The sequence below is a fragment of the Heloderma suspectum genome, chromosome 5 (assembly GCF_057233095.1).
Source record: "Heloderma suspectum isolate Gila_16-S chromosome 5, 16-S_ref, whole genome shotgun sequence".
NCBI lineage: Eukaryota > Metazoa > Chordata > Lepidosauria > Squamata > Helodermatidae > Heloderma > Heloderma suspectum.
This window is the reverse complement of record NC_139462.1, coordinates 178,562,213-178,820,000: the sequence shown is the minus strand read 5'-3', so window position 1 is coordinate 178,820,000 and position 257,788 is coordinate 178,562,213. Positions and strand designations below refer to the sequence as shown.

The following is a 257,788-nucleotide window of genomic DNA, read 5'->3' as shown; positions in this document are numbered from 1 at the left end:
TAAATAGCAAGCTTGCACCTAGCACAGAATTGTAGTGACAATGACAGCATTTTATTTTTATTTTTAAAGTGCCGCAGCTAAAGATCAGATGACGTGAAACCTTTGCGTTCATTTTGCTCTGAAAGGAACAGTAGGGCATTATGCAAATAAACAACGGCAGTGCGGAGTTTTTCATTATCCAAGAATAACTCAGAAGCACATTAGGTGCAACTCTTTTGTCTGGATTGGGGTGGGAAGAAGCCTAATGAAAACAAAGGTATCAAGACAAGAAATAGGAGTGGGGGGGATGACTACTTATCCCTTTTTATCAAGCCAGAATAACGTTTGCTAATGTTTATATCAAGAGCCATAATGTGTATGTATTGGCAATTTTTGTTATAACAATTAGGTATTTACACAGTCAAGGGAACATTGTGGCCAAATCACTTTCTCAGAGTGCTGATTTGCAGAGATTTTCTTGTTGTGCAAAGTTCAGTTCATTTGCGCTGAGACTGGACTCCAGAAACTACCAGATCTGTACAGCAGTTAACTTGCATAAGGAACACAATCCTCTCCTAAGATGAATAACTTGTAGCAGAAATAGCACATAGCATTGTGGATCTCAATTTTTAAAATCTTGATTACTCAGTTTTAATTATTTAACCAAATGTCTTGTTTATGCCTTGCTTCCTATTGTTTCAGCCTTAGAACACAATTATATTTGAAGGATTATTTAGTTTTCAAAGAAAGGAACTTCCCTCAGTTGTATATTCAAAAGTTATGAATCTTCCTTTTACGTATATCTGTTGTAGGCTCAGAATCATTTAAAAGGCGATTGTAAAAATTACCATTTAAGTCACACTGAAAAGTCTTGATTAAACTGCATTTAATGACTATAAATTTGAATTCTTTATGCAGTGGCTTAAAACTTTCTTTAAAAAATGAACTTCTTTTAAAAAAAAATTATCCAGTGGGTGCAGTTTACATATCTTAAATTAAGTCCTCAAATATAGCATATCTTGTTTATCTAAAGCACTCCAGGGTAAAGAGAAAAAGACAACTCCCTGTGCCTAAAAAAAATGATCTTTCAGTAAAACTAACTATAGAGAAACGCTCCATTATACCATGTGGTGAATACTGAGGCACAACACTACATTTAATGCAATCTTAATCTTTAAAATTTAAAAACCCTTTAAAAATTAAGATAACAAAATAGGCTATAATGCTCCTCCTGTCAAAGTATACTTCCAGTGCAATTAAGTAATCAATATAGGGATATTTATTGCTATTAAGCCCACACATGAAGAGAAGCATGGAGAAGACCCCTGCTTAGCTATTTGTTGCTCTTGAGAAGTTCTTTATTTCCCCTCTCAGAAAGAACTTACTAATTCACAGATATTGCTTTAACAGCGTTCTGTACTGTACAACCCAGTCTGTGCTCAACCTGCCTATGAAACTGTATGACGTTATTTAAAATAGATTGTAGCTTGGTTTAGGTTTCCATTTGTGCTGCACAAGGTGGCACATGAAGTTGAAATAGTACAGATAACAGTTCTCAAACCAATCAGATCTATATATTACGTGGCCTTATAACTGCTGGCAGTTTTGACAGGAAAGACAGTAATTACTTTTCCTCAACATATGACTATCAATATAAGAAAGTAGCTACATCACTGACAACTGTTTTAGCCATTGGTGAAAGAGAAAGAGTTCTTTAAAGTACTATCAAGATGGTTCAGAACATAATATACTTAGCAGCAGGTCTGAACTTGTGCTGCAGGGTGGGGGTGGGGGGTTAATCCAGAATTGTGGCAATTTGGAACTTGAGTGTTTATTTTTTTCAGTGGAAAGGGGAAGATGCCAGGAGAGAATTACAGCACAATCCTATGCATATCTACTCAGAAGTAATCCCCACTGACTTCAATGGCACTTTCCCGGAGGTACATGGGCACAGGATTGCAGACTTAATGTACAGTTTGGACAGCTCTCAGATACAAAGCTGATACATAGAGTGTAAATATATGAGAGAAAATTGCTGCCACTTCAAACCACCACTCTTTCTTGGAAAAAAGATGAAGTTGAAATCATGCACTGGCATCTGCAGCAAACAGCCAAAGAAAAGACTATTGAGTCCAGAAATGAGGGAACTCCTGCCTCTCCCCTTTGAAGACTGTATTGCTAATTTTTTATTATTAGTGGTCAGGGGTTATACACAACCTGTCTCTTGCATGCGTGCATCAATGCCCCTTCTTGCTGTCAGCTTTAGCTTAGCTAGAATGTTCAGATGTGCTCAAGGAAGAAAGTTGCTTCTGTATATTACAGAAACGGTACCCTTCTGTTTCTCCTCAGTGCTCTCACTCCTTATCAGAAGACTCCCCGAGCAAGGCTCTGCTCGTCTTCCTTACTGCATACTTACATGACAGTGGAAGGCATAGAAAGCGGCCCTAGAAAGCCTCACTGTGTCACTCCCATGCCAACAGTGAGGGCCGTAGCTCAGTGGTAGAGCAGCCGCTTTGCATGCAGAAGGTCCCAGGTTCAATCCCCAGCATCTCCAGGTAAAGCGGGGGAAGACCCCTGCCTGAAACTCTGGAGAGTGTCAGGAATGAATCTGAGCCTGTGGAGCTCAGATTCGGAATCAGAATGGGAACAGCAAGAACAGAGGGGGGCAGCCTCCCTAGTGAGCCCAGATAAGGCAAGACTTTCTTCCAAGACTTTGGCACACAGATTGCCCAGCCTGAACAGCTCCCCTGTTCCTCCACCATGAGAAATGAAGCTGAGGAGAAGGAGGGGGGGCATGACTTGCGGGATGCTACTGTCCATCGCAGAGTGAAGCAGGAAAAGTTAGGGGCAGGGCTCAGCCACTCCACCAGGTTGGCCACTCGTGGAAGACAACATAGGAGGGAGCCACCCTAAGGGAGGGGCATCCCTGCAAAGCAAGTCTGGCCGTGAAGTTCATGCCCAGACTGTTGGCAACCTCTCTAACTCCCACTTTGTATCCTCTGTTGATATTGGTAGATGTGTGGATTAGCTGGTTCTATGCAGTCTGAGTTTCCTAGAATCTGCCATTGTAAAGCAGCTAGTCATTTACTAATAAAGTAGCATTGGCCTGAACTGAAGCTTTTGTTTCCTGGAGTGTGTTGATCTCGAAGGGAGAGGATGAAGGAATGTGACAGAGAGCTGCTGCCTGTCAGTGTAGACCAGGAGTGGGAAACTTGTGACCATCCGGTTGTTTTAGCCTACAACTCCCTCAGCATCTTCTATGCTGGCTAGGCCCAGTGGGAGTTGTAGGCCAAAACATATGCAAGGCCACAGGCTGCCCACCCTGGTGTAGACAATACTGAGCTAGATGGACCAATGGCAGCTTCCTAAATAAGTCAGCAGATTTCATAGTTTGGCTAGATCACACAACTGTTCTGTTAGCTCTGTGCAAAGGGGAGGGGCCAACTCTAGCAGAAGCACTAAAGATCATGGAGTACCAGAACAGGCTGTACATCAGCATATTTAAAGACTTTAAATAAGCCCCATGAGAAGTTAAATATGGATGATATACACTAGATTCCTTGAACTAGAGTCTGAAGGTGATGGATTGGAAGGGGACGAACTAGCTCAGTACAGTCAATGCTAAGATGATGGTGGTGGGAAGCCCATTAGAGGGCTGGAGCTGTGCATGTCTCTAGAGGTGTTACACTCTTAACCTTCAAGTTTGCAGTTTTGGGGTGCTCATAGATCCATCTCTACTCCTCGATTCTGAAGTGGTATCGTTGGCCAAGAGAGTCATAATCTACATCTGCACTGGCCCCTACTGCATACCTTGCACATCATTCCTTCTCAGCTTAAGCTCCCATATTTCTTCAGTTTCTTAGAGGATGTTGCTGAGAGCAAATATAAAGATTGGAGGGACATGTAAATTTCAGTCACTCCACTCAAGGGTTGTATGATATCCCAAATATTACTTGGCTCTGGGAAGGTCTTCTGCAGATCTCCTGGTGCATACTTAGGCTGTATGTGCTATTCAGATGCAGTGCTTTTGTCTACGAGAATGAGCCTTAATTACAGAAAACAGTCTGGGAATGGTTCCTTCTCTCTGGATTCATTCAAGTATAATTAGGGACTTGGGAGGTCTGCATAAAGCTGAACTTCCAAAGGAAATAATCGATTTTGTTCATATACAAAAGAAGACCATGGGACTGAGAGGCTGTGATCCCTCATATACAGATTGCATGCCAATGCAGAAAGTGGTTAGATGTGCATAGAGATCTGATGAAGATGTTGGATGCCCCCCTTCATTCCAATAGAATGAAGATAGAGCACATGCGTGTGCATAACGCATTTAAATAGAATTAATCTGACGCTGATCACTTCACTTCACTGATCTACTCTTGAGCCAGTTTTCTACAACTCCCATGGACATCCACCATCCAGGGTATGATGGGAGTTATGACCCAACACATCTGGAGGGCACTGGGTTGGTGAAGGCGGACTTTGACAGTTGGTGTCTATAACTTTAAGCAGCTTCATTAAAAAGGAGAGTATGCAAATCTGGAAGGTTTACTTGCTCGGTGCACAAGCAGGAAACCACACAAGGGAAAGAGATTAGAATTCAGCCAAAACTCTCCAAACCTTAAATGATAGAACAGGGAATTAAAAATGTGCAGTATACCCAATGTTTCCATCTGGATAGGAGGTATCCGATATGAAGGAGAGCTTCTCCAAGCAGCTGGAGACCAGGACAAGCAAAGTCATTCACGTCCTGTCTTTCAAAAAGTACTCCATACCCTTTAAATACCAGACCTGAATGATTTCTCACATATAACTAGGACTGCTATATGTATACATTATAATTCTGCACTCTTGTGAAGTCTCTGTCATATCTCTAGAAAGACAACACACAGTTTTCAGTGAAGGCCATTCTGTGGAATTCATGGGTGACCAGTCCTTCTAACATGCACATTCTACTTAACGCTTGGGATATGATTTTGGGTGTTTTCAGCATACTTATCTGGAAGTTAGCTCAAATGAAATAAAGCATTGCAATCTAGAGTTATGTGCGCATAAACTTGCACCTGGATCTTCTGTATATGTCAGCTCCACATTCTTTTCAATAGGGAAACCGTTCCAGCAGTGATTCAAGTTTCAGTTGCTGAAAAAATTATGTAGGTTACATTTGAATTTTTATTGTAAGCCACTTTGAACAGATTGTTGTAAAAACAGGATATAAGTCACTAAATGAATATTATAGGAGCGGAACTACCCAGCCTAATTGTCTGAAACTGATATAGACTATGCATTTGTACTTAATGAAAGTGGATACATGGGGTTTTTTTTAGAATTACCATAACAATAGACTGGTACTCTTAAGGCTAGGGATGAACGCTGTTTTTGCTGATAATTGTATAGGTTTTCATTCCTGCCTACTTTCCACACCCTGCTCAAGCTTCTTTAAAGAGTCATATCACACCTTTGGAATCCATGAATATGAATCATAATGCCAATCACTGCACTGTTTGTGAATGTGACAGGAAAAGCTTATGGGCAAGTTTTATAAACCTTCATAATTTATTTTAAGCGCTGGGCTTTTCTAGTTTGGTATTCTCAGTGAATATAATGATATGCATTGACAGAAGCATTTCCATAGTCAAGTATAAACTCAGGAAAAATACAGTAAAGGTTTTTAATACATACCAGAATATTAATACTTCTATTGCAGCATTCCTTACACTGGCACCCTCCAGATGTGTTGGACTACAATGCCCATAATCATCAGCTAGAATGATTGGCTAGACTGGCTGGGAATCATGGGAATCCTAGTTCAACGTATCAGGAGGGCATGGGGAAGGCTGAACTACTGCCTGTTAACATTTCATAGAACAACGATGGATGGGGGTCCTCTGAGTTGTTTTTAATCAGTGTTCCCCATGATGTTAATGCCCATCTGTTGGGCTTCTTTCAGATGGGACTTCCAGATGATTTGAGATACCATATTCCAAACTTCCAGCTAACGTTTGATACAACAGAGGCCAGAATAAAGCAGGCAGTCGACATGGCAGCCAAAAATACAGGCTTTCTGCTTTGTTGTGGCTTACTTGCAATTTATAAGACTGCAGAAAGGGCTTCCTAGTAGGTCTGAGCAGGGACCCCCCAATCCAACTCGGAAGCCGCTTCGTGGCTTTGGAGGCGGGCCTGATTCGGCTTGGGCAGATTCACCCCCCCCCGACCCGACTCAGCCCCAAACCTGAAGTGGGATTCGGATGTCAAACCCCACTTCTGGTCCCCCGACGCCCCCACGCAAACCCCCCTACCTTGCCACCGCCTCCGCTGCTGTCATCCTTGCCACCACCGTCCTCACCACCTTCTCTGCTGCCGTCGCCAACTCCTCGGGCCTAGTTGCACGTGCCGACTCTTACTGCAGGGAGTCGTCATTTTTAAAATGGCAACTTCCAGGAACTTGCCATTTTAAAAATGGCGACTCCCTGCAGTAAGAGTCGGTGTGCGCATCCAGGCCTCAGAAGTTGGCGGCGGCGAGGATGGCAGCGGAGAAGGCAGCAAGGGTGGCAGCAGCAAGGGTGGTGAGGATGGCGGCGATGGAAGTGGTGGAGCAGGCGGCGGTGGCGCAGGTGAGGACCTGGCGTGGCTGGGCCAGGTGTTCCGAAGCTCTGAAGCACACTGAGTGCTTTGGAGAGCCCCAACACACTCGGGGTTGCTTCATGCCCCCTCCGCTTCGCCTCGGAAGGGGCTCAAAGTGACCCAAAGCAGCCTGCTTCAACTTGGGGTTCGGGCCTCAGGCCGAAGCAGCGCACAGCCCTACTTCCTAGGCACTTGCAATCATATTAAATGTACACATCACAGCTTTACAAGTTGAGCCTCATGCCTTCTTCGCTTTGCAAAATATTGGAAAGGGGCCTACCTTCAGTATAGTAAGATCTTTTTAAAAGAATGGGCAGGCTTGTCTGTCTTGATTTAGAACTGGACCCTTTGGAAATAGACCATCTGCTCCAGGAGGAAAATGATCCACAATGGTAGATGAGTTCGCCTGTTTTTATCTTGGACCCTTTTGAACTAAATGTCCTTTCATGGAAGGAATGCTGAGCCAGAATCCATCTAAGGAAGAGCAGTTTCTCTCAGGTCTGCTAAACAGAACAAAATAGATCTGTGGAGGGACCTTAAAGTTGATGTTGTCCCCTCTATGCTATGGACTTCTGTTATGCCTCATAGGTTAGCCTTATTTTTATTTATCTGCACAGACAATAATGTCCTGTTGTAAGGTGGTTTTAAATGATTCCATCCAAGTGAAGATGAGAAACATTTATTAGCTAGTCAAGGGCAGTGAGAGCGATTACTTCATTACCTCTAGGATTTTATCCACTGATCTTCAGGCACCTATGTTTCGGCCTTTAAAAACAAAACAAAAAACACCTTTCTATATATAAGATTAGATCCAAAGGTGCCCTTCTGTTTATGGAAGGGTCTTAGATCCACTGGAAGATCCTGTGATCAGAAGCAGGGGTGTGTGATTTTTACTGATGCCCCTTTCCCCTGCAGCCTCCTGCATCGCTTCCCAGGCTGCTCCAGAGGATCCCCGAACCCTCCAGAGCAATTTTAAGGGGGCTGCATAAGGAAGGGGAATTCAAGACCTAAGAACACCCCATGCTGTGAGGCAGAGCAAGTCCATGCATGGAACTCTGGATCCAACCCACTGTTTGTACATTTACATTGGTTTATTTCTCTTTTAACCTGCTCACCCTTAATTTACTCTTCTTGAGTGGAGAAAACACTTTTTAATATAAAACGTGCACTCTTTTAAAACAATATCCACTTAAACTGTTGTAGTTTCATTAGATTCCATGAAATTACAATCATATGTTGTAATTGACTCACCTCCACTTAGCCTCCCAGCCCAAAAGCACATTTGGAAAAGCACTTGTGTTATCTGAAGTTAATGGAATTTAAGGAACTGATTAAAGCTCAGTAAAACTTTTGATCATCTTGCTTTATATACTAGGAAAAACGAGTATCTTCAAGAGGTGTTCAAACCGTTCTTTGTATGAACATATCCTATAATGCATATCAGTACAAAAGGAATAATCTTGTGATGATTTTCCTCCATCTTAATTTTCTACCACAGCTGTCCATTTATTCTTGACTACACTTTTTTATTTGATGGAGGGAGTTATTACTGTAAAAATGGGAGGGAGATTAAAGCCTCACATCATAGAGAAAAGATTATTCCTTTACGAAACATCATGCACTCTTCTTGCTTTTCCTTTTCTAGGTCTTTAGCATTATGATTCCAATCTTTGCATATGGTGGGCATGCAGAGGAAATGTGAGAATAATGGATCCTCTGAGATAGTTCAGATGTATGTTTTCAATCCCCCAAATTATGGTTTGAAGGACCTGGATCTAGTCGTGCCATTGCACGTTTATGTGTTCCCCTATCCTTCTCTCATTTATGCATTTGGCTTAAATGGGTAACTTCCTGAATTGATCAAACCACAGTTTGTTGCTACATCTGAACAGGCAAACTATCCTCCAAACTAGGATCAAACCATGGTTTGAAATCCTTTTTTGGAAGGCTCAGGCAAACCATAGGGATTGTTCCTGAGCTTCCAAAACACAGCTTGAAGAACTGGAAATTGTACCTCTGAGCAAAATGTCTGGATTGGATCCAGACTTAATTGAACTTAGGTTCCACTTAAATCAATTGGCTTTTACTTAATGATTGCAATGGGACATACAGGCAACTAACTTAATCTGCATCCAACTCTCTGTCTTCTAAGGAAGGTTGTCCATCATTATTGGTCTTGTCACTGAGGAAACTAAGGCCTAGAGACCTCTTCAACAGTATATCTTCCTATTCCTTCTCATCATACACAGACAGGTTACAATCCTTTGTACACTTACCTGGGAATATGTTCCACAGCTAAATGTGACCTATTTGTGAGCAACCATACATAAAACTGGGCTGCATATTTGTTTTGTTTATATCTCACTCCATCCCCATCATTAATACATCCTTGATACAGCCTATAACTCAAGTTCCTTTCTCTAATCAGAATTAGTGTGTGAAAGATCCATAGCTTCTGATTCTGAACTTTCACTTTGAACTTCACGGATCTACATGAACTGAAACAAAGCTTCTCAACTCTTTTCACACATTACTTTGTTCCTTGATTATGCACATTTTCAAACATTCATTAGTTTATTTCACTTGATGCAGAAGATGGGCATATCTGAGACAAGCAAGAAGCACAAAGTGTCAGAACAACAATATGCTTGGCAGACTTCAAGACTGGACCAAATACCTGATGAGGTTCTGTTTTTGGCAGTGCTTTAAAAGTGCTTTTCCAACATCATGCTCTAAGAGTGTTGCTTGTTTAGTAATCCAGTCAAATGCAATAGCAGTGCAATCAACACTAACATTAATCTATCTTTGAATCTGGAACTGGCTGTAACAGTATATTTTGTTGTTGTTGTTGTTGTTATTAAACTGCTTTAAGAAGTATTCTATTCATTATTCTGAAAGAAAATATTTCAGAAGATATTTTAAAAATTGCACACATTTTCACTTTTTCCTTCTTCAGACCTTGGTAAAAGATAAGGGAAAACTCTTGTTCCCATGAGTTTTCCATATCTTACCTTGACTTCACATCCTAATTCTAACCCAGGACATATTAATGGAAACCACCAGTATAGTGCAGTTGTGGCTTAGGGTCCTTCACATACATCATTACCATGATCCTCACAACAGCCCTGTAATGCAGCCCATTATCATCATCATCATATCATAGTTATCATTATTATTCTCTTCCTCATATTACAGTTGCTAAGAATAAAGCCATTTATAGTGTGCTCGTGATTGGCTACTCACGGAGGTTTGCGGGTCCATTACATGACATCATCCATCTCTAGGACGTCTCCCACTCCTTCCCCGGATAATCATGCTGTAAAAAACCTAGAAATAAGCTGGAAGCAAAAAAAGTGGGTTTTTGGCAGCCATTAGATGGCGCTGTTCCATTACAAACTATGGGAAGCCCAGTATAGCTGGTGGCCAATGGCATTTTCACTTCTGCCTTGTGAAAGAACACACCCTCATTCTGCCAAGAGAAAGCAAAATGCCTCAGTAAGGCTGTGGAATTCCCTTTAATGTAGGGACACCCTAAAAGCACAGTGGCTTGCCTGAGGCCATCCAGTGAATTCATGACCAAGATGAGATTTCAACCAGAGGCATCAAGCTCAAATGTAGATGGACCAAGCACCAGCAACCCTGAAGACAACTTTCTATCCCACTGCTACCTTGATATATGTGTTGCTGCTGCTTAGTAACAAAGGTGAAAGAAAAATGAAGAGCTCCACAGTCAGACAAGGGATTTCAGCCAAACCAGTAAGGGTGTGTGTGTGTTGAGAAGTCCAAAGGACCTAAAGGAGTCAACAAGGGGTATGTTCAGGCAGCTGCTCAGGGCCCTCCACTGCAGTTGCAACAGGACCACTCTTCTTTTCCCAGTGCTCCAGTGAGCACTGGGCAGCTGTTATCATAATTGCCCAGAATGACCCCAAGCGACACAATGTTGCTGCATGGCATTGTGGACAATTACAATGGTGGCTGCCCAGAATTCATCAGAGGAGAGCCTGCCCAACTGTCCCCATGTCCAGGCAGAAATAAATAGGAGTGGTCAAGATGACCTGGGGGGGGGGACATACCACTAGAGGGCTCCATGCCAAGGGCCCCCTAAAACTGGAGCCAGACCCAGTGTGAGGACACTGAGAACAAAGATACTTTGAGAACAAAGATCCAGGGCTTACTAGAGGCTGGTGTTGACATAGTCTATTTGCAAAGTGGTCAAAGCAACACATGGTGAAATCACCACCCTGTTTTCTGTATTCGTTGACATTTTTGCATGACAACTTCTACAGATAAAAGGGACACAGGAGTACCAAATCAGGGAACTCCCTGTATGCAATTTTGCTACCTCAAAAATAATTGCTTGGATTGTGTCCAAGACACAAAGCTTAAGAGAGCACAAGTGTGTGTGTGTGTATGTATACACACACACACACATATGTACAGCAGGTGGTTATAACGCTAGACAGAATAAAGGGATAGGGTGCTGAGCCCAGACCTTCCAGAGAGCCATGGGAACATTTAGCATTTTTCCTACGTTGCAAAATATTTAAGGCTGGTTTGTTGAATGACGGACATGCATCATCCTCTGATTAAGTATTTTATAACTTTCACTTGAATTTGACTCATATCTTGTGCATTGGATATTGTCCCCCATTCATACTGTGATGAAAGGAGAGTTCGCCCTCCTGTTATTATCTATTATAATGTCTAATGTCTACTAGTTACATAGGATCATTTTTTTCTAACTTCATAGGATCTAATTTTGTTTCTGGCTCATTGATAGCCTGATCCTATGCATGTTTTTGTTGTTTATTCCGTCAGTCGCTTCCGACTCTTCGTGACTTCATGGACCAGCCCACGCCAGAGCTTCCTGTCGGCCGTTGCCACCCCCAGCTCCCCAAGGTCGAGTCAGAGCTAAATCCCACTGAGTTCAATGGGACTTGCACCTCCCAAGTATGCATGCATAGGATTATAGCCTATCAGCACCATTCAATGCATGTTTACTTGGAAGTAAGTTCCACTGTGTCCAATGGGCCTTATTCCCTAGTAAGAGTGTGTATGATTGCAGTCTAGCTTTTCTGCGCCCCGAGCTACCCCTTCAAAGATAACCTTTTAGCCTGCCTTTCCCTCACCAGTCTGTCATTACGAACAGTCCCCATTAATTGGATTATAAGTATCGCCCTCTAATAACTGAGGATTGTTTTACAGAGAGACTGGATGAAGGCTGACAGACAGCTGAATAGAGGCACAAGAATATTTGCACTTCAACTATTTCTGATTCCTGGGATTGACAACAAAAGTCATTGTCTGGCCACATTTTGTTGCACTGTACAAAATAACAGTGAAATTGATCCCCATGGCAATTCATTTTTAGCATTCAAATATAGTGCCTACTCTCACTCTTGGCCACAGGAAATGCAAAGACAAAGATGAATTTAGATGACAGCAGCTTACGAACACAAAGCCACACAACCAAGTGAATTACTGTATGCAGATGTATATGAAATCATTGTGCAAGGTAGCATGGATACATCACAGTACCACTGCAATAGAAGGCATTTGTATTACCCTTACTTCTCTGAATAAATTCAGATGACAGCTCCATTTCATTTCTTCATTCAGTTTGGAGGCCAGATGGCATTAGAATCATTTACTTCACCTTGTTGTGTTTAATTACTACAATCAACACACTATTTTCCAAATTAATCATAACAAAGTAATTTCATTAGTAACACAGCAGGCTGTTGAATTATTAGCACCATAACAGTTTGCAAACAATTAAACTTTATTTGAACCTTAAAAATTTGCAGCATGGAACATTATTGTAAGATCTAATGGCAGTATAGTACAAATCCAGTACAGAGCAAATAATCAAGCAAAATGCTGCATAAAATATGACTTAGAAAATAGCTCTCTTAGTATTCAGAGGAACGCAAAGGAAATATAAGTAAACAATGAGAACAAAGCAATTAGCATATATTGCAATGTTCTGTGCTTTTTGAGTCACATTAATAGGGAATTCTCCCATCCCAAAAAAGGTTATGGTATTTGTCAAGATTTCAAAACAAACATTTCATTTCTTTTACTTTGCTGGTTTATTCCAAGGCATGTCTGGTTAAAAGTTAGGAATGTAATACCTTAGAAATATCTTCATTTTTAAAGAGAGAGAGAGAGAGAGAGAGAGAAGGGAGTGTATTTGCTAACATATCACTTTGTACTATGTGAGAAAAGGTTACGAAAACAATAAAACTGCCGCTGTCTATATCGTCCTATCAATAGGAAAAATGGTTTGAATGATCTGTCATTCATCAGTTGGCTAAGGACTCCCTCTCCTGGATTTACATGAAAAGGGGAAGGGAGTCCCTCCAAATATTTTAAGTTGCAAAAAATTCATCGGAGCATGACAAACTCTGTTGGGGGGATGGGTTTCCCAGAAGATCAACCTGCTGTGAAAGTCTACTGCCATCTACTGGCAAACCTTGGCAATACAATAATGTATCTCCCTTCAGATTTCCATATTTAAAGCAACACCAGCGGTAGGTAGCAGTGATGTAATTCTTGGTTTGTTAATGAGCATTGCTTCTCAGGGATTTAGGTCAGAGCCATTAACTGCTTTAATCTTTGTAAAGAAATCCTTTTAAATAAAAGTATATCAATGAACTTAAATAAAACTCAGATTTTTTAATTTCTTGTTTAGTATTCCAAGTTGCAAATGAAATAAAACTATTCCCCAACTGCTGCTTTGGACTGCAGTTGGGGGATTGACCCCCCCCCACCCCTATAATTGCCTAATGCTCTCTGCACATAGAAAACTAACAGCCTTCTCCCTAACATGCTGATTTTTTATGGGTTGGACCCAGACTTCATTCAGTGAGACGTAGTGCAACTAACTCAGACTACAATCCTATACACACTTACCAGGAAGTAAGTCTTGGTGAGTGCAATAGGGACCTACGTCTGAGTAGACATGTATAGGATTGCTCTATTAGTCTGGATCCAATCTTATATGTGTGAAAGGATTCCCCTTAGCCCCCCATGGCGGGAACACATTCAAATACGTCTCCTTGCTTGCAGTCTGGAGCGGTACAGTCCAGGAATAATTTTACCAAGCGACAAGCTCTTTGCTTCCAGCTACACATCACAGCAGCATGTTTTATTTACCATGTGGCAAACTGCTTGATTGGGCCTCAATTAACTTTACTAGTTGTTGCATGGTAAAAGTGAGCTGCTACAGAGAGCAAAACAGTAGTGGTCATCTTAAAAACACATGCACAAAACAACAGCTTAGACTGTTTTGGTATGCGAATGTTTTGTGAGGCCATGTTAACTTGAGCAGTGTCCTAGTTAATCCTGGTCTTTAGCAACAGCTTTCATTACGATACCAGAGTGTAATCATACCACACCAATTTGGAATTTAGGGAACACCCAGGTGATTAAACTAGGAGGAAAGCCAGGCAGTAATAAAAACGATAGTGGCAAAACCACGTGGAAGCAAAAGAACCAGAGAGGGGAAAGCATGGCACTCTGAATTATGGGTGGATACTCATAATTCAGGGAGAACCATTTCATGCCCTTCCAAAAGCACTACTTTGGGCCCAAGGATATGTAGGAACTGGTCTAATAAAGTGCAACATAAAAGCTTCTCCAATTACATTAAAAACACAGATTGTGCTATATTTCACAAAAGTGTGATCTACTACCACAGTGCTGTGAACTTGTAATTTTTAAGAATAATTTGAGCCTATTTAAGCATAAAAATTGTATAGTTCAATAAAATGTACTGTTAGCCAAAAAAAAGCCAGAGGAACATTCACATGAAAGATCCACTGCAGTTTATCACATACATGAAGTGGAAGCATAACATCCTGGGAAAGCTTCTGTGTTGAAATGAATACAAGACTGTCCAGCACTTCTTATACATCTATGTCCGATTCTTTTCAACTGGACTTGCTCAGGATACATGTTCTGTGCACTGGCCCCATTTAGCGAAAGAGTAATAAATGTCTAGATTCAATGTTTTCTCAGTGCCAAAGTGACAGTGGATGGTGCCAAAAGGGACTCATAAGGAACACCAAATATCAAAATACAGCATCATAATCAAAATGTATACATAATATTAGGGTTTGTGCTCTTATTAAAACATAGGCACCAGTGAGCTTGCGTTTTGCATTGGCATCTGTAGTTCTATGCCAGTCGTCATCTAATTTGTAGAATCCACCTGAGCAGAAAGGAAAATGAATGAATGAATGAATGAAGTTCACAGTTATATATAAGAAAAGACATCATACCACTTCAAAAGCAAAGGCAACTCTTACATACTCTACACTATAGTATCAATGTTCTCTATGGATATAAGCACACAGAAATGCACAAACCAATCAAGCAAACAACTAGGAGCTTAATTCTATGATCAATGACCATGAAGCAGAATTTCAAGAATTTGAAAATTTGAAAATTTCAAGAATTTTGAGGCAAAACAGGGGCCTCAACCAGAATGCTGTCTTGGTTCTAGATCACTTACCTGCAATGACCAAGTTATAAGGGAAGAGGTAGGGAGGCCCTTGATGAAATTCACAAGCCTTTCCTCCTGACTCCCTTGAATTTTAGCCAACATTTAGCCTACATTTAGCTAACCCTATAGCCTTCTAAAAACAGTAGCTTGGGAGGCAATTCAAAAGGTAAGGGGGCTAGGTTCACTCTACCCCCCTCCCTCCAATATCTGACCATAATGGAAATCTCCTTAATCCTTTGTGATACATGGCTACTAATAGCCATTGATAGCAGCCTGATACTGCTTACTAAGTTGGCTTTGACAAATCCTTTACTAGGATATGTTTACATAACCAGTAATATTAAAGTTGGCTTGGGAACATGCTTGCTTCAAATTGTGGTGGACTGTAGCCCACCAATGGAGAATAACTTCCTTACATGGTTTCATCTCTTTAGTTTTATTTTCATGATCAGAGGATGAAACCCCAAGGATGAATTAAATTAAAACGGGAGAATTTTGGAACAATCAGGGGCTGTTTTCTTATGTTTTCCGCCTTGCAATAATGTAAGAATAAAAACATGCAGGAATGAGTGGAATTTATGATTTGAAGTAAACATGTCCCCAAGCCAACTGTAACATTCCTGGCTATGTAAACAAATCCTAGTAAATAGCATGCAGCATGACCTCATTTCTCTGAACGACCTGGAAGCCATTTAAATCATTCATATAATAAGAAGTTTGGACACATGGGGAGTGCAGCTACAGTGTCATCATCAGACTGGGGCATATACTGAATGCAGCAGGTAATGCAGTAATGGGCATTCTAGGGCAAAAAGATGATTGTTACTTAAATAGCTACCAAGCAAAATGCATAGAGGGAAATGAGCTTATAAGGTACCATATATGTGAAATACCTCACATATATACCTACTATAAGATAGGGAGAAAACAAAGGGTACAATGCAAACAGGTCATGCGCATGCCCTATTGATTTTCAATAGAACTGTTAAGCACTGTTTAAATCTCTCCCACTGAAAGCAGTGGGAGTGGAACTTAAAACACCCTTAGCTTTGACAAGACGATGCTCAGAATTTGCATTAAAAATAGTTTCAGGGTACACAGAAACAGAACTTCACTGTGCACAGCACATGAATATGCACACTGCCTCTAATGTCATAAGTCCATCCTCCTGCTTCCTAGAGCAATGATGATGATGATGATAAGCACCACCAAAAATATAAATTAAAATTTGGATTAATAAACGTACAGGTGGTGCCTTAAAAAGAAAAGGCAGATAGCCTGTTGGAGCATGAGGAAACAGGCAAGACTGACCGCTGAGCCAGTGTTTGGTTTGCTGGTCTGTATGTCTGTCATTTATACTGTAAAGGCAAGAGGGAGCCAGGCTCACTGTGTAAGAGGAAAATCTATTGTGATTCCTGCTTCAATGTTACATCTGTATGCATCCTTAGAAAACTGAGGTTGAATAATGGTGGGTTACAGAAAGGATACGATACATCATGGAATTATTTTTTTTTTTCACAACACAATAATTTATTTGATTTTTTTTTAAAGAACTACAGATATGACTTTTCTTTCTTTCCCAGTTATTTATTTATTTAGCAGCAATCTTTGTTAACAGAACTACAGCAAAGGTTCCAGGAAAAGAAATCTGTATGAAACAGAGAGCAAGGGAACATATAAGCCATTACAGAAGATTGAATTAAAATGTACTTACCCGGGCCTCTCAAATATCATACATCTCCATTATGTAGGCTTTAGGCACCAAGCCAATGGTTCCATTCATTTCTCCTACCCACCAGCCAAACCTATTGTACTCCTAATTGAAAACAATATGCAATATTAACCTTTAGTCCGATACAAATGCAATAGAGTTTTGCATGCGACTCCTTAAGTTTCCTCCTTATATACAGTTACAAGACCATGAATGGAAAATTAAAACATTAAGGAGTTGCGTGTGTATGTGTTTCTGAAGCACTTGAAATGCGGTTAAGCAAAGCAGGGAATTACATTTTAAAAGACCAGCTATCTGTTACTATGTCGGGGAGGGGGGAGATACTACCCATAGATCCTTACAACAAGCCAAAGTTCACCCAATGAGCAAAAAGGGATGGGATTATATAATGACAGGTTTTTGTTTAGAGAAATATACAGAGATATACATATTGTACTATTTGTATTATTCATACAAATCCTATGTCTCAAGTGTGTTTAGTTGGATTTCTTTTAGGGATATACAATTAGTATGTTCTGGTTTCTCTGAGGTTGTTTTGGGTTTGAGTTTTTTTGGTATTATCCCTGTTATACTGTTGTTGTTTTACAATATAAGACATTATTATGCTCATCAAGGGAACTTTTATTCAGTAGTTTCTGAACTGAGTTCACCTTGCTCCCTCAAAGTATTTTGTTCCCTACGCAAGCATACTTTAGTTTTTCTCCCTTCTTCCTACCCAAACATATTAACAGCTGACATCTGAAAACTAATACTTTATAATAACGGAGGCAAATATCAGCGGGGACCCATTCAGTAATACAGCCTCAAGCTGTAAAGCACCTTGGTTAGTTAACGCCATGTCGAGTTCACATATCAGAATGGTGCTCTCCACACAACCTCTGTCTCTTCTCAGAATCTGCCATTGCTTTATGCCAGAAATTTTATCACAGTTCTCATATGCCTGGAAGATGACTAATGTATTTTGGTTTGGAAATTTGTTTAGGCTTAGCAAGATAAATCTGAAACAAAACAAGTATATGATAGTTTAAGGAAATAATATTTTCCAAAAGCAATACCAAGTAAGAGCACTGTGGGATCCAAATGTAATTTTTGTCCCTGTGAGGTAAATATTCTTAAGATCAATCCTAGCAGCAGCTCAATAACTTCCAACGACTGAAATTACACCCTTGTATACTGCATGGCATAGGAAACTAGAGGAAAATGGGAGACCTCATTCAAAAACCAGACAGACAGTGGCCACTTAAACTAGGAAAGCAGAACACACAATGACCACACGACACACCAGGCTCATGGGTGGTTGTGCATGCCCGGAAACATTTTGAACATGCAGTCCCAAATGGGGGTTGTCATATTGTGCAAACGTGGCCAACGAGGGTTATTTGAGGGTTAAAAATTTTCCCAGAATCCTTGGTTTGTTGTAGGGTTATGCGAGGGTTGTCTAACCCTCAAATAACCCTCGATGGCCAAGTCTGCAAGGCATGGCAAACCGCACTTCGGGTTGTATATTCAAAATGTCATCTGGCATGCGCCATGGCTCATCATGGGTTAAATAACCCATGGTGAGCTGGCCATGTCATACAAACTGGCGCAATGACTTAGAGGAGAACTCCAACCTTCTGCTGCAAGGTGTAGAGCTAGCAAATCTCTGCTAAGGAAATGATGTTTTTACCTGGAGCTAAGTGTTAATAGGATTCCGATGAGATTCTGGCATGTATGTGAGATGCAAATTTACCTGTCCTTTTTCATTTTAGGAGAATGGAAATTGCAAAGTACCAAAATTACTCCCATCCCTTTAAGGGCTTTCTTCAAATAATGTGATTATCTCATGCCATATCTATTAGCCTCACAATGTACATACACTCCCCTCCCTCACAATCTTCAGTTGATGCTCATCTCCCATCCGCTTCCATTCATTAACCCAGGTTGTGCTGTTCAGACAATCCAAAATATGCCTTGCTTCCTGAAGCATGCTACGCCTTTTTCCTTTTTCAAGGACTTCTCCTTAACTTCCAATTTGGCACTAACGTTCATCAGTCTGGAAGCAATGGAAGCTCTTGGACAGGTATACCCAAACACAAACAAGATGGGTGAGTTTTTGTGATGGGTGCAATCTTAGTTTTAGACAACACAACATCTGACTTCCCCTGTGGTGTGTGGGATATTAAAAACATGAAAGAGGCTGTAAAAGCCATGAGCTATGCCAAACACAGTCATTTAGCTGAGGACCTACAACAAGAAGCGTGGCCAAGCTCTGCGTTCAAAATCATATACCTACAGGGAACCAAGACGAGCTCCAAGGAAGAAGTGCAATTTCCCCTGTCCCCCATTGCAGTAAATGATGCTGGTTCATCAGAGCATAGCACAACTGGGCCACTCTGCCAGCCAGTATGAGCATTATGCCTTCTGCAGTGTTGGAGTGATTGTTCTGGGGCCAAACCCTTAAAGGCAAGAGGCGCTTGCTGTCTCACCAGGGGTTCAGATACTCCAGCTGTGTGTGTTTGTTTAATAAACACATGTTTTATCCCACATTAGCCTGCTTAAATACACAGTCTACGTCTCTACAGACTTAAAGAGCAAGTAATCACTCATAATGCCAGCCCTCACCTGTGCTAGAGGAAGCTTGCAAAGAAAGCGTTCCAAAAAGGGCAGAAAGAAAAGGAGAAGAAAAAACACCCACCACCACTTTTTGAATGTTAGCTGGAGAAAATGCTTTTAGATGAGACCGAGAGCAAACAACGTGAGGTTTGCAGAGGGCTGCTGTATTTAAGTGATCATTAGAGGCTTTTATGACTAATGGCAGAGAATTACAGAGTGGAAATATCCCACGCAGACATTTTGCGAACTTGGAAACAACATGCACTTTGGAAAAACTACTTCAGAAGCCTCCAATTTTTTTTAAATGTTACTTTTTTCAAAACCCTCAATTTCTTGGTATTTAGGAATATACAATGTAATGCACTTGTGTAAAGCTAAATGTTAAGATAAAGTGGATGGTGATGTAACAGTCTAGTAAACTAATTTATGGATAGGCTGCAGACATTAGAACAGAGAGAATGACAAGACAGCAACCCAGATACTTTCACTTTATCATTACTATTTTTGGTATGAGCCTCATGAGCAACATGAATCCCAATGAATGCACCTGTAGTATAAGCAAGCAGGAATGAAAACATAAACCTGCTTTATTGGGAATGGAATGCTTTAACCTTAGGTTAGAATCGTCATTGCAGAGGGATTTCTTTTAACTAGTTAATGTATTTACAGTTCCTTCCTTAAAATGCTTCTAGCTTTCATATGCACACAAACACCAGATTGATCCTGCTCTTAGAGTGCTGTTATGGATACATTATTTACAGTGAAAATAAAAGGCAATTGATTCAGGCTACCCTGAGAGTAATATGCTAGCTACTGCACTGACACCATGTACAGAATAAATAAATAAAACTTAACATTCACCTCTAGGGGAAGTACAAGCATTAGGGCAATGCCTATATTATAGATCAGTGTTCCCTAACCTGGTGCACTCCACATGTGATGGACTACAACTCTGATAATCCCCAGCAAGCATGCTGGCCGGGAATTATAGGACTTGTGGTCCAATACATCTGGAGGGCACCAGGTTGGGGAAAGCTGTTCTAGATGCTTTAAAAACCTACTAGCTACTATGCATTTGCTTATGATTTGTTTATAACATCAAATCAATTAAAGAAAGAATTGTAGTATCATAATACAGATATAAGATACAAATGTAACCATTTCTCACAATGAAATGCAAAATGACAAAATAATGTATGCTAGGGAACAGCTCTTTAAATGCAGCGACTCATTTAAGAGATCACAAAGATTACTTATAACATTGGCATCTGCAGAGAACGCTCCTTTCAGAGTAGGGTCTCTAGAATGTAAGCATCATGTCTCTGTTCTGCAGCTAACAGACAGCATCAACCAGCCAAAATGAGCACTATGGAAGCCTCAGGTGTTAGCTGCCTATTTATACTTCATTCAGGTATGACTAAGCCTGGTACTCTTCATATATTTAGGTACACTGTGTATTCTTCCCATCAGCTTTAGCTTTGGCAATTTGACTCCACTTCAGAGAGACTGATAAAATAATGAAGAGTCCTTTAATCTGCAGGAAACCATTCCAGTCAATTTATAAGAAATATTGCATTCCTTTCTAGGATGTGTAATTATTTTCTATTAATCATGCACTATAAAGCTACATTATGTGGTTATTCTGTTATCACTAGGAAGAGGCCTGCAGTCAGCTCCCGACAATGTTAGGTAATTACTAACACAAAGCTTCTTTCTCCCTCTGTAGAAATGCTATCAAGATCCAGGAGCACTGTAATGCTTTATTGTATGAAAATAAGACTCCAAAGAAATTAAAGAGCCACATAATGAATTGCTTAAAGGCAAACCTGGGTATCTTTGGGAGAAATGAAGGGAAGGAGGGAGGGAGGGAAGGCAGGAAAATGCTTTCAAATTTGGGGGGTTGGATCCAGACTTAATTATATTTAGTGTAGACTCACTGAAATCAAAGGCACTTAAGTTAGTCCTAACTAATTTAGTTATGCCCTATTTATTTCAATGGGTCTACTCTAAGTATGATTAAGTCAGGATCCAACCCTTTGGAAGCAAGACTATAAGAAACAACTAGCAGTAGCATTTTCAAAAGACATGAATGATAATGACAGGAACCCAAATTTCACCTAGAACAATTAGTCACCTTTCCTGAAACACTTCGCAATGTGGCAGGAAATTCTGATTGTGCAAGTACTCATGCAAGAGGTTTTGGCTGCAAGCCTGCACACAGTTAAATCCCAAACTTCAAAATCTCATTAATAATAAGGTAGTCAGGGATGGATTTTTGAAAAGGCATGTGCTTCTTTAGTGTAACAGAAATCGTAGATGTCAACATTTTCTTGCAAATTTCTACCAAAGGGTGAAGAAAATTATATCTTCATTTGGTTGAATATGGTAAACATTTTAAGCAACTTGCTAACATGAAAATACAGACTTATTCACTCTATCTTGGTGGTGGGAAACTTGTGGCCCTCCAAATGTCGGGACTCCAACTAGCACCAGCACCAGCCACCATGGTCAGTGAGTCGGGGATGATGGGAATTCAACACATGCAGAGGGCCACAGGTTCTACAGTCCTGCTCTAAAGGGGCAATGAAGACCCTGACCTTTCAAAGGCTGCCACTGCAGATAAAATGAGTTGAGGCCCTTTGAAGGATTTGTTCCAAAAGCACTAGACACTGTCACTTGCCTAACATAATAACGTTAGACAAATGTGAGGATGTTTAGGTATTTATAAAACAACTGAATAAGAAAATGCTGGAGATCATAGAATCATAGAATAGTAGGGTTGGAAGGGGCCTATAAGACCATCAAGTCCAACCCCCTGTTCAATGCAGGAATCTAAGTCAGAGCATCCCTGACAGTTGGTTGTCCAGCTTCATCCTGAATGCCTCCAGTGTGGGAGAGCCCTCTAGCTCCCTAGGTAATTGGTTCCTTTGTCGTATTGCTCTAACAAGTCAGGAAGTTTTTCCTGATGTTCAGCCAGAATATGGCTTCCTGTAACTTGAGCCCATTATTCCGTGTCCTGCACTCTGGGATGATCAAGAAGAGATCCTGGCCTTCCTCTCTGTGACAACCTTTCAAGTACTTGAAGAGCGTTATCCTAAGTCTTCTCTTCTCAAGACTAAACATGTCCAGTTTTTTCAGTCTCTCTTCATAGGGCTTTGTTTCCAATCCCTGATCATCTTCGTTGCCCTCCTCTGAACCCTCTCCAGTTTGTCTGCATCCTTCTTAAAGGTTGGTGCCCAGAACTGGACACAGTACTCAAGATGAGGCCTAACCAGTGCTGAGTGGAGGGGAACTAGTACTTTGCAGGATTTGTAAGCTATACCTCTATTAATGCAGCCCAAAAGAACATTTGCCTTTGTTGCAGCCACATCACATCATTGGCTCATATTCATAAATATGTTCATGTTATTGTTCACGTTATATGTTCAGATAAAGTTCACATTACTGAATCATGATTGCTAAAGCTGTAAATAGCTAAGTCAATGCAAACGTACCCAGTTTGTGTTTCAAGCTGTACCATGGTCTGAATTACATGGAATGATCTGTGCAGGGCTAGTGGGTGGGTGGTGATGACTTTTGGTCAAAGGGTTGGACACATTGCCTTTTCAGTCTTTCCATCTCATTGATTCTATGACTCAAAAATCCAGTCAGATGTCTTTTGACAGCACAGCCCTCTCACAGAACTGTAACACCTGAGAGCGAACTGACCCACCCATTTTTTCCTGCACTTGGAAAGCCCTACCACAGTAAGAGTTGCAAGGCTTCTCCTTACACAGAGTGATCTTTCAAACAAGCAATCTCGAACATGCATCTCTGATGCTACAGCACTGTAAGAGGCCTGTATTCTATCAGACACAATGGGTCAGTTCCAGACTAAGTTAGTCATGTCTAGTCCTATTTAGTTTTCTACTAAGTTGGTCTTGAGTAACTTAATTTTAATGAGACTAGAGCACAACACTCTTCACTAGGACAGCCTCCCCGAGCCTAGTTCTGCCACATGTTTTGGACTACAACCCCCAAGATTCCTGACCAATGGCCATGCTGGCTAGGGTTGATGGGATTTGTAATCCAAATTATCTGGAGAGCACCATGTTGGGGAAGACTGCACTAGGGAGTAAGCCCCATTCAACACTATGGCACGTCTGAGTAAACATACATAGATTGCACTGTAACTCAGTCTGAATCCAACTCACTAAGTCTGAATTCAGTAGATACTCAAGATTGAGATTCAGGTGATTTACAGCCATTATTTCATTCAACCGCACAACAAGTCATGAAAAGTAGATTAATATTTTTAAAAACATGGGGACCTGAGAGACTGTGACACAAAATACTCCATGAATGCATGGAGCTGGAGTATGAATCCAAGTCCAAGGGAAACTCTACTCACCGGCACACAGTGGTTCTCTTGATTTGTGTAAAAAACTATTTAAATATAGAATCATTCCAAACTAAACACATTAGTATCAACTGAAATTATATCTTTTACAACAGCCTTCCCCAATCTGGCACCCTTCAGATATGTTGGACTACAACTCCCATCATTCAGTCAACCCAGCCAATTGCTGGGAATGGTGGGAGTTGTAGTACAACACATCCAGGGGTGCTGAGTTGGGGAAGGCTATTTTACAGTTATACCTTTGTGGCTGTGTCTCTCTACAACATGTGGTTGTACAATATCAAACTGGTAAACAATTCAATACTACTGTGTGTGCGTGCGCGCGCACATGCGTGCGCACGCATATCCATCCCACTAGATAAATGACTATATCTTTATCTCAACATTAGTTGATTAAATACACAGGCTGCTAATATATTCCAGAGTTAAGAGGATAACTGGCATTATATCTGTTATTCTACAAGGGAAACCTGGGTTTCTTGGTATAACACAACTTGAAACGAAAGGTCTGGGTTGTACATCAATAGACTTCTGTTTTCTTGTTATACAAAATTTTTGGTTAAGATCTGAGAAATGTGATTTATTTTTCTCAAAGCTACTCTGATATTTATCATATAGTTCTAGATTATATTAACAATAATAATACCATAATGAGCATATTGTATATGTATCAAAAGCTCAGCAGGTGCTCAAGTAAAGAGTTAAAGATATACTTTATTTTTCTGGCCAGATAGTTTTGTGTTGCACTGGCATGTGCTGAATTAGAAACAGAAAAAAAGCAGTTACAGCCATACTCTCTGAGGTATGGCACATATCATCCCAGTAAATGTTATTTATTGCTCTCAAATAGGACAATAGAAGTCTGGTTGGCAGAATTTCTGGTCATAAGCCAAGTGCCTGAATCCAGATTTCTGTTATAAAATAAGAAGAATGAAAGGGCCTGCTAATATCCTCACCACAGTGTCATGATCATTTGAATGAGGCATATGAAATTATGGAGTTTAATAATCTGAAATCGCAACATCACAAGTTAATTCTCCCCCTCCCCAAGAACCCTCTGACCACAATGAAAACTTGTAAATGAAAGCTAAAAGTTTATGTATTGCTGAACAGCAATAATCTAGGTAAATCAGGACCTCGCAGTTTGTGAAACAACAGAATCTGGATTTCAAACTGGCTGGCTCTTGCAGCCACATTTGCTTTTTTTTTTAAAGTTCAACACTAAACATTGGGTTTTTTCAGTCCTCATTTCTAAAGTTCACAAGAACTACTAAAATTATGGTATTTATTTGGAGGTTTTTCATGGTCTCCCCCACACCCCCATTCTAATTTATGTTCACATTTTAACACTGTCTTTAAAATTCAGCAAGAAGTAGAAAAAAATCCTTAAAATATCAGATTTCTCTGTTGCTATATTTTAAAATAATGATACTTTTTATTTTTGCAGAATCAGTTTTGAGTATTATTGTCATGTTAAATTCCTCTGTGCACTACAAAATGTTGGTGTTTTATTACGTAGGTAACCAACTGAAGATTATTCTTGCATAAAAGCCAGGATAAAACAAACCAAAAGAATCAGTGTGATATAACACAGCAAGCAGATATTCAGAAGAACACTTTTTGGTAGGAAACCTATGATCACACATATAATTAATCTGGAAATTTATGTGCATTCACTTGGTTCGTATTTATCATTGCTATTTAAAAAAAAACCTCTTTAAATGACAGTCAAGGACTATAATCTTGTGAACTTCCCATCTGCCGGAAATATAAGAGAACGTAAGAGACAGCAAAATATACTTGACCCTTCATATGCACGTTTCCAGGATTTGGAGCACAAAAGACAAACCTGAATAGTCCCAGTTGCTGGCAAGAAAATCTTTGTGTGTAGTATTACAGCACGAAATAACATATGAAGCTCTGCAATACTGTGTACTACTTAACATATGTTTTGTGTCCGGCTCTGTGCATGCAGTTGCCATCATCAGCAATGGGATATGGGCAGTTAGATGCACAAATAGAGCCATAAATTAAAGCTACACAAATGTAGTATATGATCATTGTTAAACCTACTTAAACTCCTACTGTTTTTGTAATCAAAATGCCATTGTTTTCAATATTATGAGCGTTTTGATGAAAGAACGAATCTTTTGAGACATGGGAAGAAAAATACATAGAACTGCTAGTACTTTGGGGGGCAGAACCTCTCACAAAGATGTTATTGGCAGGAACTCTAAAGATATATTTTAGCTACTTTCATTATAACTAGTACTACTCTTATTTAAATTTGCTCCCTTAAAATAATGTTTTGTGCCTGCATAAGTACTTTATCTTTACCCTCATATTGCACGCTTCCCACGACATATAATACTTGTGCTTAATTCCTTATCAATAGAATAAGATTTCCTCAGGATTAATGTCAACGAGGAGTTGATATATGATCAGAAAGTAATAAGCAATAGCTAAGATCAAGCTGAAGTTGAATTTATGACTGCATTTTGGAACTGCACACATTCGTGTCTCTCAACACCTGCATCTCTCATTTTCAACCACTAGATGGTGTAAAAATGTGTTGGATATTTTTTAAAGCTCAAGGATCATCCAAGTGCCATAAAGCTGAAATATTAATTTACAGAGTTAAGAATTATTTGTTCAAGTCCTTAAGCTTTTGGAGGCTCGAGATTATATTTCACCTTGATTGTGTCTTAACAAACTCTTTGTCTGGCTGCTAATACTCAGATAGACCTTGCTCAGAGAAAGTCCAGATAGATTATTTCCTGGCATTTTACTTTCCAGAGCCCCTAAACTCAGTTCTGACAGAAGAACTCATTTTGCTGAAAAAATTGCAACAGTCTAACTGAAAATGGGTTGAATTTTGACCAAATTTCTTTGCAAGTTTGGAGAAAAAATGATTCCTGAGCAGAAAATGTCCATACATCTGGACTAGATACATCAGATCAAAATCTAAAGCCAAGGACCAAATGCACATAAAACAAGATACTATGTAGGATGGAGATTAAGGGAACGATTAACTTTACCTCATGCTTTCAGTTGTGGGGTCAAATGAGCCATTAATCTGACCGTTAAAAAGCAAGATATAATACAGGTATTCCATACAGGAGTGGTTAAAGAATTTGAGGTGCTGAACACATTAAAGGAATTTGGATTACCTCTTAGCTTACTCAGTTAAGTGAAAAGTATAGTAATACAGTCCACAGTGCTACAAAGAAAAAAGTATATGGATGCAATCCTATGCATGCTTTCTTGGAAGCAAGCATCATGGACAGGATTGTACTCTATGGCTATATACCCAGAAGTTGTCTATTGTGTTTAGTAATGCAAGAGTGGGAAAAAATGCTGGGTGTGGACCTAGAAGACCTGGGTTCCAATTCCTGCTGTGCCAGGGATATGCTAGAAGGCTTGGGGTAGGCCTGGGGTAGACCCAGTTCTCCATCCGTAAAATGGGAATACGAATGACCTACCTCACAGGAGTGCTATGAGTAGAGGCAAGCTAAAGATGAGGAAGCACAGGGATATTAAGAATCATGATTAATGTATTTGTTACATTTATAATGAAATAGGACTACACAGGCAAGTTATCATTAGCAAAATGACTCTTTGTATGATTATTTCTAGCTCCTCTTACATTAATTTAATGATAAATACTTTACATTTTGCTGATGAGGAAGGGCATGGTGCAGGAGTACTCCATGACATTTGCCTGCCAGTTCTACAGACAGCAGTGATGGGATCAAATAAGTGAACGCTCAGAGTGTTGTCAGGCTTCCAGGCCATGGTAGTGGTTCAACGACAGGGTTGCTCTCTAGTTTCTCTATGACAAGAACTGAACAGGTTCTGCAAAGGCTATGCACAATCACAGCAGAAAAAAATGGCATCTTGTGGAAGCACCCTAAGTGAGGCTAACAGCACAATCCTATGTGTCTCTACTCAAGAGTAAATCCTACAGTGGGGATTACACCCAGATAAAGGTCTCATTACAGCTACCTTCATTGTAAAATGAAGGGATTCTACAATGGGGAATGCTGGGAGTTATAGATCTTTCTTCTGTCTAAACATGCATAGGATTGTGCCATTTATTTATTACATTTTTATACTGCCCAATAGCCAAAGCTCTATGGGCAGTTCACAAAGTTTTAAGTCTGACACTTGCATGAATTGCTGCGGTGTGGAATTCTGCCTTCCTCAGGAAATGTAGAAAAATGCACGTGTGCTAGTCCACAGTAGTTAACAGAAAAGAGAGAAGAAAGTGGTGTGCTGAAGGTCCATTTACTGTGTCAGAACCCCAGCACAGACATGCACCTAACTCTCTCTCTGGCTGCTCTTGAGGCTGAACTGTGATATGAAAGTTATTCAGAAAATTCAAAATCCACATATACAAGTGCCAAGGAAGAGGAACTAAAACAAACACAATGTGTGCACACACACCATTCAGTGGTTGACAAAGCTAAATTTTACATACAGAAAGTGCATTGTCTCTGAGGGAAGTTACTTAGTGGCAGGTAGCCAAGATTTCAAGCAGAGATAAACATACTTTAAAGACAATTCCTGTTGCACAATAACACTTCAAATGTGATTACATTCAATTGACAAAATAATTAATGTGCAAGGAACTTCTGATTGAATACGAAGGATGTAAAGGAAATGCCAATTTCCCCACACCCTCGAAGACCTGGGTGCTTTTTGCTTTTCTGTTTTTTTACTTCAACCATCCCCCCATACCTCTCTATTCTCTGTAAGATACAATACCTTGCTGAGAATGTAGATAATGTCGCCACGTTTGAATGTCAGCTCATCAGGAACATCTCCAGTACAGTCCCACAAACCTTGATAGAAATTAACATAATCGGTTTTTTTATTGCCTGGGGAAGAAAAAGGTGCATACATTAGATTTATCAGCATATGTGATTGGGGTCTTTGTTATCAAGGTTACAAATACATTGCCACCAAAAGAAAGATCTTCTGAAGAACATTTTCCAACTTAAAAGAAACTCAAACACCTAGGGAGCCCACCTCTGCCCATCAGTTCCCCATGAAAGTGCTCTAGAAAAACAAGTTCTATTTCTTGTAGGCTCAGAACATGCTTTTCATAAACATGTAGCTACAAGCTCTCAAAATACAGTACAGAGCTCCACATCACAGCTTTGCTATTTGATTCCAAGTAAGCGGCATGCATTTTCACCTCTCACCCAAAAGGAGAGGGGGGAGGGCATAAAATTTCTGCAGACATTTAGAAAACCAGTGACAACAGGACAAGAAAGCAGGCATGCACTCTGTAACATCCGGTGTTTCATCTTGAGAAAAAAATCAACCTTTCAGAAAAAAATCACTTTTTGAGAGCTAAAGCTGAAAGATTATCATATCTGTAGATATAACCTTGCTGAAGCTGCATTTTTTAAAAAAAATATTTGTGTCAGCACCAGCTTAGGACATTAAGTTCTGGCTAAATATGCAAGACACAATGTAGCCATAAACTAATCTTTCTAAGAACATAAGCACAACGAATGTGCTACGTTCAAACTGCCATACAGACCATTAACTGATTGATTATTTTAGCACTATTTGCTCTGTAATGCCACCATAACAGAGTAATAAATGCTTTGTCATATGCTTACCATACAGAGAAGCATTTACTGGAGCACAGAGCTCAACACAGCTGAAATACATTGGAAGCTTCTGTGCACATGGAAAACTATTTTCCATTTTCAATGCTGCAAGAAGTGTATTGGCTGACTTAACCCAGAAAGAACGCAAACAACCCCAATGAAACAAATAACTACATTATGTTTACATGAACCAGACTAGATGCAAATGTACTAATCATCTGCATCTTTTAATTCAGAGATAAAAATCCCAAAATTGATTGGATTAAGAGAGTACATTTTCATTTTCTTATGAAAGAGGCAAATGGCCATACTGCTAATCTACAAAACATGCCAGCAACATTTTCATGTTATTAGAACACCAAATCATTATCTATATCTTTCTGTGTAATATCATATAGTTAATATGTATTACATCTGTAAAATTCACACCAAATGCAAGGTGGATACAGTATTTTAGAAAATAATACAGTCTTCCATTTGTAATTATTATCTGCACCGACCTCCTCAAAACATTTAAATTTCACTGCTTCCTAAAGTAGTAAGACAATAAATACATTCCATATACTACATTAACTGCGGTTCATGGGCAGTCATAGGCAGATATTTCACTAACCTGCATTTAACTCATGGCAAAAAGTTACTTTTTCATAGTGTGCCTTGAAGGCTTCATGTTTTCTAAAAAGAAGTGGCTTCATTTCTATTGCGTAACACTAGAGGGCACTCAGGATGGCAGTATGCACAATGTATGGGATTGTGCATGCACGGTTTATGTTGGCAATGTCTTCTTTTGCAAGCAATTTGCTCATCCTATATTAAATATCCATATCATGTGCATGAGTTCATATTTCATTGGGATATATAAATAGCTGATAAAATTAGGGCAAATCTGCTTCATGGAATCTAGTCTCTATCCCACCCACCACTCACACACTACAGCTATGATAAAACAGAGTATTAAAAAGAAGGTAATGGCTTAATAATGCCCATACTTATTATCTTGCATTTATTCAATATAGGGTTTTATAATCTCTACAATATGCAAAAGGGTCTGGGGAAGGGCTGTTGCATGTGAAAGGTCCCAGGTCCAGTCCCTGCATCCTCAGGTAGGGCTGACAAAAGATCCCTGCCCCAAACTCTGGAGAGATGCTGCCAGTCACTGGAGACAGAGCTAGATAGACTAATGGTTTGACAATATAATGCACTTTCGTATGTTCTAGAAGCAATTAGGTATCCTACTGACTTGCAGGTGAACTTGTGGAGGCAGGGAAATAAAGGAAAGAAACACAGCTGAGACACTGGTAGAAAGCTGTAAAGGTAACAGGACAAGATAACAAGCTAAAGCAAAAATGGAGAGTGCATCAGTGGATAGGACTAACGGGGTGTGTGCATGAATACATGTGACATGATTGCCAAGATGAAAAGAAATTACTTGGCAGGGACATCTGATTCATAAGATCATGGAACTGATACGTCCTCAAGCTCTAAAGAGTCCTTCCTCCCTCTTCCCAGACCTGGCCCTCTGCACATACAGAATATTGCCCATCATTCAGATTAGGGACTGTGTGCCTGAAACAAAGAACAGCAAGGAATAGAATCCAAATGGCAATCAGATCTTGAATGTGAAACCGCTACCAGATAATAGCGTAGCTTCACACTTCTTCAAAGCGTGGAATTATTGCTCATCCATGCAGCATTTATCCCTCTGTGGCCTTGTTTGCCTGAATCAAGATTGGTACCCAAAAGGAGCAGGGCCTTTCCACACTTTGGGAATTCTCTCACTTCTGAGACCTGCACTGGTGGGTCCATTCTAGCCTTCAGGAAGTAAGTGGAGAACATCTTGTTTCACCAGGCCTCAGGGGATGAAGATTTTTAGAGGCTGCATGCATTCTGTACAGTTGCAATGGGTTTCAAAGCAATGATTTCAACATGATTTTCTACGGAATTTTTATATAGCCATCTTGGCGACCCAGAACTGGGTGGAAAGTCAAGGGAAAACAGTAAGTAGAAACAATGTGCTCAGAGTAACTCCCATCAATGTTAATGGGTGCTATATAGTCTACATCATCAGAAGTGATCCCACAACAAATGAGACACATCTCTCCCTAGTTCAGGGGTGGGTAACACACAGCCTGTAGCCCACATGCAACCCCTGCCACCTCCTTAATTGGAGTGGGGGGAGGAAATGTAAAGATTGTTTTTAATGTCATCCTAAATTTGACCTTTTTGGCACTCTGTAGTGCTACAGAAAGCATTTTTAATTTTTATATTTTTTTTCATTTATGTTGCCGTACCCACCAGGAGGTGGAGGGTGTCCAGGAGGCAAAAAGAGCCCACAGATCTTCTGCAGTTTCCCATCCTTGCCCTAGATGTGCATCACCATGAGCATTTCGTTATGCCTCAGAGTCCAACCACATGTCCACTACACTACAAATGCAACCACTGCCACCATACGTACTGCCTTAGTGCTCTAGCTCATGCAATCACTCCAGCACAGGGGCTGATCTGCTACTATCCTTCTTTCAGAACAGCATGTTGAATTCATAAGATCCATAAATCCTAATAATGAGCCTGTGATTACTTTCCTATATTCTGGAAATATAGCATATTCTTCCCTTGTTCACCCAGTCTCCATTCCTGTGGTCTCTCCTGGGTCCAACTTTTAGATTATAAGTCCCTTGAGGTAGGGACAAGCAACATGTACATAGTTGGCACTACATAGAATAATATCTAATTCACTTTCAAAGTATCACATACATCTAGACGTAAATAGTCAGAACTGTATTGACATGTGCAGATACTTTAAATTGTGGTTCACACAGAAGAGTTTGGCCAAAGGTCTCCAAAGGCTTTGTAACAGGATTAATATGATTAATCCTTTTCTTCTCAATAAGAAGTACATTTCTCTGTGAATTGTTGATAGGGTGCTGACATGTCATACTGATACTGGTTGAAGAATTATTGGGATATGGATGGATAGCAGAACTGAGTTGACTTTAAAAAAGGAGGAACTTGGCTCATTTTTTTTTTAAACCCTATAAATCAAGGTGATTTGTTTCTTATTTCAATGGGGTTTCAAATCAACATGACTTACTCCCAAGAAAGACTGCAGTCTAAATAGTATTTCTGTTGATTACGAGGCTATTCCATTTCCTTTTAATCAAGGCTAAACTGCATGAGCTAAAGGAGGGGTCCTTTGTTTTTGGTACATAGCTGCCAAGGGTTTGAAATCTGGGAGAAAAACAATGAGCTCTTCTGCCTACACAGAATGTCTAAACCTTGTACTGTTAGCGCAACAGAAGCAGGGACCCTAGGACACAGCAGTCTTCAACATCTATATCCAGCATGTTTTGCTCTGCCCTCAGGGCCAAGCTAGACATGACACAGGACAGGAGATCAAAAAACAGGATCTCCTCCATGTGTTTTTAAAAGAATGTATTAATAGCAGCTGCAGGGGTACTCTAGGACTGTAGTGCTAGAGGAGAGGTAACCCTCATCATTTTCTCAGCTGAAAAGATAACCATGTGATCCCTGTATGTTTTGTACTGTTGAGCAAAAATCAGCTTTAGGAGCCATTTTGAATTGGGGAAATGGTGCATGTGAAAGTGTTAACTCTTGCCTTCCAGCACTGCAACTAAACTAAAAAAACCTAAAGTAAAACTAAACTAAAAAAGCACTAAACTGAACTAAAAAAAAACACCTGCAGGAAATACTGTTCAAGGATCTCCTCAGTCATTCAAGTTTGGCCTTCATGCCTGGGCAAAGACAGACAGACAGAGTGAGTGGGGAGAGGACTCTTTCCTGGCATCAGGAATCTTTCCACTGCTTCTTCCCCAACTTCTGTGGTATGTGCCAGGAGCAATTGGTGGAAAATGCTGGGTTTGCATAGTTGTCAAGGGATCTGTGTAATATGCAAAAAAGGCTGCCTACATTTGGGGAACCCCAAAAGGGCACCACACAAGTCACCTGAAATCAAAGCACAGGTATCAATGTAAGCCTGGTTTAATCAATCTAATGATATGTATGTATAAGCTGCTGCTTTATAATTCTGATTTATTTATTTTTTTACAATTTCATATTTGTACAATCTTCTGTGTAAGGTTTGATTGTTGTAAATCACTTTAATATGATTTTGTACATGACACATTTGAAGTTACTAATGAAATGGCTTCTTTTTAACCATGTCATCTACTCTCATAGCTAACTTTACGGAGGTAAATACCATAAGAACAGGTACTATTAAGAATGCAAACGCTGCTATCCATAAACTGAATTCTACCAGAATATCAGAAGTCATGGCTTGCCAAAGGTGGAGATAAAATGTGTCCAAAACCACCTTGGGAGAGTTCTACCCCTAGAGAGGGCTTAAAAATAATTTAAATAAGAATGCCAGTGAGAGAGAGAGAGAGAGAGAGAGAGAGAGAGAGAGAGTTAGTTAGTTAGTTAAAGGCTGTGTGGCTGTCTGGATTACAGCCTTAACTTTAACAAGATGGACAGTGTAATCTTATGCATATATTTACTAGAAGTAAGTGCAATTGAGTTCAATTAGACTTACTCCCAGGTAGGTGTGTATAGGATTGCAGTCTCAGATCCTTGAATATGAAAAGAAGGTATGTGAAGAATGAAAGAGCTTTTTCCATCAATACATATCCAAAAACACATCTGTCCATGACGAAAGTGCAATATGGATAAGGAATAGCTTGTGCTAAGCCTAAACCATATGCTACTTAGTTGCTCAAGTCACACAGGTATACAAATAGAAACTTCTGTGCATATTATTGTTGGGAAAAAAAGTTTTAATGTGAAAAACATCTTCCATTCTTAAGTAAGGTTAGAAGAAGTTCATGTCATGTGATCTCTAGTAAGGCAGAAATACTCTTTGTAAATTCACTACTCTACATAACAAACAAACTTCTAGCATTACACATTTAACTGTCCAGAGAAGATCAGAGGTCACTGCCATGCTAAAGTGTTAAAACCATCGCTTGAAATGAATTTCACATCAGGGAATAATTATTATGGTGCTTTATTTCAAGGATATTGTATGAAGCCTACTTAAATTTATAGGTCAGCTCATAAAAATTTAAGACCGTGCTAACGAAGAAAAACGTTAATATTTTACGACAGGGACAGGTCACTTTTTCAACACAGAGTGTGCTGGAAACATGAGCTAGGTTGCATATTGTTTATATGCAATAGTCATAATTTGCATAAGATTTGCATGAATTCCAGACCACAGCTGTTGGGAGAAATGGTCACTCTAGAACAGTGGTACAATTTCTGATGTGGGAATAAACATTTTAAGGATGTTTGAAAGTTGAAAATTGCAATCGCTTTGAAAAGATGAAAGCTGCCATTCCTTAAAGACTTAGCAATGAACAAAGTAATGTTCTTGTATATACAAATTGCCTTATTTCCTGTGAGGAAGGGCTAACGGGTTTGGGACTTTTTAGTTTGTGGGAGGAGAGGCTCATGATAGAAGTTTATAAAATAATCCATGGTGTGGAGAAAGTGGGCAGAGACAACTTTTTCTCCTTCCCCATAACAGAAGAACTTGGGGTAGGGGATGGTGGTCACACAATGATTCATGGGGGACAACAGAAAAGGACTCATTTCAGACAATGCATAATTAAGTTATGGCAAGATGTGGTGAGGGCCACTCGCTTAGATGGCTTTAAAAGGGGATTTAAAAAAATATGAAGGATAAGTTTGTCAGTAGCCAATAGCACTAATGTATTAATGTATTTATTTGGAATATTTATATACTGCTTGTGAACAAAAAGTCCTAAGAGTGGTTTACATAATTAAAAGCTGGTTTAAGTTTTCAATAAAGTGGTTTACTGTCTCACTGGGGATAGACATTCACCCTCGAGCAAAGGATCACGCTCCCTCTCTTTATGCTTGATAGCCAGAACCTATGTAAATAGTCTTAGGAAGCAGGCACCCATTTTCTACGTGCGCGCGCACACACTCGGGACTGGATCAGATAATGACACGGCCAGGAGGGCTCCTTCTGCCACACAGTTCTTCACTCAGACAGCTGACTTTAAGGCGGTTAGAATTCTGTGAGGAACCTCTGTTTTCAGAAGCAGTATGCCATGAATACCAGTACAAGGTGGGGAGCGGCAACAAAACGCCCTGCTCACCTGATTCTTGGAAGCATCTGCCTGGCAAAAGCAGAATACTACAGTAGGTGAACCTTTGGTGTGATCCAACAAGGCTCTTCTAATGCCTTGGAAGGTAATTTAACCACATGTTGCAACAAATACATGTTAATCCCATCCCATCCCATTGGCAGTTAGCAATCTCACGGTTGCAGGCCACATCCACTAAACCCAAATGTAAAAAAGAAATCCTAAACCTCACTTAAAATAATCTGATTGCAAGAAACAGATTGTATTCAAGCTTGAGCCTTCTGGACATACTTTAATTCTTCATCTTGATGAGGTCTTGAAACATACTTTCAACTTGAGAATTCTGATAATTATCAGGATTCATTCTAACAAACATAAGGCTGCATAAAGACTACAGGCAGTTTGTGGGCTGAGCACTGGCTAGTATAGCCTTCATACAAAAGGGGTGATGTTTTATTATCATATTACTAGCTAGTGTGCTTGAAGTTTACTAAGGCTGCAATCCTATGCACTCCTCCTAGGGAGTAGGGATGTACCAGAATTTCTTTTAAGTTCGTTAAATATCGGAACTTATGCTGTTTGCAACCCCAGACACAAGCACATTTTTTCCGGCAAAGCTCACATGTTCCCGAGCTTATGATCACATTCAAAAAATGCATTTGTTAGAAAAAACTGCACTTTAAAAATGTGCAGTCTGAAAAAAATGCAGATTTTCATGCTGTAGTCAATGGGAAAAAAGTGCACCCAAATGCACATTTTCTCCATTCAAACAACAACAAAACTTACATTTGGGAATGGGAATGAAGCAAACTGAGCCTTGAGGTGGATCTCGGAGAACTTCGACCACGTGCTGATTCTCCCATCCTTACTAGGGAGCAAGTCCTATTGAACTCAGTGTGACTTTCTTCTGACTTAGCATGCATAGGATTAGGCTACAAGTGGCTTTTAGTTACAGTTTTGCAAAAGACTCCGGTGCTCACTTTATAATTTATTTATTGAAAATTATTTAAAGGCCATCTTTAAGAGGAAAATCCTTGAAATGGGGTTGGCTGATATCACAGTAACTGGGGCACATATTTAGTATAGTTACTGAAAAGCTTCAGGGACTCCGTTGCCAAGGTTACACTGAGAAATGTTATTCAATGCTTATTTTGTAGAAGTCCACTCTTGAGGGCAACATCTGATTACTCACATCTTTGCTTCCTCTGCAGCGAATTCAAACCCAAACTGTCTACAACAACCTGTTCATATAGTTTCCTGTGACAGGCCGGAAATCAGGCCTGTTTCCTTTCCACACGCTATAAGAGGAAGGGCATCGCAAAGACACTTCCCGAACACACTCCTCATCCACCCTCTCTCTGACAGCAGTGGAAGAATGATGTGGAGCAAGTATGACAGGAAAGATAACCCAAGGTTCATTCCTTTGTAGGGCACCGTTACAACAGCGCGCTGCTTGCTCAGCTAGTGTCTGGGGTGTGAAGAGGTGCCCCAATAAGGAACGAGTGTTGGTTGTCCAAGTCAAAAAGGTAGCCCAAGTGTGAATAAGTTCCTAAAGTAGAATATGCTTTTTAAGATGAGCAAGAAAAACTGTTCTTACCCCAGGACTTCACGTGCTGCATCATTCCCCCTATCCCTTCAAAACTCAGTGTTAATTAGCATGAGAGCAAATGGACAACACAAAACAGAGGGAGACGCTTCTTCGCTGCACTTCTTGGTCACTGCTGTCCTTTTCTGATTTTTATGCTGCTGCCACCTTTGCTTCTGCTATCACTGGACGCTGGCATTTCTTAGCCCAGTTTATTTGCTTTCTGGGGTATAATCATATGCAATGAAGATATGCACGGCCAACATTTAAACAGGCCGCAGATCAATTAGTGGTCTTAAGTTTATCTGATTTTTATCAAAGAAGACAGAGCTATGGGTCGATCGTCAGAGCCTGTGTCAAGATGACCTTTTCAGAGACGTCTACATTGCTGGTCCCTTGGGCAACTTGTTGTCCCCTGTTAGTCTCTGAATGACAGAAGTCTGTTCTGCTCAAGCACAAAGTATACACAGATGTCTATATTACATTCTTATAGGTTTGACAGCAACTGCATGTTGTATCTATAAAGTGTCCTTTAGCAGTGACACTTCCTCAATGATGATAAGCTAATTTATGCAGCTAAATCTCCTTTGTGAAGAAATGAAAGCTAATTGAGTCATTACAAAGTAATTCAGGAAGGAATACCTTGTATAAATTGGCTTACTTTATAAATCCTTCTCAAGCGATTTTTATGCATCCTAAATGGTGCTATTCAGAGTCCTCCCTCCCCAACCCCTTTTGCTGCCATAAGAAATCAGTTAAACTTCCTGGAACTTCAGACCTTTTATTTGTGCTAGGGGGAGGGCAAACACTGAAATGTCAATGTAAAGCAATGGAGACGGAATACAGGCAAAGCATACAACGTACCTGAAACACTGCTAACAATCTCCTGGCTCGGTTTCTTTGGTTCTTCACTCTTCACTGGCATGACGGGTGCTGCTGCTGCTTCTTCTGCAGACACAAGTGATATATCCAACAAACATGTTAGTCTATAAGAATTATAGCCCACAGCAGTTTAGAAAATAGAGGTTTATGTGGTGTAAATTTTGTCTCTCAGAGAGGCCAAGTACCTCACACTGTCAGCAGGATGAAATAATGTTAAACACTTAGGATGTTCCCCTTAAAAACAAACACCTACGTTTTGATCTAGAAAAATACCTAGTGTGTTTAGACCTATCTTAGTGCTCCAAAGGGGAAAAAGTGACTGACAGTGCAATCCCATGCACATCTACTGGGAAGTAAGTCCCATGAAGTTCAATGGGACTTACTCCCAGGTTCCCCTTCATGGATCACTGCCTTGTTGTGGCGAAGGGGCTGGCATAACTCAGTGAAGCCATAAGCTATGCCGTGCAGGGCCACCCAAGACGGACAGGTCATGGCAGAGAGTTCTGACAAAATGCGGTCCACTGGAGAAGGAAATGGCAACCCACTCCAGGATTCTTGCCAAGAAAACCCCATGGAACATATCACAAGGCTAAAAGATATAACGCTGGAAGATGAGCCCCTCAGGTCGGAAGGTGTCCAATATACTACTGGGGAAGAGCAGAGGTATTTCCAAGTAGCGCCAGAAAGAGTGAAACGGCTGGGCCAAAGCCGAAAGGACACTCAGCTGTGGATGTGTCTGGCGGTGAAAAGAAAATCCGATGCTGTAAAGAACAATATTGTTTAGGAACCTGGAATGTCAGATCAACGAATCAAGGTAAGCTGGAGGTGGTCAAACATGAGATGGCAAGATTGAACATCGACATCTTGGGAATCAAATGGACAGGCATGGGCGAATTTAATTCAGGTGACCATCATATCTACTATTGTGGGCAAGAATCCCTTAGAAGAAATGGAGTAGCACTCATAGTCAACAAAAGGGCAGGAAAAGCAGTACTGGGGTACAATCTTAAAAATGATAGAATGATCTCAGTACGAATCCAAGGCAAACCATTCAACATCACAGTAATATAAGTCTATGCCCCAACCACTGATGCCGAAGAAGCTGAGGTTGATCGGTTCTATGAAGACCTACAACACCTTCTAGAACTAACACCAAAAAAAGATGTCCTCTTCATCATAGGGGATTGGAATGCTAAAGTAGGAAGTCAAGAAATCACTGGGATAACAGGCAGGCATGGCCTTGGTGTACAAAATGAAGCAGGACAAAAGCTAATAGAGTTTTGCCAAGAGAACACGCTGATCATAGCAAACACTCTTTTCCAACAGCACAAGAGACGACTCTACACATGGACATCACCAGATGGTCAATATCGAAATCAGACTGATTATGTCCTTTGCAGCCAAAGATGGAGAAGCTCTATACAGTCAGTAAAAACGAGACCTGGAGCTGACTGTGGCTCAGATCATGAGCTTCTTGTTGCAAAATTTCGGCTTGAATTGAAGAACGTAGGGAAAACCACTAAACCATTCAGGTATGACCTAAATCATATCCCTTATGAATATACAGTGGAGGTGAGGAATAGATTTCAGGGATTAGACCTGATAGACAGAGTGCCTGAGGAACTATGGACGGAGGTCCGTAACGTTGTTCAGGAGGCAGCAACTCAATCCATCCCAAAGAAAAAGAAATGCAAGAAAGCAAAGTGGCTGTCTGATGAGGCTTTACAAGTAGCTGAGGAAAGGAAGGGAAAAGCAAGGGACAAAGGGGAAGATATATCCAACTGAATGCAGAGTTCCAGAGAATAGCAAGGAGAGACAAGAAGGCCTTCTTAAATGAACAATGCAAAGAAATCGAGGAAAACAACAGAATGGGAAAGACTAGAGATCTCTTCAAGAAAATTGGAGATATCAAGGGTACGTTTTGTGCAAAGACGGGCATGATAAAGGACAAAGAAGGCAGGGACCTAACAGAAGCAGATGAGATTAAGAAGAGGTGGCAAGAATATACAGAAGAACTATACAGGAAAGATCTTAATGTCCCTGATAGCCATGATAGTGCGGTCACTGAACTTGAGCCAGACATCCTCGAGAGTGAAGTCAAGTGGGCCTTAGGAAGCATTAGTAACAACAAAGTTAGCAGAGATGACAGTATTCCAGCTGAGCTATTTAAAATCCTAAAAGATGATGCTGTTAAAGTGCTGCATTCAATATGCCAACAAATTTGGAACACTCAACAATGGCCGCAAGACAGGAAAAGGTCAGTTTACATTCCAATTCCAAAGAAGGGCAATGCCAAAGAGTGTTCAAACTACTGTACAATTGCGCTCATTTCACATGCCAGCAAGGTGATGCTCAAAATCCTACAAGCTGGGCTTCAGCAGTATGTGAACCGAGAACTACCGGAAGTACAAGCTGGGTTTCGAAGAGGCAGAGGAACTAGAGATCAAATCGCCAACCTTTTCTGCATCATGGAGAAAGCAAGAGAATTCCAGAAAAACGTCTATTTCTGCTTCATTGACTACGCTAAAGCCTTTGATTGTGTGGATTACAACAAACTTTGGCAAATTCTTAAAGTGATGGGAGTACCAGACCACCTTACCTGTCTCCTGAGAAACCTGTACGAGGGTCAAGAAGCAACAGTAAGAACCAGACATGGAACAACCGAGTGGTTCAAAATTGGGAAAGGAGTACGACAAGGCTGCATATTGTCACCCTGCTTATTTAACTTATATGCAGAGTACATCATGAGAAATGCTGGGTTGGATGAATCACAGGTCGGAATTAAGATTGCTGGGAGAATTATCAACAACCTCCGATATGCAGACGATACCACCCTAATGGCAGAAAGCGAAGAGGATCTAAAGAGCCTCTTGTTGAGGGTGAAAGAGGAGAGTGCAAAAGCTGGTTTGAAACGCAACATTAAAAAAAACTAAGATCATGGCATCTGGCCCTATCACTTCCTGGCATATAGAAGGGGAAGAAATGGAAGCAGTGACAGATTTTACTTTCTTGGGCTCCAAGATCACCGCAAACGGTGACTGTAGCCATGAAATTAAAAGACGCTTGCTCCTTGGGAGGAAAGCTATGGCAAACCTAGACAGCATAGTAAGAAGCAGAGACATCACCTTACCGACAAAGGTCCGTCTAATCAAAGCTATGGTTTTCCCAGTAGTAATGTATGGCTGTGAGAGCTGGACTATAAGGAAGGCTGAGAGCCGAAGAATTGATGCTTTCGAACTGTGGTGCTGGAGAAGACTCTTACGAGTCCCCTGGACTGCAAGGAGGTCCAATCAGTCAATCCTAAAGGAAATCAACCCTGAGTGCTCATTGGAAGGACAGATACTGAAGCTGAAGCTCAAATATTTTGGCCACCTAATGCGAAGAGGAAACTCTCTGGAAAAGACCCTGATGCTGGGAAAGACTGAAGGCAAAAGGAGAAGGGGACGGCAGAGGATGAGATGGCTAGATAGCATCACCGATGCAATGAATATGAACTTGAGCACGCTCCGGGAGAGAGTGCAGGACAGGAAGGCCTGGCGTGCTATGGTCCATGGGGTCACGAAGAGTCGGACACGACTGAACGACGGAACAACAACAACTCCCAGGTTAGCGTGCATAGGATTGCATAAGTGTCATTATGGGGTCACCAATTGGCCTTTTAGTTCCAATTGTCACATTAGGTTTTAATATAAAGTCCCTTGACAAGGTGACTTTTCCCACATCATTATTCCCATGGCCACCATTTCATTTTAAATTCACCCTCACCTGGTGAGCGCTAATAGCACACCAAGGCAGTGCTGGCCCAAGACAGTTGGTTGCCTGACACAGGGCCCAAGTGGCATCCCTGCCAGGGCAAACACTTCTTAAAAGTCTTGCGACACCATTCAAACACCAGTTCCTGACTTCATCTATCTCCAACCCCATGGTGTTGCCTGAAGGCTTGATAGGTCCTAAAAACGCTATAGTTCAGATTAATTTACTCCTTTTTGCATTGTTCAGACCCAGTTCATATACTACCAGTGTAATTTGGATGCTGCTAAACTGTGGTGACTCCAGACTCTATCTAATAATATACACAATGGCAGAAGCACATGGGATGTTCAGATCACTAGGAAAGTTCCTAAGTCAGAGCTGTACCTTCTGGGAACTGGCAGCAGAACTAGCATGGGAAACCCCATGAACTACCACCCCTAACACAAACCACTGGTTAGTTCATCTATATATAGCTGGAGTCACATGGTTTGCGCCCACAGGGAAGGTCAGGTGCAGCGTCCAGATACTCTTCAAAGGCAGCCCATATAGAGAGCATTGCAGCATTCAATCCTTGACGTCAACAAGGCCTCTCTATGTAACTAGTAAGTATCAATAATAATTTCCTAGGTCCCTTCTATCAATGAACATCTTGGATAAGCCTAGTTGATAGAAGCCACTCTTGGATAAGCCTCAGGCTGGGATTCCAGGAGCGGCACTGAATCCAGGAGTACACACAGACCACGTACAAAATGCGTTAATATATGCCATCACTCCAAAGTACCCCATCTACTTCAAATCTCAAGGACTCAGCTACCATCACAACCATTGTGTCCAAATGCACTTTGTTAAACCCCACCCATTGAATCACGGTGACCAGATACTGTTTCAAGGTATAGAACATTACTCCTCGATTAACTGAAGATGAAAAACGGAATTGGAACATCATATTGATGACTCCTCATTCCAGATCTATGAACAGAGATGTAACAGCAATGAGACTACTCACAAACTTAGGCACGTTCCACACTTGTGAAGTGCTCTCTACAATGTAGAGGACCACTTCACACTTCGTGTCCCACAATAGCCCAATTAGAGGCCTCTTATGTGATGCTTTTAAAAAGTCGCAGATAGACTGTAGCAATTGAACCTTGGAGATGAAGGACACAGACTACCAAACACTGTGTGGACTCCATTCACCACCCAACTTCGTTGCCTGAATTAGCAACTAGCAGGACTCTGGCTGAAACAAAGTAGATGGCCTGAAGCCAACATAAAAGAAAGCTGACATGGATAAATCTGTTGTGGTAATAGTATTTAGAAGGGTAATACATGGTACGCTCCTTTTACACTTCATTTAACAGTCAGTAGCTCATGCAAGGTTCAGTTGGGGCCAGTATGTTGAATCTGGATGTGAGAAACCCAGCTTGGAATCTCCATTCAGCTACAAAGCTCCTGGGATGACCCAGAGCAAGTCTACTGCCTCACAGCCTACCAGATAAGAATTCTGTACAAACAGAGTGACATCACTTCATACATGGGGCAGTGCTGTAGAAATGCTGAACAGCAATACAGTTTCCTGTTGCCGCATATTAACAAAGCTAAGTAGCAGCACACAAACAAGACAAAAAAAAGCCTTTCTATATACTGTCAGGGGCACCAGGAGGCACTCTCATCCTGCGGCTCATATCCCAGGGGCAAACATTCACATCCCCCGTTAGTTACTTACCTCTCCTTTCCACTGGGCACCATATCCCTAATTATTCTACTACACTGCACATAATCATATAACAATAATAAGTGGTACACCGCAAAAGAAAGAGTTTGCTACTAAAACACTGTCAAACTATTTTATTGTGACATTCAAGGCAATGAAGCCAGCAGCTCTCCAGTTTACCTTTCACCAATACAGGAAAAGAGTAGAATGATGCAGTGTTTGAGTTTAGCTACAGCTAACTAAGAAGGCAACTCTTAAAAAATGCTCTAGTCCTGTTTCCTCCCTGTCACCCTAGGCAACTTATCAAGAATCAGTGAAAATTTTTCAGATCTCCCACCCATTTTTAAGATCAGTCTTTTTATTCCCCACCCCCCATATTCATCAGTGTACATGGGGACTTTCAGAGTAACATAAGGATGCATGTGCGTGTACATGCAAAAATAAATAAAAAGACAGGCACTTATGTAAGAAAGCATATAATGTAAATTTTGTTAGTGGTTACAGATAAAGACAAAATTTTAAAATGCCTTGCAGCACTTTAAAAAGATGAACAAACTTATTGTGGGATAAGCATTCATGGACTAGATCTTCCTTCTCCGTGTGTGTGTGTGTGTGTGTGTGTGTGAGGGAGGGATGGGGGGGCAGGCGGGCAGGCAGGCAGGTATAGAAAAGAAGTTGTAAACAGTGGGGACAAAAAGTGATGAAGTGCAAGAAGTACAGTCTGTGACATTTCTATGCAAACCTCAACTGAATACAAGGCAAGTACAGTGACCTGGAGGAAAAATTCAAATTAGATGGATATAAAAATCTGTGCAAGTTAAGTTTCCATAGTACATGTCTGCCACAAGACAAGTAATCTCCAAGATAAATATGTATCAAAGTAAGCAATTCCACCCCACCCTCCTCCCAAAGCTTTGGTATTCATTACAAATATACCTACATTAGCCCCTATTAATAACACGGTTAATAGTAACAAGCACTCTATTGTACTAAATTAGTTTAGAGGCACCATGTCATTGTGCAATATTAATTAATACCTCGGATAACAACAGTTTGTGGGTTAATATATTCTACTCAATACTTTAATAACAGTAAACAAAAACAGCTGAGGTATGCAGTAAAATCCATCAAACTACACAGATGGTTATAAGGTTTTCATTATGTGGTTTCCATAGCAATCATATTGCAAATCTGGAAGCTCCTTTCAAGTAACCAGCTTGTATTTACACGCCTTTCAGCTGCACCATGGAACTCTTCAATGTGTGAAGTTATTATTCCAATCACATTAGAAGGATCACTGGAATACAATTTGATCGGCCAAAATTACTGCAGACCAATTTTTGTAAGAAATCTGCATTTGGCAATAGTTTCATGCTTGTAGCATACTAAAGTGAATGCTTTTGAAATTTCAGAGTGATCCTCTGCATGTTAAGTACACAGTTTAGGTTTCAAAACAGAACATACTGAACTATCTTTTAGAACACAGTAAGAATCTGGAAGATATTCACGGAAGGGCCAGGTTTGATGAAGCCTCGAACAAGTGCTCTTCCTCCCCCCCCCCACCCCCCTGCACCAGCAAGCAGGAAAGGGAACTGGAGGCAGCAAACAACTAGCACAGTTCCAACTGCCCACTACTCCCTCAGTCCAGCACCGGACACAAGGCAGCCACTGCTAACCTTCTTATTCATTCTGCCTATGGGTCCTTAATCCTGCATACACCCTGAGACCCACATATACCAAAAATAAGGAAGATAGTTCTGGCTGCCTTGCATCCAGAGTTTTCCTTTGAGTGCTGGAGGTGAAGCAGCTACAATGAATGCCACTGCAATCTTTCTTATCCTAATATGCCTGGGGCTTTAAAAAATAACATGGTTAATAGTAACAAGCACTCTACTGTGCTACATTAGTTAAGAGACAGCATGCCATTGCACCAACGATGTGGGTTTTCCAGAAAACTTTCTGGAAAATTTTCCAGTGCAAATTAGGCTAATTTGCTTAGGGTCATTTGCACTGGAAAATGTTCAGTTTGCATTGGAAAATCACTTGAAAGTAATTTAATGTAGCTTGCTTATTTATTTGATATGTTTATATACTGCTAAATATAATAAAATCCCTAAGTGGTCACATATAAGTATTAAAATCACATTTAAAATAAATTATCAAAAACAAAACACTAGAAATGTTTGCTAAAAACAAGTAAAATAAACAAAGCTAAAAAAAAGCACCCCATGTTATCCCCCCCCCCAATACAGCACAGGTATTTGACTTGAAATATCTGAGGAAGCACATTTGATGTGATTTAAATGTCTTATGTAAACATCTTTATTGGAATACTTGTAAAAATGTAGACAACAGCATGTACTTCCATTGTTTAAATGTAAGAAAGAAACGAAAGTACTGCAAACTGTTGACCACAAATTCAGTCTTCCCCAACCTGGTGCCCTCCAGATATTTTGGATTACAACTCCAAGCATCCTTCAGTTAGTATGCCTGGCTGGGGATGTTGGGAGTTGTAGTCCAACACATTTAGAGGGCACCAGATTGGGGAAGGCTACAGTAATTAACCCAAAGAACTATGCATGATATGCTGACAACCACTCATCTATTTCAATAGAGTTCAGCTCTCTTTCACTGAAGTTGATGGAGGCACCTTCAGTTTCACTGTCACTGCTTATTAGTTCTATTTCACACAGAGACATTTATGTATTCTCTCATATACTTGCTATGGATAATCACCTGAAAAATATTAATTACAACTTTGAAACGGCCAAGCTTGCTCAATATTGTAATTGCAATTACTAATGAACTTGCAACATGGGAAATTTTCCATGGAAAAATAAAACATTGTGGAGAATTTTCCACCCCACATCACTGCATTGCATAATATTTATTTATTTATTTGTTTGTTTGTTTCATTTCATTTCATTTCTATACCGCCCAATAGCCGAAGCTCTCACAATATGACGCGTATGTTGGGGGAGAGGCCTAGAGACACTGAGAATAGGGAAGTGAGCTGTGGTTGCTGCGCATCCAGCGCTTGTCTAGTGCTAGGTGACTTTTTTGTAAGATTTATTAAATGAGGCAGCCAGCATCAGACATGGTGGGCCTTGGCATCTGCCCGATCATGCTTGGTGTTGGCATAGGGCCTGACTCGTTTTTATACTTGGCAGGAAGAGGAAATGCAAAGATAGTGAATTTTAGACAATTAGGGTCAGGGCTACAGTCTGAAGGCACATGGTGCAGAGACTTTGCTGAAGCTAAGCACATCTGGGTCTGGTCAGCACCCATATGGGAGACCACCTGGGAATCCTATGAATGCCACCATGTGTTCTATCATAGAAGGAGGGGGGAAAGGGGGGACAGGCCAATACAAATTAAAATAAATAAGTATATTGATTCTTTAAAAGATATACAAAAACATGAAAGGCCTTTCACTAGTGAAGACCAAAAATAAAATAATTGTTCTATAAAACTCAATACGGTGGATTTGGTCAGCAACTCTGATGGACCAAGGTTATAGCCTGACTCTCTCATTTCTTCATTAATAGTATTTATTTGGATAAATACCATACTGCTGAAGACTTAGGTAGCTTACATTTGGAAACAGATCATCAATGTACCAAAGAATATTCTTTAAATTAGCTGCTGAATGACCTCCCCCACCCCACCAGCCATTCCAGCCATCAATGCTTGCCCGACTCAAAAGGTTTTATAGTTGGGGTGTCACTGAAGATTAGTTTCCAGCCCTGCTTCAGCACCTCAAAAAGCAGTTCGCTTCAGCTCAGAACACCTCAAGCATGACTTGCTTTGGCTAAGATCCAGAGCCTTGTCTCAAGAAAATTTGAGGCTTCATACACGATAATGTGGATATTAACTAACAGTTATAACTTCTTTACTTTTTCACAAAAATTGAGGAAATTTGCAGGCATAATAGCCCCCTTTGAGTGGAAGGAGCATGCCAAATTTCAGACAAGGGTTTGGAGGGAAAGAGATTTGCTTTCCATCCCCCCGCCCCCCGTGCTTTTAGGCAATTTTAAAGAAAATAGCACACATTGTAAGAGGTGTCATTCCATCCTTCCTGGCTATATTTTTCTATACAGTGTTGACTCCATCCACTCCAATACCCACTTTTTGTACAAAAGTAACATATCCATTAACACATACTGCTTTCATTATTAATTCAATATGCAACATTCACACAACAATATAGGCATTCTAGGTAAGTGCTTTCCAATGTGGAACTCCCTTCCCTTTGGAGTTCGCTAAAATATAAAGCTTCTGGAAATGATGCAAAACTTTTCAATCTCAGCAGCCATTTAGTGGCTGGGGATAACCAACAGTTTCATATACGTGTGTGTGCGGTGTGTGTGTGCAATGTATAGTAGTAGTAGTAGTAATGTGTGTGTGTTTGTGTGTGTATAAAAAGGAGGGACGTTAAATATTGTCATCTTGTTTTATAAAGGCTACTACTACCCTGAAAACATTAGGGATATATAGCAGGACATAAATTTAAACACACACACATACACACACTTATGGTCCTCTCTCTGACTTCTAAGGGGTAAAGAGAATGACCATGTGGCAGAATAAAGGAGGCTCAGGAAACACTAAACTTCCAGGCAAGTGCCAGTGCTCTCTGTGGGTGGTCAGAGATCTGCAAAATTTCCATGGATGTCTCAGGCCATCAGCAGGCTTGGTTAGTCTCAACTCCTGTTGGCTCTGCAGGGTGGCACATCTCTCGAAAAAGCAACCAGCAGGGCTTAGAATAAAGCATTTCCTGGCACTTCTGAAAGAATTTCCCCATGTAAGACAATAATTTGGCCCAATATAGGCAAAGCAAAGTTAATTAAACAAAACCAAGAATAAGGTAACTGCTGAGACAGGTCAGATGAGGTAGAAAGAAGAGGAAATCTTCCATGTACTAATTATTTACCCATAAAACAGCTTTCCATAAATGCCTGTGTTAGTTCTTCTGCCTTGTATATTTGAGGAAAGCAAGCCCCATAAAATTAAGTCAAAGCAACACCTGTTCCTTAAACCCACTTTCCCCCAGCCAGATTAATTCAAGGGGTGATGGGAGAAACAAATTCAAGAGATTTTACAGCAGTTTAACTGCTTCCAGAAGATAGGTCAGATTTGCAGCAGTTTGTACAGAACTTCATATAAATCTATACTACTGACCATCTTGTTTTTATAGAAAACCCTGGAAGCTATGCTGAGGGGAAGTATACATTTAATAATAATGGTAATGGTAACAACAACAGTGGAAAAACGAGAAAAAAAATCACGGGGCACAATTCAGCCAGAAGAAAGCATAATTAAGTCCCATTGATGTCAGTGGGAGAGAGTTAAGCACATGCTTAACCTTCCTCATTAAAATCAAAAGTGGTTATATTTGTCTGGATCATGCCAACAGTTTATATTGACTTTATAGGGCTTTATATCTGCCCAAGTGGGAAAGGGCAAAGTAGATGGATACTTGGCAATTTTTAAAAGTTTAATAATGCCTGTTTCTAAGCCTGTATTATAGTACTGTGGGTACTTTCAGAAATACAAAGCATACCACGGTTACACATAGTGGCTGGGTTTTGTTTTGACCTTTATAATGCCCTCTTGAGAGAAGTTCCTCTAACTTATTAGTTCCATGAGTGTAGCTAAAGGTCAGGAACACAAGCACACAATTATAATGTGGAATGTAGCATAACAGCGTGTAACAACCTTATTAGCACATTTTAGTCCCTTTATTACGTGTTACAGAGGATATTTAAAGAGCTTTTCAAAGTGCAAAAAATAACATCCTGTACTACCAAAGCTTCAGTTGGGCCTATTTGGTCAAAGAGTTGCACAGACTTCACTCATTTCACGTTGCAATGACCTTAGTACGATTGGTCATTCCAGTCATGAGTTCAGCCTAAACAACAGCTTCCTAAGCAGATCTCTTATGCCAGTCTTTCCCCAAGCTGGTGCCCTCCAAACATCATAGACTACAACTCCCAGAATTCCTGACCATTAGCCATGCTGGCTAAGGATGATGGGAGTTGAAGTCCAACAAAATCTGGGGAAATGAGGTTGGGAAGGCTGTATTAGGCACTCAATATTTTTATGCAAGGCTTCATTTTTACTCACTTATTTGAGTACTCCATACTGAGCAGTGAAAAAGTTATTTTATGTATAGCTGGTGAATTTGGATCTCCAGCAACATCAAAAGTTTAGCCAAGAAGCTTCCATATTCATATCTTGTGCTAGAGACAAGTGACCCATTTCTACCACCCAACATGAATGGACATTCCTGCATCATGATTTTACCTCTACAGTTTCCAATGCAGGGCCAGCATTCAAAGAACTGTGAAACTCTAAGCCTAATGAGAACTTTTAGAATTGTTTTCTTCAAACAACAGCCCTGTAAATTGACTACACATTTCTTGGAGTCAACACCAGCTGCTTGGGAAACTGAGGCATATTTCTAAAGCAGTTTGTGACACATGGGTATCAACTATCCAGAGTTCTTGTAAAAAATCCATTGATTCAGTGCAAATGCCTCTGGTGAGCCCAATCAGGTATTCAAATATGTAAATAAGGTTTCATCATTCTCCAGAGATTATTCTATGCCTGGGGTCTCCAATGTGGTGCCCAATGTACCCACAGACACCTTTCTTGGTGTCCACCAGGCTACCTACCCCTCCTGATATTTATTTTATTTCTTAAGATTTTTTAGAATTTAAAACTTTTAAAAAAAAAATTGGGAGGCTGGCACACTGCAAAGTGAAGCACTGCACCCAGCACCATTTTTATTTGGGTTGAAAAGAGTGGCTTTGTGTTTCAGAGCTCAGACTCCACCTTTGCCTTGTACTTAAAATTCTTGGGCAAGTTACTTTTCTTTTAGTCTCACCATTTGCCTTCTGGGAAATGAGTGTCTTGTGACTGGCCATGCCCACCATGACAGCCACTTTATAAATGGGCAAGCCCCCTCCCCATGACAGTCGTTTTGTGAAGATGCCCATAACGCTCTCAAAATTCCAAATATGCTCACCAACCCAAAAGGGTTGGGGACCCCTGTTCTATGACATCAGGTGCCCTGGGACTGCAGAGCTTAAGGGAAGTCCAGGAGACCAAGGGCCAGTGGGAGGCTGCCCCCTTTGTCCTAGGAAGAACTTCTCAGGAAGGAAGAGACCAACCTGGTCCCATCATCAGCCAGGGAAAGAGCAGCTACTCGCTTGCTTTTCTTTTCCTCCACATTGCTTTTTCTTTCTGTATTGTGTCTATTGGATTGTGCACCTGCAGGCAGGAACTGACTTATATTTTAGTATCTGTACAATGCTTAAATTATTTTTGAAAGTGATTATTTATTATTTTATTTAATAGATTTATATACCGCTGAACATATTTCAAAATACCTCTCAGTGGCCATCATCATCATCTCCCTTTGTCAGTGGCATACACACTGCAGAACAGTCCATGGTAGGACCAAAACTGACTGTCATGATTACTGGATGCGCTAAAAGCATTCATTCTTGAGACTCGGTCCATCCAACAAATGAGAAACACAACCAGCATGTAGCATAGGTTCCAGGCCTTTGTATTTGTCAGGCTCATGGCTAGAGGGACCGTTCATTTCTTATACAGGCAGGGAGGTGCCAACCCATCTATATTATTGGGGGGTGAATGTAACAGAATTGCCTATCTGCTGTCTGCCAAGTCACAAACTACACAGAGCCTGCCAGCTCAAGGATGTTAATATTTCAAACTTTAAACCACCTTTGGCCCAATTTATCAAGTATCTGTCTCTTTGATGTTTGGCATTTAAAAGTAATTTATTGTCCTTTGCAACCCACACTCTGAATGTGCCTCTGAAGCTCCTGGAAATGCAGGCTTCCACATTCATCTGAGTGGAGAGTAACTCAGGAGCATGGACATGCAACTACTCCCTGCATCAAAAAAATAATGTCAAAATCCTGTGGATGGGGGACCTCCTGCATGTAAATTGCTGGATTGGCACATGTCCAATTGGCTTACAATTTAAAATAGGGGACCTGCAGAGACCAAGGAGGTGGAGGCTACAAGGAAAAGACAGGAACAGAATAGCCTTTATTAATTCTAACTGCTTCTCTCACAAACAGCTGCTCTCCAGGGATTTATGATCTATGATTTCTCACATGTTTGGTATCAACTGTCAAGCCCCCCCCTTTTTTTAAAGGAGTGTTTGAGGCACTGACAGAAGACTGCATCCTACCTTTGACCTGAACCTGTAGGCAACACTGAAATGGGATGTTGAAAACTCCATTAACTGAAATGTATTTTACAGGTTTAAAAGGAGTGGCAATTCCAATAGCTCCACCGGATCAAGAAGAAAATTGATGGGTAAAATGTGGTTCAAATACTATGGTTAATGCCTTGACTATTCACACAAGATTCATACAGCATAAAGTTCTCCACTTGACTGTAGACTGAACGTGAAGTTCTTCCCCAGCATGTTGTTTCCTTACATCAGTGGTGCTGAACCTCTTTCAGCCTGAGGATCAAATTCAGCTTTGGAGAAGCTCTAGGGAGCACATTCCACTGGTGGACCATAGGCAAAAGGGGCAGGGCCAAAAGTACAACCCCCCCCACCGCATATTTTAGTTCAAACGTTATTACTGCTAGTAACTAAGCCTTAGGAAAGGCATTCCAACCTTTTAAAGTGGGGAAAAAACTGCACAATACCAAGAAAGCACAAAACAATATGTGGTCAGAGGAAAGAGGGCAGGGAAGGGAAGGGGGCAGGGCTATCTGGGGAACCCCAGAGGGCGAGATTGGGACCCCAAGTGGGCTGGATTTGGCCTGAGGTTCTACACCCCGCTCTACATCATAACACTCAGATTTGTAGCATTTTAGAACTGTTTGTTCACTTTTCACGACACAGCTGTTTTTATATATAATTGGTCACACACACACACACACACACACACTAAAATCTATGATAAAAAAGTTACCCTGCCTGAAGATCCATTTGTCAAATGCAATATTCTGTGGGTTAAGCACAATATTAATAGAATGAAGCAGAAAACCTTCATGTCATGCGCCCTCTCCCATGCATATTAAAATCATTCCTGAAAACGAAGTATCTCTAATGGTGACAAATATGACTTAGCAACATAGATAGCATCAAAATGAGCCACTGTATCTCCTACTTTGTGGATAATTTGTGGGTTTAGAACAATGAAATTTGTTTCCTGTTCTTTGAGTAGATTCTTTTCTGAATTTTGGGGGAAGGGGATGGGGAGACAAAGCAAGTTGTTTCAGGATAGTTCACTATAGTAAAAGGAAACACAATGCAGTTCTTGGCATGCTTCCACAGGAAAGGTCTGGTTCCCAGATGCCTCTCTCTCCTAGCTACTTTAGCCATTTTAAATAACTGATGTTTATGAATTCTCTGTGCTAACAGCACAGCAACAGGAGATTCAACCGGAGACACCAACTGCCATATTTTCATTCTATGTCAATATCATTGGACCCTGCTGCCATTTTCTGGCTGCTTAAAATTACCGTATCCTACAAACTAGTTAGTGTTTGATTCTATTCACACTAAAACTGTCTATGTTACAAACGGGTTAAAAGTTAATCTAGCAACCTTGTACTATAGAAACACATACACACACATGCAAAATGCAGAATGAACAAAAAACTGAAGATCCCCAAGTACTTAATGCATGCATACAATATTTTAGCCCTCATATTTCTATAACTCAGTCGTTTAACCCCCCTCACCCCACCCCACATACCAAGAACATATGCTCTCAGTTTGCATTATGCCATCTAAGTTGTGGATGACACATATCCGCAGAAAAAGGGCATCTGGTGTACCTCTCAGTTTGACAGCATTTGTCTTTAGTTCAACTTGCAAAGACAGGATTGTGCCCCTTGGACACGTTCTGACAACTACTGTGCCAAGATGGCAGTCAAAGCCCCTTTATAACATACAGGTCTTTGCAATGGAGCAAGAACACCACTGAAGTGTTATTGGGTAGCAGCTATTCTCCTTCAATTAATTTCAGCACTTGGAAAAACCATGCACTTAAACCTAATTCTTTTTGTGTTGCTTCACTATTTTCAAGAAGAACGCTTAGTAATTCCGCCCAAGGGAAACCTTTAAGATCTATACCTACACCTGTATCTATATCTTATATAGATAAAAGTTCAACGGAAGGATCAGGCCACTGGTTTTAAGGCTTGAGAGATTAGCAGCAATACTGATATGGCTCAGTGGACATTCCGCAGCCTTATTTGAACAATGGGCAGCATCTTCTTGAGCTGTAGCCTTTTTCAAGATGTCCTTTCCACTGACTCTTACAGCTCCCATCTGTCATCATCTGTCTTCTGGTGCTCTGTTTGAGTAAGGTGCTAGCAGTACATATATAGCACAGCCCTGATGCCAGTTCTCTTTTTCAGCCATCGAAGTGGTTTAAACAATAGTAAACACAAGCAAGAATGAGGTCTATGTTACCACTTTGGCATCAAAAAGAAGAGAAGGGAGGCTGTTCTCTTACAGATCGGAAAACTGTAACCACAACATCTCCTTCTTAGGGGCTAACTATAGGTTATGCATAAACAATAATAAATTAATACAGAGCTATCACTGTACATGGCACTTAACATAGTACAAGGGAACAGGTCATTACGAACATGCCATTTTCTTTTAAAGAAGAAAGGAAGGGTTTTGAGGGGATTTTTGAGTAGGGGACGCAACAGGAGGAGGGGCTGCTTTACCTTTTCCCTGCCCAGTATCCCACTGCTCAAAATCACTCACTTCTACAGAGGGGCTCCCCTCTAACATGGGATTTAAAAAACAGACAAGCAAGCCACCCCCACCCCCATGTTTCAAACCCCAATTGGGGGCAATTTCTAGTGAAGAAACAGAAGCTGGAGGAAAGATTAAACATCCCTTCCCTACCACTTTCCCACTCAAAACTCCCTCCCCCTAAATTGCTTCTCCCCCCCCCATTTTTTGTTTGGTTTTTAAAAGAAGACTGGGATTAGTACTGTGTTACATGCTTACTGATAGCACCATAGCCAAACAAAACACAAGAAGACAGAAGATGAAAGATGCAAGCCACAAGAGACAGAGGAAATGACATCTAGATCAAGGTTACACTGAGACCAGAAACTATAGAGAAAAGATGTAAGGGTGACAAATAGAAATATGTCACCCTTTCTAAGACAGGACCATGAAGGAAGGTTCCAGAGTGTGGAGTATTGTTTTTATGAATCTTTATTCCAGATAAAGGGGAAAATCCTATATATTTATAGCAAACCCATTTTTCGAGGGTGAATCCCTGTGTAGCCAAAACTGCACCAGCCATGCACAAGAGGGAGGTATGAACAGGCTATTTCCCCAACAACCTTTGCAGAGGCCCCCATATTTCTCTACCAGGAAAACAATAGCCCCAATCTTACAACAATAAGATTAGACCAGAGAAAATCTGTACTAAAAACATTGTTGTACAAACAGAACGGGAGAGAAGTCTTGGACTAGAGAAAACCGTGCCTGCTTAAAAGGAGAGGAAATAGTGCCCTTCTTTCTGAGGAAAAAAAAGTTCTTCAAATGGTAACTTATGGCTGCAGAGAAATGGGTAGCCTTGCATTATTACTTGTTTCTTTGTAAAGGGCTACGCAAGCACTCCAGTAGTAAAGCAAGCAAGTGCTTGGACTGAAGGAAAAGGAATATGGTACATTAAATAATACATTAAACCCTGCATTATCAAATACTATTGAGTATTATATAAAACCTTTTAGAATGGTTACAAAACTGCATAGGTATGCAAAGGGAGAGAATTCTGCCATGTCATTAGATGATGACACAGCCACTATCCAGTTCTGCTAGTCAGTCACATAAACCTCCATAAATATCATAGTAGTGTTGATTGAACATCTTGAGAGATTTCTGATTTTAGCAAGCAAGGTGCTCATAAACCCTGAAAAGCAGTTTATTGGCAAAAGGAAAAAAAATGCTTGAAGCAAGAGAAGGACAACAGCAGTTCTGTATCTCTGAAAGTGTATGGCTTGCCCAGATGAGATGAGTTAAACAGAACGAGGTGTGGGCATTTAGACACTAAAAGCTGCCCCATCCTGTTCAAGAATCCATGTTCCATCCTTTAATGCAACTTTCCCCAACCGGTTGTTTTCCTGATGTTTTGAACTACAATGTCCAGATTTCCTGGTCATTGGCTGGGGCTGATGGGAGTTCCAAAACAGGGAAATCGGTTAGAGAAGGCTGTTTTCATGTCACTATGCAATACAGGCGGAGCATTTAACTGTTTTTTCTTTGAAAAAATCAGGACTGCCTCAAGTACCTTGACATATGTAAAATATAATAAAAATAGTTTTTTAAAAAAATTAATAAAGTGTCTCATATTCTGGAGTGCTAGGTTCTAATGAAACATTCTTAAACTGAGCACTGTTTCTTAATCACAGAAGCAGTGCCATGGAAGAAGACAGCTTTGCCTGGATATTGAGATCTTTGCTTGAATACCGAGATCTACTTTGGGTGCATAATGTGCTGAAGAAATTCATGAATAAACAAAGTGTTGTTAATGTGTAGCAGCTGTCAAAAATGTAGTCAACAGTGAAAAGGCTCTGATATAAGTAAAATTACTTTTGTCTCTCTAGGATGACAAGATTCTCCAACATGGGATTCTCTTTGTCTCGATAGCAGCCAACTTCTGTCACATGGCATTCATATCATATTGGTTTTACAAATCAATAGTGTCAAAAATAATTTCATGTTGGTCCATCCAAGGCAGTAAAAAGAATGATTGATCAGTTCTGGTAATATGATATCCTATTTTAATACTAAGCTGATTTGTGGGGATGTAATGCTTCATAGTTCCTTTCTGAACAGTTTTCTTAAAGGTTGAACTGCATCTCTGTCTGTCTGTCTGTCTGTCTCTCTTTCTCTTCAGTATGCAAATATCAGTTTCAAATTATAGAGGAAAAGGTCTTCAAAAGGTTTAAAAATAATAAAATGCTAAGCTATGCTTCTTAAACATTAACTTACTTGCCTGCACATTGTTCAGTCGTTCAGTCGTGTCCGACTCTTCATGACCCCATGGACCATAGCATGCCAGGCCTTCCTGTCCTTTGCCTGCACATAGAGGTCCCCTAATCTATGGCTCTTTCCTGCACTGCTCAGGTAATGTAAGTTGGCCTGGCCCACATGGCTGCTCCTCCCCATGCTAGTAGGCGAAGAGCTCGTTTCCGGTAGAAGCAACACTACCCTGGGGAAGACCTGCTGCAGCATGAGCTCCTCCCACATGATCTGGGGCTGAGCAGCGTGTGGCGGCTCCCACACTGCAAAAACAACGTAGGGAGGGCCAATTGTGCAGACAAGCCTATCCATGTGCAACTTGCAGACACAAAGAGTCTTGTCCTGACAGTCCAATGGAAGCATGTAGGTTGGGGGTGAGGGCTGCCTCACACACACACACACCTTGTGCTTTCCCTGTACACAGTTATAACATTTACCCAGAAATCACATGAGACCCAAATGTGGGTATGGGGGGAAAAAGAATTTAGAATCCATATTCAAACATCTTAGAAGAAACTTTAAACAGAATGACACTATATGCAATGGCAAGTTGCTCAATGGAGCTTCCCAAAGGGCAGATTTCAAAGATACCCCACCATGTTTTAGGGCAGAAATTTGAACTGTATTGGGGACTTGATGCGTTAATTGTTCTGAACGTTATTGGGGGAAAAGATCAAGCCACAAAGGTTTTTGTGGATATTACAAAAAGCACAAGAAATGTGGTTTATTGTATCTCAAGTTACGTGAAAGCTACTGTTTTGGGGGATGAGTATGCCATTGCATCTTTTGGCAGCAAGATGCTTTGAAGCCAAACACGCTTATGGACCAAAGCTGCAAATGTCACAGGTGTTATTACATTTGTGACTGATACCAAAGTCCAATTATTGCTGACATTTGGGGTTTGGGGCTTAAACCTGCAAAGGTCAGCGTGAACAGTGAAGTAATACTCCTCGGGAACATTTCTTAAAAAGAAACTGGAAGGAGACTCCTCCAGGCATTGAACAGATTATGGTGGCTGAGCTATGTATTACTTAGCAAAACCCAGGACAAAAGTGATCTGATATAATCCATGACAAATGGAGCAATTACTGTATGATTTGAACAAGTGACTGAAATTATTTATGTTGGGAAAACAGGTGGATCTTGGAAAGAACACTGTGAGTAGAGAAATCAATTTTATGATGTACTGTATTTTATAGCTAAATTGAAATTACTTTTAGGGCGCAATCCTATGGCCACTAGACAGTGTCTAGATCGTCATAGGACTTTTTGGTTCCCAGAAACCTCACTCTCTGCTCCTCCCCCACCACATTGTAAGCAGCATGGTTGTCCCCGGCTGCGCGCTTGTAAGTGCACTGCGGAGCGGGTGAAAAGGGGGCGTTCCCAGGCACAGGGAGGAGACTGTGGAAGCGCCATTACGACGCTTCCTATGTGCCCTCTGGCCTCCCCGCTTCCTGCTCAGATGTGCCCCAGCTAGACAGCTGAAATCGGGCAGCCAGAGTGCAGAGGAGAGGTGCTTCACCCACCCTCGGTGCTCCACCCACCCTGCACTGGATAATTGTTTGCCTCCGAGTTCAGAGGCACCTGACTATCCCCATAGGATTGCATCCTTATTCAGTATTTCAATAGCTATTTTAGGAGGAAGAGATCCTTTTAAGCACACCCAGGGGCTTGGACATGTCTCAGGCATTTTTTTTTCTCCTCTGAAAGGCAGAATCTCCAACCGCCACATTCACAATATGGCATGTCATGAACAGCTTCTGAAACTTCTCTTGGTTTCAGAATAGGTTTGCCATGTTGCATGGGGAGGGAGATCGCTGTTTTCTTTGGGTGGGGGGGTTCGACTGGGCATGGCCAATGCTCCCTTGAGTGTGTGGAATTCATTACATGGTTCTTTGGATCAAGGCAAATCTCATTCCAGAACTTTTCAAAGCACTAAGCAGATATAACATGGAGCCAATTAACCTAGCAGGCCTTGCTTCAGATGTTCAGCCAATTAACCTAAAGCCTTGAGATTGAATTTTTCTATCTTTCCTTCCCCCTCCACATTTGAAAACAGGTGGTGGCGGTGTGCGCTAAGCTTGGGTCCAACCCTAAAATGAAGAATGGGGTCCTGAACATGCACCCCAAATTTCATGCCAATGTCTCAATCATCAAGGCAGATACTGCACTGGAATGTGTGGAGCCCAGATTAGAAACAGAGCTTTGATACTGCATTTCTGTGCAATCCTTATGGTCCAGCCTAGTCACACTCCACCCTAGATAATCCCTTCACTTTCCTTACGGAACCTCATTGTTTGTTCTACCATAAATGGGGCTGGAATTGCACTGAAGCTTATGAAGAGGCAACTCAGCTGACTGCAGGTATATCAACTCTAGGGAAGAAGCCAGTGCCTGGCCACAAAACTAGGCCTGACCTGAAAAGGGATGAAGATATCTTTGCTGGTTGTTCTCTAGAAATCAAGGCAAGGCTTAAAGTAACTCAAGTGCAGTCTGCTTGATGAATGAGTGGTGAGGCAGTGCATGTGAGAGCAAGGGAACTCTGGAGTGCTAGTTTGGCTGAGCAGCTGAGGCAACCCAAAATCCTGGGGTGCTTCCAGACAAGGCTTTTATGGCACCATCCCCCAGCCTCATTCACAGACATTTATGGGGGAGTCCAGATGTTGCTGCATTTTACTCATGACCATCCCAAATTTTCTTACCACTTTTCCCAACCTTTTCCTTAATGCAGAAAATCTGTTAAGGAGAAAAGACAGAACAGTTGCACAATGCCTTCTGATTGTGCCTCATTTGGAATGCCTCATGCCTCATCTGGAAACCCTCTGAATGGTGAAAGATGTCAATAAATTAGTTCCTCTCATCCAATAAACAGCCCCACACTTCTCTTCAAGAGACTCAAAATGCAATCCTTTGCATGTCTACTTAGACGAAGGTTTCCCTTAAATACATTGGGACTTACTCCCAGGTACATGTGTATGGGATTGCTCCAGGAAAAGCTATACTTTGAAAGAGGCTAACAGACTGGTAGCATTTGGCAGTATGAAATTGTTCCACGCTATCTGGAAAAAAAGATATTTCTACATAGCTTACTGGTGCTGAAAGAATGAAACACACTATCTAAAAAATGTGGCAATGCTCTGAGCTAATCTCTAGAGCAGCTCTATTTAGTTTTGAGTTCCCATATTCCAAAATGGGGTTAAAATATTCCCATACCTTATTTCTGGACATTTTCTGGACACTATTTCTGGAGGCTAGCTCTTTGAGAATGAATGTTTTATTCTCACCCAGGGTTGGCACATATTTGCCTTAACTGTGGTTAATAGGCATGAGAGAGGTGCCACTCTATAGAGGGGCAGGCTTTCATTATATCTGTGCTGGTCCTGGATGAACGGGCCAGTGCTGTTTTTGTTTGCATTTGAGTAACAAATGGCAGCTAGTAAGGTTCAAAATAATGTGCACAGGACATTCACACATTGATATATATGGTATCTGGGTAAGAATAAAGGACAACCAGGAAGACTACCAACAATATGGATGCTAGGATCAATCTCTGACAAAACGAGGCAGATGCAGGACTGCTTCAACAAAGAATAAATTGCAAGAATTGTACTGGTTTGAAGATGTAGAGTAACAGAACAAATATGCTGGTAATAGGTACTGAAGATAGTAATGGAAAGGCACACGATTAGTAGAAAAGCCAAAATGTTAAGACAAGAGAATTCAAGTCTTTAGTCTAGAGGGCAAGTCAGAAGGACTAACTTCCAAGCAATTCTGAAACATAGAGTCTTGTGGAACCTTAAAAAACTAACAAAGGTATTATGGCATAAGCCAGCCTTCCCTCCACCTGGTGCCCTCTAGCTGAGGATGACTTGTAGCCCAATGGATCTGGAGGGCACCAGATTGAGGAAAGGCTGGCATTAACTTCCATGGACTGGAATCATTTAGCCACAATTCCAGATAAATGTAGGGAGATTCCAGTTTCTCAGTGGGGAAGGAGATAAACACTCTGCACAAAAAAAACACTATTTAATCTCCAGTTCTATAATCTCTTCCAGGGGTTAATTATATATAGCACTTGACAGAGACTTTTTATAAAGAACAAAAAAAAGATACTTTGAAGAACAATCAAATAAGAACATCTAAAGCTATCTGTCAAAAACAATGTTTTCCCCCATTTTCCCTTTCTTTATATGCTGAATGTAATGCAAACTATATTATTTTCTGAAGAATTAAAAATACCTAACATATACCAAACATTTGGGTAGTTTATAATGTCCAGCTTGTCTTCTAATTGATAACATTATCTGCTTCTAGAATGGTACTTTACAACATGATTACATGAAGTGTTGCAGTTCTCTGAATTTAAGCTCTCATTTTTATACAACAGCAAGTGGGATACCTCATTTCCATGTGATTAACATTCTTACAAGCCCCTTTCCTGCCATTTTCTTCTCACTATAATGAACTTCATCTCTTGGTGCCATACTTTTTTTTCTTTATGAGATTTACATCTGGTTGTCAAGATACAGAAACACATGACCATTACTGAAAATTCCGGAGTAATAATCCATAGCATAATCGGATTCACGCTGGATGCTCCTCCTCCTGAAAAAAGTCAAGCCAAGCCCCACAGTGCCTTTATTTACCATTTATCACCACAGCCTCTTTTTTAAAAAGCCTTTTCCAAGGATTATACCATCATATATTAGGAAACAACAAAGAACATGAGGAATGTGGCTGATGCTAATGGCACAGTGAATCGGGAGAGAAAAATGAGAGAGTGAGTGAGTTGGTGGGACAAAGCTGTAAGGCATGTCAATTTTTAATTAAAAAATTATGTAGCAGAGATGATGCTAATGAGCCAATAATCTGAAGAGATAATTTTTTGCAATTCTTGCCTAATGTCAATGCCCTTATTAGCCAAAATTGAATAGTTCTTTCGTAAGTCTGGTAAAAAAAAATAACACTACTATTATTACTTCTTTAAATGCCACAACTGTCTGGAATCAGTCATGGAAGACTATGTAGAACTGAGGCAGATACACTATGACTCACCCAAAGACATATAGTTGAGCTGGATGTCAGGTTCAGGTCTCCTATATCCAAGATCTATCTGACTCATTGTATTTTGATCACCAGCTTTTGCTGTCCTTTCAGACCTCCATTATGTTCCTTCCTTCCTTCCTTCCTATACCGCCCAATAGCTGAAGCTCTCTGGGCGGTTCACAAAAATTAAAACCAAAGAGTACACAATAAAATAATGTCTTTATTATGCATCACCCCAAATACCTGGAAGTTCTTCATAAATGTCATCATCTATTGGTTCCGTTCTTGCTTGTGGAGGAGGCAAGCCACTTTCTCCAATGTCATCATATTCTTCATCGTCCTCTGGAATAATTTCAGATACTAGGTCTGTTATGAAGAATGCAAGAGCAGCTGTACAACAGGAATCCATCCAACAGACACAGACCCATCAGTTTACTGTATTATATAAGGAACTCTACTGGGGGAAAAATACATTCAATACCCTTCCATTTAAAAATCAAGCCTGTGCAATGCCTTATTTCTCAGTAAGTTGTTTAGAAATTCCCCTGAAATACAGACATGCATACTCCTTTTTGTTCAGCCAGCTCTTCTATAATGCAACTAAGTACAATGGGGCTTACTCCCATGTGTGCAGAGGATTCCATAATCACTCACACACACCCATACCTGAAAACAGGAAACACACTGTAAAAAAAAAAAAAGGCACAGTGATATTCTGAGATCAATAAATAGAAATCTGTTAGAAAGAAATAAAGATTTCTAGCATGCATTATAAACAACAACTCTTTTAATTAACTGGCATACCTTGTAGTACAAATCTGAGGCTCTGTACCCATTCTTCAGCTTCTTTGAGAGTTGCAGCTGTAAACTGTTCAGAAACTTGATTTTACTAGGAGTAATCATGAGCATAAAATATAGCCAGCACTGTCTTAGTAGAGAAAAGGAAGTAACATTCTTGTCACTTCTTCAAGGCACCATTAGTAATTCTTTACATGTCTTCTGGTACTTTTTCTTGCAAGGATGCTTCTTATAATGTACAGTTAATTTTGACAAATTTACGTAATTGAAGCAGAGGATGATGGATTTGGAACTCTGATCAGCAGCTGGCAGCTGTGCAGGAAAAAAAAGCTGCTTCTCTTCATCAATGTCAAAAGCAGGACTGATGAACAAAATTCGCCCTTGACAATTAGAAGACACCCATGAATTTCTTTAGACTGCTGGGTATAGTTTTCTTAAAAATGTTCTTGTCAGATTCCAACACAGTACCTGACAACTTAATTAACTGGCTTTCAACTGCAATCTCAGATATTTAAAACTTATTAAACTTACATTCCAGTTTGAGGCTGCGCTGATAGATCTTGAATTGCATAGCTGATATGTGCTTTTAACTTTGATTTCCCTCCCAAACCTCTAAGCAATACAATACATATTTAACATTTACGTTTAAAAGAAAAAAGAATAATATATAAATCCAATTATTTTACAGTGTTATTCACCCAAGAAATCAGGCAGACCTATTAGATAATAGATATTTAAAAATAAGCAGTGAAAGGGACCAACAGATAAAAATGACATATTGGTTGTTCTTATCCAAAGAGACAGTATTAGAACTTAATCTTTTTTAAATGCTATTATATGAATGTATAGAGTAAGCAAACAAAGGGTTTTCTTCTTCTCTAACATGTCAGGGGTTGTTTTATTGAAATGTTAATGTCTCCATAACTGGAACAGTAACAGTTTTATCAATTTAATTTCAAGTCGACATAAAAAGTCCAACCTGATAAATGCGTTTATCAGGAGCAGCAATTTCGAAACAGCAATCTTTCTTTCCATCCTTCCGAAGGGTATTATTCATTCTGACGGTGTAGCCATCTATAGCAAATTCACCTTTCTGTTGTTTGTCTGTTGTAGATAAAAAGCAAAGATAGAAATTCATTTGCAGTGCTGAATGTGAATGGTCCAGCAGGTTATCATTTATTCAGATTTGGGTGTTTTTTTTTCCATTTCATGAATATTCCAGAGAATGGGTTAGGCATTATTAGCTGAATGGTTTGGGTGACGCTTTGGAGGATAAAACTCTCCTTTAAAAAAAAGAAAAGAAGGTACAAAAAAAGTACAATTCCTATGAAGTCTGCCTCCAGAATCCCACAGGGTGATGCTTACAGATGGTCTTATTTAATGAGAAGTAAATGCCATGATTCCTGTACCTGGGGGAGAACCAAGAACTGGAACCTGGAACTTGCAAGACAAGTTCCCCATAAATCAGTGTCTCTTTCTGCTTCAGTAACCAGTAGAAAAACCTGCCCAGTGAAGAAGAACTTGCTGATCTCCCTGTTACATCTGCCCCACTATCACATCTCATAAAGTGAACTTCACATGCTGTTAACAGCTATCGTAAAAGGTGCTCTTTGCCTACTCGCTAAAGAACCTAGAGAAACTATGACTACTAAAAGGCTATTTTATTATGACATGTGTTCAAACAAACTAAAGCACAGAATATGAAACCGTTTCAAAACGAAGGTCAAATGGTATCTGGTTAGCTGCTGTGGGAACAGAAGGCAGGTCTAGACAGGCCTTTGGTTTGATCCAGCAAGGCTCTTCTTGTGTCTTTTCAGGACAAATGGTTAATTTGTTTGAAGACCTTTTGCAGCCTTCTTAAGATATTAATTTATGGTATGCAAAAAGGGACGAACACTAAAAAGTGTCAAAGTACACAGATGTCAGAATTATTTAACACAGACAAAACCAAAGCAAACTAGAATAATTTACAGGGAGCTCTCACAAAACGGAATGACTAGGTATAATGTTCTGTGCACATAGATGCAAAGTAATGTACACTGGAACGAAAGAAAGAAAGAAAGAAAGAAAGAAAGAAAGAAAGAAAGAAACAGTGGGACAACATGTGTAAATTATGTGTTCTGCAACTATGCAGCCCATACATGGGACTCAAGAACTAAAAGAAAAAAATGTGAACATGTACAGAGGAAATGAATACAGAATAATCCTGACTACATCATGATATGCCCATACATTGAATGTTGTATTAACTCTAGTTGATCTCTGTCATGAGAATACAATTCAAACTGTTCTTTGACATGCAAGTTTCCACAAGATCCGATACGGATCCACAAGATCTTTGCTTCGTTAAGTATCTGACAGTTTATTTAAAGGCTGTGTTTTATCTGTGGTTTCTGCCTCAGTCATATTTGTGTCTTCCCAATGGTTATTGATCCAGAAAGAGACACTGATTTATAGTATATGACTTGCAAGACAGGGCCTTCTCAGTGGCTGCACCAGTACTGTGGAACTCTTTGCCCCATGAAGAGCAAGTGGCCCCTCTCTGGCTGTCTTCCTGGCTGGTAAAGACATCTTTATTCTGGCAGGTTTTGCTAAGTACCTAAAGTTTTATTTCAAGGTTGCATTGTACCTGTGATCTCTGGTTTCATGAATGTATTGTTTTATAGGATATTGCGATATAGATGCCCTGTGTAACGCATATGCATTAGAGGGGTGGGATAGCCATTACTTTTAAAATACATGAAATAAAACCTTCCCCTTCTTTAAAATCAACATGTTTCTAGCCTTATCTCAGCTTATGGCCATATGTTTGAAAATGTGCGATAACCAATAAAGGTTCCAATGCCATTGCTTCATGCAAATTCTGCAGATGCTCTAATATCAATTTCAGAACAAAGTGGCAAAATGAGCAATATCAGCAGCAAAGGAGTATTACTGACTTGCATATTTTATTTTGGAGGACAGAATCCAAGGTATTTTGGTGGAATTTATTAACATCCCTGGGCATAACTGAACTAGCAAAACATACAAAGAGAACTAGCTGGTGTTGGACAAGGGTTGTATGTGAGGCAGGAATACAGTTTATGTCACAAACCACAAAAAAGATATCTTAGGCAGAGGAGAACACGGACAGTATTCAACACTGCCACTCCGCTTACGCTAGCAAAAGCAGCCTCTAGCAGTATGCCAATAGAGTAAGTTCGTGCAACGGGTTTTTCAGTGAAAGCCATAATGCCAGCTTACGTTATTGTTGTACTGCTAAAAGTCACTTATGCTAGTGGTGCATCAATAGTGTAAGGGGAGTAGCAGCGTTGGATACTGCCCCATACATTTTCTCTGTTTAAAGAGATGGTGCTAGCCACAGCAGTAACGAAAGTAATGTAGCACAAATATTTTATGTCTACTCTTTTCTCCCCTTCTCTACCCCTCCCCATCTGCAAGTCCTTGTGCATGCAAATGCATGGACTTGTATAATAGCACACTGAGAGATATATTAGGAATAACAACTTGAAATATGTTAATCAGGTCTTTTTTAAAAAATGAAATTCACTTCAGTCAAGTAATGTTATTGTTTGCTCACTTATGACCTCAGGAGGGGCATTATGTCAAATACAATAATTTACCACTTTCTTGTTGTGTTGAACCTGAGAAGAGAGCAGCATGCATACTGAACAAAAAAATGGTTAAAAAAAGAACCACCAAAACCATTCTATCAAGATAAAAGTGAGCAAACTCATGCAAAGTTGGTACCTTGGAGAAATATTTTCCTTTACTGATTACACCGTTGTATGGTTAAAGTTCTCTCTCTGCCCAGGGATTCTTTAAGAATCATTTCTATATTGCTACGCATCAAAGCTGGAATACAAAGAATTAAGCACTGGCTTGAGCATGCAAGTAGAGTTGACCAGAGAACATTTAAGCTGATGAGGTCCCCAAATCCCAAAATATGCTTCTCTTTTAGCAGCTGTAATGATAATGTCATGTGTTCTCCACATCCCCACATGGTGAGAATTTTCAACAGCAGCACCATGGGGTTTTGGTTTACTTTGGACAGAGACCACTGGAGGGTTATGGTGTTTTGTAATATTTGGTTTATTACAAAACATAAGTAAGTGGAGGCAAGCGGCATATACCCTCCATCCAGGCTCCAGATCTGATACCCCACATCAGATCTTCAAAGACCTTACACTGCCCAAGTTGCTTTCAGTCTTCAGGTAACTCTCTCTGCCTCTGTCTGTCTCTGTCCCAAATGGCTGTTTCTTCACACACAGGTTATATAAGCTAGAGGGGAGGTGTGTCACCTCCAAAAGCCCTAGTAGTCTCTATCATTCAAAACATTCAAGAGAGATTTCTAACTATTTCCTAACCATTTGCTCCACTGAGAAAACATCTAAGCAGTCATTCTGGGCCATTACAAACAAAATGTATGGCCAGCCAGTAGCCATAACAATAATTACTTGTAAACAAGAGAATAAACTCTTGCTACTAACATACTTGCAATGGCCCTGGAAAACAGATTTCACAATCGTACCGCCTTTCTAATAAAACACAGCAAAACTCTGGTAAACATTCATTGTCAAGCTGCAAGTAGGTCCAATTCAGTGGAGAATCACAATAAATTTGGAAAGTAGTTAACATTTTCTGTAGTAGGAAGTTTGGTATATAGAGATGCTTTTCCACTATAAGGAGAACTATGATGATATAAAATTTAATCAATTCTCATGTTCTGCCTCTAAATGCAGCCCCAAATGAGTTTTAACAGGTAGTAATGTATCTCAGTTAAAGTGCTGCACTCAATCTGCCAACAAATTTGGAACACTCAACAGTGGCCACAAGACTGGAAAAGGTCAGTTTACATTCCAATCCCAAAGAAGGGCAACGCCAAACAGTGTTCAAACTACCGCACAATTGCGCTCATTTCACATGCCAGCAAGGTTATGCTCAAAATCCTACAAGCTAGGCTTCAGCAGTATGTGAACTGAGAACTACCAGAAGTACAAGCTGGGTTTCGAAGAGGCAGAGGAACTAGAGATCAAATCGCCAACATTCGCTGGATCATGGAGAAAGCAAGAGAATTCCAGAAAAACGTCTATTTCTGCTTCATTGACTACGCTAAAGCCCTTGATTGTGTGGATCACAACAAACTGTGGAAAATTCTTAAAGAGATGGGAGTACCAGACCACCTTACCTGTCTCCTGAGAAACCTGTACGAGGGTCAAGAAGCAACAGTAAGAACTGGACATGGAACAACCGATTGGTTCAAAATTGGGAAAGGAGTACGACAAGGCTGTATATTGTTGCCCTGCTTATTTAACTTATATGCAGAGTACATCATGAGAAACACCAGGTTGGATGAATCACAGGTCGGAATTAAGATTGCCGGGAGAATTATCAACAACCTCAGATACGCAGACGATACCACCCTAATGGCAGAAAGCAAAGAGGATCTCAAGAGCCTCTTGTTGAGGGTGAAAGTGGAGAGTGCAAAAGCTGGTTTGAAACTCAACATTAAAAAAACTAAGACCATGGCATCTGGCCCTATCACTTCCTGGCATATAGAAGGGGAAGAAATGGAAGCAGTGACAGATTTTACTTTCTTGGTCTCCAAGATCACCATAGATGGTGACTGTAGCCATGAAATTAAAAGACGCTTGCTCCTTGGGAGGAAAGCTATGGCAAACCTAGACAGCATAGTAAGAAGCAGAGACATCACTTTGCCGACAAAGGTTCGTATAACCAAAGCTATGGTTTTCCCAGTAGTAACATATGGCTGTGGGAGCTGGACTATAAGGAAGGCTGAGCGCCGAAGAATTGATGCTTTCGAACTGTGGTGCTGGAGAAGACTCTTACGAGTCCCCTGGACTGCAAGGAGGTCAAATCAGTCAATCCTAAAGGAAATCAACCCCAACTGCTCATTGGAAGGACAGATACTGAAGCTGAAGCTCAAATATTTTGGCCACCTAATGCGAAGAGAGAACTCCCTGGAAAAGACCCTGATGCTGGGAAAGATTGAAGGCAAAAGGAGAAGGGGACGGCAGAGGATGTGATGGCTAGATAGCATCACCGATGCAATGAGTATGGACTTGAGCACACTCTGGGAGAGAGCGCAGGACAGGAAGGCCTGGCATGCTACGGTCCATGGGGTCATGAAGAGTTGGACATGACATGACAACTGAACTACAACAATGTATCTCACCAATGCAGCATCCCCCAGCCCCCATCACCTTGGGAAGTTAGCATTAATGTCTATGTCTGACATTGTACTGAAACATCCTTTGCTTTTAATGCTTCAATAGCTCCAATATCTACTGGCGGTGGTAGTTGTCCCACAATCTAGTGGTGGAGTGGTGTATTCCCAACCCATCATTTCACTAGTGTAAAAGTCTGTAGAAAAGATGAATGAAAATCCCACTAGCACTCATTGACAGTTGGAACATTCTTCTTTGGACCAATCTCCCAAAAGGTGAGGTCAAAGTATGTCCTCACAGACCTACAATGTCTAAAGTGTTCAGGGTAAGACAGCTCCAACTATTAAAAAAGTGGATGCCCATCTCCTGCTCTTCCACCTGTTCTTCTACTGTCCCTCCACCTCTTCTTGTTGCTCCCACCAGTAATAGTCGCACACACACACACACACACACACAGTTACTACAGGTACTCATCTAGGCCTGGACCCAGGAGGAAGAATAGGGTTACAAAGAGAGCCTCCATAAAACACTGCTATGGAGTTTACACACGTGGCTTTCTCAATCCCCCTTCTAGCTTAAGAACAGTAGCAATTTAGGGCTAGAATGCAAAAAGAGAAAGAGAAAGAGAGAGAGAGAGAGAGAGAGAGAGAGAGAGATGTGGAGCCCTCTCCATCTCCCTTCTTATTAACTCAGACGAGAGCTATGAAAGCCTCATGTATGTCTCTCTTATACTTTAAAAGGGAAAGAGAGACTAGAAAGGTGACTGAGCATGCTACAGCAGCTGCGCTCCTTACAGTGAGGATGTGCCTGGTTGTCTAGAGTGTTACCCACCACTTATCCTCATGACGACTCACTCTATTAAAGGCAGAAAGAAAGTGACTCAACAGTCTCCCAATAACCTTCACAGCTCATGAGGGAAGATCTGAACTTGGATTTGCCATATCCAAACTGCTTTTCGTACAGTGATCCCACTATCAATGCTACTAGAGGGGGATCTGAAAATCATGGATGAATCACCGATCTATGTTCACTCTCGAAACCTCTGCGTCCGAGAGAAGGGAATTTCTGGCAGGTGATCTGGGCAAAGCCCAGGAAAGGTCTTCCACCTTTCACTGAAGGCCCACCCACTTATGTGAGCTTTCTGAGCTGTTCTAATTCACCAGCCTTTCTCAACTTTATGCCCTCCAGATGCATGGGCCATGCTGACTAGGAATAATGGGAGTTGTACTTCATCACATCTGGAAGGCACCAGGCTGGGAAAGATTGTAATACACTGTACTGTGAGACCAGCCATTGCTTTCATCTCACTTGATCTCAGCTTATAGCACAAAGCAAGCAGAATGAGGCTTAATCTATTAGGTCAGGCCTGTGTTACTTGAGCTCCCCTTGGAGGGCCAGCCATGTGTGGCTATTTAAAAACAAATTTCCTTATCTTCACCTGTTGACTACTGTTTTCCAAATTTATAATGGTCTGTCCAGACAGCACTTCTACAATTAGGGCTACTGCATTCACAAACATCCTCTAGTTAAAGGATGTTTGCAAAGCACCAGATTTGGTATTTCCTGGATGAGACCTCATGCTCAAGATACACATAGGACATTAGCACAATAAACATCTCAGAGACAGGAACAGCTGGCCCTTAATATTAATGTATTTGATTTTTATGCTGCTTTCTAAACAAATCCAAAATGTAATTTTTTAAACCTAAGTAAGACCACACGTATATTTAAAAATCAAATATACATACATATGTGCATGTGCGTATGTTTTAATTGCTACATTTTTATTTGTTTTTGTTATTAGCCACCTTGAGCTCTGAGGAGAAAAGGCATGGAGTGGACAATTTGTGGCTCTCCAGATGTCTATGAGCCCCAGCCAGCAAAGTCAATGGTGAGGGGTGAGGGGAGTTGCAGGCCAAAACATCTGGAGGGCCACAAGTTGCCCACCCCTGGTATATATGTTTTAAAATAAATAAATGAAAGATTTCAACTTTTTGTGTGGCCCTGAAGTAGCAACCATTTGAAGGTATGTGTCAGCCTTTTTGGGGTAAAGAAGAACATGTCTCATTTTCAGATTTTTCTAATAATTTGGATTACAGGTGCCCCAAATTTCCAGTATTTGTAAGTGAATCAGTGAGGCCCAAGTTTTATTATATGAAGTTCTATTATTTTTTAAAAAACAGTCCTTTAAGAGAAGAGTTAAGACTCTTACAAATTCAGCAATGATCCGAACAGCACGGAAACAGTAAGTTAGGGCACTTGTCTTGACTTCTGTGCCATCTAAGCAGTAAAAACACTGTACAGTCTCACAGATTGAGCTTGCTTACAAGTTACTGTGTGTTTTTGTTCTTGATAACACTGAAGAGTGGGAATTGAACAGAGAAGCAAAGACCACATGCTCCTTTACTCTTTTCCCAAACATCTACTTCACAGGCTGCCGAAGCTTGAGCCAGACACACAGCCTGGGTCCTGGCCACAAATACATGCCCTCCCCACTAAGCTGGCTAAAAGAGCCTGCTGCAGCCACACCATCAACTTCCAATAACTCTGGGAGTCTGTGTTGGTTTCATCCCTGTTGTACTGAACAAGTTCAATGCAGTGGAAGAGAAGTTCCTGAGTGTATTGGTTGTTTTCGCACATGCTGAAAAACAGGTGAAGTCAGCCAGCATGACATGGAAGTGCTGGCAGCAGGCAATAATGGAGGCAGGTGGCTCCAAGCTGACATTCTTAATTATTAAAAATTAAATTGCGAGGTGCAGGAGCATTGGAGGGAGAGTGAAGGACCTGGAGAGAGCCAAGAAAACCATCTATTGTGCCCCCTTGTGGAAGTTGTCACCATGGATTTGTAACATACAAGTTTCAACTGTCCCCAGTTTTTAAACTTATCTAAGCCAACTACTTTTCATCTGAGTTCTCTGAAGTTTGGAAAGCTTGTGCCTTTCACCCAAGAGATCTTCCCTACCAAATTTCAGAGCTATAGGATAAACCACCTTAATGTGATAAGGAATAGCATTTTGTGGCTCAACACGGAATTAAGTAACACCCTAAACTTTAAAGCTCAATAACAACATAAACTGAATGCCTTGCAAATTCACAATTGTCATTAGTTCCAGCTGCAACTAAATGGAGATAAGATGATAGTAAACAGATACAAAACACTGAAACCATTTTTGGGATGGGAACAGGGAGGAAAAAAGAAACACTGAAGGAAGGAAACCAAGTCAGGATAATGCTAAGTCATCTTGAAAACTGATCAAAGTTCAGAACAAAGGACCTATCTGAAATTCCAAGGAAACAACAGAGAAGATAAGACAACATATAGCAGAATCGGTATATTTACACCATCTGGAAACAGAATGAGCATTATATGAAGGCCAGGGACACTGCACGTAAATCCGGTATGCATCAAAACAACAGAGTGATCCTTGAGGTCTGCAAACAGTCAACTGCTAAAATGCATTCACCAGATTCTAAGATAAACTGTAAACTTTACAATACCTTTGTCACTTCCATAATAGTAGAAGACTGTTCGACTCAGAGCACACCAGCGTTTCTGCCATTCAAAACCAAGAAAGCTGTGGTCTGCAATTAACACATTTAATAACAGATTGGTCTACCTAAACATAATTCAAAAACACTGCAACTGAACAGTAACATAAGCTATACATTATAGTTTATATTATATTTTGTGGTTAGCCAATTTGAATGTCAAGGAAAGATGGAATATGTGTTTTAATCAATCAATCAATCATAATTCTATAACTATTTAGTAATCTGCAGTAGTGCAACACAGGTATGAAAGTAAATTATATGATTTACCTAGGCATTTTCCTTCTTCTTGGAACCACTAAAAAGTAGTCAAACCTGGATGTAATGGATCAGGGGTAGACAACCTGGTACCCGCCAGATATTCTGGACTACAACTCTCATAAGCCCAGGTAGCTTCGGTTATTGGGTGGTATAGAAATGTAATAAATAAATAAATAGGCCCTGACCATTGGCCATGCTGTCTTGGGCTTATGGGAATTGTAGTCCGAAACATCTGGAGGACACCAGGTTGCCTACCCCAGCAGTAGATAGTCAGTGGGTGGAATGTTATAAAATTGTCCAGAAAGGTTCATTTGGCTAGGTTTGTCTACCACCATAGTAGGCTTAAGAACAAGATGAGGAGAGATTCTGTCTGTTTTTCAAGTTCACACACAATATGTAACATCCTACTAAACTTTTCCTATCCATTATGCATTAGTCCAACTGAGTTTTTGCTTCACAGCAACCTAACATGATAATAGGCAGAGGGACTGAAATTGTTGCATCAAAAAGTCTGAAATGTGAACATACAAGGGATGCAAATTTGAGCATATTCACATAGACTGGGTTCGCACAACGTGACAAACCACCACAGGCAGCCAGCCATGGTGGGTTGTCATGTTGTCCAAACCCAATGCATTTTCCTCAGGGTGGCTTATTTTTCTCTGAGAACGCATAGCTTGTTGGAGCGTTGTTCATAACTATGGTGGGTTGTTGTGTTGTCTGAACCCGCAATTTTATCATAGGTTGCTTGGATCAGCTACAAAGCTGCTTGGCAAGAGTGGCAAAAAAGCCCGTGCTGCTCTTTACAATCTCACCAGTGCCTCCTCCAGCTTCCCTCAGCAATGACTGCCCCTCCACCGATGCCCAAACAGCACTTTGGAGGGACCGTCACTTGTTCGCCACCCGTTTTTTTTAGTTTTTCAGGGCTTCGGGAGCATGCACATTATTTTTTTTTTTAACTTATTATTCCCCATTCTTTTGCAAGTGCACAAGAGCACAGATTTGCCTGTCCAATATGTGTAGCCTTGCCTTGTCAGTTTCCTTTAGAGAGCACCGAAGTGAGAGACGTAGGTGCACCAAGTGTGTGTGTGTGTGCGCGGGGCGGCGACACAATATCTCCTACTTGGCAATGAAATCCTCTTGCTATTAAGTGTTGAACTGACACTTATAAGTGTCCTCCTACCATTCAGTACTTCCCAGTCTCCAGCAAGTCCAGAAAGGGGAGATATTGGCTCCTCTCTCTTTTCGCAGCTCCTTCTTGGAACAGTTATTGCTGTGGTTACTGTGCTTCAGGGCAGGGGGAGCCAATGTCTCCCCTTTCTGGACTTGCTGGAGACTGCAAGTCTGCAGGATCTGCCCTCAGTTAATGGAAGGGCTCTGCTCACAGAAAATGCTTCTAACCAAATTTTGGGGATCCCCCTGCACCAGAGCTCACCCCATTCACCAAGCCTCTGTGCATTTTCAGGGGGCTGGAGGGGCTGCTGTGGGGAGCAGGGGGTGGGTAGGTCCGCTCCCACCAACCCAGCTGCACATGACTAAATTTGGATCCAACCCTTCAAATACTATGTACCAATAATGGCACAATGGTAAAAGCTGCTAGATCTAAAGCTGGGATCCATATTATTTTCTTAAAAGACAAGAAGGGTATTTTTAGAAGGCAGATAGCTGTGCCTTTAGAAGGATATTTCAGTACCCAGTGAAGAGCACAGAAAGTGACCCAGGAATGGGTAAAAACCTCCCCACTGCCTACAACACCCACCCTTACATTCACAGTAAGAAAGTAGTGTGCAGACTGCTCAGCCTATGATGGTCCCTGTAGTTGGGGAGCTTGGAAGGAAGGGACGGGCAGAGGAGAACAGAGATCAGAAGTAGGGCTGGCCACTGTGGGGAAATCCTACCCTTTTTGAGCTCGCCAAATTTCCCCAGGGCCCCCAGGTTGACTTGCATTTGCCAGCTGAGCTGTGGGCTTTCTCCCTGAAATCTGGGACCTTTCTCAGATTATCCCCCTTTAAATTGCTGTTTTAATTTCCGTAAATGGTGATTTAAAAACACAATTTGCATAAATGGTGATTTAAAAACACAATTTGCATAAATGGTGATTTCAAAACACAATTTGCAAAAATGGTGATTTCAAAACACAATTTGCAAAAATGGTGATTTCAAAACACAATTTGCATAAAATGGTGATTTAAAAACACAATTTGCATAAATGGTGATTTAAAAACAGCCGAAAATCCACAAGCTGGCCCAACTTGATACAGAATGTGTCAGGCCAGCTTCTGGGTAAGCGAGCTGGAGTCCAGGGGGCCAAGCTGCTGAAAACTTAGCAAATTTCACACCCTCCCCCCAAAATAGATTTTTCTGACATCCCTACTCAGAAGCAACTGGCGGATCTGGACTACAATGATCAGAAAGAGCACATCCAATCCTCTATAGGAGAACTGTCTGTCGTGCCCCAAATCTTCATGCTACTTATAAAATTCCATCCATTTCTGGATACGCTTTAAGAGTTCTTCCCAGTACTCTCAATTATGGCCAAGTTCTTTTCAGTACTCTCCAAAAACAAAAAATCATCTCTTCACTTTAACCTTCTGAATATTTCTTACCATGTCATCCCCTGGGTCCTTTCCCCATTTTTACTATGTAAAACTACAACCGGAAATAAGGCATAATTTGGGTTGTCCAAGTCAAATTACCTTTTCTGCGTTTTTCCAGGTATCCAGATTTTAAAACAAATTGAAGGTCTTGTGCTGCAACTGGGAGAAATTGATTCCCTGCAAAGAGAGAAAGAGAGAGAGGTATACCCACTATTCTTCTAAAGCAGTGGTAAACAATTATCTAATGGACAAAAGTATACCAATTATTGCTGTATGTTATGCTGGAACATAAAATGAATTACTTCTTGAGGACAAATTAATTACACTCTGAAAACAAAACTGTTAAATTTATCAAATATATAGTTATTTTATATTGAGGTTAATCTTTATTTCTTCTTTCTGGTGTGTTCACAAGCACGTAAAGAACATTTTGGATATTCACCTGGTAGAAAATGGAAAATTAATCTATTGAGGAAGCCCACCTGCTTTTAGGATTAAACAAGTGTGACATCCTTTCCAGGATACTCCATTTCATTCCCCGTCCCCACATTCCATGGCCACTAAGCATGTGTTGCTCTCACTGGAGTGAACTAGCATCCTTCCCCCGGCCACCATCTCTTTTTCTACAACCAAGCACCACCCATTTAAAATTAAGCACTGGGGCCACATCTTCCACAAGTCTGGTCTACAGTTGGTGAGCTTCAGAATTCAGTTTAAAAATGTTCTAAGAGACAGCTGGCATTCCTCTTGCTGCAGAGAGAAAAGGTGCAAAATCCTTTCATCAAGTATATTCACTCAATATTATGTATTTTTAAACACAATAAAAAGAATGAAAAATAAATAGCAACACATTCATGAAAATGTAATCAAGTGAAATCCTACATTCTCTGGCAGAGCATCTCAGGGGTCACTGGATATATTGGATTTCTACCTGCAGAGAGAGAAGTCCGACCTTGGAAACCCTCCCCCCTCCCCCCAAGATGTCACACACAGAAACCTCTGTGGCTTGTTTGTCTGCAACAAAAGATGGGGAAAAGATGGTGGAAACAAGGTATGCCGGAGTGGGTGTTGGGGGGCAGGCCAGGAGAGGCTGTGGATCCACAAGCTTTCGATCTGCATATGCAACTCCAATGCAGCGGCAGATCTATGTCAGCCCTGGAGCTGAAATAGATTATTTCCCATGGTTTTAAATGGGCAGAAATTTGTAAAAAACAAAACATAAGAAAAAGAAACATGGCAAGGGAGGGGAAACAAAAAGCAATTATGCCGCTCCTCCATCGCTTTTGCCCTGCTGACATGAGCTCAGCAGGGCTTTGGATTCCTTGGAGACATCCAATATCAGAGCTCCTCTAACCCACAGGTAGGATTGTACTGTTAATCAATTAATTGACTGAGATTTCTTTAATCACAAGAGCCTTAAATTATAGTTCTTTGATGGTTTGTTACATCAGTAACATTAATTGCAACTTAATTGTTTAAGCTTACATGGATTATAAATTATGCTTGACATATTTGCTCTTTTATTTGTGTGCAAAATCAACTTCTCTATGAGCTCAATCAAAATGCCTAGATCTGATGGGATGGATGACCTGGTCACAGGAAGCACCTCCATCCAAGTGGCCACAGGTACACTTACGGAAAGCACTATGGACAAAGATCTACCTTCTGCAGTAGGCCACAGGGAGCGTCAGATGTGGCCTTGAAGCTGTTGGATCCAAGGCTCCCTCATTCCCCCAAGAAGTTCAAGCCTCTCATCTACACCAGCCTGGAGCTGGCACAGGTATTTTCCCTCCCACTGAAACTAACAGTAGGAAAATAAAAAAATCAGAATCACCAGTGAAGAAAAACGGTAAGTCTGGCCCCACTCCCAGCTGACATGAGCCACTTCACTCCCTCCATGCCCCAATTAGGGTTGCTCTGTATATCACAGATTGATGGATGCCTGTCACTTGTGCATTCACACCACTATGATTCTCCAGTAGCTGAACTGAGACAGAACTCTGATATTACAAATTTTCAATTTTTAGGCTTTATAGTTTTACATTGGTTGCATATTTGCTACACTTCAACAAATACAGCAAATAAACAGTAATTAATTTTCTCCCTTTACTTCCCATATGCTCTTTTTCCAACATCACAATCGTTAACAGAAGCATTGCACTGATTTGAAAGGATCAGATGGAGTGCAACTGGCAAAGCAGGCAATTACCCAACTGTCAGCAAATTACAATGATCACCAAGAGCTCCTGGCATCAAGATTCAGGTTGGCATTGGGCAACATGAATCATCATTTCTCAGCATGACACCATAGGCAATAATGTCATTCACAGCATCATCTGCAGGCCTTTTGGTTATTGGAGAGGAAAAATGCATCATTAACATGGAGAAGCCTGTAGAATCTACAGAGTCTCTGCACAGGCCAGTCAGATCATCTGCTAAAAAAAGTTAGGACTGCACAATCTGTTTAAATGAACCTGGATGGCTTTGCTGTTTCCAGGGTGTCACAGCAGTGTTGTTGTAGCAGGCTGTCCACACATTCAGGAAGGTGATCCCAGAATACATTACCTTTCATTTCCTAAGCTCCAAACAATAAAAAGTACACTATTTGCTATAAGGGTAAGTCTGGAGTCCTGTCAACCCATCCAATTTCTCACAATCATTTATTTATTTTTGTATGTATATAGCTGCTCCATAATAGATGTTCTCTGGGCAGCTCACATGCAAACATAACATTAAAATACAGTATAAAACCATTTAAATTATTATAACTAAAAACACAATTAAAAACAAAAATGTTTCAGATGGTGGAGCACAGGCTAAAATAAAGCATATAGTATTTAAAAGGCCTGGGTAAATAAAAAGGGCTTCATCTGGTGCCCAAAAGACCATGGGTTCGGGTCAAACATAGTTATACATAAAGTAGGCCCACTGAAGTCAATAAGACTTCAGTTTGAAAGGCAAATAAAACGGGAAATTTTGCTCATTTTGTATATCCCATATAAAGGATAGAGAAAAGCCTAGCACACTTTGGATTACACCTCATCAACAAAAAATACAGTGTCTCTCAGGTGATAGGAAAGAGGGCCTGTAAAAATAATCTCCAAACAGAGAAATGTGAAAAATCAGTGGATATTGTCAGCATGCCAAAAGAAGCAGGAAGTTAAACAGCTTACAAGGTCTGCAGTATGTTCAGAATATGAAGGCACAAAAAGCTGTGCATTTGCTCCCAGACATGAGAGAGCCAAAAAAAAGATTAATTTAGGAGCACTGGATTTTCCCTTCTTGCTAGTGTTGTCTTAAGACTTTAAATACACTCTAGAAACCCGAATACTTATTTAAGTTTGATTGCAAATCCAAGATAAGGATTCAGAACAGCTTTTCAATAAGCCAGCCTTTGCCAACCCAATGCCTTCTAGATGTGTTGGACTATAGCTTCTGCCATGCTGTTTTGGGATTATGGGAGTTGTAGTCCAACACATCTGGAAGACACCAGACTGGGAAAGGCTGCAATACGCCAACTATTTGAGTTATAATTAGCTGGCTTATATGGTTAACTGAACATGACTGGATGGTCTCTTTCACCCTCTTCCCCCACCCCACTCCAGAGCATACAGCCATTCCAGTGTCCTATGTAAACTGGAAGCATCAACTTTAGGCAAGCAATGTCAACAGGTTATGAACCTCCAGGACGAGACCAACATAGCTCTTGGTGCACTGATTCAACATACTGCAAAAGTCAGCTTCATCCACCACTTCATTATAAAACTCCATTTACAGTTTAGCTGTAAATAACTACCTAGGGATTAAGATCGTATGTGAGATTAGTGCTTGTTCAACAGTATCATGGGTGCTCCAAGAATAAGAAATACAGACTTCCAATACTCATTACAAAAAAATAAAATAAAAGATTGTTATGTATTTCTGGAATGTTTAAATTCTTCCTTGCAGCTTGCAGTTATTGCTCAAAGCCAAGCAATAAAACTGGGTAACTACTAAATAATGCATGAGAAATATCCCTCCACGCTCAACACAGTCAGAAGAGCTCTATCTAGCATAAAAGCTACCTTGAGGAAAAAAGCCAGATTTTCTAACTTGGGCTGAATCTACACATAGCTGTTTTACTGTTATACTGCAGTGATAACTACTGGTGCCCATTGGTGTCATGTGCACCAATAGTTATCACTGCAGTATGATAACAGTAAAACTGCTATGTGTAGATTCAGCCGTGGTTAGAATTTCAAGGCTATGCTCCTGGAGTGTTTAGCATGGATGTCCAGGGTTTTTTACTTTTAAGTTCTCATCAGTTCAGGGATTTTTATCTTGGCAAAATACAAATAGCTCAAGACATACTATCCTCTTTGCATGTCATGACAACCCACCAATTTTTAAAATGGTGGGTTAGCATGAATGAGGCAGCGTGCTTATGCACAATGCCCAATCGCTCCTGCTGCAAATGGGAGCAGATAACCAACCCCTGGACCTTCTGTCTGTGGGTTATTTAGCAAACAGGGAACTCTGGCTTTTCTCTCCCCTAACAAGCCAGAGAAATAATCCAAGAATAAAATGTGGGTTATTTCTCTGGCTTGTTAGGGAAGAGACAAGCCAAAGTTCCTGGCTTTCATTTAATGCTAATTGAACCACAGATGGCAGGTCTGTGAGTTGTTCAGTCACTCCCACTTGCAGCAGGAGCGATTGGGCAGTGTGCATCAGCATGCTGCCTCATTTACAATAACCCACAATTTTAAAAAATAGTGGATTGTCACGACATGTGAATTGGTCCTATGTCAGGTCAGATCTGATCCTATCCAGTATTGCATCCTGAATGTGGCTGGCCTTCACTTTCCACTATTTCCCTTCAGGGCTTCGCACTCTCTCCTTGACCTTTCCACATTCATCACCTGCTATTCTGTGTTGCCCTTTCTCCTTTATCTGCCTGGTGCTATCTACACCTTCATTAGTAGCAAGTGGTAAAACATGTATTATAGCATATTTCTCTAGTACGGGATTCCACGCCTTTTAAAAAACAACAACAACCAGATATTTGTGGATCAGGTATCTTTAATAAATTCCCTAAAAGCCAAAAAAATAAAAAAATAAATCCACTGTATAGCCAAATTAGTATTCAAGATCTTTCGTTCTCTTACCTGTCATAGGAAGTACTGCTACCCCTTCATTGGTAGAAGATACCATACCTCCAGTCTGACACTTGCAAGACATGCCCAATACATGGACTATTTCTGATCAACATCTATTCTTTAAGGCAGCCATTCTAAACCTGGTGCCATCTAGATGTCTGTGAGTTTCCTCAGCTCCCATCATCCCTGACCATTGGCGATGATGGCTGGGAGTGATGGAAGATGTAGTCCAAAACATCTGGAGGGTAGATGGGGAAGGGTGCCTCAAGGGTTCACTGCAAAATGGGGAGATCTCAAATACCAATTTGGATACATGGTAGGACATTCAGCTATTAGGAGAGAAATACTTAATATTAGCTGAAAATTTTAAACATATATTTAAAATCCAGGCTGAAATAGAATTAACTATTTAGGAGTACCCAGAAGCTTGGTCATGCAGGGTTGTGATTTGTTTTTGTTTTTTTCCTCCACTGAAAAGCAACTGCCAGAGAAAATTACAAACTGCTTTTGAAACGCTTCTAATATTCAAAAGCGGTTCACCACAGTGCTATTCAAGAAACAGAAGTCCCAAGGCCTTTTGAGCACAGCAGCCAATTGTGCAGTTCTTTGGATCCCAGTCTCACCCTACAAAGCCAAATCAATCCAAGAATGATGGGGGAGGTGCAAGCCAGCTGTTGCTGACTGCCCTGCACAACAGATCTTTGACAACTGAGGTAATTCATTCTAGCCACTTCTCAAGTTCATTTGCATTAACTAGAAAGTTGAACTGTGTCTCTGGTTATATAGCATCGACAGCAGGTCATGACTGTGACCACCTTATTCCATTGGCTTCAACTGTTTGATCATAACATATATCTAGACTGAGCCCCAGATGGGTTACAGCAGCAGCCATGCCACACACACACGCACACGCACACACACGTATCTGTATGTATAAATATATGTTTATGTAATTATATGTAGATGGATGTATATCTGTGTAGATAGATATTCTGGAAGAGCAGTTCATAAGCAATTAAAAACTTCCATAACCAAAAACCTCTAAAACTGAACATTATGAGGGGACTTGAAAACTGATAAAAACAAAAATTTTCTAGAGAAACACTGAACAATCTGTATGTGCTTTGTTGCAGCCTAAAATAAGCATGTGCCTTCATCCTCTACTCTCCTACCCCCAGTAAAGATGTGATAGAATTATAACATGCTTATTTATTTGGATCAAACTAACTCCAAGGCTAGGTCATTGAGTTACTGAGTACTTTGGATTTAAGAAGAATACAAAAGGAGATTTCACCTTCCATTTTGTAAGGCTAGCATACTTTTGGACTATGAGCTTCCCCCCCCCACACACACACAATGTACCCAGTTGTCTGGTTTAACCATGGATGCTATAAAGTGGATTATTATACTATCAACAGAACCCTGTTTAAAAGCCATTACAAATGCTGAATTATCATAAAGTGTATAGCATTTGAAGGATGTAGGTTGATTACTCCTTTGGGGAACAGATGGAACCTTCAACAAAATACAGAACTACTCTCAAGACACTTCTGATCTGGAACCAGATTTTTGGCTCAGGAAGCTCCTGAAAATAAACATATATATGAACTATCTAGGCTCTAACAGCTCACTGCGGAGAACAAGTGATAATATTACCAGTTGCACTGGAAACATTTGCTGCGTTGGGGGAGGGGGAGGTACCAAAACACCTCAAGCCCTCAAAAAAAGAAGAGCCCTCTGAATTTCAGCACCATCACAGAAGCAAGGAATTCTCACATATGGCACTGACTGCTTTTGAATAACCAGCCTTCTCTGTCTTTCTGAACTTTTAAAATTTTTCTTACCTTGAATGGAAACTATTTTTTTTTACTGATACTAAATTACTAACAAAAGAAACAAAATGTTCAGTTAACTATGAAAAGTCCTAGTTTGTAAAGCAGAACAGGAAAAAGTGGGATTCACAATACAAAGGCAATTTATCCAGTCAGGTTGCGATACTGTCCAGTCTGATGACTTTCCATCAGCCTATGACTATCACTGCCACTCCATAAGTAATGGTGGGGGCTCTCGTCCGACTGAAGAACAAAAACCACTCTCTGTCTTTAAACTAGATCGAATGAAAGCAAGTAAGTTCTCCTCCATCAAATTTGAAGTGAAGCTAAGCAGATATTCATTTTACTTCTTTGCACTTTGCAATTTCTGTAGAAGACTTTCAGATGTGGATCTAGTCAATTTGAACATCATCTCTCCTGCCAGAGCACTGCAACTTTCAAAAGTTAAATAAAGGACTGTTTGTAGCTGCTAACAGAGTGCTGCTGCAGAATTCACATTAGTTCAACTGCTTAGGAGAGTAGGTTCCCCCCCCCCATTAAAGCATTATAACATTTGTAAGCAAATTTACTTACAAATTCACCCTGCTACTTTAAAAATGGTTGATGTGTTTTTTAAAACCACCTGACAGCGTTTTGTCTGGACTGCAAGCCCATATGCTGACTTTTGCTCCCCCAAAATATTACAGCTACAATAAAATTAAAAAGGGAATTTTAATGAAACAGCTGACAGTCTTAAGTCAAGGAGGGCTAGTGGTAGATGCAATAATAAATCTGTCAGCTCCTATAATGCCTACAACAAATCCATTAATATGAACGATGTTTGCTCCACACAGCACACCATACACAGCATGAGCGAGGTCGTCTTCATCTTGAGAAGCAAATCAGTAATCAATATTTGTAGAAGCAAGCTAATCCTTTGTAAAATCACTGGTTCAGTGATTGAGGAGTTTGCTCCATCTACATAGTTAATCCCTCTTCATCTGTTTGAGCCTTCTATTTATTTCAGCCACTTACAATGGGAGCTATGTCAGATTAATACATCTCCACATGCTAAACATGCCTTGACAACCGACAAAGCACACTACTGTCAAGATAATCTCTACAAACACAGGGATTTTTCTTAGCAAGCCAGAAGGCAACACTCAGAAATCAAATGTTTACAAATAGTCATAATGTCACATGATATGGCCAGCTTACCCCACCTCCCACATCAATACAGTAACACCTTAGTATTAAATCTCCTTCTATCCCCTGCAGATAAACAAGCTTCAAATCCCTCCAGCCTTTACTGAAGTCATAAGAAGTTTTTCTTTAAAAAAACCCACAGGAAATGCCTGGTTCATGGCATGTAAAAAATAAATAAATTAGAATTCTAAAGTATAATTTGAAACACACACACACTCAAATTTAAAGTAAAATCCTGGAAATATGTCACTAACAGAATTGATGCAAATGATTCATGAGATATTTGACCTAATTTTTTTAAAGTGTGCTTAACTTTTTCCCATTGTGAACAAAAACTATATTTTGCATCCTAGTAGGTGTGACATTTATTTTGAGACAATACCACTCATTCTAGGTTAAAGACTCCGCCCTAAATGGCAAAGTAGTGCAAACTGTATAGCATAATAAAACAGTGCTGAGCACTGAGATGAGGTAGTAAGGTAGAGTACTGGACACCTGGGGGAGAAAAAGTAGGTTCTCACTAAACAATGGAATTCCAACACCACCCCAGCTGCAAAAAAATAATTCAGGGACCAACACTCCTATCAGTTTAAAAGAGAAGAATCCCCCAAAACAAAAGGCACCCAGGTTCAACTTCTGTGTGACTTAAGCAGTAAATGCTACACATTCTACTGTCTGACATTATTGTGTTTGCTTAGTCTCCATGCCTCTACACTTTCCCTTGGACTTTCTGCCCCAATCATCTTTGTCTGCAGGTTGGGGGACATAAATGTCCATGACATTCTACAGCAGTAGTTTTCCCAATATGCTTTTATTTGGGCTGAAGAGAATGACATTTTATTAGTAGTGAAGCTGTGTGGGTATGGGGCAAAAAACTGATGAAGGACAAAGAGAGGGACAAACAAGACTGGGGACAGATGGGGATTTGGATTCCCTGTATCATCATGAAGTGACAAATCAGCTAGGGAAAAGAGGAACAGAGTACTGCAGCCTTCCCCAGTCTGATGCCTTCTCGATGCTTTAGGCCACAACTCCCATCATCCCTAGCCAGCATGGCCAATGTCCAATGCTTACTTGGGTTAATGGGAGTTACAGTCCAACACACCTGGAGGGCACTAGGTTGGAGGAGGCTGCAGTACTGCACATATCTTCTCTGTTAAACCAAAGGTACACTGATCCCTGAATTTCCTTGGAAAAGAAAATTTATTTTTCCAAAAGGAAAAGGAAACTCACTGAATTACATGAACTACTGAAGCAAAGGAAGGGAGAGAGCAACATTTAATTTCATTGCAATTCTATAATAATGGTTTTGTTTTTTGAAAGCTTCTTGCCTGCCCGCCTTCCCCCCCCCCCATTTTAAAGGGTTCTTTCTCCCAGTTAATTGTCAGTTTGGTGCACTTGTCATGTCGATACTACATGTCAAATTTCAGAAAGTTGGCAGAAATAGCCTTAATTTAGAACGTTTGGATTTTATAATGGCTGTATGGAGCTTGACCTAAGTTAACCATTCAGAAGACTGGACAGAAGGGATTCAAACTAATTCACTGTTCAAATACTTCTGTAGTATAACGTTACATTAAAATACATTCTGGGGGTGTGAGAAAGGAAACAACAAAACTTAGAAAAGTTTGCAGCTATGTCCCACCACTGATATAGCAAAATAAAATAACTAACCAGAGAGACAAATGAGAATGCTGAAATCCTGAGGCAAATTGAAGGCAAGAGGGGGAAACACCTGAAGTACCTCAGGGTTCCTGTTATTCTAGAAGCTTCTCTCTCTCCTTCTCCACCCAGTGCAACTCACCATATATACAAGTGTCCTCTTCTCCAATAAAACTGGCTATTATAAGAAAACCGGACGCAACCAACAGGCAGTCTGTAGCCTGCAAATCATATAGGTTAATATTATAGTTTCCCTCTGTTATACTATTTCCATATGCATACAAGCAAACAAAAAGGATTAACAGGCATTTCCTAAGCCAAATGGCACTCAAAGCTATAAAAGACTGGCCAAGTCGATTTTGGGACTCAAGGGGCTCCAAGGTGCCCACAGAATGAGTGCTTCCTCTCCATTTAAAAAGTTACTCATATATAAAGGTATATCAGACCTCCTGATGACTTATGGGCTTATATATAGCTCTACCAGACAGATGTTTGTGCTTAAGGCCAGGTTGTAAGAAGGAAAAAGGGGAAACAGCTGGAATCTGCAGCAAGCACCAGCAAGCAGAGTGACAAAATAGAATGCTGAACTCCTGAGGCAAACTACAAGCAAGAGAAAACACCACCTGATGTACTGTTTAGAGTGTTGCCTGGTATTCCATAAATTTCCCTCTTTTCCAACCCCTTCCAATACACAAACATCCACACCTGACTTCTCCCCTTCTAATAAAACTCGCCACTAAGAATGCTGAAGCAATCACACGTAATTTATATATTTTTCCCTTCTGTTTTGCGGTTTCCGTATGAATGCAAGTCTATGATAAGGTCTTAGTGTACACAGAGCACACCATCCAAGACAAAGCCCAAATACTTCATGAAACTCAAACATTCTGTACATGCAAGAACAACTTGCTCAGGTCAGTATTAAATTAAATATGCAAAATAAAAGTCGGTTGCAGTATATAGTGATTTCAGAACTCGAAATAGTTAATGGGGACTGGCCAGCATGATCATATTCTCCCACTACCTTTGCAACTGCACTGGCTGCCGGTCCATTTCTGAGGCTGATTCAAAGTACTGGTACTAACGTTCAAAGCCCTAAATAGCTTGGGGCCAGGTTACCTGAACCATCATCTCATCCCATATATACCTACATGGACCCTAAGATGGTCGTCAGCAGTCCTTCTCTGGGAGCCCCCACCAAATGAAGTGAGGTGGGTGCTTCTAAGAAAAGGGCCTTTTCTGTTGTGGAATGAGCTCCCAGAGAGGCTTGCCTGGCACCTATGCTGTGGTCTTTTCAGAACCAGGTAAAGCCCTTCTTATTTTACCAGACATTTTAGTCTTTCAGTTTCTGCTGTTTTAAATCTGTTACTGTATTTTAAATATATGTACTACTGCTAGGTTTTATTTTCGTTTTTATTTTTATTTTATACTGTAGTTTTAAACTTCTAAACTTCTATATCATGTTTTATTATATTGCATTTTATGGTTCTAATTGTTATGAACCACTCAGAGCTTCAGCTATTGGGTGGTACAGAAATGCAATAAATAAATAAATATATTCAGAGTGGAACAGCAGAGCACAAGAAAGATGAAATAGGGGAAGAGCCAGAGGCGCATCTACGTCCGGATCATGGGGCACAGATCTAGGGGCCTGTGGTCCAGGAAGCCCCCAAATGACCTCTAGACAGCGGCAAACTGTTGGGCTAGCAGCAGCGAAAGTTACGAAAGAAATTGCTGCACCAATTGGTCGAAGCTGCAGCCATACATGCACCATATTTCAAGTATTTCCTCGGGGGTATGAGAGTGGCAGAGAACTGAACCAATGCTTTGTGGGTACATGGCCAATGGGGGCACCACAGCAGTAAGGAGCAGACCTCTTATGCAAATAAGAATATTGCTAGTGTTTCAAAAATCATCAGTTATTCAGTCAGCTTTCCTGGAATTTAATGTACAAATATTTGATATTATCCTCCTGTTCCAATGCACCTGAAACTTTCTCAGTCCTCTTAGCGAAGTGTTTGCGAGGAAGGAAAGAGAAGGAGGAGCAGATTAGCCATAATGTATTTATTTACAGATATTTGTATACTGCCTTTCAGGTCTAAAACAGCCCTCTCAATATAAAACCATCATAAAACTGTTAAAAGTCAAATTCAACATTCACAATAACTACCTAAAATCAATTTGTTCCAAAACCAGCAGTAAAAGAGAGGCAAAGGTTAAAGTTGCAACTTAAGAAGACAATCCAGCATCATTATTAATTAAAAGTGGATGTAAACAACGAGGTCTTTAGCGCCTCTTTAAAGCCAGCTGAGCAAGGGAGCCAAATGCACTGTGCAGGGAGTTCCACAGTAATGGGAAATCTATATAACCAAGGTCAAACAACAATTTACATACAAAAGGAGCCAGTAGCAGACAAGACAGCATGCATTTTCACCTCTGAGTTTTTCCCCAGCATCAAACATAAACAGAATTGGGGGGGGGGGGATGCGAAAGAAATAGTTTAAAGGTTTGGCCTTGAAAGTTGCTGTATTGGGAAATAAAGTAGTAATGAGTACACACGTAGTTCTGACCTGTGTGCACCTGAGAATTTCCCCAGTCACTGGCAGGAAAATAGGTTGGTGGGAACTTGGGACAGGGCTTCTCTGTGGGAGCACCATGCCTGGAGAACTCTCTCCCCCAAGGGAGGTTAGACTGGCCCCTTCTGCATCCAGTTTTAACTGGGCTGTTAAAAACTTTTTGTTCCACATGGTGTAAGTATTTTAAATTCTGTTGTGGTGTGATATTTTAAAGTTGGTTAAACGTCTCAAGTTTTAATTAAAAATCATCTATTCAGGCCCAAAGACAAGTCAGACATTTAAAATAAATACAAATAAATGCATCCCCATTACAAACAATGTGGTGCCTGAACCTTAATGGTAAGTCATTCAAGTGATTTATTGGGATGACTTATCAACATTTGGCTCCGGGACTAAGGAAAGGTACAGGACTGCCATTCAGTGCTAATTGTTGATGGGCAACTTCAAGCCCCCTGCTCTCTTTTCTTATGGTTCTTTATCTTTAAACCAGACTTGGATGGGACAGCGTTCCTACAGAGCACTGTTCTGTGACCACACTTCAAAGACAGGACTGTCCTCAGGCAAGAAGCATACATGCCACCCTATAGGCAATGTAAGAGACAGTGTGCCTCACATTTTGCATTGCTTATCATGAATTACCCTTCCAAGTGAAACCTCCATAGGTCTGTACTTGAGCTCAAACCTATTTCTGGGAATCTCCTCCTCTTTGTAGAGCAGGGGTGCAGAACCTCAGGCACAGAGGCCAAATCCAGCCCTCCTGGGTTCCCCAGATGGCCATACCCCCTTTCCCCCACTCAGCACTTGTTTGGTGGTTTTCTGGGTTTCATGCAGTTTTTTCCCCATGCTAAAAAGTTGAAATGCCTCTCCTAAGGCTTAGTTACTAGCAGTAAGAGCTTTAAGCTAAAGTATGCTGATGTTTGGGATGTTTGGGATGTTTGGGCCCTGCCCCCTTTTGCATTTGGTTCTGCCCCTTCTTGCCTTCAGCCCAACCCACCACTAGAATGTATCTCCCAAGAGCTTCTCTGAAATGGAATTCAGCCCTCAGGCTGAAAGAGGTTCTGCATCCCTGTTGTAGCGGCTGAATGAACTTACAGGGGTCCAGAGAAAAGCACTAGGGAGTTACCTCCTCTGAGGGAAACTGGTGAAAATGTCTCCCCCTATTTTGGTTCACAGAAGCTTCTGTTTGATTGCAGCCCCTTCTATTCACAGAAGGGCTGCTTTGGATCCAACCTGTTATACATGGAGCATATCACTGAATTGTATGTTAATTGATTTAAATTGTTTTTAGATATACTTTTCCTTATGACTTATTTTCATTGGATTGAGTAGTTACAGGCTGTGAGTTTTTTGTATATTATTTTGTTGTTTCTATGGGTTGAGAACTTAAGTACAGCAATGTAGAAAGGCAGTGTACAAATAAAAAACAGAATAAATATATATATAAATGATTGAGTGGCAAGCAAAACACAGGTGCCCCATGTTCAACATACTATTACACTGTACCATGTTGGCTCTCAAACGGACATGCTCTACAATCCTATGCATGTCTGCTCAGAAATTAATGTCACTGAGTTGAACAGTGATTGAAATAAACAGGACAAATAAGTGTATATAGGATGACAGTCTTAACCACTTTAATTTTCCCTGAGCTGTGCCCACTAAGCAGAAGCATATACTACCAGTTTCAGTGGACTGCCATTCCATATAGGATCAGGTATTTTTTTTCACAATGATCCAACCTCTAAACGGTAACATTTATACAAGAATTGGACCTGAACTTGATTGTTTTTGTCTTGCTTCCCCATCTCCTTTTCCTTCTGTCTCATGTCTATTAAACTGTAAGGTATTATTATATACTATAAGCTGCCTTAATTTCATTGGCAGAAAAGCAGTATATAAAAGCACCATCCTATGAGATTGATGCCTGATGGACAGAAGGCTCCGAGGTCAGCCTCCTCCGTCCATGCTACCAGCAAGAGCCGTGCATGGCGGGAGGAACAGCAGACATTTTTACAGCTTTGCCAGCCTCTTTTGCAAGCTGCCACATGCTGCCAAGGCTTGAGAGAGCCAATCCTCAGTCTCGCCTCCCCTCCCCATCCTGCCCAGTCCTCTTCCTCCCTCTACGAGCTTGGGTGAAGAGCCACCACCAGAGCTTTCTATGGTGGCTGGGAGGGGTGATCCATAATTGGATCTCCTCTTCCAAGGCTGGAGCTCTGCTGACCAAGTCTGGAGGACACACCACAGCTTGTCGTGGGTTATTTATTTAACCCATGACAAGTCGCGGCACCCGCAGGCACCAAGCTGCATACGCAACCCCTGCTTGGGGGTTGTCATGTCGTGCAAATCCAACAAGTGTGGGTTAAGTGAGGGTTATTTAAACCGCAGAGGTTGTATATTCAAAATGGTGGCCTACATGCCCCAGCATCACTGTGCGTTAACCCATGGTGGGCTGCCATGTCATGTGAACAGGCCCACTGTAGGCTGTCATGTCATGTGTACAATGTGTAGGATTGCCTATAAAAGTAGTAAATTAAAACACACACACCATGAAATAGTCCTTGCTCTTCAGAAACCCCAGAGAACTTCAAAAGAGCCCCGATTAGCACATTTTCCCCTTTGTCAGTCAAGATGAATGCTGGCTGAATAGAGATTTCTGGCAGTAGACCAGAAGACAGAGGATTATGGGTTAAAGGGCAGAATTCCATTTTTATGAATAAAACAGAAGTTGAATGTTTATATTTAAAACACACTACAAAAACAGGAAAATATTGAGTTGCATTATTCAGAGTAGGCATTCAACTTTTTTTCCCCTTTCAAACAACACGCAAAGGTCAAATAGATATTTCTGCAGCTGACAATGTATACGTTCTCCATGGCTTGATTTCTATGCATTTAGTTTGACCAAAGCAATTTTCATTGGGTACACTAAAGCAAAATCTTCACTCTTAGGGAAATTCTAGCATGATATCGAAACCCCATGCAAGAAGCACTCAAATAAGCAAATACTAACGGAGTTACTAAACCGACCACTTACAACGGAGACATTTCATTGAACTGAATGGGGGAATTCCACTATATGTGATCAGAAAGTTGCCCCTTAAGTACCATCATATACTATTTGCTGCTTCATCTCATTGTACATCTAATCAAAATACTACTTTGTTTTTACAAAGATCAAAATATATTTGCATTATTTATCTATTCCCCATCTCCCCCACCCCTCCAAGCATCCATTCTTTCTGGTCTTTTTTCATTTTCTCAGCAAAATAATAACTCTTGGACCTTGCAGGAAGCCAAATATCAGGCTTTAACCATCTGTCAACTGGCTTGGATTCAGCAAGCATGCTCCCGTAGTTTTGGCTCTAATTGTGTTTAATGCTGCACTAATTATTTCAATGGGGAATAATCTTGTACAGTCAAAGTTGACTCATTTTATAAACTGGAAGCTCCTCAGCTATAAATTGGCAGGTCTCATCCTTCATTTCTCCTAAGCGTTGTGCCAAAGGGGAATAAGTATATGGTTGCTCTGTGACCAAATGTCATGTGCTGGGCAGAAACATTGATCCTGGCTATTAATCACTCTGCAAGCCCTCCCAGTAATCAAAGGGCACAGCTGCAGTGATATATGACCAATGTCAAAGCAGAAAGCCCTTTACAAGACTGCATGCCTACCAGCTGATGGCCAGTATGTAGTATAGCATGCACACTAGCCAGCCCAAAATGCCCAGGCTAATTAATCATCACCTCTAACTGTTCATACTATCATTAAACACCTTTATTGGCTGAATTATCTGAGGATTCTTACCCCATAATTGCTTAGGTCCAACCTTCTCACCTGGATACACAAAGCTGACTATTACCTGCTCTGGACCAACCCTGCCCTTTCATTTCTCCTCAAAAGAGTTTGCTGGCCCATCAGTGAGCCAGTGATGAGAAGAAAATTGGATTACCTTTCCAACTGATCTTGGTGTGGTTCAATTTACTGAGAGAACTAAATAAAAAATTTTTTAACTAGGTCAGCTTTCATAGATAATTATTTGGACTTCAGTTCCCAGAGGAATAAAACTGCCAATTGTAGAATGGTTACATTTTTTTTCTCCTCTCATTGTTATTCTAAAAGCTTTATGCTTATTGTAGATTGGGGTGGGCAGGAAGTAGATCTCCAGATTTTCTGGACTTCAACTCCCAGCATTCCTGACTATTGGCCATGCGGGAAGGGGCTCCTGGGAGTTGAAGTCCGAAACATTGTAGATTAAAAAAGAAATAATCTAGTTACGCCACAGTCCAACTGCCAGGACCAGGACAGGATCTTAAACACCCTCACCTTAGGTTAGATCTGGAGCAAGCAATTTCCAGCCCAGCATTCAATCTCAGGAACTTCTTAGAACTGTTTGGAGGGCTGTTTGTTTAGATTTTTATTAAAGTTTTGAGAAAGTTCTAACAAGTTACATAACCAAGGTTCTCCTTCATTTATCAGAAAAGGAGGGAAACTGTCTCCTGGCTTTTCTATCTGGCCTAGTCAGTTCGGAGGCCTCCTAATCATAATCAATCTCAGGGGCCTAAAGACCCTGTTCCATGTTGTACCTGAAGAGGATTCAGAGATCTAAGCACATACAGACCTAAGCTGCTCTCTTGGCTAGGTCCCCACTTCAGATCCCATCACAGTTAATGTCCAAAGGCTCATGTACTCTTCTGTCATTTTCCCCCTTTGGATAGCAGACAGCCATGCTGCACCACAAAATCCTTCTGAAGCTCCCCTGACTTTCCAAGGCAGTTTGAGCTGTCACATAGGGAACTCTATTCCAAGTAACATTGTCCAAAGGCTTGCTGGGTGAGTGGAAATATTTGTGTGGTTCTCTGGAGTGCGGCCAGAGTTTAATATTTCTCACTAATCCAGAAGCTTGATGATGAAGCTTTTTCTCCCACCTCTTAAAATCTTAGTTCTCCTCCCCTCCTCTCCTCCTCCTTCTTTCCTCCTTCTTCTTTCCTCCTCCTCTTCTTCTTCTTCTTCTTCTTCTTCCAGTTACAAACACTTCCAGAAAACTTGGGGGGGGGGGGAAACAGTTCAAGAACTTGATGTACATAGAGGAAAATCCCAGAAAGTACTGGCATTTTTAATAGCATCTCCTTTTGAATATGTTTCTGTGATCTATATTGGCCAACTATTGATTCCACTTAAGAAGAATGTTGACACTTCATCAACGAAGATTTGGACCTCTGCAGGTTTTATTCATGTCCTGTTATGTAATGCTTGATACTGGCAAGAACAAAGCTTGCTGTAAGATTGCACCAAACAAACCTATTCAATTTTGAATAAATCCAAGTTTACAGGTCCTCACAACACCAAAATTCAAGACAATAGTAATGGCCATCTTAGAGCCATGGTAATCTCTGAAGAGACACTTCTGGATGCAAACAACAGATGGAGGCAGACAATTGTTTTGAAGAGAGCTGAAAGCATTATGATAGATGTGTCATTGCCTGCGGCAAACATACTCATTTCGTTTGTCCCGCTATCATCTCTGATCAAAACAGGTTTTGCAGTGTGCTTGTTTTTTGAAGCACTTGGAAAATTTGCAGAAACCCAGGATGAGCATTCACATCATGTGTAATAATACCTGTTATACCACCTTCAAACTACCAACTCTCTCCATTTGGAACAAACTACCAGCTCTCTCCAGTCAACATGTAGAATGCTCAGAATGGTACTAAAAGAAACACTCCAAAATACTACAAAGGGATTAGTACAAGCCAGTCAAGGAATATTAATGACAGCAACGTAAAATTCCAGTCACACCCACACTGGAGAGTAGGAGCAGGAACATCACAGTGAGCTCTTTCTGGCTTAAAGCCAACATACTGAGATGGGGTAGAAATGGGCTGCAACTTTGTTGAATAACTAACTTCAAACACTTTGGTAACATGAACAAGGATTCTAGTATTGTAATTCCTAGATCTTCTGCTGGGTAAACTATTTGGCTTCTGGGCACAATTCAAAGTGTTGGTGATTACCATTAAAGCTCTAAATACTGTATCATCCTGTCCTCTCACCAAGATCAGAAGGAAAGGTCCTTCTCAATGGCTGCACCAAATATGTCCCATGAAGCACGGATGGTCTGCTCTCTGTCTTTCACCAGTTGGTAAATAAATATTTATTCCTGCAGGACTTTGCCTCCTATGTATCTGCTGTTTTATGTAAAGGTTATGTTCCATCAGTGGTCTCTTACCATTGTTGCATTTTAATATATGTTGTGATATTGTGAATTGAAATTATTGTAAGCTACCCTGAATAGTGTGTAGATACTAGAATGGCAGGATAGGAATTTCTAAACAAACACAGAGCTAATGGTGGATGACAAGACAAGAGGATAGTGTAGGTTGCTCATGCTGCCCCTAACTTTTGCCCTGGGGATGCAATAATACCCATTCCAGTTGCAGGTCTAGTTTGTAGCACAAATCTACAAACCACAAACCCAATTGCTTATGTCCTCTAAGTTCATATTCCTGTCTGATGCTCAGTTGCCTGTTGTCACTGCAAAACTCCAAACAACGGCTATAAAAAGCACCAATGCCAATAAGGAGATTGGGGGGGGGGGGTCCTTCCATGCCCTCAATTGACAATCAACTTTGATCCATGGTGAGACTTTAGTGAAAACAAATTCCATATAATTAAGGGTCACTAAGTAAACTTAAAGTCACACAGAGACCTCCACCAGGGGCCTCCTCCTGCAGTTGGGCCTTCTATATAAGGAGGCATTCTTGCAAGGGAGCCAGCTCTCTGAGCACAAGGAGCCGCAGTGATGAAGTGTCTCAGCCCCAGTGACAAAGCATCAGCAAACAAGCAAGTTAAGCAACTGTGTGAGTTTAGTAACAGGGCGAGGAAACCAGGGCAGTCAACTCCTTCCTCCCTGCAAATATCCTCTTGCACTGAGGATGTGCCTCCAGGGGGAGGGGGCCTTGTGGAAGTGGGAGAATTGAAAACTGAACACAGACAGCTTGCGATGGGCGTGTGATGAACTGCCTGCCTGGTGTGAAGGTTGTGGATATCACATGTCATCTAAACAGCCTAGCAGATAGTGCTGGGGTGGAGTCAGTGGTTGTGGTCCATGTTGGTACCAATGATGTGAGAAAATGTAGTTGTGAGGTCCTGGAAGCCAAATTTAGGTTGCTAGGTAAGAGGTTGAAAACCAGAACCACCAAGGTGGCTTTCCCTGAAATGCTATCTGTTCCACACACAGGGCCAGCTAGATAGGTGAAGCTGAGGAGACTCAATGCGTGGATGAGATGGTGGTTCAGGGAGGAGGGGTTCAGATTTGTTAGGGACTGAGGAATATTATGGGGAACATTATGGGACAAGCTGGGTCTGTACAAGAGGGATGGACTCCACTTGAACCAAAATGGAACCAGGCTGCTGGTGCTAAACACAAAAAGGGTGGCAGGGCAGCTTTTAAACTAAACCCTGTGTGAAAGCCAACAGGAGTTGGGAAGCCCCTGGTTCAAGTTCAATCACCCCCAAAAGGATAAAGATAAAAATGTTTTTGATTGCCCAAATGTAGAAGGAAAGGAAATATGCTAGGAGTACATGGTAGAACATAATAGCCAATCAAAGGGGACAATGTCCCATAGCACAAGATGCACACACCAGAGGCATCTGGGGAGGCACACCATGTATAGGTGTCATTATGCAAATGCTAGAAGCCTCCAAGCCAAAATGAGAGAGTTGGAGTGCTTGGCTCTAAAGGAAAACATGGATATAGCAGGCATTACAGAAACCTGGTTGAGAAGAGAGAACCAGTGGGATACAGTCACCTCTAGTTATAAACTCTATAGGAAGGACAGAGAAGGGCATATTGGGGGAGCTGTTGCCCTGTATGTCAAAGAGGGCATCGTGTCGCGCAGACTCCCCCTGAAAGGGGGAGGCTCTTCCACAGAAGCACTGTGGGTGACAATACCAGGCTCCAAAATAAATTTGGTGCTAGGAACGTTCTATCACCCCCCGGCCAGAATGCTCAGAGTGACCTTGAGATGGAAAATGAAATCGAGGAGGCCTCCAAACAAGGAAGTGCTGTAATAATGGGTGACTCCAATAACCCCCACATTGATTGGGTAAATGCATGTTCCAGCCATGACATAGAGGTCAAATTTCTTGATGCCCTAAGTGATAGTGCCCTAGAACAGTTCTGGTCATGGAACCAACCAGAGAGGAGGTGACCTTGGACTTAATCCTAAGTAGTGTCACCCAGGTAGTGTCACCCACCTCCATGACAGTGGAGCTAAAGGAGTACTGAAGGAGGACAAGGAGATTGCAGAGAAGCTGAATGAACTCTTTTCATCTCTCTTCACTGTAGTATAGGACAGATACCTGTGCCTGAACGGATGTTTTCAGGAAGGGAGTCTGACTGAGGCAAACAGTGGTGACAAAATATGATGTTCTCAACCTTATTGATAAATTGAAAGCAAATAAATCACTGGGCCCAGATGGTATCCATCCTAAAGTTCTCAAAGTATTCAAATATGAAATTGCTGATCTTCTAACTAAAATATACAACAGGTTCCTAAGATCAGCCTCTATACCAGAGGACTGGAAGATGGCCAATGTAACACCAATTTTCAAAAAGGGATCCAGAGGGATCCGGGAAATTACAAGCCAGTTAGCTTAATGCCTGTTCTGGGTAAATTGGTTGAAGGTGTTATTAAAGATAAAATTAGTAAGCATACAGAAGGGCAAGCACTGCTGAAAAAGAATCAACAAGGCTTCCACAAAGATAAGTCCTGTCTCACTAACCTTTTAGAGTTCTTTGAGAGTGTCAATAAACATGCAGACAAGGCGATCCAGGAGACATTGTCAAAAGCCTTTTGGAAGTCTAAGTAAACAAAGTCCCTCATCAGAGACTCCTGAGCAAACTTAGCAGTAACTGGTTAAAGAACAGAAAGCAGAAAGTAGGAATCAATGGTAAATTCTCCCAATGGAGGGAAGTAAGTTGTGGGGTCCCACAGGGATCTGCATTAGGACCAATGCTTTTCAATCTGTTCATAAATGATCTGGAATTAGGAGAGAGCAGTGAAGTGGCCAGGTTTGCAATGACACATTTAGGGTGGTTAAAACAAAAAGGGATTGTGAAGAGCTCCAAAAGGATCTCTCCAAACTGGGAGAATGGGCATCCAAATGGCAAATGCGGTTCAATGTAAGCAAGTGTAAAGTGATGCACACTGGGGCAAAAAATCTCAACTTCAAGTACAGCCTGATGGGATATGAGCCAGTGGTGACCGACCAGGAAAGAGATCTTGGGTTTGTGGTGGACAGTTTAGTGAAAATGTCAACCCAGTGTGCGGCCACTGTAAAAAAAAGTCCAACTCCATGTTAGGCATAACTAGAAAAGGAATTATGAGAATAAAACTGCCAATATCATACTGCCCCTATACAAATCTATAGTGCGACCACACTTGGAATACTGTGTACAGTTCTGGTCATCACACCGAAAAAAGATATTGTAGAGCTGGAAAAGTGCAGAAAAGACAACTAAAATGATCAAGGAGGTGGAGCATCTCCCCTCTGAGGGAAGGTTACAACAGCTGGGCGTGTTCAGCTTGGAAAAAAGGAGGGTAAGGGGAGACATGATAGAGGTCTACAAAATTATGTACGGTGTGGAGAATGTGGATAGGCAGACATTTTTCTCCTCTCAAAATACTAGAACCTGGGGTCATCCTATGAAGCTGACTGGTGGGAGATTCAGGACAGATGAAAGTACTTCTTCACACAGTGCATAGTTAAACTATGGAATTCGCTACCACAGGATGTAGTGATGGCCACCAATTTGGATGGCTTTAAAAGGGGGTTGGACAAATTCCTGGAGGAAAAGGCTATCAATGGCTACTAGTCTTGATGGCTATGTGCTACCTCCAGTACCAGAGGCAGTGAGCCTATGTACACCAGTTGCTGGGGAACCGGGGCGGGGGGGGAGGGGAGTGCTGTTGTGCTCATGCCCTGCTTGTGGGTTCCTGGTCGACAGCTGGTTGGCCACTGTGTGAACAGAATGCTGGACTAGATGGACCCCTGGTCTGATCCAGCATGGTTCTTCTTACGTTCCTCTTTAAAACCCAGGAGTGGACTGGGGATTAGTCATCTGGCAGGTGAACTCTAACCAGTCCCCAGACCAACTATGCTCTGTGGTTCACATGACACGGCCGGGTCATCATGGGGTCCCCTAATATAAAGCATTTTTGTACATTATTTTCACTAATATACATATTTTGCATACTTTTCCATAATACACACATTTTGTATGCGTTTTTTAGTTGGAGAACTGCATTGCAAATTTTGGAGAAGTGCTCATTTTGAAGGAGAACTGTGTTTTGGTTTGCGTATTGGCTCAAAAGGGCAAAGTTAGGTAAATTTACATTAAAATAATTTCTCCCTCATGCCTACCAATACCTCCCTCTTGTTTCTCAATAGAGCTTTTGGGGCTCCAATTCTCTTGACACTCAACCGCCTGAATTTGCTATCAAAGTGAACAAGTAGGACCCACAACAAAATGTTGCTTAGAATCTCGAGGCTCTGCAGGGCTAAGCTCAGAACACTTGTAAACCCTTCTGATTTTGTTCAGGACTGTTGATGCTTTCATGGCTTGTCCCTCATCTACTCCTCCCCACTACTTATTAACATTAACATTTAACATTAACATTAACTTCTGTTTCTTTTCCCACTTGAGCTTTACTTCCTGCAGTGTCATGGGCTTCTTCACTGCCCTTTTCCAACCTTTCACTCCATCTCTGGCTCCAATTTCCTCACCCATTGCTCTGTCTCCAGTTTTGTTCCTCTCTCCTTCCTCCTCTTGCTCATCTTGCCACTTTCTTCCTCTCTCCAGCAAAACTGCCTTTTTCCAATTTCTTGCTCTCCTCCACACCGCCCTCCCCTCTGCTCTTTCTGAGGATCAGCCCCCGATGTCTAAGTGCTTCTCAACAGCTGCCACAGAGCCCAGACCGTTTTGTGACCATATGCACTGATCTGGTGCAGCTTATTCAGGTCAGTGATGGCAACCACAGTTGGGTGAGAGGGCTTGCTCTTCCATGCAGCATTCAGCAGAGTGGTTTAGGTGGCAGTGGCACGCCATACCAAAGAAATCAAGGCGGCAGAATTTTCCAATCAAGGGGGAAAATCAAGTGCACACAGGCTTGGCTGCTTGAAATTTTGAAAACACAACACAAGAAGCACTCAGCTCCCCTCCATTTCAGGAGACCAGAGCAGAGTGAATTCTAGTAGTCAGGAGAACAGAGTGGAGCCATTACCAAACATGTACAGAACTCAGGTACTCTCTCCCACAAATCTGGGGCTTCTCATGATACTCAAAACAATGTAAAAAGGACCAATACTTTAGCAATGCTATGCCACAAAGCTAACATGAGAATTGGAAGACAGAGAGAAATAAACCAAGCCTACAAGCGGAATTCAGCAGGGGCGGGGAGGCCAGAGGTCACAAAGGTTAAGAAATGGAGCAGAACATGCACATGCGTACCATTCATGGATCCATATCAGTCTGTCTTATTCAAAGTCAGACTATTTGTCCATCTTGCTCAGTATTGTCTACTCTGACTGGCAGAGACCCTGTTCAGAGTCTCAGACAGACATCTTTCCCATTACCAGGTAGATCCTTTTAATTGCCTGATTCTTTTAACTAGAGATGTCATGGATTGAACCTGGGACCATCTACATGCAAAGCATGTACTCCATAGAGCAGTAGGCCTCTGTGGCATGAATTTCTCCCATAAATCTTGAAGTTTAAAGCATATATCTCTAATGTAGCTGATACCACTAGAGGGTGGAAACGTTAGTGCATAAACCATTTGAACAGGCAGAAATGGAAACTTTTCCCAAGAACTTTGTAGTTGGAGAAAAAATTTAGAACCCCAAACTTTAATGAAAGCAGAAAATTACTTTTCAGCAATTTGACAGAGAATTTAAAGGATAAATTTTTAGATAAATTACCTGATAAGAAGGGGGAAACTGCTTTGAGATCTTCAGACAAAAAATGTAGGAGTGCTTTTAAGACAATTAAATTATTCCCCTTCAGGCTCTCTCTTTTCAATCTGAGCTAATGACATCATTTAAGGATGGTCCATTTAACTAAGAGTCTTTTGCAAGGCAGACAGACAGAAGGCAATCTGGAAGTGTTTGCTAGGATTTCCCATATTTCAGAATTTAATACTGAAATGTTTCCATCAAATTCTTACATTCAAGCATCAATCAACCGAATGAAAGAATAATCTCATAAGAAAGATGTGTTGCAGCCTTTTAAGAAGTTTCTCCCACATTTTGTCTTTCTTCAAAGGGAATCAATTTCATCCTAATGGCAATTATGCCACTTTGAGATAATAATGGTCTCAAGTTGGCTCAGTCTTTACTCCTGCCTCTAGAGTGCGCCCAAATCACTTCTATTACTTACAGCTTCAACATCAAATTTCCTCTTTCTAGTCTATCAATATGTAAATTAGCTCAGAGTTCCTAAATAAAAAAACAAACAAAAAGGAGAGACTGTCTAGCCTTTGCCAGATATTTACCATAGGGTGGTGACAATTTTATGCTTCTTCAAAGCACATCTGCCTTGCCTGCTCTTACAACACACAACATCCAGGAATCTATATAGACATATCCCCATAGTCACAGGTGTGCCTAGCATCCACATACAGCACACTGAAGAGCCTAAACACCACATGTCCTCTTCCACTTGCTGGTCATTCAAATATTGGCCCTTGCTTTGAAACACAGCTGCCCTGCTGCACATCCAAGGGTTCCAAAAGACGTAAAGAACTCTGCTGCTGGTTAGGGTTTACCTGTTCATTTCTGCACATGCAGAGCTGCCCCTCTATGAAACTAGTGGAAAAGCACTGATGTGAAGCAGTTCCATGTGAACATTAAAGCACCCACAGCATAGGAACAAGCAGCTATGAACCAGAAGTTCATACACACCCAGGACACTGGCTAGAGCAGATCTGGCATAAAGAGACAATGAGGTGTTTTCTGCTGACATTGACAGCAATGGGGAAGCTCTATTATGTGCTGTGCTGCCATACTATATCATAGGCAGCATTGGGATGCTCCAAAAAAAAAAAAATATCAGCATTGTTTATTCTGAGGCAGAGTGATATTGAAATTTTCTACACAATTCAACAGTGCCTTCAGCTGTATCATGACTCTACTCTGGCTTTAATTCACCCGGATTAATATTTGTGGTTTCACTCTGCAACCACAGAAGCAGATTTTTAAAAAGTATGTGTGTTAATTATCAAAGGACAATTGTTTAAAACACTGCCAATCATACAGTTCCATGTAAGACAAGAAGTCGTTCAATTACTAGTGCAATCTGCCAGATTAAAAAAAAAAAAACATAATCATGTTAAATAGCAAACCTGCAAGCCTGTGCAACCACAGTAAACGCCTCCTCATGAAGGCCTCTGTTCCCTCAACAGTCACTCCCAGCAGCCATTTCAGCAGGCAGTACTGAGGGAGATGAGAGAGAAAAACAGGGCCATTCCATCAGCCCTCCTGAAATAAGGTTTCCCCTCTTCCCTCCCCATTCCTTTTTCCTTGGGTGTTGCGTCTTTTTAGATTGTAGACCTGTGGGAAGGGACTGTTTTGATTAATTCATTATATGAAAGCTGCTCTGGGAGCCTTTTTGGCTGAGGAGCAGCATAAAAAATACTTCAAATAAATAAATAAACAAACAAACGATAGAATTCATTATTGCAGAATTCTGTATCCTTTTGAAAAAAGTTGATACACTCATATTTCTTTAGCTCGTATGGTTGAGTAAAAAGGCTTGAAAGTATATGTGCAATGTCTGGTGAATCTCTAAGCCAGGGCAGGGCTCCACTAAGATGGCAAATCCTTAAGGGACAGGACTCCAGTATCCTACATTCTCCTTGAACCATTCCATCACTAGCAGAAGCACAACGATTTCTCATATAGATAGGATATGAAATTCAGCTTTTCACTCTCCACAATTTGGATGACTTAGGCACAGTACGTTTATTTTAGTGGGCACTATCCTGGAAGTGTTATTCACCACATTCACCAACTCACTACAGCAACCATGTAAAGAAGTCCACAGAAGTTACTAGCCAGCAAAAAATAATAATAACCACCTGCTAAAAGACTAGAGGGGAAGCCCTCTTCTCTGCAGCCAGCATGGAAACGCAGGCTACTGACTTCTTAGCAGATTATTGCAAAAAAAAAAATTGACTTCTGCCAAGTGTCCTGGCAGAGGAATGGAGATGGATCACTCTGTCTCCCACTTTGCAATGCTTTCATGCTGGTTATGGAAGAAGAGACGTTCCTCTCTCTGTAGCAAGCACGGAAACCAAGGAGGATGGCAGAGGAGGTGATCCATGCTTCCTCCACCACCACCACCCCTCCCCTCTTTTTCTTTCCCTCTCTCACACACACATATGGAATTCCATGCACTCATCTGAATGGATACCAGGAGGATTGTTAAATGTAAGGCTGCACTAAATGCACACGGGAAAACATTTTCTGTCCTTACCTTAAACATGAAACACAAACCAAAAACTTGCAGTTTAGGGCACTACCACAGTTTAAAGCACAGGGGCAAAGAAAAGCCTTCACTTTGCCACTTCAATGAATTACAGCACTTCATTACAATGACCGTAATTGGTATCCTCTTTAGCGAAGGTTTTTGGATGGGTCATGGCACAACGTCAGAACGCATTCAATGATGCAAACTACAGTTTCACTCTGTTGTGCTACTTTTGAACACACCCTGGTTTACATCTCAGTCTGCCAATGATCCCATTACATCTGGGGCTGCTGGGTGCAAGTTGGTACACGGGAACATGCAGTGGGTTTCCACAGGTGTGGCATCTTCCTTAGACTCCAGACTCCACCATGTACAGCTAGTGCTGTATAAAAGCTGTGCATTTGTCTGGCCACACAATCTTTGACAGTTCCCCTTAAAATTGCCTCCATTTATCCAAGCATTTAAAGGGTTCCCAGGTTACAGAATAAGGAGAACCCCTACTGCTTCTCAAGGTTAATGACAATAGCAAAAGCACAGAGAACGCTAGGAGAAATGTAATTTAACACCACTCTTAACTTAAAATTATTTTGCTGGAACAGACCAAGATCATTCTGTCTTCAACAGCCAGCTAGAGACCTCTGAGAACTAACAAGACAACTATACGGATGACGGGCCATTCTCTGCTTGTCCACAGCATCTGGTATTCAGAAATATTCTGCCCCAGTCTGTGGAGCTTCCACTTAGTTATCATAGTTAATAGCTGTTGAAAGACCCATCCTCTATGACTGCATCCTGTCCTTTTTGAAGTCATCTAAGCTAGTCACCATCACCACATATTGTGATAATGAATTCCATAAGTTAATTATGTGCTGTGTGACAAGTATTTCCTCTTCTCAGTCCTAGGTCTTCTGCCAATTGGCTTCATTAAATGACCCCGTTCTAGTACTGTTTTTCCTCCAACAATTTCTTGCTATCCATTTTCTTCACACTATTCATAGCTTCATAACATTTCTATTGTGATATTATATATATGAAGCTCCAAATGCTTTAGCCTGTCTTGGCAGGAGACTGGTTTACAAAATAAAAACCTGATGACCTTAATGGAAGTCAGCAGAATGTAGCAGAAGAGCAACAGTGTCAGTTATTTCCTGACACAGAAAATAACTACAAAATAATATATAAGACCAGTACATTGACATACGATAGATCGGCCTTCCCAACCTAGTGCTCTCCAGATGTGTTGGACTACAACCCCCCAGATAGCATGGGAGTTGTAGTCCAACATATCTGGAGAGCACCAGGTTTGGGTAAGGTTGCAATAGACATACCAATTTAGCTACCTGGATGAATTGGACACTGACTCCGCCAAGTGCGTCTTATATAAAGCACTGTAATTTGCCCCAGCCCATGGCATCTCCAAAGCCAGTCTCCAACTCCTATGCCTACAAATGTAAAATGCACAGTCTGCTTTTTTAAAAAGCTTCTCTTGCCTTGGGCAAATTCAACATGGAACTCAGTATTTTGTTGTCTGAAGTATTAAATTGTAATACTGTAATAGTAGAAAAATAATATGTTATGTTATATAAATAAAACTAGCAAGATACCCACCAAATGTTGGGGAAGGTATCTGCAGCATGGCCCAGCTTGCCATTTAGGGAATTGATTTTTCAAACATGCAAATAGGGGAGCTAGGACTAGTCTATTATGTGCTGCTGCCAAAACGCTCCTCTGCATCAAGGGCCGTTGTCTTAACTACTTTTTCTTGAGGGATGAGTCATGGGGGGGAGGGCAGCAGGGAGCTCTCTTCTAAAATGAAAGCAGATTCCCCCAAGGCAGTCCATTCTACCTCCACCGCAGATTCCTGATGCTACTTCTCCTGCACACAATAGTGACACTCTTTTGGAGTTGTGAAGGATTGAAGCCTACAGGGGCAAAGAAAAGAAAAAAAAAGTCAGGCTTAGAGGCGGGGGGGGGGGGTAATCCCTGAGAGGGGGGGGTTGGGAGGGGGTATCCCTGAGAGGAGTAGTTTCATTTCCCCAGTTAAGTTTCATTTCTTCAAGTTTGAAACAGTACTTTTGGTTTTGAGGGAGGAGGGTATATAAAGAGAGTGAGACAGCCAGTGAGAGCAGAGTGAGGGAGACCAGACACTGAAGGAGCAGGAAGAAGCAGCCTGGAGAAGTCTAAGTACAGCTAGGGTAAAGGAACTTGCATTTTGCAACTTTTATTTTCTCTTAATGCCATTTGTATAACTCAGCTCTATTATGTAAATTCTTTTAGTTGTGATTTGCATGCTTTAATATACCAATAAACCACTGTGGCTAAACCCTGTGTCTAGAGTGTCAATCACCCCACATCTACAGCCTAAACCCCATATTATTGGAAAGGGGATGGTAAAAAAAGAAAGGTGGGACTCTTAAGGAGGCAGGAGATCCTTAAGGAGTTGCTCAGAGGGTCCAGGTCATAAGGCAAACCCTGACAGGAGTAAAACAGAGGGAGATGATAGGGAGAACAGGCCTATTACACCAGCCCTGCTGAATGGCCTTCCTCATGAAGGCTCCTCCTCCTCCAACTGTCACTACTACCAGCCATTGCAGCAGGTTGTACTGAGGGAGATGAGAGGGGAAACAAGGCCATTCCACCAGCCTTGCTGAAAGACCAGTGTTTATATGTTTTCTTCTTCCCTTCACATTCCTTTTTCCTTGTGTTTAAGGTATTTTTAGACTGCAAGCCTGCAGGCAGGAACTGTCTTGTTTTACTGGTTGTATGTAGGCCACTCCAGGAGCCCGTTTGGCTAAGAAATGGGATAAATACTTTAAATAATAAATAAATGATAAACTCTCTCAGAAAGACATTAAGAACATTATTACAGACATTTAATAATGCCTGAAGCACATAATGTGTTTGGAGATGTAGACATAAAGATTAGCTGTAGCCATTGTCAGTCACATGCTTCCCCTCCCTGTTCCCATTTGCCTCTGTTCCCACTTGCCCTTAGCTCCATCCATTCTGGCTCTCCCTATCACCTAGTGGCTTCCCCAGATGATGTCACCGTGGGATGAACCTAGCTGCAACCAAATGGCTGTTCAGATTTAGCTGGCAGTTTGGGACAGAGAAGGAAGTTCAACCAAACCACAGTGTCTTAAAGGAAAGGAAATATGTATTATAAAGCACGCTGCTTTTGTACCAAAGTGCCAACGAGCTTTATGGACACTCCTGCTTACAAACCTGTGCATACCTACCCAGGCAGTCTGCTCTGTCATCTTCACCAACACTAATCACCTTTTTGGAACCCCTGGCACAGGTGACTAACAATGGCTCATGATTCAAGAGGTGATGCATACATGGGATCCTGTTTCTGCAAGTACATCACCCCTTCCTTGATCACAGCAACTGTACCAGAGAGCTAGAGAAAGAATAAATGTAAATGTGCTAGAGAAAGAATAAATGTTTATAAAGAATAAACATGTTTCCCGCCTCCCAGCTGAGCAGAGCAGAGCAGAGCAAGCTGCTCCAGCTGGTCCAGGGACTACAGAAGCAGGCAAGCTCCCAGAGAGCGAGCGAACAGGGGGAGCAAACAGGAGTTGGCCAGGGGAGTTGCAGTGGTTGAAGAGACAAAGGAGATAAAGGAGGCAGAGGCTAAGAGCACACACTTTCACACCAGTGGGACTCTGCTTTTAACCTCTACTGAGTAGAGGAGCAGGCACAGGCTAGTCTAGAACAATCACAAAGCTAGACACAAAAAGGGAAAAGAGGCTATGGAAGGACAAGACTCTCCAGTGGTGGTGACCTGCAAGTTGTGTGCAATGTTTGTTTTCTTGCCTGAGAACAACATGGCCTACACCTGCAACAAGTGCAAGTTGATCATGCTGCTGGAGGAAAAAGTAAGTGGACTGGAGCGGCGACTGTCGACCCTCCAGGGAACTCTTCCAGGGAAGAGTTCTTGGACAGAATGGGGGAACTACAGCAGCAAAGGGCAGACCAGAAGCTTGAAGAGCAACAGCAAGATGAGGCAGTGGGAAATGCTGAGGTGAAGAAAAATGGAATAGAGGATACTCCTTGGAAAAGGGTGACAGTTAGGAGAAGAAGAACTAGACGCCACTCTGCACCGGTGGAAGCAGTGGAGCTGTGGAACCGATTCCAGGTACTTGCGGATGAGACTGAAGGACAGCCTGCAGAGGAAGAATCACAGGGGAACCTGCATGAGAGTGAGCAAGAGGCTGAAGGTCAGTCAAACAGAGGCGATGAAACCCAGGCCTACAAGAAGAAGAAGAGAAAAGTGGTAGTAGTGGAAGACTCCTTGCTGCGTGGGATCGAGACCCAAGTATGTCGCGAAGACCCATGGACTCGCCAGGTATGTTGTCTCCCGGGAGGACAGATTAGAGACGTGACTGAAAGGTTGCCTGCACTCATAAAGCCCACTGACAGGTATCCCTTTCTTCTCATCCATGTGGGAACAAATGATACCGCCAAGCGGAGCTACGAAGAGATCACGTCAGACTTTCAAGCTTTGGGAAGGAAACTCAAGAACTTTGGGGCCCAGATAGTTTTCTCATCCATCCTTCCAGTAGTTAGAAGAGGGATAGAAAGGGAACGAAAAATACTCCGGGTGAATGACTGGCTACGAAGGTGGTGCCGACGAGAGAGATTTGGATTCTGGGACCACGGGCTATACTTCCTGGAAGATGGGCTGTTGGCTAGGGATGGGTTGCACCTCACAAAGGTTGGGAAGAATGTGTTTGGCCACAGCATGAAGAACGTCATCAGGAGGGCTTTAAACTGAATCCTACGGGGAAGGGAGATGTAATGTTGGGGGTAACAATGGACATAGGCGCATGCACTGCAATGGAGAGAACAGCTCTGATAGCGCCCAATAATAGTCTTCAGACACATGTAGGAAGAAAGCCAGACTATGAAGCACATGGTCTTCAATGTCTATATACTAATGCCCAGAGTACGGGAAACAAACAGAACAAACTTGAACTCTTAATACAAGAGGGAAATTATGACCTGATAGGTATAACTGAGACTTGGTGGGATGACTCTCATGACTGCAATAATGCAATTGAAGGATATAACTTGTTCAAAAAGAACAGGAGGAACAGAAAGGGAGCTGGGGTTGCACTGTATGTGAAAAATACATATCTCTGCACAGAAATACAGGAGGAGGAGCTTGGTAGCCCCATCGAGAGCATCTGGGTTGAAATAAATGGAGCAAAGAATAAAAGGAACCTGGTGGTCGGAGTCTACTACCGGCCACCCAATCAAGGAGAAGACAAGGATGAAACTTTTGAAAAGCAAATAGCCAATGTTTTAAGGAAGCATGATGTAGTAGTAATGGGGGACTTCAATTTCCCCGGTATTTGTTGGGAGACAAATTCTGCAAAACATGGCCCCTCCAGGAAATTCCTGACTTGTGTGGCGGATAACTTCCTCCTACAGAAAGTAGAGGAAGGAACTAGAGGATCGGCTATCCTTGACTTGATCCTAACCAACAGAGATGACTTAGTGGATAAAGTAGCAGTTACAGGAACTCTGGGGGAAAGCGACCATGTTGTACTTGAGTTCTTGGTTCTAAGGGAAGCAAAAGCCGAGTGTAGTCAAACGCGTACCCTGGATTTTAGGAAAGCTGATTTTCATAAACTCAGAACAATGATCAGTAAGGTCCCATGGCAAGCGATGCTAGCGAGAAAAGGAGTCCAAGATGGGTGGGAGCTTTTAAAAAAGGAATTTCTCAAGGCACAATCACAAGCAATTCCAACAAGGAGAAAAGGTGGAAGACAATAGAAGAAGCCAATGTGGCTTCACAAAAAGCTTAGGGTTGACCTGAAAACAAAAAAGGACACATACAGGAAGTGGAAAGAAGGCCAAGTAACAAAGGAAGAGTACAGGCAGACAGCACAGAATTGCAGGGATGGCATCAGGAAGGCTAAAGCTGAGAATGAGCTGAGGTTAGCAAGGGATGTTAAAAACAACAAAAAGGCTTTCTTCAGCTACGTGCATAGTAAAAGGCAGAGGAAAGAAATGGTGGTTCAGCTATTAAATAAGGATGGCAAAATGATAACAGATGACAAAGAAAAGGCAGAGGTGCTCAATTCCTACTTTGGCTCAGTCTTCTCCCAAAAGAGGGTCTATGACCCCCCTGGCAAAGGCGAGGTACAGGCTGAAGGGGCAGGACTGCAGCTTGAGATCGACAGGCATATGGTCAAGGAACACCTCATTACTTTGAATGAGTTCAAATCTCCAGGGCCAGATGAACTGCATCCTAGAGTCATAAAGGAACTGGCAGAAGAACTCTCAGAACCGCTGTCTATTCTCTTTGAGAAATCATGGAGGACGGGGGAAGTGCCAGATGACTGGAGGAGGACTAATGTTGTCCCTATCTTCAAAAAGGGTAAAAAGGAGGAACCTGGGAACTACAGACCAGTCAGTCTGACATCAATCCCTGGGAAAATTCTGGAGCAGATCATAAAGCAATCCATCTGGAAGCACCTTGACAACAATGCCGTGATTACTTGAAGCCAACATGGATTTGTCAAAAACAAGTCCTGCCAGACAAATCTGATCTCATTTTTTGATCAAGTAACCTCCCTTGTAGACCGTGGGAATGCTGTAGACATCATATACCTCGACTTCAGCAAAGCTTTCAACAAAGTGCCCCATGATATCCTGATGAGCAAACTAGCTCAAAGTGGGCTAGATGAAACAACGATCCGATGGATCCACAGTTGGCTACAGAATCGGACTCAAAGAGTGCTTATCAATGGGACCTTCTCAAACTGGGGAGAGGTAACGAGTGGGGTACCGCAGGGCTCAGTCCTGGGCCCAGTGCTCTTCAACATTTTTATTAATGACTTGGAGGAGGAGGTGCAGGGAATGCTGATCAAATTTGCAGATGACACCAAATTGGGAGGGATAGCTAATACTTTGGAAGACAGAAACAAAATTCAAAGTGATCTGGATAGACTGGAGCGCTGGGCAGAAAACAACAGAATGACATTTAATAGGGACAAATGCCAAGTTCTGCACCTAGGAAAAAGAAACCAAATGCACAGTTACAAGATGGGGGATACGTGGCTCAACAACACTACAAGCGAGAAGGATCTTGGAATTGTTGTCGATCACAAGCTGAATATGAGCCAACAATGTGATGTGGCTGCAAAAAAGGCAAATGCTCTTTTGGGCTGCATTCATAGAAGCATCGCTTCCAAATCCCGGGAAGTACTAGTTCCCCTCTACTCAGCACTGGTTAGGCCTCATCTGGAGTACTGTGTCCAGTTCTGGGCACCACACTTTAAGAAGGATGCAGACAAACTGGAGAGGGTTCAGAGGAGGGCAACAAAGATGATCAGGGGACTGGAAACAAAGCCCTATGAAGAGAGACTGAAAGAACTGGGCATGTTTAGCCTTGAGAAGAGAAGACTGAGGGGAGATATGATAGCACTCTTCAAGTACTTGAAAGGTTGTCACAGAGAAGAAGGCCAGGATCTCTTCTTGATCATCCCAGAGTGCAGGACACGGAATAATGGGCTCCAGTTACAAGAAGCCAGATTCTGGCTGAACATCAGGAAAAACTTCCTCACTGTAAGAGCAATATGACAATGGAACATATTACCTGGGGAGGTGGTGGGCTCTCCCACACTGGAGGCCTTCAAGACGAGGCTGGACAGCCATCTGTCAGGGATGCTCTGACTTGGATTCCTGCACTGAGCAGGGGGTTGGACTCGATGGCCTTGTAGGCCCCTTCCAACTATTCTATGTTTCTATTCAACTATTCTTCCAACTATTCTATGATTCTATGAAATATTGTTTACATAATCTCCAATAACCCTGTCTTGTAAAAGGCAAAGTGGACTATCTACCCAGCCTGGATATGATACAAAAGATGGTTCCAAAATAGAAATGTGTAAAGAGAATGTGCTTAGGACACTATACAAGAAATCAAGTTTTACTGATTGCTAATGGAACTGAAAGTCTAATTAGCAAGATTGGGGGATTAACCCCAGCATCCTGGCCAAATACCAAGTTGGATAATTACCATCTACCTAGCCAAAAAAAAAAAAAAACCCTTTGACACTTCAATCAGATAAGCTATTCCTCATTTGCTGGCTTTAAAATGTTCTCCTGGGTTCAAGTACTACTGTGACAGCTTCCCAAGTTCTGCCCAAGAGGCAGCTGCATTTGATTTTATCACAATGATAATACCTCTAGGTCATAGATTAGATATCCTATATAGCACTTTAAAATACTGGTATTGTGTTAATAGGGTTGCATTAAAGGACTCTGAAGAAATAACTCACCAACATCGATCAGATTAAAGATGTACAATTCATGGAATGAACCCTAATTGGTGCCTAGGTGCATATGGAGGAACTACTCAAGGGTAAACATTTCTGAATCAGCAAGAGAGGAAAAGCTTCTCCAAATTATGCTACGTAAGCTCCGTTAAAAAATAATTTACATAAAATCTTACCAGCCCATGCTATAAAGCACCTCGGCATACAGTAATAACATTCCAGTGTTATTGATACTACATTGTTTACCAATAAAAACAAAAGTGTAAAAAATACAACTTTCACCTTGTCCACCATCAGAATTTCACACACCATAACAATGTTTTCATCTATGCGCCTCATTTTCAAAAATATGCATGATATGTATGCATATTCCAATTCTAACATGACAGTTTTCTCATTTTCTCCAATGCAAGTTTTTTTTTGTTTTTGGTTTTTTTTTATAAAGTGATAAGGCTGAAATATTTTCATTCATGCCAAAATAGACTTTAAAAATACAGTCAAAATATTACAACCTGCCCAGCTTTTTACACATTTTGCCCAGCAAAAATGTGTTTGAGAAAATTGAGCAAATCACTTAAGCACCATTTTTTTAAAAAAAATCACTTGATTTACTCTCACCACCATTTCAATAAATAAGTAATATTTGAAGCAAGTTAATTTATGTTTGGATAAAGATAGTCTCTTGTAAAAACAAGATCCTTGGCAGGTAAGTGCAGAACTATGCTAATATACACAATTACTTTAATATTTCCAAATTGTGGACATTTTAAAAGCATTCAATTTAAAGGGTGGAAATCTATAGAATGGTTCTAGATTCTGGTATTAAAATTTTAGAAAATAATTTGAAGATTGAAGCCCTATACTGCAAGGCAAAATCTCTCAGCTAAACCTGCCCAAGCCCCTAAATAACACAAATATAAACTCCATAAAATTATATGCTCTTTAAGCTACTGTAATATCACAGCAACCAAATAGAAGTTTCTTTGGAAAGATTTGTCTAAGAATACTCCCAAAGTCAGAACACAGCCAAAGAATAAAGAAAGCCATAAAGTCATTAAAAATAGTGTGTGATTCCCCTGATCTGGCCTCTTAAGGTCATAAAACTTAAAACATCTTCTCCCAAACTGGCTTCATTCACTTGTGCCTTAACTATGTGGGTTATAAATACTTTTCAGCTCCTGACATGTTTGTACCCACAGGTTCAGTTTCCTGTGGAAATTGTAAATTCTTTACATATTACCATAATAACCAACACATATATGCAATATTATTATGGTCAAGGAAAACTGAAGTGTTCCCCTATATAACATGCAGCGGCATAAAGAGCCTTATTCCCAATGGGAAAAGGTTAATATCTTAGAATAATTATTTCAAGCTGAGATGACAACATAGTATTTTGAACTTGTCGGTCAAACATAACGTATTAAAATCGGCAATCGGCAACTACGGTGCATTGCGTCAACACTCAGTCTGCAAACATCTTTTATCTTAGACATCTTTACGACGACAATGCAACCACTAGAAATCTACAAAGGATAAATGCAAAATTGGTTGTAGACTCTTATGGAACAGCTAAGGCGTCTTTTGCATGTCAGTCGACAATAAAGCATTATTCCACCATCACAAAAGGAGGGGAGAGACCCATTGGAGACAGGATAGTTCTATCGGTTGTGCAAATGTGCAGTTGCTAAGAGGCAAATATGCCTCTCTTGTAATCAAATAGCCCAGCTCAGCACTGCTGCTGGCTTGGGGCGAAAAGCAAATTCCACCAGCCACAAACTTAGAAACAGTCTTGAATTATTTGTTGCTGACCGCTGGCTGAACCCTGTCCTGATGAGCACCATCACCATTAGCTACTTCTCAGTGTATTCCATCACCCAATGGCAACAGCAGCATGCTACAGCTCAGGCTACGAGAAATTGATCAAACAGGGTAATGAGACTATTTCTTCGCGGAGGTTATTTTAAATGAATATAAATATTTTCTTTCTACATAATTTGCCACAAAAGGTCACCGATCTCCCTGCGATTCTAAAAGAAAAATGCAGTAAAATCCCTATCTCCATATTTGAGCGAAACAAACAGTTCTGTAGATTTTTTTTTAATTTGACCATGGCATAAATCTTAATGGCCTGGCAGCATCCTATACAATTGATTAGAGGAAACATTTAAGCTGCACATTTTAGTTACAGCTGAAAAGATATAATGTAATTTCAGAAAGATGTATAACCAATCATGACTTACTTATTATAAACCTTCCGCAGACGGACATTTTTGCTGAACAGCCTAAACTCTAAAACACACACGAATTGAACACATGGGCTGGGATCCAAAGAGGTCATGCACATTGCCCTGTGCGTACACTGGGGCTTTTGTGTGCGCAGCGTTCCATTTACACAGTCCTTCCTACTTCCTCCCCTTACCACCACTCCTCCCAAAAGTTGCTCCAGAGTGGCAATATGGAACAAGGACAATCAGAAATACTGCACCACCACAATTTGGTTGCACGTAGGGGTCTTTGGATCCCAGACACAGTATCAGGTTGAATACACCTAGAATGATTGGGATAAACTATTTAGGGATGGATTGGAGGTTTCCTACAGATCCCTTCTTCATAATGAATTTTGCATCTATGCTACTGAATGTAAGTTTAATTCACTTACCGTTCAGGTTAATTTTAACCTTTGGCAAGCTACAAAGAGAAGACAAATTCCTTCTTTCAAGTCTGGGTATAATTTTCAAGTGTGATGTTCATCAGTATCTTTGTCTAAGTACAATTAAAATCTAATTTATTATAACAGCGCTGAGGCCAGTAACACACAACACGATTGTAGCAAGAAAATACATGCAATAATGAAATCCATCCAAATGAATGATAAGCTGTTGCTTACCATTCAGCGAGAGCAAGTGTAGCCTATAATGAAACCAACATTTTCATTAAGTGCTTTAACTAAATCAAGCCTCTTTGGGGCTTACACCCATCCCCCATATCAACATCATCAAAACTAGTATACTGAAAAAGAAAAAGAAAATCATAACTAAGAATCTGAATGATAAGAGCAGCTACATTTTTGTAGTACATTCAAGCTATTGTGTGCATTTTTCATTCTCACTGTCACAAAATTTCTCAGGTGGATATATTGAAGAAAGAAACGCAGTCTTGAGCACATATGGCCAAGTTCTGCATTCCTTGGAGCCAACCTATTCTTCAAGGGCCAGAAGTATATTTTCCCATGTAAAACAAACCCATCATGGGTGAACAGGTTCTACATAGAAAACAGCGCCATCTAGCAGTACACTCTTCCCAGTTCCGGAGCACATGCACACAGACATGGCTAGACAATATATTCGATGCATATGGCACTATTCAAAGTGCTCGTTTTGACCTTTAACACCCTTCTGTAAACCGCCCAGAGAGCTTTGGCTATGGGGAGATATAGAAATGTAATGAATAACAATAATAATTCATAACTTAGGACCAGGGTACTTCAAGACTGCCTGCCTCCATATGTGTATATCCATATGTTAAGATCTTTAGCGGGGGCCTTCTGTGGGCGTTTCCCCCTCCCCCATCAGAGGTGAGGCAGGTAGCTACCATAAGGAAAACATTCTCAGTGGTGGAACCCCAATTGTGGAACACTCTCCCTGGAGAGGTTAGCCTGGCACCTACCTTTTTGGTGGCAGGAAAATATATTTTTATTTTCCCAAGTTTTTTTAGAGAAAATAATAAGGAAGATTAAAATTGTATGTAGTTATTGCAGCCTTTTGTTTTATTAAGTTTCATTTGAATGTATACTTTTATTATTGCTATATTTCTTATACAAGAAATATGAGTAAATGGGAATATAAATATATCTATAATAAAATGAACCAAAAACAGATGCACCATTAACATGTGGTTTATCTCAGTCTCACAACATTTGGAAAATCATTTATTTTTCCCCATCTGCAAATCTGAGGATAAAATATTTGCCAACATCTTTGTTGAAATTTGGGGAGCTGTCTTTTAATGTTATGTTTAAGGTCAGTTATCACTTGTACATCGTTTTTATGCTTTTTGCACAAGCCAACAGTAGTAGGGATCCATACCCAAGTACTACTATTGGCTTACAGGTGTCTATAACCAACACTGCCCCTATGCAGAATAATGCTTAGGCATGGTTAACCAATGTCCAAAACACATTTGAAACATCATCTGAATTAATGTCAAGAATAGCTAACATCCCCCTCCATGGATCACTGCCTTGTTGTGGCGAAGGGGCTTGCGTAACTCAGTGAAGCCATAAGCTATGCTGTGCAGGGCCACCCAAGACAGACAGGTCATGGCGGAAAGTTCTGACAAAATGTGGTCCACTGGAGAAGGAAATGGCAACCCACTCCAGGATTCTTGCCAAGAAAACCCCATGGAACGTATCACAAGGCTAAAAGATATGATGCTGGAAGATGAGCCCCTCAGGGCAGAAGGTGTCCAATATACTACTAGGGAAGAGCAGAGGGAATTTCCAAGTAGCGCCAGAAAGAGTGAAGCGGCTGGGCCAAAGCCGAAAGGACACTCAGCTGTGGATGTGTCTGGTGGTGAAAGGAAGTCCGATGCTGTAAAGAACAATATTGTTTAGGAACCTGGAATGTAAGATTATATCTACTACTGTGGGCAAGAATTTCTTAGAAGAAATGAAGTAGCACTCATAGTCAACAAAAGCGTGGAAAAGCAGTACTGCGGTACAATCTCAAAAACAATAGAATGATCTCAGTACGAATCCAAGGCAAACCATTCAATATCACAATAATTCAAGTCTATGCCCCAACCACTGAGGCCAAAGAAGCTGAGGGTGATTGGTTCTATGAGGACCTACAACACTTTCTAGAACTAACACCAAAAAAAGATGTCCTCTTCATCATAGGGGATTGGAATGCTAAAGTAGGAAGTCAAGAAATCACTGGGATAACAGGCAAGCATGGCCTTGGTGTACAAAATGAAGCAGGACAAAGGCTAATAGAGTTTTGCCAAGAGAACACGCTGATCATAGCAAACACTCTTTTCCAACAGCACCAGAGGCGACTCTACACATGGACATCACCAGATGGTCAATATCGAAATCAGATTGATTATGTCCTTTGCAGCCAAAGATGGAGAAGCTCTATAAAGTCAGTAAAAACAAGACCTGGAGCTCACTGTGGCTCAGATCATGAGCTGCTTCTTGCAAAATTTCGGCTTAAATTGAAGAACGTAGGGAAAACCACTAAACCACTCAGGTATGACCTAAATCATATCCTTTATGAATATATAGTGGAGGTGACGAATAGATTTAAGGGACTAGACCTGATAGACAGAGTGCCTGAGGAACTATGGACGGAGGTCCGTAACATTGTTCAGGAGGCAGCAACTCAATCCATCCCAAAGAAAAAGAAATGCAAGAAAGCAAAGTGGCTGTCTGATGAGGCTTTAAAAGCAGCTGGGGAAAGAAGGGAAGCGAAAAGCAAGGGAGAAAGGGGAAGATATATCCAACTGAATGCAGAGTTCCAGAGAACAGCAAGGAGAGACAAGAAGGCCTTCTTAAATGAACAATGCAAAGAAATCAAGTGAAACCATTGAATGGGAAAGACTAGAGATCTTTTCAAGAAAATCGGAGATCTCAAGGGAACGTTTTGTGCAAAGACGGGCATGATAAAGGACAAAGAAGGCAGGGACCTAACAGAAGCAGATGAGATTAAGAAGAGGTGGAAAGAATACACAGAAGAACTATACAGGAAAGATCCTAATGTCCCCGATAGCCATGATAGTGCGGTCACTGAACTTGAGCCGGACATCCTAGAGAGTGAAGTCAAGTGGGCCTTAGGAAGCATTACTAACTACAAAGCTAGCAGAGATAACAGTATTCTAGATGAGCTATTTAAAATCCTAAAAGATGATGGGGTTAAAGTGCTGCACTCAATATGCCAACAAAATTGGAACACTCAACAGTGGCCACAAGACTTGAAAAGGTCAGTTTACATTCCAATTCCAAAGAAGGGCAATGCCAAAGAGTGTTCAAACTACCACACAATTGCGCTCATTTCACATGCCAGCAAGGTGATGCTCAAAATCCTACAAGCTAGGCTTCAGCAACATGTGAACTGAGAACTACCAGAAGTACAAGCGGGGTTTCGAAGAGGCAGAGGAACGAGAGATCAAATTGCCCACATTCGCTGGATCATGGAGAAAGCAAGAGAATTCCAGAAAAACGTCTATTTCTGCTTCATTGACTAAGCTAAAGCCTTTGAACAAACTGTGGCAAATTCTTAAAGAGATGGGAGTACCAGACCACCTTATCTGTCTCCTGAGAAACCTGTATAAGGGTCAAGAAGCAACAGTAAGAACCAGACATGGAACAACCGATTGGTTCAAAATTGGGAAAAGAGTACGACAAGGCTGTATATTGTCGCCCTGCTTATTTCATTTATATGCAGACTACATCATGAGAAACGCCGGGTTGGATGAATCACAGGTCAGAATTAAGGTTGCTGGGAGAATTATCAACAACCTCAGATACGCAGACGATACCACCCTAATGGCAGAAAGCAAAGAGGATCTAAAGAGCCTCTTGTAGAGGGTGAAAGTGGAGAGTGCAAAAGCTGGTTTGAAACTCAACATTAAAAAAACGAAGATCATGGCATCTGGCCCCATCACTTCCTGGCATATAGAAGGGGAAGAAATGGAAGCAGTGACAGATTTTATTTTCTTGGGCTCCAAGATCACCGCAGACGGTGACTGTAGCCATGAAATTAAAAGACGCTTGCTCCTTGGGAGGAAAGCTATGGCACACCTAGACAGCATAGTAAGAAGCAGAGACATCAACTTGCCGACAAAGGTTCGTATAATCAAAGCTATGGTTTTCCCAGTAGTAACGTATGGCTGTGAGAGCTGGACTATAAGGAAGGCTGAGCGCCAAAGAATTGATGCTTTCCAACTGTGGTGCTGGAGAAGACTCTTACGAGTCCCCTGGACTGCAAGGAGGTCAAATCAGTCAATCCTAAAGGAAATCAACCCTGACTGCTCATTGGAAGGACAAATACTGAATCTGAAGCTCAAATATTTTGGCCACCTAGTGCGAAGAGAAAACTCCCTGGAAAAGACCCTGATGCTGGGAAAGATTGAAGGAAAAAGGAGAAGGGGACGGCAGAGGATGAGATGGCTATATAGCATCACTGATGCAATGAATATGAACTTGAGCACACTCCGGGAGAGAGCGGAGGACAGAAAGGCCTGGCGTGCTTTTTGCGTAAATTTGTATGAAAATGCATTGGCCATTAGAGGTGTCTCCCAGACAAGAAACAAGCAAAGTTTCTGAAGGATATACATACTGAAGGATATACATACATGCAAATTTAGAATGACTAGAATTTATTTGCATTTCACCAATATTAGCAGCAGGGGAACATGGGTGGGAAGGTGCTATTGCACTCATGTCCTACTTGTGGGTTTCCCATGGGCATGTGATTGGCCACTGTGTGAACAGAATGCTGGACTAGATGGACCTTGGTCTGATGCAGCATGACTTTTCTTATGTTCTTAAATAGAGAGTGCCTCTGAGCATATGCAGAATGCTTTTCTTTCACCACTAAGCACTTACATTCTCCCCCTACCAATTCTATTCTCCTCCATGCAACCATCTCTCCTCATCCTACCATCCTCCAGCAACTCTTCATAAAAACAGATGTCTTGTTTTATGCAACTCCTCTCTACCTCCTCCTTGTAACTTCCTCCCCATAACTTCATTTGTGCCAAGACTTCACCAGGTTTCAGCCAATGAGTCTGTTTTCAAAACTAGGGCTAAGTTATGGAGAAACTCTGAGCATATACTAAGTGCCTTTCCCTCACCACTGAAGCTAGAGGTCATGCAAATCCCCTCGCACCCCCCCCAAACCAAACCCACAAATGACAAAACATGCATAGGACTGAGCTGAAAGGGTAGTCAATTCATTAGGTGGAAATGGGTAAGCACTATATTAAGTCTGCAATATCATACTCACAACTCAGGACTTATTTCTGAGTAAACAACCGGAACATCAAAGTGCAAACATCCCTGCAAAAGTAACTTGTGCTGGAATCCTATGCACACTTTCCTGAAGGTAAGCCTCATTAAACATAATGGGGCTACTGAGTAGGCATACGTAGGATTGTATAAATGAGCAGTATTTATCTCCCCTCCACTTAAAAAACAAACCAAAAACGCCTTTTTTTATTAAAGCTTTTTGTTCATAGGAACATAGGAAGCTGCCTTATACTGAGTCAGACCCTGGGTCCATCTAGCATAGTATTGTTGACACTGACTGGCAGCAGCGGCTTTCCAGGGTTTCAGGCAGGATTCTTTCCTAGCCATACCTGGGGATGCTGTGGATTGAACCCGGGACCTTCTGCAAGCCAAGCATGTGCTCTGCCACTGAGTTACAGCCCTTCCTATTGCTGGATAATGGCAACTGACAAACAAAACAGCCCCATATTTGTTTCTCTGCAACCACATGAACCCACTCTTCTCAAAGACTTAAGTGAGAAGGGGAAAACCTGTTTGTATAAAGACAAATAAAGTTGTCTGTTTGTATAAAGTCAAATACAGAACTTCTCTTGTTCAGAACTTCAGTTCAGAACTTCTCTTGCCTGCCAAAGAGAATTCTCTTTAAGAATTCCTCAAGCTATGCTCTGCGTGGAATAAAGAAGAGAAAGAAAGAACAGGATAGGGGAGGGGAGGGAAGAAAAGAAGAATGGTGACTGGAAATGCGGGGGGGGGGGATTTCCTAAGCCAAGTGGTTTGTTTCAGAGAGGTGGTACTTCAGAGGAATTTAGGAGGCTGTGGAGGGTTTGTAAGGATTGCACGTACTTAAATTAACATTATGAGGTGAGGTGGCTGAGGGCTTTTTCTGGCTTTTTTAAAACTGTAGAACCTATTTAAAAGTCTCAGCAGTTCTTTGATCATGATGCCACATAGTCCGAACCCTCCTTTTGAAATAATTTGAGTCCTACAGCTATTTAGGAGAAATTAAAGTGGAGGGGGAGAAAAGTTTGTGGAGGCTTATTGGATCCTTTGCTGTACTGAAGCTACTAAACTTCTGCAGAAGCCAAAGGTTCCACTTTGGGGCAGTAAAATCAGGTGCTGTGTGAAATACCAGTATTTCACATGAAGTTCTTTCTTCCCTTCCTTCTCCCTCTTCAAAATTTCATTGCAAGCAAGCTCCCAACAGTGGGCATGTAAGAGCAGAAAACTAGGGGGAAAGAGGTTTTTTGCACCTCAGAAAAATCTACACCAGAGATTAGGGACAGTGACCTCTTAATGGTCACCTTATATACCTTCTGATTAGGATTTCTAATCCCCTGTGTAGCTTGGCAGTTTTTACTTTTTGTTTTCGTCTTTGAGAAAAGGAAACTTTATGCATGGCTAGCACAAAAGCCACTGGACCTAACTGTCTGAAATTTGGCAGGTTCAGTCAGCTCCATAGGGGCTGCCAGGTCCCCAAATTGAATGCATGTATGTGGAAGCACAAAATAAATATAGCTCTTTGCTTTGACAGATTTTCTTGAAAATAGCTAATTTTACCTGTGACTAGCACAAAAGCCACTGGACTTAACTGCCTAAAAATGGGCAGGTTCAATCAGCTCCATGGGGGCTACCAGGTCTCCAAATGTCATATATTTATCATGTAAAAGAAAAAAGTTATGGCCGTTTCTGTTTTCCAGTGCAAGCCAATGGGAAAATGTTTTTGTTTTTTTTTAAAGGGCAATTAGGGCAGCTCAAAAGATCCGGGGCACAGCTCAAAAAAGATCTGGGGCCCATGCCCAGGGGGCCTTCTTATAATGACGCCCCTGCTTCCAAGACTGATGGAATGCTGAAGATGGCAGTTGGCAGTAAGGGAGCAGGGAGAAGAAGAAAATGGAGGCGGGAAGGAATTTGTCTCCTTCAACCCCTAACAGCTTATGCTGTCCTGGAGGAAGGATTAGGGATGTGGCGTGTGTGTGTGTGTGTGTGTGTGTGTGCGCGCACACACATGTCAAGAGGTAAACATTTCTTCTCCATGGCATACTGTATCGTTTCAGCAGAAGGAGGTACTTTCCCAGTTTACAGAGATTTTCCCCCGCCCCAATCTATATAGCAAGAAAGCATGCAGGTTTAGGACTATGGTATAATAGGCCTCAGGAGAGTGGGAAAGGAAATGGGTGTCCTTTTTCCTGCCCTACTGCAGGGCCTACACAAACCTCCTGTTGCAGGCTGGCTAGAGCTGTGATCAGGACCACTCCTGTTAGGAGCTCGGGGTACACCGCAACATTTTGTTGCTGCTCCGCACTTCTAATAGCCTGCTGAAATGACATCTTGATTCATATGTAAATTCTACTGTGGCATAACTTGTCAAATGTATCATTTCATCGTATATCGTCTAAAGCCTAATCAAGCTTCAAGTGTCTTGATTACAAAAAAAAGGACTCAAATCATCCTATGATGCATTCTCAAATCCTTTCAGCTGTGAATCAAAACATGCCTATTCATATTATGGGCTTAGAATGCTTCTGGTGCGCGGATTTTTTTTCAGAAAGAGCGTCTATGAATAAATGATGGAAATACTTGAAACAAGGGCATCGGACCACAAAGAGCTCAAGAAAGCCGTTTGCCTTGCGTACAGGCAGTGGAAATGGGTGTTGAAAATGCAGCTCTTGAGGTGCTTGCCTGTTCTAAAAATTGTGCTACACTGAATAGCCATGTAGTATAGAATGAAATCAGTGGTCTAGAACAGGGGTGGGCAACTTGTGGCCCTCCGGATGTTTCAGCCTACAACGTGCATCAACCCTAGCCAGCATGGCCAATGGTGAGGGATGGTGGGAGCTGTAGGCCAAAACATCTGGAAAGCCACAAGCTGCCCACCCTGGTCTACAAAATTGGTTGTGACACACTACGTACATGTTCTTTATTAAAGTTTGCAGGTCAAATGGTGGTCAAACATGAAATGGCAAGATTGAACATCGACATCGTGGGACTCAGTGAACTAAAATGGACAAGCATGGGCGAATTTAATTCAGGTGACCATCATATCTACTACTGTGGGCAAGAATCCCTTAGAAGAAATGGAGTAGCACTCATAGTCAACAAAAGGGTGGGAAAAAGCAGTACTGGGGTGCAATCTCAAAAACAATAGAATGATCTCAGTACGAATCCAAGGCAAACCATTCAACATCACAGTAGTTCAAGTCTATGCCCCAACCACTGAGGCCAAAGAAGCTGAGGGTGATCGGTTCTATGAAGACCTACAACACCTTCTAGAACTAACACCAAAAAAAGATGTCCTCTTCATCATAGGGGATTGGAATGCTAAAGTAGGAAGTCAAGAAATCACCGGGATAACAGGCAAGCATGGCCTTGGTGTTCAAAATGAAGCAGGACAAAGGCTAATAGAGTTTTGCCAAGAGAACACGCTGATCATAGCAAACACTCTTTTCCAACAGCACCAGAGGCGACTCTACACATGGACATCACCAGATGGTCAATATCAAAATTTGACTGATTATGTAATTTGCAGCCAAAGATGGAGTATAATCAAAAGTTAGTATAATCAAAGCTATGGTTTTCCCAGTAGTAATGTATGGCTGTGAGAGCTGGACTATAAGGAAGGCTGAGCGCCAAAGAATTGATGCTTTCCAACTGTGGTGCTGGAGAAGACTCTTGCGAGTCCCCTGGACTGCAAGGAGGTCAAATCAGTCCATCCTAAAGGAACCCTGACTGCTCATTGGAAGGACAGATACTGAAGCTGAAGCTCAAATATTTTGGCCACCTAGTGCGAAGAGAAAACTCCCTGGAAAAGACCCTGATGCTGGGAAAGATTGAAGGCAAAAGGAGAAGGGGACAGCAGAGGATTAGATGGCTGGATAGCATCACCGATGCAATGAATATGAACTTGAGCACGCTCCGGGAGAGAGTGGAGGACAGGAAGGCCTGGCGTGCTATGGTCCATGGGTCACAAAGAGTTGGACACGACTTAACAACTGAACAACAACAACGTATTTTTCTGACATTGGGCAGGTGTAATCCCCTTCTAGGGGGCTACTGTGCCTGAAATTATCATCCAGTATCATATCAAATTATCATATCAAATTATCATATCAAAGAGAAAAAAGTTATAGTTTTTTTTTCTAATTTCCCATGGTAGTCAACAGCAAGCATAAAGACTCATTTTTCCAAACCTTGACTCAGGTTTGGTGCTGAGCTGAAATGGTCCAACTACAAATTGTCATGAGCAGAAGCGGGATGTTTTCTAAAATGCTGAATCGGGGTCTGAGCTGAAGTGGGGTGGGGGTCAGTGCACACTTCTTATGTACGTATGTACGTAATCTATACACACACGCAAGGACACCACATGCGCACACCACACACACACACACACAGGTGCACTTAGACTTGGATATATTATAAAGATAGACAGAGAGATGCAAATTTGTGTTATGGGCCTGTGCCCCGGATCTTTTAAGAACCTAGCACCACCCCTGCCTGGAAGTATAGGTCATTGCTTTTGGGGAGGGTTAATTTTGTTTTAATTTACAAACTAATGCATTTCTGCATACCTCAAGAGTCCTCTAAGTACACAAAAACCAACTAGAACCAACTGCCCTTTAGCAGGATAGGGAGATGAAACTAGTGAGGCAAAACATCATCACCACCTTCTCCACATGGGCCCCTCCTCCACTCACAGAGGTCATTTGCACCACCTGCCCTGTGAGCTGGAGAGGAAGAGGAAGTAAACTGTCACCATCACCACCTCTTCAAATAGGCTTTTTTGTTGTTTTTACAATGTTTAATTATACGTGTCCTTCCCTGTCCTTTATTCCATATGTATTATGTCTTAAATTTAGATTGAAAGCGTGAGGGCAGGGGCTGTCATGCTTCTTAGATACCTTGGTAAACTGGTCTGGGAGCCTTTCTGGCTAAAGGGCAGAGTATCAATACTGTCAGTAAATAAGTAGACCACTACCTTATTTTTGGGTGGCCCCATTTTGCTTCCAAACTGCTAGGCATGAGATTACCTAACTTCACTATTAAACTTTCTACATGTAAATCATAGGTTTGTGAAACAAGTTAATTGGCTTGTAAGGATGCCCACCCAAAGACCTTTAAAAATGAGGATTTTTTTTTTAAGCTAAGGTATGGTGATGAACAAAATTCAAGTCACAGTGAATCCGTTTTTAAGACTGTGGTAAAAACTCAAAAACAAAAACATTTTGCATACAGACACCCTACACCAGCCTTCCCTAAACTGTCACCCTCCAGATGCATTGGACTGCAATTCCCATAATTCTCAGCCAGCATGGCCATCTGGAGCAGCATGGCCAGGTTGGGGAAGGCTGCCCCACTGTGTATTTTTATTTTAATTAGTCTCTGCAAATGAAGCATCAGCTTCTGGGTAGTTCACAGAAGACTTTCCTCCTGCACCTATGCCATCGAGACTGTCCTTGGACACCCAATCACATGGAGAAAACAAACACGAGATTCAGAGGGATGTGGCTATGGTCGAGCAGCTAGTCCCACAAGTGCGGCAGCTAGGAAAAAGTGATGCGCAATCATAAAAATTTCTGCTAGCTGTAACCATGTACATCCTGGTAGATACACTACAGCACACAATCATGGGCTGAGTGCAGTTGAGGGCTGCTTGCACGTAGGAGATAAGTCCTGCTGTGTGACCTTGCCCCAGTTTCTCCCAGATCAAGATCAAATATTATGCCCCTTAGAAAACTGCAGACACGTTCCTGTCTCAACTTTAAAAAAATAGCAAGTCTCTTTTCAAGATAAACAGCAATACTAACCATGTATGGTTTACATATAAAGCCATACACCCTTTGTCCTCCGCCCCGCCAATTTCCAAGTCTATCAAGGGGTTAAAACAGTCAGGTCAAAGTCTACTCGATTCCACAGGCTTATTAAGAACAAGTGCGCAAACATTGTTGTACTTATACAAGAGGCTGTCATTTGTTTTACAAGGAACCCAGTAATCAATAAATAAATAAATCCTATTCAAAAATCAATTATCTGGAGTCTTTTGTACAAGGAAGTACCACACCTTTCAGACAACTGGTATTAATGAGCAGGCATGACTATAGAATCTCCATCAGTTTTTCTGACAAAGCTGCAACTAGTCTAGCCTCTCATTGAAATTCCATTAATCTGGTACAGCCGGGTCCAGTGTGAAAATCAAAACTCCATCTAACCTTTTATTAGTTCACAATAACCTACAAGTGAACTCTGCCTGTTAGCAAAATCATAACTTGCTATATGCTATCAATCAGGCTGGGAGCCAATACAATATAAGCCAGCCAAGAACAGCGTGCTTGCCACAATTTCTGCATCTTATTTTGAGGTATCTTCTTGAGCAATTGTTTCCTCCTCCTCCACTTTCTTTTTCTGTAAGGTGTCTAAAACTTCTATGTTATTCTTCTCTCTTGCAATTAAATTGCTGCCAGAAATCAAGTCAAAGCATCACTGAAGTGTGCTTGAATTTCATTAGAAGATATAACTTATGCTACTTTCCTACTGTACCTAATAAACCATAAACAAATAAACCAAAACACATATGGCTTGGGGGAATAACTGGAAAATTAGGCGGCCATTGGGGAACTGAATGAACTTTTGAACCAAGGAGACGGTGGCGGGCGGGGGGGTGTATGGGTTTGAAAACGAATTGTGGGGGGAACTGACTTTTCATGTACAGATTGGGGGGGGCAGAGATTGACATTTTCAAAACCAACAAAAATTACATCAGCATTATAAACACACATCCACAGAAACAAGTTCCATAATCCATCAGTTCAGATCCTTAGTTCACGCCTGCCATAAGGCAACAGCAAAGAGGACAAAAATCCAACTATTTGATGTGACAAAAAGTGCTTTTGGTGAACCATGCTAATTTCGTGATATATACTTATTGCTAAAATAATCACCTTCCTTTAATTAATACACTATAAGACAAACATCAGACAAAAGAGCCAGATTTTTCAATATTGCACTGTACATACAAATACGCTATGGTCACAAGGAGAGGATTATTGCTATACATTCTCAATTATCTTTGGAGCAAAACACCAAATAATGACTCAAAAGCTAAATTATTTGTAAGAAAGATTTAAAAGTTAGTATTTAATTATTTCGGTGTGCTAGAATCACTGCGGGTGAGTGGTCTGCATATTAAAGGAGAAAGCCATTGGCTAGTAGTAACTCCTAAATCCTTACTTATGACACAATGGGAAACACTTCTACTTGGATGCTTAGTCCAGTGATCTCATGTTTCCAGAGAAGTGCACTTCCAACCTTATTTGAATATTTTAGATGTGCACACTTTCACAGGTTCCACCACCACATTAGATATGGAAACAGAGTTTGAGTGCTTAAAATATTGAATGCCAAGAAAAGCACTTGTTACCTCTTCTCAGACTACTTCCCTTACCCCTTTTCAGTTAAACTGAAAGTAGTCTGAAAAGAGGTAAGGAGCTTAATTTAAAAAGGAGGGGCATTAAGGTTGCAAACCACACACACTTATCTGGGGGTAAGCCCCACTGAACTCAAATGCAACTTGTTTCTGAGTAAACACGTATATTGCTATATACATAAAGTAGATGCCTTAGTGATCTGTTTGATACACAAAGATGAATGCAAATTACCTATAGAGCAGATACCAAAGTTTATTAAGTATATCCCACAAATACAACTCATGCCAACTAAAGAAAGAAAGATTCTATTTAACTGGAACAGAAGCAGCTCATTTCATATTACCATCTACATTAACATTTCATATAAATTGTTATAGGAGGTGTGTAGGATGTATACACATAACTGTATATAGCTTGTGGAACTCTCCCCTCACCCCCAGGGATGCTCACCTGGTTACTATGCTATTAACTTTTAGGCACCATGCAAAGACCATGTTATTCTCAGAGACTTTTTAATTTCTGACATGTTTATATCTTTCTTGTCTCACTTTTAGCACTGGCTTTAATTTTTGTTTTATGGCCCATGATGTTTTTCTTGTTCACTGTATCTTCTGAGAATGTAAATTAGCCTTCCTTACCTGGTGTCTCCCAGATGTGCTGGACTATAACTCCCAGCATTCCCCCAGCCAGGCTAGCAATGCTGGGAGTTGTAGCCCAACACATCTGGAAGGCACCAGGTTGGGGAAGGCTGATGTAAACCAACCTGATTGGTTGGGGGGGGGGGGTTTAATGCAAGACTGTATTTTTAAAAATCTTTTAATGAATTAAAATAATTTGAAAATATTATTGGAAACTTGTTAAACAACTTATTGATGCACTCATATTGATGATACTTAAAGCTCAGCCATCGGCACTATTCAGCAATTCACTATTCACTTTCGCAAATGAAAACAATTGTACCCGTTCCCCCTTAAACATGAACAAAACATTTCACACATGATTTCTTTGTAACCGTATTCAATATGCCATAGCCATAAAACACAGCAAAATGGAATGTTAGCAGCACGTTTGTTAGGACAGAAACTACTTCTATCTTTTCTCTGTTTTAATGCTGGGGGAAGGGGGGACTATTTTCATATAATCCATTATGCTAATAAATATTTTTTTAAAGGTAGGCAAAAGCAAAATATTATTTTATTGCTCTTAAACAAGTAGCTTTTCCTTTAGCCTAGCATAAGGTGAGTGCAACAGAAAAGAACACTGATTGTTACTGTTATACGATTTACAGAGTTCTAGGAATATAAAGATCCTGTATTCTGAATCCGTTGTTAGAAGGTTTATCACTTATGCACATATTTGACTTATCCCTGTTCTGCAATAGACATAATTTTATACCTCGTAAAAGCAATATATGTTTCCAAAGGGAATAATTTGAGTAACATAAAATGTGGAGTAGCATGTTGCAGGAAGCATATTTTCATTCAGCAATTGAGGTGGAGCAGTACAGTTTGATCATCATACACCAACCCCCCCCAAAAAGTTTACTCACTTCCAAGTCTACATTTTTTAGTCACAAATCAATATACATTGTTATCGATAGATAGATAGATAGATAGATAGATAGATAGATAGATAGATAGGCGATTTATCAGACATTAACCAATAACCATTAGGAAAAAGATTGTTGCAAGCCATGATGCAACTATCTCAGTCTTCATTTGCTCATCTTCAGAAACAATGTATACATGATTAAAATTTGATATGTCATAAACTCAGAAGGGGGGGGATTCAAGTGTTAGAGCCAAAAATGGTTTGAAGGAGAAACCAAACTGCAAAAGTCTGTAGATTAATTGAAAGACTAATCTTAAGAATAATTGATTTAATATTTTATGACCTCATTCTGTTTGGAGTTTGCCCCCCCTCCCGATCCATCAAATACACTGTTTTATTATTTATACAATAAGCAGAGCAAGCCATTAACATCACACAATAAAATTAAGCAAGGTTCTGATGCTGAATTAACAAAATATTTGTTCTAAAGAAAAAATCTCAGTGTATTTCAGTCAGCGACTCATGTGGAAGGGAGGAAAATGTGAGGATTCTATTTTCGTCATGAAGAAAAGCAAGTGAACAGGGTGTGCGTTAACAAAATCACTGTGCCTTAAAAAAAAAATCACTGTGCTTTTTTCACCACTAGAGAGAGCTCTTCAGTTCTGTACAGGTCTTGTGAAGGTAGTAGGAAACAAGGCCCACATGTCTCCGTCCTAAGGCTTTCCTGTTTATCCTTTTCCCAAGACATACAGCACTGCAGTTCAGAAATACTGGGGCCAAACAAGCCCACCAGACTGCTGCACCTTGAGATACAGAGAGCCACTTACCATCGGCGGGGCCTTCATCCTCTTTATCATATCGGTCAGATGCTGAAGACAGATTGTCAGGAGGCACAGGGTAAGGGCCTTCATGCTCTTCCCCATCTTCCAGTTCTCCTGCACAAAACATTTATCAGTGGTTAAAATAGAATCCTTTTAGTTTGACAGTAAGCAGGGGTAGGCAGCCTGGTCCCCTCCAGGTGGGTTTTTGGGCTACAACTCCCATCAGCCCCCACCAGCATGGTCAATGGTCAGGGATTATGGGAGATGTAGTCCAAAACATATGGTGGGCACCAGGTTGCCTATCCCATAGTAAAGTATCATCCCAAGCTGGATTTCAAAGTAAAAACATGACAAACACACAGTCCTGCAATGAGCTTTCCCCTCTACCCATGAAGGTTGGCTGCAAGTTCCAAAGTTACAGCCTTATTGGCCAAATTCACAGATACAATTTTTCTCATAACTACCTTCATATCCCTTGTAATAGAAAAGCCACACACATCATTTCCTTTATGAATTAAGAGGGAAAAGAATCAAGCCACTTGACATAACATTTGCTTTAGTGCTTTCCCCAACAATACCAGCATAACATCCATGCAACACTGACAGTATGGATCATTTGCAACATTGCTAGCACAATGTAGCCAAGTATACCCCTACTAAGCATTAATTGGTTGGTGTAGCAAATATTAGGGCATGTATGATGTGACATACTTGTGACATGAATCCTTCCCCACCAACCCATCTGGCAATCCAACCTACATATATCATGCCATCACTCAACCCGCTTTTCAGCAGCTTTGCAGTAGAGTAAATGCCACATGCCAAACTCAGCATAGATCTACTTGCACATACTCATGACATGAAATTAGTCATACGAACGGCCCTTACCCTCCAATCAGAGTTCATGAATCTATGGCTACCTGAACATTGGAATACATTTTTAGTGTTGATTTACGTATGTTCTAGTGAACCTTATTACTAACATGTGAAGAGAGGTTACACAGAGGAATTTAACATTTCTTTAACATCATCAGTTGTTACTGAGTAAATGTTAAAATTCCCCAACATAACCTCTCTCTTCAAAACATTTATCTCCTTATGCCCTTTAGGGGAAGGGGAAGACACAAAATCTGTTTTACCGTGTAACATGTAAACTTCCACAGTTTACATGTAAACTTCCACAGCAGTTTACATGTCACACATTAGATATTAGTTGGATCAAATTCAAATCAGAATGAACCTATGTTAAGGAATGAACCCAACTTAAGACAAGCCCAACGTCATATTGCAGGCATGTCCACACTACAGTCTTAAGCAGATTCACTAGAGACCCTATCGTTCTGTGAAGTGTATAGGATGCTCAAGAGTTTCTTTTGTTTCTACATGACATGAATAACACATGTCCAGATACCACAGCAGTTTAGATCCTGCTATTAGTTCACAGTTCCTTGTATTTCTATAAAACAAATCCCAGGGATGCCTTGCACTCTAGATGTGGTCTAACTGAATCCTCCACAGCATAAAGAATCAAAATAGTCACAAGTATATATGGCAAAAGCACGAATATGCCTTCCCATATCTTCTAGCCCAAGGACAGGCAACCTTTTGGGGGTATATCAGGCAATTTAAGAACATAAGAAGAGCCATGCTGGATCAGACCAAGGGACCATCTAGGCCAGTATTCTGTTCACACAGTGGACAACCAACTGCCCGTGGAAAACCCACAAGCAGGACATGAGTGCAACAGCACCCTCCCACCCAAGTACCCCAGCAACTGGAGTATATAAGCTTATGTACTAGTAGCTGATAGCTTTATCCTCCATGAATTTGTCCATCCCCTTTTAAAACCATCCAAACTGGTGGCCATCACTACATCTTGTGGAAGTGTATTCCACAGTTTAACTATGCACTGTGTGAAGAAATATTTCCTTTAATCTGTCCTGAATCTCCCACCAATCAGCTTCATGGGATGACCTTGGATTCTAGTAGCGCACAAGCGTGTGTGTGTGTGTGTGAGAGAGAGAGAGAGAGAGAAATGTCTCCCTTTCCGCTTTCTCCACACCATGCGTAATATTGTACACCTTTATCATGTCTCCCCTTACTCACTTTTTTCTAAGCCAAGCGATCCTAGCTGTTTTAACCTTCCCTCATAGGGGTGTTGCTCCAGCCCCTTGATCATTTTAGTTGCCCTTTTCTGCACTGATAAACTGTTTTGAGCACCACCACAAAAGCGCTGCCATGGGCGGTGTGGCTAGTCCCAAAGGACAAGAATCTTGCCCAAAAGACCGAGTACAAGGCCAAGGTGGGGTCTGAGCCCCAACCCTGGGCACACTGCAGAAGAAAGCACTGGCCTGCAGCCACCCACCATCTGTATTTCCTATGAATGTCTCTATGCCCATTCAGCCATTGTTTGTAGCATTACTAGTAACCCATTGTTAGTAGGTGTGGTTCAGAGACCGTCATGACATTCATGGGATATTAAGACGGCAGTGGCCACAAGCTCTAGCTTTGAAGCGATCCCAGCTGCCAGTAATAATTTGTAAAAAATAATAATAATAAAGGGGGAGGCGGAGTGCTAGGGATGTACGGATTTTGTTAAATGCATTCTGTCTATGTTTTGAGGATTGTCAGGCAACTTTCATTCTATTGTCTGCTCACAGATGAAATCACTTGTTAGGGATATGCAAGAATTTCGTTCCTGTTTGCACTTGCACTAATGCACACTTGTGCAAGCGTGCATTAGCGCAAATGCACATTGGCATAGATCTCCCCAGAAGTTAAAAACTGGTCTGCCAAATCCGCGTGACCAGGAAAAAGCCGGCCCACTGCAGAATCCGGAGGTCAGCTTCATAGAAATCCAAACCCATTTGAATCTCTTGTGGATTTCTCCAACATCCCTAGGTAGGGCACCTTGGTGGGCAACACGCCAAGTGTCTGGGTGCACACTGGTGCTTGCAGACACCACACTGACTACCCCTGTTCTAACCCCTTTCTCCTCCCCATTTTGTCATGGGAATGCTGATGAAAACAACATTTAAAATGTATAGAAGAACAGATGTCCTTATGTGTTTTAGAAGTACCCTCTCATTAATCAAGAAATCAGTCGAAACTAAAGTCTGAAGTAAATCAAAAGCTTGTTTTGAACATGAGTGTTACTTATAGATGGTGGCATTCCATAAATCTGAATAATTAGGAAACAAAGAAAACTGGAGAATCAAATAATAAAGGTGAGCCATAACATCCTGGTTACAGAACTGCAGACATAGAGCACAAGCTACACAGTCACAGAAGCCTCTCTACCATGAACATACTACTGACCTGAGCGAAGTAAGCATTTTGGACATACAGTAAAGGTCAAAACCAATTTACAAGTTCCTTCTCATTTAATGGCCCATCAGCAGGGATCTGTAAATCCCCTCACCACAGGCAACTGCCTCCTCTTCCTCTAGTGAAAAATTATTGGAGGAAGGGGTCCCAGTACTGGGCGCAAGAGACTAATGCTGCTCTTCTCCGCTAAGAGCAGGAAGACAAAGAACTTGAGGGGAAGAAGAGAGTCGGTCTCTCACTTTGTGCAGCTATAATATGGAGCCTTATAATCCTGAACATAGTCATAACCAGTCCCACCCTAAACTCCATTCTCAGTACTTACACACTGGACCCAATCTTTAGGGGAGAATACCACCCCGTGAGGTGGGGCACAATTTTTTCCAGAATAGATAACTTTACAGAAGAGCTTTTGCAGTTATTTTCCTCAAAAAGGCATTGTTACATTAAATTAAGTAGTAACATTTCAGTTACAATATTGGTCAAATTCAGCAGTTTCACAGTTGTAGTTAACGTTTTTTCGGGTAGCTATTGCTAGGATATGTTTTTATGCTGTAACCTGCTTCAAGGTGTCTTTTTAGATATAGTCAAATGGTCTATAAATTGATTTAAAAAATAAAATAAATAGGAAGTGTGCCACGCATATATGATATTAATGTGTAGTTCCAGGTATGCTAAAATCACTATGTTAACAGTTTTCTATTCTATTATTGATTTGTCTTTAAAATATGACATGCATCACAATAAAAACAATTTCCAAGTAAAGCTTTTAATTTGTTTGAAAGTAACATTTAAACTTGGCTACTATTTTTTTTCCTCCTCAAGTATTTCAGTTTTAATCAGAGAGAGAGAGCGCTCATAAACACAGCATACTTTTTTTTAGTTTTGTTCACTAAAGGATAAGATGCATTTTTTTCTGGTGGCAGCTTTCTCACACGTGCTGGGAGGAACTGAAGAAGCAACAACATTGTGGACCCAGCATCTAGCTCTTCCCAGGGATGTGAAACCTCTTTCAGCCCCTGGGCCAGTTTCAATTTCAGAGAGACTCTTGGGGCAAAGGAGGCAGGGCCAAAACACCAGCATATTTTAGCTTAAAGTACTTATTATCAGTAACTACACCTTAGGATTGGCATTTCAACCTTTTAGAATGAGGGGGGACCCATGCAAAAGCCAGGAAGCCACCAAAAGACCAGAGCCCAAGGGGAAGGGGCTGAGTCCATTTAGAGAACACCAGAGGAGCAGATTGGGACCCAGGCGGGCCTGATTTGGGCCCTGGGCCTAAGCTTCTGCACTGCTGCTCTAGCGTCTGCAGATGAGTCTTGTAAGCCAGGTCTGGGACACTGCACCTCTTCCTCTTGTTCTTCCCAGCGCATCTGAAGTAACAGCCACCAAGAAGATGGTGAGTATCCTTTTTATTTTAGCCTGCTCGTCTCCTGCTTTAACCTGCTCCTTTTCCTTCCTGGCAATCTCTCCCTGCCTCACCTTCCTCTACCTTCTCCCACTGCAGCCACTCTTGCACATCTCTGCCAACAGGTGGTGGGATTGGACTGGGGAACCATTCTTCACTTGAAGTAGGGGCCAGCATATATAGATACAAGGCTGAGACTTGGAAGCATGACGCATCCCAGTACAGGAGCAATGAAGGAAGGAGTGCCTTCCTCCCTAGAGGGCTTGCGGAAAACTGGAGGTAATAGTTGGTGGCCACCCATTAGGGATGGCTACTAACCCAAGCCAAAATTGTGGATTTCCAAATATCAGCAAAGTTTCCTTTTCATTTCCGTGCCATAAGGCCAATTTTCTTGGATTCTAAGTAAGTAAAGCACAATCCTACACATGTCTGTTCAGAAGTCAGTTCCACAGTGTTCAAATGGAACTTACTCCCTAGAGTGTTTAGGATTGCTACTACCTCCCTCTGCACTGGCTGCCAGTCCATTTCCAGGCCCAATTCAAAGTGCTGGTATTAACATTCAAAGCTCTAAATGGCTTTGGGCCAGGTTATCTGGAGGATTGTCTCCTCCCATATGCACTGCTGGATCTTCAACAGTCCTTCTCTGGGAGCCCCTGCCATAGGAAGTGAGGTGGGTGGCTACCTGGAAGAGGGCCTTCTCTGCTGTGGCACCCCGGTTATGGAATAAGCTTCCCAGAGAGGATGGCCTGGCACCTACATTGTGCGCCTTCCAGAGCAAGGTGAAGATGATCTTACAGAAGTTCACGGAAGGAACGTTTTCCCTCCCCTTCTGCATCTCTTCTTACCCCCTCTTCCTTTCTTTTCTTTGTGCATCACTTTGTTTCAATTATAAGCTTGAGGGCCAGGCTTTGTTACTGTTAAGTTTTAATTTATGCTGTACAGCACCTTGTTTTTTTAAGTATTTAAGAAATATATAATTATGGCACAGAAATCCTAGACGTGTCCTTGTAACAACTCAACCAAAGGGATCCTCAAACAATGTCTGGAGTGGAACCTCAACCATTTTCAGTGCTACAGAGATCCTGCCACCACCGTTGTGTGGCAAGCTGCATATTTTCACATTTTATTTCTATTTATCATAGAATAGTAGGGTTGGAAGGGGCCTAAGGCCAATATTTAGTATTATTTATTTTATTTAAAATATTTCTTGCCCACCTTTCTAGGCAGAAGCCCTCCCAAGGCAGCTTACAGCAACAAAATACATAAAAACAGTTAAACTATTAAAAATGATAAAACATTAAAACAATAAAAACACTAAAAGCCAACAATAAAACCAGCACCAATGTTAACAGCAGTAACAGCAACAATAGCAGTCATATCAAGAGAAGGCCAAGGTAAAATAACATGTTTTCAAGGCCTTCTTAAAAGTCTGCAATGACGAAGCATGGCAGACCTCCAATGGCAGCTTGTTCCAAAGGTGAAGGGCCACTGCAGAGAAGGCCCTCTCATGTGTGATCACCCACTGGACTGCTCTCATGGGTGAGAAGGGCCTCTGTTTCTGATCTTAAAGAGCAGACAGGCTGATATGGGTAAAGGCTGTCCTTCAAGTAACTTGGTCCCAAACCATTTAAGGCTTTAAAGGTCATAACCAGCACTCTGAATTGGGCTTGGAAACACACCAGTAACTAGTGCAGCTGCCACAGTATAGGTGATCAAATTTTATGTGATCAAATAGCCTCGCCCCCACCAATACTCGGGCGGCCGCATTCTGCACAAGCTGGAGTTTCTGAACTGTCTTCAAAGGCAGTCCCATGTATAGCACATTACCGTAGTCCAGTGTGGACGTCACTAGTGCGTGGATAACTGAGGCAAGGTCTGTCCTCTCCAGATAGGGCCGCAGTTCACGTACCAGCCTAAGCTGGTAAAAAGCACTCCTGGGCACCGCAGGCACCTGGGCTTCCCCAGTTAGCTCAGAGTCCAGGAAGACCTACATTTGTGTTTTCTACAGACTGTATTGCATCTCTCGTTCTTGAAAAGGCTTCAGAAACATGTGCAAAAGAAGCAGTACCACTCCTTTTCACATTCTTTGCCATAAATGTAAAATAAGGCCAGCTACAGGTTTGTAAGGGAGCACTGGGCAAAGTGTCCTCTGTTGAGCCCTGTCCACTGTCAGTGTGCCCTGGAGGGTTTATGTGGCAATGGTGGCAGTGGTCCAATCAGCTGCGGCTGCACTTGAAGTGGCACTGAGTGGCTGTATCTAGCTACCCATTTCCCACAATGCCTCAGTGACCGTTCTGGCCATGGATCCTGCTGAGTACAGAGGAGAGTCCAGAAACAAGACCAGACAAAGCCAAGATGAGATACCAGTTAGAGAAATCAAGGAATGGATAGCACCATGGATAGCTCCAAGTGGGCCGGGGCTGAAAGCCAGACAAGCTCAGCTTGTATGTTGCTCTAACAACTGGCAGACTCAGGCTGAGCCTTAAATAAGCCTTCAGATTCCTAGAGGCTGCTAGCTCCTCCTACACACTGCTTGGGGTCTTCTCCCTTAAAGGAGCCATGCTTGCTTTTGAAGTCTTCAGCTGTGACAGCATAGAGGCAACTGGGGTGTGGTGGTGGCTTCAGAACCAGAGTCCTCAGAACCCAAGGATGGCTTCCTCCAGAAGCAGGGAAGCTGGTCCCAGGGCAAGAGGAGCACCGGTGGCTGCTTCCATGGCCGTATCCTCTTCTGGGTCTGAGAGATCTACATCAGAAGCTTCTCCCCCTGAAGAGGGGGAATTGGAACCATGGGTTACACTCAGAATGCTAGGTTGGGGGCACTGTGGGAAATTTAAAGGGTAGCCATTTCCAGCCACCTGGTGCTGCCCAGTCTGCCAAGCCAGAAAAAAAAATTAAGTACGTCTCCAGGCAAGCTTCAGCAGTGGGCCCCAGCATGCAAAATGCTGACTCTGGCCCTGGCATAAAACAAGAAAATCCTCTTAAGTAGGATTAAAAACATGCATCATTCCCCTTTGAAAGCAGTCAGAAAAGCTGCATTATAACTCGGGATGTTTATCTACCGCAATTCCATAGGAGAACAGCACAGCCACAGAATGTGGTCTTGGCTGTAGCAGGCAGCTTCCATTAAAAAGGTGGGGAAGCAGGTTTGTATTTACGGTTAGCATTTATGGTTTCACAGACATGCCTGGAGGAATGTGGCAAGATCTTACAAACCCAGAGAAGCCACTTAACAACACTGACAGCAGTCAGGGGACAGGGCTTCAACACCTTATGCAGCTCCCAAACTCTCCCTGGGACTAATGGGAGCAGAAAAACTATGAAAAATCATGCACATTTGCTTACATTGTCTATTAGCCATTATGTATACATAGTACCTCTACGTTCAGTGGCACTATGCTGGGGAGCAACAGCAGCACAGGGTTCTTGCCCTCATGCCCCCTATGTGTCAGCTGCCCAACGCCATCTGGTTGGCCACTGTGGGAACAGAAAGCTGAACTAGACAGACCTGTAGTCTGATCCACCAGGACTCTTCTGATGTTCTTCATTTGGATAGTGCATACAGATTTGTAGAATTTCAATTCGGCAGTTTGTTTATTGGCTTGTTTACACAGAGCGCATGCAGGCCCAATTATCATTCCTAATATTGCAGGGAAATCAGTATGAAGAATGTCATAGAAACCTACTCAGAGCCCCACAGATTTCCAGAATGGCATCAAAAACACCACAAAGACATTTGATAAGTTTGTCCATTCAAGGTCAACATTACCTAGACTACATTCTCCTCAGAGGATTTAGACAAGATATATATTGCATACTTAAACTAAACCAAACATGTGTTGAGATACTAGTACAGTGTTTCATGCAATGAGAAGAAAAAAACTAAAGGGAGGGGGCTTTTCCTTTAGCTAAGGATACTGTAACAGCCAGAGACTCCGCTTTGTGAAATATGCAGTGCATTTCATTTGAACAGGCCCACTTTTTCCTAGTTTAAAAAAGAAAAACATGATTTTACATATTTGACCTGTAGCCAATAGTAGTCTATGGATTGTAAAAGGGAACTGCATATGAAACTATAAATGCTACTCATCCATTCAGTCAGAGGAGTCACTGTTGAGCAGCCTAATAACAAATTTTGTCCCCTTGACAGGTGCCATGAGCCTACCAGCATATCCGGGAAGGGGAGAGAAATCAATAAAGGAGAGTGTTCAATTGGTATCTATGTAATAGAAAGCTAAACTACAAAAGGAACAATGAGCATCAGGTAAATGTATCCAATACAATTTGCAGGCATAATTGAAAGCATTACAGCCTAATCAGACATCTAAAAGCAAGGCATGTTCAAACGAAATGTCTATAGACTCATTAGCGGGCAGCCATTCCATTATAATCATGCATAATGTCAGTGGTGCCTTGAGCCTGTGCCAATGACAACAGCATAAATTTTGCATCTCATTTCTCCAGTCATAAAATTAATGATCAGTTTAAAAATACTTCTTTATAAAAAGTTATTACACAAAGAAAAGGCACGAATGTGTCCCTGCAATGTAGCCAGGAGGATAATTAAGAGGCTAATGCTCATTAATATGGTTTCCCCAGAACAACCTTTGATTTATCCTAGAACTTTTTTTTTTTAAAAAAAGTTTCATTAATTAAACACAGTTAATGGTTACCGGAAAAAATATACTGTTCCTATTTTCTTTCTTCCGTAATTTAGTCACGTTTTGAAAGTAGAATATTTTAAGTTGCTTGCAATACGACACATAGTACCTGACCCTTCTTTATTAGACAACATCTTTTCATTTATAGTATGTATTTGCTTATTGATCCTAGCGGATAATGGTGTTGCACTAATACGGGAAGCTAGACCCTTAAATCCATTATGAATGGCGGTTACCCTTTAATTCCCACTTACTGCAATAAAGATTGCAGATTGACTTTGCATCAGCTGAATATCAAGGAATTCGTATTTTATAGTTCCTTATATAATTTTTAACACAAAACTCTCTTTCATCCATGCTCTCCACAACAATTGGTTTATCATCAGAAATGCATCAGTATTTGCCTTCTGCTACAGAATCTGCAATAAAACACTCATCGACATATTTTTCAGTCAATATCTTTGAAACAATCTGTTGCTACTGGGAGGCCCCCAAATCCCTAGACGCACATACAGCGTTCCGATACAGTGTCTAGGCAATGGTGGTCTGGGAATGAAATTGCTCAAAATTCATCTCTAAGAATGCACAGCTGGCTTCAGCATCTTTGTCTTTCTCTATCCCACATTCCACTGGAAACAAGGTGCTCATTCTTCCAGTTTTAAAATGACTTTGCCAGTGCCGTTAGCCAATTTACCATGGTGCATAAATATTTTTTTAGATAAGGTGCAAGGATGTATCCATTTCAGTTGCTTTAATTCCTGGTTTCACTTGATTTCAGATTTGGGGGGGGGCGGGATTGTTAAGCAGGTAGCTATACTGACCTGCTTAACACAACGTGACAGCTCACCACAGCTTAATTTACCCACAGGGGTTGTTGCATCATGCCAGGTGCCCAAGGGTGCCAGGCTCACGGTGTTGTGCGATCCCAGGCAGCAGGGGGAGTTTGAAGGTTGAACAACCCTCCAATAACTCGTGGCTTGTTTTAGGGTTATCTAACCCTCTAACAACTCCTGCCACTTGGGTTTGCATGATGCAATAAGCCATGGCAAACCATTAAGTCACATGTGACCGCCACATGCGGCACCCACAGACATATGACACACCAGCCCCCGTGAGTAAATTCATCGATGGTGGTCTATGCCCTCTCTCCCCTTTTGGGCAGAGTCAGGAGGGAGTACGGGGTGCTAGTGTGTGTCCAGGTGGGAGAAGAATGACTGTGTGTGAATGTCCTGGTGGGGGAGGAGAAAGAGAGTGCGTGCGCGTGCGCACATGCACATATATGTGGGAGAGAATGTGAGTGTGTGTGGGTACAAATCCATGCACATGCATGAATGGGCTAGCACAGAATACTCTTCCCTGTTTTCCTTGCTAGCTCTAACATGAGAAAGCCCCATTTGGGGAGGGGGGGAAGAGTGCATGTATGTGAAGGGGCCCCTGGCACCCCAACAGATACCTGATGTGGCCCCCAGGGCCAAAACGTTGTGTTCCCATAAAGTATATTAACATGTAACTAATGAGCAAGGTAGTCTTCAGGCCAAACTGGAAGACATGCAGGAGGTAAGTGAACAATCTCCCAATGGTTACAGAAAACAGAGCTGTGAATTTGATTGCAACAGTGGTAGAGGGTGGTGCTTAACCCTTTTTTCTCCAGCCATTTTTCAAATCGAAACAAGATTGCCCACCCAAAGCTGATTTTTTTTCCCTACAGAGAGAAATATATGATGACACCATATCTTTTCTCCCATAGGTGGGAAAGCAGGTAGGACACGTGATTTTGATCAGAAAACTATCAAGAGACTATTTCTGCACCTCCTGTTGTGTATCATCTATTTCAGCCATTGAGATATGAGTAGGACTGAAATATATACAGCACTCTGCCTCACACACTAATGTTAAGCAGCACAGATCCAGGAAACAGGACAAGACAGAATCAGAACTGCAATCTAAATTTCAACTGTCATAAATTCATGCAACCGTGCATATAAATCATGCATTCCTTTTAGCACATTAGGAATACATCCTACTTTCAGAGGCGTACAATTTTCACAAAGGAAGCATTAAGGACACACATTCACAATATTTTCTGAATGGACACACCCACTTAAACATCTGTCCAGACTCTAGAGCCACACCCCCAAGGAGTACTTTTAGATCTGAATGCAGATGAATGTTAAGCTGCTATTTTTGTTACAAACTAGAAAGCTAATTTTGTTGCATGCATGTGCATGCGCAGCATCCCAAATTGTTTTTATATTCCCTTTTGCTCCAGTACAATGGAACAGGAGCAAAAAAGCCAGTGCTTCATGTTCCAAGCCCTTTTGAAAAAGTTATATCCCAATGATCAGCTGTTTTCCAAGGAATCAAGGGAGGGGGGTGGACAACTGGTCCAGGCCACACACATGGAGAAGTCTACATCAGCATTGACAAACAGCATATTCCAACTAAGAGAAGGAATGTGTGTGGGGGTGTGTCTATGACGATTCATTCCCCGGGTCTCCAAAAGTCTTAAAAGAGACCTGCAGAGAAGGGAAGCAATGGGGTAACAACTTCACCTGCACACAGACTTAACTGCTGGATCAGAGAAAAGAACAGTGTGTGCCTGACCTAGTTGCATGTGCGGTTCCCCGCCCATCCAGGAACACACATGCAGAAGCCTACAATCACACACATTGTGCCTCTGCATCCGCACACATAGTCCCCTTCGCTGGACAGAGCAATCTTGAGTTCAAAATGCCTGCACTGCAGCCTGTGTTGCTATTTAGAAAACAAATGTAAAGCCCCACCTTACATGCAGAACTCCCATCTGTGTTGCCGTGGTCAGAGATCAATTTGTGCAATAATTTCAAGGGATTGTTCAGTAGCATTTGTTCCACAACACAGATCAATTTATTTGTTTTACCCTCTGCTCTGAACAAGTCAAAATAGAATTTTACTAAACAGTAAAACTAGGAAAATACTAGTGTTTTCATCCTTTTGTTTCCAAATCCAGTTGTCACTGCACTGCATAAAAGACTGAAAGTAACTTTAAAAGTAAACATACATAAACACAAAATGCTGAATGCATTTTCTGTTTCAGAGATGCGCTGGACCCAATCGCACCTACATTTTATTTGAAAATTGCCGTGAAAGTATCCCTACTGAAGGCTAGCATATAAACCCTTAAATGAAAGAAATACACTTTATTATCTTCTGCACACACTATGGAAAGGGGAGGGCGGGGGGGCAGGAGGAGAGAGACAGAGAGAACCTACTGTAGTTTCACATATGCTTTTTTGACCTCATGCTGTGACCCTCATACCAGCATTCACAGGCTGCGGGTCATGACCTCACAAATTAGCATCATGAAAATAAGGGCCATCCCAGGTTCAGCTTCAGAACAGGCCACTGTATCAGCCTGCTTTTAATGAGACTATAAAGGTCTGCTTCAATATACCCACTAGAAGATGATATGCAAACCACATTTGAGTTTCTTATTACAGCATTTCAGATCTTGTTCCCATATGCTAAACTTGGAATACAAAGCACAATACTGGCAAAAGCAGAAGGCCAGCTCTCTTGTTTACTCTGCTTTCAGATGCAGGGGGGAGGGGAGGGGAATCTACATTATTCAGTCTTTCATACATGCTAAAAATGCTTATACCATTTCACAAAAGTACACTTGGTAATTTCTATTTTGGCCGCATTCAGTTTATGCTGAAATGTACGTTTCATTTGGGGTTCACATTAGAAAGCTTATCCTAATGCACTGCTAAAGCAAATAATCCAGTTATTAAATCTGCAATATTTTTTGGCTCATCCATGTTCTGCTGTGTCTTTTTGTTTTTAAAAACACAAAAACTTAACATGAAAAAAAAGAGAAGGCTTTCCACTTTTTCCTCCAGCAGGGGGAGCTAGCACCCTCAGCCATGAGAGAGTCAATATGCGCACAGTCTGGATGCTTAAATTTTGGGGGATTTTAAATGTACATTTGATTGAATAAACCTACTACCAGCTGGAAAGTCCACCAGTGAGCAAAATATTTAAGCTACGTACAAATGGGAAGTTACATCCTTACCTCTTTCAGGAAATTCTTCAGGGTAGCTGCAGAAGAGGAAGTGGGGGATGGGCAAGAGAAGATACTGTAAGTGTCTGGAAAAGTCTTAAGATGGGCTGTATATTTTTTAAATTTTAAAACAGCAACAAAAGCTCAATTGAAAACCAATCAAAGGCACTTTGATATGTTAACACTTAGTGAGACTTAGTGAGATAAGAGAATTCTATTCAAAGTTTTAAAGATGCCTTTCATGAAGTTAACATTTACATGTTTATAATGAGCAAACATCATCTGTATCTGGTTAGAATGCACCTGGGCTCCAACTTCAAAAGATCAATATATTAATTTGGAAAACTGTTTAAGTATGGCCCTGCACAATGCATATTGACAGATAAGAAAGATTAGGTAACATTTTATACAACATTTTATATAGATCCAATGAACAAGGAGCTCAATTAAGTTTAAACCTGGCAAAAATGCTTTGTATGAAAGAATGAAGGTGCAAGTGTACGTAAAAAGACTGAAATACAAGGGAAGAACAAAGCAGAAACACAAACTACCTGGAGCCACTCATATTATAGTGGAGAACAAGGTCAGAAAGAGCACAGCAGGGGTGTTGAAATTCAGGCCCTTCCGGGGGTCCAAATCCAGCTCACTCCAATGGCCACACCCCCTTCCTTGGTCCCACCTCCTTTCCCCTGACAACTGATTGCTTGTGGTTTCCCGGCATGTATGCATTCCCCCCCGCCCCATTCTAAAAGGTTGAAATACCTCTCCTAAGGCTTAGTTACTGGTTTAAACTAAAATATGCAGGTATTTTGACTCCACCTGTTTTGCCTTAATCCTGCCCCCTTTTGCATTCAGTCTCACACATTACTGGAATGTGGCCCCTGACAGTTTCTCCAAAATTGAATTCAGCTCTCAGGTTGAAAGAGGGTTGACACCCTTGGTACACAGCCTAGAAGGAAATGCATCCCATCCAGAAGCACCTCTGTGTGGAGTTGTGTGGCTACCATGAATATGCAACATGTAGAAACAAACCCTGGGTTTGTTGTTATATAGGGCATCTCCGTGCCCTCATTGCACTCCTCGAGGAGGCTGGCTCTGGCCTGAAAATTCCTCCCATGAGAACCCAGCCTTCCCCGACCTGGTACCATCCAGATGGTTTGGACTTCAACTCCCAGCAGCCACAGCCAGCATGGGTATTGGTCAGAAATGCTGGGAGCTGTAGTCCAAAGCTTCTGGAGGGCTGTGGAAGGCTGTGATAAGCCACTGGGGCACACTTACCAGTGTTAAATGTTACAGTGGTTGCAAGTCATCAGACAGAGGCACTTCTCCTTGGTAGGTATAATGCATATACAAGCCTCTCTTGACAAGAAGCAAAGGGTAATAGTGACAAATGATGCTCACAGGAATGACTGAAGCTACCTGTGTGGACTGCCTGGTTCACACTACCATTTCTCCAAGCAGCCATAAACCTGCATAAACAATCTTGGGAAGGCAATAGCCCTATGCAGGTGTTTGCCTGCGTGCGTGTACAGCAAAAGCGTGTAGAGGGATGTGGGCATCCCCATAAGCCCCGTCCCCAACATCCCTGTATTCCCAGCTGTCAGCCCGACCTTCGCCTGTTGAGCACACAGGTTTCCATGATTCGAAACCTTGATAAGGTGCTTCTCGTGCTTACAGAGCCTGTTACAGACTTATGCGATCAACACACGAAAGTCTAATGGACAGCCGTGTGCATGGGGACATTGGGGGCAGGACTTACATGCCTACATCGCCCTTCACACAAGCAGTCTAAAAAGCAAGGTTTACAGGTGTGAACTAGTGCATGAGAATAGTTAGAAGTAGGTGAGGATTTCTCCTGCACAGAGCAAGTGCCTCTCATCTATGACCACAGAATTTCCCCTCTATTCTTCTACAATGCTTTGATTTTCAGGAAACAATTATTCAAAGGTTGGGCAGATTGCCAAGCCCTCCCTTATTAGGTAAATAATCTGCCTAGGTCGCATAAGTGAAAGTGGTATCATTCCTAATTTCAGAGATTGAAATGGCTGGATTGGTGCCCCAATCTACATATCTCAGATGTGCTGGACAAGCCCACACTGCTGACAAGTACTGGCACAACTCCTGAGCAGGCTATTCAGTTCAGACTGTTGGCTCCCTACACTGAGCATTAGCGGTCCTAGGAAAACAGATCACCAGGCTTGAAGCACAGAAACTGAGGTTGTCTGTCTGCCTGCTGTCTAGTCCAGGATGTTTAAAGACAGATTACTATCAAATTCCACCTGCCGCCTACCCCCCCACAACAATGAGGACTAGATAACTCATTTCTATTTTTATTCTAACAAAAATCCATGGGCTTCTCTCAAAAAGCCAGAATGGTTGCAGCCAGCCCAACCCATGTATCTATCAGTCCACTCCAAGCCAAAAAAAAATCCCTCAAACGGACCCAGCGGGAGCAGAAATGCTATTCCCATATCACTCATCTAAATGGAAAACTGCAACAAGAGTTTTTCTTTCCTTTCAAGCAGGCAGATCTTCTATAGAAGCACATCTAATTAGCAGATAATCCTGAGCATTATTGCTGAACATCTGGCAGTTGAAGACCTTTTTGCATAACCTATCTAAACAACTCCTAACCACATTTTAGCCGCTACACCCATCCTACTAGTCCATTTTCCATGGAAAATAAAGGCATGTCTTGTCTACATTTACTTGGAAAGAGAAAAGACGAGGACTCTGATACTTATGTTGACATTTAAAAAAAAAGTCTGGCTATTTCAGGACTCTAGCATGGGAGATGGGGAGCATACGGCTTCCAACGAACGTCTTAAAATTAACTTTATTTATAACCTCATAAAACAGAACAAGCATGAATGGAAGGAAAAGGGAGAAAGGTTGTGCAGCTTTATCATCAGTTACATTTTTAAAAGCCCTGTGACACTTGCACAGCCATAACAGTAACAAATATGCTCCCCAGCAAATGACTAGGGCTTGGGACTTAGCAGGGCTGGTTCAAACACTAAACAACGTTTATTGTGAAAAGAACATGCCTGGACTCCCCCTGTGGTTATGTGGATTTCAGAAGCTTTTGCTTCCATTTTAGACTAACCGCAGCTTGCCATGTCATCCAAACCTGATAAACTGGTTAATCCTGACTACGGGTTGTTTGAAACAAGTCATCTTCAAACAAACCACAGTTCGTCAGGACCAGATGAAAAGGCAAGCTGCGGGTAATCTAAAATGGAAAAGGAAGCTTCCTATCTTCTCAAAGCTACACTAGAAAAGAATAGCGGAGGGAGAACCCAAAGACCTGCTGTGTCTTGTTCTCATAACACTATGCCAGAGAAGCCAACCTTTTCAGGCCCATGGGCATATTTGTCATTTTTCCCCTCAATTCTCCCTCTTCTTGCCCTCCAGCCGTTTTTTGGCAGGGGACCTTTGTCCCCACCTCTATTATATGGGGCAATCTCGCTCCCTTGACTTTAACACAGCTGGGGAAAGGGTAACCTGTCAGAAAACAGGTTGGGGGGAGGAAGCTCAGCCCCCATCAAGGACCCTATTGGCTCAAGGTGGGGGGGGCTTACCCCCCCAGCCATTTTTCAGCATGGCACCCTTTTCCCTACCGCTATTAAAGTCTATGGGGCATTCTCATTCCATTGATTTTAACAGAGGTGGGGGAAAAGGTCCGCTGCCCCCTGCCCAAAAAAAGGCTTGGGGGGAGGGGGGAAGCCCACCAACTTCCAGGGAACCTGTTCCCCCAAGGTGGGAAGAGGCTCCCCAAGCCATTTTTCAAAAAGGCACCCAAAAGAGGGGAAGGGGAGGAACAGTGAAGAGGAGGAAGTCTAGATGACAAAGTGTGAAAGGAGAGAAGGGGAAGAAGTGGAATGTCAGGAAACTAGCACCTATGGATGGGAGGAGGAGAATCTGAAAGTGAGCAGTGGTAGTCATAAGGAATCTGGTGGGGGCACTGAGAGGTCTTGGGTGCACGTGCTCCCATGGGCACTGAGTTGCCACTCCCTGCACTGAGCTATGGTTTAATGGGCCTTTGGGTTACTGTAATATCCATTTTTCAGTTTCAGTTTCTCCATCTGTAAAATGGAAATAAGGGGGACCTACATCGCAGGTTTGTTGCAAAGGTAATTCACTTTCTATATTAAATATACCATATACGGACATAATTACTTACTTGGACTTGATGTCTTTTATCTTCTTAATCAGAGCATCTCTCTTTTCCTTTGCTCTCTTGGATAAATTTTCTCCTTTTAAGGTATCTGATATAAATGTGTCAACATCTAAATCATGAAAGAATAGAGGGGGGTGGGGAAAGAGACAGATGAGTCAAAAGGAGAAATGATAATTTTCAGAAGATAAATACCTCTATTATGGCTTTTTTCATAAGGCAATAATAGCCAAACTATCTAATGGAGTTACTTTATCAGTCCTAGGCATAATGTAATTGAAAGATATTTCAAGCTCTAAATTGGATAGATTTGTTCACTGCTGTGCTTATGCTTAGCACAGCAAATGCTGTTTTGACATTTGCCATCATTAAATGAACAAAATCCAACAAGTTTTAATAAACTGTCAAAGTGTGTAAAATATATATACACACCATTACTTGAAGAATAAAAGCTAGAAGACAATAAACTGCTTTAATGATTGCATGATTGCCACAAGATCAAACATCATTTGGCACTTTCATTAACAAAAGCCCATTTTCAAACATGACTGCAGACATCCAAGATCTTCCTCCGAGTTAAACTGACAACTATCTTGGAACCACACGTGTTAAAAGCTCCATGTGTGTTAAAATGATCAGTAACCTCATTGATGGCAAGAGAATCACTCTGCAGACAGAAGATCTGACACCATAGTCAGTGTTGCAGGGCAGAAAGTGTTCCTAAACAGAACATTTTCTGGAAAATGTATCAGTGTTTTCTTTTCTGCTAAAAAAAATCCATGTCATAAAATCATTAGTAACAATGATCACAATTGCAAATACAGTATTAGGCAAGCTTGACAATTTCAAAGTTGCAATTAATGTTTTTTTAGTTGATTATCCCTAGCAAATATGTGAGAAAATATATGTCACTGAAATACATATACGCCTCAGTGTAAAACAGAACTAATAAGTAGTGAGCACGAAACGTAAGGTGCCCTGGCAACCTCAGTGGAAGAGAGAGGAGCTCCTGAAATAGATGAGTGGTTGTCAGCATCTCGGGCACATTTCTGGAGTCGGCAGAGCAGTGAGAGGTGGCAAAGGTTGAGGAGAACCCTAGAATTGCTGGCAAAGCACACTGGGCTTGGGCCCACATATGAACTCTGGAGATTAGTAATGCTGACGTCCAAGTAGAGGAAAGCATTACAAGGCCCCTAAATACTTCTCCAGCTGAGATTAAAGTCTGACCTGGAGGAGAATTCCTCATTTATCCACTCAGATCAGATCTCATTCTTTCTATCTTCCTACAGCCAGTTCACCACTGCTGATACTCTGGCCAGGTGAGTATCATTTAAAGGGAAAGGAAGAGGAGTTTAGAGCAGGGGCAGGCTGCTAAATGCGGGGGTGTTCCCCGCCAGCCCTCTGTGGGCCAAATGACATCAGGGATGGATAAGGCTATGACTTTCAAGGAAGGCAAAGCCATCAATGGCTATGATACCTCCAGGATCAGATGAAACATGCTTCTGAACTCCAGTTGTTGGGGAGCTACAGCTGTTTTCCTTATGTTCTGCTGGGGAGCTTCCCAAGGACATCTTGTTGGCCACTGTGGGATGCTGGACTAGCGAGGCCTTTGGTCTGATCCTGCAGGATTCTTTGTCCATTCTTATAGCAGCTTTTATATGAACCTACAATGCAGCCTTATTTAGAATACTGTGTACAACATCTGGTTGCCCCAGTTTAAGGACAATATCATACAACTGAAAAAGATACAGAAAAGTAAAACCAATGCGATCCAGGAGCAAAAGGTAGGACATGGCACAGCTTTCATATAAGGAAAGACTAAAGCATTTGGGACTTTTTAGAGTGGGAAAATAACAGTTATTAATGGAGGACAAGATAGAAGCTTATAAAATTATGCATGGTATTGAGAGACTGGATGGAAAGAGATTTCTCTCTCTTGCCGAGTACTACAACTTATGTACTATATGTACCTGCCCGGACCCTAAGATCAGCTTCAGCGGTCCTTCTCCAGGAGCCCGTGCCAAAGGAAGCAGGCGGGGGGGGTGCCAAGAAGAGGGCCTTTTCTGCTGTGGCGCCCGTCGTGGAATGAGTTTCCCAGAGAGGCTCGCCTGGTGCCTATGTTGTACTCCTTCTGGTGCCACGTAAAGACCTTTTTATTTTCCCAGGCATTTTAGTCTTTTAGTTGTGTTGTTTTAAATCTGGTGTTGTATTTTAAATTTCAGCATTGCTGCTACGTGTTATTGTTGTTTGTACTTTTATACTGTAGTTTTAAGCTTTCACATTTTATATTGTATTTTATGGTGTATTTTGTGGTTTCAATTGTTGTGAATCACCCAGAGAGATTTGGCTATTAGGCAGTATACAAATGTAATAAATAATTAAAAAAAATAAAACTTGGACTAATAATACTGATTGTCAGTAGGTTCAAAACAGTTAAAAGGGAATACTATTCCACACAGCACTCCATTAACTTGGGACACTTTTCTCCAACCTGGCACCCTCCAGAAGTTTTGGATGTCAACCCTGACCAGCCCTAGCCGGCATGGCCAATGCTCAGGAATGCTGGGAGTTATCGTCCAGAACATCTAGAAGGCATCAGGCTGGGGTAGGATGACTTAGGGAATCGTCTGCTGAAGGATGAAGTGAAGGCCACTGGCTCAGGTGGCATTTTTAAAAAACTAGGTGAGTTCATTAAGGATAGCTCTATCATTAAATGGAATGTCTATATTCACAGGCAGTATACCTCTGAAGACCAGCTGCTGGGGCACAAGCCTACTCATTATTTCATGGCCTCTTTGTTCACCTCTCAGAACCATCTGGCTGACCAATGTTATAAGCAGGAGGCTAGACTAGATAGATCTGACTGAACAAGGTTCTTTTTACGTTCTTAAGTTCCAAATGTATTACAGCTGGTCAGGCAGTGTAGTTGGTCAGCTGAATGAAGAACAGACTCCCCATCTACAATTAGACAATTAGGCTGCAATCCTATGCATGTTTAGACAGAGAAAACTCCTACAACTCCCAGCATTCCCCAGCCATCATGGCTGGCTGGGGAATGCTGTGAGTTGTAGGAGTTTTCTCTGTCTAAACATGCATAGGATTGCAGCCTTATTCACTCAATTTCGACTGAAATTAGATAGGCCAACTGTAATACATACTGAACTCACTGCCTGGTTGGGCCAATTCCCAACCTGTGAGTTAGCCTTTAGGGCTCATATACTGGAAGTTTTCTCAGATATAGGATGTTGCCAAAACCCAGTGCAATGTGAGTGGAAACATCCTAAAATAACTGGGAACATACATAAAACTTTATGTATTTTAGTTTTTGCATAACGGGGCAAACAGAAAAACTGAAATGCATAATTATAAGACACAGAGCTGTAAAGAAAGCAGCTTAATATTGGTGAATGGGAGCAGAGTTGTCTAGGCAGCCAAAAACTAAACCTTTCTTACATTAAGACAGAACCCTCAAGTGGAAGATCCTAATGTGAGAATTATTTCTTTGCACAGGTGTGAGTACAAAAGCTTCCCCTCAAGACAGAACTATTTAACAGACTATGAGAAAACCTTGCAGAATTGACTGCATAACTGTGGGGTCAGGATGACAATACCACTTGTAACATTTTGGTCTAAACTGTAATTTAATAGAAATGGGGGTGGGGGAGTAGTGCTGAAAGAAAAATTCAAATTTTAATTCCAAAGCAAAATAGTTGGAACAGAAAAAAATATATAACAGAATGCATATTTGAGCTTGAGCAAAAATTGAGCACCCGTCTCTTGGACATTAGGACAGGTATGATTTTGTTTTCAACAAAAATACCACAAAGGCATGAGCATAAACCTAAGTTTTACACTTGCAGGTCTACTCATCCATGTTTCACTGACAGATAACTGGAAGAAAAGCCTGCAGAAAGACAAGACAACCATGCTCAGTGTTAATTAAAAAAAGAATCTAATTGAGCATTAAGTATATAAAAATAGCATACCCCATTTTTATTACGGATATGACACTCACTCTCAAATTTATAGCAAAGACAATTGAACTATGTTTCAAATACTGTAGGCTATTTCAAGAATGTCAGTAGCTCCCCCTTCCTCTTTCTTAACTTCAATGTATCTAGTCTCATTTCAATACTGTTTTAATATATGGTAATTGCAAAGATAATCAGGTAAATGATATCCACATAATGATTATGTCTTATTCAGTTAGCCAGAATTCTTCTGTGATGAACATTCATTTTGGTAATGTTCAGACTGGAAATGAAGCACTATAAGAGTTAAGTCTTTATATCAGAGAACTAAATGTAGAAAATATAATATTCTACCTTGGACTGCATTAACTGAGAGTGCAGCCAAGAGAAATCAAGAGAGTGGCTACCATTCTTTCCTCTACAACACCGAAGGGACCAGTCCTATGGCCACTAGACAGCAGCTAGACAGCCACAGGATATTGTGTTATCTGGGAACCGACCTCAAAGCCCGCGCTCCGAGGTCGGTTCCCAGAGAACCAACCTCCCCACAATTCCACGCTGCCTTGGAGGCAGCGCAGAACAGCCCCGTCCTCCACGCTCGCAAAAGGAGTGCGGAGCAGCCAAAAAGGGGCGTGGCTGGTGGCGTTCCGGGGCTGGCGGAAATGCCTGTACGACACATCCTACGTGTCGTATAGCAGCCTCCTTCCCCGCTCCGTCCTCCCACGGCTAGACAGCCGCAATTGGCTGTCTAGCCAAAAATGCAGAGCAGGAGAAGCGTGGAGGGAACGATCCCCTCTGCATTTCTCCTGCTCTACTTTGGATAGGCAGCCGCCTCCAAGTTTGGAGGCAGCTGCCTATCTGGATAGGATTGCACCCCAAATCCATCTTATAGGATCAGATGGACCATTCGTATTCATAATCCACAATCTTTTTAACCTTCACATTTTGTAAAGATTAGTCATCCAAAAAAATTTGGATCGTGTCTTGAGAATAGAGTGATATGTGTTGAACATCTCAGACCTAACCATTTTAGGATAGCCACAGCACAATAAAGAGTTCAGCAACATCAGTGGACATCATTGCTCCCAACTCTGTTGGACTGTGGCCACAATATGCAGGGCAGGTGTGATTCAAATACGTTTTAAGCCATTCTAAGTTCTATTGGAAAGTTAAGCATGAGTTGTATGGAAATCAAAGGTTGTGGGGGAGAGTTTAGCCTTTGGAACAGTTTCGCAAAGTAAATTATATCTATTTCTTCTGCAGTACGACTTTTCCAGATCTATGGACATTTCTTCATAATTTTGTGCCGAAGGACACTAAGTTAGATGATCTGTAGAAGACAGGATGATACTCATAAGTCATCCCGTTAGTCACAAAACTCCCTTGGAAGTCTTATAGGTCTGGAAATTCCATACAAATATCAGTGCCTAGTTCCAACAGAAAACCAGGAGAAAGCATACTGAAGTTGCACCAACATAGGCCACATTCGCATGGAACAATAAGTGAAGAGCTGTGTGCCAGTCCCCGTAAGCCAATCACACCTGCTTGGCTCCTCCCATTAAAGCCCCTGGACACCTTTCTTTGCATGTCCTCTCCTGCCCAATGTTTTTTAAAATTAACACAATTTACTGCCAGCAGCTGGGATTCCTGTGAAATAGGTTTCTGTTGGTAGTGAAAACTGTGGGTTGAAAGGAGCTGTTCAGTGTGTTAGGGCTCAGACCCAACCTCTGCCTTGTACTCAATCTTTTGGGGAAGCTACTTGTCCTTTGCCATGCTTCCCATGGCAGCCATTTTGTGCTGGTGCCCAGGATGATTTCTCAAATTGCCAAATGTGCCCCCAGCCCCAAAAGGTTGCCTGCCCCTGCATTAAACTAACCAGAAATTGAAAGTTTACCATGTCGCCCAGACCAGGGATCCTAGTTCAGGCTAGTGGGAGAAGCCAAGTGGGAACAAACAGGCTGAACCAACTGAACCACTAAACTAACCAAGAACTGAAAGCTTAAGATGGTGTCCAGACCAGAGATCCTGGCTTGTCACTCCTTTTGTTCTCTGTTCATGAATCCTGTCTTGTAAAGGGTTCAGATGACATGGCAAGTTTTCAATTCCTGGTTAGTTTAGTGGCTCATGCTAGCAGGATGAGCTATGCAGGTGAAACCCGGCTAGGTGCACTGGCACACAGCTCATTCACAATAAGCCAGGATTCTAGCTTATTATTTCATTAGTCCTTGTAGCCAGGCAATGGGCATTTCTACACCAGCCTAAGAACCTGCATTTAAAACAGGTCTTTCTGCTTCCGTTTTAAATGCAGGATCACAACTGACTCCCTTCACACATGCTCCCCTTCCCCCCTCCTTCTCCCCATATAGGAGTCTTCTGTTATCTTTCACTGATCTCGCTCCTCTTCTTCCCGCTTTAACTCTTTTGAGGGAAGAAACTGAAGCAGAACACAACGGGATAATTTGATAGCTCATTATCTGCAATCTGTTTAAAAACGGAACAAAGGGCATTTAGTGCAGGAAGGTCACAGCAGGGTCACTGCGTCATGTAAAGAGCCTGCAAACGTCTGTGAAGGAGCAATCCCCATTGTGAAGGAGCCCAATGTCTCTGTAAAGACAGTGGGTTAAAACCAACATTATGCTACTGGAAGTCCACTAACGCTACAAGACTTTCTCTCTGTCTCCTCCCACTGCAGCCCTCTAAGCTGCCCAAAAATCTGGTACAGAGGGTTTCCCAGCCCTTCAGAGCAGGTTTTGAGGATGCGGGGGTATGTGTGTGAAGTGGAATTGCCCACTCCAAGTTCTGCTGATGAAAGCAGTTCCATCAACAGAATTACACCATTGGATTCAACCCCGTGATACTCCAAAATATTTGTGTAGTTGTGTGCTATTGGTACTTTTGGAGTTAGAGAGACAGGGACCCTACTGTTATAGCTAATAAGAGGTAACTTCACTTACCCCTGCTTTTGTAGCTTTTGCTATACTGTGTGCAGTACACTCTCCCCTTCTTTCAAATACCTTTTCTTACTGCTAACCCTTCACTGGATGACTGTAGTCTCACCTTTCCTGCTAACATTTTACACTCTTTCCCTATCACCTTTCTCATATCCATTTTAAGTCTGGATCCATACATGCAGATCCAGCATACTGCTACCACTGAACAAATATGAAGCAGTTGACAAGTGCAGAGATATCTGGTACAATACACTAGCAAGCTACCATTCAGAAAGATTGTAAGATACTATTACCCAGAAAAAATTAACCCTGGAACAAAGTGGACTAAAGGCTTGTTTGCAGTCATTTCTCACTAGCACCTCTTACTTGTTTCAACTTCTGGTTTATCAATGAGAAACTAAGGGAGCAATCCTATGCACGTTCAGACAAAAAGAAGTCCTATATTGCCCAGCATTCCCCAGCCAGCCATGCTGGCTGGGGAATGCTGGGAGTTGTAGGACTTTTTTTTATCTAAACAGGCATAGGATTGCACTCCAATCCACTAATTTGCCATTACCCCTCTGGTTCATTAGACACATAAACAAGACCATAGTCAGTAGCAATACAAAGAAAGGCCAGAATGGGTGCCCATCACCACAATACTAGACATGGATCTTTTCCTCCTTTTTATCCTAAATCCACATATCTCCTGAACTTACACTGCCCAAGCGTCAAGGGAACAGAAATCCCAATCAAAGAGTGTAACGCTCTGCCGAAAGAAAACTGGGCAGAAGACAACTCAGAAGCTATCAGCTCCCTATGTCCTATCATATAGAGTAATCCTATGACAACTCAGAAGTCAGTCCCACTGATTTCAATAAGGCATATTCCCAGACAAATTAATACAGGATTGCAGCCATAAGCTCTTAAGATCAGCTGGAAACACCTTCCTGACTACTTCTGTTTGTATACCAAAGACACCTAGAGAGGTATTCTTGGTGGCTGCTGCACAATTCAGAAAGTTGACATGGTCAGAGCCTGAGCATCTTTCCAGAAGTTGAAAAACACTTTAAAAATATCAGGCAGACTTTCAACCTGCAGAAAAGCTGTTAGCTGGGATTTTAATTGGTCAAGGGTCATTGGGCCCCTAATGGATTCATTAAAAAAAAAAAAACCTCTAATCACTGCCTCAGAGTTTGTCTTTAAGCAGCTGAGATTAAAATATGTATTCCTCTATCTTTTATTTTCACCTTGTAAAATAGATTCCCTGTACCTTACACTTGTGTGTATGTATCAGCTCATTCACTTGCCACTTCAAGCATATTTACACTGCAATCTGAACTCACTCACCTGAAAGTTCCACTGAAGTCATAGAATCATAGAATAGTAGGGTTGGAAGGGGCCTACAAGGCCATCGAGTCCAACCCCCTGCTCAGTGCAGGAATCCAAGTCAGAGCATCCCTGACAGATGGCTGCCCAGCTTCATCTTGAATGCCTTCAGTGTGGGAGAGCCCACCACCTCCCTAGGGAATTGGTTCCATTGTCGTATTGCTCTAACAATCAGAAAGTTTTTCCTGATGTTCAGCCGGAATCTGGCTTCCTGTAACTTGAGCCCATTATTCCGTGTCCTGCACTCTGGGATGATCGAGAAGAGATCCTGGCCTTCTTCTCTGTGACAACCTTTCAAGTACTTGAAGAGTGCTATCATATCTCCCCTCAGTCTTCTCCTCTCAAGGCTAAACACGCCCAGTTCTTTCAGTCTCCCTTCATAAGGCTTTGTTTCCAGTCCCCTGATCATCTTTGTTGCCCTCCTCTGAACCCTCTCCAGTTTGTCTGCATCCTTCTTAAAGTGTGGTGCCCAGAACTGGACACAGTACTCCAGATGAGGCCTAATCAGTGCTTGTGTAGAGGGGGACTAGTACTTCCCAGGATTTGGAAGCTATGCTTTTGGAAGCTATGCTTCCAAATTCCAAAGTCAACAGTTCTTACTTTTGATTAAACATATATAGGATTACACTGTTAATAACTTAGTTCTTTCTTGTGACAGCTCATGCTGCAATAAATTAATTAGCCTTAAATTAAGGTTTGGTGTTCATGGTCAACCTTCACTGTGATAGAATCTAACAAAGCTGAATACTGCAACACTATATATTACTCAGATATCCCACTGAGTTCAATAGGTCTTGCATCCAGGTAAGTGGGTATAGGTTTGCAGCCTAAACTTCTTAGGGTAGGAACTGAGCCTGCAATCCTAAAGTGTTAGCAGAAACATAATCACAAACAGGGCTGTTGATAAGTGAAAAGTTGTTGGGAAGGGAAAGTTTGTGCAAGTGTGGAGGAAGTTGTCAGTCATAAGATAAATATAGTTTGCAAAGATAATCCATGCAAATAATATTTCAACAAAACCCAGAAGGCATTCAGTGCAAGTACTGTGTGATACAGGAAATTCAACACAGAACTATCCTTCCATATATGAAAATATAAGCAAATATGAAAACTTTACATGCTTCTCTTTCTTTGGTAGAGGATGAAGCTCCAATTCTAAACTTTGGACTTGTATTTCTAGATCTTCACCTCACTCCTACACACACAAAAGGACATTGTGATGCCTAACAAGAGCCTGTCCTTCTGAGGATAGTCAGGTGTTCAGCTGACACATCCAAGCACTTTAGTGTCCCTAAAATACTATCTTCACTTGTTCCTTGGTAAGCACTTTACCTGCATTTAAAGTTCCACTTAAAGTTCCACTTCAGAACAGCACTTTCATAAATCTAATGAAAGTCAATGCAAAGTAGAGAAAGTTCATCCCAGATGTAAGAGAACAGGAGTACAAAAAGCAGATTTCCAGAAGAACCAATTTTTCAATATACTTTTTTTTTTTAAATGGGCACCTTTTTGGTTTTCTCCCACCAACTTTCTCACATACAGCCTTTCTTCCCGCTCATCGCACCTGCTCCAGAAAGCAAAATCCTCGGTGACAGTGTTACCTACGGACATCCCAACTTATTTAGTATGTTATTATTTATTTTATGTATGAATTATATGTTATTACACCCGATTCCCAAATTTATATTATCCACCCGATTTCCCTAGAGACAGACAGCACCCATCCATCTCTCTCTCTCTCTCTCTCTCTCTCTCTCTCTCTCACACACACACACACACTCCCCAATCGCCTCCTCAAAAATCGCATCCCCACCTCCTGCTAGATCTCCCCACCTCCCTCTGTTCTTACGTAGCCTCCCTTCTTCCAAGAATTCACTCTGGCCTCAGCCGCAGGGGAACTCCTCCCATCTTTACCTGCAACGAAGTTGCTGATCTCTTCGGAGATGGCGGGGACACCGTGCATGACGAGCCAGGTGGTCGCGCCGGGAGGCAGCTGTTCAGCAGGGAGAGAGGAAGCAGCACAGCCACGCCCCTTCGCCCGGCTCCGGGAAGTCACTCAATAAACCACAGGCGGTGAGGCGGGGCCTCTCCTCTGGCCTCTCCGTGTTGCCCCGCCTATTAGGCTGTAGTACGCATGCGTTCCAAGCGCGACGTACGCTACTCTCAGACATCGGCATAAAACTTCCTATCTCTATGGTTACAGGCGCTGCTAGCCGACTTAGTTCCCCGCGCCAACTGAGTCAGGCTGCGGGGCTTCCCGGCACGTGACTTACAGCTTTCTGCTAACGCCATTTTTAATGAGGGCGCAACAATTCACAGGCGTCAGGCAATTTCAAGTTCCGTTCCAAAACCAAAACTGGCGCCTTAAGCGCCGCGGCAGTTTCCGACATGAGGGCTTTCTCTGTTGGATAGAATGATTCGAATACGAACATATAGGCTCCTTTTTTGATTGACTAGACGTTTGTTAGCCCATCCCGAACTCTTGCCTGCTGTGCTGTGTGAAGTCTTTTTTTCCGCCTCAGCCACGCCCCCTGACTCTAAATTGCGGCCAATGAGGAATAAGTTATCCTGCATGTGCCCGCCTACCTGCGATTAATGCCTACGGAACCCCACGCGGCTTATTTCTGAGTAGACACATGTGGGATGGCTCTGCACGCCCTGTGTGCCTCAGATTTTCTGTGTCAAGAATTAAACGGATAAAAGAATCCCGGGGCGAAGAGAACTTCTGCTATAAGACCCTCTTTTTCTCTCTTCCCTTGATTTGCTTCCAAAGAGCAATTTTGCTACCCGCTCCGTAACACTGCTAAAAATCTATTTTACACAGGACAATACAAATCACTTTTCATTCGCTGTATATAGTGGGAACGCAAAACGAACACGGATCCCTCAGTTTTTCTTTCTATCGTTAATAACATTCACACGTGCATGTAAGGGGCGGAGCGTCCAACTTAAATCAGATTGATCAACCAAAGTTTTAGCCGACTAATTAATGGCTGCAGATTTTAGTTACAGAGCACACTTGTTTATTTTTGGTGCTATTTTGATTCTGTCATGTAACACAATAATGATATTAATTAGGGTATTTCATTTAATTTATAACAGGCAAATTACTATTCACAACAATGTCAATGTACTGTAACTAAGCCTATGTATATGTAACTGAAATAATCACATATTCTTCCCCTGTTTACTCCTGACTTTGTTTCCTTCCCCTTTCCTCTCTTGTGTCTGTTTTCAGATAGCAAGTATTTTGAGGGTAGGGACCTTCTCATGCTTTGTAAAGCACCATATATAGATGGCATTCTATAAAAAAGTAGTAATAACTAGGCAAAATTTTGTTTGTGGGCAGGCAGACTGCAGTCCACCAGTGGACCACTTAACACCTGCTTGTTGCTGGGATTATTGCAAAAAATGTTGACCTAGCCTTATCCTGGTCTGATCCTGCAAAACCCCTGTTTTTCCTTCCATTCTTAAGAGTGCACACTCAGAGCTACTTAACACAGATTAGTTATGATGACATCCTGATTATGCAATCAAGTGTTGCATAATCACCACACAGCTGAGAGGGACTGACTTGCCCAAAGTTACCCATCATCTACATATGAGCCTTGAAATGGTCTGAGATCTTTCAAGTTCTACTCCAGCACTGTCTACTAGACCCTTAGCTATTTATGTATTTGAAGGAACCCCACCCACTTCAGCCAAAAAGGCCCTCAGAGGAGAGTACAAAGATCAGTAATAAGACAGTCCCTGCCCTCAGGCTTAAAACCTAAAAAGACAGGACACAAAGGGAAAAGAGATTGGGAAGAAGGAGAGGAAAAAGCAAGCTAAGGCACTAGTTCTTGGTTACAAAGTTCTTATAAGGACCAGGTAGGAAGGAAATGGTTCTGGGAAAGCAGGAGCCAAACACTGCAGGTTGCTGAACAGAGCCAATGGAGGGGCCCTGCTTCCTCCCTCTGTCATAACCTGATGGAATGGCCATTTGCCAGGGGATAGATGATGGAGCTGGAAACCTGATGGAGATACTGCTGATGGTGGCCCTACTTTCCTTGACTCCTGCTGCAGCCTGAAGATGGTGACTGGCAGCCAATACTGTCCTGTCAACCTCCACTGCCCCGTTGTCTAGAACTTATTGCCTGTTCAAAGTTTTAACAGCAGTTAAAATCAATAATAAAACAAATACATTTAAAACACACATACACACACCCCAAATTGCAGAATAACAGCACCCAACACAATAGACCATTTTACAGACCAAAGGCCTGCTTGAACAGAAACTTTACCTGCCAGCAAAAGGAGAGCAGGCAAGGAGCTAACCTAGCCTCCTTGGCAGGTTTCATAGCCTGAGAGCATCCACCAATACGGCATTCATGTCGCCACCAAAGGTGCCTCGGAAGGTGACAGTACTGAGAGAAGGGCCTCCCCAAAGGTATTAAAACCCTGACAGCTTCATATGGAACCAATTCCCTAGGGAGGAAGTGGGCTCTCCCACACTGGAGGCATTCAAGATGAGGCTGGACAGCCATCTGTCAGGGATGCTCTGACTTGGATTCCTGCATTGAGCAGGGGGTTGGACTCAATGGCCTTGTAGGCCCCTTCCAACCCTACTATTCTATGATTCTATATGAGAGAAGGCAGCCTTTCAGATAGCCCAGTCTCAAGCTGTATAGAGATTTAAAGCATTTGTGCCTGGAAACAGGCCAGTGGCCAGTGAAGCTGCTGCAGCAAAGGTGCCGCATGCTCCCTGTAACCCGCTGCGGCCAACACAGACTGGCTGCAGCATTCTGGACACTTTTCAAAGGCAGCCCCATGTACAGTGTGTTACAGTAGTCCAAATGGGATGTAATATGCATAGGATGGCACCGTAAAAGTATGTGGCTTCTCTGACAGCACTTCCCAGAAGCCCCAGCAATCCTTCCATTACCCCTTATTCTCCTCAAACACTTTGAAGGCTGCTCATATTCCTGGGCTGGGTTGGAGGGGTGGTGGTGTGCACACTGTAGGATTGGCCTATAAATGGTAATATCAAGATTTTTAATTACGTCTACGTAAAAGATCCAAGGCACAAAAGATATACAGTTTGAAATATATTATAATAAAGTAAATAGGGTTACTTATGTTCTTTGCATTAAGTACGATAGGTGATATTCTAGAACATCCTTCCCTAACCTCATGCCTTCCAAGTGCATGAGCCAGCATGACCAATGGTGATGCTGGCTCGTGTTGTTGGGAGTTGTAGTCCATTATATCTGGAGAATGCTAAGGGTGGGGAACTTCGGACCTGGGGGTCAACTCCAGCCCACCTGGTGCCCTAAACTGGCCCTCTGGGGTTCCCCAGATGGCCACACCTCCTTTCCCCCAACCAGCAACCATTTTTGCGCTGTTTTTTCCCTGTTCTAAAAGCTTGAAATGCCTCTCCTAAGGCCTCGTTAGTGGCAGTAAGAGCTTTAAGCTAAAATATGCTGGTATTTTTTCTATTGTGGCCCCATCCCCTTTGCCTTCGGCCCCATCCACCACTGGAATGCGGCCCTCAAGATCTTCTTCAAAATGGAACTCAGTCCTCTAGCTAAAAGTGGTTCCTCACCCCTGCTGTAATAGAACATATGCCATTCTATACATATTCCCCTTGTGGAAGGTAAAGCATCTGGGGAGGGTGATTTTGCTAGGTGCGATGGGTCCTGTAACTTTTTCCCTACAAGAGGGGAGGGAATTAGCTGGAGAGGAATTTGTGAGGAAATATGGCCTGCAGGAAGGGCTAACCGCCCCCCCCCCCACACACACACACACACACACACACACACTCACTCTCTCTCTCTCTCTTCCTTGTTCCTCATTGCAGCCACCAGCAGCTTTTTGTTGGGGGGAAAACCAAGTGGTGGGGAGTGATCTGAAAATCTATGTAACATGCAGTTTGGCCAAGTAAAGAAAACTAAAGTTCTCTGCACTTCACAGGCTATGCTTTGGTATCTCTTCCACTTTTTATCTTTAATTAGACGGGAAAGCTATTTTAGATAGCAGTAGTATTTTATTATCCATTTTATTGCTGGCTTAACCAACATTCAAGCAGTTAAGTAACTGGCCCGTATAATGTCATACAATAATGGTAGCTGTGGGTTATATAGTGATTTTATATTTGTGTTAATTGTTAATAAATGCCTATCCTTTCTGCCTAGGGAATATTTGTGTTGTGGCTGTGCCTCTCTCCAATTGTTATAATGGCTATTAATGTGTACTTTAGGTTGCACATTTCCGTCAAAAGACTCTGGAAGCGTATATGTACATAATAGGTTAACAAGGAAATGGTATCCAATCCAGCGACTTTGACCTTTGGGGCTAATCTTAATCCCACTTTATTCTTTTAGTTTAATTTACTGTTCAGTCTCTCCTCAGAAGCCAATTTAGGGTGTCACTTGAACTAACAAATACTCTATTTACCCAGAAATTACTTTCCCTGTTGACATTATTATAACTGTTAGCTGCATTAAAGAAGGTGCTCTGAAGTCAATTTAAAATACTCCAATAAAAAGCAAGCACGCTTTCTTAAATGGTTTGGGGATCACATCTTAAACAGCTCCAACAACATTGCAGTTAAGCTTAAATGTGATGACGGAAACCAATTTATTGTCATGAAAGTTCATGAAAATAAATGGGCTTAAATCCATTAAATCTTTCCTTAACTTGCTTGTGGATTAGTCTAGCAACCAGAGCCTAAGGGAGTCTCCAAAGAACTCATACAGCACTAGCATTTCAACCAGTGAAAACTAATAAGCATATCATTCCCATCTGGCATCCTGTGTTCTGTGGTGGTTTGATGTTTGCCCTGAGGGTTCTTTGTGCAGAATGTATTCTCGATTTCCTCAGCTTCCCTTTGTGGTTTATAGGCAACAGTTGTGGGGGAGGGGGGAGGGAGGGGAACTATGACAGTGCAGTATGTTGTATTGATAGATGCATGGTATAGCATTGTCATTTGTGTGTTCACCCATGTTCTGTGTGGCAACTCTTTAGCCCAACCTCCCTCATAACCTGGTGCCCTCCAGATGTGTCAGACTACAACTCCCATCTGGCTGGGAATAATGGGAATTGCAGTCTGACTCATCTGGACAGCACCAGTTTGGGGAAGGCTGCTTTAGCCTGTGAGATTCCACTTCTGTTTTTGAGTTGCCCCTCCTGTTATGAGCACAGCTACACAGGAGTGGTGGGGTTAGTCACAGCAGTGTGGACAGGGTTGCTCTTTTCATCACTCCTTCCTCTCCACATGGTCTGACTCATGTAAGGTCTTGACCAGTGGAGTTGAACCAAGCTGGACTGCTGCCTTAGCCAACTGCCCAGCACGTTTCACTGTACAGCCACCCACTCTTACCAGCTTCGCATATAAGGATAAGCTGTGCCCGGTGAGGGTAATTAGGGAAATTGGGTGCCATGCACATGACATGCACGGGAGCTGGTTAATAACCCACTGTGGCTTATTAACCACCTGTGCGGGTGTGAACTTGGTCTTAGAAGTAATCCTGTCCACTTCTCACAGTGCACAGATGCCCACAGAATGTATTTTCTTTCAGGCTTCTGCCTTGACAATTCCACGCTATACTTACTTTAATGTTTATATCCAAATAGAAAGAAAAATCTGGACGGTGCTTTCCCTGCCCTTTGCAACATATATCAAAAGCATTTGATCAAACGGAAAGCATTTTGGCCCCATCTGCCTGAACTTAAGCATACTTTTTAAACTTTTTAAAGAAATCAAATACCAGTGACCAGAGGGGAAGGAGGTCATTCACAAGTACATTCTGTGCTTTGAGTTTTTATGTCAGAGGGCACAGAGCATTTCGGAAGAATACATATTTCCAACATGCCTAAAGAAGTTCAAATGAAGTGGACAGAAATTACCTTCTAGCTAAAAGAAGTCTTAAAGGCACAATCCTATGCATCTTGTAGGACATTTTTCTGTCTAAACACGCACAGGATTCTGCCCTGAGAGTATATGTGTGTGAGCGCGTGCACCTGTGATGAAATAAACTTGCTATTCTTAAAAATGTGTTGTCAAAGGTTGGAGTAATTACTAGAGTAAAATCTATCATTATCTCTTGAAGCACCCATCACTGAAGCCTTAGGGCAGTACAAAATTATATGCTGCCTCTTGCTTCTCTTTCAGTTTTTCATAATAGGACAGAACAATCCACTGGTCCCATTGGCTCACCTGAGACTTGCACAAGTTTACCTGGGGATTTCTAGGATTACCTAATTTTTCGAGGTGGGGGGTTGTATATGATTCTTTGTTCAAGGAGAATAAAGATCTCCTTTGAATTTGCTTACAGATTGAGAAAGAAATGAAGTTTTGTTCTTTATTTTACTAACACAGCATCTCCAAAAATTAAAGGCTGCCTAATATGTAGATACCCTTCAAAGCCTTAACAAAAACATATTGCAAACCCTCTAAGAGTGCAATCTTATGACCGCTAGACAGCCATAGGGTTTTTGGGTTTGGGGGAACCGACCTTGGAGCCAGTGCTCCAAGGTTGGTTCCCAGAAAACCACCTCCTCGCCCCCGCTGCCTCATAGGTGGTGCAGATCCTCCCAGAGGCGGGGACGGCAGAAGCATCATTATGACACTTCCTATCCGTTAGTCCCCCCCCCCAACTGCATCAGCTAGAGAGCCGAAATCACCTGTCTAGCCGATAATGCAGGGCGGCCAGAGTGCAGAGAAGATCCCCTCCTCACTCCGCCCACCCTGCATTGGATAGGTGGTTACCTCCAAGTTTGGAGGCAACCACCTATCCCAATAGACTTGCCCCCTCCACTTGTTTCTTAGGGAGAAAGGCTCCTTGTAGTGTGAGAGATATTTGTTTTAGAATACAGTCAGGGCCAGAAATATTGGATAACTGTTGGATAAGGATAACTGTTTTGGCAGTTGGCCTCTGTACACCACCACATTGAAGATAAAAGGAAACACACCCAGATGGGAGCGAAGTCAGGACTTTCAACTGTAATTCAAGGGGTTTGACAAAAGTGGGGCACTAACCATTCAGGGAGTACAGCCAGTGTCATACACACACACCCATCGTTGGTGGCTCATAAGTAATGGAACAAACCAACATCATTTCAAACTTAAGGATCGCCTTTAATACCTGGCTGAAAATCCTTTGCAGTCAATGACTGCCTGAAGTCTGGAACCCATGTATATGACCAATGCTGAGTTTCCTCCCTCGAGATGCTTTGCCAGGCCTTTACTGCAGTTGTCTTCAGCTGCTGCTTGTTTGTGGGTCTTTCTGCCTTCAGTCTTATCTTCAGTAAGTGAAAAGCATGCTCTATTGGGTTGAGATCAGGTGACTGACTTGGCCATTGAAGAACATCCCACTTCTTTGCCTTGAGAAACTCTGGGGTAGCTTTTGCTGTATGTTTTGGGTCATTATCCATCTGCAATATGAAGCGGCATCCTATCAGTTTGGCAGCATTCAGCTGAACCTGAGCAGAAAGTATAGCTCTATACACTTCAGAATTCATCCTGCTGCTTTTATCAGCAGTCAGGTCATCAATAAACACCAGTGACCCGGTTCCATTGGCAGCCGTACATGCCCATGCCATAACAATGCCTCCACCATGTTTGACAGATAATGTGGTATGCTCTGGATCATGAGCTGTTCCTTTCCTTCTCCACACTTTTTCCTTCCCATCATTCTGGTACAAGTTAATCTTGGTTTCATCAGTCCAAAGAATCTTATTCCAGAACTGGGGGGGCTTTTATAGGTGTTTGCTGACAAAGGCTAATCTGGCCTATCTGTTCTTGAGCATTACTAGTGGTTTGCACCTTGTTGTGAAGCCTCTGTATTTACATTCATAAAGCCATCCCTTGACTGTAGATGTTGACAATGACATGCCTACCTCCGCAAGAGCGTTCTTGACCTGGCTAGATGTTGTGAAAGGGTTCCTCTTCACCATGAGCAGAATTCTGCGGTCATCCACTTTAGTTGTCTTCCGTGGTCTTCCAGGCCTTTTGCTGTTGCTGAGCTTGCCAGTTAATTCCTTCTTTTTCAGGATATTCCAAACTGTTGTGTTGGCCACTCCCACTGTTTTTGCTATCTCTCTGATGGGTCTATGTTGTTTCCTCAGCCTAATGATGGCCTCCTTCACTCACATGGACACCTCTTTGGACCTCATGTTGGGAGTTCCAGTGAACAGCTACCAAATGCAAATGTAACACTCAGAACCACCTCCAGGCCTTTTATCTGCTTGATTGGTCATGAGGCACCCAGGAAACAGGCCACACCTGGCCATGCATCTGCTTGTCAGACATTTGTTCCATTACTTATGAGCCACCAATGATGGGGTGTGTGTATATGCCACTGGCTGTACTTCCTGAATGATTAGTGCCCCACTTTTGTCACACCCCTTGAATTACAGCTGAAAGTCCTGACTTCGCTCCCATCTGGGTGTGTTTCCTTTCAACTTCAATGTGGTGGTGTACAGAGGCCAACTGCCAAAACAGTTATCCGTGTTCCAATATTTCTGGCCCTGACTGTATTTTCACTGTTTAAAAAGGCAGGAAAAGAATGGGATAGGATGCTATAAAAGTAAGAATCAGAGAAGGTCAAAAACCATCCTGACTGCAAAGCAGAGGTGGGCAACCTTTTTTCTGTCAAGGGCTGCATTCCCTCATGGGTCATCTGTCATGGGGTGCATGTCGGTGGTAGGGAGGGTCAAAGCTGGTGGAGGGCAGGGCCAGAATCAAAAGTGCGTGGATCACCCCTTTCTCTCTGACACCCCTTTTTTTCTCCTCTCCCCCTCTCTCTTTCTGACATCACTCTCTTTCTCTCTCTCTTTTCCTTCCCACCCAATAGGCTGCCTAGGAAGGGATAGCTTGCTCTTGCTAGAGGTGTGATTGCATGCAGAGGGCTGCAGGCGGACCTAGGGCCACAGATTGCCCCAGCCCTGCCCTAAAGGTTGGACATTAAACAAAAATAATGCCATTGCATGTATCTAACCATTTAAATATCTTTATAAGGCTTTCTGATGCTGAAGTTGTTAACCTCAGATATGAAAAATATGGACCGTCCTTTCAAAATTCATCCTTTTAGTATCTATTGATATACTGAGTATTTTGACGCATGTTCTCCAATGAGGCACAAAATGCCATTTATTGATACTGCTGCTGAGACCAGCTCTCAGAGCCCATGGGACATGCCCATCCTGCTATGCTGCATGTTATTTGCAAAACCACTGAAACACTGTCCTGCCTAGTGTTGGATTCTGAGAGTTGTACAAATGTGTTACTAGGAACTGGTCACCTCCAAATTTCGTGGGGTCTGTGACAAGGCTGCTCACCCAAATTCAGAATTATATACCTACTGGTTTAATAAACCATCTTTTAGCAGTCGTGTTTTCGAAATACTTTTATACTCTACATGGGGTTACCCTTGAAGATGGTTCGGAAGCTGCAGCTGGTGCAGAACACGTGGCTCGCCTGATTAAAGACAGCTGCCGGCGTGATAACATCACTCCAGTGCTGAAGGAGTTGCACTGGTTACCAGTTGCTTTCCGGGCCAAATTCAAGGTGTTGGTTTTGACCTTTACAACCCTATATGGTTCCAGCCCAGCCTATCTCATGGAGCGCCTCCAGCAACACCAGACAGGCCGCTCAACAAGATGAGCCTCAGATGGCCTTCTCTCTGTCCAATCAGCCAGGACAGCTAGGCTGGTGAGGATGAGGGAGAAGGCTTTCTCTGTGGTGGCCCCCACTCTGTGGAAACCCCTCCCTAGGGAACTTTGCCATGCCCCCTCTTTAATGAGCTTCTGCCATGCATTGAAAACTTGGTTGTTTAGGCAGGCATTTGGGGTGGGCTAGGGAAATTTTAGAAAATGATGTTTTAATGTGTAATTTTATTGTTTTTAAACTGTTTGTATTATTGTATACCGCCCAGAGTGGCCGGGTGACTGGCCAGATGGGCGATTAAGAAATTTAATAAATAAATAAATAAATTATACCTCTAACAGTGCAATCCTATATATGTCTTCTCAAAAGTAAGTCCCACTGAGTTCAATGGGGCTACCTCCCAGGTAAGTGTACACAGGATTGTAACCTAATTTAGTTTAATTGTATAATGGCTTTTGAAGCCATTTGACTATCTGCTAACTATTTTATCTGATCTTATCCTTGTGCCTAATGATTGGCAAACTAATGTGTGTAATTATTTAACAGTGCCTGAAGGTATGCTTCTTCCTTCTGCCAACCACTGGTGTTTTTACAGACTTTATTAACTATGGCTTCCAAACTCAGCCTCGCTGAGAAAAAAGGTTTTTTGAACAACAAATTAAAATGGTCCAAATCATAAAATCTTCAACTATGTTTTAAACAAATTCCCCCCCCCAATCTGTATTTATAGTGGTCTACAGTTGTTGTTGTTCAGTCGTTAAGTCGTGTCCGACTCTTCATGACCCCATGGACCATAGCACGCCAGGCCTTTCTGTCCTGCGCTCTCTCACATTCCTCTAAAAATGTATTCTGTATTTGACTGATTGGATCTATTTGTTATTGCCTTGCAGTACCAGACACTCAGGGCATCTCTACACCTCCAGTTTATTACACATTCATGATTGGCCACTCACTGAATTGTGCAGGTCCATTACATGACATCATCGTCCAGTCATTTCCGCCCACCTATCTCGTGTTTTCCACATATGGAAAAAATGTGTTAATTTTCCAAATATGCATAACTGGAGCACCATGCCCTCCCCATGTATTTCTCCCCTAGTTTGAATGAACTGCTGTGTGTTGGCAGCTGTGGGCAGTTGTTTTGGGTTGTTGGGGTGTGGTCATGATGGCGAAAACAGTGACAATGGGCTGTGGGGTGTGTCACCTTCCCACGCCTGTGCCATTTTGGGTTCTCGTCATTTTCAGCCTGCAGCGTTCTGAATAAGGTGGCAGGTCGGCAGACCAGCAGTTCAGCAGAGTGGCATGCCGGCCTTCTGACCTGCTGAGATGCCCCCCCGCTGTGCACTCCCAGCAAGTAAAAAGCTGAGTAAATGGCAGACATTGTCAAAAACACTGAACGGGAAGGTGGGGGGGCCCAGGGAAATCAGTGAGGGGGATGTCTGCGTGTCAGTCTCCATCCACCAGTAACGTGCAAGGAGAAGGAAAGGGGCAGGAACCAGGGAGGAATTATCGCTACACCCCGAGTGCATGTAATGCTTCTTCACAGAAAACTGACCTCCCCTGAAGTCGGAGGTGACCGCCTATCCAATGCAAGGTGGAAGCAGCATGGAGGAGAGAATTCCCTCCGTGCTGCAGCTGCCCTGCACTTTGCCTTAGACACACGTTTTCATGCACCTAAGTTGGGCTTCGGGGAGGGGGTGGGAATGGGGCTAGAGACCACATAGGAAGCTGCCTAAAACAGCTTCCATGATCTCCTCCCATCCCTGCCCCCAGGAACGCCCCATTTTCACACCTCCGTGATCCATGTTACTCACACAGAGGCTGTGGCGGTGCGCTTCTCTCATCCCTGGCTATGAGGGGGTGGGGAGCACGGTTTCCCGGCTATGAGCTCGTAGCACTGTCTCAAGCTCGTAGCTGGGAAACTGAAAAATCCTATCTCCCCCAGATGCTGTCTAAGGAACATAGGATTGCTCTCTAAATGTGCATAGAATTGCACCCTTAATATATTAATCTAGCTATGGTTTCCACCTCTTAGGCTCATCTCTCCATATGTATTCTGTCTGAGCAAGAATGGACAAAAAGAAAAAAAAACACAGTTAATCTGGAAGGGTTATCTTCTCGTTTTTCTCCTTTAAGCAAACAAGGAGGAATGCATAAATGTTTACAGAAAGGGCTATTTGAAAGCAGAGTATAGTAGTCTTTTCTCAGAGTCTATAGTGGTCTCCACTGGAGCCATCTGTTAAATTTGAATTGCAGAATTTGTAGACTTTCCAAGTCATTCAATCATTCTATAAGGAACCCCCACATTATGTTCCAGTGAACAAACCAACTTGGGTAATATTCCTGGTTAACTTGCCCTTGGCTATTATTTATTTATTTTTGCATTTATTTAATCCATTTCTTAGCCACCTTTCAGACCACAGTCTTCCCAAGGTGGCCTACAGAATGAACACAATACAAAAAACATAATAAACTCATATTAAATATAAACAATTTTTAAAAAGACCAGTTCCAATACAATACAGTTTTATGGCTATCTTTATCACATATACCACCAACATCCCCCAAACCAACTGACTCTTATGATTTTGAGTACTGAAGAGTATTCCTCTATTTGGCTTTCATATCCTTTTTTTTTTTTTCATTGCCTCATTTCTCTTTCATTTCCTTGCTCTAATATGCTTTCTGTAAGCAGTAACAACTCAGGAAACCATCATAAAAATTCAAATGAAGCAGGAGTTCAAACTGTGTGGCTTCAGTGCTCTCACTGGGTGCATGTAAATGAAAGCTTCAAACCTCTCACAAATAGAATTCTTCTCAAAGTGAGAGAAATTTTATGTTTGTGCCAAACATCTTTCTGCTTATAGGAGGGATACCATCATATGCCTCTTCTAGAATGATGCATGGCTATATAAAATATCATGCTAAATAAGTAAGAGATATCTTTTGCTTCGAACAGACACCGCATCCCTTTCTGTTTGATCAAAGCACTACTATGCGATTGAACCTCTGAGAGATTGGCTTGCACAATGAATTATTACTTTGTGAAATTGGGGAAAGCTTGGCAAACTCTCCATGCAAATTTAGTTTTATTTATAAAATGTCTACTGGGATGTCATGTGGTTTACAGTGAGGCTGTTGAATTAATAAAAGAGCTTTTTTCTCCACACATATTTCTGATTCAGTGTCCATATGCTATAGTCTAAAAGGCTAAAGGTTTTCAAACACATTTAACAACAACGTGCTAAGGGAAAGCAAACGCTTGCCAAAACTAATATTTTGCCCCTTTTTTGCAGCCTCTTAGATTTACATTGAAAGCTAAGGATATGAAATGTGATCATTTAGTGTGTTTTTGGTTATTGTTTGACATGCCTTGGAATAGGAAACAAAAGTGCTGGTGTTAGCAGCTCTTGCATGTTTTCTGGTTTCAGTTATCGTATGAATGTGTTCTCTTGGCTAATGTACGGACTACCTGCTTGCCACTTCCCCAAGTTTTGAGAAGTCCAAGGGTAGCATGATCGGGTTGAGTTTCCTTTGGATGGCAGAGCACTGGAGACCTATGATATGTTTAACATTTCTTTTATTTACAGGTATATATGAAGAGCACATTGGAAGCAATAAGCTCCTACAGGAGGCAGCAAAACTGTTGATCCTGCATCTGACACTCAAAGAGAGCAACTGCTGGGCATTAAGCCCTCTTAGAGTACTTGCAGACTAGTTAAACCTACAGCTCTGTCTCTGACTTTCTTTCTAGATTCAAGCTTATTTCTCTGGCCCTCCCACTACCTGTAATAAGTATCACATTCCAAAGGCAGGGAAGAATGATTACCAGGACCTTAATAAAAACATCTATAGTCATTAAGGAACACTGATGTTCTTTTTTCAAGTCCTGGCTTACCCATTAGGAGATGAAACCATTGCAATCCGCCTATTTATGCTAATCAAGACAGCAAATCTCATCATACTGTTCTTCCACTTATATCTTCAGCCCCTGATTATTTGAGATAATTCGGCTGATCCAGCATGGAGACAGTTCTATCTCCTATTATTTCAAGAACCTCAATGCAAGTTGCTGGTCTCCATTTATCAGTGGCAAACTTTCATCACCACTGTCTTGAGATACATTCATATAAATAGGCATGAAACTGTTTCCCAAGGTTATCCTGCCCATGGGAATCTACTTTGGAGTCTTATGCATTTCACAAGAGAGTTCTATGTGTTTGGCCTCAGTGGGGGGGGGGTGTTTCTTCACTTTGGGTAGACCACTGCAAGTCCTATGTAACTTCTGAACTGTATTTCACCTTATTTCTCTAACAAACTCTCCTAATACATACATAATGGGTGGGATTCAACATAGTTCCTCTGTGAATGGTAGAGTCGCAGACCTGGTTCACATGTAACAACAACCCAGAATATGGGCTGAGTATCGGTTGTTGTTGAATTGTGGGTCATCATTACATGCGAACCCTGCAATATAGTTTAACTATGGGTTGTAACCACAAAAAAAACAGGGTTCAGAGCCCAACAACAAGCCATGGGTTCTCATCCTGAGTTGTTCGTGGTTAACAACCCAGAATTAAACCATAGTGCAAGGTTTGCATATTATGATAACCCATGATTCAACAACAACCCACAATTCAGTCACAACCCATACTCAACACATAGGCTGGGTTGTTGTTACATGTAAATGAGACCACAGAAGGCTTACTTCTGTTCATAGAGAACCATGCTTGATCCCACCCAATATAAGGAAACTGCTCAATACTGCAATACTAATATGGCTTAATTTTAAAAACTGCACAGAAGCTAGGGTTTATAAGGAAGCGGGTCCAAAAGAAATGAAAGTGTGGTCTAAAACAATGATGGTTAATGGCCAGCCTGCAAGCCTAATCTAGCCTCCTACCATATCCCCACTTAAATTTTGTTTGTTATGTTCTGGTACTTCTTGAGCCTATACACTTCATAACTGTGGAGGTCTTTTTGATAATAGAATAGGTTTTATAAAGGAGGCTAACTACTGCTGAGGGGGCCAGTTTGCACAGCAAAACTGGTGCCTGGACCACTGCCTGGAGAACACAGTGGACCCTGAGATTGGAGAAGATGGACAACCCTGGTCTACAATACAATTGCCACTAATGGGCAAAATAAAGCTTCAGACACTTGGTTATGCTGCTACACCTATCACATTCCAGTATGACCCAAGGTTTATCGTTGCAATAGTTTGTAATGAAAGCAATATTGCTTTTAGTATAGGTGCCAGTCTCTCACAGGCCAGAGAGGGCTGATTTTTCAACTTTCTCATTCATTTATTACATTAATTAACATGAATGCAACTCCCATGTCATGAAACCAGATCTCCCTCTAATGGAAGACAATGGCAAATTTCCCGTTGACCTCAGTGGAAGTGGGAGTAGGTCCAATGTTTTTATATTTTATACTTTAAAGAGATCATAAGAAATACTGTAATCAGAAATTCTCCATTATGTGTGAAGCATTACAAGTGGCTACAGAGTGCAATGACCATAATTAATTGTTTTAATGGTGCAGATTTTTCTGTTAATTAATATCTGTATTTCTGTTATGCAGGAAAATGTATGAGCACCTCCTTACATATTACATGACTCTGGTGGCAGATAAATGTGGATACCATTTCAATTCAAATTCATAAGTTTTGCTAATTTAGCATTTTCTGACACATTGCACTGTGGGTATACAGATAAAAAGGAAGCCATCATGTTTCCTACTGAGAAGCCTTTTACAGACAGAAGAAGCCTCTTGCTCTCTTATATCGTTTTCTATATCAGTGACGGTTAAACTTTGTTATATTACAGACCGCTATTCTGCTATCTGCTTTGCTTGTTCGTTGCAGGGCATCCCATTTTCTGATGTTACACAAAAGGCTTCTTGAAAGATTTCCCAGTCAAAACCCACTTCCTTCTATACTCTAATACAACTGCACCATCTGTAAGGGGTGAAGTGAAAGTGAAAGTAGTGCTAGGTTTGTATATGCAGTTGTCACTGGAGACATTTCCCATTCAAGACATTAGTAGGAACTGGGCTTCAGTTCAACATTCAGCACTGAATGCCTTTGGCAAATTTATGTATTGTTTTTGCTGAGGTCTCGGAGAGCACCTGAAAGTATCTCATAAGAAATGTCTGATAACATGGAACATTGTTCTTGAATCACTACAATGGTACATGCGCCAATTGATGCCAGGTATGATCGGTAGCTCCATTTCTACCTATGAGAGCAGTGTGATCAGGGCCAGCCCTACCGTTAGGCAGAGTGAGTCAACTGGCTCAGGGAGTAGATACTGGGAAGCAGTGGCAACAGTACCCTGTCAATTCCTCCTGAGTCCCCTGGACGTTCCCCTCTCTTGTGTGTCCTGCATGGCCTGGCCTGCACCCCCTAAATTAGCCTACTGCTATCAAGTGTGGTGAAGGATGCTGTCATGTTGCCAGTGTACTATGTGAGCTATGTTGTAACTGAGATTCCTGTCAGCTTTTGTACATGGAATGGCAGGGGGCACCATCCTGTCCTTTGCCTCAGGCAGCAAAAAGTCTTGGCCCAGTCCTCATAGAATCATAGAATCATAGAATAGTAGGGTTGGAAGGGGCCTACAAGGCCATCGAGTCCAACCCCCTGCTCAATGCAGGAATCCAAGTCAGAGCATCCCTGACAAATGGCTGTCCAGCCTCGTCTTAAAGGCCTCCAGTGTGGGAGAGCCCACCACCTCCCCAGGTAATTGGTTCCATTGCCGTATTGCTCTGACACTCAGGAAGTTTTTCCTGATGTTCAGCCGGAATCTGGCTTCCTGTAACTTGAGCCCATTATTCCGTGTCCTGCACTCTGGGATGATCAAGAAGAGATCCTGGCCTTCTTCTCTGTGACAACCTTTCAAGTACTTGAAGAGTGCTATCATATCTCCCCTCAGTCTTCTCTTCTCAAGGCTAAACATGCCCAGTTCTTTCAGTCTCTCTTCATAGGGCTTTGTTTCCAGTCCCCTGATCATCTTTGTTGCCCTCCTTTGAACCCTCTCCAGCTTGTCTGCATCCTTCTTAAAGTGTGGTGCCCAGAACTGGACACAGTACTCCAGATGAGGCCTAACCAGTGCTGAGTAGAGGGGAACTAGTACTTCCCGGGATTTGGAAGCGATGCTTCTATTAATGCAGCCCAAAAGAGCATTTGCCTTTTTTGCAGCCACATCACATTGTTGGCTCATATTCAGCTTGTGATCGACGACAATTCCAAGATCCTTCTCGCTCGTAGTGTGGTTGAGCCACGTATCCCCCATCTTGTAACTGTGCATTTGGTTTCTTTTTCCTAGGTGCAGAACTTGGCATTTGTCCCTATTAAATGCCATTCTGTTGTTTTCTGCCCAGCACTCCAGTCTATCCAGATCACTTTGAATTTTGTTTCTGTCTTCCAAAGTATTAGCTATCCCTCCCAATTTTGTGTCATCTGCAAATTTGATCAGCATTCCCTGCACCTCCTCCTCCAAGTCATTAATAAAAATGTTGAAGAGCACTGGGCCCAGGACTGAGCCCTGCGGTACCCCACTCGTTACCTCTCCCCAGCTTGAGAAGGTCCCATTGATAAGCACTCTTTGAGTCCGATTCTGTAGCCAACTGTGGATCCACCTGATCGTTGTTTCATCTAGCCCACTTCGAGCAAGTTTGCTCATCAGGATATCATGGGGCACTTTGTCGAAAGCTTTGCTGAAGTCGAGGTATATGATGTCTACAGCATTCCCACGGTCTACAAGGGAGGTGACTTGATCAAAAAATGAGATCAGATTTGTCTGGCAGGACTTGTTTTTGACAAATCCATGTTGGCTTCGAGTAATCACGGCATTGATGTCAAGGTGCTTCCAGATGGATTGCTTTATGATCTGCTCCAGAATTTTCCCAGGGATTGATGTCAGACTGACTGGTCTGTAGTTCCCAGGTTCCTCCTTTTTACCCTTTTTGAAGATAGGGACAACGTTAGCCCTCCTCCAGTCATCTGGCACTTCCCCGGTCCCACAGTCCTCAGTGTGGTGTGCTTCAACCAAGGATAGTTGGGTTTTAATATAGTATAACAAAGTTTAAAAGTCACTGATACAGAAAATAATATAAGAGAGCAAGAGGCTGTTTCTGTCTATAAACCTTCTCAGTAGGAAACATGATGGCTTCTTTTGTATCTATATACCCACAGTGTAATGTGTCAGAAAATGCTAAATTAGCAACACTTAAGAATTTGATTTGAAATAGTATTCACTATGCTGAGGGTGGCTTTGGGTTAGCTGTTTGTTCTCAGCCTTAAGTCCATGAATATAATAGGAAAATATCAGGGATGATCTATGGCTGACTGAGATAATTCTGATAAAGCACTTTGATCATGAAAGTGCTAAAGATACTATATGAATAACCTCGCAGAAATAGCAAAATATAAGGTGTCCGAATCCCTTACCTGGCTCCGCACAGGGGCATCCACAGTGGGGGGGAGGCGCTCCGTCCCTCCCCCCGGAATCCTCGACCGGCCAGCTCCGCTCCGCAGCCAAGCTGCGGAGCCACCAGCCAGCTCCAGCTGCCCGCAGCTGGACATCCGGCTGCTGGGCAGCCCTGCAGGGACGCAAATGGCAGCTGTCATAGCCGCCACCATTTGCATCCCTGTAGTGAGCTGTGATAGGCTACGTAAATATTTACATAGCCTATCACAGCAGGGGAAAAACCCCAGCATAAGCAACTGGCGGTAGCTGCCGCCATTTGGGTACGCTGGGTTTTTTTCCCCCTGCCGTGATAGGCTACGTAAATACTTACGTAGCCTATCACGGCAGGGGGGAAAAAAACCCAGTGTACGCAAATGGCGGTAGCCACCGCCATTTGCATACGCTGGGGTTCCCCCCTCCCGCCGTGATAAGCTACGTAAATACTTACGTAGCCTATCACAACCTCTGCAGGGATGCAAATGGCGTCCCTGCGTTAGTCGTGATAGGCTACGTAAGTATTTATGTAGCCTATCATGGCTAGGAAGAGGAGAAAGCGAATGGCAGCCAGGACGGCCGCCATTCGCAAAGCAGAGCAGACGGGAGCAGGTAAGTGCTCCGTTTCACACGCCTTTCGTGGGGGGGGGCGGGGGCTTCGTTCCGCGACAGATTTCGGGGGGCCGAATGCCAGTGCATTCTCACCGAGATCCGTCGCGGAATTCTCTGACATCCCTAGCAAAATATAAAAAAGACAACCAAGTGAAACAGGGCTAGGAAACACATTCCAAGCTGCTTGATCAGCACATTTGCAGGCTGGCAATAATAATATTTTTCCCCATAAGACATTTTTCATGCAAGTGGCTCAGAACATTTAAGTAATTAAACCACTCATAGTCCTGTGAATTATGTATTCATTAAGATTAGCATTTACAAATGCATGTCAAAAAGAAGTTTGGCGGCTGCAGTGCCCTCCACTCGGTCACTGCAATACTGGGAAAGAAGAAGCTACATCTACTGGCAAATGAATTCATTCCACAAAGCTGTTATTGACAGGTCCATAGCCCATTTGGCATCAAAAGTTGTCAAGTCCAGAGGGGACAGGGTGGTGGTATTTATATGATAGGGAGCAAAAAGGATTACATTTAAGGGAAAGAAAGCTGGCTGAGGAACCGTAGTGCAGTAAAGTGCACGCTCTACATGCAAAAGGTGTAAAAGGTGCCAGGTTCAATCCCTGGCATCTCCAGGTAGAGTTGGGAAAGACTCCGATCTGAAAACCTAGAGAGCCACTGTGAGTTAGTGTAGACCAGGCATACAGAACCTCAGGCCCAGGGACCCAATCCGGCACACCTGAGATACCAATCTGGCTCCCCAGTTTTCCCCAGATAGCCACATCCCCTCCCCACCCACACCAGGTCTTTGGTGGTTTCAGTGGAGGCTAGTGGCTCCGATGTCAGTGGGGCAGTGAATCTGCTCCAGGTTTCAGTCAGAATTCTAAAGGCCATATCCAGCGTGCACCTTGGATAGTTCTGAATGATTCTGACGGAAACCCAGAGTGGATTTACCGCCCCACTGACATTGGAGCTACCAGCCTCCACTGGGTGGTTTCCCAAATCTGCAGTTTTTTCCCCCATTCTAAAAGGTTGAAATGCTTCTCCTAAGGCATTAAGACTTTATACTAAAAATATGCTGGCAGTTTTGGAATTTGGCCCTCCTCCTTTTGCCATCAGCCCTGCCCACAAAATGAATTCAGCCCTTGGGATTAAAGAGGTTCAATACCCCTGCTGTGGACAATAGTGAACTAGATATTCCTGCCCAGACCCTAACATCAGCTTCGGTGTTCCTTCTCCAGGAGCCCCTGCCAAAGGAAGTGAGGCGAGTGGCTACCAAAACTACCATAATGCTTGTACAGCCATATATAGTTCAGAACTTAGTTTCTGCTAGCGCAATATCATTTGCAGTAATGGAATGACACAGTTGAATACTGCCCTAAATTATGATGGTGGTGGTGGTTATGATTAATCTTTTGGAAGTTCAAACATTAATGTCCTTCACAAATTGGAGACCCTATTTGGATTTCACTTTTCCTGATATTTTCAGTGAGGAACTAGGAGATATTATGTCACCAAAAAACAATTTAGGAGAGTTCTTTCGGGACACCAAGAAGGAAACGGTCTGTGGGACAAAGGACCAGGGAAGCTTAGGTTCAAAATCCCACTTAGGTATCCTAGAGCAAGTCCCACTCTCTCAGGCTTGCTTTTCCACCTGTAAAATGGAACAATTAATGCCCTACTTCAGAATATTATTGTGCGAATGAATAAGATAATGATGTTATAACATGTTACTAAGAGAACAAATAATAAAATATAACAGTGGGTGGTTGTTGTTAATTTTTCATTTATACTTAGAACCCACCTGTCAAATAACACTACACTTTTAAGTATACCAGATGGTTATTTACATCTACCTTTACAAGACATATGAAGATATATGCTGAGGGCATTACTGCACACACATGTTTATTTACTACTGCTGCTTTTCTCTTTGCTGACCAAAGGAAACCACAAACCATTATGTATAATGAGGCTATCATTATAGATTTATGAGAGAAGTAAATAATCCCCTTTGACTGATTTAAGATTCCATGTACTCAGGCTAAATGCTCTCTCTTAACCAGATATTATTTTTCTCAGATCGAAGTGACATTGTGTCAGCCACTCCCCAATTCAGCAATGCTTACTTTAAAAAAAAAGTTACAAAAATGAACATTTTATCTAGATAGCAGCAAATATATTGATACAAATGCAGACCTGTGAAAAAATGTTCACAGTTTTTGTTGGGATGTTATTCCCCAATGTACATTGTACATTTATTTCAATGCAACATACATTCCATTGAAAGCAATGTGGTGCATGAATACTAAGATGCACATTCAAATGTGCATTTGAGCAAGGATGGTCTATCTACATTGCATTCCTTTCCATGGAAGGTCATTTTAGATGTGCATCAGAGCCGTGGAGACTGGTGGCTCCGATGTCGGTGGGGCTGTGATTCTGCTCTGGGTTTCAGTCAGAACCTGTCAGAACTCTAAAGGTGCTACCCAAGGTGCTGAATCGTATCCCCAAACTAGGTTCAGCACCTTGGATAGCTCCTTTAAAGTTCTGACTAGTTCTGGCTGAAACCCAGAGTGGATTCATAGCCCCACTGACATCAGAACCAACAGCCTCCACTGCAGCAGACTGCATATTCCCCTGAAAGCCATTGCAATGTGGATAAACCACACTCATTGGGATGCACATTTGGAGGCACATCCCATTTACCCTGGGTCCATTTATGGGGGCAGGAAGCAAAACTTGCAGAATTTGTGCGTAAGGGCACACACTCTCCCAGTTCAAGGAGTTATAAACCAGGAATAAACAAGGAGTTATTCCCCCACAACCACCACCCCATTAGATAAGCATCTCACAAAGATTTTGCCTGGCTAGTATAACCAAATGTGTTATGGGAATACTTTGAAAGAACAAACTTTTATCTGAGCAACATTATTAAGAATAATAAATACTTGCACAAGATGGAAAGGAAGCAACCACTGGGCATAACTGCTGGGGTCTACAATCAAGGCTGAATTAGTTCCAAATTGGTTTTGAAAGACAATGTGTGTTTTAAAGGAAGCAAAGGGCCTGTTTTACCTCTAAGGCAGGGATGTGCAACATGCAGACCACATGCAGCTCTCTCCTGGCCTGTTTTGCAGCCCGCAGTAACCGCTGCCTCTGGGTGATGGACCTCAGGTGGATGGATTTGCCACCAAAGGCCAGTGGTATAGTAGCAGTGAAACATCCCCTTCCTGCAGTTTTGCTTTAAAACAAGGCATGTGGGGAGGGCACACCTTGTTTTCAAACAAAAGTGTGCTCCCAGAAGCCTCCCAGGAGCATAATTTTGCTTGAAAATAAGCTACATGCCTCGTTTTCAAGAAAAATCACAGAGTGTTTTGCCACCACTGTGCCACTGAATTTTGGTGGCAATTTAGTGGTGGGGCCCCAGGGGGCAATGTGGCCTCTGACCCCTGGAAGTTGTCCACCCCTGTTCTAAAGCATGGACTTTAAACTGGCAGCCCAGAACCTATTTTATCCAGATCCAAATTTTAATCAAGGTAAAAAGTTTGCCCGTAGTATCATTCATAAGGACAAAGGGAAGTGTTTCCACACAGCAAAAGATACTGATCATCCAAAATGTCAATGTTACATCTCTCTTGGGGGTTTTGGACACAACAGTCCTAGCATATTTGTACCATACCTGTGAATTCCTCACTCTTTGGGCTGTGCCAATTATATTGTTGTGACATGTGGCATTTCAGTACATAACTCAAAAGCACAGACGTGTACACACTTAAGTTTCACACAGAATTGTCACAGGCTACACTTCCTGCATTGCATGCTCATTTGGCCCCACTGTTTACAATGTTATCCCCTGTCTATACAAATGTACATATATATCTGCCAACTGAGGATAATACTTCATGCATCTGATGAAATGAGCTCCACTCCACGAAAGCTTATACCACAATAAAACTGTTAGTCTTTAAAGTGCTAGGAGACACTTTTTTCTGTGTCTTTTTTATGTTTTTCTGCATAACACTAATGTGGCTACCCTTCTGGAAGTCATTTAGAGTAATGTTTCATTTCATCTTAGAATGCCTAAGCATGTAGCATCAGCTAGCAATTTGCTTTTCTCAAAGGCTTAACCACAGAGGAACATATAACTTTGGATCCTGCTGCCGCTGTAAACAGAGAAAGAAATGGGGATGGAATGTCAAAGACATATATTGCATTTTATTCAGCTTTTATGCCTTAAAACTGCTTGCAAGATGTAAAGCAAAAACCTACTCAACCATCCTTTAGAGAAGGTTTTTCCCCCACTGAATTACTGAGTCAATTGATAAAAGTGGACTGCATTGCATGTTTTTCTGGAACAACCATAATGTTTAGTTTAGGCTCAGTGATAAATGTGGGTGGAATATTTTCTAGGTCTCCACAGTGCTTTGCTATTTACATCCTTCACACCTGTCTGTTCCTATCATCTACTGACAGTATCAAGCATCTGACTGTTCATAGCCATTTTAACAGCCGCAAGTGACGGATGACACAGGGCAGTACATACAATTCACATAAGTCAGTTTCACATAAGCTGGAGTTGAGAATCTCCACTACACCTGGCAGGCACTGTGTTTCTGGAACAGACATAAATGGATCATGTGAAGGAATAAAAATGAACAGGCTGAGGCTGAATTTGAATCTTTTTATTTGCAACACAAAGGCAACAACAACAAATGGGTTGCATTTCATACTGAGATAGAGATCTCAGAAGAAAAGCTTCATTTCTCTAATAATGTTCTCTCTTCTTAGATTTCCACCATCACAAATTTGGGAACTTGGGCCCAATCTACATAGAGACACTTTCCAATGCGATTCCATTTAATAGTGGATTTTCAAGAAATTGAATTAGCTCCTTCTGTTGCACACAGAGCCAGTAAAGCAATGTATACATTGACAAAAAACAGCTTTCACGGGGCAAACAGCACCTGAACCTGCATTAATTCAGGGTTGGGTGGGTGGAGTCCCACGAGTAGAACAGAACGTCATTAGCTTTGTGAGTGCGTTGCAGCAAATGAGCAGAGGCTTGTTCCCGGCCCCTCTCTCTGCTCTGGTGCTCAGTGAAATGCAATTGAAGGCAATGAGTTATTTCAGAGTAGACATGTTTAGCCCACTCCTCTCCTTGTGTCCATCCTTTCTTGGTGGGGGTAAGGATCACTTGGGGGAGATCACCTTTTAAAGTCATTAAATTTCTGTGCACCTCTGGATGAGTGAAGATTTAAACCAACATGTAAAGTAATTCTCCTGACCCCTCAGACTGCTCCCATGCTCAGTGAAATGCAATTGAAGGCAATGAGTTACTTCTGAGGAGACATGTTTAGCCCACTTGTCTTCTCGTGTCCACCCTTTCTCAGCAGAAGTAAGGGTCACTTAAGGACAATCACCTTTTAAACGCATTAAACGTCTCCAAACCTACACTGGTCTGGATGAGTGAAGATTTAAACCAACAGACAAAAGAATTATCCTGACCCCTTTCTCCTCTCCATACTCAGTAAAGTACAATTGAAGAAAATGAGTTACTTCCAAGCAGACATGTTTAGCTCACTCCTCTCCTTCTGTCCACATTTTCAAGATAGCGACTTTCCTTTCCGCCAATCAATGGAAGCCAGTTGAGTTCACACAGACTCCCAAACTGCACTGAAGCTACTGTGACAGGAAAATCTGTTGCAAAACGAACTTGCAAAAAAGCAGGTTTTGTGGCATTAAAACATGCACTTGCTGTGGAGGGGGTCATACGTCATGTGTCACAATTATCAGGGAGCTACAGTAGAGCCAGAGTAAATCCCCCATGCAGATGGGCCTTGGATAAAGGAGGTTTTTTTTTTAAGGCCAAGGGTAATGCATCTGGAATATCACCTTCTCTTTCTCTTTATGTTGTTCATTCTTTGTAGTTCTAGAATTGTTTTTGGATTCTGCGTTTCTCAGTTGATCACTTCCAGATGGAGGATCCTCAGGCATGCTGATTCAGCATCTGCTACCTGCAAACTTCTGAGAGACAGTGGAGATCACTTTTTAGTGGAAAGGGAAGATTGGGGATTAGCAGGATCAGTGCCAAAGCCAAGGTCACACAACAGCAACTGTTGTCTGACCCCCTGCTGCTTCTTGGTACCTGGGCTTTTGTAGTGCCACTTCCCATTTAGTACTACAGATGAAACCAGCTGCAGTTTCATTTCTATACTCCATACCACATCTTTGCTGCCCTTCATTACTCCTAAGTGATTGTGACCAATCTCTCAAATTGGATTACCACTTATGTAATGATGGTGATGATGATGATGAGCAGCAAAAGCCACAATGCATTGCCCTCAAATACTGAAAATGTTTTGTGTGGCAGCATCGCAAAGATATTAGATCTGCAATAAGGTTTACAAATGTGTGAAATTCAGGGGGTTGGGGGTGGCAGGATGAACTGGGATAATAGCGGGTCAAAAGAGTATTTTTCTTCCTATCTCCTACCCTCCACAAATAGATTATATGCAGAGGTTAAAAAAAAAGGATGCAAATATATATATATATATATATATACACACACACACATGCATACATATAAAAATTAAATTGGTGTCCTCAGACACACACCAGTTCTCAAATTCCTCCCATCAAGAACTGCTTTGAGCCCTCCCTTTGGCCTCCAAAGTTGTTATTATGGGCAGGGATTTGGGCTCAAAGGTGGTTTTTCCTTTGGTGTGTTGTCTCTGAATATAAGCGTCCTTCCAGGTGGAGAGCTCCTAGCATTACTGAGTGGAGGTCATTGTATAGCTCTCCCATCTTTTTCTCCTTAACATATTTTCTAGTAAGAAAAAAGTAGGGCTGCGCACAGACCCCCACCTTCACTTCAGATACTGCTTCAGACCTTCCAAAGCAGCCCCCGCAGGACCAATTCCAACCCAACCCACTTTGCTTCGGATGCGGGTCCAAACCGAGATTCGGATACCCAAATTACTTGGATTTGACACTTTCCAATTGACTTGCATTGGAAAACAAAAATGGACATAACTTTTTCAGTTTTCATGAGAAATACATGCAATTTGGAAATGTGTCAGTCCCCATAGAGGGGATTCAACCTGTTGAATGTCAGACAGTTTGGCCCAGTAGTTTTCATACTAGGTGCAGGTGGAATTTGATTTTTTTCAACAAAACCTCTCAAAGCAAAGAGTTCACTGGTCACACAGAAGTGCATGAAATCTGGGCAATGGGCAGCCCCAATGCCAAAATCCCAAAGATGCCTCTTATTGGGCTTGGTTTGCCACACAGTATAGTATTAAATATAAATAATATAGGACGCACTATCCAGACTGGGGGAGAGCCAGCTTGGCTACCAGTGCTGCTACTCCCAGAAGCTCTTCGCCCACCTCTGCCCCTGCCAAGACCCTGAAGATGCCTCATATTGGGCTTGCTTTTCCACACAGTGTGGTAACATTGAAATAATAGATGTAATGTGTGTAGTGCTTCGCCCACTGTATTTTGAAATGTGGACGTGTAGTGCTTTGCTTGACCACAACACAAGCACACACACACAGAGACATGCAAGAGCAAAAGAAAAGCAAAAAGCAAGGGTTTATATTTTATTTTTTTAGGGAAAAGATATAGAGTTCAAAAATGGGAAGGGAATGAATACAAGAACTGAGAAAGGTGGGGGTGGGAGGAGAGCTGAGAACAAGGAAAGGAAAGTATTTTTTAATTTTTATTTTTTTTTAAGGATCTAGCTGGAAAAGAAGAGAATTGAAGAAAGAGTTGACTTGAGAATGGCGGGGGTGCAGGGTTGGAGTGAGCCAAAGAACAAGGCAATGCAAGGCAAGGAAACTAAGAAAGAAAGAAAGAAAGAAAGAAAGAAAGAAAGAAAGAAAGAAAGAAAGAAAGAAAGAAAGCAAGCAAGCTATAGCTAGTTAAGAAGAATGGTTGAATAATTCAGAAGGGGGGGTAGCCAAAGAACAAGGCAAGGGAAAGAGGAAACTAAACTACCAAAGTACTAAATGTTTTTGGTTTTTTAAATAAATAATCTAAAAAAGAAAGCAAAGGAATAGTTGAACTGAGAGGGGCTGGGTGGGAAAAAATAAGAACAAAGCTGCAGTACAACACACACACACACACACACACACACAACACACAGATCTAGCCAACTAACTAACCAATTCTAACAGCTCTCTCCAGTAGCCACCACCTAACAGCTCTCTCTCTCTCGCTCTCTCACGTGCACTGAAACAAACGCAGACTTTTTTCTCCAATATATACAGTATTCCCCCTCTCCTCATCCAATACTGTCACTGCTTGGAGTCTGCTGGGTTAAGTTCAGCCCTAATTTGGCAACTAGAGTTGCCATTCGCCAAAGCTCACTCCCTCCTCTTCCTCCTCTCCCCCTCCCTGATCTTTTACAAGTTGATACATTTTAGAGACAGACTGTCTGGGCTTCAGAAGGCATCAGAATAGCTCTGAATCTCCCAGACCGACTGAGCGGTGACCCACTTCACCTCAGTGCTGTTCTGATCCACTTCAGATCTCACTGAAGCACCCCCAAAGTGCCCCGATTCGCTTCAGTATTGGCACCGAAGTGATGCACAGCTCTAGAAAAAAGACTAGAAAAAGTCATAGTAGGAAAACATGGGTTACAAGTCAATTATGACACTGTTGGGACCCCGCCCCCCTTGTAAAATTCTGTGAATGAGGCAAGGCGATTGCAGCACAAAAGCCTTCCCCCAACTCCCAGCACACCTATGTGTTGAAATTCTACTTTTCTATTAGGTAAATAGCTATCATAATTTGGTATAAATTTATGTCTTCACTCTAATTGCTAACCTTGCATTTTGAGCTGTGTTGCTTGTTAGGTGGCACCTTCTTGTTGGCCAGCCACAGCCATTAAGTCCTGATATCCATTAAAATTATTGCATGTACTCATAAGTTGCATGTAGTCATAAGCTGCTTCCCAATGGAAGAGTACTAGCACTAGCAATCAGAAAGCATTGGGCAGCTATTGCACTATTATTTCTTGATGGATTTTCTGCTATAAGAAAAAAAATGGAAGAAGTGGAAAAAAAACACAGGAGTGCTATGAATGGAAGACAGCAATGTCTGGACCTCTGTAAAATTCTGTGAACAAGGCAGAATGATGGACACACCCTAGGATTGTGATGTTCCATTTCTCCAGCCCTTCCTTTCCCAATGGGCTTTTCTACACAAGGCATTTCATGTGCTCATCATTCCCTACTCATGGTTGTTTACGGGTACTTTAGATGATGATATGACCGTCCAGTTTTTGCTTCTGTATCTAACCAGCACTTTCAGCGAGTTTTTTTTTAGAGCAGGGAAAATGCAGCATTTAATTGTGAAAGTGAAAGAAAGTACAATTTCCTATTGTGTATTTTGCTATACCACAGTGCCACCTAGAGGTTATGCAGCAGAAAAGCAGGAAAGGAAACACTCCTTGCGTAGTGCTCAAATCTCAATTTTGCAACAAAACCAAAAGTAGATCCAGCGGATTAACTGCCGATTAACAGCCTCAGTGTGAGTTTTCATCAATGCCACAGAACATAAACTGGAAAGATTTTGTTTGCTTGTAATAATTTTCTGTTTTGAAATATGATGCCAGCTCTAGAGAAGATTTCAATTTATATTGCTATCATTTTAACATTCCAGTAATGCTGGCAATAAACTATAGCAGGGTCCAAGAAAGTACACTGCATACTATGCAAATCTGGTACGATACTTCTTTGTGATTCTCAGACGCGAATATATTGTCTAACAGTATAGAATGTGTTGTACAGGAAATATTTATGGCTCTCTCCAATGGAATTAGGACCTGATGAATTGTAGTATTATACTAGAGACACAGCTGTGATGTGTGTGTGTGCGCGTGTGCGCGTGTGCACACACACACACATATATATATTCCACATACACCTTTATAGTAAGGATGCACTATACAAGGGATACCACTTCAAAACATAAAAATTTTACTGACATCATTCCCATATATTCGACATTCACAACCCACAAATGCCCATGCTGTAAATTTGCAAGTCACATTAATGTGGCAGTAAAATTTAGTGGTCTGAAAGCTGCACTTGTAAAATATTTATGAATACCCATGATTGTCACAGGCAGAAATGGCTCCTCCGTCAGCTCCGTCTCCCTGCACATTCCCCTTGTGCTTGGTGCCCTCCCTCCCCAGGTTATAGCCCATCAAGTCCGCAGCACGTAAGCACAACATTATGCCAGAAAATCAACGAGTGAGCTGTTATTTTAGAGAAAAAGCATACAGCTGGTTCCACCACATGTAGGATTCATTAGGTGAGACGTGTGTGTGTGTGTGTGTGTGTTCCGCCTTATTCAAGATGGTTGGTTTTCTTCATTTCTGTTAAGTGCATTTCCTTGTAATGGCTCCACATCTAGTTTTTCATATATTTCTGTACATGCCTGTTCTCACAGCTCACTGCTTCTGTGAAGCCTTTGGGTTAACAGGCTACAGCTGCAGTCTTATAACTCACTAGGAAGTAAGCCATATTGAATGCAATGGGTCTTACTTCTGAGTAAACATCCATAGAATTGTGCTGCATGTGTGTGTAATTGCATTTGCGCACATTCTTCCCCTCTTCCTCTAGCCTTTCCCTTTCTTCTCCCCTCCTTCTATTGTCTTCCTCACCCTTGAAATTTAGACTGGAAGCTCTTCAGGACAGGAGATTTATTTGCTTTGTTTTTTTGCTTGCATTACTCTGTAAAGCAGGTGTGGGGAATCCGCAGCCTTACAGGTGTTGTTGGAATGAACATTGGCCATGCTGGCTGAAGCTGGAAGTTGGAGTCCAAGGCTCCCTTTCTCAATGCTTAGCAGCAGAAAGCACTTATCTCCAGTCAGGGGGAGCCTTGGCAGAGGAGGTGGGAGCAGAGTGCCGGGAGGAAGCTGCTGAGTGATTCAGTCCTGCTTCCTTCTGAGCTTTGTCCTGCAGAGGCTTGTCCTGCTTACTTCTGAGTAGTCATGCAGAGGTTTGTGTACCCATGTCTACTTGTGAGTAGACATGACGTTCATGCTTTCTTCTGGGTGGAAATGCTATTTGAAAGCGCTGCTGAGTGATTCATCTTGCTTCCTTCTGAGCTTTGTCCTGCTTCCTTCTGAGTAGGCATGTAGAGGCTTGATATTTGGGATGCTATTTGAAAGTGTTGCTGAGTGATTCAGTCCTGCTTACATCGCAGTAGACAAACAGAGGCGGGTCCTGCTTATTTGTGAGTAGACATACTGCTCATGCTTACTTCTCAGTAGACATGCTTTATTATACACTGGTAGCAATTAGTAAGGTGGAGACTTATCCTGAGTGAATTTGTTATTTACTTGGAAAGTTACACATTTGTCCATGTGAGCTTTAATACAAAATCTCAATTACTACATTATCTCCACCAATAGCTGAATATCCAAAAGTAGACATCTGAGAAGCGAGTGAACTTCCCCACATTAACTATGGGATAAGTTGGTCTTCTGGACACATGAGATCACAGCCCTTCACATTAACAGGCCTGTTTTCTCTCCTGTGGAGCAACTGTTGACCTCTCTATCTTCCCAACTGCAAAGGTAGACAATGCTGCTAATCTATGAAAGGCTGGAATAAGACAACACACAAATATCAGTCTTATTTTTATGAGATTCTCTTCTCTCTGGGCAGGCCCATAAGTCTGAGCTACAGCAGAAGTATGTCTAATAAAGGAGAGAATGGATCCACTTTTCAAATAACACTCAATTGGGGCAACCCACCATACAGCTTACAGGGAATAATTCTAGTGGAATGTCTACATTTTACAGCCCACGCAATGTTATAGCTGCTACAGCTTGGGCTCCACTTGCAGGTTACTGAACACTAAAATGAGGGCTTCAGAAATCAGGGACTCACTTCGCTCTGATGTCCCTTACTGTTTGGACACATTCGTTAAAATTTCTTTCCTCTAGGGGCTTAAAACCTGTTATTAGGGATGTTGGAGAAATCCACAACGTTCAGATTTCTCTGAATCCGACTTGAAGATTCACAGCGGACCAGCTTTTCCTGAGTCGCATGGATTCCCGACTTAGAGACTGGTGTTTTTACTTTCTGGAATGCTATGCAAATTTAGACATAGAAAATGCATAAAATAAAATTAAAAAACACTGGCTGAAAATGCACATTTCCCCCATAGGCTAAAGCATGAAAATGTGCATCGGGGGGGGGGGGAATTTGCACATTTTGGGAAAGTTTTGCACATTTTCACAACTGCAATTCTGTGCAAATTTGGGGAATTAGAAAAAATCTGATTCGGTCAATGAGTGGACGACAGAATGAAAGGCACCTGATGATCTGTGAAATACAGACAGAAGGGATTTTACAAAATCCATACATCCCTACTTTTTATGTCCATTGGGACCCAAGCAGGATTGTGACCCTGGGGAGTGGGCTTAATTCTCACCCCATGTTCCTGACAAAAATCTCCCTCTGTCTCCTACCCCAAATCAGCCATTAGCCCCAAGAGAGGGAAGTTTCCATTTATGCCAATGGAAGGTTCCCTTCTGGGGCTAAAAGTACCTGGGGTGGGGTGGGGATTTTGTTAGAATCACAGCAGTGCAGGAGGTTCTCTCCCTTTGCCATGCACTGCAACCTCAGTACTGCTCGGGCAGCCCTGTGGCTGCTTTAAAAAAAAGAAGTACGTTAATTGCTTTCATGCAATTAACATAATGTGAAGTTCAACTCTCAGTCATTGTTTGCTGCCTGCACACATTACAGCGCTTTTGAAAAATCTGGATTTGAAATTCTGTAGACTGCCCTGGCTCTGGGATTCCTCTTTGTTCATAGCCACTGGTTCTCTCACATGCCAGTGTATCAGATATTTGGCTGCCTGCTTACAGACAACTGAACATATTACACTGGATCTAGACTCAGTTAGCTGCACTTAGCTCCCATTGAAATAAGTAGGACTTGAATGATGACTATCATGTTCCATTGGTTTCAGTGGGTGCTAAGTTCAGCTAACTTACAACACAAATAGTAGGCACATCTACTTGAAGTCAATGGGACTTACACTCAGGTAAGTGTATGTTTAGGGCTGCAGCCTTAGTATGGATCCAACACATAGTGTCCATCACTGACCAGGGCATGATCCAGCTAAAGTTAGTCTAGTGAAAGCAATGGAATAGGACTTAGCCACTAACTGAAGTTCATGGATTTCAATGGACTGAATCCTGCCTTAGTCATACTTAAAATAGACCCACTGAAATCAATGGGACCAAAGTTAGTCACGACTAACAGGTCTGTGCTATGTATGACTATGTCTGGATCCAAGGCAATGGAACTTCACTGTAATTAACATGTGTGTATTTTCCGATGCTCCTAGCTCACTGCTAACTCTCACATTTATGGAAGGGGTGGCTTTCACAAATCTGAACAGAAGCTCTTCTACAAGGTTTCTTTGAAAATGCCATCTGGGAGGAATTAGGCAGCTATTCAGATTGTGGGACTTCTACAGATGGTGAGGTGTAAATGTGTTTTACAGGAACTGTAGATTATGTTCCCGTGATGTATGCCACTTTTATTAGGCGCTTGAACACCAGAATTCCAGAAACACAAGGGATGACAGAGAAAAGAAAAGAAAATGCCTTCTGAGCTTAAATTACAGCCATATCTAATGAACCGAGAGGTGCTTTCATTTTACTTGGGCCTTTCTTTTCATCTCCTGCAGTTTAAATGGGCCTCATGATCATAACAGTAAATATAAGCTGCAAAGATATCCCAGGAGGTATCATTAGTCACATATTACATCCTTTTCTAATTTGTACACTAACTCTGTTGCAAGATTTCACAGGACTGCTGAAACCTCCGGAATTTCATGTTTCCCTCAGCAATCTACAATAACCCCTTAGTCTGAACGACATGTATTATTTCCTCAGTGAACATGTGATGTCGATAGGTTACTAAAAGATTTATGGTAAGGAAGCCCAGAAGTTCTATTCCCAACTTAATTGAATACATCATTACTTTTGTTTCTTTAAAAAGGGTGTGTTGATGTATTGCACCCTCTCTATGCCTACACGCAGGCCCTCTGCAGAAAGCAAGCTTACTATATTATACGACAGAATGCAGATTTTGATAGAAAAGTTATGGGTGCTAAGAAGTGTGCTACAGAAAAAGTGTTTTAACACATAAATCATAACACAAAATAAATCTGTACAGTAACAAAAGAATTTCATTTAAAACAATGTTGGCATTTTTACTGGTGAAAATGAGAGGCCTGTCCAAACTGCAAAGCAAATAAATCTAAGTCTCACACTAGACATTATTATGTCAGACCCATTTGTTTAAACCCGATCACAAATAAGTTTGGAATAAAGTGGTGTGATTTGAAGAGCAAAATAAAAGCGGGTACAAAACTTTCTCCCTTATTTTATTTTTTACTTTTCTATACCACCCAATAGCCAAAGGTCTCTGGCCGGTTCACAAAAATTAAAACTCTAAAATACAACATGATAAAATGTAATATAAAACCTTTACAAGTTTAAAACAGAATAAAACCGAAGTAAAAAACCAGCAGCAGGGTAAAGGTCTAAAAAAATGCAACAACTGCACAATCCTATGCACTTTTAGAAAGAAAACATCCTACAACTCCCAGTTGTAGGGTTTTTTTCCATGCTGGCTGGGGAATGCTGGGAGTTCTGGGGGGGGGGGTTCCCCATGCTGGCTGGGGAATGGTGGGAGTTGTAGGCCTTTTTTTACATCTAAACATGCATAGGATTCCACCTTAAGACATTTAAAAATAAAACTGAAGGACTAAAAAACCTGGGAAAATACAAATAAAAAAATATTCACCTGGTGCTGAAAGGCCACAGTGTAGGTGTCAGGGGAGCTTCTCTGGGGAGAGCGTTCCAGTCAGGCTGCCATCACTGAAAAGGCTCTTCCTGTGGTTTATCTTATTGCAGACCCATGTAATAACTCCCTTATTGGTTGCCCAGCCGACTTCCAATACTGGGAGTAAGCTCAGATGTGGGGTGGGGGGTGGGGACAACAGACTGAGGAGGGGTAGGCCACAAAAACAGGGAGGATTCAGGGCACTTAACCCCTTAAATCAGCCCTCCTTTTGGGACAGAGCCAAGTTTTTAAAAAACAAGTCTGCCACTGTCCTATCTATTCTGAGCAATAGGTTAATAAGGAAACTGTTCCTTCTCTGAAATTGTTAAGCCCCCAAATAATTTATACCATAATAGTCCTATTAGAATCGTTGGCAGTATGTCAGGGTAAAGGCTTATCAACAGAATATTTCCCTGCAGGGCAAACGTGTGTGGTGCTGGTTCATAGTCCTTTTGCTGCATTTTTTTCTGATAATCTGGTACAGCCTTCCCCAACCGGTGCCCTCCAGATGTATTGACTTCAGCTCCCATCATCCCCAGCCAGCATGCTGCCAAGTTAAGGATATTTGAGGTGTATTCAAAAGTAGTAAGAACATTCATGAGTGACTTCCAGATTTTCACTTCTTTTTCAAAAGCAGGGGTGGGAAACCTATGGCCCTCCAGATGTTATGGCTTAAACTCCTATGATAAACCACTGGCTATGCAAACAGATACACATTTTCACATTTTAATTTGACTTTGATATCATGCATTTTATTTATAAGACTAAATGCTTAAGATGGGGCTAACCCTTATGGCAAAGCCCAATTTTTTATGCAGATGTTTTGCATTTATCCTAAGGTAACTTAACTAGTAAACATTTGATGTTAAAAATAATGTTTCATTAAAAATCATTCACCCAGCTCTAGCAGATTGGACCCTATCTGTGCAATCTTATGCATGTGTATTCAGAAGTAACTTCTACTGTGTTCAATAGTGCCTACTCCCAGGAAAGTATGTGTGAATAGCATTGTAGCCTACATGTACAGTCAATTCACTTTAAGCATTCCAATGGTAGATCTACATACTGCAAATGATGAAATGATAGACACCATACTGAGATCCAACTTCATTTCCTTTCACACCCTCTAATTTATAGATCCACATTTTGATGCCATCTCACAACTCAGTTAGGTCAAAGTAGATGATGTAGTTCTATTCAAAGTTTAACTCTGAATACGCCAGTTAAAATAGACTGGCCTTCCCCGAGCTGGTGCCCTCCAGATGTTCTGGATGAGAAGCCCCAGCATTCCTGTTATTGGCCATGCTGGCTGAAACTGATGGGAGTTGAAGTCCAAAACATCTGGAAGGCACTAGGTTGAGGAAGTCTGAACTTGACTATTGATGGGTCATCTTGCCTTTGAGTCTCTATTTTTGTAATAGTAACATATTATTTTTATATGTTCCATTCAATTTATTTTTATCCCTCTGCCTAACCAACAGAAAAACTCAAGACAGCAATCCTATATGCACTTACCTGAGAGTAAGCCCACTGAATTCAGTGGGACTTAATTTTTAGTAGGCATGTAAGGGGATCCTTGTGGGTACAGCACTATCAATTCACGCAAGTGCACTTGCTTTTGGATTTTGCAAGGCTCTTCTTAAGAAAAAATAGAACATTATTTTCCATCAAGCAAAGATCACCAGGGCTGGCCCCAGGTTTTGGAGGGCCCTCAGATAAGGGACCTTCAATGGGCCCCTCCCTCAGAGAGCCTACCTGTTCTCCACCATTGTCACCAACTCCTATTGCTCCTCTTCCTCATCGTTGCTACCACTTACTTGCTTGGCAGGCAGAGAGCCAGTGAGCAAGTAGGCTGTGGCATCTACTGCTTCTCTTTCTCACCACCTCCATTGTCTGAACCAGAGCAAGAGACAGATGAACAAGCAGGTTACAATGGTGAAGAGGCAGAGCAAGTTACGAGGCTCTTGTCAGTGGGCCCCTGCTGGGTCCCACTGACCCAGTGGGCCCTCAGCAGGTGCCCCACCATGCCTACCCTTGGGGTTGGCCCCGAAGATCACTATACTTTCCTCAGCATAATAATTATTGACTACATAGAGAGAAGTAAGAAAACAAAGTAATTCCTTATCTAGATAATTAGTGAAAGGGAAAGTAGAAAACTACCACTTCAACCTTATTTGTTTATGATAGTTATATGGCATCCCATAACCAAACTTCTCTGTATGGTCTGTAAGTACAACTGAAAGCAAGAATCAGTGATAATAACTTTAAGAAAGGGCCTTCTTGGTAACTGCTTCCAGACTCTGGAACTCCCTGCCAAGGGAGGCCAGACTATCTCTGTTGACCTTTCACTAGCAGGCAAAGACATTTTTATTCTGACAGGCTTTTAGGTGGACTTGCTGCTGAAGAAGGTTGTAATCTGGTAGGTGCTGCTATTCGTATCCTATCGATGTACTTTTATTTGATTTGTTTTTATGTCATGACATTTTAGTTAATGATTTAACTAAACAATCATAACTTTGTTCTTTTATCTGTATTTTATTGTTAGCTGCTATTTTTAGTGGAAAGTTGGGATATAAATTTAATTTAAAATAAATAATATCTGTGCCAAAAGTTGCTGCTGTTCAGCACCTATGAAGCCAAAATGTGCATGTGTGTGTGAATTTGCAATTAAATGGTATGACACAAAAGGAGTCTCATGCTAAATATAAATGTTGAGAAATGCTAGAGATTTTATTACACACCCACAGATGTTTGTATTACATTTCAGTTGGAGGTGGGGGACATCATTTGCAGACACTGATCCTTTTTGCAGAATACCATTTTTGAAACAGATATTTGGATTTTAAAGCAGCTCATGAACTACAATGAAGGGGGGAAGCAGAGGGGGGAGGACACCGAGATAGCTAAAAAAAGAAGCAGGCGGGAGGGTATGGCGATGGCTAAAACAGTCTGAATATTGAGAAAAGAAAATGACTGCCTTTCTCTGCATTAGACATTGCCATTTCTTGACAATGAATGACTTTAATGTACACACATGGATATATATTCGTATTTCCCTTTGGAACAAAAACTGCCTTTTAAATTCTTCTCAGTCAAGTTGGTGTGACAAACTTGTTTGATAGGCGTCAGGGAGCTGGAGCGAGCTTCCGGGGGGGAAAGTAACCATCACTCATGCTGCATTGGATTTCTATGACAGAATGATCAAATTCTGCAGAACCTGGCATAAGCACATCATTATCAAGCCCTTGCTTGAGCATTTCTTAACCGATCACGGATGCTGAGGTCCTTGGTGGCTCCTGTTTTCTGGCACTGTTTGTAGTTATTTGACCTTTTCTCAGTGGATAATCCACACAAAAAGCCCTAATTACTTCCCCAGCTTTGAGCGGTCCGGCAGTGTGAATAATCAATGACACTGATTTAGGAATTGCACAATCAGATGCTACGGTGTTTAAAGCACATTTTTTTCCATTGACCTGCCACAGACGTAGGACAATAACAAGCACTAAAGCTGCTGCTGTAATCACAAGCTGACCAGGTGACCTTGGGCAGGGGGTGGAAACTGATTATTGGACCCTTGTTTCAGACAATGTCACTATACTGGACATATTTTTGATCTAAGATGGCTCATCAGATGTCAACACAGCAAATTTTGCTTTGAAAATAATAATAATAAAAGACACATGGGTGCTTAAAGGCCATCTAATAACAAGTATTTGTTCATTATAGCAGATTGGTGCAGCATCAACAAAGAGGTTTTGTTTTAGCTTTGGATGAAATACAACTGAAGCTTCATTCCTATTTTTAAAGAAGTTGTAAATAACAGAATAACTGAAATATCTATATTTCATTTCATTGTGCCAAATGCTTCACAAGTCTTCTCATTTATCTACAGAACAACCCTGTGAGGTAAGTTAGGTTGAGAAATTTGCCCCAGGGTACTCAGAGATGCAGTCATGATCAAGTTTTTATTATGTTTATCATTAATCCTGGGAGTTTAAAGGAATGATGCAATTCAAGAAGCATCTTCCTGAAGATGGGCTGACAGCAGGGCCAGACCAAGACATGAAAAATACATATCTCTGCACAGAAATACAGGAGGATGAGCTTGGTAGCCCCATCGAGAGCATCTGGATCAAAATAAATGGAGCAAAGAATAAAAGGAACCTGGTGGTCGGAGTCTACTACCGGCCACCCAACCAAAGAGAAGACGAGGATGAAACTTTTGAAAAGCAAATAGCCAATGTTTTAAGGAAGCATGATGTAGTAGTAATGGGGGACTTCAATTTCCCCGATATTTGTTGGGAGACAAATTCTGCAAAACATGGCCCCTCCAGGAAATTCCTGACTTGTGTGGCGGATAACTTCCTCCTACAGAAAGTAGAGGAAGGAACTAGAGGATCGGCTATCCTTGACTTGATCCTAACCAACAGAGATGACTTAGTGGATAAAGTAGCAGTTACAGGAACTCTGGGGGAAAGCGACCATGTTGTACTTGAGTTCTTGGTTCTAAGGGAAGCAAAAGCCGAGTGTAGCCAAACGTGTACCCTGGATTTTAGGAAAGCTGATTTTAATAAACTCAGAACAATGAGCAGTAAGGTCCCATGGCAAGCGACGCTAACGAGAAAAGGAGTCCAAGATGGGTGGGAGCTTTTAAAAAAGGAAATTCTCAAGGCACAATCACAAACAATTCCAACAAGAAGAAAAGGTGGAAGACAACAGAAGAAGCCAATGTGGCTTCACAAAAAGCTTAGGGATGACCTGAAAACAAAAAAGGACACATATAGGAAGTGGAAAGAAGGCCAAGTAACAAAGGAAGGGTACAGGCAGGTAGCACAGAATTGCAGGGATGGCGTCAGGAAGGCTAAAGCTGAGAACGAGCTGAGGTTAGCGAGGGATGCTAAAAACAACAAGAAGGCTTTCTTCAGCTATGTGCATAGTAAAAGGCAGAGGAAAGAAATGGTTGCTCAGCTAATAAATAAGGATGGCAAAATGATAACAGATGACAAAGAAAAGGCAGAGGTGCTCAATTCCTACTTTGGCTCAGTCTTCTCCCAAAAGAGGGTCTATGACCCCCCTGGCAAAGGGGAAGTACAAGCTGAAGAGGCAGGATTGCAGCTTGAGATCGATAGGCATATGGTCAAGGAACATCTAATTACTTTGAATGAGTTCAAATCTCCAGGGCCAGATGAACTGCATCCTAGAGTAATAAGGGAACTGGCAGAAGAACTCTCAGAACCGCTGTCTATTCTCTTTGAGAAATCATGGAGGACGGGGGAAGTGCCAGATGACTGGAGGAGGGCCAATGTTGTCCCTATCTTCAAAAAGGGTAAAAAGGAGGAACCTGGGAACTACAGACCAGTCAGTCTGACATCAATCCCTGGGAAAATTCTGGAGCAGATCATAAAGCAATCCATCTGGAAGCACCTTGAAAACAATGCCGTGATTACTCAAAGCCAACATAGATTTGTCAAAAATAAATCCTGCCAGACAAATCTGATCTCATTTTTTGATCAAGTAACCTCCCTTGTAGACTGTGGGAATGCTGTAGACATCATATACCTCGACTTCAGCAAAGCTTTCGACAAAGTGCCCCATGATATCCTGATAAGCAAACTAGCTCAAAGTGGGCTAGATGAAACAACGATCCGATGGATCCACAGTTGGCTACGGAATCGGACTCAAAGAGTGCTTATCAATGGGACCTTCTCAAACTGGGGAGAGGTAACGAGTGGGGTACCGCAGGGCTCAGTCCTGGGCCCAGTGCTCTTCAACATTTTTATTAATGACTTGGAGGAGGAGGTGCAGGGAATGCTGATCAAATTTGCAGATGACACCAAATTGGGAGGGATAGCTAATACTTTGGAAGACAGAAACAAAATTCAAAGTGATCTGGATAGACTGGAGCGGTGGGCAGAAAACAACAGAATGACATTTAACAGGGATAAATGCCAAGTTCTGCACCTAGGAAAAAGAAACGAAATGCACAGTTACAAGATGGGGGATACGTGGCTCAACAACACTACAAGCGAGAAAGATCTTGGAATTGTTGTCGATCACAAGCTGAATATGAGCCAACAATGTGATGTGGCTGCAAAAAAGGCAAATGCTCTTTTGGGCTGCATTAATAGAAGCATAGCTTCCAAATCCCGGGAAGTACTAGTTCCCCTCTACTCAGCACTGGTTAGGCCTCATCTGGAGTACTATGTCCAGTTCTGGGCACCACACTTTAAGAAGGATGCAGACAAACTGGAGAGGGTTCAGAGGAGGGCAACAAAGATGATCAGGGGACTGGAAACAAAGCCCTATGAAGAGAGACTGAAAGAACTGGGCATGTTTAGCCTTGAGAAGAGAAGACTGAGGGGAGATATGATAGCACTCTTCAAGTACTTGAAAGGTTGTCACAGAGAAGAAGGCCAGGATCTCTTCTTGATCATCCCAGAGTGCAGGACACGGAATAATGGGCTCAAGTTACAGGAAGCCAGATTCTGGCTGAACATCAGAAAAAACTTCCTGTTAGAGCAATACGAGAATGGAACCAATTCCCTAGGGAGGTGGTGGGCTCTCCCACACTGGAGGCATTCAAGATGAGCCTGGACAGCCATCTGTCAGGGATGCTCTGACTTGGATTCCTGCATTGAGCAGGGGGTTGGACTCGATGGCCTTGTAGGCCCCTTCCAACCCTACTATTCTATGATTCTATGATTTTGCTGTCTGAGGCAAAAGGACAAGATGGTACCCCACCTCCATTCCACATACAAAAGCCAATAGGAATCGTAGTTAAATTTTACTTCACAACTGCCAATAGGATAGTGTTTTCTTCCACACCCGAGGTCAGCAGGCTTGTTTAGGGGATGCCGGGACAGACCATGTCACACACACTGTTCTCACCTCTGAGAAAGGAATGTCCAGGGGGCTCAGGATGAACAATGGGGGGCTGCTGACACTGCAACCCGATATCTGCCACCTGAGGCTGTTGTCTCACTGTGCCGAATGATAGGACTGGGTCCGATCCTATCCACCACTGGCATTTAGTCCCCACATAAGGGGATAAGCCCCCTTATCCCCAAGGGAATGCCACCCTCTAGAGAAAAAAAGGTTCCCCACCTCTGATGTAGGAGCTACCCATGCCATCAAAGCACCTTGCTTCTGTAATGCCTTGCATATAGCTGAAATTGCATCTGATTAATAAAGTATTTTCTCACTATATCCTATTTAGTGTATGTGTGTGTATACATATACGTGTGTGTATGTGTGTGTGTGTGTGTGTGTAGGTTGGTGTAAAGCGGCACAACAGCAAAACAACAAGAAGGCTCTGGATCTACTATGGATGCAATCAGTCTTAAGGTAAAATATATAAGAAAGACAGAAAGACTAACAACAGTTTATCAAAAAAAAAATTAAGCTAAACGTTTCAACTTCTGCCCTCATCGGAAGCTGTGCTGATGAGCACAGCTACTGATGAGAGCAGAAGCCAAAATGTTTAGCTTGGATGTATTTTTTGAATACACTGTTGTTAGTCTTTCTATCTTTCTTACATTTCCCATATCTGATAAGCCTAAAAAGTATCATACCTGCAACTTCATTCCTTATCCTCTCAAGGATATGAAGTTAGATTTTCTTTTTCCTTGAAAAAATGGAATAGTATCCTACAGGCAGCACTACACACACGGGGGGGGGGGGGGGAGTCAAAGCATTAACAAAGTGAAGATGCTGTGAAGAATGAGGAAAAGGGGACCAATGAACACAATTCAAGCAAAAAAGAATCCTTTGGGGGGAGAAAACGTTATGGGGGAAAAACTTCATGTAAGATTTAAAGGTCTCTCACCAACTATAGTTTTATGTCACTCTCATGAGGCAAATAATCTAAGTTTTCACTTATCTTGGCAGCACCATATGAGCAATATTTCTAAGACAAGGAGTTGCTACTCCCCTACGTATTCTTTCTTTTTACATGATATTTTCTCTATTTTTGGACAAAGCCCTTTTTATTATCAAGAACGCAAAGAGAATCATATTTTCTGCTAAATTTGAAAGCTTCTCCATCCTGTGAGTCTACAGGATTTCAGGAAATCGACATTCCATCTCCCTATTTTATCTTCTAGGATTCCCCCAGGGCTTCTGTGCCATGCTGAAACTGGCAATACATCTTATGCAAGAGTAATTGAGATTGAAATTGACTATAGCCACCTTATTCAGATAAATGTACAAGTTATCCTTTGGTTCATCCGTTGACAGTCTCTTTCCTCCCATCTCATTAGTTAAGTCGCTGGAAAAGGTGTCATCAACTCTACCAAAGTGGAAGTTGGCTAGAAAACACCCAGAACAAGGCACCAACCATACCTGCTGTACATAGGGTCCAAGAATAAGGGGGAACAGTTTACCTAGGCCCTGAGGCCAACCCCACCCTAGTCTGCTGGGCAGGGAGGAAGAGGGTGAGAGAGGAAGAAAGAAAAAATGGGCTGGCAGAATGAGAGAGAGAGAATGAGAGGGGTGGCCTCACCTACTTTGGCTGTGGCCCCACTCACCACTGGCATGCGGGCCTCCAACAGATTACCTCTGAGGGAATGTGCACCTTGACAGAAAATGGTTCCCTATCCTTTTTGCAGGCCACGCTTGAGATTTATGGGATGCCCAAATCTTGTAAGAGCACATGATATTTGCTTGAGCCAATCAGATGCAGTGTTAAAAGTGAACAAGCTACATAGTTCCTGCTAGCATTTTGGATGCACGGACAGGAGAAGCAACAGGGTGTGTCAGTAGGAAGGAGGCTAATAAGCAGGGACATAGAGGATAAATAAAGACATTGGGATCTGAGGTATAGGAAGGGCTGGTGCTGCTAAGTTGATTTACAGGCCCCAGAACAGATGTCTGTAAAGGACTTAGGCTTCTGGCCTCCAGAGAACATAGCTGAAGCGATACTAGATCCTAGGGATGGGGACAAACTCCAAAGGGCATTTGTCATGTTTGTATAATAGATATATATACACATGCCACATTGCTATGTTGTCTTGCTAGGGTGGCCACTTACACATCACCAAAAAAGAGGACAAAAGAGGGAAACAATTTGCATATAATTTGCATATGCTTATTTATAGTTATAGATGCACTTTCAGAAATGATTATAATATAAGTAGAAATACAGTAGATCTCACCATAGTGGGGAAGACTGACCTGGTGACCTGTGTGCCTGCTCAGTCTGCTGTCCAGGAGTAAACTGTGACTGGGCAACTTCAAGGCCCCTTCTCTTCCTCCTTCTGGTTCTTTCACTTTAAACCAAACTTGGACTGGACAGCCCTTCAAACAGAAGATGCCTTCAAATAGAGGACTGTCCTCACTAAAGTAGGACATATGGCCACCCCATGTAATACAATAGGGACTATATGTGCAATGTAATTACTACATCTCGGAGTTGTTGATCTTGTCTCGCTAGTATGAACTGAAGCCAGTTATGCACACTTTATCATTCCCACATTCTATTTTGCACATACTTTTCAAGGTTAGAGATGACTCTCAAGAAGTGTAGCAAGAATAACGACAGGGTCACATTAAGCATGGGTGCTGGGAATTGAGGTTAGGAGGTGGGGCTTTTGAGAACCCCTTTGTTTAATATCAGATCAAAGCATAAACATAAAAGAAATGGCAAGGGAACAGAATGTTACACCACTCTTCTTGCAGTCCTTTTGGTATTCCATGCATCAAAAGACTGGCAGGGCTTAACAATGTCCAGTCTCCATCTGCACAATTGAAAGAAGCCTCTGTATTCTTTGAATCAAGGTCAAGACAGAACCACTGAATCCATACAACCTCATTCCCTGGCCACAGACATATATCTTTATATTAAGCAGTTATGGGAGAGGCAAGTTCTCTTTCTAGTGGGACACCTGACAATACAAATCCAGCCGTCAGAAATGCAAGGAGCTTAAACAAAGGGAGCCTAACGAAGCTAAAAGACACCATTTAATCCTACATCCCACTATCACCACAACAATAACAAGACCCCAGACAATACATTTTGTGGGAAGAACGTGAAAGGGTTCTATGTTAGATGTTTGTACCATAAAAATGATCCTTGGGCCCTAGTTACAACAACCTCTGTTGAAGCACCATTGAAATCACTGAAGATTACACCACAGCAGTTGGTAGATTGTTCCTAGGCAGGATCCCCAAACCACGTCTTTGTAAGCCATCCTGTTGTCTTCCCTCAAATTTCTACCTTTCTTGAAAGGATTACCAAGCTCACATTTGAGTGTATGTGTTTGTAAAAGAAAAGATCGTAAGAACATAAGAAAAGCTGTGCTGGATCAGACCAGGGTCTATTCTGTTCACACAGTGGTCAACCAGCTGCCCATGGAAAACCCACAAGCAGGGCATGAGTGCAAAAGCACCCTCCCACCCATGTTCCCCAGCAACTGCTGTACAGAGGCATACTGCCTCGGATACCGGAGGTAGCATAAAGCCATCAGGACTAGTAGCCATTGATAGACTTATCCTCCATGAATTTATTCAATCCCCTTTTAAGGCCTTCCAAACTGGTGGCCATCACTAGATATTGCAGTAGTGAATTGCATAGTCTAACTATGCATGGTGTGAAGAAGTACTTGCTTTTATCTGTCCTGAATCTGTGGCAGCAAGGCTGCTAACTGGTGCATGGTATTGGGACCATACTACCCCTATCCTGAAAGACCTGCACTGGTTGCCAATTGCTTTCCGGGCTCAGTCCAAGGTGTTTAAGGGTGCAGCCCTATCGATTGCACCCTCCATGATCGGAAGCCCCCAAACTCAGAGGTGCCTGATCATCCAGTGCAGGGTGAGAGGAACACCGGAGCAAACTTTGCCTCGCTGTCCTCCTGTCCTGCAGATTTCGCAAGATAAGCTTAAAAAAAAAACTATGTGGGATGAATCAGTGCTCCAGCTGAGGTAGCGATTGCACTGGCCCCTATGTTGGTTACCATGATGTCACATTATTCTTATTCTAAATCGCTCTGAAAGAAATGTTTTGAGCATTAAATGCAAAAAATAATGATGAAAATAGAAAACATGTATCTATTTCATGAATTTGGCATGTTTTGCTTCCTTACATCAGTAATGGGAAGAAACCCAAATTGATAATTCTGTTGTTGTATATCACTTCTTGAAAATTGTATCTAAACACTTCACTTTCACATGCAATATTGTTATTTCTACTTAAGAGATAAGAGATAGCAGAAGGGTGTTTACCCTGCGGTGTAGATTATAATAAGACTGTTGATTCTGGTATCAACATCCACGTAAAGTGGTGCATCACATGAGCCAGATCAAACAGGCCACTAACATTTCATAACATTAATATGTAGTATAGTGTATTTTCTCAGTCTCGTTGGTCTTTGAGCCAAGACTGCAGAGGGCCCCAAGATGCATTTGCCTGTTTTAGCTTAACACTGACAAGGTGTCTTGACTCAGACTGTATTAAGTATGGTGCACTTTGCTTCCGCTTCATGGACTTCAAGAAATATTCCATGCTAACTTGCCAAAGATGAAGACAGACTAAACAATATGATATTTTCTTCAAAGAGATTAGACATATCTTGCTTTCTTTTGTTTCTGGATCTTGATACTCGGTTTTATTCTACTTCTAGTCTCAGTGACGAGCTAAATATGACATCTGTTGACAGATAGATCATTACTGGAATGATTACTTTAACATAAAAAAATGGCTTGCACCTAAATGTCCATTCCCCACAGAATCCTTTTGGACAATATACTTTTTACAAATGAAGCTGCCCACCTTTTAAGCCCGCTAATGTAATTGTTAGAAGGCTGAAATGCATAGCACTGTCAGAACTGTCTGGAATATATAAAAGTGCTTTGTGAAAGTATCTAAGAATTGTGTGTGTATATTTATTGTATTATGATACCTTCGTTTTTCTTACTGGTCTGCGGTTATCTTGTTTAAACGTTTTGCATCATAGTAAAGATTAAGGGTTGGTTCCAGATTTACTGATATTTGCAATAGGACTACTGAAATCAATGGGACTTGAAATTAATCATGAAAAACCTAAGTCCCATTTATTTTAATGGGTCTGTTCTAAATATAATTAAATCTGGAACCAACCCTATATCAAGAATGGGTAGACAGCTCCCAAGTCTCTTTTGTGCAGTCTGTAGTCTCTATTTTTTATTTCTTTAAAGTATTATTATTTTTGGCTACCTCCAATGACAAAAATGAAATAAAAATAGCAAAAAACAGTTGTCACAATTACTTTGTACTGCTTGCCCATCCCACCACCTACCCTGCTCAGTACTTCTCTAAACAGCCTTGAAAACCATAAACATATGAACAGTATAGCTCAGGTCTTATGGTCTGTCCTTAAAATATGGTGACCCCAGCTTTCATCATTAGAAAAAAAAAACAAATGCGATAACAGCCCTGCCACTATCAAGCATGTGTCTGTGGAAATCAATGGGACATCTGTGTACTTCACTCATTCCTTCTGTTGTTTATTTTTATTGTCATCAGAATGGAAACACTTGTATGTGTCTTCTGCTGTGCTCCCTTGCTACAAGCTCACCAGAGAAGTCTCCCCTTACCTTATTCCTTCCAGATGTGTAGGCCTACAGCTCCCTCCATCCCCAGTCAGCATGGCTGGTCATGCTGGCTGGGGTGATTGGAACTGTAGTCCTCTATAACTTGGGGGGGCACCAGGTTACTGAAGGCTGCACTCAGGCCTTCCTTAGAGGTCCATACATTGCTCCCTAGGAATATGTCCTGACTTAGGTAGGAACTTTCTGACCTAGTTTGGCATTTTGGCAGACCACTGGAAGGAAGAAAAGCACACTATCAAATGAGGGGATTGTGTATTCCTCCACCAAGGCAGATGACATACTCCCCACTGACCCCACAATACAGTTTTCAGCATGGACTCCAGAGGCTATCAGTATTGGCTATATGCAAATGCACGTCACTTGTGCGATCAGAAGCATGCAATCAGATGCATTCAACAAACCCATCCATGCACACACGCCAACCCTATATAGACATCCCCTTATGAACGTCTAGATTAAATTCTTCTCAAGGAGGTAAAAGGCACATCTTCCATTACTGCTGATCAGTGAAGAAGAAGAGTCAACCTCTGCCTGAAATATACCTTCTCCAAGTACTGCAAGCTGATTGGAAGGCAGGGAGATCCCAGCCAGAATGCAGGGTTGGGCTACAGCAGCCTTTAGGCGCAACAGGAACTCAGAACATCTCCGACCTAAATAGAATGCTTGCATCAGCAGAGTTATTGCTATTGACTATGTATGGGGAAATCTGCATTGTATTGACCCTCATGGCTTGCCATACCAGGAAGTGCCCTAGTCAGCTGTCAGGCATTGTGCTTTCAGTTTCTGTTTAGTCTTCCCTGCAGCAGTGTACTGCATGGCTTGTTCCCAATAAGTTTTATTTATTAAATGTGTTGTTAGTTTGCTTCCTTTCTGTGGTCTTCTCTTCATGATACTTCATGGGCAACGCAGGTGGGATGCTTCTGAGCCACGCAGAGTATTTCCTCATGGGCTAGAGAGGCAGAGGGGGAACACTGACCTGCTGAAGCCCAGATTAAGCTTTCACCTGCAGCCTTGTATAAGTCACTACAATCAGTGGGCACATTGTGTGGAATATGGCTACCCAGGGCATATTGAAGAACTCAGCCCTGTGTTCCCCAGCATATGGGAAAGCTTTGCAGCCAGGTAGGAGTTTTATTTGGCAGCAAATGGTATAAGAAATCCTGAGAAGGAACATCCTGTATTATTCTGTGAGGCAATACCTTGCAGCAGCATAACTTGCTAAGACACAGTATAAGGATATTTTGGCTGCCTTACAAGGCCATATCTCCCTCAAACCATCTGAAATTTCAAACCATCTGAAACCATCAGAAGTTTCCGGGCTGCAGCTAGGTCTGATGTTGGTGCTGAGACCACCAGGTAGGCTGGCTAGGCCTTGCCTTGGCACATCCTGGCTTAGTCTCTTCCCCTCTCATCACCATCACCCTGTGCTTCTGATAGAGGGCCCAATTATCTCTCCCAGATATAGCACTGGGTGGCTCCCTCCCTCCTGGTCCTTGCTGGCAGCTGCAGCAATTCATTAATGAGCTCAGCTGCAGGGCACCTGAGACCAGCACAATATAATTATTTCTATAAATGCAACCAAGACCCAATAGAAAGTATTTCATCGTATATTGCTGAGCTTAGATATTTGGCACAGCATTGCAATTTTCCAAATTTGGAAGAGATGCTGCGTGATTGCCTGCTTTGTGGCCTCTCTGATGAGGCCCTGAAAAAGTGCACTAGAGGAAAGCTCTGGCTACTGAAGCAGCAGCAGCAGTGCGCACTCACAAAATGCGTTTGGAAAGGAACCCATCTCATTCAGAAATTCAGCTGGTTAACAGTCCTGATCTGCAACTATCAGGTATCGGGTTCAGCGGAACAGTTCTACAATCGGAGTAGGTGCTGCAGGGACTCTGACATTCAGGCAAGCTCTCCAGCACAGTACAAGAGTTGTGGCAGATCCCATGAACACCTGCCATTTCAGAGATATACAGCTGCAAATACTGTCATAAGGTTGGGCATATTGAGCGAGTGTGCCAGGCCAGAGTCAACTTTCCCCAAGAGTACAGCAGAAGGAAAGGCAAGATCAGGGACACAAAACACTACCAGATGCACTGTACAAGCGCCTCTCCATGTGACAACCCAGAGGAAGCAGTGAACCACATTCTGCCAAGCTTGCAATAGTCTGCTAATGTGAAGAAAGTGTCAGTGACAGTCACTATCTATGGCACTCCATGCCTCATGGACATTGATTCTGGTCCAGGATTCTCTATCATTTCATCAGAAACTTCGGGAGCAATCCTGTGGTCCCTAGATAGAGTCTGGGGGGCCACTGAATATTTTGGAGTCCTGGATCTGAGGTCAGAGACAGCGCTCCCCTCCCCCTCACAGCTGGTGCTGAGGGAACCGCACCAGCTGCTTCTCCAAGGTCACAAAAGCAACCTTGGAGAAGTGATAAAGGGGGCATTCCAGTGGGCAGGGAGGGGAGGGAACTGGAGAGGCTGGCTTGCACCATTTCCTGAGGCCTGTCCAGCCTCCTTCCCTCCCCCTCTGCGATGCCTCCACCAGATGGGTGAACAAGCCCATCTAGCTGACATGCAGAGCCAAAGGCGTGGCGTGCCCCGCTGGACTGGATACTCGTAAGCCTTGGAGGCTTATGAGTATCAAGGCTGAATCCCATAGGATTGTGCCCTGACTGACAGATCTCCCCATGCGAAGACCCAGAAATTATTTATTTTCTGTCCAAAATTACTGACCACCAGGAAATCCAAGTGCCAGTATTAGGCAACTGTGGGGATGGCTGAATCTGTCAATTTTTGTTTCTCTCAGTTTTCACTAATATACGCATTTCATATGTTCTTAATATATGCATTTTTGTACACATTTTTATTGGAAAACGCCATTGCAAAATTCAGAGAAGTGTGAATTTTGAAGGATAATTGAGTTCTGGTTTCTGTATAGTTTCAAAAGTGCAAAATTAGGGAAATCCACATTTAAATGCAAATCAAATTAATTTCTCCCCCACCCCTAGGTAACTGAGAAATTGAAATGTATTACCAAATGTTCCATGGGAACGTATGGCTATTGATTGTCCAAGGCTGTTGTACTAGACTCCATGTCATCCTGGATTTGTTTGAGCCACTGGATATTGGGCTCACACAGATTCATCAGGTTGGTGGATCAATATTTGATAGCATACTAACCTAGTTCAAGTCTGTGTTTGACAAAGGTCTTGGGGAATATAAGGGACCTTCCATTTTTTTATTCCTGGATTCTGCTGTGACCCCCATCTGGATGAAACCCCACAGTGTCCCATTTGCACTATGAACAAAGATTGATGCTGAAATTGACCATCTCCTAGAACAAGGTAACTTGGAGCCAGTGACACATCCAACATGGCTGGAACCCTAAAGAGGAACACTCTACACTGAAACATTTTGTTGAAGGTCCCACTTGTACTTTATACTAGCCTATGGCTGCCTTTACACTAAAGAAAACTCCCACAGTCTTCCCATTCTGGAACCTTTCCACATTTATTGCGGGCTCCCAGACAGCAACCACGTGATTGCTGAGAGGGGAAGCTTTTAAGGTTCCATAGAACACAATGAAATAGCGCCATCTAGTGGCTGTTTCAATTGCATTACATTCCGACTTTTAAAAATGGTTCATTAGTTCCAGATGTTTTTGGAGCAAAATAACCAGGAAATACCTCTGGATGTGCCCTGGAGGTTAACCACGTCATGAAAAGGACCTGCAAACTTCCATGAGTGAGCAGTATCAATAGCAGGATAAAAGCTCTGTGTGAAGGAGTCCTTCATCTCTAGATTCAAGCTCTTATGCTTGAACCCCTAAACTTGCAACCCCTAAACTTGTTTTCCAAGACATCCTGTGCACCCCATATGGCTAGCAAGACAGATAGGTTTTGAGGATTCCTTCTTAGTGAAAAGAAAAGGCTACTTAGACTGCAGTTATATACCCACTTACCTGGGTGTAAGTGGGTTACCTCGGAACAGACACCTATAAGACTGCATTATTAATGATGTGCTGACTTCAGACAGTGTCACTGCCCTTGAAGCAACCTAGGGTTCCAAGAAAAGAAGGTGTTACTCCTATGCTATTCATGACAGAACAAGTCTGTCCTTAACAAAAAGGAAATACTATAGAAAACAAGTGGCGATAAAGACATAGCATACATAATCTAGACATCTTCCCTACATGGGAAAAGGTGAATGTTTATTTCAGATTGTGGTGTTTGATGTATATGATAAGCCAAAAAGAATATTTGACACTACACTGACAGTGTAAATAACCCGCTAATAAAATACAGCTGTAGTTAGTTTATTCTAACTGTAAAAGCATGTGCTGTGCACACATTGGCTGAAATCCTGCACCTTCTTACTCATGCATAAGCCCCGTTGAAGTCAACACAACTTACCAACCCAGAGCTGATAAGATCGAATGAGCTGGCTCTGTTCCAGCAGACTTATTCACATGGCCATGGGAGCCAGTGCACAGGCTGTAGCTTTTTACCAGCTTTTGGGAATAGCATTTGACACCATGTTAAAATCTGCCCCTGAGATTTGAGGAAGCAGGAAGTTGAGACAGCAACAGCTTCCAATGTGAGACATAAGAACAGCCCTGCTAGGTGATCAGACCCAGAGTCAGGCTGGCCCTATCATTAGGCAAAGTGAGGCAATCATCTTGGGTGAAGATGCTGTGAGAGGGAGCCACCATACCCCGGGCTGGAATCCTCCAGTAATTCCCTTCTGTTGAAGGAAAGAACAGTATGTGCCATACACCCTGTCTGGACCCCCTAAACTAGCCTGCTGCCCCAGGGGCAGTAGAGCATGCTATGCCATCACCAGTGTTGAAATACAATTCAACTGTTAATCCACTGGGGAGGGACTCCATCTTGTCTTTGGCCTGATGCAGAAAAACGTGTTGGGCTGGTCCTGCCCAGGGTCCTTCTACCCAGTATCCTGTCGAGCATTTTGGGAAGCCTTCAAGTTGGGCCTGAAAGCAATAGCCCCTCCTCACTGTTTGCCACCCAGCAACAGGTACCGAGGCATACTGGAGGCTTCATTTAACCCTCGTGGCTAATAGCCACTGATAGACCTACACTCCATGAATTTCTCTAGTCTCCTTTTAAAGACATCTAAGCTAGTGGTCAAGGCTAATACTGGAAAGGCCTGTCCACAAACAGGATTGGCCTACAAATAAATGCTCTTTCTCTCTCTCTCTCTCTCTCTCTTTTTCTCTTGTAGTCTGGAATGGACCAATAGCACAGCTTGGTTCCCTCCAGATCAGTTCAAACAAAATTAGGCTTTGGTGCTAGGTAGTGTGCCAAGTGAAGACGTAAGAGAGGGGTGGGCAACTGCGGATGGTCCAGGGACCAATTCCCCCTTCCCCATGGCAGAGGCAAAAGAAAGTGGCAGGAAACCACTACAGGGCTTAGTAAGGACAAATATAGCAGCTACAGAGCCTTACTGAGGACAATTCTGGCTTGAAAACAAGCTAAATGTGTACTTAATAAGCCTACATTTATACTTAATAACGTTTGTTACCACATTGGTGGCAAACCACTGATTTGTTTTACTTTTCCCCAACTGTTTGGGGCAGCAGGGGCTGCACTGGGGGGCGGCAGGGCCCACATGCAGCTGGAGGGCTGTGTGTTGCCCACCCCAACCTAAGAATTAGCCTAAATTACAGAGGCAGAGTTAACAGCATGTGCCTCAGAAGCAGCCAAGAAAACAATGGAGATAATAATGAAGAATGTATTACCAGGACTAAAGAAAATATGGGCTGACTCACAGTTCCTTGAAACCACAACAAAACATAAGAGATAACTCCCTCTTCTTAGAAGCCTCTGGATCCTTGTAATCTGAAGTCTTGGATTCTTTGGAACAGACGGTAACAGCCTCAGCCACTTGGAAGAGAAGAACAGGTTTCCACCAGGGCAGAAGTTTCCGGGCTGCAGCTAGGTCTGATGTTGGTGCTGAGACCACCAGGTAGGCTGGCTAGGCCTTGCCTTGGCACATCCTGGCTTAGTCTCTTCCCCTCTCATCACCATCACCCTGTGCTTCTGATAGAGGGCCCAATTATCTCTCCCAGATATAGCACTGGGTGGCTCCCTCCCTCCTGGTCCTTGCTGGCAGCTGCAGCAATTCATTAATGAGCTCAGCTGCAGGGCACCTGAGATACTGGTGAACCCTTGAAGACTCTTTCAACTGGCAAGGCCAAAGAGAAAGAAAGGACTGCAATCTTGTGCACGCTTACTTAAGAATAAGGCCCACTGTCGAATCAGTTGAGCTTGCTTCCAAATAAACACACATCGGATTGGCTGCAAGACTCTTACCAAGCAAGTGCTATGCTGATTTCCCAAGCAGAAGATAAAGAGTATGAGTAAAGTCTGCAGGGGTCTCAAACATCTGCCAAATAGTGGGTTGTCTTGAATAGCTACTACATCATCAGTGTATCTTTTGAAAAATCTACAAACAATATTCAGATAATGAAATTCAGAACTTCCTATTGCAATTTAACTTTGGGTGAGATGCTGCTTTCTGTTAGACAGTCATGGTGATTTAGGACAGAAGAGTTGTGCAGCCTTTATATTAGCAACCTCTTTCATGTTTTCTTTTGCACAGAAAAGGGGAGGTGGAAGCTAGTGAGAACAGGACTATCCATTTAAGTCCCAGATGTCCCTAATTCTTGGTATATCAGGTGGGGTTGGGCCTGAGCATAAAACTTAGATAGGTTTTATACCAGTTTAGCTGTTATGGCTTCTTCAGAAGAATCCTAGGAGCTGTAATTTCATGAAGATGCTGACAATTCCATAAGCCCTTCACATTGCTATAGTTCCCAGAGTTAACTGGGGTAAAGGAATGACTTTCCAACCAAATCTGTGGTGTAGATCTGGCCTGAATGTTGTCATACAGCTATACTTGTGTTAGTGTACATGAATCAAGAAAAGCCTAGTGTTTAAATTTCAGGTAAAGAAGCAAATCGGTTTTTTCTCTGATGACTTTTCCTGTCTCTTGAGAATTTAAACCAAAGTAATGGAAAAATGAGAGGCTCTCCAGGAACAGTGTAGACTCTCGTTTCCCATAGGCTGCCATGTAATGTTAGCAGTGGATGAAACGAGACCCCTAGGTGTTCAGTAACCAGACTGAACACCTAGGTTTCCATGGTAATATTTGTCCGAAATAATTGTACTTGGCAGGCTTTTCATGGTACAGAGAAAGAACAGTGACAGAGCGCTGAATGAAAAGTTGCCTTCACAAGCCATTATTTCACCCTCCACTTTGGAGCATCTTTTCCTCAGATGTTTACTTATGATTACCTGGGTCCAGATCCTTGGGTGGTAGAAGTGGATATAGATGGGGCTAAAATCAGGGGAAGCAGTATCAAATTGTAGCTGTATAAATGACAAGAGACAATTCCTCTACCACTGTACTTATCATCTAAAAAACAATTCTGATGAGTCATATTCCAGACAACTGGCTGGCAGGCATGAGAAGGAGGTATTTCTTTCATTCTTTCAGGAGGTATATCCATACAGCACAGTTCCAGGCCTTCATATCTCTGTTAGGATGGCCTGCTGGATTATTTCCAATTTTCATTTGCAACTGTAAAGGTTATAAACCTGCTTTAAATTAAAAAGTGGGGAGGGGGAAGCTAAGATGCTCAGGCTACCAAATAGTCTGATAGATATCAGATTCCACACGTGTGCAACGCACAGACAGTATCTTCTACTCAGGCCTTTATAAATAATAATCAAACATATTTTTTTATTTTTGTTTTGTTTTCCCCATCTTCATCTTCATCTGTGACAGGGATGCAGACTTGCCCAATGTCAGGGGTTAGCCCAGCACCTCTGCAGTTAGTGCCAGCCTTAGCAGGGCCAGCAGCCCAGGATGTTTTGCTGCCTGAGAGGAAAGACAAGATCCCCCGCCCCCCATGTACAGAAGCCTACCAGGCTGGCAGTTGAATCTAACTTCAACTCTGGCTGACTCTACTGCACCTGAAGGAAGTAGGGTAACTTAGGTCATTCAGGGCAGGCTGTGTGGTTCATGTGCAGCTCTGTCCTCCAACATCTTGCCGTCATTCCCCACACTATCAGAAACTGCCACCTGAGGCAACCACCTAATTCTACCTAAGAGTAGAGCCAGGCCTTAGGCATTTGATGCATTAGGCAAAACATTACATGCTACACCAGCACACACGCATTCATCCTAGAACACCTTCCCCTTTTTAACCATCTGCTTTGTTACATGTATCTGCTCTTTCCATCCCAACATCCAGCTGGTTCCTTAGGGCCCTTATCTTTTCATGTCCTACACCTTTCATACTTCTGAGCTCTGGGCCTAAATGAGATGCATTGCCCCACCGTCCTAAAACAGGGATGGGCAACCTGAAGCCCTTCAGATTTTGGGACTACAGCTCCCATAATCCCTGACTATTGGCCAAGCTGGCTGGGGCTTTGGGGAGTTGTAGTCCAAAACAGTGGAGGCCAGGTTGCCTACCTCTGGTCTAAGATAACATCTGTCAAAGCAATGTAGAATTACCTGTTTCTTGAAATCTCTATTAAAACAATTTATTTCAGCTGGATAAAGAATGCTGACTCGGTGTCCTTTATTTTTATAGTTTCAAATGTTGCAGGGGGAGGAGGGAAGGCCTCTTTATTTGCAGAACTCATAAGGGGTAAGGGCTGGTATTTATGGCAACTCATTTAATCCCGTCCACTTCTCATTAGTAATTCAGATACAGGATGGGCATAAGTTTATGCACTTTATATATCTAGGTTCTGATTTGGAAGACAGTGGCTAAAATGTCAAAGCCTTGCTATCTCTTCTAATGAAGGATGGTAGGGCTTGAGATAAGCCTGTCTCTTTCATGATAGCAAAGAACACCACAGATCTTTGTACTTCAGAGGGCTTAGGACCCTGATATGGACCACTGTTTGATAAAGGTGATGTACTCCTTTCAGAACGCCTTGCTATTCACATCTGGTTCATCTCGAGCCCTTTTCATTGATCTATGTTCTTGAAAGTATGGCTGAAGTATTTTTTTAAAAAACTGACAGATTTCAGAGATGTGGAGCCCAATCCTATGCATATTTACTCAGAAACAAATTCCTTGAGTGCAACAAGGCTTACTCTCAAGTAAGTGTGGACAGCATTGCAATGTGTTAAACTGCAAGTTTGCAACATCTGAGCACTTCCAAGACTTTCAACACTGTTCATAAAAGGAAATATAATTAAATTTAGCCAGGCAGTTCAGTTTAACTAAAAGGCCTGATTTAATGTAAATTTCTCTCCCCCCCCCCTCATTAAATGTATTGCTATAACTTTCAGCAGAGCAACTTTAAGGTTAATTCCTTCTTCTTTATAGTTTTTACATTTCGTAATGATTGTTGATTTCTCTCTGTATTCCATACAGAGCCTTCCCCAGTGGAATGATAAGACAATTGGCAGTGCTCTAAAAGAAACACTCTCCACTCCTTAACTTTCCAGTACTTCTCCTTTGAAGTACTTAATTACATTAGCTCCTTGGTGTTTCCCTTCCTGCTCCAACATAGCCAGCCTGTTGAATAGCTGTGGAATGTGAAAAACAGTATAAAGAGTTATAAGTTGTTGTGTGTGTGTTTGTGTGTGTTTGTGTGTGTGTGGGGGGGTGTCCTAATAAATCACTACCAGTTGCAAATGGAGAGATATGCCTGTGCATGTTGTCACTGCTAAACTGGGAGAAAAGTCTGAAGTCAAATAAATCTAAAAGGTGCCTTAATGTCAAAGAGATTCATGTTTCACCAAAGATTCTTTCTTGTCCATCATCTTGTCCAATCAATGACACTTGAACCTGGGTTGACCAGGTCACAACTCCACCCCTGCTTACAGCAGAGGGAAATTCATAGGTCACGTCTTAGAATGACAATTACGACATGGAAGATATGGTAATCCTGCTGTCTCAAAGTGTTTTTTGTCTTTCCATGCAAACCTCTTCATGTACTATGCACAGAATGCCTGCCCTCTCTGTTCTTTACATGGACAACAACAAAAGACCTTTAGGAACCTATCTCCCTGGTGGTTCTTGTTTGAGTTGAAAATCCTTGGGGAAGTAGCAGGATGAATTCCATGGGGTTGGGGGGGGGTGTTATGCATCAAAGTTAGAAGGATGTGCTAAACTAAACCAAGACAGGGGGCAATTAAAGAAAAGGCACCTCCACAGCAGAGATCTTTTGCATATGAATGCCTATATCAAGCCAATGGTCACTTCTCATTTTTCTTGAGTGACTTTTTGACTTGGCAAAATAATTTGATCTGGCCTATTGTCATAAGACAAGAATCTCCCAGACTTCCGTTTTGGTTTAATTACAGCAGTTACTATTAATGGTCATGCTTGTATGTCATTTAGTGTCCTATGTAATCCTTCAGTTTGCTCAAGAGATTTCATCAAGTCCCTCCAGGAGATCAAAAGCTTTAGAGGTTTTGTTTGCATTTGCATGTAAGGCTGCCTACTTACTTTCTCACTACAAGAATGGCCTAGAGAGCATTCTTGTAGCCATGTAAAACTGCCAACTGACAGAACCTGCTGGGAGACTCTTTGAGGTGTGTGTGATCAAACACAAGTAAATTTGAACCTTTTGTTCATCCAAGTTAGGGGTGGGGTATAGTGGCTACAACATCCTGCCCTGGTTTCTGGCTTCTATTCCCTGCTAGAGATTTACAGGGGATATTTTCTCTAATGAGAAATATTGCAGACTAAAGTTGCCCAATTATAAAGAATTGGTAATGTTTCATGGAGTACAGCATGGCGTAAAAAAAAAAAAAAGTGGGGGAAAATCTGCCACTGTGAGGTGCTTTATTTCAAAGTCTCCATCTGTTCACATCCCCCCGGCCGCCCCGCCATTATAACTGTTACTCCACTTTGATCATCCCTGACAACAATATGGCTTTAAATTGTGTACTCTTCATAAAATGGGCAATATGACAAATCTCATTGGGTTCAACAGGAGTTTTGCTTAGGTGAAGAACGTATGACAACCTTGTATATAAAAACCACAGTGCGGATAACATTATGTTTTCATTTATAATTTGTGCTGCACAATTTGAATCCACTGACATAACTGAAAACTGAATATGGCTGTGCATATTATAGCTCAAGTTAAAAGGAAATGATGAAAAAGAAAGGTCAAGAGCTTTTCTGCTTTTTTTTCCCCAAAGTAGCCAGCACTTGCTAATTGGGACAAATTTTCTGAGAAGAATGTTTCCAATAAGGCAGCAGTTGGCAACACACATTCCAGAAGAAACTCAAAAGCATATGGCAGAAGGGGCAGGTTATTCGAAGGAGGTAGTATGGATCTTCCAGCAAAAGACGCTGGAAGCTAAATGGGAGGGGGAAGGATCCACAGCCAATCTATCCCTGGCAGAAATTGCTTACCATTGCTTACATTTCAGCTCCCTAACTGTAAATATATGTAAAAAACCACAAAAACAAAAACCCATACAAACACACACACCACCCTTCCAAGAGTTACCGCTTAACACAATCTTCAGGTTTTGCAAACTCTAATGTCCCAAATGCACAACTGACTTACAACTGTTTTACAAATCTTCCAAAGCTAGCGGAGGGCTTCACCACAATAGAAAGAAATACAGTGCTTAAAAGACTCTTATCAGGCTCAGAGTTAGGCCTGATTCAAATGTCACGCCCCCATGTGGAGAACAGCAGTAAAGCTTTCTGTGTGGCAGTGGCTGTATTCAGGGATTGTGTTATATTTGCAAGCTTCCCATGCCAGTAGCAGGAACCACAGCAAATGTGTGGCACTGACTTTCTACGCCACTACTGGGGTAATCCATAGCCCCTATGTGGGGTCACTGTCAGCAGAAGCATTTTTCAGTGGCCTCTACATGTGGGTCATATTTTTTTAAAAATAAGAACTATGGACTGGTTCAGATTGTCAGGCCCAGAGGAATGTCCTTTGCCTGATCAGTGCCAGCAAGAGGCCTCAGAAGTGTGCATGCCTGGTGCCATGGACTTCATTTATGTAAACTCAATGCATCACGAGTATGATGCATTTGCAATTTGCTGGCCATGTATGATCCTTCCCCCTCCCAACAGAGGAGGAAGGATCATACAGATTCAGTAAATTGCATGTGCATTTATATGTGTGATTGACCGATGCACACATGTCATTCATGTGGTGGAAGATGCACATGTTCCCAAAATCTTGTCCTGGTTCCCACCACATGAAGAGTGCTCTCAAGAGTGGGGTCAAATGTCTGAACTGGGTCAATCTTTAGAGAATGGTGGCCAATTTATTACTCCTGGAATTCTGGATAGTTCCCTGGGTTCTCTCAACCAGTGGAAGTAACTATAGGCAGGAATGCTGTGCTGTGAAATGAAATCTCTAGTAGGGATTCAGCTGGGGTTTCTTAGGCCACGTGTGAAGTGAATCCAAACTGCATTGGCATGAACACAAGTGAATAGCAGTAGCAGAGGTTCTTCAAAAGGGCACACCTTACTTCTGTATTATTCACACACATGTTAAGAACAGGAATGCATACACAGTGATCATTTCTCTCCCCGATGGTTCATGGTCAGTGAAGTTATGTGCAGATACCTCAGAGTTCTTATTGGCATTGTTGCCTACACTGCAGGTAGCTAAGGTGGTTAGAGGCATGCTGGGAAAATGAAAAACAAGTTCCACAAACAGCATGCATGCTGGTGTGCATATTCCTGTTTAAATAACTTTGGGCTGCAGTCCTAAGCACACTTAGCTGAAAATAAATCCTATTGAAATTAATGGGGTTTACTACTAGTAAGCCAACATAAGACCAGGCTGTTAGAAACGTAACAGCCTGCAGTCTTACACATATTTACTTGAACATAAGGCCCATTAAAACTAAGGGCACTTCTCATTAAGCATACTTACAGCTGTAAGTTTGTATAAGGAAGGTGCTAAGAGGAGGGACCTTGAACCCTGCCAGGTGTCCAGTAGCCTTTTCTCCTGTGCTGCTAACATTCTGGTTCCTCAACAAAGCAGGAAGACTAAACCACGGCTGGCGCAGGCTTCAGGCTTGCAGGATCCACTTGTTTTTTACTAGAACCGCAAGATGCACCAACCAGATGCCAAAGACATATGCTTAGAATTAATGAATGTTGAGCCCAGAAATGTGTTTTGAGGAATACCAGAACTAAATAGAGCTCACAATCTTTCCAAACAATAATCCACTCCTGGTTACAACAGGCTTCCTTCATTTCAGCAGCGTAATTGAGGGTAGGAAGAAGTCCTTTTGCTGCTGCTAATGCTAAACAATAATGTTAAACAGTCAAAAATCCCTGCCCATCAACTTCAGATCTATCAGTGGACCCCAATTTACCTTCTGCCCGCTCCTGAACTGAACAGTAGGTCAAAGACACCTTCTAGGTTCCGTTCTGGCCTGAATACTGACCCCACAAACCAATGAGAACCCCCTAGGCCCTATAAAGCCCCAAAGTGTCAGCTCATCAGGGTGAGCAACTAGTAAGCGGAAGAAACTGATAAACAGACCTGCCTTGCCTGCCTCCACCCAGTCTGGCTCTCTGGGATTCCCCAGATGGTCACGCCCCCTCTCCCTGGTCCCACCCCCTTTTGTTGTTCAGTCGTTCAGTCGTGTCCGACTCTTCGTGACCCCATGGACCATAGCACGCCAGGCCTTCCTGTCCTGCGCTTTCTCCCGGAGCGTGCTCAAGTTCATATTCATTGCATCCGTGATGCTATCTAGCCATCTCATCCTCTGCCGTCCCCTTCTCCTTTTGCCTTCAGTCTTTCCCAGCATCAGGGTCTTTTCCAGGGAGTTTTCTCTTCGCATTAGGTGGCCAAAATATTGGAGCTTCACCTTCATTATCTGTCCTTCCAATGAGCACTCAGGGTTGATTTCCTTTAGGATGGACTGATTTGACCTCCTTGCAGTCCAGGGGACTCGTAGGAGTCTTCTCCAGCACCACAGTTCGAAAGCATCAATTCTTCGGCGCTCAGCCTTCCTTATAGTCCAGCTCTCACATCCATACATTACTACTGGGAAAACCATAGCTTTGATTAGACGGACCTTTGTCGGCAAGGTGATGTCTCTGCTTCTTACTATGCTGTCTAGGTTGGCCATAGCTTTCCTCCCAAGGAGCAAGCGTCTTTTAATTTCATGGCTACAGTCACCGTCTGCGGTGATCTTGGAGCCCAAGAAAGTAAAATCTGTCACTGCTTCCATTTCTTCCCCTTCTATATGCCAGGAAGTGATGGGGCCAGATGCCATGATCTTCGTTTTTTTAATGTTGAGTTTCAAACCAGCTTTTGCACTCTCCTCTTTCACCCTCAACAAGAGGCTCTTGAGATCCTCTTCGCTTTCTGCCATTAGGGTGGTATCGTCTGCATATCGGAGGTTGTTGATAATTCTCCCAGCAATCTTAATTCCGACCTCTGATTCATCCAACCCGGCATTTCTCATGATGTACTCTGCATATAAGTTAAATAAGCAGGGTGACAATATGCAGCCTTGTCGTACTCCTTTCCCAATTTTGAACCAATCGGTTGTTCCATGTCTGGTTCTTACTGTTGCTTCTTGACCCTCGTACAGGTTTCTCAGGAGACAGGTAAGGTGGTCTGGTACTCCCATCACTTTAAGAATTTGCCACAGTTTGTTGTGATCCACACAATCAAAGGCTTTAGCGTAGTCAATGAAGCAGAAATAGACGTTTTTCTGGAATTCTCTTGCTTTCTCCATGATGCAGCGAATGTTGGCGATTTGATCTCTAGTTCCTCTGCCTCTTCTAAACCCAGCTTGTACTTCCGGTAGTTCTCGGTTCGCATACTGCTGAAGCCTAGCTTGTAGGATTTTGAGCATCACCTTGCTGGCATGTGAAATGAGCGCAATGGTGCAGTAGTTTGAACACTCTTTGGCGTTGCCCTTCTTTGGAATTGGAATGTAAACTGACCTTTTCCAGTCTTGTGGCCACTGTTGAGTGTTCCAAATTTGTTGGCATATTGAATGCAGCACTTTAACAGCATCATCTTTTAGGATTTTAAATAGCTCGGCTGGAATACTGTCATCTCCGCTAGCTTTTTTGTTACTAATGCTTCCTAAGGCCCACTTGACTTCACTCTCTAGGATGTCCGGCTCAAGTTCAGTGACTGCACTATCATGGCTATCAGGGACATTCAGATCTTTCCTGTATAGTTCTTCTGTGTATTCTTGCCACCTCTTCTTAATCTCATCTGCTTCTGTGAGGTCCCTGCCTTCTTGGTCCTTTATCATGCCCGTCTTTGCACAAAACGTTCCCTTGAGATCTCCGATTTTCTTGAAGAGATCTCTAGTCTTTCCCATTCTGTTGTTTTCCTCGATTTCTTTGCATTGTTCACTTAAGAAGGCCTTCTTGTCTCTCCTTGCTATTCTCTGGAACTCTGCATTCAGTTGGGTGTATCTTCCCCTTTCTCCCTTGCTTTTCGCTTCCCTTCTTTTGTGAGCTACTTGTAAAGCCTCATCAGACAGCCACTTTGCTTTCTTGCATTTCTTTTTCTTTGGGATGGATTTCGTTGCTGCCTCCTGAACAATGTTACGGACCTCCGTCCATAGTTCCTCAGGCACTCTGTCTATCAGGTCTAATCCCTGAAATCTATTCCTCACCTCCACTGTATATTCATCAGGGATATGATTTAGGTCATACCTGAACGGTTTAGTGGTTTTCCCGACGTTCTTCAATTTAAGCCGAAATTTTGCAAGAAGCAGCTCATGATCTGAGCCACAGTCAGCTCCAGGTCTTGTTTTTACTGACTGTATGGAGCTTCTCCATCTTTGGCTGCAAAGGACATAATCAATCTGATTTCGATATTGACCATCTGGTGATGTCCATGTGTAGAGTCGCCTCTTGTGCTGTTGGAAAAGAGTGTTTGCTATGATCAGCATGTTCTCTTGGCAAAACTCTATTAGCTTTTGTCCTGCTTCATTTTGTACACCAAGGCCATGCCTGCCTGTTATCCCGGTGATTTCTTGACTTCCTACTTTAGCATTCCAATCCCCTATGATGAAGAGGACGTCTTTTTTTGGTGTTAGTTCTAGAAGGTGTTGTAGGTCTTCATAGAACTGATCAACCTCAGCTTCTTCGGCCTCAGTGGTTGGGGCATAGACTTGAATTACTGTTATGTTGAATGGTTTGCCTTGGATTCGTACTGAGATCATTCTATCATTTTTAAGATTGTACCCCAGTACTGCTTTTCCCACCCTTTTGTTGACTATGAGTGCTACTCCATTTCTTCTAAGGGATTCTTGCCCACAATAGTAGATATGATGGTCACCTGAATTAAATTCGCCCATGCCTGTCCATTTTAGTTCGCTGATTCCCAAGATGTCGATGTTCAATCTTGCCATCTCATGTTTGACCACCTCCAGCTTACCTTGATTCATTGATCTGACATTCCAGGTTCCTAAACAATATTGTTCTTTACAGCATCGGATTTTCTTTTCACCACCAGACACATCCACAGCTGAGTGTCCTTTCGGCTTTGGCCCAGCCGCTTCACTCTTTCTGGCGCTACTTGGAAATACCCTCTGCTCTTCCCCAGTAGCATATTGGACACCTTCCGACCTGAGGGGCTCATCTTCCGGCGTCATATCTTTTAGCCTTGTGATACGTTCCATGGGGTTTTCTTGGCAAGAATACTGGAGTGGGTTGCCATTTCCTTCTCCAGTGGACCACATTTTGTCAGAACTCTCTGCCATGACCTGACCGTCTTGGGTGGCCCTGCACGGCATAGCTTATGGCTTCACTGAGTTACGCAAGCCCCTTCGCCACAACAAGGCAGTGATCCATGAAGGGGCCACCCCCTTTTCCTGACCGCCAATTGTTTGGAGGTTTCACAGCTTTTGCATGTATCCCCCCCCCCAACTCTAAAAGGTTGAAATTCCTCTCTTAGGGCTTAATTACTGGCAGTAAGAGCTTACACTAAAATATGCCCACATTTTTGGTAATTTTGGTCCTGCCCTTTTTTGCCTTTACACCTCCCCCCCAATCTTTGGCCCAACTTGCCACTGGAATGTGGTCCCAGAAAGCTTTTCCAAAAATGAATTTGGCCCTTGGGCTGAAAGGCTGGCCACCCCTGTGTTACAGTAAGCATACCCAAAGTACCTAACAATAACAACTGCATTCACTAGCTCCCAAGTCACTCTGCCATGGTTCACCCAGCCAAACCAAAAGCTAGACAGGGGAGGTATGCTTAGCATCCTGCCCTGAAGGCAATTAAAGAGTTGCAACTCTGCCCCTCAGGAGTAGGGCTGGCCTACACATTAGGCAGAGTGAGGCAACTGCCTCAGGTGGCAGATACTGAGGAAGGGGGGGTAGAGCTGAATGTGCTACACAGCCTGCCCTAAAACCCCTAAGGTAGCCTACTGCCCTCAGTTGTGATGGCGGATGCTATGCCAGTGCTGAAGTAAGAATCAGCAGCCATTCCAACTGGTTTCTCTCTGTGGAATGGGGAAGGGGCCATCTTGTCTTTCACCTCAGGCAGAAAAATGTCTTGGGCCAGCCCTACTCAGGGGGAAGACGGTTTCACAGCCTTGGGGCAAATCGCTATGAAGATTCTGCTTCTAGCAACCCACTGCTTCTAGGTACTCCGTATTGATGGACTATGACACTGGGCCTGACTGGAGGAATGCAACTGACGTGTGGAAGATGCAAGCAAATGAGGGCTTGTTCATTGTTGTTTTCACATATGGATACCATCCAAAGAAACCTCAGCACACCTAATCTCTGCTAGAATCAGTGGGATTCCAGGGCATAAGCTGAGCACACTTAACTCTCTTTTGGGGTTGCAATAGGTGTCACAAAACAGAGATCTGCATTAATCAAGCAGTTAAATATTCCCTGGTCAAAAGTCAAGCCTTTTCTACAATTTCGATGTTTGATAGCATCTCCCCTTCAAAGTAACAGGCTCATTTTTCATTCTAAAGCAGTCAGATACAGTGCTAATGTCTTTAATGAGAGTTCACGCCCACAGAAGGATCCCCACTTTAACTATCAGCATGATTTTTATTATATGACTTCCTTTTTGTTGTGACCCTCTTTCTTGAGGTTACAGTTGGGGAGCTGCCTAGAGCCACGTGGAGTGTCTGAGCTGTCTTGTCATCTTATGCTTGTGATCACTCAATTATAGCCCCAGTTATGACTAAGTATGTTTGGAAATTTGCAGAATTTGAATTCATTTTTCCAAAAAGCTTCCAAGAAATTAAAAATCTGTATACATGTTTAAGTAACATCCTTTTAAAAAAAATACAATTTGGGCCTCTTATCATGGCTTATAGAAAGCAATTGCAATGCCACACAAAGGGTAGTATCCAACGGTGTCCCAGCACCAGCGCTAATGATGTTGCCCTAGTTGCACTAGCACTAATGAAGTTGCATTAGTTGTGGTAGCACTAATGACATTGGGCAAATGATGTTGCACAAATCATCACTTTTCTTCATTGCCCTAGTTACTTATGCAAGGTAACCAGGGCAACAGGGGAAAGTGGTAACTTGCAGCTCATATTCGGCAGTGCAGTGGCACAGCTGCAAAAAAAAATCACCCCCCTTTTGCCACTGCAGCACCGAATTTCAGCACCACATTGCCACTTTTCTCCATTGCAAGTGCCAGTTATGTTGTACAAGTGTTGGAATATGCTAGTGGAATGTCCTGAGTGCACTGGGACATCATTGGATACCTCTCAAAAGGTTTAATTGAACCCAGATTGGTATGAGCACATTCTTATTATTTCCCTTATATTCTTATATTTATAGGGTTTAGTCTAGATTCAGTCATGAGAAAATGATGCATATTCTCCATAAAGAATCTTGCTAGAAAATAACCCCCCTAAAGGTTTCCGTAAACTTTCATTAAAGCATTGTTTTTAAGTGTGATTACTTTGTATCTGATTTTAATTAGCAAGCGTTTAGTCATTTCACTATGTTCTTTGCTTAAATTAATAGCAAGGTTTCTTTTTTTTTATTGATTAAGCTAGTTGCAGATTCAGGATGTACAGTAATGCCCTACAGAAAAGCTTGGAAGTATCAGGATTATATTATGCAAATGGTTTAAAAATATTTTGAAACAGGCACCACTTCAGCATGTAGATATTGGCTAAAGCAACTTTAATATGCAAGGCAGGTTGTGGGACACTTAGCTGATCCAAATGCCAGTCTATAGATTTGAAAGACTAAAGATCACATCACTGGGATGTTGACAGAAGTGACACTTTGCAAAGTGCCAATGATTTATGCCAATGTCTTGCTTGATGATACTGTTATAGACAGCACTGTCATTACAAAGTCCCTAACGACTTCGGTCTACGTTTATGGTGCACAAATTATAGGTGAGCCCAAAGATCGAAACCTTCCTGACTTTTAGATTTCTGTGACCATGGAATTCTCACTAGGGTTGGTTGCAGTGAGCATTAGCATCTTCTTCATTTAGCATGTAACTAAGTACAACCCAAGAGGACAATAAACCATACTGTACACCGTTACAAAGCTTTGACTAGTGAGAGGATAGAAGCATTGCAGAATGGAAACTTGTGTCTGTTTGAACTATAATTGTGCTTGTAATTCTCTCGGCTTTCATAACTTGTTCCTACTTTTATTCATAGTCTTACAAATCGAGCAATTTCTGCAGAGCGTGGCACACCTCTGACAAGGATGAGCTGCTGCTCAAATCAATGCTCAGTATCATTTTGGATCAGGCACATGATTTCTAAAGAGCATATTTTGATGCCCTGGAATAAGCTGTCAGTGTTATTATGGATTGACCTTCTTCAAGGTGTATAGCATTCTAATGCTGTGCATCACATTGTATGATTTTTGAAATGATTTCTAGCACAAAATAAACTCTAGTTGTCCTCTCTAGTAATACCTGATTACCTAATGGCATTTCACTATACAAATGGGGAAAAGCCAAGGCTACTGAAGCAAGTGCATTTCTATATTTGTGGATGGTGCCAGTTGAAAAAGAAGATCATTAAATAAATAGAAATCGCCTTACTTTAAAATCTCTTTAAAGCGTAAACAAAGTCTTGAGCAGGATTAGGATTATTGGAGGAAATTCCATTTACAAGATTGAACACTGACATTTGGTCTCTCTGAGTGTATTTCTCTTAAGAAGTACTGAGATTTCGATTAACTTTCACAATTTTTTTCTTCAGGAGCAGAAACGTCATCTAAAAGATAAGGATGACAAGATAGCGCTAAAATGTTCCAAGATCCACATTCCTTGTTATGTGAAGTCAGTGCCCGAAGAACTGATTAAATGTTGCATATTGACCTCAGGATTTAATCCATTTGTTGGTTTACTGTATTATACTAAATTTAAAGTCAAACTTTGAACCACATAATCTGAAGAAGTCCTTTTAAAAAAAAATCAAGGGAACAACTCTTGGGTAAGTGGATAGAGAGTCATATATTAAGTAGAACATATGAATCACAAGTGGAAAATCACTGGTACTTAATTAAGGTCCATTCTATGTCCATATTTGCCAACTAAAGAAAAATGATCCTAATTTAAATGATGCTGAACTCTTGAACTTTCTGAAAGCTAAAAGTATTACAGATCCTTCATAGCTGACAGTTAGCACTGATGCAACCTATAAGTCTTTCCATTATAATCAATAGCCTGGAAAATAAAAAAGTGTCTAAATAATTTTATGAACTCTCTTCAGTCCCTATCGGAAACATTCCATTTCATGCTGCCACCTTGAAGCACAGGAATACTAATGCACAAAAATAATGGGTGATTGAGATCTGGCCATTTTCAACAACAAAAGTTTTGGACTTTAAGCACATTTGAACTTAGTGCATTAGCAAGATTATTCACTGCCAAATAAGGTTTGGATAGCATTATAATCGGGAATGTGACAAAATGTGTCTCCTCGGCTGACATGTCAAAAGCCCTGGTGATTTTTGTTTCCTTCAAATAATGGAAGAGATGACTTGATTTACATTCCCATTTATCCTAGCTAGAAGAGTTAGTTGTGCCCTCCTATTGGGTATATCCACTTTCTGACAGGGGAAGCCCATAGCTGTCCCTTTAAGAATTCATCTTATTAATTTTCTTTACCCCGAAATATAAATTATTGGCAGACATCTCTTTGTACCATTGCTTCCTCCAATGGACCAGACAGGCTAGAAGGAAGTCCTCATACTGTAGGAACACTTATTCACTAGAATCTACACACTGGCCATCATCCCACTGATTTCAATGGAACTTAAACTCCATCCAACTGTGCACTGGATCATGGCCACTAATTGCAAGGAGGAATGGAAATAAAGGTGAACTGATTCTAGGGGTAGAAGTAGTAGGAAGCTATAGCTGGTTGAGGCTCAAACTGGGACAGGCAACTATCTCCCTTCAGAAGTAAATAATTGGATGAGTAACTTTCTTAAGGTTTATTGTGTCACTAGTTAAACACATAGAAAAATCACCACAAGATTATATTATCCCATCATTGCACGTGATGCATAATTCGTGTGAATCCCCTCCACACACATAGTGACAACTGGTATTTCCCATATCAGGGTCCTGGTTAGTTCCCAAGCTTTCCCCCTGAAGTGATAAATACCAGTTGTCACCACAAGGATATTCATGAGAAATATTTACCATGTAAAATTGGTAAAGTAAAATAATCTCATCATGACCTTGTTCCAGATGAATACAGACTACCATTATTGCAACCAATGCCCCATCTACATGAGCCATTTACTCCGGGGCTGCTGCAATCCGAGGACCCTCTGGACATATGATGCAGTCACCACTTCGCAGCCTAACTGTGGTTTCCACAGGGAAAATGTGGATTTCCGCAGAGGTGTTTTGCTGCGATTTTTTAGCATGCTGCAGGTTTACTGCAGTTGCTGAGCTGTCTGTCCCTTCCCCAAACTGACTTCGCAGTTTGCGGTGGGTGTGGGGTAGGCTTAGTGATTGCTTCACTCTGTGACACCTTTTCACTCCTCCCTGTTCCTTTGCAGCTGTGCAGCAACAGAGAGGTATCCATCTTGGAAGCATGGGTAGGTATATACCTCTCACATGGGGACACCGCTTCACATGTGAGAACCAGCGTGCGAGTTACCATACCAAACAGTTGGCATGGTAACGAAGGGACAGACTACCCACATCTTACCAAAGAGGAACAGACAGACACAAAAGATCCCCTAAAATACAAAACAGCCACTAAAACCCGAAGTGTCACACCCCCACCCTCACATGGCTGCACAGCTGGGCATTTAAATACGATTTTTTTAAAAAAGAGCAACACAACTGCTGCAGTTTACTTCGCTTTAACAGCCATGTGTCAGGGCACAGCGAATTGTTCTGTTGAAGTCCTCAGTAAATCGCGCATGTACCACAACAGAAACTAATTCACAGCTGCAATGCTGTGCAGTTACAACGGAGTGAACGTTGAAAGCGGTGCCATGTAGATGGACCCGAAGAGCATAAGATCACATGGCATTTGGTCACTGGCAGTGTCTACCAATAGCATGAGGAGATTTTATCTTATTTTGGAACCTGCTTAGACAATTCTCACCACCACATGGGCAGAAGATCCAGATAACTGGCTCCTTAAATCATTATTCATCACTATGGTTAAGCCCCTGTCAAGTTAATAGCTGTCTGTGTTTAACCCAGATCAAAAAGTGCTATACATTCTGCCCCTAGCTATTATAAGGATTCTAGAATGTTCACTAATCCAGACTAAAAAGAGCTGTTGAAGTTGAGATGGTTTAGGTCCTATACAAACCACAACTTTATAAACGGATAGTTTCGGATATCTTTATTAAGTATTGCTACTTAGGAAACCAGTCCGATGGAAGTAGAATAATCCTGATTGCTTTTATAATTCTTTTCATTGTCTCTGATCAGAGAAGTTAAATGGCCACTGGGGGAAAATAAGGAGATTTTCACCCTTGCGGTGAAATCCTAGGCATCATTAAAAAGAAAAAGAAAAAAAGGTCAGTTCTTTTTCTGTCATTTTCCTTCTGATCCTCACCAGTTATCCATCTGAGTGTCGGAAACATGAACAAGAATCCAGATGTTACCTTCTGCAGGGCATTCAATCTAAACAACCTTCTGATAGCTCATTTGCTTCACTCCTGTGGTTTACAACGTCACCAAGACTGTTAAAGAAAAATACAACCTTGAAGTGTACTTTGGGGTATACTTTATTACAGATATATGATCCTTCTGCACTTCCCTTTTGAGCTATTGACAATTCCCCACTGAAGCTGCAGCTATTAACACAACACACAAAACCACCCAAGCAAACACTCTGATTCTGTTAAGAAGATGAATGCCAGGAAAAGGGCTATCTTTCCTTGTGCGTTGCAGTATGTTAGATGGCCATGTTTCCTGTAAGATGTTCCTTGAAAATGCTGTTCATGTTAAGGACAAAAATCAGTAGGCAGTAACATCCTCCCCATTATACAAATGCAGATATCTCAAGACCCAAACCTCAGGGAGGGTACTTAATGTGAACTGGAGGGGGCACAGATAATTGCTAATGATAATTAATTGGAAGATTCTACTTTGTCTGAAATTATGCAGCCTTAACTGTCTTTAATGAGACAAGGAGACTAGCAAAGATATTTTCAGATGGATTAGATAAAGTGACATGGTCTCCTACCTAATAGTCAACCAGCCCTAATATTCAGAACCATTGCTCAAAGCAAATAGCCATCTGTTATTTGAATGTGTGTGTAGTTGTCTCTTCCAAAGACATTAGGCAATTGGATAAGAATCCCAATAATTCTTAGCTAAGATGGTCAGGAGAACACTGCAATATCCCTAGAACTGAACCTTACAGGGTGTTAATTGAATGATGAGAAATGGAATACTTTATTCGCATCTTGTGTTGTCATATGAGTAACAAGATCTAGTTTCACTATTGCTGTATTTAACTCTTTTTATTTTAAGGTTTAGCCTTAAAACAGTTGGAGACAATTGGAGATGTTTCCCTGGAGATATTTCTAATACATTAGAAGTGAATACTCTATTTGTAAAGTGGTTCTTATATAGAAAGACAGATAGATATATGTGTTATTGTTATAGTCCTCTAACTTCTTCATAAAAGGAAGTTTCAGGCAGTTAAGTTCATATTTGCAAGACGAAAGGCTTAAAAGAAAGCTGAAAAGACTATTGAAGGTCAGAATTTACATATTGATCAAACTGTAAGTTTATACTCTTCTAACCTGTAATTAACTTTGTGACTATTGAATTTTGGTTCACAACCAATTTTATTAGTCATAGTTTCACCAATAATTCCACTAGACTGAAGCATGAGTGGCAGGCACTTGAAACATAACAAAGGGCATGTCTTGCCTACACTACATAGGGAGAAAATGCAGATTTCAAACTTTTCTCACATTTGCTGCATTTTGAGGCACCAACTTTCACAATTGCCACATTGCCACGAGTACATCTCCTAGCCACAGATCTAGTAAAAACCATGCATGAGGACAGGGGTGGGGAACCTGTTGACTCCCCAAATGTTGTTGGACTACAACCCCCATCATCCCTGACCATTGGCCATGCTGGCTGGGGCTGATGGAAGCTGGAGTCCAACAGCATCTAGAGTGCCACAGGCTCCCCACATCTTCATAATGATGAGCTTCGCTCATGCTTTTTTGAGTTAAATATGCGAAGGATACAAGCATTTCTACTTAATGAAAGTGGGGAAAGCTACTGTGACTCATGCTGAGACATTCCTTATTGGTTCTGTTGTTTGAAATCTTTGTATCTTCCTGTTGAAGATATTCAGTTTATACTCAAAATAGGTTAATTATATGCACAGTCAGTGGTGCAGCTAGCGTTGGACCTTGGGCACAAAGTCCACCCCCCCCCCGCCCAAATGACCACACAGAGAGTGCAGGTGATGAGGGAAGCAGAAGCAAACTCCATTTTAATCCTGTAGTCATGATGGTGCTGAGATTCAAGTGGGTTTAAAATGCAAAACTACACATGCTCAGGGTATTTTTTTTATTTTTTAACCGTAAATCAGGGTTGGTAAACTGTTTTGTTTTTCTAACATATCAGGAATGTAGTAACAGTTGGCAGGGAAGAGAAATGTTAAGTTGTGTGCTTCAAAACTGATGTAATAAACATGGCCATCTAAAGTGCGGGGAGCGGAATAAGATAATTATGTTCAGGGTCTAAAATTACCTAGCTGCACCACTGTACACAGAACTTTGGGTCATGTGAAAGTGCTGGAAATATAAGAGGACTATAGCACCAAAGCTGGTCTATAAAGTATTCAATCTGCATAATTGCCCATTCTGTGTTGTGATTTTCCATTCCCCTGGTCTGGTGTGTAGTACCATTTCTCCCATAGAAACGCCCAATGGGGTAGAAAGGCATTCATCACTGGCACAGAAACGTCCCATGTCACAGTGAGTTTCTACATGAGAAGTGGTATAAGAGCAAGGGAGTGGAAAGTAGATGCCATGCAGGTTAGATAAAGGATAGATCAGCACTCAGCCACAGATTCTACAGATCAATTGCACAGGTGGAAGTGGACTTCCCTACCCCTTCCTTCCCATGGCTGCCCCTCCAGCCTCCTGGAAATGCTAGACAGAGTCAGGAGACCCTGCTGAATGGGGTGAGTTATGATGTGTGTGTGTAGGGAGGGGGGATCCTCAAAAACATCTGTGAGTGCAGCCCTTCTTCTCAGGGAAGGCAGATCTTGGATCCAGCCCCTAGAACTTAACATTTTGAGTGGGGAAAAAGACAAAATTATAATCAGATAAATGAAGAATCTACTTCCTAGGATTTTAAAACAAAACAAGTATTATAAAGTACTTTTTGTACATTAAAAGTTAAAATGAGCATCTCAAAAGATGGCTTAAACAGTGGCCTATCTTTTCTGACCCAGGACTGAACTTTTTAGAACTATGTTACCTTCTGCCCAAGGGTTGTGTTGCTAGAAATGACAATGGAACATCAAGATCACTAGAAAGGTTTCAGGGATGGTTATCATCACCTCTGCAGACTGTCATGTCATCAGTATACATTCCCCTCAGCCATCATCTCCAGATCAATATGGCCATCAGTGACACAGGCTCCCTGTTCACACAGGTCATTCTTAGGTCACACTGTATAACTTGGACCCAGAAGAATGGTATCATACGACACACACTCTCAAAAAGAGAACAGCAGCATTAAAAAATAGAAATTGAGTCACATCTTTATAAGCAGATATCAGTTCATTTACATGTGCTTGAAAAATGTTTAAGGCTACAGCCCTGTACATACTTACCTAGGAGGAAGTCCAATTTAACTCAGTGGGGCTTAAGTCTGGGGATTGCATTGTAACATCTGTTGATTCTCTGTTCATTGCAATTGTGTTTGCACTGGCAGAGCATGCTTCATTGATAAGGTAAATGGTTACTGAAACCGAGACATTAAGAAAAAAGCTTTCTATCACAACCATCAGTTGACATAGATAGAAATAGGAATAATACAAGGCATTCATCTGCTCAGATTATTACAGAGGTGGAAAAGGAAATAAGGTTGAATTGTATTCGATTCTACTGTGAGCTGGACTATTTTGCAGCTGTTTGCCATAAATGAACGGATTTTCAGTAGCTTAATTGTCACAAGTATTCTGAACAGGTTAGGTTTAATTTTTGTGAACTGCCCAGACAGCTTTGGCTATTGGGCAGTATAGAAATGAAATAAATAAATAAATAAATAAATAAATTTAAATGGAAATACATTTAAACGGAGAACTTTTAACTTAACCCCACTTTTGAAAGCTATCTGCCAAAATGTGTTAGGTATTCTGGAGGAAGCAATCCTATGGCCACTAGTCAGCAGCTAGATGGCCATAGGATATGTGGGTTTCCAGGAACCGACCTCAGAGCCTGCACTCCGAGGTCGGTTCTTGGAGAACCAACCTTCCCCCGCTTCCACACTGCTGAAATCGGCTGTCTAGCCACAAATGCAGGGCAGGAGAAGTGCAGAGGGAATGATCCCTTCCATGCTTCTCCTGCCCTGCATTGGATAGGTGGTCACCCCAAGTTCGGAGGTGGCCGCCTATCTGGATAGGATTGTGCCCTAAGTGACTTAACTCACACTGAAATCAATGGGACTTGATATAATTCCACACTTAAGTCCTTTCTGATTAATATACAGTGTTTCATTAGAGTGTTCTGAGAGTCAGCCAATCATTGATCTGTTTGACACATGGTTCCTTTAGGGGTTCCTTCCCCAATGTGTTGGATTTCAGATGTACAACCTACGCCAGGGATGGGCAACCTCTTTCAGCCTGAGGGCTGAATTCAATTCGGAGAAGCTCCCTGGGGCTGCATTCCAGTGGTGGGCAGAGCAGCCAGAGCCAAAAGTGAAAGGGATGGGGCCAAAAATACAAACACACACACAAACACAAACCCCCCCCAGCATATTGTAGTTTAAAGGTCTCACTGCAGTAATTAAGCCCTAGAAGAGGCATTTCAACCTTTATAATGGGGGAAAGCTGCACAAAAGTCAGGAAACCACTAAACAAAATGTGGTTGGAGAAAGGGTGGGGTCATAAGAAGGGGGTGTGGCCAACTGGGGAACTCCAGAAGGCCGGATTAGGAGCTGGGGGGTAGATTTGGCCCACAGCCCTAAGGCTTCTCGCCTCTGACCTACACTTTAGTCCCAAAAATGCAACCCTGAATTGTTGTCCCTTAGGCACATTCACCTGTTCTGTGCCTTCAGTGGAGCTACACAGGTTATTTTTTCATCTTCTTCCTTGGTATTCCCATAGAAAAGCTTATGGGTGTGTTGTTGTTTTTTCAAACCTAGAGCATATATTAGGTTGGATCCAGATTTAGTCATACTTAGAGTAGACCCATTGAAATCAATTGGACTTAACGCTAGTCAGGATGATGTGTTCCATTGATTTGAATGGATGCAAGACTAAGTCTGGCTCCAACCCATTAAATATATCTACTCCTGTTCACTGTTGATATAGGATTACTGTAAGTTCCCTGAAGTGTGTGTATATCCATCATCACCACTATCCACTTTATGCATTTGATGTGGTAGGCTCCTGCCTGCACAGACTCATTCCAAAGCAAATTTGTTAAGCTTTAATGTGCCATCGGATAGTTTGCAATTTTACTGGAACATCCCAGCCCAAGGAGAGCCCATAGGCCATTGCTATGCAATCCACATCTTCAATTTCAGCATTGGGATTTGTGTGTGTGTGTATTGGCTGAGCAGGTGAGGGCAGGGTCTGATCTTGAATAACCCATCATTTATGATGTTTTGTCTAATTAAAATCCCTAATTGTCAGAGTAAAAAAAGACACCTCTTTTTAAAAGCAAAAATAATTTGTAGTGAAGGAAGCAACACATGGTTTGCTCTTTATCTATGGTCAGATCTTAATGACTGAAAATCGTATTTTGCCTTGAAAAGTTTTACTGCCGCTGAGTTTTCAGTAATAAAATCTCACATCAAAAAAGAAAAATCATGATATAAGCACTACTAAATTGAGATTATTATATTTTATATTATATTATATTATATTTCACCTTTCCGCTCAAAACTATCAAGGAAAATCATATTTTAAAAACCATTAAAATGCATAAAAATAATGAATATGTTGTTAAATATTAAAGCCACAACAAGCATTAAAAGTAATTTTACAGGCCAGTTTAAAGAGATGTGTCTTGAGATCTTTTCTAAAAACTGAGAGAGTGCAGGCCAACTGTAACTGTAAAGGAAAGGCATTCCACAGTTTCGGAGTGATCTGTAAATGTAATATGCATATATCTGTCCTAGGCAAACTCAACTGTAAATCTCTCTGAATGCCACTTTTGTCCCCATTTAATTTCTCCTTAACTATGTGTGAATTATTGCAAACATTTTATCTACTACACTCTGCCCACTGCATTCTGTTGAAGTGCCTGCTATGTGGTCTATTGCTACAGACTGCTTACTGATTCAGATACTAGTGAAATGCCTTCTGTCTTTTTGAAGATATCCCTCTTCCCCCAGATGCTGATTTCATCACTAGGAGTCTGATGATCTGACGGTTTCAACTAGGATTCAGGCTCTGAGAGCCTTTAAGTATTACATAAAATCATGAATTTCACCAAGTGTGACTTTTCCCATTACAGAGTTGCAAAGACAGGAGAGCTTATAGCTGGCATTTGCCCTTCTAGACTGATAGTCACAACTTAGTTGAAGTGATAACATGTATGGTTCCTTACTTCTTCACACAGCGCATAGTTAAACTATGGAAGTCGTTACCACAGGATGTAGTGATGGCCACCAATTTGGATGGCTTTAAACTGGGGTTAGACAAATTCCTGGAGGAAAAGGCTATGAATGGCTACTAGTCTTGCCTCCAGTACAAGAGGCAGTGAGCCTATGTACACCAGTTGCTGGGTGGGAGGGCGCTGTTGCGCTCCTGCCCTGCTTGTGGGTTCCTGGTCGACAGCTGGTTGGCCACTGTGTGAACAGAATGCTGGACTAGAAGGACCCTTGGTCTGATCCAGCCAGGCTCTTCTTATGTTCTTATGGTTGTTTACAGCCCTGCATCAGCTAACCTGGTCAGTAGAGAATAGATCTGCATAGGGATGTATTGCCACTAGACAGGGCCCAATAACAGACAAATGCTTTGCCCTTTCTGTGACTTAACATACACTCAGTCTGAGTATCTTTACATCCCCAGGAAAAACTGCAGAAAGACTGAGCATAACCCTTCATACATCTGATGAAGTGGACTCTAGTCCACCAAAGCTTATGCCATAATAAATGTGTTAGTCCTTAAAGTGCCACAAGACACATTGTTGTTTTCCTGGGATGGGGGGAACGGGACACTAGATTGGGGTAATAAACATGTGGCAAAGACCACCATTAGAGGAACAAAGATTCTGCATTTTTTTTATCATTCAATTTATATAAGAACATAAGAAGAGCCATGCTGGATCAGAGCAAGGATCCATCTAGTCCAGCATTCTATTCACACAGTGGCCAACCAGCTGCCCACAGAAAACCCACAAGCAGGAGATGAGTGCAACAGCACCCTCCCATCCATGTTCCCCACCAACTGATGTACAAGGGCATACTGCTTCTGATACTGGAGGTAGCATATAGCCATCAGGACTTGTAGCCGTTGATAGCTTTATCCTCCATGAATTTGCCCAACCCCCTTTAAACCATAGTTTAACTATGTACCGTGTGAAGAAGTACTTCCTTTTTATCTCTCCTGAATCTCCCACCAATCAGCTTCATGGGATGACCCATGTCATTCTAGTATTATGAAAGGGGGAGAAAAATGTCTCCCTAACCACTTTTTCCACACCATGCATAATTTTGTACACCTCTATCATGTCTTCCCCTACTCACCCTTTTTCTAAGCTAAGCAGTCCCAGCTCTTGTAACCTTTCCTTGTAGGAGAGTTACTCCTTCACGTTGATCATTTTAGTTGCCCTTTTCTGCACTGAGAAACTGTTGTGAGCACCACCACAAAACAGCTGCCATGGGCGGTGTCACTAGTCACAAAGGACAAGCTTAAAAAGGCTGAATATCTTGCCTTTTCCACTTGCAAATAACCTAAGGCAGCTTACATGGTTCTCTTCCTCTCCATTCTATCTTCACAACAGCCCTGTGAGGTCGATTAGGCTGAGAGTCAGTGACTGGCCTAAATACAACCAGTGAGCCTAGTGGGGACTAGAACTCAGATCTCTTGAGTCCCAGTCCAACACTCTAACCACTACACCACACTGGCTCTCCACATGGACTATCCACCTTACATATAAATATACTGTAACTGAAAGCTGGGGAAATGAGTGGGGTAGTGGGAACCTTTTTGAAGGAGTGCCTACTACACCCTCTTTCTTTTCTCCATACTGAGTTACTTTCTGTTTTATTACAGGGCAAAAAAAGTGATCGGGGGAATAGCCTTTAAAAAAATAAAAAATGAGGTACTGAACTGCCAGCTTGATCATTTGACTGTAAGATCTGTGGCTGTTCCTCAGTCAGTTTGAAGGAAATTCATTTCAAGTCAAAGGGTATAATTGAAAACAATGCATCCCTTAATCATTAAAATATTATTTGAAGGAACATGAATAGGAACAAAAGCATAGAGAGACCCCACTTCCATATCAATGTTCCAGATACTTTGCATTCCTACAGAGAAGAGAGTTCACGAACTCTTCCAAACCATGTTAACAATCCACTGGGTTTCTAAAGGAGCAGCAGGGGTTGGGATTACAAGTCTTCCCCATCGGCATCAATAACTCAAACGGTCACACACTGATGGGATTTGCAGTGTATTTCTTGCTGTGGGTTCATCAGCCACAGTGAGAAGCTCTCAGCAGTTATGTCTATCTATGCCTTCAAGGAAGAAAAGATCTAATTCTGAGGTTCCAGCTGTAAATATGAGACTGTGTCTGCATATATATTTTCTTTTTTTTAATGTAATAAATGACTGCTGGTTTGATTCTAAAAAAAAATCAGAGATAGGTAAAGGAATTATGGGGGGGAGGAAACTTCTGTTGATTTAAGATTCAAGTGACATGAAATAGTTGTATTGTCACAGAACTTGTTCATCTGTAGTTGAAAATTAGGTAGGTGTCCACTGTGGACATTGAAAGCTTGTATGTGTAGCCCCAAAATGTGCATTATCCTAAATCAATAGAAGTTGAGCCATAAACAATAATAGATATGAGCAGTTTCTTTCTTTCTTTCTTTCTTTCTTTCTTTCTTTCTTTCTTTCCAATTTTTGTATACCATTCCATATCTAGAACAGATTTTGGAGCAGTGAATACAAGAGATAAAATAGCAAAAGGATAAAAAAGATTAAAACACCAGATTAAAATTATGCTATTTTTAAAAAAACAGTTGAATCTCTCTTAGCCAAACAATTCCGATCTCAGGGATATGTTTGCAGAAAACCCATTTCAGATTTCAAATATAAATATTAATAATTATAAGATTTATATTAGGGCAATACTTTCATTAGGCCACCTCAAAGGTCAGCCCACAAAATAACATGCAAGTTTTTGAGATCTCTAGATCTCTTCATAAGGAAAGATGTTACAGAAAAGGAGTGATGGGGGAAGAGGAGGGTGAAAAAAACTGACTTGATTTTTGGTGCTTCCAGATGAGGATTTTATTGCACCATCACTCTGCCACATTCACAGAATTTGGGGGAGGGGATCCAAATTATGTTGTCTTCCACTTACAGCCACCCCACCCCTCATTTTCCCACAATGTCTTCTGTCTTTTTTTCTTACTGTGGAAAATCCATTTAGGGGAAGAAGAAAAAAGATGGAATAGCTGCGCAATGCCTTTTGATTGTTAGCACTAGGACCCCACCATCTGGAAGCACCCACAAGACTTCAGGACCACATCAGGTCAGCCTTCCCCTCCCCTCCCCTCCTGTTCCCTCATACAATCTGCTTTTTGTAACATCTTGTCTGATGAAGAGATCTGAAAATCTTGAAACTTGCACATTATTTTTTGTGTATGACCTTTGAGGTGGTCTAATAAGGTATTAGTCTAATATGGATTTTGAATTATTTTTTCTTATGGCCAACATGGCTACCTTTATGTGTTTTTTAATTTGTTGTGGATAAAAGACAAGAAATTTTGCTGTAATTAATAGGAATGGTGGAATATTTTTTAAGCTATGAAAGGGTCTCCATCAGGCAAAGGTACCATAACATGGAATTTGTGTGATTGTATAAAAACAGAAATATTTTTTCTTTGCTTCTGCAATTACTTTCCAATGATGAACATTTTAAACAGCTAATCATTGCATGATGGTTGACACTAATACAGTAATTAGGGGAGCAAATTTGGAATTGGGATCGTTCAAAATATGAACTCCTCCACTAGGGTTGATTCCAGATAGAGGGCTCCTAGCACTACCATTGAGAAGGCACTGTGTAACTATTACGTCTTTTCTTCCTTAAAGGATTTTCTGGGTTGAGAAAAAAGATAGAAGTGGTGGGAAAACATGGGAAGGCTACATAGAAGATGTTATCTGGACACCCACCCACCCACTCACCACCACCACCCTGGTAAAATTCTGAATGAGGCTGACTAATGGTGTGATGAAAGAACCCGCTGAAAAATCTTACCTCTGTCTCAGCTAGGCTCAGCCCTCTTTTAAGTTGGGTCTGGCCCAAAATGGTATTCAGCCCATTCCTAGCTTTCTTTCCTTGCCAATTTCCACTCCCCTTCCTGAGCAGAAAACCTTGGAAAAGGGGGAGGAGGCAAGATGGGTTGCTAGAGACAGGAGATGCCTTGCCAGCCTCTTCTGAACTGGAAAGGGTTCCTCCGAGCCTTCTCAGGAGCTTCATTTCTTGCCAGGGTGGCTGGGGTTTTAGTTTCCTCTGCCTCCTGAGTTGCATTGGGAGGCAGAGAAAACCATGAATCCCATGTTTGCTGATTGAAATTTCCTGTCAGGGAGCACAGGAATCTAGCGTTCTTTGCCTCCATGTTTTTTGCTGTCTTGTTTAAAAACACACACACACACACATTTTCCAAGAAAGTGCTTAAAATGAAAAACCAAAAGATGAGTGCATTCCATAGTAAGGGCAGTTTGCCCATCATTACTTTTCAGCATATGAAGTTTTTCCAGTGCTTATCTTTTTTATCCTCAGAACCATTCTGTGAGGTACATTAGGGTGAGAGATAGCGGGGCGACCATCTTTTATGGATGGAGGATACACACACTGCTGTATGATAGGTAAGCAACCAACATCTATTTCCATACTGGGAGAGGATTTCCTTGTTGCAAGACTGTGAAAGGCAGCGAGCATCTGTTCATAACAAGGCTGGCAAATCTAAGAGATGGAGAATACAGCTAAAGCAACCCAGGAAAGTGCATGGCCAAGTAGCAATTTGATTGCTGCATCCAAAGCCAACATTCTTTCCCTGCCCTCCCAAAACTGAAATAGCCAAATTAATAATACTAATAACATGGAAAATATTCTTGTAACAGCCATAATCTCCTGTTATGAACCCACCTGTACACTATCAGTACACACTACTACTCCTTTACTATGATTGCCATCTAAGGCCCTTCTCCAAGGGACATTCAGAGGATGGCAACAAGGGGGAGGGTCTTTTTGGTGGTGGCCCGCTGATTATGTAACACCCATCCTAGTAAAGTTCAACAGATACCAACATTGTCATCCTTTTGGTGCCAGGTTAAGATTTTCCTTAACTCCCAGGTATTGTACAGCATATGATAAAGTTTTAACCGGGCCTGGGTTATTGTAGATTATCTTAAATTATTTTTGTATTTAAATCATTTTTATATTATGTTTTATATTGTATTTTTTAAGGTTTTCATCTTTTGTAAACCACCCAGAGAGCTATGGCTATTGGACAGTATAGAAATGTAATAAATAAAAAAATATTTAATTGAAGTGAAGAACAACTATTCAAATTACTCTGAACAGACAGTGAGGTTTAACTGCACCTTGAACATTTTCATTCCAATAATGAATAAAAAGACTTGGTTTTTCTACAAATTGATTATTCTGTTGCCTCCCTTCTCTAATTCTTATCATATTTGTATGTTTGGAGATGTAGACCACATTTCATATACTTTTACACCACTCCTCAACAGAGGGTGGATTAGTCTTCTTCCATCTAAAACTAATTGCCATTTAGGGAGCAATCCTATGCATGTTTAGACAGGAAAAAGTCCTACTACTCCCAGCATCTCCCAGCTTGCCATGGCTGGCTGGGGGATGTTCAGAGTTGTAGGACTTTTTTCCTGTCTAAATGTGCATAGGTTGTTGTTCAGTCGTTCAGTCATGTCTGACTCTTCGTGACCCCATGGACCATAGCACGCTAGGCCTTCCTGTACTGCGCTCTCTCCCGGAGCGTGCTCAAGTTCATATTCATTGCGTCGGTGATGCTATCTAGCCATCTCATCCTCTGCCCTCCCCTTCTCCTTTTGCCTTCACTCTTTCCCAGCATCAGATGTGTCACCATTTTCACATCATGTGGACATATTTTACAAAATACCCAGCATTCTGTTATTATGCAATAGCTTTATTCCAGAGGCATGTACAGTACATGTCCACAACCATGTTTCCAGCATCTCCCAACAGCAGCTTCCTCCAGTGAGTCTACAAACAATATTTTAAAGTCTCTTTAATTTAGAGCAGTTTGGAAGTGTGGCATAATATCTGCTGATACAGAACCCCTCGGGGGTGGGGGAACAATGTATGCTTCCTGGAAGCCGCTCTGCTATGCCAGCTCTGGTCTTCAAAACCGGCAGAGTTTAAAATGCAGTTGGACATAATCCAGTGCCTGGTTAAGTGCATTTAGGTCCCCTCTTTGGTACTATTAAAAACATAAGAAGAACCATGCTGGATCAGACCAAGGTCCACCTAATCCAGCATCATGTTCACTCAGTGGCCAACCGGCTGCCTGTGGGGAACCAACAAGTAGGACATGAGTGCAATAGCTTCCACCTGCTCATGTTCCCGAGCAACGGGTGTACATAAGCACACTGCTTCTGACCCTGGAGGTGCATATAGCCATCATGACTAGTAGCCATTGATTCAGTGGAACATAAGCATGGGGACTGGGGCTGGGCTTTCGCTCAGTGGTAGAAGCACAAGGCTTGTATGCAAAAAAAAGGTCTGAGGTTTAATCTTTGGCACCTCCTGGGAGGGCTGGGAAAGATCCCTGTCAAGCCCTGGAGACTGCTTCCTGCCAGTCGCTATAGACAATACCAAGCTAGATGGACCAATGGTCTGACGGTATAAGGTAGCTTCCGATGTTCCATGCTCAAGTCAAGGATATGTTAGAAGGTGCTCATAAACTTTATTTGCTCTCTGCATCTTATCTGATGGGACCACAAGGACAATACCCTGATGATTTAAAAAAAAAAATATTTGAAAGTGCCATACCCAAAGGAGTATTTAACAGCAAAAGTACAACTTGTGGAAGAGAGGAAGAACATTGACCAAAGAGAGCCACTAGACTTAAATACCATTGTTGGGATCTGCATTCAGCTTTTTCTACAGGTTGCAACATAGTTGCGAGAATGGATGTTGAGAGTATTGAGTAATAGATGTCAAAAATAGCTGATTAATTCTTATTTTATCTTGAACAACATCTCACTTCCCAGCTGTGGTTTAGAAGTGCCTCATCATGTCTCACTTGTCAGTAGTGCATGCTAGAGCAAGTAGTTCCTGTCAAAGAAATAGCTAGCATTCTTTTCTTTCTAAAAACAAGGTGAGATGCTTCTAGTCCATCATATAGTTTTAAGAAGGAAAATTATTGTGCTCCCTTTGTTGTGCCTTCCTTTTTATTCACTGTTTATTTATTGTATTGCTATGCCACCTTTCTGAAACCAACCAAGCTGGTTTACAAGTTCAGAATATGAACACCACAGTCAAATAAAAACATAGTAAAACATTAAAAACTACTTAAAAACCATAATGACAATTTTAAAAGCCTGTTTAAAATTAAGTGTCTTGACTGCCTTTCTGAATGCAGAGAGAATGGAGACCAGTCACAACTCCACAGGGAGTGTGTTCCAGAGTTTGGGAGCAACACAGGAGAAAGACCTTTCCTGCCTGCCTGACAAGGGCCTCTGCAAGAGAGGGTGTCTTCAAAAGGGCCTGTCCTGCTGCCCTTAATAACCAAGCAGGTTCAAAGTGAGACAGGCAGTCCCTCAGATAGCCAGGACCTAAGGTGTTTAGAGCTTTAATGGTTCAAACCAAAACCAAATTGTTTGGTGTAATTTAATTTTTTATTAAAATAACCATGATAAACGTCACCGCTCTGGCTTTGCAGCAAACATGCTCAGAGATCCAGCAACTGCTTCTGAGTGTATATGGGCCCCGAAGCACATGAAGATTTCCTGCTCAAGCCTTCCCCATTAATTTAAGTGGAGTAGGGAGTTCTATGTATTTGAAGGAATGCGCTTAACAGTGTGCTCCCTCTCTGAAGTGAATGGGGAAACCCACAAACACAAGAGCTACATGTAATCATCACAACACAGATAACATTCTGGATTAAGATAGGTCCTTAATCAAGACTGATTGCTACATTTAGAGCATATTCCTGTACATGTCTACTGAGAAGTAAATGCCACTGAGTTCAATGAGACTTACTCCCAGTAAAGTGGGTAGAGGTTTGTGCTTTTGCTGTAGCAAAGGGAAGCTTAAGAGACAATTAAATGACCTATTATACTGATGGGTCTCTGAAATATTTGGGCCATCACACTGGCCTTTCTGTACGAAAGTTCCGCCACGGATATCGGGGAGGCCGAATGTCAGCGCATTCGGCCCCCCCGAAATCGGTGGTGGAATGGCCCGCCACCCCCCCGCCACCCCCCCAGGACGGGACTTACCTGGGGTGGATCTTCCTGGCGGCGGCGACTCCAGCGGCGGTTCAGCGGCAGCACCTGCGGTGGCCGGTCTTCCGACCAGCTGCCACGGCCACCATTTCCAGGTTTAAAACAAACAAACAAACAAACAAACAAAAACATGATAGGCTACGTAAAGATTTACATAGCCTATCACGGCTAGATTTAAAAAAAACACCGTGATAGGCTACGTAAATCTTTACGTAGCCTATCACGGCTGACTTAAAAAAACAAAAAACACGTGCATACGCAAATGGCGGCGGCCATAGCCGCCGCCATTTGCGTTCCCCTTATTTTCGCCGTCTTAGTCTATGTAAATGTTTACATAGATTAAGACGTCCCAAAATAAGGAACGCAAGTGGCGGTGGCCATGGCCACCGCCATTTGCGTACGCGCGTTTTGTTTTTTGTTTTTTTAATCAGCCGTGATAAGCTATGTAAAGATTTACGTAGCCTATCACGGCTGACTGCAGGGATGCAAACGGCAGCGGCTACAGCCGCCGCCATTTTGCCTCCCTGCTAGCCAGCGACCGGATGTCCGGCTGCTGGTGGAGCTGGCCAGCGGCTCCACAGAATCGCTGTGGAGCACAGCTGGCCGGCTAGGATTCCAGGGGGGAGGAACGGAGCGCCTCCCCCCGCACCATCAGCATAATCCCCAAAAGGTAAGTACCTTTTGTACATCCCTAAAATTCATCCACCATTCATATTAATTACAGCAGAGTTGCTTGTCTTTTATCCACAACAATCTTATGATATACAAAAAAAACCCAGTAGAGAATCGTGGCTCTGGTTTTGGTGGGGCTATAACTCTATTCTGGGTTTCAGTCAGAACCAGTCAGAACTCTAAATGAATTATCCAAGGTGCTGAAACGTATCCCCAAAACAGGTTCCACACCTTGGATAGCTCCTTTAGAGTTCTGGTTGGTTCTGACTGAAACCCAGAATGGATGTACAGCCCCACCGAAATCGGAGCCACCAGCCACCACTTCAAAAAGCAAAGATAGCCATGTTGTCTGTAAGAAAAAAAATTCAAAAATCCATGTTAGGTTAATACCTTATTGGGCCACCTCAAAGGCCACACACACAAAAACAATGTGCAAGCTTTCAAGATCTCCAGATCTCTTCATCACAAAGATGTTACAAAAAGCAGTTAAATTACAGCTGACCTAATCTGGGATATCATCTGCCTCTAAGGCTGCAATCCTATACACACTACCCTGAAAGTAAGTCCCACTAAACTCAATGGGGCTTACTTATGAGTAGATATGCATTGGAGTATACTGTGGCATTTGAAATGATCCAAAGCAAAAGAATGCACTTTTAATTTTTGATTTATATAATTTAATTATTTATTGCCTAATGTTAGACTAGAAGTGATGGATCCTACCTGGGATGTTCTAACTGTTGGTGGGCATCTGCACTGCAGCTTCTCATGTCTTTCTTTTGCTGCTTTAGTGCTAAAGTAGAACTGAATGAAACTTCCTTTGACAAATAAAGAAATAAATAAAATAAATATTCTGGAGGGGGAATTCTTATCACATTTTAAAACCAGCTATGCACATGCAAAGCTAGTAGTAGTCCAGGGTGTATTCCAGAAACTAAATGGGCTTCCAGGGCAAATCTGGCTCCATTTAAAATTACTATGTGGATATGCTCATACAAAGCAGGAAGTCGACTTTCTGGGTAGTGCTAATATAATCCTGTTGATACTGCACTTGTTCTGCCTGCATATGAATTGTCTCTGCTATCCACTGGGTGGATAGAACTTCAGAAAAAGAGCCATTAGTCATATCTGTGTGTGGGCTCTAAAGACAGAATTATCAAGGAATGACCACTTTTGTTAAGGTCGGGAAGGAACATAATACATTCTATTGAGTTAGCTAAATCCTCATAACTGATTTGGATAAGGATTGGATTGAGATTTTATTTGGGTTGGTATATGCCTCTGCCTAATCCATATCTGTCAGAGGGTCACGCTTCATTGCCCAGACTTGCTTAACTACTTTCCTCCTCTGTTTAATGGGCCAGGTGAATCTTTGGTGGCTGTCTTTTTCAGGTGTGTAGCACAGCATTCCACTCTAAGTCCAATTAAACATCAGAACCCCAGCTGCACACAACAGCAGAGAACCTGGAGGGTAGATCAACAACAACAAAAGCTTTGCAAGAGCACATATGTAATCTCAGCTGTTTAAACGCCGTTAATTATAGGGGTAAAAGAAGGTGTTCCTGGTCACTACTTTTTGCTGATTGACAAAATAATCTAACCATCTTTGAAAGGTTGTGGCAGTTCCCAAAGGAGAACATTGGGCAAAGTATGTCACATCATTTCATCCATCACACAAATGGTAGATACACAGTAAGGACAGGTTAGAATGTTATGTGACCATGTTATTTTGAGCAAGGATGGGATTTTTTTTAAAAAAAGAAGAGTTATCTACCTCATGTTATGCTGCCATGGCACCAATTGTTCTCAGTGTATGGAAATCAATGGTTTTCAGTGGAACCCTATACATGTCTCCTCAGAAGTAAGCCCCGCTGAGTCCAATGGGACTGACTCCCAGGGAAATGTGTATAGGAGTGCAGCCTTTGTCTGCAGAACTGTATACTCACAGCAACTTGCAAAGATCCAAGACATGCAAATACATACATACATACATACATACATTGTTGTTTTTGTTGTTGTTGTTGTTCAGTCATTAAGTCATATCCGACTCTTCGTGACCCCATGGACCATAGCACGCCAGGCTTTCCTGTCCTGCGCTCTCTCCTGGAGTGTGCTCAAGTTCATATTCATTGCATCGGTGATGCTATCCAGCCATCTCATCCTCTGCCGTCCCCTTCTCCTTTTGCCTTCAATCTTTCCCAGCATCAGGGTCTTTTCCAGAGAGTTTTCTCTTCACATTAGGTGGCCAAAATATTTGAGCTTCAGCTTCAGTATCTGTCCTTCCAATGAGCACTCAGGGTTGATTTCCTTTAGGATTGACTGATTTGACCTCTTTGCAGTCCAGGGGACTCGTAAGAGTCTTCTCCAGCACCACAGTTCAAAAGCATCCATTCTTCTGCGCTCAGCCTTCCGTATAGTCCAGCTCTCACAGCCATACGTTGCTACTGGGAAAACCATAGCTTTGATTAGACGGACCTTTGTCGGCAAGGTGATGTCTCTGCTTTTTACTATGCTGTCTAGGTTTGCCAGAGCTTTCCTCCCAAGGAGCAAGCATCTTTTAATTTCATGGCTACAGTCACCGTCTGCGGTGATCTTGGAGCCCAAGAAAATAAAATCTGTCATAAGCAGGGCAACAATATACAGCCTTCTCGTACTCCTTTCCCAATTTTGAACCAATTGGTTGTTCCATGCCCGGTTCTTACTGTTGCTTCTTGACCCTCATACAGGTTTCTCAGGAGACAGGTAAGGTGGTCTGGTACCCCCATCTCTTTAAGAATTTTCCACAGTTTGTTGTAATCCACACAATCAAAGGCTTTAACATAGTCAATGAAGCAGAAATAGATGTTTTTCTGGAATTCTCTTCCTTTCTCCATGATCCAGCGAATGTTGGCGATTTGATCTCTAGTTCCTCTGCCTCTTCAAAACCCAGCTTGTACTTCCGGTAGTTCTCGGTTCACATACTGCTGAAGCCTAGCTTGTAGGATTTTGAGCATCACCTTGCTGGCATGTGAAATGAGCACAATTGTACAGTAGTTTGAACACTCTTCGGCATTGCCCTTCTTGGAATTGGAATGTAAACTGACCTTTTCCAGTCTCGTGGCCACTGTTGAGTGTTCCAATTTTGTTGGCATATTGAGTGCAGCACTTTAGCAGCAGCATCTTTTAAGATTTTAAATAGCTCATCTGGAAGACTGTCATCTCCGCTAGCTTTGTTGTTAGTAATGATTCCTAAGGCCCACTTGACTTCACTCTCTAGGATGTCCAGCTCAAGTTCAATGACTGCACTATCATGGCTATCGGGGACATTAAGATCTTTCCTGTATAGTTCTTCTGTGTATTCTTTCCACCTCTTCCTAATCTCATCTGCTTCTGTTAGGTCCCTGCCTTCTTTGTCCTTTATCATGCCCGTCTTTGCACAAAATGTTCCCTTGAGATCTCTGATTTTCTTGAAAAGATCTCTAGTCTTTCCCATTCTATTGTTTCCCTCAATTTCTTTGCATTGTTCATTTAAGAAGGCCTTCTTGTCTCTCCTTGCTATTCTCTGGAAATCTGCATTCAGTTGGGTATATCTTCTCCTTTCTCCCTTGCTTTTCACTTCCCTTCTTTCCTCAGCTACTTGTAAAGCCTCATCAGACAGCCACTTTGCTTTCTTGCATTTCTTTTTCTTTGGGATGGATTGAGTTGCTGCCTCGTGAACAATGTTATGGACCTCTGTCCATAGTTCCTCAGGCACTCTGTCTGTCAGGTCTAATCCCTTAAATCTATTCCTCACCTCCACTGTATATTCACAAGGGATATGATTTAGGTCATACCTGAATGGTTTAGTGGTTTTCCCTACATTCTTCAATTTCAGCCAAAATTTTGCAATGAGAAGCTCATGATCCGAGCCACAGTCAGCTCCAGGTCTTGTTTTTACTGACTGTATAGAGCTTCTCCATCTTTGGCTGCAAAGGACATAATCAATCTGATTTCAATATTGACCATCTGGTGATGTCCATGTGTAGAGTCGCCTCTTGTGCTGTTGGAAAAGAGTGTTTGCTATGATCAGCATGTTCTCTTGGCAAAACTCTATTAGCCTTTGTCCTGCTTCATTTTGTACACCAAGGCCATGCTTGCCTGTTATCCCAGTGATTTCGTGACTTCCTACTTTAGCGTTCCAGTCCCCTATGATGAAAAGTACATCTTTTTTTGGTGCTAGTTCTAGAAGGTGTAGGTCTTCACAGAACCAATCAATCTCAGCTTCTTTGGCCGCAGGGGGATAGACTTGAATTACTGTGATGCTGAATGGTTTGCCTTGGATTCGTACTGAGATCATTCGATCGTTTTTGAGATTGTACCCCAGTACTGCTTTTCCCACCCTTTTATTGACTATGAGTGCTACTCCATTTCTTCTAAGGGATTCTTGCCCACAGTAGTAGATATAATGGTCACCTGAATTAAATTCGCCCATGCCTGTCCATTTTAGTTCGCTGATTCCCACGATGTCAATGTTCAATCTTGCCATCTCATGTTTGACCACCTCCAGCTTACCTTGATTCATTGATCTTACATTCCAGGTTCCTAAGCAATATTGTTCTTTACAGCATCGGACTTCCTTTTCACCACCAGACACATCCACAGCTGAGTGCCCTTTTGGCTTTGGCCCAGCCGCTTCACTCTTTCTGGTGCTACTTGGAATTCCCTCTGCTCTTCCCCAGTAGTATATTGGACACCTTCCGACTTGAGGGGCTCATCTTCTGGTATCATATCTTTTTGCCTTGTGATATGTTCCATGGGTTTTTTTTGGCAAGAATACTGGAGTGGGTTGCCATTTCCTTCTCCAGTGGACCACATTCTGTCAGAACTTTCCGCCATGACCTGTCTGTCTTGGGTGGCCCTGCATGGCATAGCTTATGGCTTCACTGAGTTACGCAAGCCCCTTCGCCACAACAAGGCAGTGATCCATGATACACACACATACATGAAAACAATAGAGGGTTGCATCCTACTTAGAGCAAACCCATTGAAATGAATGGGATTTAAATTAGACTAACACTGGATACAACCCATTATCAAATTCAGATAAAAGTACCATAAAATGGGAAATGCTTATAAGGACAAAAAACAAACAAACCAGTATCTCTTGATGGAAAGAAGCCAAAGAGAAGGGGCCATAGCTGAATGGTAGAGCACTTGCCTGGCATGCAGAAGATCCCAGGTTCAGTTCCTGGCATCTCCTGGTAGTGCTAGGAAGGAATTCTGCCTGAAACCCTGGAGAGCCGATGCCAGTCAGTGTCGACAATGCAGGGCGAGAAGGACCAAGGGTCTGACTCAGTATAAGGCGGCTTCCTAAATTCCTGTGTTTCCTGTTGATCTTCTTAGGCAGAGCATTTCATGAGAAGAAGGAAAAACCCTACTCCATATTTCGTTAATATCCATTTTATTTCATGATGATGGTTTTATTTATTTGTTCTTCTAACTTGATTATAAGCCACCTTGAAAATGTTATTATGTTCAAATAAGAGAAATAAATTCTTTAAATGAAATGGGCAGAACAATCCTACCATTCAGGACAGGGAGCTTCAGCTTCAGAGGCTTTGACAAATCCAGAGCTCTGCCAGGCTCAGAAGGGAGGAAGGGTTGTGTTTTCCTCCTCTTTCCCCATTTTTCCCCCTTTCTTGACCACTTTCCCTCCCGTTGATGGCATTGATGGAGCTGGCATAGTTCTCCCACCATTTTGAGGGCGCATCAGGGGCACGAGGGGGCTGCCACACCCAGGAACTCCCACATGGTGCCCCCTTTGGGGGCTCTCCCACATCAGAGTTCCAGCATTGGAGTAGTGCCAGCTGCAGTCCATTCTGCAGCCTCACAGAGGAGACTTTTGAGGTCGGGTCTCCCTCCCAAGGGTGGACCTCTATCCCCACCCTTGCAGAGGGAGATCTGACAAATCCTATGGCCACTGGAACCAGAGGACTGTGGCCCAAAGGGGTTTTGGCATATTCTATTATTTATTTAAGTATTACAATGTTTTAATATTTCAAATATTTATCATATTTATGCAAATCCTATTCTTTCTCCACAGGCATCAGAAGAGATGGGCAACCATTTAAAAAACTAGACCACAATACAATAGAATCAAATGTTTAAAATCCAGTAAAAACAACATCATACATCTATTTATGAAGCACTATATTGCCAGAACATTTTTTTTTTTTTTTGGTGAGGGAAGTGTTATTATTATCACGAACAGGAGTTAGTTATGCTAATGAGGGTACCAAAGAGCGGTTCTCCAGGTGCTCGCAAACATCTCTAAGGTCAAGACAGTCACGAGACCTTTTTACATCATACAAAATTCCAAACTTCACTCTTCATAATATACCTTAGCAATGAACCTGATCGCTTGAGGAGTTTGCTCATATCTTTGTTTCTTTCTTTGTTTTTGAAGCTATATATTACAAAAACTTACCAGGTATGTCATACTTTTCCGAGGCTTTAATCTTTCACCCAAGTTTCTTATTTGGCATTTATTCACACTACAAAGACTGATCTTTTCTTTTTCTCTTTGATAAAGTGACAGAGTTTAACATAAAGGTTTAGAAAGCAAAACATCTCAGCTGAACGTTTTTTCCCATTTCACAAATACATATGGGAGTGAGCAGCAGAATGTTGAAATATCTTTACCTTGGGATAATACCCTCCTACTTATCTCACATCGATCTGTCATACTGTCTAACTTCTGTATTAAAAGAGTTACCTTTGGGCGGCTCATACCCAAAGTACAGTAGCTGTCAATCTATCCTCACTCTTGAGTATTTACTGTAAACCAAACTGAGGAATGTTATTAGCACAGCAAGGAAGACAGAGGCATTTCCCTTTTCTCTCCAGTTAAATCAGGGGTAGCCTAAAGAGCAACCCTCCAGCACTCCAGATGTGGAAGAGCACAGAGCATATTACCACTAGCAGAAATATCAGGGAGTTGTTAGGAATCTTGACAGTAGAGGCATCCTTGATCCACAGTTTAAACTAGTAACTTGCTCCTGCTGAATTTGGAGGGAAGAACTGAAGCCCCAGAAGTGAACAAGAACTTTCCACAATGTTTGTATCATATACCTGTATACCTTAAGGACCACCTTTTCCCTCATGGACCTATCAGCATATTGAGATCTTCCCCAGAGGGCCTCCTCTAGGTCCTACCACCATCAGAGGTGAAGTGGGTGTTAACTGGAGAAAGGTCCTGGTCATCAGTGATGGTCCCTTGGCTTTGGAATTCTCTCCCCACGGAGACTGACCTGGACCCAAGTTTAACTTTTATTTTCTTTTTTGGTGTCCAGTTTACTCAGCTTTTTGATGTTCTTATTTTATTTCTATCCAAGGCTCTTTTTGTATGCTGTGCTGTTTAATTGTGTATTTTTGTTGATGTTTTATTTATGGTTTTCTGGTATTATTGTTTATAAGATTTTATAAATAGATGTTATAAGCCACTGAGACTCCCATTGGACTGAAGAGTGAGGTACAAAGTTATAAAATCAAATAAACAGCAGCTGTCCATCAGCCATTCCATCTGATGGCATCTGAGGGAGAGGTGAAACAGCAAAGTCCTCCCCATTGGCTTGACTGGGTCCAGTTGCAATTTAGCTCCTCCCCCTTTTAAAAAATGATATTGTATTGTATTTTTTTTTAAAAAAGAAATAATTTAGTTAAACCAAACAAGATGAAAACATAAATTAAAGAAGACCAGAAACACAATTCACATATAACCAACACTGATCATATTAGATGTTTACAGCAGTCTTCTCCAGGCTGGTGCCCTCCAAATGTTTTGGACTTCAACTCCCATCACCCCAGCCAGCATAGCCAGCATAGCCAGGGGTCAGGGATGATGGGAGTTGTGGTCCAAAACATATAGAAGAAACCAGGTAGTGGTGGGGAGCTTTAGAGAATCAACACTCATATAAATTTCATAGAGTAATCAGGTCAATCCAAAAAGATCTGTGTTGTCCTGAAATATGCTGTATAGAAGAATCAATGGGTCACATCCAGATTAGTCATACTTAGACACATGGAATATCAGTGAGACAAGCTAGTCATGACTAAATTATGTCCTGGTGATTTCAGTGCCACTTTAAGAATGACTAAATCTGGATCCAACCTGTTGTTTATATATGTAAGAAACCTAAACCTATAAAGATTCTTGATTGTTCTTTATCAGACACCCAAACTTGTTCTGTCAGTGTGTCCATCAAGGCTCAATCCTATGTCTTTGTGTACTGCTAAGCAAGCACAACTTTTCCATTTATGAGCAACTTCTTGAAGTCCTGCCAACAGCAAAATGACAGCCAGTGCAATCCTATACACATCTACTCAGAAGTAAGTCCCGCTGAGTTCAGTAGGGCTTACTCCAAGGTAAGGGTGTATAGCAGGTGTGGGGAACTAAAATTGGGTGGGGGCAGATGGCTCTCCACCCAGCCCTCCACAGGCCAGATGACATCAGGGTCAGGACTGCACCTCTTACATCATTTGGTCCCCAACCAAAGCACACATTAAATAACTGATAATTTGCTGCCCTTTAATGGAATCATCTCCCATAATGGCTCCCCCACTGTACCTTACGGTGGGATCAGCTTTCCAACTTTTCATTTTCAGTGGGGTGAGCCTGTGGACCTGTGCCTATGCAGATGTTGTTAGAGTCTCACTCCCATTATCCAGGACCATTGGCCATGCCGGCTGGAGCTAATGGAGGGCCACAGGCTGCATGCCCTGATTTACAGGGATAATAAGAAACCCAGGCCACTGAAGAACAGATCAGGGACAGATCTGTTCCTCACACTCTCATATAATAGCTATTGCAATGAGTATGCAGGGCAAACCCTTGGAGAATTCAGGCTTGTGCAGTCTGTTTGTTCTTGAATTGACAGACACTAATGATAAAAGGCAGGCTTGAACACAAGGCAGTAGCAAAAGTGTGAGAAAGGTGAGAGAGCAGAAACTGGAGGCAAATGGCTAGAGGCGGTTAGGCTTGCTAAAAGATACAAAATGAACACACACATACATGCCTGAAACCAATATCACCCACACCCTCCATCTGTAATCAACATACAGTTCATAGATCAAAAACAATTGGACAAAATAAGGCCTTAATTGGTACTACAGTCTCAGCCGTGCAGTAACAATGATTCAGTTAAACCTCCTTAGATTAATGGCTGAACTTGGCTAGGTGGTTAATTTGCAGCCTGGCATACATGTATGAGAAATGAGTGCTTGGTGCTATAGTGGATCCTCACCTTTTGGCCTGGAAGAGAACAGGTTCAGCCAATGGAAATAGAAAATATTAACCACAATGTTAACTTATTATTCTAACAATGTGATACTTCTACGTAAACACACACCTAACAATGTGCTTACACAGAAGTAAGTTCTGCCATGTTCAGTGGGGCTTACTCCCACAAATATGTAGCCAGGTTTGTAACCTTATGAACATTAGTGGTTCAGAAAACAGTTTCAGTTCATCCCGGCCTTAGCTTGTACATGATAGCAATATGTAGCCTTGGGTGTAGAACAGACACGGGCAACCTGCGGCCTTAGGCCTAATTTCATGCCACCCTCAGCCTAGTTTCAAAATCCTTCTGCATGTGATAAGTTCAGACCTCTGGCAAGAGCAATCTTTCTTTTCCCAGGCAGCCCAAGGAGAGAAAGAGGGAGAAAAGAGAGTGGCAGAAAGAAAAAAGAGAAAGGGGGTGAGCCACCCGCTTTCAGCAATGGCCTTGCCTACCACGGGCTTTGGACCCACTCACTGCCAACGTGCAGCCCCTGACAGATCACTCACAAGAGAATGTGGCCCTCTCTACAGAAAAATGGTTGCCCATCCTTGCTCTAGAATATCAATGTGGTGCACCTGTGTCAACATGAAAGGACACAGCTAGAATGAAAGCATCTGATTACTTAGGTTGCAGTCCTAGACAGACTTAAAAGGGAGTAAGCCCCATTGAATCCAGTGGGACTGATTTCTGAGTAAACATACATAGGATTGCATTGCTAGGGTGCCGACTGTGAATGAAGAGCTACAACTCTCCTATAGGGAGTGAGCAGCAGATGGCACCTAGACTACTGTACAATTTTATTGTGGAAAATGAACGTCTGTTATGGTGCATTTATGTAATGCTTTATGGCAGCAATTCTAATCGCACTTAGGTGTAAGGGTCATTGAAATCAGTTATACCTACTTCTGTGTAAAGATATATAGGATTGGGCCACACAGCTGCATTCCTATACATACTTACTTAGGTGTAACAGCCATTGAGCTCAATGGAACGTAGTTCTGCACATAGATCAAATCAGGCTCCACATGTGAACAAGTTTTCATAGCCTTTGCTGCAGGGGTGTTAAACCTTTACCAGTCCAAGGGCCAAATTCCATTTCACAGAACCTCTCAGGGTGGGTGGGTAGGCACATTCCAGTAGTGGGCAGGGCCGAGGAAAAAACAGCAAGGCCAATGGCAAAAGGGGCAGGACCAGAATACAAAGAACACCCACATATTTTAGCTTGAAGCCCTTACTACCAGCAACTACATGTCAGGAGAGGCATTTCAACATTTTAGTATGTGTAAAAATGTCACAAAAGCTGGGAAACCACCAAAGGATCAGTGGTTGTGGGAAAGAGGGTGGGGCCAAGGGAATGGGTGTGGCCATCTGCCAAACCTGCTGGATTGGGACCCCAGGAGAGCCAGATTTGGCCCCCAAGCCTGAGAGTCTGCACCTCTGCTTTACTGTATTCACTCTCACTGCAATCCCCACCCCACCCTGCAAAACGAGTGCCTTTTTGACAAGGTTGCTCTCTAATTTTGAGCAGAATTCATGTGGCTATGTTTGTAACATTGTTTTGCAGTAGGAATTACAGAGTAAACAGCTTGATGAGACTTGCTATATAGTCCTGCCTTTTCCTATAGGAGCAGGATCTCTTTAAGACACTGCAAAAGGTTCCATTAACATTCCAGGGTGTGTGTGTGTGTGTGTGTGTTTACTTGGTCTTGAGGGAGCTGACCACAGAGGATATCATGAATTATCTGCCTTCAGCAAAATGAACAGCTGAAATACATAGGATACCTGAGTGTATCTGTAAGGTTATTTGCTCCTTGAAGCAAATGCGATGGCACCAATCACCTGCCATTCACTTATCTCAAGACATTTCAGCGTGTGGCAAAAACAATGAGACATGACAAGGCATTCTATTGGGTAATGGCCATCTGCTGCCACCCCATCACATGAAGTACCTTATTACACTATTCTAGTGATTTGTCATAAACAATTTTTGCAGACGTTAAAAATATAGATGCTATCCCAGCCTTCCCCAATCTTGCACTCTCTGGATGTGTTGGACTACAACTTCCATCATACCCCCAAAGCCTGGCTTATGGCTAGAGATGGTGGGAGTTGTAGTCTAACACATCCAGAAGGCACCAGGTCAGGGAAGGCTGCCGTAAGGAGCCAGAATCCAAGGAAGAGACATACCCATGACCATGTGCGTAGCTGGAGACACACTGGCTGATTCTTTGGAGCAGTGACAGCAGCTTCCTCTCTTGTGCTGCTAAGTGCAAAGGAGACGCTTCCGCAAGCTCCACAGCTTCTGAAAAGAGTGACTGACACTCAGGAAGCCAAGGATAACACACCCCACAGAGCCTGACTTGGAAACAGAGAAGGAGCAGCTGAGCAAGGCTCTGCCCAAATGAGCACCCCACAGCAAGTTCTGTGGTTGTGGCCTGCTTGGCTTTAGCTTACAAGGCTTCACTGTCCAATATAAGGAGCAGTAGACTTTTGAAGAACTAGAGTGGCTGGATGCCTCAGAGGAGACCCAGCCTGTTGGCTGTGCTTCTTTGAGGGAAGTCAGGTAGAAAGCCACCCTTTCTCTTCCTTTCCACTTTCACAATAGGAATTAATATCAGGCCAGTACCTAACCCCAGGATGGGCTACCTTAAAGGGTCCAGTTGGTAAACTGCTGGGTCGCTACCCCTGATTATGCCAGAGGCAAAGGGAAGAGATGGAGTGGGGGGCAGAAGCTCTCTTGCAAATCATTCCTGGGTTGTACCTTGATTTCTTGGAAAATGCATTGCCTGCTATGGCTCTGCAGATCTTGGACTTCGACATGGATGTAGGAGGGCTTTAGCAAGTCTCTGAAAAGAGGTGGAGATACATCACCAAAGAAGAGGACTAAAGAGGACACAGAGTTGCATAAAAATGTGTGAGTGTGTGCGTGCGTGTGCATGTATCCAAAGTGCAGCGCATATCAGAATCCCAAACTGAATTGGGCTGATTCAGACAGATTTGGGTCCAAATTGAAGTGGGGCTACTCCAAAACAGACTAAATCTGAACTGGAACGCTTTTGAGGATTTGGGATTCAGAGGAACCCAGAGACAGACAAAAATTCATACTCCCCCCCCCAAACTCTACGTGGAAGGAAAACACCAAGGTGGGGAGAGCAGGGAGGGAGAGGAGGGGTGTTGTTTTGTTAGTGGCAGCTCTAGCTTATAATCAGTGAATGGTTTTACCAGCGCTCTCCAATCTCAGTGCTTTGGAGGCGGAATGCTGAAGTAATATATCACAGCAGTCTGCTTTGCTAGTTCTCTCTCCCAGGAGCAGGAACATTAAAAGAGTTTTCATGGAGTCTGTGGGACTTGGGAGGGTGCAGCATGGGGTGCATACTTAGAAAATGCTGGATGTTCAAGTCTTTGTGCCTCTGCCACTGTATCCATCATCCACTTCTGTCCTATTGTTTTTCTGTGACTTTGATGCCAATTGAGCAAAAAAAAATTAAAAGTCTTAGGCGCAATCCTATGGCCACTACACAGCGGCTAGACGGCCATAGGATTTTTTGGTTCATGAGAACCAACCTTGAAGCCAGCACTCCGAGGTTGGTTCCCAGAAAACCACCTCCCTGCCCCTGCCCTCTCTGCCTTGTAAGCGGTGTGGTTCAGCCCTGGCTCCCCGCTCATAAGAGCAGCATGGAGCAGAGGAAAAGGGGGCATTCCTGGGGGGCAAGGAGAGATGGGGATGGTGGAAGCATCATTATGACGCTTCCTATGTGCCATCCTGCTTTACCCCCCACCCCACCCTCCTGCTCCAACCTGCCCTGGCTAGGAAATCGGTCATCAAGCTTCTAATGCAGGGTAGCCATAGCACAGAGGAGAAGATCCCCTCTGCGCTCTGCCCACCTTGCATTGTATAGTCAGTCACCTCCGAGTTCAGAGGCGACTGACTATCCCCACTGGATTGTGTCCTCCAACTTTTTCATTCATTATAGCTCCCTACCCCTGCTTCTAAAATTTTGCTGAAACCTATCCTGAAATTTTGCTGGTTTCTTCCCTAGGAGTTTATCTATGAAATATGCCCATTTTCAAACAAATTAACCCCCGTCCCCCACAAAAAAACCATGCAGGAAGGTAAGTGAATCACTTACCACTAATTCTAATTTGAACATTCCCCTTCCACAAAAAACTCTGCACCTATCCTTCTGAAATTTTTCAGGTTTCTTAACTAGGGCCACTTGAAACACAAAAAATTAAAATTTAAAGGCACATAACACAAAGAATCCTTTTTGCCTGACATTCGGCAGGTTTATTCTCTTCATAAGGTATTTCTGTGCCTGCAAATGCTTTCCAGTTCTGACAAACATAAAAAGTTGTAGCTACTCATTGATTTCCAATTATAGTCAATGGATAGGATGAAGATTTGGATTTCTGAATCAAGATTTGGACATGTGTAAAAGCAGGCAGCCTCTGAATCAGTCCAAGCCTTATTGGGCTTTTTTCTGAATAACTGAATCAGGGTCCAGACTAAATCTTGTGGTTGGTGCACAGCACACCCTGTATACACACACATGCTTAGAATTAAATACTAAAATTTAAATAAAAATACAGTACATCTCACCACATTGGGGTGAGTTGTGTGTCTCCTCAGTGTGCTATCCAAGCTTTGTGGCCCTTCAAGGCCCCTGCTCTCCTTTTTTTCCTTTTCTTTATGTCTAAACTGGACTTGGACTGGAAAGCCCTTCAAATAAAAGATGCCTTCAAAGAGAGCTTTGTGGCCCTTCAAGGCCCCTGCTCTCCTTTTTTTCCTTTTCTTTATGTCTAAACTGGACTTGGACTGGAAAGCCCTTCAAATAAAAGATGCCTTCAAACAGAGGGCTGTCCTTGGTAAAGTCGGACATACAGCCACCCTAGGTACACATGTAATACAACAGGGACTATATGTGTAGTATAATTACTACATCTAGGAGCCGTTGATCTTGTCTCACTAGTATGAATTGAAGCCAGTTATGCACACTTTATCATTCCCACATTCTATTTTGCACATACTTTTCAAGGTTAGGGTTGACTCTCAAAATGTATAACAAGAATAACCACAGGGTCACATTAAACATGGGTGCTGAGAATTATTATTATTATTATTATTATTATTATTACTACTACTACTACTACTACTACTGCTACCACCACCACCACCACCCCCCCACCTTTTTCACAATACTAGGACTCAAGGTGGCTTTACAACATTAAAAATTTGTACAGTTAAAATAGAATTGAGGCTAGGAGGTGGGACTTTTGAGAACCCCTGTGATTAATATCAGATCAAAGCACAAACATAAAAGAAATGGCAAGGGAATGGCATGTTGCACCACTCTTCTTGCAGTCCTTTTGGTATTCTATGTGTTAAAAGACTGGCAGGACTTAACAATGCCCAGTCTCCATTTCTGCAATCGAAGGAAGCCTCTGTATTCTTTGAATCAATGTCAAGCCGGAGCCGATGTATGTGTACAGCCTCATTCCCTGGCCATTTGCACACTGCTCTATATTAAGCAGAGTTAGAGGAGAGGCAAGTTCTCTTTCTAGAGGGCATGTTTACCTGTCTGTAGGTGTGGTGATTGCAGATGATATTTTTAAAGAGTTGCATGACTGCATTTTTGGTCAAAAAGATCAGTCAGCTTTATAGTCTCGTAGCCTTGGGACTGGAGGCAATAGAAAGAGACATACAGAAGGACAGTTTGCATTCTCTCTGCTTGCGCCTCTCTTTCACAACATGTGTTCTGTGCTCATATTATGGTTCATCATTTTGAGAAATTATGACATGGTGACAATGTGGCTCATTACTGAAAAGCAGCTTGCCTATTTTGTCTATTGTGCTATGGTGAAAACTATTTAAATAAAAACCTGATTAAGATGTGAAGCTGTAGGTTTGATATGCAGCAGGGGAAGCTGAAATTTTACTTGCTGCATGCTGGTAAATTACCCATTTGTACCCTTTTATTTTTAAAGGCACTGTGGCTTCATCGAGCAGTAGATGCTATGCTGTGTATATCACTTCACTATAAAATGCGCACAAGATCATTTCCCAGTAATTTGGTGTAATCAAACCCAGAAGAAGAAAAAATACAATGGGATTTCATTCCTGATTTTTAAATATAGCAGGAGCCTGTGAATACATAAATGAATAGTTACCACCAAGTTGCAAAATAAGGCTTTTGGTAACCAGGGATGTACATTGTTCTTTCAGTTGAAATGACCAGTGATGACAATGGAGACATTTTTGCTCAAAATTTGTGATGTATGAAAGGAGAAAAAGAAACAGAAGCCTGAACAAAGTGATTTAAAAACTGGTACGTTGTTGCTTCTATATCACTTCATGTTAGACTAATGTAAAAATGAAGCATGTACACTCCGTCCTGCTAATAGTCCTCATGGCTACTGAGGAGTTAGACAGGTTATAGGTTGCAGCCTGTGAGTTAGATCCAGCATTTTGTTTCTACCAGTAGAAGGATACTTCTGCCTCTTTTCTTCCCCATTACTTCTCCTTCTGCGTCCTCTCCTCCTCAGCCCTCCAAAACTGCTACAGAGGGTTGGAGAAGATTTGGAGAGTGCGCAGGGGCTGTGGGGCAGAGGAAAAGACACAGAAGCCATATTTCACCAGTGGTAAACCTTCCGTTGGCAGAACCACGATTTGGATCCAAGCTTGTGCATTCAGACAAATAATTGCATTACAATTTTAATCCATAATGTGATGGGGCCTTGATGTCTAATTCCTTTACTTTTAAATTACTACAGTGGCTTTCAATGGAACTTACTTCCAAGTAAATCTGCTTAGAATGCAGTCCTGGGAGTAAGTTCCATTGAATGTAATGGGATTTATCTTTGAATAAACATACATTGGAATGCTCTGTTAGTATTGAAGTCTCTAGCTGTTAATTGAATATCTTTCAGCACAACATCAATGGCAAAAGGTGCTTCAATCTGATATCCGAAACTGGGAATCTTATGTTATAGAAAATTTGATGCATACTACTTGATCAGACCCAAATAATCTTTATTTGATTTGATTCTGCCTCCTTCCCCATACCCAAGCAAGCCAAAGAGTTACGTTCTGTGGCATGAACAAAAAGGACTTAGTATCTTCTTAATATATTGTAGTAATTGGGACTGTAACCATTACTTGGATTAATTGGTATATAAATCCACTAAAGCTTTAGTTGATTGTTTGGGATCGATGGTAATTGGCGAGTGTAAATCTAGATCGGTTTGAAGCTATTTTGGTGCCTGTGTGTAATTATAATAGGGAGTGAAAATCAAAATATTAAAGATGGACTTTCCTTCCAACAATGAGTGGTACTTTTCCTTCATTAAGTTTTATCTTACTCTTTCTTCATTATCTCAACTAACTTCAATTGTTCAGGTTTGGTGTTATGAACATATATTTAAATAGAATCACATAACTGATTGGTTAGTGAGCTGATTAATCGACTAAACATGCTGGAAATCAGCTAATAGTTCTCATATGCATATGCTCCCCTTTAAGAAAGCAATGCTAGTTTAGTGGATCTGATCCAAATTATAATCCAGTTTCATCCATTTCAGTGCAGTGCTTGGGTCAAGCAAATCCAGAAAAATGTCTAGTATTTCTTATATTTTTCATAGCAGCTGTCAAAAAATCACCACATTAAGGTAATTGTTTTTAAAAGAGACTTAAAAATATATACAGATAATAAATGAACAGGAATTCTTCCCTTGCTGTTCTAAGATTATATGAAAAAGATGTCCAAGGTATATGAAATGGACCCTAGTCCATGAAAGCTTATGCCATAGTAAATGGGTTAGCCTTTAAGGTGCCACAAGTCTCTTTGTTTTTGTTAAAAATGCTAGCACCAACAAACCTTGTATGGAATTAGTGGGCAACACACATCTGTCTTTGTTTTTCCATTGATGCAAGTCAACACATGACATCACTGAGCTATTTCTATTTACCCTGAAATGTACAGGCACAGATATCATAGATAGCAAGCAACCAGTTCAGGCAAGACAGAGAAATACCTGGGAAACATCTAGAAACATTCCTGCTACTTCAGTTTCATCCTTTATTATTAATAAATATTATTTATTAATAATAAAGAATATTAGTACTTGCTGGGCTGATTTCATGCCAGGTGACCTCACAAATACACAAAATCCATAAGCCAAAATGGCATTTGGGTAAACACACTGCAGATTTATGCAAAGAGCCATCTTACCAGGAAGCTACCATATGATGTACTCTACACAGGACTGTGCATTGGTGGACTGCTCTCATCTGGACCTGATTTCTGGCTGTGCATAGCTCCAGTAAAATGAGGCCACCATCCC

General features: G+C 41.9%; 1 protein-coding gene across 2 annotated transcripts; it reads right to left on the bottom strand.

Moving 5' to 3' along the window:
- Positions 1–14,329: 14,329 nt before the first annotated feature.
- SKAP2 (src kinase associated phosphoprotein 2) lies at positions 14,330–155,974 on the bottom strand. Of its 2 annotated transcripts, none has more exons than XM_084858512.1 (13): positions 155,853–155,974; positions 145,658–145,763; positions 141,487–141,512; positions 128,049–128,156; positions 75,126–75,203; positions 72,118–72,201; positions 63,411–63,535; positions 62,438–62,501; positions 61,877–61,999; positions 38,043–38,126; positions 28,606–28,718; positions 16,827–16,928; positions 14,330–14,818 (listed from the first exon to the last, which is right to left on the bottom strand). In XM_084858512.1, exons 1-12 carry the CDS (start codon positions 155,899–155,901, stop codon positions 16,836–16,838), a joined length of 1,053 nt encoding a protein of 350 aa, XP_084714638.1. In that variant the 5' UTR covers positions 155,902–155,974; the 3' UTR covers positions 14,330–14,818; positions 16,827–16,835. The 2 variants fall into 2 exon arrangements, with proteins under 2 accessions (XP_084714638.1, XP_084714639.1); XM_084858513.1 differs by having other exon boundaries at positions 61,877–61,975.
- Positions 155,975–257,788: the final 101,814 nt, after the last annotated feature.

Coding starts and splice junctions, on each gene's coding strand:
- SKAP2 (XM_084858512.1), bottom strand. CDS start 155,901: ATGCACGGTGTCCCCGCCATCTCCGAAGAGATCAGCAACTTCGTTGCA. Junction 63,536..72,117: donor CTATTATGGAAGTGACAAAG/GTATTGTAAAGT, acceptor TATCTACAACAG/ACAAACAACAGAAAGGTGAA. Junction 38,127..61,876: donor CATTTATGAAGAACTTCCAG/GTATTTGGGGTG, acceptor TTGTGTCTGCAG/AAGAAGCAGCAGCAGCACCC.